Genomic DNA, 288,358 nt, shown 5'->3' with positions numbered 1-288,358 from the left:
ACAGAGTGAAGTAAGTCAGAAGGAGAAAAACAAATACTGTATGCTAACACTATATATGGAATCTAAGGAAAAAAAATGTCACGAAGAGATTAGTGGTAGGACAGGAATAAAACACAGACCTACTAGAGCATGGACTTGAGGATATGGGGAGGGGGAAGGGTAAGCAGTGACGATGTGAGAGAGTGGCAGGGACATATACACACTACCAAATGTAAATTAGATAGCTAGTGGGAAGCTGCCGCATAGCACAGGGAGTTCACCTCTGTGCTTTGTGACCACCTAGAGGGGTGGGATAGGGAGGGTGGGAGGGAGGGTGATGCAAGAGGGAAGAGATATGGGAACATATGTATATGTATAACTGATTCACTTTCTTGTAAAGGAGAAACTAACACACTATTGTAAAAACAGTTATACTCAAATAAAGATGTTAAAAAATATATATATATCAAAAAAAAAAAAAAATAGAATCTGCCTGCCAATGCAGGCGGCACAGGTTCGATTCCTGGTCCGGGAAGATCCCACACACCAAGGAGCAACTAAGCGCGTGCGACACAACTACTGAGCCCGCGTGCTGCAACTACCAAAGCCCACGTGCCTAGAGCTCATGCTCTGCAACAAGAGAAGCCACCACAATGAGAAGCCCGCGCACCACAATGAAGTGTAGCCCCCGCTCACCACAAGTAGAGAAAGCCCGTATGCAGGAACGAAGACCCAATGCAGCCATAAATAAATAAATAAATTTTTTTAAAAAAAAACTAATAAGGTCGGGGCCTGTTAGTACTCAGATGGGAGATTAAAACTGCACCAAATGATGATATCTGCTCAGGACAGAGTAGGGGAAGGAAACAAGGTTATCGGTTCCCACATGGAGTGACCATCCACTGACAGCACGCTGTCAAGTTGAATGCCTGAACTCAATATCACATATTATTCACAACACCTAGTGGGGTAGGAAATTTTTTGTAATAAAAAATTTAGACGTAAACCCTGCACTATTATAAATTTACACCACCCAAAAGCAACAAAAATAAAAGGGGTGGGAGTAAGAAGTGATCTATTAAAATTCTTATAATCAAAACTAAAAAACTTTGACTCAGTTTGTAAATATCAGAAGATAGTCCGCTTTTCACTATACATAAAAAATATGGACTTCCAGATTCAAAGCGATCCTAGGGGATTTTCTAATATATTCCCTGCTTCATTATACCAGTGCTACATTTATACCATCCTTGGAAAATAATTATCTACTATTTTCTCAAAAATCTCTTAAGGCTGTACAACCACATGTGTTCCACACAATCTTTTCTCATAACCTTTATACATAAGTGATATTTCTGATATAATCAAAAACATCACCATTGAGAATAATTTTTAATCAGAGAGATGGAATAGTAAATCCATGACTTTCTTTTACTTCTTCACTGATCTACCGTGTAGCTTAGATATATATGACTCTTACCCAGGCTCTAAGTTCTTTCCTTATGAATCTAAGCTAATATGGACTATTTAAAGACTTAGGCTTACAAATTTTATGAATTCCCTTACAGTTTCTGACGATAGATGTCAAGTAAGTACAAGGCATGCTCATCATGGTATCACTAGACTCTATTTCTCAAGGTTAAAAATCTGAGTTCCCCTAAAAGAACTAAGGAGCCACTGAGCCACCAGAGGAGGCCTAGACTGAAGACACAATGAGAGGGCTGACCACCACTTGTTAGCTGCGTGCTTAAGCAAATTACTTAATCTCTTAGCCTCCACTTTCTTTACTGTTGAGTTGTTGTGTGTATTAATGTCCCTTAAAGCACTTTGTACGCTACTAAGTGCTGTAAGAAATGTGAGTTTGTATTATTGTCCTAAATAATTGTCCCTAGGATCTCAAAGACTACTGATTTAGAAACACAGTACATTTCATACATACAGCCAGATCATTTTTAAGCTTCTGAGGACTGCTTAGGGTTAAGAAAGCATAGCATATATTTCATGAGCAGCATTACAGGTAGGAATTAAACAGGAAAAGGTTGATGGTTTGAGAGAAATAGAGAACATTTTGTTCTAACTCACTCATATTTTCTTTGTCTCATTGGGCTTCATAAAGCTACAGTGAAGTCTTGATTGGAGATTGCATATTACCTGGCAGGTTAACCTTTCTCTTCTACAGGATCTGGATTCAAAAGATAATGACAAAACCACCATGTGTCTAAAAACTGATCTTTTCAATTCTACTGTGTAAGCAGGTTGAGACTGCTATGCCTGTTAATTAACCCCTGAATCCCCTCAAGGTAATTGAAGCATAAATTTAAGATAAGATTTACACTGTAGATAAAGTAAAGAATCCAGAGCATGCTTCTCCCACCCTATGCCCCTTCCTATCTCAGTTTGACAAAAAGCAGATTCCACAGCCTGAGCCCAGATCCACTGAGAGGAGTGAGGTGTGCACTTTGAAATAAAATAAAGCATAACACCTTCACATAATATTGTCAAATGTATATTTTATAAATGTCTGGTCTTACAGAATTTTCCTGTTCTCCTTATGTATATTTTTGTGTAGAGAAAGGATAAACAGATCCCGTTGTCTTTTCTCATTTTGTTAAACGCTGTAGTATTAGGCCAATTCTAACATATCAACTACTTTAACTTAGAAATTATTTTAGTTACAGACAATGATCTGTTTGGCTTTGTTCAAAATCAGCTCCAGGATGATCCTTCTTATTTTTCCATTAATTATGAAATTAAATAGAGGAGGCAATTTTAAAAAGAGAAATATTACTTTTAGCCTGAAACCCTAGGTGTTGAGTTTTGCCTGCAGTGGGTTTTTTTTCAATTAAATTATAAACCATGGGTAATAGAGATTTATAATGGGAGTGCTGATACAATCTTAACTATAGGGAAACCATCCTATGTGCTCTATGCAGTATATGGATGGATTATTTGCATTAAATTATCTTTAGGAAACGCAAACAAAACAAAGAAAAATGTGAAGCTTGTTGCATTATTAGCATAAAATTAAAGTCCTTGAAAGCATAATTGTTCCATACCCAAAGCACTGACGGGTAGAATTCAAAGACCTCCTGATTAATATGCAGAATGGCCTCATTTCATAAGCAGGGTTTTTTTTCCCCCTCTCAGAAAAGACACAGTTCTTTCCTGGAGGAAAATACTATGAAGTTTAGAAAACACTAACTAATATTGATATAAAAGCCCACACTCTATATAGCCCAAAACAGTAACAACTAGGTGTTATTAGAATATTTATATTTCTTCAATCTGCTTATGACTATAAATTGTATGTTTAACCAAATAATACCTAGGTTAGGAAGATTAAGTTTACAAAATAAAAAGGGAAAACACTGTCTTTCTCTAGAAAGGTTTACCTATTTGTATAGTAACTTTTAAAAACTATTTAAAAGAAAGAAAATCCAATAAAAAGAGAAATTCTAGATCTAGTAGTATAAATTTAAATTATCTGACTCCAAATCTAATTTTACAAAGCAGGCTCCCTCCAATTTACATGGCCCCAGTCACCAAAGACTTGTAACAAGAAAACAATAATAAAGTTTAAATAAGTTAAAAAGTACGTCAACAGATAAATGATTCTCCAGAATTCTAATTTTTTCTTATTTTTCTCTAAATAAATATCAGAATAATTTAATCCTTGGAAGTGATTTACTGGGTTATCTTCTTTAATAAATTTCTTTCCAGTGTGGACAGTACAGAACAACTGATTTTTATTCTGAATATTTAAATACTTTTAAATAATTTATGTTCTTTAGAGTATCTGACCCACGTTGCAAATCAAACTATAACCACCACAACACATTGTCAAGTTCGAGAAAATGTAGCAATTTCTTTCGACCAAGAAATGTTTCTTAAAAAGAGATATGAGGTCTTAAAATTCAGTGCAGGGCTTCCCTGGTAGCACAGTGGTTGGGAGTCCGCCTGCCAATGCAGGGGACACCGGTTCGTGCCCCGGTCCAGGCAGATCCCACATGCCGCAGAGCAACTAGGCCCGTGAGCCATGGCTGCTGAGCCTGCGCGTCCGGAGCCTGTGCTCCGCAACGGGAGAGGCCACAACGGTGAGAGGCCCACGTACCGCAAAAAAATAAATAAATAAGTTATGTACAGACATTTATTATATGATAAAATGTCATTACATTTATCATATGAGTCAACAAAAAGCATGTTCCAAAAATGACTAGATGATTTAAAACTCAAAGGGCCCAGTACTCCAACATAATGGCTGAGATTAAAACTGTTTTTATTTTTTTGCCACAAGGAAAAAACATCAGCCTTTTTGCTCACTCTACTAATTTTGCTAACCTAAAGGTTGAAATCAGCATTGCTACTGGCAAGAAAAATAACACACATTCTTTCATTATTTTTTATATTTTTAAAGTTTTTAAATAGAATATAACAAAGTATTTCATTTATAAAGTACTTTACAGTTTACCAAGTGTTTTCATACAAGCCACCTTCTTTTAAGGGATTTAAAAGAGGCTTCCCTGAGAAATTACTACCCACAGATCACTACCTGTGACAGTTCTATTGTATTTCTAGCTGGTTAAATAAACCACATCTGTAATATAGAATTCAATTCTAGGTGCCACATTTTCAGAGGGACATTGACCAATTAGAGTGTAATGAAAAGCAAATGTCCAGGGGTATCCCTGGTGGCTCAGTGGTTAAGAATCCACCTGCCAATGTAGGGGAGACGGGTTCGAGCCCTGGTCTTGGAAGATCCCACATGCCACGGAGCAACTAAGCCCGTGCGCCACAACTACTGAGCCTGCGCTCTAGATCCCGAGACCCACAACTACTGAGCCCGCACGCCAAAACTACTGAAACCCGTGCGCCTAGAGCCTGTGCTCCACAACAAGGGAAGCCACCGTAATGAGAAGCCCGCGCACCGCAACGAAGAGTAGCCCCCCCTCGTCGCAACTAGAGAAAACCCACGCGCAGCAACGAAGACTCAACGCAGTCAAAAATAAATAAAATAATTTTTTTTAAAAAAGCAAATGTCCAGGTGAATAGGGGAAGCTATAATTTTTGATAAATTATTCAAGCATATTGGGAAGTGAAGAATAAGGAAAGGCATAATATCAGCTTTCAAATATTCAAAGGGCTGTCATGGAGAGATGAGTATACTAATTCTGTGTTGCTCCAGAGGCTAGAATTAGGATAAAAAGCTGGAAGTAAAGGAAGGCAGGTTCTGACTGAATGCAAGAAAGAACTTTTAATCTGCTTGTGCTGTCCAATAACAATAACACCAGCCTCATGAGGGCAGTACAAATCTCTGGAGATTTTCAAGCAGAAGTGGATGTCTGTCAGAGTTATAATTTTTAAAAATTACTATACCAGGTGGAGAATTAGGCTAAAAATCTCTAAGTTTCTTTCTAAATCTCAGATTCTAATTTTCTTGATAAAATGAAATACATAAACACAGTACAAAATGAGATTTTTATTGTATGCTCATTTCTCTAACAGCTAAATATCTTCAATTACATTTTTAAAAATAAACATAAGATTCTATGATACACAGAATGCTTACTTCCCACCAAACAGTCACTTGGTCTTTAAAACATCCAATGTGTGAAACAAGAAGTATAACAAGTTTCAGGCAACAGGCCCTGTATGTCCTATTCACACATATATTAATGCAATCATAAGAAAATATCTTTTATTTGTGAGGAAACCATATAAAATTGACTGAGTAAGTGTAAACTTAAGTATAATTTTACGAATCAAGAATAAAGGAAATTCTCTCTCCTCTCTAACATGCCAGAACAGAATGGAGCAAATGTTTTCCTAGAAGACTGTAACAATTGGACAATTGTTCACTTGGCTCCCTGAGTCCTCCTTGATCACATATAAGACTAAAGAGCTAATACAATTCTCTTTCAAAGTAGATTTATAGACCTAGGTCCTAGTCCCAGTTTTGCTACCAGATACATGGCCTTGGATAAGTAACTTACTTCAGTATCACACTTTAAAAAAAAAAAAAAAGCAGTTGGATTAAAATCATTTTAGTTCTTTCTGGTTCTAAGGTCTATTACTTCTATATATATGATACCCCACTTATGCAGTCAAGCACTGTTGACCTTCAGGAACAAACTATAAACCTAAAAACAATGTTTAAAGCCTGTAATTACGAGTACCAATGGAAATAACATAAAGAAAAAAGAGATAAAGTTTAAGAGGACACATTGTGATCGGTTGCCATACTGATGGAAGGAAAATGCACTCTCACTGGGTGATGATGGCTATAAAAGCTAAGCCCTGTTACCCTAAAGTCATAAAATTTGGAAGATGTGGCAAGAAAGGAAGACAAGAGACCACAAAGAAGAAAAAAAGCAAAATAGAGGGAAGAAAAGAGAGGAAATAAATCAATAAGCAGCCAATCTCTTCAATGGCAGAACTTTAAAAAAAGCATCAGAAATGATGAGCAAGAAAAAGAGAGAGAAGAGAAATAGAGCAGAAAGAGCAAAAAGAACGGAACAAACACTTGCTGGAGCATGAAACAACAGGGCTCCCTTAGTAGAGGTGGAAGCTGAGGCTCATTCACCTCCACAGACCAGGAGAGGGCTTCCTTCCACCACAGCAGAGTGAAGTCGTGGTGTTGGTGACAACCCTGACACCCTGTGCTTACTTAGTATGTGTTCAATCCGGTCTGCTTATCAGATAAGTGTACAACAACTTTAAAATGTTTTCATCTCTAGAATGTTTCCAAAAGAGTCTTGTTAATTAAGGAACTGACCTTTGGACTGTGAGGAACCTCATTCATCCAAAGTCAACTGAGATGCTTCCTGGTACGTGGAGTGAATTTATGGATATATATACATGCATGATTTATAAATAGATATAAATAACTTCACACTTGAGGGCTTAGAACAAAGCTCTAGCCATAAAGAACTCAAATACCTTTTGCCCTTCTCACTCTCCTCTTTCTACTTGGATTTCTTGGGAATTCACATTTGTGTGGGCTGACGATGTAAATCCAGTAATGGGCTTAATGAAAACCATGAAGTGCACATAAATTCAACTCACAGCAGATTTCTCCATTTTTTTCCCTGTGTTATTTTCATAGGAATCTGTGTTTTCAGGAGAAATCTAAGCAAAAAGCTTAAAGTCATTCTAGGTCTACTGGCTATCTTAGCACCATGCAGATTTCCAATAATTATTAGTAAGAGTTCTGGGACACAGAAAGATTATAATAAAAATAAAAGCATGCCAAATTAGCTTGTACTTAATTAGAAACACTGGAACATAAACTAAGAATGTGATAAGTTGCTATTTCCCTACCAAGAGTCAAAGGAATATTTATCTATAGGATATGATGTGAGATGGTATTTAGAAATACTAACTTACATGTCTTCTCCCCTGGCACTTTCTTGTATCCTTTCCTCAGCCCAAACAATTAGAGTGTCCCACTTTCTCTGCAATAGAGAATGGCTGCTGAAGCTAGACACAGGTAAACAAAATAATTCAATTCTTAGACTACATGTTTTGAAAGCTTACTTTGAATTAAGAAAATCTAGAATTCTAAGAGCTCCAAGCAAAAGTTTAAGCCTTAAATAACAGAATTCAAATAATTCATAATCAGTCACATTTTAGCTTCTATTATTTATACTAGGTATCAAACTTCATATCCATCAGGAAGGGATTTGATGACATATGATAGAAAACTGCAAATGTGGCTTAAAGCCACAAAGGTATATTCTTTCACATAAAACACGTTCAGAAGGTAGCTCCTATTCTCTGCTCCACCTTCACCCTCAAGCTCACCTCATAACCCAAGATTGCCATTGGAGTTTCAGCCCTCCCGTCCACGTTCCAGGCGGTAGAAGGGAGGAAAAGGCAGCAGCTCCCAGTGAGTCAACGCCTTCAAGAAGCCCTTCTAGAAACCACATATGGTACCTTCATTTACCCAGAATTTAGTCTTATGGTCATACCGAGCTTCAAGGAAAGCTGCAAAATATAGTTTTTATTCTAGATAGCAATGTACCCAGGTAAGAAATTACTTGGAAAATTACTAACAAAAAACTACTAAGAAAGCTAGAATAGAAATTAGGTAAACACTTAGTGATCTCTACCACCACTAGCTTTTCTCTCTCTGGAGGACATACTATTCTCTGGGCTAGGGGTTAAAGGGGCTTTAGAGAAGATGTTTTGAGTGAGAGAGAGAGCAGAGCCTAGAGATAAATGGAACCAACCTGAAAGGACCAAGTGAGCAAAAGCAAAAGTGGTGTTCAGAGACCCCCCAGAGTGAGCCCAGGAACAGACCAGTGAGCCCCAGGGAACAATGTGGGAGCATAATCAGTGCTTTCTCACTATCCAGGTTCCATGCAAGTGAGCACCAAACTCATGAGTGCAGTGGAGCTGTGTTATCACCCTGCCCACTGGTTTCTGGCAAGAGCGTCCCAAGAGCTCAATGGCCTATTAATGCACCAAAAATAAATGTACTCCTCTAGGCTCTGAGACTTGCCATGGTCTGGATGAGCAATCTCCCTTACAATGGCTCAGGACATCCAGAGGACCACTGAAGCAGAAATTATGCTATTTAGCATCAAGATGGGTCCTGTGATCATAGTTTTTTTTCATTTTGTTTTGTTTTGTTTAAGTTTTTAAATATATATTCCTATGTACACAAACCAGTCTTTCCAGAATCCAGAGGGGGAGTTGAAATTCCTCCAGTAACACCATTTGTATTCATTTCGCATAAGTGAATATTTACTGAGCTTCCAGTAAGCAAGGTTATATCCTCAAAAACCTTTTATCTAGTAGTGGGGACAATAAAAGTACTTTTAAAACTATAACATAGGGCTTCCCTGGTGGCACAGTGGTTGAGAATCCGCCTGCCGATGCAGGGGACATGGGTTCGTGCCCGGGTCCGGGAAGATCCCACATACCGCGGAGCGGCTGGGCCCGTGAGCCATGGCCTCTGAGCCTGCGCGTCGGGAGCCTGTGCTCCGCAATGGGAAAGGCCACAACAGTGAGAGGCCCGCGTACCGCAAAAAAAAAAAAAACAAAAAAACCTATAACATAAAGTACAGCATATACTAAGAAAAAGGAAGGGAGGAGGAGGAGAGGAAAAGGAAAGAACTAACCTCAATTAAGTTCCTATTATGTATCTCACACTGTGCTAGGTGCATTTGTACATTATTTAATCCAATGACAAGTCTAAGAGGTAACAAAGTGGTATTATTCTTACTTTACATATGGGACAACTGAAGCTTGCTACAAGAATTTAGACCAGAGAACAACCACTGATCCCAAAATGGGGATCAGAGGAAAAAGTTCTGGAAACAAAAAAGTGTCAACAGATAGTTGACAGAAAAACGGACAAGAGGAAAGGACATTTCAGCGAGAAGGATGAACCTGAGTATATGAAGAAAAAAAAAAAAAAAGAGTATTTATCCAGTTTAGCTAGGGCAAAAGAATATATAGAGGATGAGTGGAAGATAAATCTAGAAATAATGGATTGTAATCAAATTGAGAAGGCATTTGAAAATAGCAGAGTGAAGAGCTTGCAACTAATCCAGTAGGAAACAGGATACGGTTATTTGAGGAAGATTTATCTAGTTCAGGTCTACCAATCCTTATCCACAATTCCAAAGTCCAAGAGTTCTAAAAGTCAAAAATATGTGGTTTTTTAATAATGTATTTGGAGACAAAAGCCAATCTGACCTGAACACATTAGGTATTAAAGTTTAACATGAACAATGAGAGACCATTTATTTATACCAATTATACCATTTATTTATTTATACCAACTATATCATTATTTATATTACTTAATGTGAGTATTCATACATTTCACCGAAGAAATAACAGTCTCCATTAGGGGAATTTTATAATATACAGTATCTCCATATTACCTTTCTAAAACTCCAAGAATTAACAAGAAAAGCCTGTATTCTAAAATATATCTAAAATAAATTAATTAAAATAAAATACATCTGACCCCAATTGTTTAATATTAGATATTAGGAACTGTAGCTATGTATAAGATGGGACAGGGGGGAACAGAGGTGAGAAGACTAGTTTGTACACTTCCAATAGTCCTGGCTAGGAAAAACAAGTAAAGTATGGTGGCCGTGAGCATGGAAAAGATGGGTGAATGTAAGAATCACTGAGAATTAGATTTGGCAGCTAATTGGATGCAAGGGAGTGAGGAAATAGTCAAAGGAAAATCCTGGGAGCCTAGTGATAATTTCAGTATCAACAACAACGAAAATGGAATCGTTAATGAGTTTGTTCTAATCATATTGGATTTAAGGCGTTGGCAGGACATCTAAGTTGTCATCTAAGTTGTGATGTTACGCACAGTTAGAAATGAGTGTTTTAGAGTTCAGGAGAGAGATCAGTACCTGAGGTGTAAATCTGAGACTCAACCACATAGAGGGGATAATGAAATCTATGGAAATGTATGAAATTCCCAAGAAACATGAGTGAAAAAACACATGTACAGAATTTTGGGAAATCACCAGCACTTTACTACATAGTTCTCTTAGTTGCATGAAAGGTCTACTGCTGAATATTAGCAGAGGTTAATCATCTCTTAATGATGGAGAAGCAGCATTGTCAGACATATCAGAAATATACCGGGCTCTTATAGGAAGGAGCACAATTCCAGAATTCCCTCCTAGTAACACTTCAGGGTATCTGCTGCCAACAAAGAACTGAGCAAACATCACTTTGAGATGCCCCAAAGCAGATGAGTTCACTTTTTTCTAAAATCAATATATGTCATTGAGTCTACATTTTTTTATACTCCCAGGCTAGTAGAAATGTAGCTTTCTGTGGAGTGTATTATTGTGGCCAGTCCTGTCTCAAGAGGGTCACTCAAGCCAAGGTAAACTACAATTTGTCGAGTTGTTAACTTATGTGAAAATGGTATCTTTCTTACCAATGCTGCTACAGATTCATATCAGTATTTAGCAGTGAAAACATGGTAGGAATATACTGCAATGAGTTAAGCAGATACGAATGGAAAGCCACATTCCCCACCTCTAAAAGCAAAGCTACAGATGGGATAGTTCTCTAGAGGTGTGATGGTTAATTTTATATGTCAGCTTGGCTGGACCACATTGCCCAGAGATGTGGTCAGGCATTGTTCTGGGTGTTTCTGTGAGGGTGTTTTGAGGTGAGATTTACATGTAAATTTGTGGACTTTATGGTAGATTGCCCTCCATAACGTGGGTGGGCCTCATCTAATCAGTTGAAAACATGAATTGAACAAAAGACTGACCTCCCCTGACCAAGAGTGCATTCTTCCAGCCTCGGCCTCCAGACTTGAACTGCATCATTGACTCTTTCCTAGGTCTTCTGTCTGACAGCTCTGGGACTTTAACTACAACATGGGCTCTTCCTGAGCCTGCTAGCCCACTGCAAACTTTGGATTTGCCGATCTCCATAACTGCTTGAGCCAATTCCTTAAAATAAATAAATATATATCCTATTGGTTCTGTTTCTCTGGAGAATCCTGACTAATACAAGAGGGATAGAAGGAATAAAGCTACATAATATCAGGTAATCTGAAGAAACTAGAGAAACTAAAATCTGTGATCCGGGTTGTCTGGAAAAAAGCAATGTAGTCAAAAACCAAATGGTGAAAAGCAAACGGATTGGGACATTAGATTAGTTAAAATGGCAAACTGATCAAAAATAAAGATGCCAGTCCCCAACTTTTTTATTTCTTGATAATTTTTATACATCACTGGCAGTTTTGCAACCTTTAGACATTTTTGTCTTTTTTACAAGATGAGGGATTTGCTCCTCTTTTTAAAATTTTAAATTCATTTTCCTGACCTATCAAATTCAGACTTTTGTGCATCAAGTGACAAATGAGTCAGCTATCCTATGACAATTCCAAGATTTCAACAGCATCTTTTTATATAGCTGGATTTGTACAATTATTTAAATGTTACATTTTCCCTTTTGTTTAAAAATAAATGGAAAACAGCAAATTAAAGGGCCAAAAGTAATGTTAGCAAGCAAAGGTCTCATAGTTAGCACAATTGTGACAAGATGGAGATCATTTGGCATGCAAAGAAAGGTGGACGTACAGCTTCTGTCATACAATCGTTAATCTTTACTCAACTGCATGTTAATTATGAGACAAAGAACAAAATTAAGAATATGTAAGAAATGCCACAAATATATGATCAAATATTGTTTGATAGACAAAGGTAATTAGGAATTTTATAATATTTTTAGCTTTCCAGGACTGGAATGACCCTTACATCATGTATGTCTATTATTCAACATTTCACATATGACCCCCTCACATATTTTAAGAACATAGATATGTTGACAGGATAGTGCTTCTCAAACTTCACTGTGCATACAAATCACCTTGGGGTCTTGTTAAATTGTAGATTCTAGTTCCGTAGGTCTGGGGTAGTGCATGAGATTGTGTCTGTGAACCACACCATGAGTGGCATGGTTACAGGGGACTCACACTCAATGGTACATACAAACATTGCAAAAATTACTCCGTCCATGGTTCACCAAAAGTACCACTAGATGAAAAACCAGTAACTGATATTACTCAATTGAAACAACTGATTTTAAACCAATTTTTTTTAAGCAATCTGCCTCTGGAAAAATTATTTTAAATTATTTCATTTGCTGCCAAAACTTCCATTGTTGGCTCGTAGCTTGCCGCCATACATGGAGGGCAAGGAGAGACCCAAGAAAGAGGCAGATCACTCCAGATTGGGAGGTGGTGGTTTTAATAAGCAAGTGAACTTACAGACGAGGCCTGTGTTGGATGGCCATAATATGAGTAGATCTCTGCACCCCACCAGAATCTTAAAAGTTTATATAGAGGCCTTAAGTGGGTTCAGTCACATATTCAGTCCAGGTGCTCTCAACCACCTTACTGTCTCAAGGCTACATCCTTGAATGGCTCCTAGTGTAGGAACAGTGGGCAGAATATACATTCCAAGGACAGGGGAGGGGTGAGAAGCCTCTGATTGCCCAGGTCCAGCTCTTGGGTCAACCGGCAGTTCATATCCTCTCAATGACCTCCTCTAACACTAGTTGAATTCATTTTTTTTAAATCCTTTTCTCCAATAGACCTATAATGGCAGCAAATAAGAGGCAAGGAAATATAATGACTCTTTCTAATATATCTCTCAAATAGGCTCCTTCCTCAGACTTCCTTAATTCACAAGTCAATGGTACCATCATTCACCCAGCTACTAAGGACAAAAACCTAAATACTGTCTTTCATTTCTTTCTCCTTCATCTTCTACATCCAATCTGGCATCAAATATACTCAGCTCTATCTCCAAAAATGTATCTAATATCTGACCACTTTTCTCCAATGCCATCACAACTGAACCACCATCATTCCTCAGCTAGACCACTGCAACAGGTTCCTAACTGGCCTTTTTTCTTCCATTATTGCTCTCCTATTACTCGTTTGCTCTGCAACAGCCAGATGATCTTATTAAAGTGTAAATTAGATATCACACCTGTTTCCAGTGCAACTAACTCCCACTGCAGTTAGCAAAAAAAGAAAAGGCTTATATATTGGGTTTTAAGACTCAACAGGATCAGGCTCCTGTATCTGTCTCTCTCCAAACTTACCACTGTGCATGTAGATTGTAGATGTCACCCCATACATCATTCTTTCCCATACAGGTCACTCTTGTTTTTGACTATTTCAAACAGGCCATGCTCCTTCAGGCCTCAGCTCTTTCACATTTATGGTTCCTACTGCCTGGAATTCCTGCTGCCTCCTTTTCCTGTGGTTGGTCCCTTACATTCAGCTATTGGTTCCAATGGCATCCCCTTACAGAAGATTTCCCTAACCACTCTGCTTGAAATAACCTACCCTCTTCACATAGCTCACAATTTTGTCTGACCCAAACTTTAGGATTAGAGAAATTGCTATTAATTACAAAGATTTAAGAATTACCCTCAATATTTTTCTTATTTACCAAAAATATAATAACAGGCATTTTTTAAGCCAAGCCTACTTTTATAGGGGAAGAAATACAGAAATATGCATTTAAGTAACTTATAGCTTAATGAATTATTATAGGGACTTCCCTAGTGGAGCAGAGGTTAAGAATCCACCTGCCAATGCAGGGGACATGGGTTCGAGCCCTGGTCCAGGAAGATCCCACATGCCGCGGAACAACTAGTCCCATGCGCCACAACTACTGAAGCCCGCGTGCCTGGAGCCCGCGCTCCACAACAAGAGAAGCCACTGCAGTAAGAAGCCCACGCACTGCAGTGATGAGTAGCCCCCGCTCGCCACAACTAGAGAAAGGCGACGTGCAGCAACGAAGACCCAATGCAGCCAAAAATAAATAAACAAATATATCAAAGAAATAAAAATAAAAAATAATGAACTATTACAAAAGAAGCATCTGAGAAACAGCACCCTGGTCAGGAAGTAGAACATAGCCATTCCCTACCCACCCCCAAGAAAAAACCCTCTTTCCAACCACAACCCCATCCTTTCACCCTATAGGTAACTGCCAGCCTGACTTTTATTATACCAACTTCTTTTCTTGTCTTTTAGTTTCAGCACTTGAGTATGCATACATAATTTAATATCATTTTGCTTGCTTTTGAACTTTTACAATCATAGGGTATCTTTTGTGCTTACTTCATTTGTTCAATATTGCTTTTTAAAGATGAATCCATGTTGGCTATAGTTCACTCATTTAGTTTGTTGTGCAGTATTTCATTGCATGAATATACCACAACTTACTTGTCCATTCTATGGCAATGGGTGTTTGGGTTGCTTCCTTTGGGCTATTAATAATATTGTTATGAACATTCTTGTACAGGTAACCTCACACATACATGCATACATCTGTAAGGTATATGCCTAGAGCAGAAATACCGGGTTATAAGGTATGGGATTGTCAGTTTTTCTAGATTATGCCAAACTGCTTGTTCAAAGCATTTGGGTCGATTTATATTCCTGCCAATGGTGTATCAGTGTTGCCATCACTCTACTTCTTTGTCAACTCTTGCTATTGTCCATCTTTTAAATTTTAGGTATTCTAGTGGGTGGCTAGAGGTGTCATTGTGGTTTTAATTTGCATTTCTCCTGATTACTAATGAGGTATTATTTCATCCATGAAATCATGAAGTTGGACATGTACAAATGAAGTGATATGTACAAGATCAGGCTCAAGCAGGTTCTGAAGACACCAGTAAGCTGCATGATCAAGTGGCTCAAATGCCTATAGCGACTACTCCTGCACTGCTGTTTCTTCCTCAGTCCACACCTATGCTGTCATGGGGATACCCATAACTTATTTACTGAGGAAGAAAGAACTCAGGCCTGGTACAGGGATGGTTCTTCACAATGTGCTTTGGCAATTATCACTGCAATCTAGAGTGTCTCTGAAAGGTAGTGAAGAGAAGTTTTCTCGGTGGGCGGAACTTTGAGCAGTACTTCTGGTTGTCTACTTATCTAGGTAAAGAGATGTCCACAGGTGTAGATCTACAGTATTTCATGGGCAGAGGCTAATGCGTTGGCCAGGTAGTCAGGGACTTTGAAAGAATAAGATCAGAAGCCTAATGACAAGGAAATCTGGGGCAGGAGTATGTGAATGGACCTCTCAGGATGAGCACAAAATGTGAGGATATTCGTTGTCCCATGTGATGTTCATAGGGCAACCACTGCAGTGAACGTCTTCCTTGCTCAAATGGACAGGCTGACTCATCCTCTGGATGTCAGTCATCCTCTTTCCCTAGCATCCCAGTGCTTGCTCAGCGGGCTCATGTACAAAGTAACTGTGGCAGCAGGGACAGACGTTATACATGGACTCAGCCACATGAAATTCTTCTCACCAATACTGATCTTACTATTGTCACTGCTGAGTGCCTAACCTGCTAAGAACAGAGGCCAATCCTGAGCCACCAGTAGGGCCTCACTTCCTGGGAGACACCAGCCACCTGGTGGCTAATTAATTACAATGGATCCCTTCTCTAGTGGAATGGTCAGCAATTGTTATGAAAATATTAATTCTGGATATGAATCCTAAGTCTCCTCCTATAAGACTACCAACCATAATCTTAGAGACACAGTTATCTCTCACAACATAAATTCTAAATGAGAAATTCATTTCACCACAAAAGAAATGTAGCAATGGGCTCATAGCTATGAAATTCATAGGTCTTTCCATGTACCAAATCACCCAGAAGTGGCTGGCTTGATAGAATAATATAATGACCTACTAAGACTTTGAACCAGTGACCAATATATGATGTTATTTCTCCCACTGCCAGAATACATGGGTCCAGGAATCGCAGAATAAAAATAGGATGGATTTCTCTCAGTATTATGTTTAATAACCCACTTACAGAATTTTTTATTACCTTCCCTACAAAGGGGCTATGGTGATTTGGTGTTTAGTTCCCATGGAAAAAAAATGTTTCTACCAGGGCACACAAAATGGTTCAAGTGAATTTGAAGTTGAGACTGACACCTGAATATATTAGGGTCCCTATGACACTAAACCAACAAGCAACAAGAGGTTCCTATAATGGCTGGGGTGGTTGATCCACATTATTACAGGGAAATTGATCTACTGCTACACAATGGGGTCAATAAGAACTATGTCAGGAGCCCAGGGGTTCTCTGGGTTGCCTCTTAATATTCTCTTATTCAAAAGTGAAAGTTAATAAACAACCAACTCCTAAGGACTCAGACCTTCCAGAATGAAGATTCGTCCACACTACTAGGTAAAGAGGTGGCCAGGAGCAAAGAAAAATGGAGTAGAGGAAGAAGTTATAAATATCAACTACAGCTTCATGACCAGTTATAGAAACAAGTACTTAAGCAAATCTACGTCATCATTTGCTCTGTATATTTTTGTATATATTAACTATTTTTTCCTTCCCCTACCCCCTATCAAGTTATATAAGAAATGTTGGTCGTAGTGCACTTGACAGTTTAATCGAGGTGGGATTGTGACTGAACCAGAATAAGTAACACCGCTAAGGATAATAGTAACTGATGGAACTTTACTTTTCCCCTTTTGGGGGAGAGGTGAGAGTTTCTTCCTTTGTACAAAAGACAGTAAAATCTGCATAGGCTGAAGCATAAACTGTTGCTGTTGTACAGAAATTTAAATATGGGTAGAAGGGTGTGCATGGCTGCTTAATAGCTAAAAGGTAAGGTTGTGCTCGTTACTCGCCATAGGCACCCAGCTCCCTCTCCCTCACTTACACACCCACCCTCCTATATTCTGTTCTGTTCTCCTGGGGTTGGGACATGCAAACTACATTTCCCGACTTCTCTGCCAACTGGACTCCTGTTAGGTTTGGTCAATAGGAGGCACCACTGGGAAGTCAGAGACAGCACAGGTTCTAGCACCATGGTAGTTGTTGGCAGTGGCAGCAGGGGTGAAGTGACTGTGAACGCCAAGAGACCACAGATAGTACCTATCAGCAACCTTAGCTCTGGTCCAGGTAGTACCACTTGAGCAGATCTAGGATCAATTACAACAGTCTCCAGTAGTGCAGCGGCGGGTACAGGCTCCTAGCAGTTTCTGAACTCTGAGACTAACAACCTAAATACATTTACCAGTTCTCCAGGAAAAAAATCATCAACACCCTAGAATGACATAAAACGAACCAAAATCCCCCCCCTAATTAATGGAATGATCAACAGGTAGGTCTAATTTAATTACAAGGGTGTCTGAAAATGAGACAATCAGACGGTACTGCCACAGTCACAGAGCAGCACTGTCAAGAAGCACTACTGGCCGTGCCACAGCGTCTCCGTATTTCTCTCTCCCATCAGTTATAATTTATAATGACATCACTGTACCTCAGATTACAGTGAGGGAGATTTGCCTGGCCTTTCTTCCATCACTTGGCCCCTTATTTTAGAAGCACAGGTGGCTTCAGGAACACAAATATCCTTTCTCAAACATAAATGCCTGTCTATACTTTTGGTACAGATTTTAATACAAGCTTTTATTTTATGGCTTCTCTCCTTATGTCATCATAAATATATTCTGAGATTATCAGATTTTAACAAATTTCATCAGAAATAAAAAATAGCATCTCCATATGATTTCCTCCCTCTGGTAAGCCAAGTTCATTTTGTGTAAAACACTTCTTCCCTTGTAAGTTTTAATTTAAATTGAAGAATTTTATTTTAATTGGACTCTCCAGTCCTATCACTAGTAAGTATCATGCAATTCTGGGACCCCAAAGAAAGCAATTGTAAATCAAGTTCTATAGAACTTCTTTAGTTTGTATTTAAACTAACCATTTATCCAATTCCACAAAGAAATCAGTGTTATATTTTTCTTAACATTCAACTTAAAACATTAGACAGAATAAGCTGAATGGGGGAAAAATCATTATCAAATGCTAAAAATGTAAACATGAAGGAAGTAAACATGAAAACAAATCTCTTTTTAAAAATTCATTTAATTACAAGAAAATTAGCCAGAAAACTGCACAGTTCCACACAAATCCTCTGTATAAACACAAGGGCTCATTCACCATCATCTTTTTGTATTTATCTCTCAAATAACATTCCATCTATTGAACCCAGCCTATACTGGCAAAATTAGAATACATGGATATTTTTACTGTTTAATATTCCATAAACAGAATTGGCTTTTGTCCTGAAGTTATGATGGTGTCTGTCATTTTGCTTCAGAGAAAACTCTAAAACTGTTCCCTTATGAGTATTTCAATTAGCCACTCTCAAAATCCAACGCAAAAAACAAAAACAAAACAAAACAAAACACGCTGTTGTTTCACTAAAAGATACCTGTCTTCCACATCATTTTACCAGCCTAAGTACAAATTCGGAGAAAAGCTTCTTAAGTCCTGCAGTTTCAAATTCCTTTTGTAACTCATCCAACGATGAATACTCTTTGACTTCAAATGCCAGAAACCTGAATTATACAAGAGAAACTCATGAATATGCCTAAATTTGTCAGAGAGTATAATTATCGATTCAGTTGCTTTTCCATCTGCAATAGTACTAAATTATACCTTTTGTGTTCTGTCTGTACTTTTGTTTCAAACAGTACACTAATCATTTTCTCTTTGCATTTCTTTCCACTTGAGTCCACATCTACTTTGCAGGTTTTCTGAAGAATCAGGTATTCCTAAATGATAAATCAGTACGTTAAATACATACCTTACTCTGAATCTCAAAGTCCTAGTTTGAAAGGAGCCATAAACCTATAGGCTTATTTCCACACTTACAGAGTACTCGCTTTCTGAATCAAGCAGTAAGAGAGTTACACAGTGTTTTCACATACTTTGAAGCATAACATTCTGGTGAATGCTGGAGTAAAGAAGGGTCTAATCGAACTACGTAGGCTTAAATCTAGACTAGATCTGATTCTGGGGTTAGTTATCTAGATCCTCTGTGCCTCAGTAACCTATTCCATAAAATGGTACTCATAACACCTACCTTATGGGGAAGCTGTGATGATTAAATGAGTTCATACATATAAAGCACTTAGAGGAGTGCTTGGCACAACAGTGCTTATTATAGTACCAGCTACTGTCATTATTATCACTTCCTCAAGGTCGGAATGAAGTTAACAGGCACACAGTACCAAACATTCCAAATTGATGGCATCTATAAATATGGACCTGTAATTCTCAATCCTGATATACAATCTTATAAAAATTTAAGGGATATTTACATTAAATGACATTTTAGGGACAGCTAATAAAAAAGAAAGAACTCCTTAAAAAGTACTCTACATTACCAGAGGTCAAGCCATATGATTAAATAAATTAATTAACTGATGGATCCAATCTGAGAAACAACATCTGCAAAACAGCTACACTTAGCCTAATATGCCCAAGCTGGCTTAAAGAAAAATCTGAGCCTTTTGGAGATATATGAGCAAAGAAATTAATTTGTATTCATTTTGTCAGCCAGTATTTTACCCAAAAGGATCAAGCTTTATAGATATACTGTAAATCACCTTAAAATATGTGGTTCCGGGGCTCCCCTGGTGGCACAGTGGTTAAGAATCTGCCTGCCAATGCAGGGGACACAGGTTCGAGCCCTGGTCCGGGAAGATCCCGCATGCCAAGGAGCAACTAAGCCCGTGTGCCACAACTACTGAGCCCACGCTCCGCAACAAGAGAAGCCATTGCAATGAGAAGCCCACACACCATAACAGAGCAGCTCTCGCTCACCGCAACTAGAGAAAGCCCACACACAGCAACGAAGACCCAATGCAGCCAAAAATAAATAAATTAATTAAATAAATTTAAAAAAAATATATGTGGTTCCTTGGTCAGACCCCAACCCAATATCTTATTAAATTTGAAAATCTGTTGTACCTATGCGCTATAACCCAGCACTACTCTGATCAACTGAAGTTATTAACCAACAAGCTTTGTGATAAGATCCCATCACAAAAAAGCTAGGTAGTTATCCTACAAATCTTTAAGATGATAGGTTATGCAAGATAAATCTGTTTCAAATAAATTCCATTGTAATTATTCTTGACCCAACCCGCCTGAAAGCATAAAACCTATTAAGTGATTTGCAGCTCTTTTAATATTTAAAATATAATAAGCAGCTTTCTTTGTCCGGTCCCACATAGAGCAGGTTAGATGAGTTTAGAATGAGAACTTGAAAACTCTGAAGAACATGACGATTTTGAAAGCAGCTGCTGAGACAAGTCAGGTGGAAAGCAAAAGTTAGGGAGGAGGTGACAAGCTGACAGACCTAGTGATTCTACTTCCACTCACACTAAATCCTGGTTAGGAGGGAACAGCTCCTCTTTTCAGGTATAACAGATACCAAGTTCAAGCGTCAGAACATATCTTTAACTTCCAAAAAGTTAAAATTTTTGCAGGCTACCCACAAATATACACCTTGCTGTGTACCTAACTAAGGAAAGAACTATAAATACGTGCAAACTTTTAGTGCAAGTTTACAAAATTTAGGCTCAAAGCTGATTACAGAAACAAACACTCATGTAACCACAGAGATTTTTTAAATAACCTATCACTTTCATTAAGTGGCATGATTTTTAAAACATAATCTTCTACTTATTCTTCAAGCTTTTCAAGTCTGTAGTTGTAATTAGAAGTTAAAGACAGTCTTTAAAAAGAAAGATCCATTAACATGGTAAGAGTGAAAGCAGAAACATCTTAATGATTAATCTGTCCCATTGTTATCAAACACACTTATAGACACACCATTTTAGCAGAAAATAGCCAAATTCACATTCAACATTAAAACTTTTTGGCACCTTGATGTAGTTTCTGTCTCCCTGCAGTAAAATCAGTATTATTTTACCCATGAACATCAGTCTTCCTGTCAGCCTTAAATCGGAAGCCCACTTCTCCACAGTTCTGACATATTTAGTCTTTGCTCTCATGTGATCTAAATGCAAAAGAGTCATCCACAATCCATCATCCACAGTCGTGCCTGCTTCAGAAGTGCACTTTTCACTGCCACCTCCAGCTTCTGGTCGCTTGAGGATGTCCCTGAGATTCTGTTGAATCCAGAGAACCAGCTCATGAACCATAGGTTCCGACAAAAGGGTCTCTGCTTGCTCCAGTAACTTCTCCTTCACAATCTCACACTCAGCCCTGGTCAGGTGTTCGGAGTTAACCACAATACCAGGCAGACATGACGGGTAATTGACCGGTAAATGGAACACCAACTGTAAGGGTATATCCGCATCCATAAATCCTTCGGCTCTTGTGAGAATTCTGAACACAGTCCCATCTGTCTCTGGAAAGCATCCAAAAATAATGATTAGCTGTACCTAATTCAATTTGAATGGAACACTAACAAGTTAAAATGTTTGTTTCAAGTGTCAATTTATTTTTCATGTGAAAACTAAGTTATTTTATGAAGAGATACATCACACTAAGAAAGCCATGATTTACAGATTCTTACTTTCAGCCATACATATATATTCATAGAATCATTCTCACCAGCACCCAGGATTTCACTGGCATTTACAATTGCCATTATCCCGTTTTTATTAAGGTTACCAGAAAGGTTTCTCATCATATGATTTTTTTCCTCCCCAGACTTAGATGATAATTCGGAAATTCCTAATAAACTCATATGAACATTCAAAGAAACAGTATTGTGTATTTATAAAATCAGTGATTAGTTTAAAAGTTATACACTAAATCCGGTGAAAGTCATGTTGCAGTGAGTCTGAATCAAACCAAATACTGGATCCCGTGTGGTTGCAGGGGTACAGAGAAAACCATGACTGTGCATACACAGTAACTGCCTGGACCCGCTCTTTCTCACTTCAAATATATTCGTATCAGTGTAACATGAAGGCAGAGGGAGGAACTAAAATTGGGCAGACATCAGTTCAGCTGTTTCTGGCTCCATAAGGAGGAGGGGGAAAGGGGAAAGCGCACACAGGATACGAGATGAAACACTCTGCTCTCTTTCAGATTTGCTCCACTTCACCCCTCTGATGTGTTCCACACCACTTCACCCCACTTTTCAAAAGTTGATAAAACGTCAGGCTGATTCATTCTGCAGGGGGCAGAAGCACACAGATCAGAAGAGCAGAGTAGAACCGAACTGGGTGCTGACGAGGTTCTTTGAAGCTAACTTGCCTCCGTCTACCCTACTTCTTTCTCCACAGCCTTTGTTTCATTCTCCTTCACAAGACAGGCAGTCAGATTGTTCTAATTTTCATACCTGGATCGCTGCTCAACACCCTCAACAATGGAAACCTGAGTGCATTCCCATTTTAAAGAACCTAACAGAACATTAAAATGGCTCTCTAGCCATCCAATTCCATTTATACAGAAGTTGTTGTTACAGACATGGATTCATACAGGACCAAACACATCCATTACACCAGGTTTTTTCTTTAATAGAATCTTCAGTATCAGCTGCAAAGCACTGCCATTTTAGGACACCACCCCGAAACCCAGGCAGTAACCATTATAAACATCATATTAGGGCTTCACTGGTGGTGCAGGGGTTAGGAATCCACCTGCCAATGCAGGGGACATGGGTTCGAGCCCTGGTCCGGGAAGGTCCCACATGCCATGGAGCAACTAAGCCTGCACGACACAACTACTGAGCCTGAGCTCTAGAGCCCACGAGCCACAACTACTGAGCCTGTGTGACACAACTACTGAAGCCCATGTGCCTAGAGCCTGTGCTCAGCAACAAGAGAAGCCACTGCAATGAGAAACCCGTGCACCTCAACGAAAAGTAGCCCCCGCTCGCCGCAACTAGGAAAACCCGTGCGCAGCAATGAGGATCCAATGCAGCCAAAAATAAATAAATAAAATAAATAAGTTTATTTTTTTAAAAAGATATTAAAGTGATATAACTTAAATTTGTATTACAGGGCTTCCCTGGTGGCGCAGTGGTTGAGAATCCGCCTGCCGATGCAGGGGATACGGGTTCGTGCCCCGGTACGGGAAGATCCCACATGCCGCGGAGCGGCTGGGCCCGTGAGCCATGGCCGCTGAGCCTGCGCGTCCGGAGCCTGTGCCCCGCAACGGGAGAGGCCACAACAGTGAGAGGCCCGTGTACCACAAAAAAAAAAAAAAAAAAAAAAAAATTTGTATTACATAAGTAAAATATATGCTGCATAAAGGAAGATTTTCCAAACAACTTAGTACATTCCTCTAAAATCCATCACCAGTTTCTCAAAACCCTTCTTTCTTCTATCCTGTTACTTATCCTTTGTAAAAAATATTTTATTATTAAAGTAGGCTCTCTAGATGTCAGTTAGATCACTGCATTTCACTAGATAAAATGGGCATTATAAATAGACCTACAGACATGTGACCACTAGGCTAAATAAACCCTCCAGAAATCATCTAGAGGGTCCACTTTCCCTCTCAAGGGGGAGGCATAACTTTTAAAGCTTTTCATTCATCATTCAACAAACATTTACTGAGTACCTCCTAGGCCCAAGGCACTGTACTAGTCTGAGAGAAAACAATGGGTAAGACACAGATCCTGTCCTCCTAAGTCAATCCAGTTTCATAACATGAAAAAGTGGACAGAGCCAAAGTGATCTTCCTCAACTTCTCTTCTACACCTAAAAATGTCTTTACTTATAAACATACATACATATAATTTCTATAAACCTGTATTTTATATATTGTTTATTTCCATGGAGATAACTCTCCATGGGAATGGCTTTTTTTTTTTTTCCTTTTCGGTACGCGGGCCTCTCACTGTTGTGGCCTCTCCCATTGCGGAGCACAGGCTCCGGATGTGCAGGCTCAGCAACCATGGCTCACGGGCCCAGCTGCTCCGCGGCATGTGGGATCTTCCCGGACCAGGGCACGAACCCGTGTCCCCTGCATTGGCAGGCGGATTCTCAACCACTGCGCCACCAGGGAAGCCCGGGAATGGCATTTTTTAATGTTTTCTGAGCAAAGGGTGCCTCCCTGCTGACAACATGACTACAGCCCCGTGAAAATGATTTCACACTTCTGATCTCCAGAACTGTAAGAGAATAAATATGTGTTGTTCTAAGACACCACATTCGTGGTTATTTGTCACAGCAGCCACAAGAAACTAACACAGTATCTGTACTCACAAAGCAAGCTTTTCCCCACAAGCAAGACTCCCTTTCTGGTAAAAACCCTGAAACCTAGAGTGTCCTCCAATCTCTGCCATCTAAACAGCCATCTGTTCCTCCCCAGGGCAGTGACCTGACAGAAACAGGCAGTCCAGGGAGAATGTCTTGAAAGGCTACTGAGCTAGCTCTTCAAATCCTTACCAACTTTCATTCTTCTCATTAGTGATTTTCTGGCCCTAGTCAGCAAAGAGAAAAGCAATAGGAGAAAATCTTGACTTCTGCCTTAGAAAACCGTGAAATTATTAGTTATAAACTTAGAAGGAAAACTGCTTTAATTTTATCAAGAATTGGAAAGGATTAACAACCTTTCTACTTGGTCTTCTCTTTGACTCCCTCCGTAGCCCCCCCCCCCCCCCCGGCACACACACGAGCTGCAAGCTGAAATTACACAAAATGATGCTATCTCTGTAAGAAAATGAAAATCCCAACAACATACCCCATTCTGATATTTAATGCAGGAATAAAATTACATATTCTTTTAAAAACTCATTTTCTCCCTAAAACTCTAGAAGCATGTATATTACCCTTCCATTTCTCATCTGTCTTGGTTTGTACATGCAATTAAACTGGCTCTTTTTTGCCTCAGAATTGTTCATGTAATCACATGTACTGTCCGTCTGATTTGGGGGGTTTTTTTCATTAAAAAAAAGAAAACAGGTTGTCCCTATCTACTTTAAGTTTATTAACAGCTTAGTTAGAAACAGAGTGATTAACAGAAAAATAATGGTGTTCTACATCTAATGCTAATCTCTGGCCTTCCCTGGCACCAAAAACCTCTAGTCATTAAGTTTAACTCACAAACTCATCATTCTCAATAAACATCTATGCCCTAGAAAATTTATGCCTGCCCTACAAATTTAAAATTTTCATGAGTTCCAAGACTATTTTCATCTATCCTAAAGATCCTACCAAAAGATGTAAGTCTTACCTCTGGTTGAAGCTTGCATACATATACCCTAGTTTGGATTTTTTTGCTTTTTTTTAATAAGTCATTGTACCTTAAAATAAGTATATCAATTTCATAACTAAAATAGGTTAGTTTCAAACCTTATTCTTCCTTACAAGTATATGAAAGAAATTATGTTTCTAACCACACTCCAAACAACAGAAATTCAAACTAGAGAAACTGAACTGAACCCCAAATTCCATACTGTTATTTTTAAGACTTCACCCTACTTCATAATCACATGCAACAGAAATTCAATAAATGCTGTCCAATAACAGAAGATAGTGGAAAATGTAAACAAAATTTAAGAGGATGAGTTCTTCAAGATTCATTTAGAGCCCGTTAAGAAATCATTTATATACCATATACAAATGAATTTCCTTATACTTGCTTTTTTTTTTTTCTGCAGTTTTATATGTCCTCAGGGTAAGACTTTGTTCAGAAAACCACTAAAAAGCCCCCAACACCCTCTCTTACCTCACTGCACAGGATTTTTTTTTCCTCTCGCTCCCAGGTGGCTCCCCACAAGTAAACATCCACCAGTGCTTCTTTTTATGTTACAGCTGGATTTTTATATATGTTTAACATGGTTACAGAAAAAAACATAAACTAAAAATAAGTGAAGCTAAAAGTGGCAATTCCATCCTTTAGAAGTGAAGTTCAAGGTTGATTTGTTTTTAGAGATGACCTCAGTACTGACAATCAGCAGGAAACAGGGCTGAGCAGATTTAGAGGGGTCAGTGGGTGACAGTCATGATTCACTTTGCAAGACAGCCCAATCCAATGTGAACATTAGAGTTAGCAGAATACAAAAAGTTACTGTGAGGCTACTGTGCGAATATATCATATGATATTGAATCTTACACACCTCCCATTTTACAACTTCTTTATCTGTAAGATGATTTCCAGAAACACAACTCCACATATAATGAGCACTAACTATGGCAATATAATCTCTGTGACCTTCAATTACCTCATCAGGAAAATGAAGACTTATAACAATACCAATCTCCTCTACCTCATAGGTACCTACACAGGCATGCACACACACTCCCCTTCAGAACTATCCTGAACATAAGTGGGGACATCCCCGTTTCTTTGCTCTGGGTGCTCTTCTTGCTCTCTTTTTTCTGGACAAGTGTCATTCTTGCTCTCCAAGAACTGTTTTCCTGATGTAATGGCTGCATCTCTATTAAGGAGCATGACGCAATGCAAGTGTCCATATACTCTGGAGCCTGGTGGTTGGTTACTCAACCAGCCTGAGCATCTGTTATCTTCTTTATAAAATAAAGTTAAGAATACCCCTCATCAAGTAAGATGCATTTAAAGCATCAGGTCTGTGGTAGGTGACCCCATTAAACCTGGCACCCTGCCTGACTGCACTGCACAGGGAGAAGCAGCATACCCCTGGTTTGATCTGCCCACAGCCCTCCCTAGTGGACAGGAATAGGAGCTTACATAACTTGCACCCATCAGAGACAGTTACACCTAATGCCTCTTATGAGCTTTCTACAACCATCACAAAGAGGCCACAGTGTATGTAAGTCCCCTGAAAGTCTCAGCACAAATTAGTCCAGCTAAAAGAATCCAACTATTCAAACCCTTCAATCTTATGACCTTCATAGATGACCCTAGGGTTGGCAGCCTGAGCCTTCCTGGGCTATCTCGTACCAGAAGTGCAATCCTACCCAATGTTAACCTGATTCCAGTGGCAACAAGGAGCAGCTCATTTGAGGGGAAGGCCAGGAAGGAACTGATGGTGTTCAGAATGTTCTGGTGTTCAGAATGTTCTTATATCCTCCAACCCAAGCTGACAGTGACCGTGACAGTGGTAGCCAGCAGCCCACTGTATATTTACTGAGGTCTATTAAAGAAGTCCTCACCTTACCCTTAATTCCCAGTTGTGAACATCAAACGTCCCAATTTCAATCACTGAATTCTTCTATTCTCCAATGAACCTTTCAGCAACAAAATGTCCTCAGTTGTTACACTGAATTCTTTTATAATTCAATTACTTATTGATGCCAGAACACTGAATTAAATTAATTAGGAGGCATGGCTTGAAAGTCATGCTCAATTTAACAGCAGATAAAGGGTCCACAGTGCTCTTCATATTAAGAAATTGCTTTCTTTCTTTCTATGCTTACTTTTTTGGGTTTTCTGACCCATCAGCAGTGTCATATGCTCAACCACATACTCATGACCCAGACCACCACCACTCCATCCTCTTTCAGGTGTAATGGGAAATCATAGGTTCATTTTCCCAGGATATTCCTAGTTGAGCCATAATAAAGGAATTTAAGAAAATTGATGATCTCTTCAAACAGCCTGCCTCAAGCATAAGTAATTATCAATAAAGAGAGCCATAGAGACAGCAAAGTAAGATGACGAAGAATAACAAATGCTATCCAATCAGAAGAGAGGTGACGAGAAGACACTAAAAGTGAGTAAATCCTTTCACATGGATTTTAAACAATTGTTTCAGAAAGCTACAAGACAGGCTAGGCACTGAAAAGAAAGCGCTTCATCACATGAATTGGTTCACAGTGCCCAGAACATAACAGTGCTCAATGAACGTATATACACGGGTGATCAAGAAAGAATAAATGAAAAGGAGCCAACTCCTGCTCCGTAGGTGACTAACACACCACGTAGATACCAGCAATGGATCCTAACCCTTGATGGCTTTCTCACAACATTCAGAACATTTTAGACTACCTTCTTAAAGGTCAACCAATTTATGGTCAGAAGGACAATTTTAATAGTAGCTGAAACATAATAGAAGTTTAAATCTTATGCCAAAAAATTCATATAATGTATTTGAAAGCTAAGTGAAAACTGAAAATTATGTGCATCACTGCACTTTTTCATAAACTTAAGTTTTGGTTTTTACTTAATAGAAGCCATAGACAGGCAGAGAATAAGTTTTCACTATCATGAAAATATAGCCAAAAGAACTGTTCTAAACTGTAAGCTCCTAGAGGACCTGAGCAGTCAGTGTCTTTGAAACCTTGTCAGCGTTTCCGGGGACTCAATAAATGAGTTGAATGATTAATGCGCCCCCAAGAGCCTGTAACTGGCAACCACCTTTCAGCCGACTAGAAAACGCAGGAGAAAAGCAATCAAACTGAGAGTCCTGACTGAGCACTGGTCGAATTCAAAAATTCATTTAACAAACATTTACTGCATACCTACCACGTGCCTGGCACTGTCGTAGGTTCCTGGAGTTTTGATTACAAAACGGACAGGGTCCCTGCCCTCTTACAACTTGAGACAACCAAATACCCATGTAATTAAACTGTGGTGGCTACCCTGAAGGACATATGCATGGTGCTTACAAAGCACGTAGTACAATTTGGGGAAGCTGGATTTAAACTAAGGGTGTCAGGAGAAACTTCTTTTCAAGGTCAGATCAGACGGGTAAGTACAGGACGACCAGGGAAAGCGTGGGGGGACGCTTTCCAGGAGGGCGCTGCTGGCTCGTAGCGCTCAGCGAGTTGAGGAGTGAGACAGGCGAATTAGAGGGTGCAACGGCAGAGTGTGTGTGTGTGGGGGGGGGGTACCAGGTGGATGGAGGGGAAAGGCGAGTGCGGGTGCGACGGGAGAGTGGAGAGTGGGACGGACGAGTGGGCGGAGCGGCCCGGAAACCAGGAACCGGTCCACGGGCCGCACGAGCCTGAGCATTATGTTCTCCGTTCAGTGCAAAGTAGCGAGCAGGGGCGCGATACTATTCACGTTTGGGGGGTCGCCGCACTCTCCCGCCTGCTCCCACACACGCCCAGTCCCGGGGCGTGTCACTCCATCATTCAACTACCCCGGCCGCCAAGTGTGGGCCCGGGGCGGGGAGCCCAGCCTTGGTGGTGGGGAGCAGAGGGCACCCGGTCCGTCTAGCGCGGGGGTAGTCACCTGAGCAACTCAGCACTTCCCACTCGTCGGGCCCGCAGAAAATCGCACCCAGGGCCGAGAGCTCCTCCCGCACCAGCTCCGCCATGGCCGCGCCGCTCGGCTGGCTCAACACCTCCCCTTCCGCCGCCGCCGCCGCCGCCGCCGACGCCCCCGCCGGCCCCGAGCTGCGCTGCAGGGCTGCCACCGGGGGGCGCCCCGCGTCTCCGTAGCGCGCGGCGGGCGGAAGGCCCCGAGAAGCCCTGCCCACAAGCTCCGGCTCACTCAGTCCAGACGCAAGGCTCAGCGCCCTCTCGGGGGGTTTCTGTCCGAGGGGGAAGGCCCCGTGGTGTCTGCCAGAGGTCACCGTGCAGCTCACCCGCTGCTTTCCTGACAGAGGGAGGCCTCCCAGCAAAGCCCGAAATTCTCTAACTTTAGCTCGCACTTTGAACGCTAGCCCTTCCCGCCCAGACTTGGCCTTGAAAAGAACTTGGAGGTTAAGAGGAAAAAACAAGCAGCGAAGTGACCAGAAGAGGTTAGCCCCTGTCTGGCTCAGAATTGAACTAGGTGTTGGGGGTACTGCAATTACCAGAACAGACGAGATTCTCCGCCCTCCTGGAGGTACTAGCAACCCAGGCGGTCTGGAGCACCCGGAAAACCTCCGGGGCAGGAGTAACCCCCAGATGCTGAGCAGCAACTGGTGCTCGGACTCTGGACCAGAACTGGGTTTCTGGGACGTCCTTCTCCTAACAACGGTTGCAGAAGGGGAGGGTTGGACCTACCAGCTCTGTCATTCTAAGGATGTGACTGGGGTGACCCAGAACCTTTGGGGGAACTATGCGCCCAGGTGCTGGGAACAATGACATAACTTCCCATTTGTCTCCCGCCTAAACAGGGGACAGACCTGCTGAAATCGGCCAGGAGAACTCCTGGGCCTTTAGGGGTACAAAAAGTATGAAAATGTAGCAAACGCTAGCTTTTCAGTATTACTTATTTTGTGATATTTGATGCATACAAAGCAATGTTATTCTTGAAGTTTAATAATGAAATGCTAATCCTTGAACTCAGCACTTAAATTTAAGATTGTTTGCAGTTCCAATAGGGTAACAGAATTATCAATCCATTCTGTTTCAACTTTGATTTCGTGAACAAGGTTACAGTGATTGTGTGTGATAGTTCTGTCAGTCAGCATGTTTGGCTTTGTCCTTTTGTTTGTCAGGTAACAATTTAAAATTTTGCAGCCTCAGATAGTAGCTGGTCTAGCTCATGGAGGTCCCACAATTTTTTGTTTGTATCAGAGATAACATTTTCTGAGATAAATAAGGGAATTTAGATGGCTACACAGTGACTCCTGACATTGACCTACAGAAGTCAGGAAGACGGGGCTGATTTGAAGACTGGCTTCATATTACCATCATCAGCATCATTCCCACTGTTACTAAAAAGAGATTTTAAAAAGGAAAAGATACTGGCTTCTGAGAACACAAAGGAAATCCAACAAGATAAACTGCAGGAGAAATGCTTCTCAGAGGATGCCATGGGATTTCAGTGACCCCAAGCAATTAAGAGCACTGCTGTGTACATAACTGGAAAGACAAAGGTTTATTTAAATGCATAATTGTCTCTGATGTGGCCAATTTTTGTTTAATAATAATAATAACTCCTTTGAGTTATTTCCAAAATAGCAGTTCAGTAGGTTCATAATTAGCTGCTAAAGAGTTTGGTGGACAAAAGAATAAATTTTTAATTTAAAATATCATTAAATTCTTTTTTATTTTAGCTTGAAGTCCAATGTTAGTATTTAAAGTGGTAGGAAAATATTAATTTGACTTATTTATTAAAGATTGACCAAAAATCAAGTAGTTCATATCTTATTTTTAATTTCCCAAATTCAATATAAGTGGTATGAGTGAAATAATGTGAACAGTAAGACTACAGCTGTCAGAAATAGTTGGAGGCAGTCCCTAAAGCCTGCTGTCAGCAAGGTGATGTAAGAGTACATCAGTCTATTTAAAATTTTCTTGTCAGTAGGTTTCTTCTTTGCTCTTCCTTTCTTCACTGATTTCTTAACCTGCTTCTCATACTCCATTTAGTATGTTTAAATAAAAAAGAAGTCGATATGAGTGTCTTTTAAATTGATACTATCCAAAGGCCCTGAAGTCCCATGAATAAGTCTCTACTCTCTGACATTTGGAAGTAATCAACACAGAGAAAGCATAATGTCAACTTGATATTTCTCACACTATGAAAATATCAGCTACATGTCAAATATCTAAAGCATACCTTAATGCAATAGGTTTTCTTATATTCATAAGCTACTGAAAATTCTAAATATCTAAATGTGCTATGATGTCTAGACATGTGGATGAATGTCTGGTTAGAACATTTCTCTTTCTCTCTGTCTCCACTTGCCTGCCCCCAGTAGTGTATGGTTTCCTAGAAAAATATTATTTATACATGCAACTTTTCTAAATAGTTGCTTTCCCAAGACCATACAAAGGAATAGCTTTAAATCTCTCACCTCCAAAACCACTTGCCCAAGAGATAGTTATTTTAACTTTTCTAGGAAAACGTTTCTACTCACTTTCTCATGTGTAGTATGTAGACTTAAATACTCTGTCTGCAATTTTAAGTCAAACCATGTAGAATTGGGCATAGAAATGAGAACACACAATTTTAAGAGTATTAAGAGATGTTAAGTGTTAGTATCATGTCAAAAAAGCTGAGAATGCTAATTCTGAAGTGAGTGGGGGTGTGATAAGAAAGGTGGTCATATTAAGACCATGAGGCAAGTAAAAACGCCTTCAAGAACCACTAAGAGGGCTTCCCTGGTGGCACAGTGGTTAAGAATCCGCCTCCAAGTGCAGGGGACACAGGTCTGAGACCTGGTCTGGGAAGATCCCACATGCTACAGAGCAACTAAGCCCATGCACCACAACTACTGAGCCTGTGCTCTAGAGCCAGTGAGCCACAACTACTGAGCCCGTGCACCACAACTACTGAAGCCCGAGTGCCTAGAGCCCGTGGTCTGCAACAAAAGAAGCCACCGCAATGAGAAGCCCACGCACCACAATGAAGAGTAGCCCCCCGCTCACCGCAACTAGAGAAAGCCCATGCGCCGCAACTAGAGAAAGCCCATGCGCATCAATGAAGACCCAAAGCAGCCAAAATTAAATAAATAAATAAATTGGGGAAAAAAACATCACTACGAGTAGGGGACTTCCCTGGCGGTCCAGTGGTTGAGAATCCGCCTTCCAGTGCAGGAGACGTGGGTTCGATCCCTGGCTGAGGAGCTGACATCCCACATGCCGTGGGGCAACTAAGCCCACATGCCGCAAGTACTGAGCCTGCATGCTCTGGAGCCCATGCACCACAGCTAGAAAGAAGCCCCTGCGCCACAACAAAAAGCCCCACAACGAAAAGATCCTGCATGCCACAACTAAGACCCGACACAGCCAAAAATAACTAAATAAAAAAGAATCACTAAGAGTAAAAACGAGAGGCATTAAATGCCAATTTGCCAAATGAACCTGAACTCCAATAAGCTGTGTGCTACTGGTTTTGTCTAAAGGCTTTCTGTATTTACTCACTTCATAAGTGTTCTGGGGCGCTCGTTGACTGTTGGTCGGCTCGACAAGCTGTTTTAAGATACAGAGAGGAAAGCAGCAAGGCTTCGCTCTCTTCAGTCTTTGTTTTAGACAAGTAAACCCAACGTGCAGCAATTGCAAGTTCTTTCATCATGCTGAGGCTACAAGAATTTCCACATTCCCTGACTGTTGTGACGCTCACTATCATGGTAGAGGTGAAAGCGAAGGGGTGCTGTGTGACATGTACCTCCTACAACTTCCCAGAGGAGAAATATGTCTGTAATGCTCAGGAGCATAGTAGGTTTCCAAAAGTACAAAAAGTCAGTGGTGTTGACTGGTCATAGTTATTTGTGTTCCGTTATGGTGTGCGAGTCACAAATTTATTTTTCACCCAGATAACAAAATAAAAGCAAGTAAAATGTGTAAGAATTTGATACTGACACTGTAATCATACCCTTTTGTTGAAAGATCTGCCTCCACCTTGTCCGAGTAATCTGTACTCCCTCCAAAAAATTGGTCACATTCTGCCTGGGAGAAACATGCTTGATTCTCACACATGAGTGATACCAAAACAGTTTCAGCTTGCTTTGTGGGAAAACATCCACATGGCCCAGGTTCACTGACATAAAAGTTCAATGCCTTATCAATGTTATAAAAACAAGTCTTCAGTGTCATTAGGGATTTAGACTTTGTCTAATGCCCAATAGTTAATTTTGGTTACTACTGTAAGTGTATTCTTTTTATTCATTGTATTTTGCCAGTGCATATTACTAGTTTAGCGAGTTTTTATTATCTGGGGGAATTGGCCTGGGTGGGGGTCCGCAGGGCTGGGGACTGTATGAATTTTATAAAAAATCTTTTTCTCCAAACTCATAAAGGGACTATAAATGAGTAAATGCTGCCATTTTGGCAAACAGATTCTCAGTGGTTGACAATTAAAAGGGAGTATATCAAAAAATCAAAACTGTGACTGGGAAAATTAAACCTGAATCTCCTTAAAAAAAAAAAAAGAGTGGGGGCCCCATAAGCAGAAGATGTATTAGCTGCAGAGAGAGGGAGGGGAAAAGGGAGAGAGAAAGGGAGAAAAGAAGGAAGGGAGAGGGGCAAAGAGGGGAACTAGGAAGATGAACACTTCAGAAGGTGATGTGGAAAGGATGATTTTTAAGAAGTGAAGGAAACCATGAGTTAGGAATTTGACTTTGTTTCTAGAAGAAGATTGATTTATCAGCTTTTTACACATAGAGAGACCTGTAACTTTATTCAGTAATAATACAAGGCGTGAGGTTCATAGGAAGGGGCTCCCTGGTGGCGCAGTGGTTAAGAATCCGCCTGCTAATACAGGGGACACGGGTTCGAGCCCTGGTCCAGGAAGATCCCACATGCCGCAGAGCAACTAAGCCCATGCGCCACAATTACTGAGCCTGCGCTCTAGAGCCCGCGAGCCACAACTACTGAGCCCACACACCACAACTATGGAAGCCCGCGTGCCTAGAGCCTGTGCTCTGCGACAAGAGAAGCCACCGCAATGAGAAGCCTACACACCACAACAGAGTAGCCCCCACTCGCCCCAACTAGAGAAAGCCTGTGCGCATCAACAAAGACCCAATGCAGCCAAGAATAAATAAAATAAAATAATAATAACATAGGAAGGGAGAAGAAGCTGGGGAATGGATGGAGCTGACTTGACTGTAGGTTAATAATTGGTGAGGCAGAGTTGTGGGTACAGGATTTGGCATTTTATTCTCTCTACTTTTGTATATTTTATACTCTCTATAATAAAAGTTAATTTTTAAAATGTGATTGGTAATAATGTATCAAGATACTTGAAATTTGCATAGTACTCAATTAAGGAAAAAAGGACAGAAATAAAAGGGAAAAATAGGAAGGAACGGAAAAGAAGAAAAGAACTGGAGCTAAGTAGAGGAAACAGAGTTGGTGAAAGACATTAAGAGAGAAGATAACAGGTTCTAAAGTGGTATGTTCAACAAATGCATGACTTCAGAATTTGTTCAGGTGAGAGAAGCACAGAACCTAAAACTTCGGTGTCTTTCACAAGATACAAGTGGTTTTCTCTTAGACCTTCAACTAGAGGGAGGCAGGCAGAGCTGCTGGGTTCCTCAGTGTAAGGCTCCAAACTCCTCTTTTTTTTTTTTTTTTTTTTTAGATTGACTTAATTTTAATGTTTTAAAATTTTTATTAGAGTATATTTGATTTACAATATTGTATTAGTTTGAGGTGTACAGCAAAGTGAATCAGTCATACATATACATATATCCACTCTTTTTTTGGATTCTTTTCCCATATAGGCCATTACAGAGTATTGAGTAGAGTTCCCTGTGCTATACAGTAGGTCCTTGTTAGTGATCTATTTTATATATAGCAGAGTGTATATGTCAGTCCCAATCTCCCAATTTATCCCTCCCCCCACCCATTCCCTGGTAACCGTAAGTTTGTTTTTTACATCTGTGACTCTACTTCTGTTTTGTAAATAAGTTCATTTGTCCAGACTCTACTTTTGTGGCTCTGCTCCTCACAGCTGGGACCCCCTTGGTCATGCCATGGCCTGGGGTGGCCACTGGGGCCCCAACCACCAAGTCTACATGTGGTCAGGAGAATGGGGCTCAGGCACACCCCACTGGCTGAAATTTAGTCCCATGAGTGCTCCCAGCTAAAAAGGGGGCCAGGAAATATCATTTTTATTCTTGGAGGCCATGTACCCAACTAAAGGTGGAGGAAGAAATGAAGTATTCTTGTTATTATTTCTTTATTATAGAGAGAGGGAAAACACCGGGAGACAGCTGGCAGTCCCTGCATGAAGTCAAGTTTTGACCAAGAGGTTAAGTAGTCACATACCATAATTCTGTAGAGCTCACCCTTTCCCTGTCCCTCGACCCCCACCTTTACTCCTTATCTCACTGTCCCATTCTATTTTTCCCACAACATTGACCATTACCTGAAATCTTGTTTATTTGCTGACATGCATCTCATGGTTGCCCCAGAGGGAGCAGGATCAGCCTCCCACCAGTACCACCAAATTGGTTCAGATGTCCAGAGTGACGAGGACACACAGGCCCCAAAAGGGTCTGAGAGGGTATGTTACTCACAGCTGAGATTTTCTGGGAAGAGCAAGGCCTGAATGAAGGCAGGGGCCAGTGGCTCTGGGGTTCATCTGGTTAAGGGCGGGGCCGGGCTGGAGCTCTCCTTGGCACCTCACGGGTTTCTGTGGCCTGCAGGAGAGAGGGAGTGCCCAGACTTTCTTACCCACTTTCCCAGAGGCAGGACAGAGGGGATAGGTGGGGGGCGGGGGGCTTGAAAGCTGTGGGCAGTCTAACATCAAAAACAGAGTCAGACATGTCTACTGTCTATCTCCACTAGCATTCTAACTCCCACGAAGCCAGGGGCCCTATCATTCTTGTTCACCTTGGTATCCTCCACGTCTAAAACAGCACCTGGCAAATCAGGAACGCACTAAACATATGTTTTAATACAAATAAACTCATTGCAAAGTTTATAAACTCTTCATAACAATTGCGTATTCAACTGGATCACGCAGTGCCTACTATATGCTAGTGACTTCGTGAGGTCTCAGGCATTCAAGGCTAAATAAGACACATCACTGCCCCCAAATCCAGTCTGGGAGACATCAACCTTTCCTGGGGTGGGGTGATGAGTGTCCTGCCAGGTGAATGGAAGGCCATCAGAGGAGGCCCAAGAAAAGCCTGGTTTGGCCATTGTGTTAGAGGTTCCCCATCACAGGGCCAGGGGAGGAGGAGGAAAACTACAGGGAAAGATGGCTGAGAGAGATCTCCGCTTTCATTCTTAACAAGCATTTATTGAGCGCCTTACTATTTGCCGAGTATTACACTGGCTCCTGGTGAAACTGTGGTTGTAGTGAAGTGAGGGAGACAGGTCTTAAAAGACCACACATTTCGCAATGGGCAGCCTGTTGAAATCATGGAGTAGATGAGATTGCCTGCCCACATCTCAAGAATTTCACAATGAAGGTGATGTTATTTCCCAGCAGTTGGAACAGAGAAACACTGGTTTGCCAGTTTCTAACACAATCTGCATCAGAACAATAGTTGCTTTGTGGTAGTGTCTATGTATTGCCCCGTTGTTTTCATTTATTTTTTTACTCTGTGTTTAGTGAGGAGAAAAATAATCAAGCCGAGAAAACAGAAAAAAGTTTCCTTTGTGGCACTATTAGCACTTAGAAGGGTCTCTGTCTCTTGTCTCTGTCTCTCTCTCCTTTGGAATATAAAAGCTACCTGAGAATAAAACACTGGGCTAGAATACTTTCTCTATTGTTGTTTCAGATAAAATCCTGCTATATTTATGTGATTCTTAGTGCCCTTTGAAACATTAATTGGCCAGAAATTTCTTCACTGATAGCTTCATTACTTTTAAAAGGAATATTATACTTGTGGAATAAGCAGAGCCAGGGCTCCTACTATTGGGATCATATTACCAAATACTTTGTCCTTAGCTCCAGTTCTCCTTTTTCATAAGATATTTTCCCACCTCTTTGCCTGGTGAATTCTTATTCATTCTTCATGTCTGAATCCCACCCACCCTTCTGAGTCTGAGTTGAAGACCCCTCCTCTATCTTCCCTCCACCTATCATATTTACACACCTGTCAGGCTGTATTATAGTTGCTCATGCGTCTACGATCCCGGTAGAGTATGACTTTCATGAGAGGAGGGGATGTCTCTCTTCCTTTGTCTTTGAAAGTATCTCCGACTCTTAGCACAGTGACTGACATACAAAAGGAACTCGATATTTGTAGAATAAATAAAAAATGAGCGAATGCATGGTCATAGTGTCAAAGTAAATAGACTGTGCTTTGTTTTTCTTGACCTCTACTCTGATTCCCACCAGTTTTTTTCACCCTTGAATATGTTGATACACATCAACATCAAGCAAGCAGATTACTACCCATGTCTTTACTTGAATCACATTCAGAGGAATGAAGAAAGCATGAATGGGCAAAGGAAAGAGTGGATTACTCCTAACGAAGCCCCACAGTTTCATACAGGGGAGTGAAAAGGGAGACGAAGTATATTGTCACATTTACAGTAACTTTTAACCTGTGAGTAATAGTAGTCCACAGTTACCATTTTGCTTATTATGTTCATACTATATTATGAACAAAGAAAAAATGAATTTTAAAGTAATTATTACAGCTAATACACAATACTAAGTCAGGAAGTCATGTGGTAGGTAAATCTATATAGTGTCTATGTCCCAAACTGAAATGGGACACCACATGGCACATGATCCAGTCTGGCTAGAAATATATCATATTTCCACCTGAATGTGTGACTGGGGTGTATATTTTATTTATTATTCAGGTTAATACTCATCATTTTAAAAATAAAAAGGTCACGTGACGACAGGGTATTATATATAACAACGCAGCTGTAGTAATTAATTCGAAGTTATGAGACTCGGATTTTCCACTGTGTAACTCATGATCACTTAAAAGGATCCTTTTCTTTTCTCTTTTCTTTTTCTGATACTTCAATATGTTGTTGACCCATGATTTAAGTTAAAAGATAGATTATGTTGAAGGGACAGGGGGATTGATTGGAGAGAGGCCCAGGGAAATTTTTGTCACAAGAGAAATGTTCTATTTCTTGACTGGGGTGGTAGTTACATGAGATTATGCCATTTAACCATACCTTTAAGAACTGTGCATTTTATGTATAATATATCTCAATTTTTAAAAAAGAGTATTGGTGGGAACAGAAAGTTTATAATACTTTTAAAAGATTTCTTCGTTTCTCTGAATTTGACCTGAGTATGCCCTCGACTTGAAAGTTGAAGGGAATTATTCTTGAAATAATTGAAATATTGAAACCTTGCTGCTGCTTGATTTTTATGTATAACAACAAATCTTGGCAAGAAAAAGCTGCAGGTTTCAAGTATCATCAAATGGCACCAACTTGTCTCTCTGTGAGTAGGATGTTAATAAAAATGAAGAAAACCATCCCTTCACTCAGGGCAAGTTGTTTTTAGCCTAAAAGCTCAGCCTACCATTGTCTGTTGATGTAAAAACAAACAAAAAAATATGACCGATACAAGTACACCTCATTTTATACAAACTAAAGAGCAGTTATTCAAATATTATTAATGCACTAGATGAGCTCACTATTACTCTTCTGCTAGGTGAGGAATGTGTAATGACATAGACCATCTACCATTTGTACATCAATTCTTAGATGCATATCTTTTTTTACATTTTAACATCTCTGGAATTGAAAAGCTTTATACCATAGATGGCACCTTCTGTTGGCCATTGGCCAGGCAGCAGAGAAGACTGATGTGGCTTGCACATGCATTAATTTGGTTGTTTTCCTTGATGACTTGATTTCTGGTGAGATCATGAAAATAGCAGCATCAAAATTTGCAGAATGGCAGAATGGGTATCAGCAACTTGGAAAAAAATCCTAGAATTCTAGCATTAGTGGAGCATCTTCTTTTTTTTAAAGAAATACTGTCTCACTGATGCTTTCGTTGGAACAAAGGATGACATATATGGAAAAAACAGACACCAATGCCTCCGAGTTGATATATGATTCACAGTCGACAGACACAGAATGTGAAGTTGTTTTAGGACTACTTTAGTTATTTTGGTTATATCTTCCTGTTTATGTGTGCACAAGAGTGATATTTGATAATGTACATCTACACAAGTCTAAAAAAGCTTTTTCAAGAAGTGTAAAATAGAAACTTCAAGTGATAAGAAAGTGAGCCATAGTACAATTGGCAGCATATTTTGTTTTGTTTTGCAGTGGTACATAAAATAATGGCCCATCTTACAACTGATGGCATCTTAGAATCTATTAAAGCTGATCTTTGCACTTTTTGCATGCTTGCTTTTCAGCCAGGGGGATGATAGAAGAATAGGCAAGAAAGACTTGTCATCAAATAATATCTTAAATTTATAATAATAACAATACTTTGTACTGAGTGGCTACTATGGGCAGCTGCTATGCTAAGTGCCTTATGTATATCATTACATGTAATTCACCCCAAAAAGCCTGAGAGAGAGTTGTTACTGAGCAGACCTTTATCCCTTCTGAGCCATTAAATAACATGTCCAAGTTTGAAAAATCGAATCTGAACCTAGTTTTGACTGACCCCCAAAGTTCTTGATCTCTGTATAGTAGATTCTTCCCCCGCCTCTCCCCCCACCCCACCATCACCATAAGTTCAAAGTGAAAGCTTACAGAAGGTAGAGAGAGAGAGAGAGAGAGAGATGAGAATCCGGGCATCATTCAGTTTCTGTTCAGGTTATTCCTGAAGACAGCTTCATCCTTGATCTAGTGATACAGTTCTTCCTTCAATTATGTGCACAAAATACAATATATGATGACTTTGTTCCCAAAGTGATGCCCTTAAAAAAAACACATTAAGGGCATTTCCTGGTGGTCCAATGGTTAGGACTCAGAGCTTTCACTGCCAGGAAAAAAACATATTAATAAGTGATTTGCAATTGTTAAAAAATATTTGTGTATTTAATCTCAGACAATCAGTACAATTTTACAAATCAAAAACTAAACTCTTTAGTCAAAATGTTGACTTGGAAAAACAAAACATGAAATGTGATTGGAAAATTATATTATGAAATATTTCTTCCAAAAGCACTAAGCATTTTTTTCCAGCAAAAGTGGAAGTGATTCAATAGTGACTTCAAGTTATATATATTGTATTTGAGGAGATACTCCTCAATATTATTCTTATTTACTGGTGTCATGTAATTCCCTGGAGCAGCTATTTCCTAACTCAGTTCAACTATGGTTTGGAATTTTTTTTTTTTTTTTTTTTTTTTTTTGCGGTACGTGGGCCTCTCACTGCTGTGGCCTCTCCCATTGCGGAGCACAGGCTCTGGACGCGCAGGCTCAGCGGCCGCGGCTCACGGGCCCAGCCGCCCCGCGGCACGTGGGATCTTCCCGGACCGGGGCACGAACCCGTGTCCCTTGCATCGGCAAGCGGGCTCTCAACCACTGCGCCACCAGGGAAGCCCTGGTTTGGAATTTTTGATCGCTTTCTATGATATCTAACTTGCTTATACTCAAGAAATTATTCAGGGGCATCATTTCTCTCATTTGTTCAGTACTTTGGGTAGCATTTTAATAAAAGAAATCAAGGCAAGAACGAAACTACCTTTACTAAATACTAAATCTACACAGCCTTAAATGTTCACAGCAACAGATGGGGGTCCACAGAACCACACACTGGGAAGGGCTGTACCAGCCTGGCTTGCTGACTCAGCCATTGCAAGTACACGTTCTGCAAGAGGGAAGATTGCCTTTCAAATTCCCCACCCCCGGATCTCCAAGCATCATAGCACCTTAATTATTCACATGTAGAGAGGCCCAGATACTGTGCTAGTCCCAACAGTACGTAAGTAAATGACTGTGAGGGCCAGGAGGAAGCAGGCTCTCCGTGCAGCTCTCAAGCAGCTAGCAGCAGTGATAATCAAAATGTTCAACACGAATGCAACTTGGACTCTGACCAATCTAACAAACATTAGGCGTAAAGATCTATACTGGCTGCACCAGTGCACCCTGGCTGAGTGTCAGCCCCAGGAATTAGTAGCTTGAGTGACTAGTGCAGCTTTATAGGTTACAAATGTATCTTGAAATACATTATGTCACTTAATCCTCAAAAATTATGTTATGTAGGCATTCCTATCCTTCTAACTTATAGGTTAGAAAATTGAGGCTTACAGAAGTTAAGTAATTTGCCATAGCTCACACAACTAGTAAGGGGTAGAGCCTAGATAAACTACCTATGACTGCTTAACACAACCAGTTTGTTTTATTCTGTGGTTTCTCTTTCATTCTTAGGGCTAATTAGAAGGACATGAAACTCACTAACCTTGACTTTTTTTAAACTGTTCTATATATTGAGAAATTAGAAAATAAAAAGTGACAAAATATGTTGATTCGGTACTTCAGCTTCGTGTTATTCAAATTACTCAGTTATCAGCAGTTCTTATTAAATGACTTTTTTCTTGGCCTATGGAAATGTTAGCAACTAGTACAAGAAATACGTGCAGGGCTTCCCCGGTGGCGCAGTGGTTGAGAGTCCGCCTGCCGATGCAGGGGACGCGGGTTCGTGTCCCGGTCCGGGAGGATCCCACATGCCGCGGAGCTGCTGGGCCCGTGAGCCATGGCCGCTGAGCCTGCGCGTCCGGAGCCTGTGCTCCGCGATGGGAGAGGCCACAACAGTGAGAGGCCCGCATACCGCAAAAAAAAAAAAAAAAAAAAGGAATACGTGCATAAGACACTTTCAGTGACATTTTTGTGAGGCTCTTCTTCACTGCTCTCATCTTCTGCTACTGTCAGCATGTTAATCTGTATTGAAAAATATGAACCAAATAGCTAACTTCCTGGATGAAATTTATCCTACAGGTTTAATCTTAGAAAGCAAGGCATGAAGTCATTGAGTCTTTTATAGGAGGATTAAAAATTCACTTACCCTAGAAAGAAAAGGCTGTGGTTCAGAAGACTTCCACATAAACTATGTAGATACTCCACCCTCACAGAGACGGAGCCTGTCTCCTGATTCCTTGAGTGTAGGCTGTGCATAGTGATTTCCATCCAAAGAGGGCAGAATGGGGGAGGCCGGTGTACAGGGAGTAACTTTACAGTGGAGAAACCTGACAAATAATATTTCATCCAGGTGATCAAGGTCAACATCAAAAGTGATAAGTCGGGCTTCTCTGGTGGCGCAGTGGTTGAGAATCCGCCTGCCGATGCAGGGGACATAGGTTCGATCCCTGGTCTGGGAAGATCCCACATGCCATGGAGCAACTAAGCCCATGTGCCACAGCTACTGAGCCTCTGCTCTAGAGCCCATGAGCCACAACTACTGAGCCCGCGTGCTGCGACTACTGAAGCTTGCACGCCTGGAGCCCATGTTCCACAATGAGAGGAGCCACCGCAGTGAGAAGCCTGCACCGCAAAGAAGAGTAGCCCCTGCTCGCTGCAACTAGAGGAAGCCCGCACACAGCAACAAAAACCCAACATAGCCAAAAATAAATAAATAAAATAACTAAATTTATTATTTTTTTTTAAAGTGACAAGTCACATTAATGGTATGTACTTTTGACATGATGTGATTAACGTGGCATTCTGCAAGATGTTTTTTCAGAGACTCACAGATCTTCCCGGTCTGCCAGCTTTCCGAATAAAGTCATATACTCCTTGCCTCAACACCTTGTCTCCGATTCACTGGCCTATCATGTGGCCAGCAGAGGCAGCTTGGGCTCGGTAACAAATTTGGCTTAGCCAGCCAGAAGCCTTGCTGCTCGTGGCTAACTGGCCCCAGTCAGGGAATACTGGGGCAAGGCCCTAGCAGCTGCCAGGACCATTTGTCCTGAGGATCTCCCCTTCAAAGTTCCCTGAAGTGGCACTGGCTACCCCAGAGCTTGGCAGTTGAAGCAAGAAACCGACAAACTTCAGTTTGTGGCTATGAGTCGATGGACTCGATTTGATCCTGGATGGTAAGTCGAACTGGCGTGCATGCCGGGAACATATTCCCCCCACAATCTGGGCTTTTCCTTTACGGGCCAAGCCAATCTGGTTGGGGTACCCTGTTGGAGGGGGGAATTGTTGGACTCTACCTGATCCTGGGAACTGGTTCGCTGGGAACTAGTTCGTTGGTTTTGTAGGGTAAGTCGACCCGATCTGGGAACTAGTTCCTTGGTTTTGTCTTGGTTTTGTGTGCATCGAGGCTAGAATTTGTTTGTGCCTTTTGTGTTGGAATTTGTCTGCGTCTTTTGTGTCTTGGTATTATCAAACTTTTAAAGGTGGAAAATACTCCATCTAACCCTAAGGAGAGGCCTTTGGGGAATATATTAGATAAATGGGCAAAACATAGCCGTGAGCCTATAACTAAGAAAGACATGATATACTATTGTAATAAGATGTGGACCCAATATATGTTAGGATCAGAAGAACGATGGCTCCTGAATGGCTCACTCAATTATTACACAATCTTGCAGTTAGAAATGTTCTGCAAAAGAGCAGGGAAAAGAGATAAGATTCCACACGTAGGAGCATTTATGCTATTGCATCAGGAGGAAAAGGAGTCAGAGGGCTGCCACCTTATGGTGCAGTGGTCTGAAAGGAAACACAAAGGGAAACCTGTTCTACAAGGGAAGAGAAAAAAAAAATGAGAGGGGGGACATGTTATTTCAAAACTTAACCCCCCAACCCAGCCTGTTCATCTCCCCAGTGGCCGAGCAGGCTGCACCGGCAGCTGTTCCAACTGCCCAGGCCCCCCGGTGCCGCCAACAGATTCACGGCCTCCTGTTTCCCCTACCCGTGGGGATCAAATACAAGTTTCTATGGTAACCCCCAGGGCACAGGGACCTGGTTTAGTATCACCATCTAAGACCCAACAGGGCACCCAATTTGGACCGGGGCCACTTCTGCAGCAGGGCAATTTCCCGTGCCCCGATATCCTGTAAAAGGCCAGGGGACTCCCTTGGACTTAAGGCGTCCGATTCTGATTTCCCCACAGGAGCCCCATGTAACATTGACAGTGAGGAACAAGGTGATTGATTTTCTAATAAATACGGGTGATCTTAAGAGGCTTATAAATATTAAACAAAGGGGAAACAAAGTCATCCTAGGAGAAACTTGCCTATATCTTTGAGATACAAATGTCCTAACTGGTCCTCTCAAAACCGCTTATCTCTGCCATCTTTTTAAAATGCAAATTTTGAAAAAGAGGGTACTAAATAAAAAGTAATTTAGAACTTGACTTGTTTTCCATAAATATTAGTAGAAAGGGTTTAACCATCTAGACAAGTGAGCTTAATTTTTTCCATCTGCCAGAAACCCAACTTTAATCCAACCTCTTTTGTAAACTGATGGGGTTTACATTGCTGTACCTGACTCGGGCTGAAATTTTGAAATGAGAACTATGATGTCTCTCTGTTTGTGTGTTTATATGTGTTTTTGTCTTTGGGTAACATTGCCTGAGGTTAGTCTGTAAATGAGCTCTATTTAATTGGCTTAAAGAAAAGTGCTTGCGAACCAAACAATTCTAAATATGAGAGAAATTAAGCTAAATGAGTTTCAGGTTCATGTGAACTGGGAAATATTTAGTATTAAATTAATGCCTGGTATTAATGTTTAAGTTTGTTGATCTAATTAATATAGACATGTCTTTAGAGCCATCAACATTAAGTATAGTACTTTCACTGCACCTAGGTTTAATAGAAGTTAAAGAAATCTTGTTACATCTGTTGCACATTTGTCAGCAAGAAAAATAACTTGATATGATGAAACTTTAAAGTAAATATAAATAAGAGATTTTAGATAAACTAGAAGAATAACTGTGTTCTAAAAATCATCTAAAATAGGTTCTCCAGATTTTGGTAACTATAACTTGCCTCTTGGTTGTCACTAGAAATTAAGGTTTTCAAGAGTTGGGGATTCTAATTTAAATATATAATTAAAGCTACTGAAAATAATAAAACATTTCAGTATGGTAGAATGTGTGTTTTCAGTTAAGAATGTATGAGGAATGGAATTACATTTTGCTGAGAAAGTTTTTTACATGATCAGGATTAACTATATTTAGATTGATGTTAACTAAGTAAATGTATTTTTTTTTTTTTTTAGGTAAGCTAATACAAGACTGGAATTTGATCTCTCTCTCTCTGTGTTAGAAGTGCTTCCTTTGATAACAGGTTATATAAGTTTCTGTGCCCTTAAGTGATCCATATTTGTTTTCTTTTAATTGTTTTGTGACTTTGGTTAAATGAATAAGTACTCTTTCACAGCGACCTACGATCCTGTTGTATTTTAAAACCCTTCTGATATTTTTAACAAAATTCCCAAATATCAAAATCTGACTAAAGCTTTTTAGCCTCCATCTGACTCTGGTATACTTCGAAAGAACATCTCTGAAACATCTGAGAGAGAGATGTCAAACTAAGTTTATTTGGTATGTTACATTCCTTCAAAAACATTGTCAGGTGACTGGAGATGAACCTTAGATTATGGATAGATGTATATTTATCCATACAGAGTATGGATAAATGTCATTTATATAGATATTCCAAATTTTATATGGAATCCCTAACATCTGATATGTCCTGATGTGTTATCAATCATAATACTAGTTATTCTAAAATGTTATATCCAAGGTTGCATTGTATTCAAATCTTTAACCATGCTATTTTAAGTTTTTTGTCCTGATGCTTTTACAAAATGAAGATTTTTCAAGAAGACTGATTAAAAGGAACTTTTTAACAAATGTAAGTTTCTGATAGCCTTTAGATAATATCACTGGACTGGGTAACAAATGACAAAACTAATGGGAAACCTGATTATTTCATCCAGATCAACGGGAATTAATTACGTGGGAATGAATGAACTGTGGTAAACATGATTTATAATTTTATGACTTTGGGAAATATTCTGGCTTTAATCTTTATTTTTCAGAAAAATCTTTTCTCTTATGCTGTGACCTACAACAGTTGATAAAGTATGCCTTTGTAAACAAAGAGGAAATATTTATCCTTTTCTGCCTACCTGATCCTGCCAGAATTTGTTTTCTCCAGCTGGCTCTCCTGTGGAATTCATACTATGCTAATCATTGTTTTAATTAGTTCTTGATTTCCAAATTGTTTGTGCTTTGTATCTCCCTGCTGCACTATGTCTTTGTCAATGTTACTAGCTGCATTACTTATATCCTGTCTATTTTATTAGTGTTGTCTCTTGCAGTACCTAGTGTGTAACCAGGCCTCCAACAAAGCTTCTATGGCTAAACATCTTAAGGAAATAGATCACTTTTATAACATAATTGTAATAATGTGATTCTAGGTATGGGAAGAAGCAACAAGGGAAAATGTCTCCTGGATCATAATTAAACAGAGGATCCAGAGAGTCTTTAATTATCAATAGGGCCTAATCCGAAAATTAGCACTTGGAGTGGCATATCAAGAATTTTCGCCTGAACTGGGATGAGCCTTCTGGCACCGTGGGACAACATTTGATCATGAAATGTCTCCCAACTATTGGTCAAATTCATAACCAAGAGGAGAGGATCAGTCATCGGCGATTGCAGCCCTCCAATCTGAGCCAGTGAACCCTGAGGAAACGCAGGAAGGAGAATAATACCTGCCATCTAGCAGCCATCAGACTGCAGCCACTACCTATGGTGAGCTCTGAGGAAACTCAAGATATGAAAATCCAGGTACAGGCCCCAGATGGCTGTGGTGCATATCAAAGAAATGATTTCAGTGAGCCCAGACTCTTGCATCTTCCCATTCATAGAAAAACGCTAAATTCCTTAACTTGAGATGCGGCCTCCTGAGCTTGAAGACCTCAAAATTCCTGATAACTCTCAACTTTTAGGTTATAAATATTTTCAAGTCTACAGGCGTAAAGTAGACACTTCCAAAGTGTAACAAAAGACGAATCTCAACATTTGGATCACTGACACCCGATGGTGGACACTCCCTGAAAGATCCATCAGATGGAACAGTTGAAACATTGTCACCCATTTTTCCACAAGATTGTGGAATGGACATTGACAGTGGGGAATTGTAAGAGGAAAGAGCTAAATCAGACTCCATGTTCAATCTGTTTCTTTGACTTTAACCTTTGCTTTTCGTTGCTTTTGTTATTTTAATCATACATAATGGCCTGCCTCAGGGAACCCTGCCCCTCTGCCTGAATGTTAAAGTGCCTTGGTTCAGCTCACAGGGAGAGGATCTGACCCCGCCCACCTGTGGATGGCTTCAAGAAAGAAGAAATAAACACATCCCCTCCCGGAGGCTGGCCATCCCAGGGGATATTTGAAAAACTTCTGGCCTTTTTACTTTACTTCCACGGCTCCTCCCCATCTCTGTGCTATAAAAGAAACTGGCATCCAAACCCCGATAAGATGGTTTTCCAGAGGCACCAGTCTGCCATCTTCTTGGTCTGCTGGCTTTCCGAATACAGTCGTATTACTTGCCTTAAAAAAAAAAAAAAAAAAAAAAAAGGCATTCTGGGGTCTTCCTCTCCAAAACTCACAACCCCAGTCTAATCATGAAAAGCATTAGACAAATCCCAGTTGAGGGGCATTCTACAAAAAAATACCCTGACCAGTACTGCTCAAAATGGTTGAGGTCATAAAAATCTAGGGAAGTCTGAAGAATCGTCAAAGCCAAGAGAAGCCTAAGGAGACATGATGACTAAATGTTATGTATCTTGGATGGGAGCCTGTAACAACACAAAAAAATATCAGGTAGACGCTAAGGAAATCTGAATATTGTAGAAACGTTAGTTAATAATAATGTACGAACACTGGTTCATTAATTGTAACAAATATACCAATACTAACGAAAAGATGTTAATAATAGGGGAAATCGTGTGAGGTTCATGGAAAACTTCTGTACCATCTTTGCAATCTTTTTTTCTATCAATGTGAAATTGTTCTAAAGAATGAAGTTTAGGACTTCCCTGGTGGTTCAGTGGTTAAGAATCCGCCTGCCAATGCAGGGGACACAGGTTCGACCCCTGGTCCAGGAAGATCCCACATGCTGCGGAGCAACTAAGCCCGTGCACAACTACTGAGCCTGCACTCTAGAGCCTGTGAACCACAACTACTTAGCCCTTGTGCCACAACTACTGAAGCCCGCGCGCCTAGAGCCCATGCTCTGCAACAAGAGAAGCCACCACAAGGAGAAGCCCACACACCTCAACAAAGAGTAGCCTCCACTCGCTGCAACTAGAGAAAGCCTGTGCACAGCAACGAAGACCCAATGCAGCCAAATAATAAATAAATAAAATAATTTTTTTTTAAAAAAAGAATGAAGTTTATTTTAAGAAAATAACTCATTTATCATTTTGACATTTCAGTAGGTGATCTCACTACACCAGGCCTTCAGTTAATTCAAAATTCCTTGGGCTTCCCTGGTGGCGCAGTGGTTGAGAGTCCGCCTGCCAATGCAGGGGACATGGGTTCGTGTCCCGGTCTGGGAAGATCCCACATGCCGCGAAGGCCACAACAGTGAGAGGCCCGCGTACCACAAAAAAAAAAAAAAAAAAAAAAAAAACACAAAATTCCTAGAGAAGCAGATAAAATGAGGCTGGAATTCCTTGGAGCCACCCTTGCTGGTTCTCAGGAAGCCCACCTCCTACATCACCACCACCCCTACTTTATCCTTCTACTTTGGTTTCACAGCCAAGGTTCTTATAAGAAGAGTGTAGACTTACCACCTCTACTCCACTTTTCATTCACTCTTCAAACCACTGCAGTCATGTGACTAGCCAGCTATAACTCCAAGTCGAAATCCAGTGGCTCCTTCTCAGTCTTCACTTATTTAATCTGATAAAGATTGAAAGTATTGATCACTCACTTCTTTAAAACTCCCAGTTTCCTTGCCACAGTCTCTCCTGTTCTCTTAACTTTCCTTCTCCTTGGCTAAAAAAGCTGCCTATCCACCCTCCACTATTTTTTCTTTTTAACATCTTTATTGGACTATAATTGCTTTACAATGGTGTGTTAGTTTCTGCTGTACAACAAAGTGAAACAGCTATACGTATACATATATCCCCATATCCCCTCCCTCTTGCATCTCCCTCCCACCCTCCCTATCCCACCCCTCTAGGTGGTCACAAAGCACCAAGCTGATCTCTTTTTAAATCTGATAGAACCTGAGCTTCTTGGTCTGGAGAAGGGTCATTTAGATGTGTAGATATAGCGCAAGTAGACATGCATGACTTACTTTTTTGTCTTAGCAAAAACTGTCTCTCCCATTGGTGTGCAGAGCTAGACACTGGGGAGGAGACAACTCAGTCCCTACAAGGAACTCAAGGCCTGCTTGAGGAAAAGACATCAGAGCCCCAAACTCCAGACTCCATGGTTCAAAGTCAGGAAAGCCTGTTAAGGATCCATCAAGGATTCCTGAGTAAAGTCTGCTAGGGGAGAAGTGACCAAGGATCCCAAGAGCTGAATATACCAGGAAAGTAAGATACATCAGCACAAAGACCCCAGAATTCATGGGGGTGGAAGGTGGGTACATTGTTTTCAGCACACAGTGGCAGAATTACCTCCCCAACCATCCTGCCATTGCTGTTGCAAGTTGGGGGAAAATTGATGTGCATTAGTGTGAATTAAGGGTAGCTGTGACCCTAATACCCACCACTGTGGTCTGCACAGTCATCTAACAGGCCAGCAAGGGCATCCCAACACCATCCATCAAACTGCAGGATTAGTTTTCAATGGTAATACCCCGTGGACTCAAGAAACAAAGCAATGGACTTACCAGACTCCAGTGCTCTCTTCACCTGATGCTTGGAAGAAGACTGACCAACAAAGCTCCGGATCCTTGGGCTGAATCAGTACCTGCCATTAATGGACATTTTTGAGGAAGGAAATTATGAAACCTTGCTAATACAGACTCAGTCAGTTTCTTAAACAAAAGATGTGATCATATTTGTACCCTAAATTTCTGAAGGTGACACCAGCCACACAAGTTCTGCTCACTCTACCTAACCCTTAAATATTGCTATTTTTGAAGATTTTGTACTCCACCTGGATAATTCCATCCAGTCTGTACCTTTATTACCTCCTTTATCCAATGTCTCCCATATCTATATCTAGAAAAAAGGATTCTGAGCTATCTATTACCTCCAAATGCCTTCTTAACTTCATCTGGGTGCAGCCTGTCCAAAAATGATTGTATTTCCCCAAAGTGTACCACACACCCACAAAAAACTTATTCCCCTACCCTTACTAGTGGCATTACCCCAAACAGAAATATGGGATTCCTCTTAGTTGCCCCCTTTCCATCACCTCCCACATCTAATCTCTCCTCTTCTTACCACCTTCTCTTGTTTGCCACCTTCTTTGCACTAATCCAGACCCTCACTGCTTCTTGCCTGGACTTTGCAATTGCCTCCTGATGTCTTACACTTCCCCAAGCATGCTAATTCCTCAATTTGAAACATGTTTCCCATTTTTCCACTCCTTGCATCTGTCTTTTCCAACTCATAATTGGTTTCTCCAGAAGGCTTCCTTCATTTCCCAAGTCAGGATTAGCGGCCTCTCTTGTGAGGTGCCCTATCACAGCGCTCATCACGCTGTACCCCGTTCTTATTTATCGTCCTTGGGAAACTGTGGGCTCCTGAGGGAGGGGCTGTCTCATTCACCATGGCAGCCCCAAAGTCCAGCACAGTACCTAGCACTCAGTAGGTATCTAATAATAACTTGATGAATAAATAAATGAATAAACATTAACTTTTGCTCCTGCCTTTTAGTCTTCCCCCTCCAGTCCATCTGCCACAGTCCATTCTCCACATGTGATTCTAAAATGTCACGTTACTCTACAGCTTAAAACTCATCATTTATTTTCCTATCGTTCAAAGTAGTGTGTCTCAAACAGTGTTCCATGTTACACTGCTCTGAGAAAAAAAGCAAGGTTAATGATATTTTTCTTCTAAAATTTATTGAGAAAAACAAAAGCAGCCCTCAACCTCCAGGAGCTGGCCTGCTACTATCAGCTATGCCTTACGGCTCTACTGTTGAACACAAACAGTTTCATAGACTGTCAGCAAGAGACAAGGCTGCTCTTTGACTGTGATGGGTCAGGTCAAAAACAAGGTCACTCCATAATCGTGTCTGCACAGAGACGTAACATGAACAGTGTCCAAACCACAAAAATGGCCTAACATCTTCCTATCCTGGCTGATATGAATGACTGCTGCTTCTTTACCCATTACAGGCTAGCCTCCAACTAGTCTTCTCTCCTTTGAGTTAAGATTTATTAATCAAACCCAATCATAGAATTACCTGTTTTCTGACAACATTTAAGCAAAGCCCCACTTCCTCAAACTCTCCTGAAATCACTTAACCCGAACCCCAATCCTACAATAAACCTTTTCTAACACCATCTTACTGAGATGCACAGTTCCCCGTGGTGTACATTCTTCCTTTCTGCCATGAGTAATAAACCCACCTTCCTTGGTCAACCACAGGTATGTTCCTGGTGGTCTTTGGCTGGAGGGCATTGGCAATATTTTGTCCTATATCTAAGTAAAATAATAAACGTATTTATATTATTGCTTATGTGCTTATGTGACTCTAAGAATGACAAGAAGTTATGAACACCTGATGTTTGACCTGTCCATTGGTATAGATCCAGCATTTACCAACTAATTAAGCATTGCTTTATGTTGTCTATTATCATGTCTTATCATTTCACTGTTTTTTCAATATTAACAGCATATCTTGGAGATATTGTCATTTCAGTTCCAGACCATCATAATGAAATAAATATTGCAATAAAGTGAGTCACACAAATTTTTTTCATTTCTCAGTGCATATAAAAGTTATGTTTATACCATGCTGTAGTCTATTAAGTGTGCAATAGCATTATGTCTAAAAAGTACATATCTTAATTTAAAAATACTTTAATCCTAAAAAATGCTAAACCATCATTTGAGCCTTCAGTGAGTCATAATCTTTTTGCAATAGGAACATCAAAGATCACATCAAACATCAAAGATCACGATAACAACTATAATAACGAGGAAAAAGTTTGAAATATTGTGAGAATTACCAAAATGGGACACAGAGACACAAAGTGAGCAAATGCTGTTGGAAAAATGGTACCGATAGAAAATTGCTTGACACAGTGTTTCCAGAAACCTTCAATTTGTAAAAAACGCAGTATCTGCAAGTGCAAAAAAAGTGAAGCACGATAAAACAAGATGTGCCTGTATTTAATTTTATTACATATTAAACATTTATACTAAACAGTGGAGCTTCTTGAATCCATCCAAACAGAAGGAAGTTTTTAGCTTGTTTGTTTAAAGGAGAGTTCTAAATAGGTGTCTGATCAGATACAGCTCAAATACCGGCTCCCTCCCTCATGAAGCATGAGCTTATGGGTGACACTTACAGCACACAGTGCAAGATGAACACGGCACTTCAAGTAGTGAGACGATCTAGACACAGAACTAATCCTGCGGAAGCAGGAGCCCATAGTCCCTTTCAGAGTGTTTGTACTAGTGTTAGGTCAACTCTCCCTTTGTCTTCTTCTCCCATCTCTATAAACAGACAAGGCCTACAAAATGTTCTCTACTAATGACAACATTCTTGTGCAGGTGGATTTTGTGTGGAAGTTGGAAAAGGTCCAAGTTTCGTCTCTGGGCTCATTCCATAAATTGTGGGAAAGTCTTCGGGTTTTCAGAGGCTAGAGAATTAGGGATGTGTTTTGATCTAATTTTATCTAGATCTTGAAAGGAGGAAGAAGCTCCTTGATGCCATCTGGGCTGTATACATAATCTGAAAAATAAGCTAAAACTTTTTGAACTATAGTGGAGAATGGAAATGGCTGTAACTAGACTATGAACTCTTTGAGGATTGGCTGTTCTTTCCAATCCTTGGTACTCAAATTGTGGTCCAAGGTACAGCAGCATTGGCATCACCTAGAAGTTTGTTAGAAGCACAGATTCTAATCAACCCCAGGACCAACCCAGGATCAACCCCAGACCTACTGAATGAAAATCTACATTTGAATAAAATCCTTGATGGTTTTTATGCAAATTGAGAAGAACCTGAGTCAGGTACTATACCTCACTCACTGTTGAAGGAGAGAAAGGATAGAAGGAAGGAAAGCAATCTTATTTCGAAAGCTCTTACACTAGATTATCAATGAGTATTTTAGGACTTTAACAATGAGGAGAAGATAGGAAAATATTTTTTAAATTAAAATGTATAAATTTTATGCAGTCCATGATATGTTCCTGTATTCATTTGTTTGTCTCCTTTGTTCTCTAATGTCTCACATCATTGTCACAAATTTCTCCCAACTAATTTTTTAACGTAAGTATTAGTATGGATAAAGTAGTACATGAAATCATCTTTTTTATTACTTAACTAATTTGACATAAACATGTTGTCAGCTTTGAATTAAAATTAAGGGCATCGATATTTTTTCTTTTTTAGCTACCCAGATAGCACTGTGGTTTTTATATATTATTTTCTTTTGATTTATGTTTGTAAGGTGATGTGGTGTTGCCCTTGTTGTTGTTAGTATTCAGCACCAGAATTGAGCACCAACTTTCACTCATGGAAGTTAGTTACCAAAAATAAACTGTATTAAGTCAATATTCAACTTTAGGATTTGGGCTCCCTTAAAATTGTGACATAAAATTACAAGCACCCTCCAAAATTTCTTTCAGCTTTAGGTAAAATTAATGTTGGAGGTCACAATGCCATTCGATAATGAACCTTGTGCAGAAATAGTCTTGTTGCTATAAGTACTTTGAGAATTCCAAACACTGGCTCTCCTCCTTAGCAAAGATAAGAGAATGTTGGAAGCACTCACACTGCAGCAACCTCAGGAACAGAATAAACAAGGAGAACTAGCCTGGAGGGGTAAAGACTTACTTAAATTTAATTGCTGTTCTCCTCAATGTTTGCTGAAGAGCAAGAAGTTCCCCTGAGATATTCAACTATTAACTACAAAATTTTGATTCTTACAGGCAATCAAAAATTATGTCAGGACTGCACATCTTAGAAGTCATATTTGTTATAGGAAATTATCTTTTTCCATGGCATCTAAAGGATATCTATTATTTAAATGCTTATTATTTAAACCATTTAATTTACAGATGGTTTAGTATTTAAATTTAAACTGTTCACCATTCTTTAAATGAACCCAACAGGCTTGTACAAATTCTGCCCCCACGATATTGAGCGTGAAGGGTCATTTAGTCAGACTCTAGGCTTAGCATTCCACCAGCAGCCTGCTCAAAATAAGGGGTGCCCAGAGTAGATAAAATTCCAAGCACACCAGAAAGCCTCATTCTTCCACAGAATCATAATTAGGCAATTGTTATTTATCATTAACTTATTAAAGACTTTCCTTCCAGCCTACTTACCAATAATTAAATAATATTTTTAAACACCAGCTTGGAAATAAAGTGTTCTGGAGGAAGTTGGGGAGAGAGTTTAATAAATGCAGCACAAAGCAAGTGTTTCAAATGTTTTAGGACAAATCTTAAATCTAATATTCTAAAGCCAGAGAGGGCTGTTGGCTTTGTTTTTGGGCAATGAATCCAAGAAGGGCCCAGAGGCGGGGTTTGCTCATTATTTTCCCTCTAAAGGCTCTTAGTCTTTATATCAAGCTAAACAACCATAGGGGCCACAACTTCAATGTTAAAACAACCATTGGGGCCACACATGCATATAGTTTTATTTTAAGTAATCTTTTCATTGATGTGCAGCATACAGAAGTTTGTACAAATCATATGAGGTTTCACAAAGTGAACTCATTCATGTAACCAGCACTGAGATCAAGAAACAGAACATTGCCAGCATCCCAGGAGCCTCCAATCCTGCCCTGCCTCATCATTACCCCTCACCCTTCTCCAGTGTAACTGTTTTTTTTAAATTTCACTCATCATTTAATACTTTTGCACCTTACCACGTTAACCATTTGTCTTGTCAATATTTTTGGATATTTGTTTTGTATACAATAATTACAATTGTCATGGTTTTGAAATCTATTTTTGAAACTATTGCTGTAAGTCTGAATTATGTAATTTTCACAGAGGTGTTAGAGTTTCAGTAACAGATTGGGATCAATGTAACTTTTAACATCACAGATCACTTTTGCCTAAGTTTGAACTTCATGTAAACAGAATCATATGGTATTCACTATTTGTATTGAACTTCTTTTGCTCAAAAATAGCATGAGTTCATGTAATTCATCCATATTTGCTTGTAATTGTAGTTCATACATTCTCATTGCTGTGTAATATTCCATTATGGGAATATCTAACAGTTGGTTTTCCATTCTATTATTGATGACATTTGGGTTGTTTCCAGCTTAAGGCTATTATGAATCGTGCTGCTACATTATAGTTTCTAATCGAAAGTTATATAATCAGTTTGAATAAAGAAATGTTTGGCAATACTTTTTTTCTCATCATTATTTTCTTTTAAAAAGATGAGGTTATTGGATTAGATACAGCAGAGATGAAACTTATAGAGTCTAATAATCTATAATCATATAATCTTAATAACCTTTCTTTGTATAAAAAGTAGTCTCTACATAGCCAATTTAGCAACTTTATTGGTTTCTATTGATACTGTAACAAATTACCACAAATTTAGTGGCTTAAAGCAACACAATTTGTTCTCTTATAGTTCTGGAGGTCAGAGTCTAGAATGGGTCTTAAAGAGCTAAAATCAAAGCTTTGGCAGGCCTGCCTTCCTTCTGGAGGCTCTAGGGGGGTCTGTTTCCTGCCTTTTCCAGCCTCTAGAGGCTGCCCATGTTCCTCATCTCCTGGCCTCCAGCCTGTGAGGCCCATCACTGCCAGCTGTATCTCTTGTCCCTTCCCCTCTGCTTCTCATGCCTCTCTCTTTCCCTCCATTATAAGGACTTTCGTGATTACATTGGGCCCACCTGGATAATCAAGATCCTTAAACACATCTGCAAAGTCCCTTTTGCCATGTAAGGTAACACATTCACAGATTCCAGGGATTAGGACATGGACATCTTTGGGGGACCATTAGTCATCCTACCACACAAACCCTCTGAAATTACGTTCTGCTTCCATTTCCCAGTACACTATTCCCCTGGCCACTTCACTGAAGTAAAGCAGACACTCAATATCCTCATACCCTGTGATCTCAATTCGAAGACGTTTACAACATCAGCTCCTGGAAGGTAGAGATTGAACAGCTTTGTTACCTTTTCCCCACCACCTGAATAATCCCTTATACTCCATGGGCACTCAGTGACTTGGTTGAATGAATGCACGAAGTATCCCCTACATCCTCACGTCTTCTCCCTGCTAGGTAAGGAGCAGCCATGTGACACTGAAGGACCTGCAGCTGTGGTTTTATACACTACTCTGGTCTTTGCCAAAACACGTAAGATCTCTCCATGCCTCTGTTTCCTCATCTAATAAAGGAAGTGGCTGGCACAAGTAATATCTAGAGTATCTGCCAACATTTATGTTCATTTTAAGTGGAAACAATGTTTAGGATATTCTGTAATGTGTAAAGGTCAGAATTCAAAATGTTATCAATGGGGCTTCCCTGGTGGTGCAGTGGTTGAAAATCCGCCTGCCGATGCAGGGGACACGGGTTCGTGCCCCGGTCCGGGAAGATCCCACATGCCGTGGAGCAGCTGGGCCACTGAGCCTGTGCATCCGGAGCCTGTGCGTCCGGAGCCTGTGCCGCAACGGGAAAGGCCACAACAGTGAGAGGCCCGCGTACCACAAAAAAAAAAAAAAAAAATTATCAATGATATGATTTAAATTAACCGTAAAATTATGCACCATACTAATATAAAAGTTAATAATAGGGGAAACGGTTTGGCGTATATGGGCACTCTGTACTATCTTCATAATTTTTAAAAATTTTTTATTTTTATTTTTTTTGTGTGGTACGCGGGCCTCTCACTGTTGTGGCCTCTCCCGTTGCGGAGCACAGGCTCCGGACGCGCAGGCTTAGCGGCCATGGCTCACGGGCCCGGCCGCTCCACGGCATGTGGGATCTTCCCGGACCGGGGCACGAACCCGCGTCCCCTTCATCGGCAGGCGGATTCTCAACCACTGCGCCACCAGGGAAGCCCCTTCATAATTTTAAAGTAAATTTTAAATTGCTCTAAAACAAAAAATTTCTTTTCAAAAAGTTGCTTGGCAATGAGATCAGATTATAAACCCCTTGAGGGCAGAGGCCTTGTTTGCCCTCATATTTGTTTACATAAAGCCTAGGACAATGCTTCACAGATGGTTGAGTCTGAGAGAAAATATTTTTGTGGATTTCAGATTACCACAAACACCGTATCTGACAGTCTTATCAGAATTGTGAAATAGCTTTGTTGTATGAAAGCCCAGCTGGGCTTGATGTAGTCACGTGTCATAGAGGAATGGTGTCTTGGAGGAGGCTGAGAAGCATGTAGCTTTTAAAAATTTATTTATTTATTATTTATTTTTGGCTGCATTCGTCTTCGTTGCTGCGCACGGGCTTTCTCTAGTTCCTGTGCGTGGCCTTCTCGTTGCAGTGGTTTCTCTTTTTGCAGAGCACAGGCTCTAGGGTGCCCAGGCTTCAGTAGTTGTGGCGCGTGGGCTCAGTAGTTGTGGCATGCAGGTTCTAGAGCGCAGGCTCAATAGTTGTGGCACATGGACTTAGTTGCTCCTTGGCATGTAGGATCTTCCCAGACCAGGGCTCGAACCTGTGTCCCCTGAATTGGCAGGCGGGTTCTTAACCACTGTGCCACCAGGGAAGTCCCAAGCATGTAGTTTTTAAGGGATGCATCAGATGAGAAGTGAAAGAGGTCAGAAAGAGCACATGTAATTCAGACAAGCATATTTAATTATTTTATAATTGAAAAATTTGGAAGTCTGTGTAGCCAGGATTCTCAGTGGGGACAAAGATGGATGTTGGAGAGTGTGTGAAGTAGTCGGCCCTTCATATCCACAGGTGCCATATCTGTGGATCCAACCAACTGCAGCCTGAAAATATATAGAAAAAAGGATTCCAGAAAGTCCCCAAAAGCAAAACTTGAATTTGCCTGTGGGCCAGCAACTATTTACATAGCATTTACATTGTATTAGGTATTATGAGTAATAGATGATTTAAAGTATATGGGAGGGTGTCTGTAGGTTATATGCAAATACTATGCCATTTTATATAAGGGACTTGAGCATCCTCAGATTTTGGTATCTGAAGCGGGTCCTGGAACCAGTCCCCTGAGGATACGGAAGGATGAGTATAGATGTGCAAATATCGGCACATATCCAAAACTGGTTATAAATTATGATGTGATCATGTATATGGATTTTTAAAGTTTGAAAAAACATTGGACTGAATATTGGGTCCCTCATTAAAATGATTTTATTACAAAAGTAAGGCTACTCATTAAACATCAATGATCATAAATTTCTCTGCCTCCAAAACCACTGATTAAACTGCTTATATAATTCCAATCCTAAACAATTATCTTTATGAAAGCTTAGACAATGACCAAAAAAATACGCATGGAAAAAATTACATTAAGGAAACATTAAAAAGTTAACCATGGGCTTCCCTGGTGGCTCAGTGGTTGAGAGTCCGCCTGCCAATGCAGGGGTCACACGGGTTCGTGCCCCGGTCCGGGAAGATCCCACATGCCGCGGAGCGGCTGGGCCCGTGAGCCATGGCCGCTGAGCCCGCGCGTCCGGAGCCTGTGCTCCGCAACGGGAGCGGCCACAACAGTGAGAGGCCCGTGTACCGAAAAAAAAAAAGAGTTAACCATGGTCATTTTTTTGTGGGTAGACCATGGATCACATTTCTTTCATTTTTAGTTTAGTAAGCAGATTTTATTTCTCTGATAAAAATAAAATTAACATTTAAAAAGTGTTTTTAATTTTAAGAGTTTACATAAAAAGATTGTTTTATTGTCGGCTTGTAATTTGAGCAATTAATATTACAGATCTCTATGCACATGAATATTTACGATCAGAGTTTTTTGAAGTGTTTAAGTGAAGATTTCTTGATTTCCCCTCTACTCCTCAAACATGTTCCTTCCTTGGTCTTCCCCATCTTATGATAGATACAGGACCACCATTCTCCCATTTGTTCAAGCCAAAATCATAGAAAATCATCATTTATCAGGCTTTTCCCCTTACTTTCCCTCAAGTCCATCAACGACCACTGTCAACTCTGCTTCTAAAATACACCCTGAGGGCTTCCCTGGTGGCGCAGTGATTAAGAATCCGCCTACCAACACAGGAGACACGTGTTCGAGCCCTGGTCTGGGAGGATCCCACATGCCGCAGAGCAACTAAGCCCGTGTGCCACAACTACTGAGCCTGCACTCTAGAGCCCGCGAGCCACAACTACTGAGCCCGCGTGCCACAACTACTGAAGCCCACGCGCCAAGAGCCCGTGCTCTGCAACAAGAGAAGCCACTGCTATGAGAAGCCCGCGCACCACAACGAAGAGTAGCCCCTGCTCAGCGCAACTCAAGAAAACCTACGTGCAGCAACAAAGACCCAACGCAGCCAAAAATTAAAATAAAATAAAAAATAATAAAATACATCCTGAATATGTTCATTTCTCTCCTTCTCTACTGTCAGCACTTTAGTCTGAACCAGCATTTTGCAAACTGTGAGTTGCACCCCACTGGTGAGTTTTAAAATCAGTTTAATAGGTAACAACCAGTGTTTCTTCTTTTACAGTGAAATCGAATAGAAAATCTCAGGGTGCATCACTCATGGTAAGAGTATTGTCTCATGAAATTTTTGTTTATGAATATGTGTTTATGTAATGAGTTACCACAAAAAACATGTTTCTTCTTGTGGACTGTGGTAAAAAAATGTTTGAAAGCCTTCATAAGCCCCCCTCATTTCTCACCTGGATTGCTTAAAACCTGGAACGTTTATTCTAAGCACAATGAGAAGCCAACCATTTCACAATGGTCTAAAGGCCCAATGTGGTCTGGTGCCTACTTATCTCTCACCATGTCTTATCTCTCTCCTCCTCCTCACTAACAGTGCCCCAGTCACACTGGCTGCCTTTTCACTGAACACACCAAAGTATCCCCACCTCAGGGAATTTGCACCTGCTGTTTTCCTCTACCTAGAATACTCTTCACAATACTTGCAGATTCTGCCTGGTCTTAGTGCAAGGGTCATGTCCACAGAGTGGACTTTCTAAAATGCCTCAATCTCCCCTGTCTTTTATTTCTTTCTTAGCACTTTTGACTACCTGAAATTACCTTGTATATTTATTTCTTTTCTTCAGACTTGTTTACTGCCATTTTCCAACTGCTAGAATGTAAGTTCTAAGGGAGCAGAGACTTCCTTGCCTGCCTCGTTCCCTGATGTATCTCCAGAGCCTGAAATAAATCCTGGTACATAGTAAGTGCTGGTGAAATTTTTCTGATTGTGTGAATCACTATGTGTGAAACACTATGCGAGATCTGGGATCAAAGAGGGAAGGCACGCCCTACAGAGTCGCTTGACATACCTGTTCCTTACCTCTCTATTCCCGTCCAGCTCTCTGTGGGCAAGGCCCCAACAGTGTTGTTCAGTGTCTATATCCTCTGCCTTGCATGGTGCCTGGTACCTAGAGAATAAATGTTTTTTAAGTGAATGACCGAGATCGTGAATCTGTGGTGGCTCCAATTACACAGGATTGAATGATTTTCCAGCAGGTCTCTGAAGCATTGGTTAAGCACTGAAAATGTACATATTTGGTTAGATCCAGGATAAGGATATTTAAGAGTTGAAACTAATGATTGGAGAGTCATGAAAGGGATAGACAATGGAGTGTAAACATCTTCCTTCTGGCTTTGCATTTTTAATAAAAACTTAGATCCCTTTCTAAAAAGAATGGTCCCAGGTTATAAAAGTTTTCCTTTTAGTCATTTTTAAAGAAAAAAACTAACATTACATCACATCCATTTTCTCTTCCATTCTTTAGAATATAAATTCTAATTAGTGTTTACAATTAGCTCATTACAATGCTAAGGAATCATTCACATTTTCCCCTACAGCAATGCAGAGCTACTTCTTACATTACTTTCTTCATGATACAGTGCCTTAGAGAGTCCATCTACTTATTGTCTGGAGTGGATCTTTACTATAGATAATTCCATCACCAGTCAGATAAGACCAATCAAGTTGCAGGAAACAAGTATACTACCCAACCAAGTCACAGACAATAAACATTGTCAGCATAATTCCCCCACCCCAGTTCACCCTGGTCTCTGCACAAAGTCCACCAAACAACTTGAGCAGCCCACACTTAGGGTCACTAAGAACACAGGAATCTTACAGAAAGTCTGATTACACAATACTGAGTCAATCAAGGTAATTGACCCATTAATGGTAACTGGCTTCTCAAAATAATTGGATTCAGATTTTCAGATTTTTTGCTTTGGAGAGAAAGAAATAAATAACTTACTATTTATATTTTCATCAGTCATCTATTTTCCTTTCTGATATTTCATTGTGGGAAACAAAGAAAATGGGTTCCATATTTGGATATCACGATCAAGATGTTTACATCTTCCAAAGGTTAACACTAGGAAAAGCATTTTTAAAATTGGCTTCAAATATAGAGGGAAAGAACATCATTTAAAACTTTATCTCTTTCCCCTAAAAATGTTGAAGCACTCAGCAAATATTATGCTCAGTCTTTCTGGCTAGCTTCATTGATTGCAAGTGATACCATCACCTCTTGCAAGTGAGGAAGGTAGAATCATAAACAAGGGGCCTCACTCAAGGGCATACAGTCACAATCAAAAGTAGAATCTAAGCCGGCTCCCAAAAACTTACACAACTTAAACCAATATACTAGAATTGAAGTCTGCCAGGTCTGCCATACCCTGGGCTAAACCCTAACTCTGATTCTAATTACCATTATCATAGAACGATGGAATTCAAAAGAAAAGGAGCCTTCAATTCCCAATTCAACTCCTCACTTTACAGATGAAAAAACAAATGCCAGCAAGGTGAAAGCACTTGGCTAAGATGGCTAGTGGTCGGTGGTAGAGCCAGAACTGGGATTCAGTTTTCCAGGCTCCCAGATGAAGTCCTTCCTCCACGTTACTCAAAAACATCAAAGTCTGTGCAGAAGGCTGAAGAGGGCTGAGCTCCCACAACTTGCCCAATCAGTGGAGGCGGGTGGACTCATTTTGACCTTTAGGCTGAGAGAAAACATAACACGTTGGCTGTGGCTCAGAGGCTTACTCAGGATAGGAAGTTCTGAGATCCAGACTCAGGCAAGAATGGGTTTCTTCACCCCGGTTGTTACAGGAACCCACTTCACAATCTAGCCAGCACTTAATAAATATTAAAATGATTTGATGAGCATATTCCTCTCAGTTCTACCTGAACGCATTTGTCTGTTTTGTTTTTTGTTGGTAAAAAAAAAAGAAGCAGTACTCTTAATACATGTCTAGAGGATGAATAGGTGACAGATACGAGCGGAAAGAGGCACAGCAAGTGCAAAGGCTTGTGGATGGATAAGCAGGTGCTGGTCATGGTACCCAGCTGGTGGGGCTTGAGTAGATGGAGTCGGGTAAAATCCCTGCAATCTTGAAAGTTGGTTTAAGGAATTTAGACTTGGGAGTACAGGAGGGCTGTGACACAAATTGAAGCTGTGTTTTTAAATGTGTTGGTCAGTAGCAGGGGTGATGGATGAGCAGGGAGAGCGTGGAGTGGGAGAGACCAATCAGGAGACTACGGCAGTCCGAGAGGGAACCCCTTGGCGATCATGAACGAAGACTGGAGACCTAGCACAATCACTGCAGCCTCCCTGCCCCTGCTCCAGGACACACCAGCCTCCGCTACACCCTTGAAACTTTTGCCCCTCCTCTCACCATCCAAAGACGAGCTCACCTGAGGAGTCAATCCCATTGCAAGGCTGTGCCCTCTCCAGGGACCTGCAGCCAGACTCCATGGAAGGGCCTTGTTCTTTGGGCCTCTTACCATCATCTCTAGACCTTTCCCCAACTCTGGATGGCACTGGGCAGACACCATGGGGAGTAATGATTCATGAGGACAGAGTGGAGAGCCTGAATCAGTGACCAGTCAGGAACCTGGAACGCAGACACGAGGGGTCAAGGCAAGACTGTGGGTCCGAAATGAGAAAAGCAATTGAAATCACACAGTAACAGTGAGGCACTTTGAGAGACGTTTTCTTTCTCCCAGATTGAATTCCTAACGTTGCCCTTATGTGACATCCACCACAGGCTCCATTCTGCCTTTCTACTACCATACCTTCTCTTTCCTCATTCATGGCAAAAGACCCCAGACCTTACTTCCCCCTTTTCCGTCTCATCCACGACGTCCCTTAAGAGCTGCCTACTCTCCAACCTCCCGCTCAGTCCATGGCTCCCCACATTCTGATGTCACAACCACTAGCATCTGTCACATTTCAGTTCCACAGACTAATTCGTGAGTCACATTGAGTTTTCTAATCTCTTTGGCTCTCCCTCTGCAATATTTATCAGATCTGGCCCATCTATTTTTTCTTCCTTGTCCTGGGGACACATCTGGCTTAACTAACCACTTTGTAGTTGCTTGGCCGGTTTCTCCATCACTAACCTATCTCTGTCCTCCCATTAACTGGACACTGAGAATCTCCCTCAAGTGTTATTTCAATCACATGACCAAGCTTACAGCTACTTCTGCTCCTTCCTAGTTGTTTTGTTCAAATTGAAGCTCTTACAAATATGACGCAAGAGTTGGAAGAAACATCAGAGATACTTCAAATGTTTTTACAGGTAAACTAAGATTCACAGAGATTAAGATACATCTTCTTGGTTCCCTTAGGCTCTCAGGCACCTCGCTCTTTCCAAATTGCTCTTTCCCAATTTACAATTCAAACCAAATCCTACCCTCTTGTGCTGCATCCATCCATGCCTCCTTTCTGTCCACAGCACAGTAGACTTTAGAAACTGCTCACGATCTTCTCAAACCTCTCATGATGAGGGTACCTGACAACACAAATCATTCCAGGAAGCTGAATTGTTGGGCATAGTTTGGCTTTTGGTAACTACAACAGCTCAGGACGTGGAGTTTCCTGCAGGCTCAGGCAGCCCACTAGGACCACTGTTCCACGAAGGCCATCTCCTCACTCCTGCATCCACAGCAAGGCATCTGATTGTCTGCAGTGGGTGAAACACTGCTAAGATATGCTCTCTTGTATGCGTGCACACACACACACACACACACAATATCCCTACATGTAGAGAGGCATCTAAAATGAATAATGTACACATTTTATCTTAATATAGAAAAGACATTAAAATTCTTATACCATGTATAGGAATTGCACTATATTCATTTTTCTTGATAAGTTCATGTCACCCAATGCAGTGGACACGTACATAGCATTTTCTTACTTTATTCTTCCTATTCTCTGAAATCCTTTCTCCTTCCTTTCCTGTGTCATTCTTTCCAAATTTTCATCTATCCTTGAACTTTATCCTCAGCAGAAATGCAGCCCACCATTGCTATGACTTTTCCTTTCTCCCTACAAGTCACCTTCTTTGAAAGTTCTGCTCAGGTAATTTCTGGAGTGGTATAACCAAAGAATTGGGGAAAATAATAAAACTAGATGTGGCAGTAAAATGTAGCTGGGGGTAGATGAAAAGAGGAAGAGGCTGTTTAGCCAGGGCGGGGAGGACCTAGGAGCACTGTGCCAGAAGCAACAATGGGCTCGTTGGGCAGAAGGGGGTACACAGGCCGTAGATGAAGAGCCTAATTTTGTGGGAGCATCCAGGAACATCTGTCAGAGATGATCAGTTACTCACATGAGCAAAAGTTGCAAATCTGCTATCATCGCTTACTTTGTGTATGTTTAAGGACAATCAAAAGGGAGGGAAAGCAGTATGCAGGCTTTGATGAAGACTGGAAAATAGGAGAATAAAGGGTGACTCATCTTTGAGACAGCCTGAGGTAGGGGAGAGAGCATCCATTTCCACTCGCTTAGAGGACTTCTGAATCCTTGGAATTTTACCTGTGACCTGCCTCTGATGACAGCTGTGACTGCCGTTTTAATTTTGTAATTCAGCTGTTTCTTTGCCAGTCCTGACACAACATTTTAGGCATGTTCTGAAGCATGACTCATCCTACTCTCCAAAGGCCAAACCACTTCAATATTCTATTCAATTAGCGCTCTGCTTCCTCATCTACTGGATAGTCTCAGACCAAGATGCAACGTTAAGACCACAGGCAATTTGGGAAGGTAGGAATTCCAGCCAAGACATTTGAGAAAAACACTGAAGACCACATGACAGGCATAAGGGACAAAGGGAAGGAGATTAAAAACATAATTGCCAAAGTTTCACTCAATCTAAACGAGTCTATTGATTAGATAGCACCATTCCTTCCCTTAACAAGCAGGACTAAAATGTTTGCTGTGCCTTCTGATTTGTTACAAGGCTGGGGCCTCCGGGAGAAAAGGGAGGAAAGAAGGGAGGGAAGGGGGTAAACAAGCTCCACAAGCATCATGAAGAGTGAATATTAATGTTAGGATTCAGATGCTAGGAGAGATGACTGGATGTGAGAAAAGTAATTTTTATCACCCATTAATTATTATTCAAGCGTATACCTTGTAGACTCAAAAATTTGCACTAAATAATTGTGATTTTATTTTTTTCACAAAATACAAAGCTTTGCACCACATTATAGTAGTGTTCTAACACAAGAAAATCCCAGTGTTTTCATGGGGGGGGGGTTGGAGTGATTTATATATAGGATATTGATTTTATACATTCTTAAAATAATAAAATTGTCATGACAAAGTAATGCCAACCTTGTATAATATGCAGATTATTGCTTAGAACTTGCATATACTTTAAAATGGCACACATACAAAGTATACAAACATTTCAAATTTTTAAGGGAAATACCTAAAGATGTCTACTAATCCCTCCAAAGCACAACCAGAAACAAAACAAGAATATTAAGTTGCTATTTTAATATCCGATAAATCTGAGTAACACTGATTTGTAAATTACCAAGTCTTACATTCTGTAAATAAAAAGTTCTTCAGCCTTATGGAAATACATTAGAAAGTGTGTTCTCAAAGTTACTAAATGTATTTTGAAAGACTTCTGAAATCTTTGACAATTAAATATTAATGTGATATATTCTCAGAGAAAAATTGTGTATCACTATAGCTGTCACATTTACTTCAGTTTTCAAGTAACTTTTTCAAATTAAATCTATGTCTAAAAGTTATTATTACAAAATCAAATAATTACCCCCAAATCTCATAACTCATCCCAGTTACAAGTTAGTAAGAGTATTATCTATGCAAAAATTCCTTGAGTAAAAAGTAGACATAATCATATTAGAAGCAAACCAAGCAAGAAACAGAAAAATATACAGCATATTTTATTTAGTTATATTTTTATGCTTCATTAACCAAGAAGTAGCAAATACCTTAATGCACACTTAATTACAGAAAGAATTACATAAAGATATAAAGGAAAAACATACAGATAATAATGAGTTTTCAGCCAGAGGTATTTATTTATATCTTTGAGATTTAGAAGAAATTTCTTTTTTTTTTTTGGGTCTTAAATATCGGGCCTGATTTCAAAACTGTCTACTGCTTAGAGGGAATCAGTGTAAACATTTTCAATGCAAACAAACCAATCTTTAGCTTCACGGCCACCCAGAATATCTTCCAAAGAAAGGTATGACCTTATCAAAGCTAACAGAGATAGTTAAGAGGTCTGGGCTAAAAAGGGACAGGGCACAAATCCTTGCGTGTTGTACTTTGGAAAACACCGTGAGCAATGCACTCGCTGTAAGCTTGTTTTTAAAAGAAACAGGACCATAACTAAGTTTGCTTGATTAAAGAGCAGGACTTAGTAATGCCGCCACAGGCTAGCACACCCTCCTCATAACACAAAGCTACCTCGGTTCCTCCTCTGCCTGTCAGAAGGTTTGAGGAAGAACATTTACATAATTTACATGCTTGCAGTGAATCCCCAGTTGAAACATGTTATAAAGCACTTATTGCTAAGCCAGTTTAAGAAAGAGACTACGGATGTTTCTCAATAAAACCATAACATTATAAGCTTTGCTTGGTGTTGTAAGTAAGTATTATTAAATGTTAAGTGGCTTCCTATAGCCTCTTAATCAATTATGGTTTGTCTGTTCACTACTGAAACTTACTGCAATGTTTTTTGGGGTTTTTTTTCAATGAAAGAACATACTTGTGAACTTTTAAATTTGCCACAATAGACTGGGAAGCTTACAGGTATGGGGAGGTCTCAAAAGTTGACATAGAAAGTTGTTAGTATAATGGAGGGAGGTGCTGATGAAGTCTTTAGGGTATTAGGAGGAAGAGATGGAAGGCTCAAAGGATTGAGAGAGAAAACTTCTGGATTGAAGGAGGAGCATCATGGCTTTTAAGGGCAAATCAGTCATGCTGTCTCCTCCAACCCCAGGTCCTGCTGGCTTTGCCTTGTTCTCACACATATCACACGTGTTTTTCATGTCAGAATTCACCTTCAGTAGGTTTAGTGTGTCTATTGTCAACCAGCTGTGGTTAAGGCTGGGAAGGTGTGTGTGTGCCCCAGGCCTCTCAGCACAGGAGGGGTCTCGCTGCTGTGCTGGTCTGTACCTGTTGAGACATACTGCACCACACTTCTGATAAAATTATACCAGTTTGCTTCTTATGGAATCCAAAACACATAAATACATAGTCTTCTGTGAAGTATAATTGACGATGTCAACAATGACATGGACTTTTCAATTTCATCCAACAGATTAAACCACTTAAAGCCAATTCAAATGTATATTTACATATTTGGAGTGAAGAGTAACCTAGAAACTGAAATTTGTTCCAACACTTATTTTAATAGTGTCTTTTGGAACATGTTTATTTTCCTTGAAAATGAAGCAGAACAAACATGAATATTACAACACATTTTTCCCCTGTATATCTCCATGAGAAGAATATTTCTAAATACATGATAACAACTGGTGTAACCAACAATAAAGGGAAGAACCATTCTCCAAATGCCCAATGCACCTCACAGAAAGCATACAATTTAAAAAATGATACTTTTAGCAAAATTTTGATTTGAGTCAAATAGGTTATTAAAATTTAGAAAAGAATTTGATTCAAACACCTATAAACTAGGTAGTTTCTATAACTAGTCCTTTACAACAGTACTGCGTCATCCACAGTATATCAGTCACTCTTAGGAATGGTGAAGACATTATTATTTCTCTTAACATAGGGCTAATCCATGAAATACCAAAATGAACAGTTGGAATAAAAATTACATTTCAACTTACTATGATGTATCAAGACAATTTAAGCAGGAGTTCACTTCTTTGCATTCAGATATAACTCCATATTGTTTTAAATAAATGCAAATAATATTCATTAAAAATATTTTAGGCACAATAATGCAGACACTATAAACTCAAGCTCATAATTTCAAAATTCTCCCAAATAAAATATCTAATGCAGAGTCTATGATCTTGCATGTTATTTAGTTGATTTTCATTCATTTTCAAAATTTTGTAAGAATTTTTATTTTCTAGAACACTACACGTTCAGAGAACATCTTTATAGCTACAGGTTGTCACTAATCTTTTTCTACAAAAATAGAGTTGCTTAAAAATTTATACCAATTTGCTTTCATTTTCTATAAATATTTTAACAGTTGTTAAATATCAGAATGCCTAATAGAATCATTTAAATTAATCCATGTAGTCAAAATATTTAATACATAAAATGTCTAGCAAAAGTTTGTCATTTAATAAATGAAAAATTCATCATTTAATAAATGAAATGTTCTGTCTTTAACTACTTGTATCTTTCGTAGGTGGATACAATCACAGAACAGCAAAGTATAGCTCCTGTAAAGATCTGACTTCAAGTAGCATGGCATCTTGCAGTGTCTTTTTCATTTCATGTCTGTTTTATGAGGAAATGCATAGAATCTACTTTTGGATATTGAATCTGGATATTAAATTAACTATCGCGCAGCCAGCATAAAATAAGAATTGCTGACTAAGGGAATAACAAACTAGTTCAACACATTGATATTCTAATTACACTTACTTAGTGAGGGGTTATACTGCAGAAAGGTGCTGTTGGTGAAAGTAAAAATGAAGTTGCAAGCATGAAATAACTATAAAAATGGAAATTGCTATATGGAAACTCACTAATATATAGCTTTATATTGTCTTCCTTTTGATGGTGGGTTTAAAATCTGTGTTCAGAAGCTACAGAAATATCCAAAGTCAAAAATATTTATTTCAAGTTATGTTTCTTCCTAAAGGAATGAATTTCCAAAATAGTTTTCTAATATAAATGTTTTTGTTTTAAAAAGCCATTTTTCTTGCAAAAGAGCAAGAAAAGAACAAGATAAAACCACGTGCTTTCCTACCCCTGCTAAACAACCAATACATGTTTAAGTGCCTATGTGTAGAAGGCACTAAATTTAGTAACAAATTATCAATGTAATATTAGCAGATTTAAAAACAAATACCTATATTTTATATAACTTTAATTAAGTCTTTCAAAAATAAGTGTACCTGGTATAAGCTGATTAATTTCAATTTTTCATTTAGTTACTGACTGAGATCTCAATTACCTTCTTCAAATGTTCTACAATGTATCAGGCCCTATCTGCATTGGACAGCCAAGTCAATCAAATCACATCAAATCAAAAGTCCTGAAATATCCAGCTAGCCTCGCTTCATCATCATAACATGGACAATAAGAGTAAGTCACACATTCTCCTTCAAACTGAGAAACTGAATGAATTAGATCTTTTGGTTTGGGTTCAACTAAATTCAAGTATTTACTGCTGATTAATTTTTTTCCTTAGGTAAGAATGATCATTAAAGTACTTGAGAAAAATAAATAAAGGCAATAATAGCTAACTATATAATTCTATATTTGGGTTGTAAGGACCAAAGCAAACACAAACATACCCACACATACAAACAGAAAATATAAGTCACCAGTCATTTATCCTCAGATAAAGCAATAATATTGATAATCAGAATGCTTGGATTAAATTATCTATTGTTTTCCTATCCTTTAGGAAAGGCACAAATTCAAAGCACTCAAAGTGCTATTTAAGCAAAAGCATGGGTGTAAATTATGAGTAAAATATGAATACTGATTTTTTTTTTGTAGTTTTGGTCTCATCAAGAAGAGGCCTACCTTAGGAGCATGATAAATACATATTGCATAAGATTTTGGTGCTAATGATGTTGGGTTCTGAACTCAGGGGAGGTTTTGCAAATAGAAATAATATATTTTTCATAGAAAAAGTGCAAGGGACGCAGATAGAGACAGCAGTGTTAAAGCTTTCTTCTTAATGATTCCTCCTATTAGCCCAAATAGTCATCTAGAACATGCATGTTTAGAAGGAAGAATTCATCTCTTAAGGAGCTCTATTAGATCGGTCTTAAGCTTTACTACAAAAGAAAAAAAGCAATAATTCGATAAAATGTTAAAAATAGAAATAATAAAGTGATGTCAGAAAAATCTGAAAATGCAAGAAATATTTTCCATAACTTAACTAATTAAAGATTCCCCAAATAAGCAAAATACTTCATTAATAGTAGATGACAGCATATCTAAATGAAAAAGACATCACTTCTAATAGCCTAAGAAAAAGAACATTTCAACAATTTGGAAATTAAACACTGCACAGGTATTGACAGCCATAGTAAGAAATGAGTGCAATACAACAAAATGTGGAGAGCTATCTACAGATTTAAAAGCAGTTCCGGTCCTTTCAGCAAAATCGGTGACATAAAACCAAGTGCACCAAATTAGCATAGTCATGTTTTCACAGAGAAATATACCAATTCCGGTTAACAGATTTCTAAAAAGATTCACCACCATATTTATACATTTTTATTTAAACCTTTAAGATTTTATCCATGCTTATAATGCAGAAGAATATCAGAAAATAAATCTTCAGATAAAAACTAAATTTTAGTTTCTCTTTTCTAACAGTTAGGAAAAAAAGGACATTGAAACCGAGAATAACAAGTATAGTTAATAAAGAAGCACAAGAACATGCCAAGAATTCAACCTATCAGAAGATATAATGTGGGTAGTAATGAAGTATGCTTATCAATAGCCCACTTTTAGTCAAGTTTTCCATTCTGAAGACTCTTTTTGACTTTCTCTTGTCTTATGAGAGAGATGACTTTGATGCATCCCTTTGAAATTTTGATCATCCACATGACATTCATTACATCCAAAACAACACAAGTAGAGATCCAGGAACACTGAATTAAAAATCCAAGCCTCAGGTAGGCTTCTGTTCCTAACACAGAGTAAATGTAGGCATAAAAAGGAGGTATTGAGGCAATCCGCACTATGAAGAACACCACAGTCATGAGTATTCCATTGATGACATTAGCCTTGGAAAACTTAGGATACTTCAGAGCCTCAAAGAACCACCTGGGAAAAAAATTAAAGAAACATCACATTTATTCTGCATCTCTGAGGATTAACAATTTCTAGTTTTTCGTTTTTAAAATTCAGAACACCCCCCTAAGATTTATATGGCAAGACAAAGGGCCTAGAATGGTCAACATAATACTGAAAAAGAATAAAGTTGATAGATTCACTTTCAAGACCTACTATAAAGCTACAATAATCAAGAAAGCACGGCATTGGTAAAAGAAGACAGACCGACCAATGGAACAGAACAGAGAGCCCATAGACAGACCCACACAAATATACTCAATTTACTTTTGATAATGGTGTAAAGGTAATTCAGTGGAGAAAAAACACTCTTTTTAACAAACAGTGCTGGAACAATTAGACATCCATATGCAGAAAAATAAACCTAGGCAGAGACCTCACATCTTACACAAAAATTAACTTGAAATGGACCACAGACTTAAAAGTAAAATGCAAAACTGTAAATCTTCTAGGAAAAAAACAGGAACAAATCTGCATGATCTGGGGTTTGATGATAGTATTTTAGATATAATACCAAAAGCACAATCCATAGAAGAAAATATAAGTTGGACTTCGCTAAAATTAAAAACTTGCTCTGTGAAAGGCACTGTCAAAAGAAAATGAAAAGACATCCAAACACTGGGAGAGATTGTTTACTGAATACATATATAATAAAGTACTTATATCCAAAATAAATAAAGAACTCTTAAAGCTCAGCAATAAAGAAACAACCTAATTAAAACATGGGCAAAAGATCTTAAACACCTCATCAGAAAAGATAAACAAAAGGAAAAGAAGCATATAAAAAGATATTAAAAATCATGTGTCATTAGAAAAATGAAAATTAAAACAATGACATACTTCTACATATCTATTAGAATGACTACAATCCAAAAATCTGACAATACCAATTGCTGGCAAAGACGTGGAACAAAAGAAACACTCATTCATTGTTGGTGGGAATGCAAAATGGTAAAACCACTTCAAAAGACAGCATTGCAGTTATAATGCTAAACATATTCATAGCACACAATCCGACAATCACACTTCTAGGTATTTTCTCAATTGATTTAAAAATATATGTCTACACAAAAACTTGCACGCAGGTGTTTACACCGGCCATATTCATAATTGCCCCAAACTGGAAGCAACCAAAATGTTATAGGTTGCCTCATAATGTTATTCACAATGTAGTACGTGAATGGATAAGCAAATTGTGGTATGTACATACAATAAAATACTATTCAGCGATAAAAAAGAACAAACTATCAACTCATGTAACACCATGGGTGAATCTTAAATGCATATTGATAAATCAAAGAAGCCAATCTGAAAAATGCTACCTACTGTATGATTCCATTTATATGACATTCTGGAAAAAGCAAAACTATAAAGACAAAAAAACAGATCAGCGGTTGCCAGAGGTTCAGGGAGAGCAGGAGAGGGTAGAATAGGTGTAACACAGGCAATATTTTAGGGTAGTGAAACAATTTTATATGATACTGTAGTGGGGGATATATGACATTATGCATTTGTCAAAACCCACAGAACAGATGTAGAGTGTATGCAAATTTTAAAAAAATCAGTAGGAGGTTGGGGCATGCCAGGCAGAGTGTAGCCTGTAACAAAAGAATATAACTGCATTCCAAATACATGACATAACCTCACTGGAGGGAGTGGGGTAAAAATAGGTGACCTAAGTAACTTTGAAAATGAATTAAGACTGTAAGACTAAAGACAAAAGAAACTGTACATAGGCACTTTGCTCTAGATGGTAAAATTGTTATCTCATGGGGGAAGAGGTTAACAATTCTGAAACCGTTATACATGTATACTGGGATTTAACAAACAAGTAAATTTGTCTGATGGTGAAGTGGGGACCAGATTTCTCATTGTGGGAGTGGAAAGTTACAGATAATTGAATGCAAAAGACTAGATTGATCCATATGATACTGGATTAGAGTTGGAAACTTCAGTATAAACTCTTGCTTAGTTTAATACATACATACAGATGGACATATATAGAAATAATTATAGATATGTGTGTATACACAGATTAGTACATTTCCAAGTTGTCAGCTGGGAGGGCATAGAAACAATGATGCCCCAGTAGCAATGAGCACACCCAGGGCCCATATTTTGGTTTCTAATACCATTGTCCAATAAAAGAAAACAAGACTCCTTGAGAAATGGCTGATTCTAGAGCTGGGACAGAGAATACACAATATAAATCTAGAGTATTTTTTTTAGTGTCAGAAAGTAAAGAAGTGCTCCAAAAAAGATGATGGAGTATGTCAAAGGGACACAGAAGACAACTGAAAGAGCTCCCAATGGCAAAAGTTGTAATAATTTGAACAAAATAAGTAATATAGTATTGGATTCAAACTCAAAGTATAAAATAAATATCCATGAAACCATGGTAATATAAATGAATGAATGAGTGAATGAATAGGGGAGAAAAGGTAAATATCCTGTACAGAATAATTGCAAATAAGTTATGTAGATATTGCACCCTCAAAGAGGTGAAGCATAACTCCCCAGTCTTCAAGGGGGGACTTCGTTACAAAGAGTTCAGTATAGAAGGCAGGTGGAGTGGAAACAGTAACTTTAAAATTGAGAACTCTTACAAACCCTACCTCAGCCAGGTGAACAAGGTAAACAACAACAGTGATAATCCACGTTTATGCATGTAGTCCTGATATAACATGATGAGAATGGCACTTTACTTCTGTGGTCTTCCTCCAAAAACCCCATAACCTCACTCTAATCATGAGAAAAACATCAGACAAACCCAAATTGAGAAATATTTTACAAAACACCTGACCAGGACTCCTCAAAACTGACAAGGTGATCAAAAACAATGAAAGTCTGAGAAACTATCACAACCAGGAGTCTGAGACGTGACAACTAAATCCAATGTAGTATCCTGGATGGGATCCTGGGGCAGAAAAAGGACATCAGGTAAAAACTAAGGAAATCTGAAAATACTATGGCCTTTAGTTAATAATAATGTATCAATATTTGTTCATTAATTATGACAAATGTACCATACAAATGTAAATATTAACAATAGGAGAATCTGAGTGTGGGGTATATGGGAACCCTTTGAATCATCCTTGAAACTTTTTTAGAAGTCTAAAATTATTCTTAAGTAAAAAGTTTATCTGTAAAAAATTTAATGAGTATTTGCTGTATTCTAGTTTTTCCTCCTTAAAAAAAAACTATCTTGCCTAATGTTACCTCATTATATTTTAGAGGTTAAGTTGTAAATGTAGTAAAATGTACCCATGTATCTTAATATTCAATTTGACAGAATTAGACATGACTAAGCTAGAAAATGCTCAACTTCGGAAAGTAAAAATTAACTGTTAAAAAAACCTTAAAATATTTTATTGAGATATTAAAATATCAAACAGAAATAATTTGTAGGATAAGAGGGGTATTACAATTTATAAGTATATGTAGGGTGACAAGAGAAGGGCTAAATTATTCAACGCAGTTAAAAACAAACTATTTAGAGAGCAATGCTCAAATTAATAAAATAATATCACAAATAGGAAAAATGTCACTGAAGAAGTAAAGTCAACATCTTTTGCTCTGTCCAGATCTCCTATCCTCCAGACTTCTCTACTCCAAAGATTTCCCCTCTGATCCTCAGCCATTCCTTTTTTTTGACTACATGGTGGCCTTGGGCTTAATCAGAAATGCTGTACCTCAAATAACCCATCCCCTTCTAAGCACAACTCACAGTACCCCATATTTCTCTTTCCCCAATTCCATCTAAATCTATTTTTTAACCTCCACTCCCAAATCCCTCACTACCAGCCTTTGATTCACTTCGTTTCCTACCTACCTGAACTCAGTTACCTTCAGAACACACATCAGCACCCTCAGTTCTCTTGCCCCTTCATCTATCACCCTGCCTATCCCCAGCTTCTCATCAGGCCAGCTTTCCTTAGGCAGAGTATAGAGGGAAGGTGGGTACTGTATTCTGCAGTCAGAAGGCCCAGGTTCAAACCTGCTTCTGCCACTTAGCCTCTGTGTGGTCTTACCTCTCTGTTATTGACCTCTATGTCTCAGTTTTGTACCTACAAAATGGGGATAATGATAGCACCTCCCTTACACCATGAAGCTGTTTTGACACAAAAGAACTCCCCTGTACTAGGAGCTCAATCAATAGCTATTATTACTCACCAATATTGATATTAACGTAAAGAGCATATATGTAACTTAAAGAGCTCTGAATTTCAACTGACTTCTCAAATTTGCTTGGCATTCCTTTTACTTAACTCCACATTCTCCATAGCATTGCTCCCCAACCTCTGTCTCACCAATCAAGTCACTTCCCTTCCTTATTCACTTCTACTTCTCAATCCCATCAGAGGAACTGGCCTCTTCTACGACTAAGGTATTTGAGTCCATCAAGAATGAATTCCTCAAACTCTGACCCCAAGGCCTCAAATCTTCTTTTCAAGCTCCTTTTTCTCTATATTCAGATGAAGAGGTTTCTCTTGCCCTCCCCAAGGCCAACTGCTTCTGTACCCATGCTCTGTGACTTTAGGCCATCAATTATGCCCTCTCCCTTGCTCCATCCAGTTCCCCATGTATAGATTGATTCTTTCTTCTCTCTTACCAACATGCCCGATTCTTTCTAATCCAAAAAATCCCTCCTTCTGTTTTTCTTCCCTATTAAACTCTTAAAAAGAGAAGTCAACAGTGTATTCACAGACATTCTGGCTATACTTCACAACCCAGTACAATATGATTGCATTCCCCTACAAAAGAAATTGGTCACCAGTGGCATCCCCATAACCAAGACAGCGGATTCATCTCAGCCTTCAACCCAGGTGACCTTTCTATAGCATATGACACTGCCAACCATCATACTTCCTTTCTCCTCTCCTGATTTCCATGATACTATTTTCTCTTGATTCCCTACCCATACTTTTTCAGTCTCCGTTTCCTCTGCCTGTCCCTTAAATATTTGTGCTTCCCAGGCACACTCCCTTCCATATGCTCTACCAAGGCCATTTTATACATTCTCATGGGCTTAAAGGGGTTCAGAACAAGCTTCCCCAAATGTGCCACTTTGGCATGCAGAATATTTTGAGCTGAAAGCAACTAAGAGCCAGCAGACTCAAGAAAAACTCCTACCTACCTCTCCCTGAATTACCTGAAAGAATTTAGATAGGTGTCCTGGCCCACAAAGAGAGCTATTACCAAGACTTAACTTTTTATCTGAATGATCTATCTGTATGGCAGGACAAACATCGAATTACCAAACATCTGCTCTTCTTATCGTCCTGTGAATCACCCTCCTCCGAGAGCGGTCCCCTATCCACTCCTTAGCTCAAGATGGCTTATAAGTCTTTATTGCCCAGTTTGTCCTTGGGTCTCATTGTCCTGTGGGACCCCTACATATATGTAATTAAATCTGTTTTTCTTCTGTTAATCTGCCTTATGCCAAACTGATTATTAGACCCACCAAAGAACCTAGATGGGTAGAGGAAAAATTTTTCCTCCTCAAAGGCTCAAACACCCTGACAGAAATCTCTGGTTTCAAGTCCTCTCTTAAGTTCTACTTGTAGTTCCATATTTCTGATTTATTGCTGAGCATCCTCACCTGATAAATCACCAATTCTCAAATATGCCTAAAACCCAACATGCATAAAAACAATACCCCACTCTGCCTGACATCCCTTTCCTCCATGACCACTACCACAGAAAACTCCCAATATGAATCAGCGGGATCACCATTGCCTTAGTCATCCAAGTCAGAAACCTGGAGTCACCCTACATTGTTCCTAGTCTAGAACCAAGCCCAATCCATTTTATCTCCTAAGATTCTTCCTAATCCTTCCCTGACTCATTCCATTCCATCTTCTGCCATTATAATTTTTGGTCCTCAGTGTCTCTTACCTAGATGACTGCAATAACCCAACTGGTCTCCCTTAACTCTACATTTCTAGCCTTTTCTCTTTGATGCCACAAGTCCTACATTATATTTAGCCTAAACTACTTCCTGTTCTCAGGCACTTTGTGCATTTTCCAAATTTTTCATTGTCTGGAAAGGTGATTATCTAAAAATCTAGACTTTAAGAACTTGTGCTTTGGCTTTACTGTACAATCACTGCATTAATCTTTGGCCAATTTTTCCACGTGACTGGTGCCTGATTTTTAAGCCAGTCTCTTTCAAAGGAAAGAACTCACATATTAATTCAAGTTGAAATAATATTTATATAATTGTCCTTATCTTTCTCTCTCATGTCAGAAGGACCACTTATTTTATTGGAATCTACCTCTTCTTAACTAATGAGAACACACCTTCATTCCAACAAATAAAGGCTAACAGTTTGGGAATATATGTATTGGTGCCGAGAAGGAGAGGAGCAGGAGGAAGCAAGAAGACATGCATGTGGGATGGAAGGAGAGAGGGAGAACACTGTCTTTCACCACCATCCATAGTTATTACTTAGATGGGTAAAGAAGAAAAGACACCGAGGACCAAAAATTATAATGACAGCAGGTAGAGTGGAATGAGTGGGGGAAGGATTAGGAAGAATCTTAGGAGATAAAATGGATTGGGCTTGCTTCCAGACTAGGAACAGTCTAGGGCGACTCCAGGTTTCTGACTTGGATGACTAAGTCAATGGTGATCCCACTGATTCATACTGGAAGCTTTCTGTGGTGGTGGTCACGGAGGAGAGGGAGGTTAGGCAAAGAGTCGGGTATTGGTTTTATGCATGTTGGGTTTTAGGCATATCTGATTGTATGTGTGTGTAATCCTCCCCAACCCCATAGAGAAAACTCTGTCTTTGGTCATTTAGCACTTCTTCCTCCTCTTGCTCTTCTAAAGGGACTTGGAGCTTTTGATGAAGTTCCCTGGGAGTTAATTGTGCAGAGTGCAGTAGTAAGCACACGCAATGTAAAAACAAGGCATTAGCAGGAGTAATTCACATTTGGAAAGAGGAGAGAGGGCTACTTTCAGGTAGAGAAAGAAAGAAAAAAAGAGGATGGGAACAAAGGATCCATCCCCCTATATGGTACCGGTTTGGTGACTTTTAGGAGTTGAGAGTCAGAAGTGTGAGCTTTGGGAAAGCTACAGGGTCCAGGAGATACTATGAGTTCAAGAGGAATGAAGAGACTTTTAAGAAGTGTTGCTGTAACAAACTGGAACTATGTTGACATCCTTGGAAAAACTCCAATAAGGATTTACATGTTGTACTGTTGCTGGGACTCTACATGGAGACTGGGTCATCATAAGCTGACCCCTGGTTTTATCTTGGTTGCAAATGTAATTCTTTCAGGCATGTGAACACTATTTAATAAATATTAACTCTGGAAATTTAGGAGTTCAAAAACTTAATTTTAGAAAAGTTGTCCTCCATCTCAATATTATTCTGGCTCCCCTTCTACTTCTAAACTTTTCCTTTATTGTATCTACTCTTCCTTCTCTTATTTCTCAATTCTAGACATTCAACTTTACCTTTTAAACACCATCTTTTCTCATGGCTTCAAATGTAACCTCTATCTGATCATCTCAAAATCCCTCTCTACCACTTACCACATTTCCACTCAGATGTTCTGTTTGTCCACTAACGCAGCATCTCCAAAGCAAACTCATCATCTTCCTGCCTACTCTTCCTAACCCTCATCTTTTTTCATTCTTTTAAGTCCAATGTAGAAAATATCTTAAACTTGTCTTTTTTTTTTCTCTATCTCTAATTTCTTATTACCAATTTCACTTTTTCTTCCCTCAAAAAGCTTTATTCCATCATATCTACTCTATCATGACAGCCTAATTTGGACTCCTATTTATTTCCTGGACTAATGAAATTACATCGGTCATTCACACAACTAAGAGCTGTATGTTAACCTTCTAACCCAAGCTTTTGCCTTCCATCTTACAATCTATCCCACAAATACCAAAAACTAGAATTACTCAGCGCTATTTTCAGAATGTCTTTCTCCACTAGAACACATTCTCACTGTCCACTGGTCAAGTTCAATCAGCTTTCCCTGGCACTCAACACCCTCTCTATCCACTATCCTCCTAAGACATACTCTTTGATCCTACAAGTCTATGCATTTTCTCTTTCACATGGCATGTTTATTCCACTTTTCATGCCTTTCATGCCTTTCTCCCTTCTCCCTTTCCCATCCACTTCTTAAAAAAAAATCCTAAAACATTTAAGAATGTGTCCCAATTTCTCTTTGAAGCCTTGCATGACAAACATCAATCAATAATATGTCTCAAAACTTGATTCATGGGCCCCTGAGAGTTTTGGGGGAGTCTACAAGGGAAAACTATTTTCATAATGATACTAAAATATTATCTGCCTTTCTCATTGTGCTGACTTCTATTCTGATGGTGTAAAGTACTGATGGATAAGACCATTGGCATCTTAGCACAAATCATAGCAGTGGTACAAAATGGTACTAGTCGCCATTGTAATCTATGCCACATATTTGCAGTTAAAAACAAACAAAAAAAGAGGGGTTGAGTAGAGAAGTTACACTTAAGAATGTCCTGGATGGGGCTTCCCTGGTGGCGCAGTGGTTGAGAGTCCGCCTGCCAATGCAGGGGACACGGGTTCGTGCCCCAGTCTGGGAAGATCCCACGTGCCGCGGAGCGGCTGGGCCCGTGAGCCGTGGCCGCTGGGCCTGTGCGTCCGGAGCCTGTGCTCCGCAGCGGGAGAGGCCACAACGGTGAGAGGCCCACGTACCACAAAAAAAAAAAAAAAAAAAAAGAAGAATGTCCTGGATGAAGCAGTAAGAATGATTAATTATATTAAATCATGTCTTTTGAGTACATGTCTTTTTAATATTCTGTGATAAAATGGGAAGTACGCACAAAGCACAGTTGTCTGGAAGAAAAATTCTTGGATAGCCTCCGAAGAGTTAAAAACTTTTCTGATGAGGTCAGTAATGGGTTTTTAAAAAAATATTATCTAATAAATGTATCAGCATTTATCATAAGACCTACATAACTCAGTGAACCAATATTTTCCAAATGACCAAGGCATGATGACACAAAATTATGTATGAGTAAAAGATTCAAAGTACAAGACAGACCAATGGATTTGAATATAACAGTGTATCAAAAGTCCACTGATATGGTTTCAGATTCCACATTTAACTAATCTTTAAGAAACTACCTCTTGGTATATTTTGGTGTAGTATTAAAGCAGGATATCAACAATTATTTGAAAAGGCTACTAAAATACCCCTTTACCTACTCCACTGTTAAACCTGAGAGTTAGATTTTTTTATATGCTTCAACCAAAATAACATTTCACAACAGAATGAAAACAGAAACAAACTTGAGAATCCAGCTGAATTCTATCATGCTAGACATTTAAAAGATTTGCAAAAAATGTACAACATTGTTCCCACAAAAAATTTTTCATTTTGGCAATGTAGTTTATTTTTCACAAAAATTACATTAACATGAAATATTATTGTTAATAGTAAATGACCTAATAAATATTTTTAAATGTTTCAGTTTTAATTTCCAATCTGGTAAATATCCATAGATATCAGCCTATAGGAAGTAAGAGTTCATTGAGGTCCTCAATAATTTATGAGATCAACAAGTCTGAGAATGGCTGTTTTAAACCATTAATAACAGCACTTTTCTTCTTGCCCTTTTTCACACATTATCTTATTTTACTAGCTTATTATTTTGCATTATTAAGTCCTATTTTCTCAAACATAGGCATGACACCAGACACTCGAGTGAAGCTCCCTGAGGCAGGGACTGGAACATTTAGGTACTGGGAAGGTATTCAATAAATACTGAAGGAACATATTAAGGAGCATAGGTACAAGTTTTTATAAGGTATTTACCCTTAACAGCAATACAAAAATATGTCCTCATAACAGTTAAGGGCATTTAGGCAAAAAAGAAGTTACCACCATTAAATTACTTTTTACAAAAAGAAACCTGAGGCACGGGTATGACTCAGCAGCTGAAAATTAACTGAAGCCCAGGTGTCTAACCTTTGTACCCCACCACATGCATCCCATGTGTCTTCTTAAATTATACAAAGCTCTACAATAGAGAGAACATAAAAATATCACAAACTAAAGAAAACAATTAAACTATGGAACACTCTAAAAGTACTTAAGTAGCTGTGCTAAATTTTGTCATAATCTCCTTGCTGTTCCATTATACCATTTCTTGCTCATATTCCAACCCCACTTCTCAATTTCTTAATTTACAAAAGACTCGAAGCTTTTAAATAAAGGTATAGCATAGCTTTTTACTACAAAATTAAAGAATAAGTTAAACTTTCTAATATTATGATTTTTCAAAAACAGCTTCAAACAGAAACAAATTAATGTTCCTTTACGTGTCAAGGTTAATTTTCTCCAGCTTCAAAATCTCAAATCTGAATCATCTTCAAGAGACAGAGATTGCTAAAGCTTAACTGATCACCTCTTTGGACTCATTTATTCAAAAGCAATTAAATGGCTACTATGTGCCAGACAATGTGTGGATACTGAAACACGCAAAGTTCAACCAAGTTTGGCTCTTGACCTAACGAAATGCAGAGATAAATAAGAAACAGGAAAAAGAGAAAGATAACTTTACAATAATTTAATTAATCATAATGGTATAACTGTGTGTCACTATTATGGAAGCATGGGTGAGAGACACTCAGCCCAGCCTGGAAGAGATGGGGTTTTGTGATGGAAATGACCCTTGGGCTGAGTCATGAAGGATAAGCAAGGAGCCAGGAGGCCTTTATAGCACAGGGACAAGTTGGGATGAGAGGAGATTTTTGAGGAGGAATATGGCAGAGAGAGAGAAGATAGCTCTACTTGGAGAGCTTTCTTCATCACATTACAGAGCCCATATTTTATACTGGAAGCAGCAGGTGCCACTGAGAGGATCTAACCAGGAGGCTACGTGTTCGTTTTCGTGTTTTAGGGAGATAGCCGTGGAAGACAATAATACAGGAGAGGATGAAAGGGGAATAGGACTGGAGGCAGGCAGACTGCCTAGAGCAGGGATCAGCAAACTTCTTCTATAAAGAGCCAGAGAGTAACACAAAGTAAGGGGTTTTGGAGCTCTACCGTATCTGTGGCAACTAATCCACTCTGTTATTGTATGAAAGCAGTCGTGGTAAACAAATATGCATGGCTGTGCCCCAATAAAGCTTTATTTGTAGAAACAGGCAGCAGGTTTGGCCTTCAAGCCTTGGTTTGCCGACCCCAGTCTAGAATAGTTCTTTTCTGTCCAAAAGAACTTTCTGCAATAATGAAAATGATCTATAGATGTTCCACCCAATTCGGTAGACACATGGGGCTAGGAAGCACTGGAAATGTTACACAAGTTAGACTGAGGAATTAAATTTTTAATTTTATTTAATTTTAATTAAATTAAATGTAAATAGTCACATGTGGCTTGTGGCTACTCCGCTGGACAGTACAGGGTTAGAGGCTGGTTCAGGAGCCCAGGCGAGAGATGATGAACTAGGGCACTGACAGCAGAGATGGAGAGGAAGTGGCCAAGGCAAGAAATGTTTAGGAGGTGATACGTAGGACCTGGGATGGACCAAACACAGGTGAGGGAGAAACAAAGATGACTCCCACATGTTGAGCAGAGATAACCAAGAGAATGGCCATGCCACATGCTGAACAGGAGCATATAAGAGAATACAGAGGGAAATATGTTGCATTCTATTTTAGACATGTTGATTCTGATGTGCCACCTGGGAGGAGAAAACACTTGACTATAATACAAAGAAGTAGGTAATACTAAATATGCTTTTTATAGAGAAAGCAACTGTAGTACAGGAATGCTACATAACTTAGCCAAGGTCAGAGCAAGTAAGCGGCAAGGTTAAATTGCAGCTTGAGCTTATACGATTCTAAAATTCATGCATAGTCCATTACACCACATTGAGCAAATGGGTAATAGCTGAAACCTTGAAAGCACAACTCACTCCGGGAGAAGCACAGAGAAGATCGGTAGGCCCAGAAGAGAGCCTTGGGGAACACCAGCATTTAAGGAACTGTCTCCGACAAAGAAGACTGAGAGGGGATGGTCAGAGAACTACAAGAACCAGGTGAGTGCAGGGTCATGAAAGCAAGGGGAGTTATGGCATTACAAGAAAGAGGTGGCCGACATCATCAAGTCCACAGAGAGATACAATAAGATAGGCACCGAAGAGAGTTCACTGGATTTTGCACCTGGAAGTCAGTGGTACCTCTAATGAAATCGTTCCAGCAAAATGATGGAAGAGGAAACCTAATTTTGATGGGTTAAAGAACAAAAAAGATACTACAAAGTAGATAAAGCAAACATAAACTATGCACTTCCAGTGCTGAGTAAATTTTAGCATATTGAATATACACTACATTTAGCACTTACTGCATATGTACTGAATGACAAGCACTATGCCAGGTGCTTTACACACATATGTAAACATATAACAAAACATATAACCACATAGAATCTTCACAATAAACTGTAAGGCCTATAGGTATCATTATCCCTGTTTCATAGGTAAAAAAACTGAGGCTCAGGAGGATTAAATAATCTTCCACTCACACACAATGGTAAGTGGGGGAGTTTGAATTTAAATCCAGGTCTTCTGCCTTCAGAGAACATGCTCTTTGCTCTCTATACTTTCACATCATCGGAGTCTTTAAAAATTGCAGAAGAACACTTATTTAAAAAATTTTAAATGGTCAAGCCTAAGGAACTTAGTATCTTCTTGAAGAAATAAAATGATAACATATGAAACACTGGCAAACAATATAAAACAGTACATTAGTACCTGGGAAAGCAGCAGATCTGTAATCTAATCTCTCCTGTTTGGAGGTGGAAGGACCATCCCCGTCCATCTTTGGCAAGAAAAAAGGGTGATAGGGCTAATTGCTTGGTAAGCATACTAATGGTATTTGTAGTAGAAGAGTCTTCATCCATGGAATGCTTTCAGGATATACCTAGTCTAGTATTGCTTATGATAAATGAACCTAGAATGTATGGACTTATGGGGTCTGACCCCTGCCCCAGGGAAGTTGTATAAGCTATGTAACTATCTGAGTATTAAATGGAGATGGCTTCATAACCAAGAGAGCTCCTTCCACGTCAGCAATATGAACTATACATATCACTTAGAGACCTCATAGGTAACCTCATTCCAGAGTATGCCCAGTGCAAGAAAGACCTAGGGAGCCATGCTGATGGTCCTGAACATCTCCTTGCTTTGCCAGTATCTCGTGATTACTTGTATTCTTGAGATTATTAGTAAGGATTGATACAGGGTAAGCTCCCTAACTCACATGAGTCTGATTTGACTCCCAATTCTCTGGGTTATCTCTGTACTAAGTTACAAAAGGCTACATGTCATTGTGGGAGTCTTCCCTGGGTTTGGGATTTTGACCTAAGACTTGAAAGACAGGTAAATTTTTCGAAGATGGGGGGAAAATAGAGGATGGGAATAAAGGAACAAAAGTGAGAAAAATCCACAGGTGCGTGAGACAGTAAGGGTGCAAAACTAACTCTAATGAGTGGTAAGAAATAAGACTGGAGACATGGCACACATCACAGAGAGCTTTGAAAGTTCAGAGAAGAATCTAAAGAGGATGCAGTGTTTAGTACAAAAGTAAGGTACTGAAAGTGGAACACAAGAAAGATGACTTTGGTAGCACTGTGAGGAAAGGACTGAAGAGTGGGTGAATGTGGAATTAGAATTAGGAAGTCAGTTGGAAAGCTATTGCAGTAATCAACCATGGAGATTCCGAAGGCCTGAAACTGGGATCATGGATGTGGAATTGAAAGGAGCAGCTAAACACTTCACAGAAAAAATGTCAGCAGACCCTGTCAAATGACAAGATAAGGGCAATAAAGGATAATAATAAACCCATTATCAAAAATGAGCAATTACCTCCCTCCAGGAGGTGGAGCTTAATTTCTCTCCCCCTACCCCTTTTGAGAGTGGGCCTTGCTTTCAAAGAAGAGAATAAAGAAAAGGAAAAACTCCACAGTGGAGAAACCTGGCAAACACCACCTCAACCACATGATGAAAGTTCATATTCCCAGGGATGTCACATGGATATCATGTAGCCCCTGATATGTGCTGAGAAGGGCACTTCACCTCTATAGGATTCCTTCCGAAAACCTATAACCTCCGCCCAGTCATGAGAAAAACAGGCAAATCCAGACTGGAGGACATTCTACAGAATAACTGTAGAATAACAGTATCCCTTAACACTGTCACGGTCATGAAAAACAAGGAAAGACTAAGAATCTGTTACAGACAAAGGGAGACTGGGGAGGCGAGACAACTAAATGCAATATGGCAGCCTAGACTGAATTGAAGAACAAAAAGAAGATACTAATGGGAAAACTCCTGAAATCCAACAAAGTCTGAAGTTCACTTAATAGTAAAGTATCGATGCTGGTTTCTTAGTTTTGACAAATGTTCCATGATAATGTAAGATATTAATAAGGGATAGGATCTTGGGGAAAAGTTTCCCCAAACCAAACAGCCCAAGTTTAAAATAATTAATGATATCAGTAACCTACCGCTGATTCACAAAAGGGCTGGAAAGTTCTGCAAGGAGGCGAAAATTCCCAATGTATCCCAGCACTCCATCCCTCTAGGTGATAAAACATAAAACATAATGTCAGGGAAAACATTCTTATCAAAATTTCCAAACATCGAAGAAACATTCAATAGCTTCTCAGCATAAAATAATGATCAATATAAACACAAACCAAGTCTGCTAAACAGATTTTCTTCTCGGTGAAAACTTAGAAATGCCATTAGAATTCTACAGCATTTTTTAAAGACAACATATCGTACACTTATGTTCACTTATGTATACCATATTCACTTAGAAAAACAGATTTCAAGCAGTTGTCTCACGCTAAACTAATGAATTCTGCACATAGCCATTAGTAACAGCATTCTCAAATTACCGTAGAAATAATGATTAAAGTAGTGTGAATTTAGGAAGTTGAGAAATTTTATAGCAATTAAATATCAAATAGGAATGTAGTTTAATATCCATTAGGAGCACCTTAAAAATCTCAAGAGTGTATTTCACTTCCTAAGTAACAATATATAAGCCTGTGAGCAGATACACATTTGTCAAACATAACAACACGTTAAACCATATCTGTCATATTTGACCTGAAAAATATACTTGTCAATCAGAAGACACTATAGCTAAAACACACACTTTGGGGAACTTTCTGAATTTAGAAACATCATGCCTAGTACTTTCCACTAATTTAATAATAGGAAAAGTATAGTTGAGTTAATAAGCATTAGAAAGAAAACCGAAGGTATACATTCCAAAAATTTTATGTAATTTTAAGTGTTACTAGGTAAATGGAGTCATTCTAGCACTTCCAATTAAATCAATTATGATTACACACCAGAAGAAATAGTCCCACCTGCCCTCAAAACATCAGATATACCAGAACTTCAGAAATACTTTTCCTACTGTTTATACCACACTGCCTTACAGATGGGAAAAATATAAAGCAATAAAGAAAAAAATAATAATGAATGGACTTTTTATTTGAAGATTCTCAGCTCTTCTCTATGTAAATTATTTTAGGGATTAAAAACTGAGAGCTGACTGCAAGAGTTAGCTTCCCAAAATGAATCTAAAACTTTTTATAATCTCAACCTCACTGTCCTTAGTGAAACTGAAATGGGTGATGAGGAAGAAGAGGAGGACCGCAGAGAGACAAAGACAGTGGCCAAGATGAGCACTGTGCACAGAGGTGGCAGGAGAGGAGGATGCTCAACATTTCAGAGTCAACCAGACACAGCCACAGCAGTCCAAAACCACATGACAATACACGGGAAATAACGACGTGCGTGTGTTATTACTTTAACACAGAAATACGTGTAAATTTGAAATTATATATTATTCTGTACTATTTACTTTTCTGTTACAATAAATGCGTTTATTTAAACAACAGGATCAGTTAATGGTGGCAATTAGTAATTAATAGTGGGACTAAACAAATAAAACTGTGGAAAAATATAATATTTTTATAATGTTTCTTTCTGGCCTTTTATTTTTCTTTGTTAGATATTTAAACGTAGTAGGTTATATTATTATTTTTTTATTATGTCTTTAAGAAGCATAAATGTAAGACTTTTAAAAAGGAGAATGTAAATACAATAGGACTAAACAGTTATTACCTGTATTTAATTTAAAAAAATGATATCTTTCTATCCATGACACAGTAGGATATGTTTACTCCTTATTTCCTTTTCCAATAATACTCTTCTGAAATGCCTGCAGCCTTTAGGATAGCCTTATTTTTTTTGCAGAAATAAAACAACTACAGTTAAATGTAAAATTCACTTTGACTTGTAACTCTGCTCTTAGAGGCCCACATTACTGTTATCAGTCCAGTATGACGATCTCAAGCTAAAAATTTTCTCAACAAAGGTGTTTAAGCATAAAATACATAGAATTTTACTTACTAGCAATAGCAGGCTTTTAGAGTTATAAGAATCAAGTTTCCAGCTCTCTAAGAATATCCACTTTGTATCTACAGGCTTGTTCTGGTAGATCAGCTGTTTGTAAGGTCATTTGTATGTATAAATTAATCATATATGCCATCTATTTCTAAAATATCTATCATTTTAAGACACTCTAGAATACCCTAGATGGATTCCAATAAGTTACAATTTTAGTTTTTAAAAAAGTACTAGTTAATGTAGCTACCCTTTTCTGGTAACACTTTTGTGGTTTTTTTTTTTTTTTTTAATTAATTAATTTTATTTTTTTGGCTGCATTGGGTCTTTATTGCTGTGCATGGGCGTGAGTGGGCTTCTCGTTGCAGTGGCTTCTCTTGTTGTGGAGCACGGGCTCTAGGCATGCAGGCTTCAGTAGTTGTGGCACACGGGCTCAGTAGTTGTGGCTCACAGGCTCTAGAGCACAGGCTCAGTAGTTGTGGCACGTGGGCTTAGTTGTTCCACAGCATGTGGGATCTTCCTGGGCCAGGGCTCGAACCCGTGTCCCCTGCATTGGCAGGTGGATTCTCAACCCTGCACCACCAGGGAAGCCCCCATTTTTGAGTTCTGAAGCAGTCTTATTTCCAAAAATTGAGCCATTATTTCACTGTATGAGTTTTTGTCACAATCTGCACATAACATCAAGCAATGCAGGTTCCGAGAGTTCATCCTTTTCTAGCTCCTCGTGGCCTCTTCAATGATCATCAGTTTTGGGGAACCAGTCCATAAATATCTGTTTCACTGCATATATTCTATTTGGGCAATTCATTATAATTAAGCAATTAAGTTTGGGGAGGCAGGGATAGTTAATGAATGATCATGGGCCTGGAGTGTGCAGGCAAGGATTTGAACCCTAGCTCTCCGAAGTGACCTCGGGCAAAGCTGACCCAAACCTCAGTTTCTCCATTTGTAAAACAGGCAGAATATCATCTTTATGACAGAATTAATGTGAGAATAAGACAAAATGCAGGGGCTTCCCTGGTGGCACAGTGGTTAAGAATCCGCCTGCCAATGCAGGAGACACATATTCGAGCCCTGGTCCGGGAAGATCCCACATGCCACGGAGCAACTAAGCCCCTGCACCACAACTACTGAGCCTGCGCTCCAGAGCCCGTGAGCCACAACTACTGAAGCCCGCGTGCCTACAGCCCGTGCTCAGCAAAGAAAAGAAGCCACCACAATGAGAAGACCGTGCACAGCAACGAAGACCCAATGCAGCCAAAAGTAAATAAATAAATAGATTTTTAAAAAATTTAAAAAGACAAAATGCATACTAATGGTAAACAGGAAAAATACTAAAACAGAAAAAGCACTCTGAAAAGAATTAAAAGTGAAATTGAACCAGGTACTTTTTCTTACTATAGCTATAAAGAAGATTAAATAAGTTTGAGCAAGTCCTAAAAGGACCTATTCCTTCTTTCCTAGATAGAAGCCTCCACCTCTAGTCACTGATCCTTGATCCTTGGATGACTACACAGGACTAAGGGCCATGCCTGAAATGATAATGATGAACAGATGATAAGAAAGACAGATCACCATCACAATTAGTAAGGACTAAATGTAGGTTCACTACTGCTATTTTACTATAAAAGATGAATCACACTAATAATCACTCCTCCAAAAGTAATTAATGTTACTTTCTAATCGCTGCAGAAAAAAATCCAGGTTGAAAAGGAAAATAAATACTTCTAAGAGAAGACTCATCTGTTTTATTTACCCAATAGGTTATATCAACGTTTTACCTCACTTTGCACAACTATACTGCACACAACCCAAACTTAATTCTTCACCACAAGTTTATGCTCATGACCATCACAGCATGGTAGAGTTAAAATGGCCTCTGAAGATTGCCTATTTCAATTACCCACAGATTTTTTAAATCCCTTCTACAAAAGCTCTTCCAGGTTGCCCCCCAGCACGGACAACTCCATGGCGAGGAGAGTAGCATCTCCTAAATCAGCTTTCCAAAAGTTCCAGAACTATACTGTACCCTCTTTGACGTCTACCTGCCAGTCCTACTCCTGATCCTGGCTATCCAAAATCTTTTTTGCATATGATAACCCTTCAAGTATTTAATGACTGTCCAAGTACACGTCTATCTTCTTTCCAGATACCGTTTCCAATTTGCTCAGAAAATTCTGGCCCACCCTCTTCAAAGTTTCTGAGCCCTATGAACTGCCAGTATTCATAAAACAAAAACAAACAGATCCAACAACAAAAATCAACCAATCTCTTGATGAAAAGAACTATTTACACATAATAATCCCTACACATTAACCAGTTAAATCACATACACACCTACATCTTCTTGAGGGGACAGGGTAACCTTTCTACAGATAATTTTAGTAGAACATGTCACTACCCTTAAAAATGTACATACCGGGTCTCCCTGGTGGCACAGTGGTTGAGAGTCAGTCTGCCTGCCGATGCAGGGGACATGGGATCATGCCCCGGTCCGGGAGGATCCCACATGCTGCGGAGCGGCTGGGCCCGTGAGCCATGGCCGCTGAGCCTGCTCGTCCGGAGCCTGTGCTCCGCAACAGGAGAGGCCACAACAGTGAGAGGCCCGTGTGTACCGCAAAAAAAAAAAAAAAAAAAAAAAAAAAAAGTACATACCATTTGCCCAGAAATCCCACAAAATTAGTCTTTGAAAATAATTATGTATAGGTACAAATATGAAAACATAAGAATGTTTCCTCAAGTTATATACAATAGTGAAACTTAGAACAAACATATAACAATAGGGAATTGATTAAATATGATTATATATCCATATGCCATCAACAGAGATAATGATACAACCAAATGGCCTGAAAATAAAAACGTTTTCAGAACTTGCTGAAGACTTCGAGAGTGAACCTCCTTTACACTCTTTCTGAGACAACTATTTGAGGATATGCTGCAGCACGAGTCAATAAGCCAAGACAGATGTGCGATGAAGGAAACAGTGACCCCAAACCAGGGGAGTAATGGCAGGAAGCCTGGGATATCAAGTAGCAGACCTAGAGAGCAGAATGGAGAGCTCCAGGGGCAGGTATCTGGGGGAAAGACTACTGCAGAGATGGGATGCTATCCTCCAAGATATGGAACAACTCAAATATAAGACAAGGGCATATGTTACAAGGAAAAAAAGGAAGGCAATTAGAAACGCGATGCAAAAATTAGACAGGAAATGTAGTCCTGGTTGTGCAGTGAACTATTTTAATACAGTCATAATAAACATTTTAGTTTCTCTGTGTAGGATCAACTGGATATAAAGGAAAACAATATGATTATAGAATAAAAGGCAAATATTTTAAAATTTTGGTGATACAAGAGTACAAGTACTAATGACAGAAACTGGGAAGCGCAGTGGGAGTGACAGAAGTGGATGGAAGGACAGAAGCACAGACATCTTCACCTTAAAGGATCAAGAGGTGCCACAAACCAGAAATAAAAGTGTTTAAAGTTTCCAAAGGAACAGAGAGAGAAAATCAAATTACTTTAACTACATGGGAAAAAAGAAGGGAAGGGAAATAGAGGTGTGAGTGTTAAATTCTTATCCATCATGGCAAGAAGATAATTAACAGTGTCTAACATTGACAAATCAAGAGGTGGCTGACAGTCACCTAAGTGACCCACCATCAATTCCTTTCCTTCCTCATATCAAGAGGTGGAGTCTTACTTTCCTCCCCTTGAATCTGGGCTGCCTCAGTGACTCACTTGACCAGCAGAATGCAGTGGAAGTGAAGTTCTGGGTCTTCTGAAGCTAGGTCGTAAGAAGCCATGCAACTTCCTCCTGGGTCTGCTGGAACACTCACTCTTGAGATGCTCTCTCTCTGAACACCATAGCCAGGCTGTGAGAAGCTCAAGCCAAATGGAGGGGCCACATACAGGAGCTCTAGGCAATGAGCCTGCTGATATCCGAGTAGGAAGCCAGCATCAACTACCACCTACTTAAATGAGCCCCTTTCAACCCAGTTGACCCTTTAGATGATCTAGTCCCAACAGCTACCTAACAGTACCCACATGTGACCTCGTGCAAGGACCACCAAGCTTTCTTCTTTCTTCTTTTCTTTTTTTTTTTTTTTCAATATAAATAAGATCTCACAAGTCAATGGGTTTCACTGGCCAAAGTCAGTATTCTAACTGTTGATCAAAATGTCACATTTTTAGCCAAAGTGAGAGCCATCATGTTGGTTCCTGTGTCTTTTCGACAAGACCCTATTAGTCTTTGATAGGTTCCTTGCTTTCTGACACAAGATTACCAGTTATTCTGTTGTATGCAATAATTCAATATGTAAAACAAATTTAAACTTTTTGCTTTCGATCCCATTTTTGTAATATATATTCATACCCAGAATGCTATTTTTTTACTTATGCATATATACAAATAGGATACACTCCTAAATGTAAATGGTAATTAAGTAAATATAAATAGTTATCTCTGGGTTGTGGGATTGGGTGGGATTGGGACATTGTTTTTTTCTTTTTTGCTTGTCAATATATTCTAATCTTCAAATAACAATGAATGGCCTAACTAATTTTTTCAAATACCCTCTGCTTGTACATTACTTAACATAGCTTTTTAACTTACAATGTTGCTGTAAGGGGCCTTAACCACTGTTTTCCAAATTTATTCTTTTGTGGTTTTCTTTCTACCCTTCTGAAATTCTCCTTTGCCTCTTTTACAGGACCAACCTTCTTCTGGTCCCTCACCCTGATCGCCCTCCCCCCACAAGACACACCTTATTTCTAATGGCACATGGGCCCTTTTCCCCAGGAATAACCATGTATCACCACAAACCTCACAACATCTACAAGTATATTCCTGCCCAAACTCTTTCTCCCATTTCCTTCAGGGTCTCACATTTCTCTAGTGCCCTGGGTCACTTTGCCTTCTTCTTTCCCTTCCTTCTCTGAAATCCAAAATTAGTCAATAGGTCACCATGACCTATTGACTACCAAATGGCTTTTAGTTTAGTTTCTTCCTCACTAATAAAACCACCAAAGTTCTTCATAATCTATCATCTACATTGTTCCAATAACCTCCTCAAAGAGATCCTCTCCCACGCAGCTTTCTTTTTCCTATGTTATCACCACCAGATTTATTTTTCTAATATGCCAACTGCATCAAGTTATCTTTTGGCTAAAGGTCCTACAACAATTCTCTGAAAAGTAAAACGCAAGGCTGATGAGTTAGAATGTTCACTCCATCAGGCAGCCCCATCTGACTCATGCAAACATACAACCACCGCTGAGCCCACATGAATCCTGTAGGCTGACAACCCAAGTCCTTCCTACCACCCATGAAGATCTGACCTCTTCTCATGTTTTCCAACCTAGAAAGCCTTCCCTACTTTTTTCTGCTGATCTAAATATGCGTTTATCTTTTTTTTTTTTTTTTTGGAAGACAAAGTCTCATCTACCTCAAAAGCTCTCTCGGAAAATTTTAAAGAAACATTATATATATATATATGAAAATTCCTGCACAATTTATATAAACTGCAAGAATATACATAAGTATTGTCAGTGGTTATGTCTGGAGACTCAGACCTAGAAAACGTTATACTTACTGAGCCCTGTATGTCTACAAACTCAAATTTTTTATAAACATGCCTATTCAGACAAAAAAAATAATGGAAATTAACACATTCATCTTTCCATTTCCTAAATTGCTACAGCATTACAGAGTTGTCACCGGGTGATGTGTTACTTGAATTTTTTTATTTTATTTTACATTTTTTTTGCGGTACGCGGGTCTCTCACCGCTGTGGCCTCTGCCGTTGCGGAGCACAGGCTCCAGACGCGCAGGCTCAGCGGCCATGGCTCACGGGCCCAGCCGCTCCGCGGCACGTGGGATCTTCCCGGACCGGGGCACGAACCTGTGTCCCCTGCATCGGCAGGCGGACTCTCAACCAGTGCGCCACCAGGGGAGCCCTGTTACTTGAATTTTTAAAGATAGTTTCCCATAGTTAAATCTTGTAAGCTGTGGTACTGAATTAGGTAGCTATCATATTCTTATTCCTTACCTCTCCCCACCACCACCTCCTCAGTCCAAAACCACTGCGAGCCAGTGAACTACGCGTCAGTAGCCTGGCTTCCATAGTCTCTGATCCTGCACATCAATGACTCTCGACCTGTTTAATCCAGTTCACCCATGAGAGTCAGCATTTCGTGTGGCACAGGCTTCCACAGGCACAGGTGACCATTAGATAAGATTCAGGTTATGTATAATTCCTTCTTACCTTATCCTTACCCCACCAACAAAACCTACTAAAATACAAGTGAGATAGACACTAGTAAAAGGACAGGTTTAATTCAGTTCTAATAAATTATAAATTTTGATACTTTACTATTAGTAAATTATGGCAAAACTCACAACTGGTTTTGAGTTGTGAGTTTTGGTGAGTTTTGGTGAGTCTGGTCAACGTGGTGTTTCCACTTCTGCCATCTATGTTTAAGGAGCTTTGCCTATAGTAAAATTTATACTGGCCATGGCCTCTGCATGACTCTATGAGGGAAAACAAAATAAGATTTGTCTGATCCCTTCCAGAGCTTAAAAGAAAATTTTCCTTTCAGCCAGTGATTATGAAAATCTGGATTCTTATCACAGGACATTTAATTTTCTAACAGCCAAGAGTGGCTAGGGTCAGGAATTTAGAAGGTGAGGGAGAAAGATAAATAAAATTATTATACACCTACTACTGCTAGCATGATACTGAATACTGTGCCACTATCAATGGCTTGGAGTGGGATGGGTATACTTTCCCACCACTAGGGCTATGTAATTGGTGTGAGGTAAGTTATGGGCACTGGGGTTTATATAGAAATGTGACTATGTTCTACTGTAGCAATTATGAGGTACTTTTTCTAGGCTATTTAGACTGACCCATAATCTTAGGACATTTCCATGGGAAACCCTTTCAGAGCACCATTAACCTAGAAATGAGATTTGGGAACAAAATCCAGCATATATTTAATTACTCTTTGCCTAACTTTAATCATTCAAGGTTTTTGATGATTTCCTTATAAGACAGAGTTGAAGGTTTGAGCTAACACACAGGACCGGATTGGATTGCCCAATCTGGCTCACGTGAAACAGTGATCTTACCTAGAATTAAGCTTTACTAACTACTACAAGGATAGAGCCTATCAGATAATTCAGAGGAAGTTTGGGACGTGAAGGGCAGTTGGCAAGCCAGGTCCTTCCTGTGTTGAACAGGCAGCGCTGGCCCAGAAGATGTGAAGGCTCTACTAGGTGAGGTTCACCAAGATCCTCACATGCAGTGAGAGTTTATCTTGTAATACATCTCCATTTGATACCTCCAAAAAACTGTACAGACTACATGACATTCTCCAAAGAGCCAGGCCTCACAGAGCCTGGGTTCTCTTTACTATAGGAAATCCTTAGCCAGGAACAGGCTAAGAGCATTCCAGAGTTAAGACCTCCTTCTCCTAACAAATGTCGGTAAATACCCTATTTACCCAAAGGTCCTGCTGACAAGGAGATTAGACCTGGGTCACTTGCCTTCTTTTCTTCCCCTCCCTTTCTCCCAAGGAAGTGAATGGATCTGCAGACCAGCTGCTTTCACCTCTTCCTCCCTGGGTTACTTAAGAACTTGGTGACAAAATGTAGCTTATTCTTACTTGCCCATTGCCTAGCTCTCCAGTATTAGAACTAAATCCAATCATTTCATCAAAACAGTTGAATCACAGAATCTCAGACTTAGAACAGAACTTTAAAGACGATTTAGTATAAGCTCCGACCTAAAGCTTCTACTTATTATATCTATTTTTATATCTATCTGATTGGAGATATCTTATGGTAAAAGAACCACTTCAAAAGGCTGTTGTTATAATCTTCTATTCACTGGGAATGTCCCTTTTGTAAAATAGCAGTCTCCCCTACCTCTCTTTACCATCTGCATTGGTCCTATTTCCAATGTCTGAATTAAATCAGAGTAAGTCTACTTCTTCTTCCACTTAACAGTCCTTTCACATTTCCAAGGACATTTCAAAGCCATGTAGTTGTCTTACAACTTATCTTTTCTAAACTGACCTCTCTGGGTCCTTCAGTTGTTTATCCCAGGACAATAGCCACCTAATCTAATCTCCCCTCTACAGTTATCTGGCAGCTCGCCCCAGAACATATGCAATTTTAGAGACTCCAGATGCTGTGGGTATGGCCTAACTAGGAAACTGTAATTTGTTTGAACTGGATACCATACCTCCCCTAATAGAGTAAACATTTAAAAGCAGCTTTCCTTTTTAGCAGATGTGACATGCTATTGGTACAACTACAACTGTGGTCATGTGCCACGTCCCAGTCATTCCCCTCTTTTTATACATTGTCAAGTCCAAGTGCAAAACTTGACATTCATCACTATTCAGTTCCATCTATTTGTTTCAGCTTATTTTTCCAGCCTGAAACTTTAAAAAATGTAATACATCATCCAACATATTATTAGTTCCTCTTCCTAACCTTGCTTCAGTCAATTGATAAGCATGCATATTTTAAACTTTATTTTATTGTGGTAAAACATACATAACACAAAATTTACCCTTTTAACCACTTTTAAGTGTACAGTTCAGTGGCATTAAGTACATTCACATTATTGTGCTGCTATCACCTATCCACCTCCAGAACTTCTTTACATTCCCAACTGAAACTCTTACCCATAAACAGTAACTTCCCAACACCCCCTTAATCCAGCCCCTATCTTATTTTCTATCTCTAGGAATTTGACTACTTTAGTTACCTCATGTAAGAAGAATCATATGATAAGGTTTCTTTTTAAAAAACCTAATTAAAAACAAAATATCGACTAGGGTGGACATGGCAATCCTCTTCGTTGACATCTATTTTATCATCACACATCAAGTCCAATACACAAACTGTTTTCTTTCCTGGTTATTAAAGGGAAATAGGTTTCAAAAAATCAAGTCAGCTTAGAGAAAGAAAGGGACACAGCTCTGCTAAGGTAATCCCACTATGCATATCTGAGGAGATGCACTGTGCCCACAAAAGAGCATGAAGCAGTAAACACAGAACAAGGAAGAAAGAGAAGAATTCCTCCTTACTGAACGAAACCGAGGAAGGCCTTAGAGGAGGTTTGTTATGTTTGTGAAATATGGGAAATGCTCACATCAGGTATTCTATATTAAAAATGAAATACTGAAACAAATTCCAAAACCAAAAACACACATACATATATGGAATATGTATGTATCTTTACATATACACACTATACACACACATTTAGAACACATATTTTATGAATAAAAAACTGAGCACTTAATATTTTTACCATGGCTAATCCCTCAGTTAGTAGTAGAAGTAATAAACTAAATGTATCATAGCGCTTTTTTTTTTTTTTTTTTTTTTTTTTTTTTGCGGTATGCGGGCCTCTCACTGTTGTGGCCTCTCCCGTTGCGGGGCACAGGCTCCGGACGCACAGGCCCAGTGGCCATGGCTCACGGGCTTAGTTGCTCCACGGCATGTGGGATCTTCCCCGACCAGGGCTCGAACCCGTGTCCCCTACATTGGCCGGCGGATTCTCAACCACTGCGGCACCAGGGAAGCCCCATAGCGCTTTTATATAGATCTGTATACGTGAGCTATAGAAATACTAATAGGGACTTCCCTGGTGGCGCAGTGGTTAAGAATCCGCCGGCCAATGTAGGGGACACGGGTTCGAGCCCTGGTCGGGGAAGATCCCACATGCCGTGGAGCAACTAAGCCCGTGTGCCACAACTACTCAGCCTGTGCTCTAGAGCCCATGAGCCACAACTACTGAGCCCACGTGCTGCAACTACTGAAGCCCGTGTGCCTAGAGCCCGTGCTCTGCAGCAAGAGAAGCCACCGCAATGAGAAGCCCGTGCACTGCAACGAAGAGTAGCCCCCACTCGCCGCAACTAGAGAAAGCCTGTGCGCTGCAAGGAAGACCCGACGCAGCCAAAAATAAATAAATTTTTTAAAAAAAGAAATACTAATAAAACAATTTCTAAGACTTACTTCTGCTAGTCTATCACTCATTACTGTATAAGAAAGCTGTCAATCTTTTATTTCAGTAGGAAAAAAGTTATCTAACATATTATACAACTTTAAAAAATATCTTTCTTTGATTTAAATACTTAAGATGTCTTATTATATATAAATTTAGTGGGAAATAGAAATCACAAAGACCTTACTAGTGAATCTTGCTTTAGTGAGCCATATTAAGTACCTATTTTTAATACCTACCTAGTCTACAGAAATGTTAATTTTTGAAATTTTTTTATCTTAAAATGTTGCTGTAACAGCCATTATAGTTACCTAAAATTTTTCTTTAAGGCTATCTTAATGGGAGAAAAAAAGGAAATACATTATTTAAGTGTAACTGAGAACATGCAACACTATTTAACTCACCTTAAAACAGTAGTTTTTCTTTTTTAACACTGTTAATAATAAAATGTTAGTGAGTCATGGCATTTGTTTCACAGCATTGTGGAAATTTTTGTTTAGACTAAACATAAGACCAGTATTTTTCTACTTCTTGTCTCCTGACGCAAATTACAACTTTATCATACATAACGAATCTCATTTTTCAGTACCACTTCATACACAATTGTTTGCAAAATGTTTTTAAAATATAGATAACTGGGGTAAAATATTAAACAAAAATCAAAAATCTTCACTGTCAAAGTATCACACCTAATACTAATACCCTTAAATAAATGTAACAAGAGGCATTGGAAACCAAATTTTCCTCTTAAATTGCAACAGAATGGTTTAATGATTAGATCCTAGGGTAATGGAAAGATGCAGAAGAGTTGGCAAAGTACGCAGAGACTCAGTGATTTTCTTGTGAAGTTTTAAAGTTTTCCAAATATACTATAACTCAGTATCTATAGATGTGGTTTGATTGGTGAGAGGAGGTGATTCACAAGGAATACAGGAGAAAACTAACGTTATCCAAGAAGTCAGAAAGGGAGAACAAAAGAGGATGGTTTATCCCTAAACATAGGACATTAAAGCCTGAATGTGTCACTTCCTTTATGATAAGAGATTAACCTGTCATATTTTCCCTGACAATGAGTATCCTGCACAAGGGATGAAAGCTGAATATCAAGAAAAAAGCTGTAGGATTTTTACCTTTCTATGTAGGCAGAAGAGAAGACTTCTTAAGCTCTAAATTATTCCATGAGATAATTTTAAAACTCCAGTAAATATATTAGAGAGAGGATCAAGACATTATATAACCTATTCACAACCTACAATACCCTAAGTTCAAAAGACTCTTACTTAAAAAAAAAAAAAAAAAAAAAAAAAAAGACTCTTACTTTTGTTATGTCAGATAAGGTAAAGTTGTTATTTACATTCAACTATTCAGTAGGGCATACATTTAAAACCTACAGGTAATTAGCCTCTATTCTTCACTTTAAGTTTTAATTAGTTCCAGTTAGAAAATCTTTTAAGAAAAAAAGCTTACTACAAACAGCTTAAATACTTGCAGAAGTATCAAGTCAAAGTGCTTTCCAAAGGCCAGTTCTCATAGCATAAGGGATAAGAATTTCATAAAAGTTTATACAAAATAATAATAGTAGCAGTACTTGCTGTTGGTATTTTGTTAGCCTTACTTGAAATGCACAAAGTAAACTGGGAATTCATTGCATGGGAAAAAATTTTCTTATATTCAAATAGTAAATGTAAGATCTATAAATGACATAGGATCTCTACCTCTATAATATTTATTTCATCAATTTTGTTTCTATTTTGTTTCCCTATGAATAGATTCACTTTAATTAGATAATTTTCTTTCATACCATTCATTTATTTCATACAATAGAACACAGGAAGACATATCAAAAAAGCAACCATCTCTTGAAAAAACTGCAGTTGATTTTCTTATCAACTTTACTAAATAAGGCAGCAGTTAATTTCTTTTTTAAAAATCCAGCATTCACTTCACTAACATTTTATAAAGGCATAAAAGTCCAAAGACAAAACAGTATTCCTCCCACATAATGAAATATTCAACTTGCCAATCCATAGCAGCCATTTGCCAAGCCTATGACTTCAGTGGCCGAGAGAGAACAGCAGTTCATACTAGTCACATTTACAAATGCATGTAAATGACCTGTTATCTTTCACCAGCTTATATTCTTTTCATAGCACAATGATTGTTTGTGACTCATGTTTAGAGACCATACTTCTAACCTGCAGCAGGATATTAAACTCACCCGAGTACTCACATGCATTCTTCCCTGAGTCAACCAATATTTTGTTAGTCAGTTTAAGTGCATGTATTGCAACTATCTAAGACCTGTAAAAGGTAGAAGTCTATATGTTATAACTACCTATAATGTATTAAAATCTAAAAAGGAAGACAAGGAAATAAACAGTAGGAAATGCCAGTAAAAATAGCCTATTGCTTCAGAAGAATAAAGTGATTACGGATACCTACTGGGATCCTATAAATACCTACTTATTTATAACATTAAAACCAGCACAGTTTTTAAAACAATTACATTAATTATTTAGACTTATAACTTTAAATGGGTGATATAAAGAGATGCTTTGATGTATCTTATTCTTGCAGAAATAATGTAATCTGATGTCTTATTCACCAGCTATCCTTGTGTGGGGCAATATAAAGAAAAATAGAAGAATATTATTAATATGCATTTGTATGACTTTTTTAAAAGCCCTCAAAATCATCGCAAATGTCCAGTAATATACAGATTTTAATAATACCAAATAAGAAAAAAAAAAAAGCCAGTAGTTACATTTATGTTTTAAAATAGGAAAAACATGGAATGGTATACCACATGTATTACATAAAATTTATACTATTCGAGTTTACATACGTCTATTATTTCCCAGTATCTATCTTGGGTTTGATCATGTATCTAGGTTGAAAAATAATTGATTGAGGAGAAACCTAACAAAGATGAAAGGGCTATAAAATTGTTAATTTCCAAATGTATAATGTAGAAAAATGTTAGAAATAAAAGTTAATATGCACTAGTGCCCCAGATTTGCTGGATCCTCTATTAGCTCAGTCTGGAAGTTCTGATGAAGCCTCTGAACAAGACTCTCCCTCCCCCCCCTACTCTAGTGTACTTAAGTGTAACTATGCATGTATGTGGAACTGTACACGAAATTAAACAGAAAAGAAATACTTCAGCTGGTTATACAGGAATCTATACCTAGCTCTGGCTGTTAAAACATACATGCATCTAGAAAGACAGACAAATATCAGTAGCCACATGATCCTAAAGGTTTTTTGAGTGAACATTCAGGAAATTGGGGTCACCTGACTTTCTCAAAGTGTGTGAACCCAAATAGACACACTAAGACAAACGCGTAAGTAAAGCTATTATTTTTGTGAACACACAGGATAACATCACAGGAGTGATTCCTGAACGCATTTGGGGTTGATCTTTATAAATTAATAATTGTATGTTTAGATTTATCTTCACCCTTGAGTCGTTATTCCCAATCTTGTCTGCTTGTCAGACCACTGTAAATCCTGGCACTCACCAGTACAAAGTAGTATGCATACAGCGCTGTACAATGGTGAATTATAAAATACTTGTCACCAATCACTTTCCAATACCAAATGAGAATCAACAAATCTGTAACAAGGAAAAATAAGATATTACACAGGAAGAAAGCTTCATTGTTTTTCAAGTGTATTTAACTTTCTCCTGACATCACATCACAGTCCACTCTGAGCCCACAGCACTAGTCTCGTACATCAGGAGTTCAACTACCCCTTTTACCAGTAAGTATGTGCTTCCAGATAACTGTCTCCCCTACACTACTGGGACTTCTCTAGGAAGAGGACCAAGTGTGGGCATCAAGCCCAGTGCCAGGCATATAGCTATGTAATGTAACGTATTTGTTGAAAGTATAAACGAATTAACTTGTTACAGGGTTAAATAAAATGAAAATATTACAGAATAAAAATAATTTAAAAATAATGCTAAATTACTGATTTTTGTCACTATAATAACTCAAACGGATAAGACGATCTCAGAAAAGGTATAAAACAACCAACTCATTTATAACACAAATTCAGCAAAAAAATTTAAAAGTTAACAAAGAATGTGGTTAAATATTAACTCAAAATAGCAAAAAAAAAAAACCACCCCAAAACACAAAGAACTATAACTATTAAAAAGATATCTTAGAAAAGAGCTCAAGGCATCCATTTTTCTTTAAATTCTAAATCAATACCACAATTCAGAAAATTGTTTCATTTAATAAAACAGAAACATCTCAAACTGTGAACACAAGTATTTTCTTTACCAAATGGTTAAACATGAAATTTAAACCTGGAAACAAATGGCTATCATGGATGGAAACCAGAGGATGATTCAGGTTTTGTGGGTTTGGAGCTTGTAGCATGAGGAGCTTCTTTTATAAAAAATAAAAATTACTAATACAAAACTAGATGTGAATATATATAAAGGTAAAAGAAGTCATCAAATTATAAATTTTAAGGAGAGGAAAAAATACCACAAATGTGGAAATCAAGAAAATTTAAAACTATTAGTAATTAACTGCCTGAGATGCTTCTCTAGATACAGTCTTCCTATATTTGGCTATATATTCTTTGGTTACCAATTTATATGATAATGATCTTATAATATTTTCTATAAGAGAATAAAAGAATTCACCTTTCATTCAGCTTGGTTTAGAAAGTTTGTTTCAGTTCATAACTTATTTTTAAGTGTTTTGAATTATTACCTTACTTGAGAAAAATCTTTATCAAGTTTCTTTCGTACAAGATTTCCTGGGTAGTAACTACTCTCTGAATTGACAATACTCATTAACCAGTGTATGAGGCATATTATAAATTTTGTGTTAACTTTGTCAATGACAGCATTTTGTGCCAAAGAGCAAATCTTTTCCCAATATGTCCACAAGATTCACTCTTCTTTTAATTGGGCCGTTGAATAATCCAATAGCCTATTCATTATTTCTATCCCAAATGTATCTTTTCCTCTTAATAAATTACTATGTTTTGGTTTAATCTAATTTTTTTTTTTTACAATTCACTTCTTGATGGCAGAAAATTTTCTACCGAGTCCATCACTCATCTTTATCACTTTTGTTTCAGTCCATTATTTTTACTTGGATTTTCTTTCAGCTGTTAATTAAATTTGAAAATTACAAAATAGCGTTCCCTGCATAAATGTCCAAATCAGGGATCTCTTATTTCTCTCTTGTTTTATTGAGACAGTCCAAAATGTCATTTCAAAGAGCAGTTTAAATGGCATATTCTCAACTTAACTTCCCCTCTGTCTCGTTGTGTTATTCCAACCTCATCCAACATGAGAGAAAATATGACAGAGGGAAATGTGAAGTGGAAAGAGTCCATGATCTTAACTGATTATGACTAAAATACCTTACTCTTGCAAATCTTACCAAAACAATACAAAACCATGACCATGGGAGCACATTTCAAGGGCCCTTGCAAGTGAGGACCCTGAGGCTTAAACTTCCTTAGCGTCATGGTAATTGCACCTGAGCGACTCTTTAGTCCAAAAAGGAACCATCACTAGTAAAAAAAAAAACATCCAGGCCTAACTGAGGCCCCACTCTGCAGCTCTGATCTTTGAGAACCAGAGAGCCAACATGAAAAATGTTTCATGTTCTACCATTACAGCAGATATTTTTTTCCCTCAGTATGGATCCTAAAAGTTGCTTCTTAAATAAATAAACCAAAAGCATAGACTATGTATGTATTCTTTGCATAATTCCATGAGTAGTCGAAAAAGAAACAGACAGTGAACAACATATCACATACCAGAAATGAGGTAGCCTGAAGCAATAGCAATATTCACTTTCACAAGAGATGGATCACCCCTATAAATATTAAAAAAACAGGTTCCTTTTTTTAGCACATGGTTATAGATGACAGCTACTTTTTTTTCTATTGAGATTTAAATATAATTTAAATGTTCTCTATAGGCACTCAAATGGTAACTTGTCATTTGCACAAGGTACTGTGTTAGCTATAATGCTTCTAACTGCAATAATCATAATTACTTATACTTATTAGCCCAAAGTTTTATGAAAATGATATTACCAAAAGACAACATTTTATAAGTGTGTTCTCATATGATTTGTTTGTGAAAGGACTCAAATGGAATTCCAGATGCTGGTTGTTGTTGTTTTGATTCCTTATTCTGAATCAGAGACTCAAATAGCCTCAAGAAATCATCTAGCCTGCCCCTGATTTAGAGGCACTATACTGTTATCCTCACTTTACTGAGGACTGGAGAGATTTGCCTATTATCACAAATTAGAAAATGATCGGAACAGAACAATTTAATCCTGCTGTTTCGACCCTTACACATATCAAGATCCTACACTTTTGCCCTGTCCATGCTCTTGGCTCCAGGAAACAGATACAAATTATCAGTCCTTTATCTGACTTTTAATGTGAACTACTGGTAAAATGAACATAAAATAAAACTGACAACAGGTAAACTACAAGTGGAAAAATTGAGAAGTCATGTCTTCTTTACAAATTTTGATCTGTAAATATGATCCAGGAAAATTGGACCTGGAATAAATTATGGTATCTAAGAAAATGTTAAAATATCAAAAAGTATAACAGGTAAAAATTTGATAAGGACAAATTGGTCAACGAATCAAATCTTTGTTATAAAATTTACTTCCCCAAACAACTGGTTCTGTTGATAATCATGTGGGTAAAATTAAAATACGCAAAAAAAAGTAGCAATTGTTTAGGTAGAGCACATTGAAACCTGGTCAAGGAATGAAATTCACTAAATTAATTCACTTTGAAAAATATCTTCTCAGTGAAAATGTATGAATACTGGTATAACTCTGACCCGCATAATTCCATATTTATGAATAAAAAAGGACATCATTGCAGTCAAATAGAGATGGTCAAACTGCCCCACACCCCTCAGAACCCACGTCTAGCACATCACTGTGCAGTGCTTTTTCAAAACACTCCCAATCCCTCAAACTGAACTGAACTAAGTCTTCTCATATAATGCCAGGAAGTACAGTTTGTAAAACATCTGCCATTGGAATGACATTTAAATTCTTCAAAAAGAATCATCTTACAAATTATCGTGTTATGGCTAAACATAATTATTATTCGTGCTTCAAATCATCTCATGTGGTACTAAATTCCTCTCACATGGACATCTATAATTCTCATTTTCCTATCTTTGATATCAAATGATGGGTCAAACATAAATTTAAAGACTAAGTCTGTCCTATCTATCTGACTATCCTATCTCAATAATAACTCATTTTTGCTCAGAACAGTGTTTACAATAACTTGATTTCACTCACTAACATGGTATAAACATTTACATAATCATCATATTCTCCCTGTTTTGGATGATAATTGCAATACTAATACAAAATGGCCCTCATTATTTGTATTAAATCTAAAATAAATCATTCTAATGCACCTTGCTGAAATATGTCTGAACACAAGCATTTTAACAAACCATACACCATCAATATGTTTTCTGTTTTAAAGTAAAGAGATGTTCTTATTAATAATTAAAATCAAAACATAAATCAAATTGACTATATTGGAAGGAAACAGCTTACCAAAGTGGATCAGCAATAGTAGCCTCATCAAACAAGAAAATGTACAAGCCAATAACCCCAACCACCAAAGAATGACACGTAGACACTACCCTGAAATGAGATGAAACAGACACAAAGATTTTAGAATCTGTGCAATAAATTTTAACTAATTCTGGCAAGACATTTAACACTCTGAAGAAGTTAAATCTGGAAGCATTTAAATATAGGATTGGAGTACATCTGAGAATATAATACAAAATTGCCATTTAGAAATCCAAGGGTCACAACTTTACTTTGGAATCAATAACAAGAAAGATGCCCAGGTCTACAATTTCCTGCTAGACAACTGATGAATCACTTACTGATTAAAGGGTCTAAAGCAGAAGCATACCTGATGAACCAGTTGACAAGAGTTTTGTGCAAACAGGTGGCATTTGGTAAGCACACTACCCGGCACCCTGCTCCACCCCCAGCAGCATCACTGCAGGATTAGCTCCTGCTCCAATGAGTTAGGAATGACTTCCAAATCTACTAGCCTTCACCAACTCCATATCCATGGATCAGAATTGGAATGGATCATGAAATGAAAATGTATTCCCTTGGAAATTTCAGTTTTAATACACACATTATTGTACTTGATTCTTGTAACAAGTCTGTGAGAAAGCTAAGGTGGCTATTATTAGTGTCTCATCATTATTATGAAATCACTGCTAAATAGAAAAATAGAAAAATGGAGGACCAGGAATTTATTCAGAAAAAATCTGTTTTTAAAAGAAATGCCCAAGTGAAAACAAAATGTTCACATGATCCACGTGGCATTTTCTTTATAGAAGGAATAACTTTTAGTTGAAAAACATCAGTTTCTATGAACATATCTTGCTAAAAATTTAATGACTTAAGCAATATGCAAGTTCTACGATATCCTACTTAAAGAACTGTATAGGGCTTCCCTGGTGGCACAGTGGTTGAGAGTCCGCCTGCTGATGCAGGGGACGTGGGTTCGTGCCCCGGTCCGGGAGGATCCCACGTGCCGCAGAGCGGCTGGGCCCGTGAGCCGTGGCCGCTGAGCCTGCGCGTCCGGAGCCTCCTCAACGGGAGAGGCCACAGCAGTGAGAGGCCCGCATACAAAAGAAAGAACTGTATACAGGATACTATATGCTTACTCACAAAATGAAAAAGTTTATGAATAATGAAGTTTCTCTTCATTAGAATAAAGGATGAGAGGAATAGCAAAGTTTTCTCTTTAGAAATTAATTGGTATGCAATGAATCTCTCTACAATATGACCCAAATCTTTAAAAGTAAGTGAAATATATCAACCAATACAAAGTTTGATATTAAAAAATCTCATTATAACTTGAAAAATCAATATACTTGATCTAATATATGATGTGGTCCTAAGTAAACATATCAAATTAAATCAAATCATATTTTAAATGCTCAAAGAGTCTCACTAATTTAAAGGCACTGAGTCCTCTGTAATACCAAGATACATTTTGAAGTGTGATAATTAACCCAATTAACCTGGTTTACAAGTCTGGAATTTTCACGCCAAGCACACCTGTGTTCCATTTGAACATAGCAAGATAAAAATGTAAGTTCCTTGATCTCAAATAAAACATGCTACCTAAATAATCAGACAACCAGCTTTCTGTTGCCATTCAAAAATTCTATTAAAGGAAAAAGCATAACGTTTTACTAACCTGTTGGCTTACTAACTTTCTATCAAAAGGTTTCCTTTTGGAAAAAAATCTGAATTTTTGTTCCTGATACTCAGGCCTCAAATTCCCTACTCTGTTGAGATGTTATATGGTAAAAGGGAAGAATTACAAGCTCTCAGCTGATGGAAATGGCATATAATTCACGAGAGAAAAGTTACATGTTACTTGGATCAAATAGCTCCCACTATAATGAACAGGAGAAACAAACACCCTGTGTTTACATGCTATTCTGTATTAAAAGTCTATACGTTCAGAAACGTCTGTTAGTAAAAATTTCATATTTCATTCTTTAAAATCAGATTCCTGGCAAAGCAAAATGTAGATTCCTCAGGGTCTTAAAAAAAACACCAAGATAAAACATTTCAATTTTGTTTAAAGAAGGTTAAAAAGGAATGTTTGTGGGTTTCTTTTTTTAAGGAAGTAATGACAATTTTAGAATAGCACTTTAAAATTACTGATGTAATCACTCGCAAGTAGTATGAGTATTACCAACAGAAATTACATAGCTCAATCAGACAAGAGTTATATTTTGAAGGAGCAGATTTAAAAATTAGGAATATTTCAGCACAATAGGACTTTCCATGCCATAGGAAAGCAAGTGGAAATAATAAATTTATTTAATTATGTAATATTAATAACATCTATAAGTATGTATGTTTGCAGAAAAAGTAACAATTAAGTATAAGATTTTCTCACTTATAATTAATTCAACTGTTACTCTCAGGTGGGAATTTTCTGGAGAGCTTTTCTGCCTTCTGTCCTTTTACTACTAGATGATTTGGGCCACTCATCATTCAGAGACTCTTTCCTGATTACTAGAGAGAATTATGTAGGTTGCGTTGATCTGTCTGTTTTAAGACTGGAATCTGGATTTCAAGACATATATGTGTAGTCAAAAAGCAGCCAACTGTTTTTTCCTTCTTTGCACTCTCCACCTCACAGTTTAAGTCCCATGTAAACCAAGCTGGAGTGGGAAACAGGAGTAAATTTGAGAGAGAATAGCATAGCATAATAGTATTTGAATAGCGTAATGAATCATATAATCCCAGACTCCTTTTTCAAATGGGAACTCAGTTTCCCAAATGGTGATTCCATGTCTCATAGAATGGTAGTGATAATAAGACTGAATAATGCAAAGTATTTCTCAATTGCATCATTTCATTTTTACCTTTGCTTCAGTCTATCTGTACCCTCCCTGTTTCTTTGGTTTGCAGCTCGCCAAGATTCAAATGCCTTTACCTACCTTAACCGTGTTGAAATGGAAATGAAAATAGTTTAAAATTTAGTCGCAGAAAATGTATGTCCCCCTCCATATCCCTTTCCTTCTCTTTCCCAACTATTCTATCTTCATGTTAGAAATGGTTTTACAAAATAATGGTTAGTATCTTTTGTATCCCACATTCGAGCAATACTTTTGTGCTATTATTTAGACAAAAGAATCATACCTCTTATTTTTCAAAAATATGTGGAGAAATAACTCTCACTTTTGGGGAGAAGAGCTATAACATGTATGAACCAGACAAATCAGTGTAAGGTGCAGAAGAAAACAACTAGTCTTCTTCACAGTCTGAGTTATAAAAGTGAATGCCTGTAAAACAATTTGGCTCAAACAGATAGGGCATTTCAGGTCACATATGACCATTCTCAAATAAATAGACTTTGGCAGAAGTTTTTAAGTCTAAAAGGAAATTTCAATGAAAAAATAATTATAGCAATTTTGGAGATCTGCTGAGTTCATTTTATAGTTAGCATTAACTTCAACAATAAACAGTATCCCATAGCTGCTCTAATTCACTGAGGTTTGCAAATGCACAGAGGAGTTTGGGCATCTGAAATGCTCTAAAGCAAGTGAAGCAGTCATCAGAGTCTGTGTTTGAAACCTTGTGAGAGATTAATGAGTTGCACATACACAAAAAATTCTCAAACCAACTCATTAAAACTGGCAGGTTTCTATATCCTTACATGTCTTATTCGTTTTCCATTTACTTTTTTGTTTAAAAGATCTAAAAAGCAATTTTTAGTTTAGAATTACATAACAAAAGAACAGATTTTGGAGGGCTATGAATTAAAATGAAAAGTTCATTAAAAGAGAGACAGATGTGCTAACTATGCACCAGGTTCTTTGGTGTGTATTGTTTAACTGTCCTAGGTTGGGCTAAGCCAGCCCGATACTATATATAGGCTACTCACAGCCCCAACTAACGTTACTTCTGTTACCATTTCCAAAGAACATGTGTTTGTTATCATAAATATTTCAGAGGAGAATGCAAAACAGTGTCTTCCACCACAATCTGCCAGAGTCCACCTTAACACTTTCCTAGACAGTTAAATAAATTTTTCCTAACATCTTTCAGAATAGAATTGAAAATTTTTTCTTGTATGAGATCTATCTACTTGTCTTTCCTTTTATTCCTAATGTCAAATAAAAAAATTTGACCTAAGAGTTTGTTAGATCCTAAATGAAAAAGACTTTGGGGAAATATTTTAAATGCGTAATTTTATTTCATAAGACTAGGTTTTTTAAAATCAGTCATTTACATTTTCGTATGCTTTACCTTGAGTTCCATTCAATCTTCTTTTCGAAGTTGAGATTATTAAAACCTGGAGAAACTTTTGCTGAAAACCAATAACTTACAAAGTGGAAAAGAAGCTGAAAGGTGAAAAAGCTGGTAAAACCAGCGCTGATGACCAATATGGTGTTGGTATCCATATTTCTTCAACCTGTTAAGAGAAATGTTGGCTATAAAATCCTTTAAATTGCTCATAATACACCTAAATTAATTTTTAATTTTAAAAGAGTATGTGGTTGTATTTTTAGTGATTTATTTTAATTTAGCACAAATGTAAGAATACAAGGAAACTATATGAATTTTACACCTTTACCTTTGTCATGTATCTCATATTTGTACTTAAAAAAAGAGGGGAAGATCTTAAAGATTTCAATATTATAAATGTCAGGAGACAAATTTAACATCATGATACTCAAAATTACCTATGTCTAGAGTTTACCATTAAGAGGGAATTTCAAGTACTATAACTGAAGGTATTCTTTTAGTAATATTTTTAATTATACTAAGGACAAATCACCTGGTTTCTCTATGCCTCAATTTTCTCATCTATAAAATAAGAAAGTTGGTTAGATAATTTCTAAGAAACAATTAAGCCAATAAGAATAGAATTAACATTATCTGCTATAGCAAAACAAAAACCAATTATATAAGAAAAAATAATTGTACAGTGTGACAAACATTTAAAGTTTAAGAAGAATAATACCATCTTGGAAAATAATCATACCACCGTTACTGCTTAAATTACTATTTAACTTTAAAAAAAAAAATTTGCAATCACACATATCCTCGAACCAAAAATCCTCCATGGCTTTTTATCTCTAAAAGAAAACATTTTTATAAAACAGCTCCAAGTTTTAAGGATAGAGTTAGCGCAAAGAATGGTAATATGCATATATACACATTCAAAGTATGTTTTCTGTCTCATTGAGCTAAACTTTATATCTGGCTCCTAAAAATCTTAGGAACATTCAGACTTAAAAAAAAAAAAAAAAGACACTAAAGCATTTGCTCATATCCAGCAAATACAGCATTTCTACGGCTCCATCTTTGATAGAGCTGACCCTCAAATGAAAAGGAAATGAATCAATACATATTTCCAGCTGCCTAATGTGAAGAAATAAAGTCACCTACTGAAGCCAATTCACTAGAGAAAAACCACATCACTGACTGCACTAGCAATAACCCCACTTCATTCCCTTCCAACCAGGATATCATAATAAGAATCAGTCTCCCACAGGGCCTCTTCTGACAGAATTCATGTGTCTGTAATGAATTCTTTCCTCATTCTTTTTTTCTGGTGTGTGTACACAGTAAAAATATTGATATCACAATTCTTCTCTGTGAGATTCCATTAACTTTACTGCTCATTTAATTGTTTTTAATTCAACATGTGTTTATTGGGCATTACAAAATTTAATTTTAACCTATCTTGGTCTTTTAAGCTAGGTTTAATATTAACAAAATAATACATAAAAGTAAGTTTTATACATAAATTAAACATCATTGTAATTTGCTAAGTGAGATGTAAAAAGGAAAATGTTTTTCTAAGATTAAGCAAATAAGGATCTGCATGCCAGGTGGGCAGATAAACAAAGACAATGAAACCAGTAACCAGTAGTAAGTGGAGAATCTAATCTTAAATGTGAGGATGATTTGTCCTGAAGGTTTCTGTGTGTTCCCTGGAGGTTATGTAGGGTGGCTAGGCAAGAGCTGCTTATTTACCTCAGTTAAAATTCAATGTATACAATGAGTATTTATTTCATGAATGTTTGCTAAAAGTTATGTTATAAAACATAGTAGGTATCATGCAACATTATCCATTTTATGAATTGTTCATTTAAGCAATACATTAAAAAAATCAAACAATTCACTATTAAATTCCTCATTCCTAAAAAAATTTAGTTTTTATGAAGTCTTTGTTATTCTGGGTATCTTATATTTTCAACGGACTTTCAGTGATCTAGAGTTTGGGGGGTACATGTTGAGAATCTCCCTTTGCAAAAATGTTCCATTTAAAACTAAAAAGCTCCACATAGTCAAGTTATGCCTTTCATTAAAGGTTCAACAGACAGAAGCTAATTAAATTGTTCTACTCCCAGCTTTGCTTCTTATTAAACAGCTGCTTGCTTCATCAGTCATGCCAAGTCAGGGACTAATCTAAGGAATTAAAAAAAAAATTCCCAGAAAACCAAAGCTTCTGGTAGGAAGCAACTGCCCCCGTTCATTCACTGCATCAGGCAAGGAAATGGTAAAATGGATAAAACCAAATAATGCTCATTACTGACACAGATTAAGGGCCTTTGAGAGTTTAGTGATCATTAAGTAGAGGAATACACAGTAAAAGTAGAAAAGCATTCGATTTGGTTCATACACCTCTACATATGGCTAGTAGCTGGCAGAAGGTCTGGATACTATCCTAGAACACAGCAGCCAGAACAGAAGTGGGAAATATTTCTGTGCCAATTTACAAGGGGAGTATCTAGACATGAAATTTAATTAGCCCATCCTGATTCACAGGAATTATGGACACCAAAGAAACTCTTCCAGAGTCTTCCTGAATACAAAGGATGTTTGTACTTTTCCCCACAAGATGGTCTCCATAAACTTTAATTCAAGTTGGTTTCTTGGTAGAGAAGACCATGAAAAGGTTTGAAGGATGCCTCTCAACCACCAGCTTGTGAGGGCCCTTCTCCAGGAGGACTCCCAGAAGCAGGACCACTGGAAACAGCCCAGCCAGGCTGATTCAGTCTTTACTTCAGCCAACAGTTCACCCAATACCTGTCATGAGTCTGCCACATACCAGGCACTGGGCTGGGACTCAGAATACAAAATGGGAGACATGCTCATGGGCCAGTAGGGAAGCAAGAAACTGATCACCCCCACATAAAGTGGTAAATTCATGGTGCTAAGGGGGGCACTCCCTGCTTTCCTGGGAATAAATACCCAGCAGAGAAGACATATAAACAGTGAGGAGATATCTGAAGGTACTCAAGCTAAACCAAGAGAACATCTTCTCATCTAATAAAAATCCCAACAAGATGCTTTAAGGCTGACACCCCTAAAGATTCGGTTCCACCAGGTGACCCTCGAACTACCGACCCGGGAATACAACCTTTACTCTCATTTCCCCATGATCATTATCTCCTTGTAGCACAAGGGATTCCTTAGGGAGTGTGTTGGAATCACCAATGGCACCTCCAATCATCGATACACATACACAACCTTCACGTTCTGATACAACTTCCAGGGAAGAAGCACTGCTGTACCGATTAGCAGTAAAAATCTTTAAACACAGGGGGAAAAGGTCTTATGTGGTTGTCTTTAAGGGCAGCAAGGAAGGGGGAGCTAGGAAGAATGCCCTACACATGCTTAGCAGTCCTTTCCCCATCCCTTTCCTTTTTCCCACATTGACTCCAAATATTCATTGCTCTCAAATCTCCAGTTCTCCCTGTCTCACAATAGATGAGGTTTCGTCCCATTTCACCAAAAAATGGAAGCCATCAAGCATAAACTGCTGATGATGGCAATATTTACTACCTCCCCTCGCCCTAATCCAGAATTTTTCTCTGCACATTATAGGCTCTGCTGGGGTATATGCCCCACACATTCAACATGGTTTACATTGTGTGCAACCAAACCCCATCATCTCCCAATGTACCAGTCCTGGATGGTCAGCTACCCTCTGGATGGCTCCATAAGGGCATCCTGGAGGCCCACACGCTCTACATGACCCAAGCTGAACTTAACTCCAAACCAGTCCTCCCCACAGGGTTCCATATCTCAGAGGATGACACTATCACCCGCAAACACCTCCTCACCTTTAAATCTAGAACAGCTCAGTCATCCTGGTCTCCTTCGTATTTCCTACTCACATAATTAACTGAGTGCCAAATCCTTGTAGATTGAAGAATACCAAATGAAGAACAACTTGATTCCAGGAAAGTTCTGAAAGTTTTTCATGAGATCCTTATTAGTAACACAAAGAAATGTGGCTGGATAACAAAATTAGGTAAATCTAGAGTTAGATGAAAAACTAGAACCAGCATTTAGATCAATGATCTGAAAGAGACTTGAGAAATATCTCCTGCGATATCCCATAAGGTTCTCTCTTTTTGGTCTCTTTCAGTAATATTTTTACAAATATTTATATGTTTACTCAATCTGCATATAACACAGAGCTGGGAAAGATAGCTAATATAACCAGTTAACAGAATCAGGTTTCAAATGATCTTCAGAAGATGAAATAATGAATCCCAATCAGAAAGATAAAAACCCGAATACATTTTTAAAAGGCAATACCCAAGTATAGGACTTAGCATAATAGCTATATCACACACACACACACACACACACACACGCAATATTAGCATTTTAATTTACACAAACCAACAAGAAATAATAATGTAATGAAGATACTAATAACAAAAAACAAACCTCAGAACCACTTACAATCAGAGAGTATAGATCAAGACATGTATCAGTCCCATTTTACTCTGAATTAATCAAAGTACCTTTAGAGCAGTGTAACTAAGATGGTGATTTTCAGAAACCATATCATATGAAGAGTTGAAGGGCTGAGTAATGTCAGCTTGGGAACAAGATTACTTAGAGAGGACTGAAGGGCATTCTTTGGACATCTGAAGAACTGTCATGTGGAAAAGTGAAAGAGGGAACTTACTCTGCACCACTCTAAATGGCCCAAATGGGCAAATATTACAGAAAGGGAAGAGCTCAGCTTAATTTAAGGAAGACCCTTCTAACAATTTAGAAGTGCCCAAGCATTTGTCATGGAAGTGGTAAAATGACCACAAGGAGGGTTGGTCTGCAAAGGGGTTGGGCGCTAGGCTAACCTTTAGAGCACTTGCAAAGTAAGATTCTGGGATTCTAGGACTGAATTTAATTGTGGCATCTAAAAAGGTAATTTTGTATTAAATACTACATTAGCTTTTCAACAGTCTATCACTTATGTTTTACGAAATCAAAGTTACGCGTGTAAGAAAATAGTCAGTACATATGACATGTTGGGAAGTACACAGGCTGTGTTACAGTCTTGAGTTTGAACCTCAGTTCCACCACTTGTTCACTGTGTGACCTGGGGCAAGTAACTTGCCTTGCCTTACCTGCACCTTGGTTTCTTCATCTGGAAAATGGAGATAACGACAGTACTAATCTGACATGAGGAATAAACCACAGAACGCTGGGCGCTTAGAACAGTACTTGGCGTGTGGTGCATACTCGGGAGTACTGTTTCTGCTTCCACCATCGACCACCTCCAGCAGCATGCAAGACATGCAATTTCTGGGCCTGTCATCACTCCAGCCCAGGGAAACAAGACCATTCTCTGGCCACTAGGCCTTATGCCTCTAACTCATTCCCTTTACATTAGTCAATGCTCAAAATGTAGGCTGCCCCACTGCAGAGATCTAGCCTCCATCATTGGACTATACCTGTCATGCGCCAACATTCCTTCCCAGCCCATCACCCCCTCTACCTCCCAAATGCTTCCACTGATTCCCTGGGACTGGGCTCCACACCCAGAAAACAGTGCTCTATGCTTGGCCTCTCCTCGGCCTGCTCTGAAGACACCCCTCTTCTTCTGCAACCTCTCAGCTAGTGGCTGCCCAGGCCCTCATCCTTCAGTGTCAGGAGTGTCCCTATAGCCTCTATGCGCCTCATGGCTCCCTTCAGGGCTTACTCCTCCCTTCCCTCACCTCCTATAAACACTCAGGGTGTTCTGGTCCTGCTATTCAGTTATACCACCTTCTCCCTCTTCTCACTGATATCATATTCCAACCTCCTGAACATTTCCTCCCATTCAAAGACGAGGTCCTGGTTCACTTATGGTCCTCAAGCCCTGCCATTATCCTGGATGACTTCCTATATATGTAGAAGGCCCAGGTTTCCTTAACAACTCAGTCCCTTAACCTTCATCTGGAATGGTACCCCTTCCATGCCACCTCAACCATTCATGGACCTTTACTGTCCCTTACCCATCATTTTTCTGCCTCCAAAATATCATTTCTAGAATTCTCCTTGTTGACCTTTCCTTCAAGTGTGCTCAGTATTACAACATTCTCAAGTTACATTGGCCTCTCAGCTTTTCCTCAATTCAGTAGCCCTTTTCTCATTTTACTTCCCTCTGTAATCAGCTTAGAACCTAGAGCACATCATTTCAATAACAGTCTTTCTAACACCCCACATCCCCTTTCCACTGCCAAGAGCTGGTGAAACTCCAACCGAGGATATGCCCAACAATTACTCAGTGACAAGGCAAGCACAGTCGGAGCACTGGTGGAAAAAGTCATACACCAAAGTTTATACCAGTCATATACTGGTGAGTGTGAAATTACAGAGGGATCAAACAGCTCTCAACTTTGCCCTGCACTCCTAACACATTGCCCTCGCCGACCAATCCTTTCATGCTCCACAATTAAATTTCCAAGTTGCCCCTACTCTTTTCAAACCTCCAACCATCCACCCCCACTCTCAATAGATAACCCCCATCCTACTTCACAAAAAATAGAAGCCAACATATGAAAAGACTCAATATCATACTATCAACCACTCAAACTACCCACCTGTCCTCCCATCTCAAGACAACCTAACCTGTGCACTTTGGAGCCATCCTCTCTGGCCCTCTTGGGAAATTTTTCTTCCCCATTATCCTTTATTCTCTCCTCAACTAGACCTTTCTATTGGCTTTCAAACAGGCTCAAGTTCCCAGTAAAAACAAGAATCAACAGACCCATCACCTCTTCTTCAATTTTATATCTCTTTTCCAGTATAGCCTCTTGCCCTCTCTCCCTCCCCCCACCTTTAAGGACAAAGTTCTAGAATGGTTTTTCCATATTGTCATCATTTCTCAGGTCTCTCACTCTTCAGCCCACTCCATTCCTGTCTCCATCCTCGTCGCTCCCCTGAAATAGCTATCGCTAAGGTCAGCAATGACTTCCATGTGTGGCCTTCATGTCACCTGACATCTCAGCAACATTAGACACCACTGACCACTTTCTCCTTGAAACATTTTCTTCCCTGTGTTTCCATGACACCACACTTCTTCTTCTGCCCAGACACTGAGTAACAGAATTCCCTAAGCCTCAGTCCCAGACGCTCTTCTACTTGTTTCCTGTATGATTTCACCTATACCTGTGGCTTCAATTACCACTTATATGCAGAAAAATCTCAAGTTTTAATCTCCATCCCAGGTCTCCTCTCTGAGCTCCTGACATGTATGGCCAACTGCCTAGCTGTCAGCACCACACAGCATTTCAAACACATTTCAAACCAAGCTCATGGCCTAATCTCTAAACTTGGTCCTTTTGTAGGTTCTTCATTTCTGTGAATGGTACCACTGTACATCCCCCATCGGACAGCCAGAAACCTAGGAGCCATCCCTGATAACTTGCTTTCTGCACCCTCCTACTAAGCCACCATATCCTTCCCCTTCTTAAATAGCTTTCAAAAACATCCATTTTTCTCAAGCTGCTACCACTTTTCTGAGTTGTCTCCAAACTGGTCTCTTTAGTGTGGAGAACAGACTGGAGGACTCCAAGGGAATCGGCTCTAAAAGCTGTCTCTGGTCATGTCACCTCCTCACCTACCCCCAACTTGAAACTTCACTGGTTGCCCAGTCCTCTGATGAGGGCCCTGCTCTCCCTAGCCTCAAGTGGCACTTGCCCTCGCTTGCTGCACCCCAGCTAATGTGGCCTTCTTTCTGATGCTTAAAGATGCCACGTTCCCTCCCTCTACAAGGCCTCTGCATAAGCTATCCCCCGACTCCCACCCTGCCCCTCCATCCCCCACTGTAACGCTCACGCCCCCTCAGCTCTCAGGTCAATCATCACTTCCTCAGGGAAGCCTTCTGGGAGCAATCCCCCCCTGGTCTGCTCACATGGCATCATGTCCCTCTCCTTCACAGCTGCAATTTAAATGAAAATCTCCTTCCCCCAGTGGAATGTGAGCCCCATGAGGGTGGGAAACACAAACATTTCCCCCCCACCATGGTGTCCCCATACCTAACACAGTGCCTGCCACACAGCATGTGCTCAATAAATGTCTATGAAATATAATAATGATAACAACAGACATTCGTATTCTTACATGTGCTTTCCATTCTGCTAGTACCTGATCAGTCACGGGTCCCTCATTTTACCAGTATAATCAGAACACTAGAAAGAAAAGTTTTCTAAATTGACAACCCTAGTAGTATAGTATGAACACATATTCACTGCAAAAGGATTCTCACCTCCAAATATCCAAAAGCTAAGAGTACCAATGTTATAAATGAAATAATATTGAGTGTGTGCCTTAGTCCATTTGTGCTGCTGTAACACAATACCACAGACTGAGTGGCTTATAAACATCATAAATTTATTGCCCACCATTCTGGAGGCTGGAAGTTCGAGATCAGGGTACCAGCATGGTTGGATGAGGGCCCTCTTCCAGGTCCCAGACTTCACATGGCCGAAAGGGCAAGGAAGCTCTGTGGCATCTCTTTTACAAGAGCACTAATCCCATTCATGGGGACTCCACCCTCATGATCTAATCACCCACAAAGGCCCCACCTACCAGTAACACCATTTCGAGGGTTAGGATTTCAACACATGAATTTTGGTGGGGGGGTCCACAAACATTCAGACCACAGCAGTATGATATTTGGTTTGTCTATGCCAAACTCCTTACAACGTGTGATATATGTTCAAAGGCTTCATGGGTATATTTAACTGTAATTTGCACTGTATTTTCATACTCTTATCAATTATAGAAGTACTTATTTATTGAACTTATCTACCATGTCAGTAGCCCTAACACGTAAAAGTTTTTAAAAAGTCTCTATTAGCAAACTGTAAATCATTTGTAAATGAACACATGACTACAGAAAATGAGATATTTACCAGAACAAAAAAACAAAAACCCTACCAGGAAAATACCTGCTCCCCACCCATTCTGGTTTTATTTGCATTTTCATACGGGTGGTACATTGCAATCATCTTTCTCAATGCTCACGAAATGTCAATAATTAACCAGAGACATTAAAACCCCTAGGTAAAGAATAACTCATCATACTACCCACTTTTGACTTTTCATTCATGTAAAAATTTAAGCATCTAATCAAATGTGTACAAAGTTTTCAGCTAACTGCAGTCACCGTTTTTATTTTTCATTTTTGTTGTTAATTCTGCCTTGAGAGCTATATGAAAAAAAGCTAGGAGAATTCCACCTCTTTTTCTTTTCTGAGCATCAAATTCAAATTCAAGAACCATTAGCATTAGAGTGGAAGTCTAAAGGAAGCCAGCCGTATAAATGTCAACCTAACTTCTATAAATCCTCCAATATTCATGGTGCTGCTTTTTAAACTGAAGCAAATGGAAAGAAATGAAGTCTAAACCAGGAAAGGCTAAGGAACCCTACATTAATATGATTAAGTTACACTCTCTCTCTCTCGGTGATATGATGTTACTTAAGATTCAACAAGGAATTGCTCATTACTAATAGAAAAGATTTCTCCATGGTTCTTCCCTGTCAGTTAAGATCCTAAACTCTGAATAAGGGTGTCCTTTATATTTTTCCCATACTTTCAACCCTTTCTCTTCCAAGAGCATATAACAGAATTCAACTTAAACGGTTTGATTCTGCCTGTTACAGACCTTAGCGATGGATACTCCCCTGAAACAATTTTTTTGGATTATCGATTGTTTGATGAAAACAAAGAATGAAACACTTAAGGTTAAATAGTCATTTCTAACTGGCCTTTATTTTCCCCACAATTCTACATAGTAATTACAATCACAGTGTGTTAGGACAGGAAGGAGTGAACTCTGTTCCGCAAACGGGCTGTAAGAGTCATCCACCCCCAGCAAGAAACACCCTCACTCAGGGGCTCTGGGGTGGCTCCATCTTGTACCACAACTCAGAGAACTGTTTTGACAGTTCATATTGCTACCTATCTCTTTATACAAGATTTCCCTTTTGTCTCTCATAACCCTGTCCCTTTACATCCTATGCTAAATGCCTTCTAGGAATCTCTGATCTCTCTAATTCAGTGGTCTTAAAATGTTCACATCCCAAAGCTTCCCCCAACCCCTCCTGCATCACACAATATTTTCTCAGTATATGTTCTGCTTATTCCTACCAGTCGAGAAGATTCTGTAGTCTCCTTTCTATAGTTTGTTTTCTGGGCAGGGGTGGGGTGATAAGGTTTCTTTCTTTTTTTTTTTTAACATCTTTATTGGAGTATAATTGCTTTACAATGGTGTGTTACTTTCTGCTTTACAACAAAGTGAATCAGCTATACATATACATATGTTCCCATATCCTCTCCCTCTTGCGTCTCTCTCCCTCCCACCCTCCCTATCCCACCCCTCTAGGTGGTCACAAACCACTGAGCTGATCTCCCTATGCCATGCGGCTACTTCCCACTAGCTATCCAATCCACCCTTCATTTGGTAGTGTACATATGTCCAAGCCACTCTCTCACTTCGTCACAGCTTACCCTTCCCCCTCTCCATATCCTCAAGTCCATGCTCTAGTAGGTCTGTGTTTTATTCCCGTCCTACCCCTAGTCTCTTCTGGACTTTTTTTTTTTCTTAGATTCCATATATATATGTTAGCATATGGTATTTGTTTTTCTCCTTCTGAATTACTTCACTCTGTATGACAGACTCCAGGTCTATCCACCTCATTACAAATAACTCAGTTTTGTTTCTTTTTATGGCTGAGTAATATTCCACTGTATATATGTGCCACATCTTCTAAGGTTTCTTGACATATATTTTTCACATAGCCCAGAGTCCCCACCAAGAGGTTCTGACAAAACAAGGGTGAGGGGTTATCCCACCTCCTTAAACCCTCCCTGAGAATTCCTGCTCTTTCAAGAAATAATGTTTTGCCTTAATTGCCTACCACACTTGATCAATTCTCCCTCCAATTATAGGTATTTTTAATTAGAATCTTAACAAAACTTTTATTCTTATTCTCCTAGCTTACATTTACTGATACTTTTTACATGTTCTAGCTATTAACTTAAAAATAAATCAAATGAAATCTAATATAGTTAATCTGTCACAGCAACTTTTTTGTTGTTCTTATTTAAAATTTTTTATTTCATTTTACACTGACTGCTGGCTTGAAATTTGTTTTTATAATGCCTAACAAGAAGTGTGGCTGTAATGAAAAAAGCCCTTCTTTCCCAGCTCCCAACCCGCTGAAGAATTCTCCCCTTAGGAAATTCAAGAGTTCATTTTCGGACTTCGCTGGTGGAGCAGTGGTTAAGAATCTGCCTGCCAATGCAGGGGACACGGGTTCAATCCCTGGTCCAGAAAGGTCCCACATGCCACAGAGCAACTAAGCCCGTGCACCACAACTACTGAGCCCTGGAGCCCGTGCTCCACAACAAGAGAAGCCACCGCAATGAGAAGCCCGCGCACCGCAACGAAGAGTAGCCCCCGCTCGCCGCAACTAGAGAAAGCCTGCACACAGCAACAAAGAACCAAGGAAAGCAAAAAAAAGGGGGTGGGGAGTTCATTTTCTAGGGTCTTAAGGCTCAAAGCACAGACGGCACATTTTATTTACTTGGTAAAGTTGCTTCCTAGCATCTTACTCCACTCAAAACTTTCATAAAGAAGTCTTTGTTTTTTAAACCTATGAGCTCCAACCACAGCCACTGGATTTGGGATAAACCAGAATGCCTTAAGCCAGAAGACAATGTCAATTAGAAGGTCACACTAATACAGTATCTGACACAAATAGAAAGTAAGGTGCTGGAAGTTTATATAATTTGAGAGCCCATCTTTAAGGAACTCAACATTTCAAATACAACACACTCTCTGAGCCTTAGACGGGGTCCGTGTGAGTGAGGGGCTCTGAAGCTGAAGTAGGGACCAGGAGACACCACATCACCTGGGGGACTCCGGAAGAGGCAAAAAATTCTGCATTCAACCTCTACCAGCTTCTGATGTACTTATTTCCATATTTCTGTTCTTGCTTTCCTGGAGGGATCACAGAAGGAGCCTCTCGGCTGGGGACATCTCTTGCCTTTCTGCCAACACTACGAAATCAAGGAAAAGCTGGACAGAGCAAGATTTTTGCAACTATGTTTTTTTTTAATTATAAACTTAAAATAACACAATTTATAATAGTGCAACTATTTTTTTTTTTTTTTAAGGAATCACTGGGACACCTGCCAAGCAACCTAGGAAGTCAGAACCTAAGGAGACAGGGAGGTCTTCTCACCTCCAAATTGTCGATCTGATTACCCCTGAGAAAGTCCTCAGGGTGCAAGGAAGTGACTGCAGGGCTCTGCCTGCCTGCCCCCTATTTGTCTCTTTTGCTTGCTCCCCACAGGAAACAGGAGACTGTATTAAATGGGTTAGAGGGGCTGAAGAACAATTGAGCAAATTTCTCCCACCTGCTGAGTTCTTAAGCCAAATTCCATTTGGCTAGAGAGAGCAAGCTAGAATCCAGTCCTAGTCCCAGTATTCATCAAGTGGTCTTGGGCAAGTATATGACCTCTTTGACCTGCAAGTTCTACAAAATGGAGATAAGAACGCCAGTGGTGCAAGACCGTTACGTGGCTTAAATGAGACAAGTTAAATACACCTAGCACAGTGCCTGGCACATCCAGCCACTTGTGGTAGATCATTTAATGACCATACTTTCCTTTGCAATGTGACACTGCCATCCTACCATCCATAGCAAAAGACCTTGCAGCATCTGCCTTTTTCACCCTCTTAGAGCATTGCCCTGAAACTGCCATGTAAAGAAGCCTGTCTAGCCTACTACCGTAGGATGAGAGGCCACATGGAGAAGTGAGGCTGCCCAGCTGACAGGCAACACTCAATACCAACTGCCAGACATGGTGGCAAGCCATCCTGGACCTTCCAGCCCCGCTGACACCCCAGCTGGATGCAGACACATCAGCGAGTGAGCCTATCACCAGCAGGGTAACTGCCCAGCCACCCACAGAATCATGAGAAATTGTCTTAAGCCACTAGGCGCTGAGGTGGTTTGTCGTTCAGCAATAGATCCAAACACCACTCCATAAAGGATATCATTTATTATTACCACCCTTTCCTAACACACTTCCTAACGGGGAAATGTTACACCTATCTCTCCGATGGCACCAAGTCACACAGGGATAGGGTATTCTGTATCTTAAGCAATATGATCATTTCCGCCTCCTTTTAACCTTTGGCCTAGGGGCCCTGAAGCTTGTCTACACCTATGATCCAAATAGGAAATCTGGCGGCTTAAATGAGAAGACAGCCAAGGAGTTACTAAATTCTCTAAGTGGACTTTTATCCTGTTACCTACCTACCGGGGTTACCTTGAGAGTGGTTTCTCTTCTGACCTCCTCCCATAAGACTGCTGTTGCCTCACACTGATTCCAACTGCACTATTTTCCAATAAACATGGTACTTATCAGACTCTCTATCTGGTTTGACACTATCAGGTAGCCAAAAAATCTAAATGCAGTGACATGTTTCTTTGAACCATTTCACAGGCCAGAGAGGTGATGATGCACAAAACACATCTGAGGTGGCTTCATGTGACCTCAAGTTTAATATTTATTACAAACGTCATGTTTAAATACAGGGTTAAGTCCTGTCACATACCTAAGCTTGGCCCATAGACTTGGTAATAAAGAACTGTTCTGAGGCAATGTTCCTGAGGTCAGACTTAAGTGAATGGGGTTATAGAAGCTCAGATCCAGGTGGCTCAGGAAAGTTGAACTTTCCTCAGCTTTACAAAACAGGGTCAAGCTGCCCCAGCTTGCAGACCCCCTAATCCCAGAAATACTCATTCTATAACCTATTAACAATTTTAAGCCTGGTGATGCTCTCAAGGCTTCTTGGAATGATGGGTCTGACCTTTCTAACTTGTAGAGCTGATCAATGTGAAAATTACCATCCTTCCTACATAGATTAAGTGCAGAGTTTTGCTCTTTTTTATTTTAAAGGAAAACCTTTTGTTCAATCTTTGTTATGGTTCAAATACATTAATGCCATCAAAAACACCTTCACTTCTTGCTTTTTAAGTTGCAAGCCTAGTATTCTTGAGCAAATGGGTTCTACTCACAGAAATTCCACTAAAATTGTATATTCTCTACTACCTTGTAGAAAAAAATTATCCAGGAACAATATCAGGCTGCTGTTTTCATTGGTCATGCATCCTCTTAAAGCTATTTCTGGATTAAACCTATGAACTTACACCTCATCCTAATGACCCTTCACTGCTCAGTGCCAAGGCATGACACCCCTGGCCAGAACTGAGGAACATGATATGAGATGCATCATAAAGCAAGGTCACTAGGTTTTACTGTACTACAATACCAGGAATGTGGTTGAGAAAATGCTGCAAATGCAGCATTTTCTTGATGCAAATCCAAAGGAGAAATTTGTTTCACCCCCTAGAATCAGGACTAGATGGGCTTCTCCAATTTGGTTTCTCTTCCGCACACCTTGAAGCTTGTTCTGGATTGTTTGCCTCTTTTCCTTGGCTGCTGGAAAGCTGATAGCTAGAACTTCCAGGAAGAAGAGAACAGTACTTCAAAGTACACTTGCCCTCATACCTCCATCTTATTTTCCTTTGACTTATTTTTCTTTTTTATCCTAAGTTTACTTTATCTTGTCATACTGTATGCATCTTTGCAAGCCTTCCCCAATCTTTTTTGGAACAAGGTGGGGTATAAATAAAAGTAAAGATATTATTATAGTCAGTGTGTATGCCTAATCCCCCTAACCCGAGAGAGAGAGCTCTTGTAAGCAAGGGCTGTGCATTGCCCCACTTTAAAACCCCTATAGTGTCCAGTGCTGTGCTTTTACTGCTAAAAAAATATTTGGGGGAATTAAATGGCAGAACATGTACATTTTGATGCACTGTTACCTGAACTATGAAATACACAGTATACTAATGATTTTATCTTTTATCCTCAAAACAAGTTCACATGAGTGTGAAAGGATGCACGTACAAGAGTGTTAACTATAGCATTAGTTATCAGAAGCAACCTTAAGGTGCAGTGCTAGGGAAATGCTTAAATATATTGGTACAGGCACACTATCCCAAGTTACACACACATTGAAATGAACAAGAGGATACAGAAGAACTGTCCATCACATACTACCAAGTTGGAAAAAAAGTAGGCTGCGAGACGATAAATTTGTCATAAATACATAGCTTGGCACGCTCTGGCATTTGTACAGAAAGAAGGTCTGAAGGGCTATACCCCCCAAACTGCTAACTGGTTGAGGTTGGGGGTGAAGCCACGGGAGGTGGGAGCTGGGGGAAGGGGAAGAAGTGAACTTTCATTCTCTTGAACACTGACTGTAATGTTTCTTATAATGTGCAAGTGTCACTTTTGTAATTTAAAAATAAAAAACACTGAAGGAAACATTTAGAGACTTGAGGCTATAATGCAGTCTCAAATCCTCAAAATGCCTAATGTCTTAAGGCTTTGTTCCGAGAGACTCAACTGGGATACTCCAAACATGCTGCCTTTGTTCCAAGCAGCCAGGCATCCCCTTCCCGCAACTTGGCCTTCCTCCCTATAGACTTTATCATCTTGCCCTGGATTTCTGCACAAAGCATGTAAGAAATTGATGTGTTCAGTAACACTCATACAGGTTGTTAAAATATGAAAGGGCAAAGAATCTTTCTCCATCAGAACATAGCTATAGAATTTATAAGTCCTTAAAACAGCATATAACAAATTATAAAGCATTTAAATTCATAATTGGCTCAATATTTTTACATGTATTAAAGTAAAACATGTTAATTGAGAAAGACTAGTTTGGGGAATTATGTCCCTAAAATGAAACACTTTGTAAAGTGTGGGTTTTCATTTGTTCTAAATTTTTTATCAAATGAAAATTCCTCCTTCCTCCTCTTCCACTAAATAAATGTGCCAAACAAAGAGAAGTTTTCTGTGCCTTCAAAATGTACTACTTTTTCAAGGTTTTTTTAAGCCTATTTGAAGAAAGCTAATTAAATTAACTTGACCAAGAGAGTTTCTCCATGTCCCCAAAATTTTAAAGTTAAATCAAAACCGATGTATAAATTTACCAATGTACCAGTTATTTCTAAAGCGGCCATGTCACAGTGGACACCAACACAGCCCAGGCCAGGATCCAACGTGGGCTCCAAGCCTGGGCTCCATGGGAACAGTCAGGTGGAGACTATACGTCTGGAGCTCAGAGATGATGTCAGAGAAACCAGGATTGAAAGCATCAGATAGACAGCAGACAGCGGAGGAGCGGCGAAGTCAGACACTGAAAATATATCAACTAAGAAAATCAGACAAGGCAGGGATGGGTCAAAGGAAGGATCCAACTAGGTCAGAATGTGGATGATAAAAGCAAGCAGTAACCAAGCAACCCAGGTGATCTCTGATACCTGTGTAAGTTTTCCTCCTGGCTTTGTTGTATTTGTCCACTGGTGAGGGTGTTAGGTATTGGAGTCAGATGTTAATTATTATAAAAAGGAAATCAAAGGCCTACAGATAGACTCTGCCCTTGATTAACATCCAGGGCACAGCTAGAGGAATTAGCTCGAGGGTGCTGGATGCTTTCTCACCTATTTCTCCAAGAAGCTTTTTTGGCAATCCCAAAGACTATGAATGATGATTCCAGTTTGACTGTAGATCTTGAAGTAGATGTCTAAGGAAGTCTTGATAAACCCTTTTATAAAATGTAATGAGAATACTTTTTCAATTCACTGTGAGGCAAGCAGCCAACTTCCTAAGGAGTTTGATCAGCAAATGGGGTTTTGAAACAACACATCCATCCACTTCTTCTGCAAGAACTTCTCAAAGCTGGAAGGGGAGACGTGCACTGCCTACCCACCCACTCTGCACTGTGACGCCCTTTGCCCCCTCTCCAGCTGATCAAAGTGGCCTAAATCCATCAGCCAATTTGTTCTGGATCCATTTGTCTTCTTATTTAACCTACAGAGAAAAAACTACTGCTCTAAAGGTACTACTTTCAAATCCAATCTTACTCCTTCCATGCCTCCTTTTCCCTCAAAACCAACTGTTTTGCTTTGAAGTGGACAGAACTGGTAGGAAGTTCTAATTTTGTACCTGCCCAACCAGCTGCCTTTCACTAACGTGAGTCCTTCACCCTCCAGACACCAGAGGAGCCCTCACACTCCCCCCTGTCCCCACCAACAGGGGTCCAGAGATCTCCCAACCACTCTAAGCGCCCCCCACTTCCTCCAGCGTCTCCAACCCCAAGACCCAGCCTGCTCCACTGCAACCTGTTTTTCCATCCATCAGACAAACGGTTTCCAAACAGTGGACTGTGACCCATTAACAGTTATGAGTTTTTCAGAACACAGAATAGAAACAGAAATAGAGTAGAAATAGAAATGAAAATAGAAACAATACACAGTAAGGGTACATATTGTTTCATGAAACCTGTTTCAGATACACATATACTTACTTGTGCCCTGAGTCAATGTGAAAATTGTACTGTGTTGTAATCCAGAAATGCCTGAAACAAGTCTTTGTCCATCTAGTCAGACTTCCCCCTTGCTACTGGGCCTGCTGCTCAGCGGCTCCTTTCCCCATGACGGCTCAAGCTCTGAATAGACTGCCAGCTGTCTTCTTCATCGGATGTTTGCACAAACCTTGGCCTTTTAGAGTGACTCACAAGCTCCTTCTCATGTAGCCACAGGACTGCCTTCTCCTTGAACAGACCAATGCTCTGAGCAAACACACACACACACACACACACACACACACACACACACTCCTTTCCTATCCTTAGCCCTCTTTTCAGGATCTGCTCACAGCACCTCCAACTGTCTCACTATGAATAACAAACCCAGAAGAGCAGGACTCCATTTCTTTGTATGCTACCTTTCATCTCCAACGAGAAAAAACATCACCACAGTCACTCTTGAAATACCTTAGATTTTCTCACAAAACTAACTTCACTTTCCTGATGTAATACATCCAGTGCCTGATACCAACGCCAGGTGAATGTAGCTCATCCCTAAAGTCTGTCTGCCATCCTTGAGAACAGATGGCTACTCCACCTCCACGTTGCTCTCTTCTTCCTCTCACGAGGCAAATGGAAGGAGAGAAGGCACAACGAGGTGATTGTAGGACCATGGGGGTATCCTTCCCTCTCCCAAGGACAAGGGCGAAAGCTGTCCAGCACAGCTCCATCCCCGGTCCTGCCCTCCCTTGTCCAATCGCCCACAATTCTCACCCAGACAATTCATGCATTATCTTCCTCTACAGAAAAACTCACTTTCTGTATCTTCCTGTAGACCATTCAGTTTACTTTTCTCAGTCAAACTGAGTATCCCACTTTTTAATCTTCCAAGAGATAACAAAGCTAAATGAGTCCTTAATCTGCAGGATGTGGGACATTAGTTCGACAAGAAGGGAGTCGGGAGACAATGAGGTCTGAAGGTCTCTTATGAAGCAAACTGCTCAGTTTCCTCTCTTACACGGAAGGCCTGCTTTGAGGGAGGAACATAAACGTGGGGCATCGGTTAGAACACCAAGGGAGAGAGTGAACAGGTCTGAGAACTGCAGGACAGCTGTGCTAGGCTCTGAAGGGCGAGAAACACTCTCAAAGGGAAAAGGAAAAAGGGCAAGTCACATCTAGGGCACATTCCAGAGTTCTCCTCGCAGGCCCACCTCTCCCTCTCTGCGACCCGGCCCTTTTCCCATTTCCCAGTCAGGAATCCAGGGCTCCTTTACCACCTCTCTGGTCACCTGGTTATTGGAAGGACAGGCCCTCCAGCCCCACCCAAGTCGCCTCTTCCTCCTTCCCCACTCCTAGCTGGGAAAGCTCTTAACCAATCTAGCACTGAGTTAAAATTTCTGATGGCTCCCAGCTCCGGAGGCCTCTGTTTACCTTGCTAGTCAAATGAATCTCTCTCCGATGGAGATTTCAGAAAATGAAGGAAAAGATAGGACAACTCTTGCATCCATACTCTAGGGTCTATGTAGAAGGCTTCCTTCTTTGGAATTTCCTATAAAGTTTCAGCCCCTAGACCACTGCCATTCCTAGGCACCTCGAAGTACACAGCTTGAGTTGCAAAAAGCCATTCTTCTTTCCAACAAGGTAAAGAAGGATTAGAGTGAAAGGAACAGGAACAGAAAGCTAATAGTGTAAAAAATAATGACTGACTGAGCAGCTGGGTGTGAGGCGTCCACCCTAGATAGGTAAAATTCACGCAAGATCACATACTAAGGATTCAAACTCTGGAGGGAGGTAATATGACAAAAGGGAGCTGCAGGGGTAGGGAAAAAAGGCATCCTCAAAATATATTATCCTCAGGATCACCTAATGGCACAGGAAGGAGGATGGCAAATAAACTAAATCCATGGTTCCTCAAGCCAATCTTTCAAATTTTCTAGTGTTGCAGGAGTCCACTTTTCTAATTTAGTTTCACCCATACAATTTAAGGACAAGATAAACAAGGGGAAATTCTCTGCTTCACATATAGCACACTTAAAAGCGGACTGGCATTAATTCTACCGTATTACCTTAACTGGCTACACAAAGATGAAACTGCATTCCAAACTATACCCTGTGCTCACAAAGCAGTATCTCACTTAAAATACACAATCTAAGATCCATTTTTCTCAACTCCGTTTATGAATGGGTAAAGATTTTACTAAAGTGATAGTTTTTTTTCCTACTACACATCAACTCCTAACATCCACACAGACTCTTCCAACTTGTCCCCAAATTGGAATCAGATTCATTTAAACATTATCAAAGATCACTCTTTAAGAATAATTTTATAATTTCATATAAAAATGTGCCCCACATTCACACTCAGATGTGTACAACTAAGAAAATACTGGTTAGCAACAGTGAACCTTTAATGAACTTAGACAACTCAAAGCGCTTTCACGGAGGGCGATAGGAAAATGCTAGCATTACGGATCCCATTTCATGGCTGGGTAAACCGAGGTACTTAGTTCAATAAACTTGCTCGGATATACAGTGGTAGAGATGGAAACAGAAACCAATTTCTCCCTCTGACTCTGCGCCCAGTCCCTCTCCCACTAGACTCTTCAGCACTCGGTAGCTAAAAATGGGACCCACTTGAGAACTGCAAGCGTAAATAAAAGCTTCTTGTTTTATTTAGTAGTGGGGAGGTGGAAGAGAGGGAGACTTACCCACTTGATGCACCTGATCCTGTACCGGCCTCTAACAAGAAAGCTTTCCCTGGATGCCCAAAGCACCCACCCCTTTGAGCTGAGACACGGAAGGCACCCCCTATGCAGCCCCAGCAGCACGAATCACACAGCCCGGGAAACGCGAGTGGAACGCTGGGCGTCTGGGCAGCGCTGGGGTCGCGGGCCTCGGGACACCACCTGCGCCCAGAGTTGCGCCGGAGCCCGCCGGGCTAGGAGGATGCTGAGCCGGCAGCACACACCTGCTGGAGCCCTCCGCGGAGCACCGGGCCGCCTCCCGCGCCGGGGACACCCACCCAGCCTCCGGGCGCCGGAGCCCTCGGCCGCGCTAGGCCGGGGGCGGGAAGCCGCGGCGCCCCTGCCAGCGGGCTGCGCTCGGCGGCGCAGGAGAGCCACGGGGCAAAGCGAGCCCGCCCTCCTCCCTAGCCCTCTCCAAACGGCGTCACCTGTGCTGGGTCCTGGGGCGACTCGCGCGCGGGCAGCGGTGCGCCGGGCCGGGAGACGGCGGCGAGTGGTTACAGTCGCCTGGTCATCCGGCCCGGCCCGAGGGCTGGCGCCGGCCAGAGCCGCCCCGCGAGATGCTCTTTGGGAGCCAGGGGAGCCAGGGGAGCCGCGGGCTCCGAGCCGCAGGGAGGAACAGCCGCGGAGGTTATTGCTACCGCCGCGTCCGCCGCGCCCGCCTGGACTGCGGGCTCGGGTTACCGCAGAGCGGCTCCTTAAAGGGGCCGCGGCGCTCGGGCTCAGGCTCCCGCTCCGGCGCCAGGAGGCTCCGACCCCAGGCCAAAGTGGGCGGGGCCCGGGGCCCCGAGGCCGGCAGTAGGGCTGACCTTCGGGTGCTGGAACTTGGGTCCCGGAAAGGGCTCAAAACCGGGAACACCCGAGGCGGGCTGCGGTGGGATCCTGGAAGAGCATACCTCGCCAGGGACAGAGCGTAAGGTTCCTCGGCTTTCCAAAGCAAGTAACAAAACTAGCAAGTGGGACAATGGTCTGAGTCCGCTTCCGCAGCGGTCAGTACCTGGGCTAATCACGTAACCAAAATTCTTTTCAGATTATGAGTTTACATTTTTCCTTAGATGCCCAAATTCTGGTTAATGAAGCGCATGGTTTGATTATCCGAAAGGAGGTGAAAGGGCAATTGCTGATTTTTCCTGCCACGTCTCTCTTAGCCAAAGTCCCTCGCAGTTTTTGGTTTGGGGTTGCAGATGCGTTCCAAACTGGGTAGGGGGCGTGTGTGGAAGAGGCAAATTCTTTTGGAGCAGCCTCGTCCGGAATCCCTGAAAAACAGCACCTACACGCGGAGCCCCTCTGCTGTCAGTGTGGGGAAGTAGGATTTGGAATTTTTGGGGTGCTGGCTGAGAATTCCAAGTTGCCCAGTGCATAAAGTTTGCCGTTAAATAGTAGCTCTTCTGACCTGTTAAATGCGTCTCAAAAACTTCCAGGTGTTCTGGATCAAAAAGATAGAATTGTTCTGAATAAAACAAAATAATGAAGAAATATATTTAGGCTGTTATAATTTGCAAAAAAAAAAATCATAAATACTTTTTTTAGAAAGAACCTCACTGAGGTTCAATTTCTTCATCTCTATAATGGGGATAATAATTCACAGACATCTCTGAAGTGTCTTGGCAAATGGACTTCAGACTGACTTAGAAAAGACAAAACCCATTCCAAGCTACAGTGACAGGAACCTGCCCTGTAGTCAAGCAGGGAGGAAGATCTTGCAGGCCCCCAAGTGCATGTTCCCCTTTTTCTCGCCAAGATTCTCAGGACATACCGGGGTACCAATACCCTTTGACAACAACCTGTCCCATCACAGTCGCTTCACAGTGTGCATAGTCCTTGACAACTTTGGTTTGCCCCATACCTGTCTATGTACTCACACAGGTATTTCATAACTATCCACGGACAGGATGGTTGTAGGTGCACATCAGTGGGATCAGCCCTGCAAGTACAGATTACACACATTATCTCAGGAATCTGCATCAAGACGACCGCTTCCAGGGGCTTCCCTGGTGGCGACGTGGTTAGGAATCCACCTGCCAATGCAGGGGACACGGGTTCGATCCCTGGTCTGGGAAGATCCCACATGCCACGGGGAGCAACTAAGCCCGTGCGCCACAACTACTGAGCCTGCGCTCCACAGCCCGCAAGCCACAACTACTGAGCCCGCATGCTGCAACTACTGAAATCCGTGTGCCTAGAACCCGAGCTCCACAACAAGAGAAGCCACCGCAATGAGAAGCCCGCACACCACAAGGAAGCGTAGTCCCCCCTCGCCGCAACTAGAAAAAGCCTGCATGCAGCAACAAAGACCCAGTGCAGCCAAAATTTTAAAAAATAATAATAATAAAATAAAATAAATAAATTTTTTTTTAAAAAAAGATTACCTCCTCCAGACTCTGTCCTGTGCTTGTCTGCAGTGGCTGATAGTTGCTCTGTTCTTTCCTGATAAACACACCACGGTTATCTTTTATATGCATATTCTCTAACACCCACAGCAGTAGCCAAGACAAAGTAAACCCACAGGAATCCAGCATACTCTTATCCCACCATACTCCTTCATGTTAGGCCTCTACAAATGCATCCTCAAATCTGCAGGATTGTTTTAGGATTATAGAGAGTGTGTAAGTAAACACATCAAGGACAAGGCCTGATATAGGAAAGGAGTTTGGTAAATATTAGTTGAATTTTGAAGCTTTTAAACTAATTAAAACTCAATGACCTGAGGAGGTAGAAGAATACATCAACTGCACATTTTTCCTCAAATTTTTAATGCAGCTTAATTTCTTCAAAAATGCCCATTTCATTATTCACATTTACATCTTTAATTACTATTCTTAACTTTGTTTTACCAATACTGTTTTTCCAAGGGCAGTTCCCACAAATTCTGTATTTACTACCTCAGTTTTTCTGCATTTTGAATATGTCTCAAAGCTGGATTGTACTTTTTATACTTTTGTTCATTGAAATAGTTCAAAGAAACAGTCAGAGAAATGAAATTTTCCATACTTAAAAAGAGAAAAAAAATACTAAAATTCTTTTGAGGCAAATTTTCCTGATAAATGTCTGTTTCCAAAAATTCCTAAACTTCTAATTAGAGCCAATTATTTGGAAAACTGAGACCAAAAGCTGCTCCTTCCTGAACTTACAAGATAATTAAAGCAAAAGTATTTTGGGGAAACTGCCTCAGTTCTCCATTCTGCTCTGTTAGTGAAGCTATAACCAAAATGGCACCAAACATTTTGATAGAAAAGTTGATTTAGTCAGAAATGAATAGCCCCCGGCACAACTTTTCCCTTAATTGGTAGTTTTAGTGTATTAAGAAATTTTTGTAAGGTTTTTTTTAATAATTAAAAGTACTTTCATTTGTTTTTCAGAATTTTTCAAGAAGAAACTATTTCAGGATATTAACAGTGGTTATCTCTGGGTGGGTGAGATTCTATGTCTTTTGTGTTCTTTTGGTTCTCTTATTTTATGAGACTTTCTTCCCATAATATATATGTCTTACTTTTGTCTGCATTTTTATTTTTAATGAAAGTAATACAGTTAAGTGAAAATTCAAGTGGTTCTTAAAGGCTTTTAATAAAAAACACCCAGGAGTCCCATCAGTCCCCTGACCAACTTCTCCCCCACCTAGCTTCACCCCAGTTCCCCACAACCCTGCTAAGTGTTCTTCATTTCCTAAATGATAAACGTATACCAATGTTTCTTGATTTTCAGGTTTAGACATCATTTATTGACTTCTTGTCATGGTATTTAAGGATTTAGCTCTTTTATACACACCACTACCCACTTTGCCCTCACCCTTCCTTCTGACATAGCCACATCCCAACTCTTGTTCAAGTCAGCAATTAGGGTTTGTATCATCTTGACAATACAAATATAGGGTGTTGCTGAATCAAGTAAGTTACCATGATAACGCTTTTCTTGAAAATCTCCTGTTCTTTCTGGAGTTAAAAATTGCTTTGTTTTTTCACTTAAAAAAAATGTACCTAACCTGAATTTTATCCAGATGCTTCAACGTAACTATCAAATGCCCATCAATAATATCTTCTAATGCCCAAACACATGATTTTTCGTTTATTCTCTTTGTTAAAGCACAGACCCCAGTAGCTTACTCAGAAGAGGTGCATAGAAGATAAATTTTTAGAGGGCTTGACTGTCTGAAAATGTCTTTATTCTATTCTCTTCCCTGATTGATAATTTGGATAAACTGAAGATCATTTTCCCTCAGCATTTTAAAAGCATTGTTCCACTGTCTTTTACTTCCAGCGTTGCCACTGCAATGTCTAATACCTTTCTAGTTCCCATTCCTCTGTATCTGACCTATTTTTCCTTCTAGAATCGTCCCATTATCTCTAGTAGTCTAAAAGTTCACAGTGATGTGCCTTAGAATGGTTCTTTTTTCATTGATTGTGCTGGATACTCAGGGGTTCTTTTGATCTTATCTGCAATTATTTTCTTTTATTATTTCTTTGCTAATTTCCTCCCTCCCATTTTCTTGTTCTCTCTTTGTGAGCTCTTATTACTAGGATGTTGGGACTTCAATATTATTCTCTAGATTTATTGTCCTTTTATCTGATTGATCATCTCTGCATCTTTCTTTTCTACTGTCTAAGACAGAGGTTCTAAATTGGGGGGAGGGAGAGTTGATTCTCCCCACCCCAGCCATTTGGCAATGTCTAGTGATATTTTTGGTGGTCACCACAGGAAAAAGGGGCATGCACTGGCATCTAGTGAGTAAAGGCCAGGGAAGCTGCTAAGCGTGTTACAATGCACAGGACAGCCTCCCACGACAAAGAATTTCCAGCCCCAAATGTCAGTCATGCCAAGATTGAGAAATTCTGGACCAGGAGAATTACTTAACTTTATCTTCCAACCTTCTAAAGTTTCTATTTCAAACATATTTTTCTTTCCCATTCTCTGATTAGCTCTTTTGTTATGGGAACTCTCCATCAAAAAATAAACTCCTTTCTCCAGAAAAGAAATTTCATACTTCACAGAAAGATTGTGTTGGTAGTGGTACAGTCAGGGTGGGGTGCATGAGTGCAGGCTGGCTGTATGAGGTGGGGAAGAGAACCAGTGGTCCAAGAGCTTTGTAAACAACTTTGGTCAATCCCCCTTCTTCAGGTTTATTCCTCAACCCTGCCTTCCACCATACACTGCACCTCCAAATGCTAAGTCTCCTCCAAGCACTTAGGTTAGCCCCTCTCCCACTTTGTCAAGTCAATTACAGTCGGCCTGCCATTTCTGTGGATGTGGAACCCGGTCATAGGGAGGGCAGACTGTACTTCACCATTTTATGTAAGGAACTTGAGCATCCATGGATTGTGATATCCAAAGGAGGTCCTGGAACCAATCCCCCAAAGATACAGAGGTATGACTGCATCTCTACTCCATCCAACTTCTGGCTTCCAAAATTTACTGAGATCTCCCATTTGCTGCGTGCTTTTCTCCAGTCCTCTTCTTTCTTGTAGCTTATATCTTGTAAACCCCTTTGTACACTATCATTTTAGTGCTACTCTGCAAAGAATAAGTGATTTTAAAAAATTAAGTAGGGGCATCCCTGGTGGTGCAGTGGTTGAGGGTCTGCCTGCCGATGCAGGGGACACAGGTTCATGCCCCGTCTGGGAAGATCCCACATGCCGCGGAGCGGCTAGGCCCGTGAGCCATGGCCGCTGAGCCTGCGCGTCGTCGAGAGCCTGTGCTCCGCAACGGGAGAGGCCACAACAGTGAGAGGCTCGTGTACTGCAAAAAAAAAAAAAAAAAAAAAAAAAAAAAAAAAAAATTAAGTAACAGAAAGGGATCCAAAACAGAGGAAGGGGAAGAACATGGATCTATTTTTCTTAAATTTCCTAACTTATTTTTTAATTGTGCCAAAATATTTTCATAAATTAAAAAATTTTTTTACAAATTAAATAGATGTTAACAACCACTAGTTTATGTATATGTTTATAACTTTTAGATCAGTTTGTTTAATATCCTTCCAGATACTTTTCTATGCATACTTGCATATACTTTAGGATTTTTAAACTAAAAACCGAATTAAAACAGTACATATTATTGTGTAATTGCTCAGACTATTCCATTCAATGGGTGTACCATAATGTATTTAAACAATCTCTTACTGTTGGACATTTATAGACCTTACTGTTGGACCAAATTTTCAGTTTTCCCGATACAGTAAAGAAGTCATGTCTGACTAGAAATTAATTCTAAGATTCAAAGCCAGTTTCAAGATTAATGGGGAAACACTGGAGGACTCCGGCTCAGATCAAGAGGAAGACAAAGGGGATGACCACTTTCCCACTGATAATACAGTGGTACTGGAAGTATCAGTCAAGGGTACTAGTGAAAGAGAAAAAGTAAAGACAATAACCACTGGGAAAAAAGATTATAAAGTTGTTAATATTTGTAGATTATGATTATATACTTGGAAAACCCAAGAAAATCAACTGAAAAAATATATAAACAATAGAAAATTAAGTATGGGAGAAGGATATAAAATTAATTTGTGGAAATCTGATATATATATGTATACATATAACTGTGTACGTGTGTATATATACATATATAAATACACATATATATTTGTATACACACACACACACACACACACACACACACACACACAATACCCCCTTACAAAATAAAAGAAAGAAAAGCTTCCACTTACAACTGCAGCAAAAAATATAAAGTGCCTAGGAATAAATTTAACAATACGAATAACAATATAAATATGAAATTTGAAATATGAAGAACCCATATATCATTATGATAAAAATCAGAACAAGTATGTTCCCTATCTTCATCCTATGAACAAATTTAAAAATAATAAAGTTGATAGTTAAATTATTCATAACTATAGTTAAATACAATTTTAAAATTTAGAAATATTCCTTAGTGTAAACATCTCCTACCCTAGCTCCATCCTCTGCCAAATATATTCAGTTCCAAAAGAATCAAATTTTTGTAGTGATATAATTCAACTACTTCACTAGTCATGTTTTCATATGCACTGGCCATATGAACTATCTTAAGAGTAACTAAAAAGAAAAAAACAAGAGCAATTTCCATGACAGTACTGTTTTAATATACAAACATATTATCTCCCTTATATGTCCCAATCAAATTGATCTCCTAATGTCATCATGACTATCACTCATGTGATAGTATTACTGTAATCAACCCAAGATTTAAATCATGTTCATCACTAACTGAAGTTCCTGTTATAGGCACTCTGTATGAGAAGTTAGAAGCATCAAGAATGAGAGTTATGAGGGACTGGTTCAAAATGATGGAGTAGAAGGATGTGCTCTCACTCCCTCTTGCAAGAGCACTGGAATCACAACTAACTGCTGAACAATCATCGACAGGACACTGGAACTCACCAAAAAAGATACCCCACATCCAAAGACAAAAGAGAAGCCACAATGAGATGGTAGGAGGGGCGCAATCACAATAAAGTCAAATCCCATAACTGATGAGTGGGTGACTCACAAACTGGAGAACACTTATACAACAGAAGTCCACCACTGGAGTGAAGGTTCTGAGCCCCACATCAGGCTTCCCAACCTGGGGGTCCGGCAATGCGAGGAGGAATTCCTAGAGAATCAGACTTTGAAAGCTAGCTGGATTTGATTGCAAGACTTCAGCAGGACTGGGGGAAACAGAGACTCCACTCTTAGAGAGCACACGTAAAGTGGTGTGTGCATTGGGACTGAGAGGAAGGAGAAGTGACCCCATAGGAGACTAAACCAGACCTACCTGCTAGTGTTGGAGGGTCTACTGCAGAGGCGGGGGGTGGCTGTGTCTCACCGTGAGGACAAGGATCTCATTCAGATTCGATGAAGAAATCAAAAGCTTTACAGACAAGCAAAAGCTAAGAGATTTCAGCACCACCAAAACAGCTCTACAACAAATGCTAAAGGAACTTCTCTAAGTCGGAAACACAATAGAAGAAAAGTACCTACAAAAACAAACCCAAAACAATTAAGAAATGGTAATAAGAACATACATATCGATAATTATCTTAAACGAGAATGGATTAAATGCTCCAACCGAAAGACACAGGCTCACTGAATGGATATAAAAACAAGACCCATATATATGCTATCTACAAGAGACCCACTTAAGACCTAGGAACACATACAGACTGAAAGTGAGGGGATGGAAAAAGATATTCCATGCAAATAGAAATCGAAAGAAAGCTGGAGTAGCAATACTCATATCAGATAAAATAGATTTTAAAATAAAGAATGTTACAAGAGACAAGGAAGGACACTACATAAAGATCAAGGGGTCAATCCAAGACGAAGATATAACAATTATAAATATATATGCACTCAACATAGGAGCACCTCAATACATAAGGCAACTGCTAACAGCTATAGTGAAGGACTTTAACATCTTACTTATTACACCAATGGACAGATCACCCAAACAGAAAATTAATGAGGAAACAGAAGATTTAAATGACACAATAGACCAGATAGATTTAATTGATATTTATAGAACATTCCATCCAAAAACAGCAGATTACACTTTCTTCTCAAGTGCACATGGAACATTCTCCAGGATAGATCACATCTTGGGTCATAAATCAAGCCTCAGTAAATTTAACAAAATTGAAATCATATCAAGCATCTCTTCTGACCACAATGCTATGAGATTAGAAACCAAATACAGGGAAAAAAACATAAAAAACACAAAGACATTGTAGGCCAAACAATACATTACTAAATAACCAAGAGATCACTGAAGAAATCAAAGAGGAAATCAAACAATACCTAGAGACAAATGACAATGAAAACACGATGATCCAAAACCTCTGGGATGCACTTCTAAGAGGGAAGTTTATAGCAATACAACACTACCTCAAGAGACAACAAACATCTCAAATAAACAACCTAACCTTACACCTAAAGGAACCAGAGAAAGAAGAACAAACAAAACCCAAAGTTAGCAGACGGAAAGAAATCATAAGATCAGAGCAGAAATAAATGAAACAGAAACAAAGAAAACAATAGCAAAGATCAATAAAACTAAAAGCTGGCTCTTTGAGAAGATAAACAAAATTGATAAACCATTAGATAGACTCATCAAGAAAAAGCAGGAGAGGACTCAAATCAATAAAATTAGAAATGAAAACGGAGAAGTTACAACAGACACTGAAGAAATACAAAGCATCCTAAGAGACTACTGCAAGCAACTCTATGCCAATAAAATGGACAACATGGAAGAAACGGACAAATTCTTAGAAAGGTATAACCTTGCAAGAATGAACCAGGAAGGAATAGAAAATATGAACAGACCAATCACAAGTAATGAAATTGAAACTGTGATTAAAAATCTTCCAACAAACCAAAGTCCTGGACCAGATGGCTTCACAGGTGAATTCTATCAAACATTAAGAGAAGAGCTAACACCCATCCTTCTCAACTCCTCCAAAAAATTGCAGAGTAAGGAACACTCCTAAACTCATTCTATGAGACCACCATCACCCTGATACCAAAACCAGACAAAGATACTACAAAAAAAAATTACAGACCAATATCACTGATGAATTTTAATGCAAAAATCCTCAACAAAACACTAGCAAACTGAATCCAACAACACATTAAAAGGATCATATACCATGATCAAGTGGGATTTATCCCAGGGATGCAAGGATTCTGCAATATACACTAATCAATCAATGTGACACACCATATTAAGAAGTTGAGGAAGAAAAACCACATGATCATCTCAATAGATGCAGAAAAAGCTTTTGACAAAATTCAACGCCCATTTATGATAAAAACTCTCCAGAAAGTGGGCATAGAGGGAACCTACCTCAACATAATAAAGGCCATAAACAACAAACCCACAGCAAACATCATTCTCAATGGTGAAAAACTGAAAGCATTTCCTCTAAGATCAGGAAAAAGACAAGGATGTCCACTCTCACCACTGTTATTCAACATGGTTTTGGAAGTCCTAGCCATGGTAATCAGAGAAGAAAAAGAAATAAAAGGAATCCAAATTGGAAAAGAAGAAGGAAAACTGTCACTGTTTGCAGATGACATGATACTGTATATAGAGAATCCTGAAGATGCCACCAGAAAACTACTAGAGCTAATCAATGAATTTGGTAAAGTTGCAGAATACAAAATTAATGCACAGAAATCTCTTGCATTCTTATACACAAATGATGAAAAATCTGAAAGAGAAGTTAAGGAAACACTCCCATTTACCATTGCAACAAAAAGAATAAACTACCTAGGAATAAACCTACCTAGGGAGATGAAAGACATGCATGCAGAAAATTAAAAGACACTGCTGAAAGGAATTAAAATGGTACAAACAGATGTATAGTTATACCATATTCTTGGATTGGAAGAATCAATATTGTGAAAATGACTCTACTACCCAAAGCAATCTACAGATTCAATGCAATCCCTATCAAATTACCAGTGGCATTTTTTACATAATTAGAACAAAAAATCTTAAAATTTGTATGGAGACACAAAAGACCCCGAATATACAAAGCAGTCTTAAGGGAAAAAAATGGAGCTGGAGGAATCAGACTCATGACTTCAGACTATACTACAAAGCTACAGGAATCAAGACAATATGGTACTGGCACAAAACAGAAACATAGATCAATGGAACAGGATAGAAAGCCCAGAGATAAACCCATGCACCTGTGGTTGACTAATTTATGACAAAGGACACAAGGATATACAGTGGAGAAAATACAGTCTCTTCAATAAGTGTTGCTGGGAAAACTGGACAGCTACATGTAAAAGAATGAAATTAGAACACTCCCTAACACCATACAAAAAAAAATAAACTCAAAATGGATTAGAGACCTAAATATAAGACCAGACACTATAAAACTCTTAAAGGAAAACATGTGAAGAACACACTTTGACATAAATCACAGCAAGATCTTTTTTGATCTACCTCCTAGAGTAATGGAAATAAAAACAAAAATAAACAAATGGGACCTAATGAAACTTCAAAGCCTTTGCAAAGCAAAGGAAAGTACAAACAAGATGAAAAGACAACCCTCAGAATGGGAGAAAATATTTGCAAACGAATTAATGGACACAGGATTAACCTCCAAAATATATAAACAACTCTTGCAGCTCAATATTTAAAAAACAAACAACCCAATCCCAAAATGGGCAGAAGACCTAAATAGACATTTCTCCAAAGAAGACATACAGATGGCCAAGAAGCGCATGAAAAGCTGCTCAATATCACTAATTATTAGAGAAATGCAAATCAAAACTGCAATGAGATATCACCTCACACCATTTAGAATGGGCATCATCAGAAAATCTACAAACAACAAATGCTGGACAGGCTGTGGAGAAAAGGGAACCCTCTTGCACTGTTGGTGGGAATGTAAATTGATACAGCCACTATGGAGAACAGTATGGAGGTTCCTTAAAAAGCTAAAAATAGAATTACCATATGACCCAGCAATCCCACTACTGGGCATATACCCAGAGAAAACCATAATTCAAAAAGACACATGCACCCCAATGTTCACTGCAGCACTATTTACAATAACCAGGTCATGGAAGCAACCTAAATGCCCATTGACAGACAAATGGATAAAGAAGTTGTGGTACATATATACAATGGAATATTACTCAGCAGTAAAAAGGAATGAAATTGAGTCATTTGTAGAGTTGTGGATCGTTATAGAGACTGTCATATAGAGTGAAGTAAGTCAGAAGGAGAAAATCAGATATCGTATATTAATGCATATATATGGAACCTAGAAAAATGATACAGATGAACTTGTTTGCAGGGCAGAAATTGAGACACAGATGTACAGAAGAAACGTATGGACACCAAGGGGGGAAAGTGGCAGGGAGGGTGTTGTGTGATGAATTCGGAGATTGGGATTGACATATATACACTAATATGTATAAAATGGATAACTAATAAGGATCTGCTGTATTAAAAAAATAAATAAAATAAAATTCAAAAAAAGGTAAAAAACAAGAATGAGAATTATAATTATTGTTTATATAGAAAATGCACATGCTACATTCAGATCTCCCACTTAATCTGGAGCCCTGCGTTCTTTGCATTTTAGTAGAAACAAAACATTTTTGCCCTCTAGCAAGTAACAATTTTGAAAAATTATCCATTTCCATCTCTTTTCAAAATACTTGTTATACTTTGCAATATACTAAGAAGCCAATCTAGTTTTAATAAAAAAGAAATCATCCTTTGTAAATTTATTTTCCAACAGGAAATGTGTGGTTCTTGTCTCAGATTTTTATTTTATTTTATTTATTTTTAAATTAATTAATAATTTATTATTTTTGGCTGCACTGGGTCTTTGTTGCTGTGCATGGGCTTTCTCTAGTTGTGGCGAGTGGGGGCTACTCTTCATTGTGGTGCGTGGGCTTCTCACTGTGGCTTCTCTTGTTGCAGAGCACAGACTCTAGGCATGCAGGCTTCAGTAGTTGCAGCACACAGGCTCAGCAGTTGTGGCTTGGGGCTCTAGAGCTCAGGCTCAGTAGTTGTGGTGCACGGGCTTAGTTGCTCCATGGTATGTGGGATCTTCCCGGACCAGGGCTTGAACCCGTGTCCCCTGCATTGGCAGGTGGATTCTTAACCACTGTGCCACCAGGGAAGTCCCTAGTCACAGATTTTTAAATTCTCCTTGGCAGAAAATACAAGGTCAAAAATAATTATTCAAAGACTGTTACAATTAAGTGTTTTCAAACTTTGTCAAATATATTCTGTAATAAAATGTGGAGTGTCCCAAAATGCTAACATAATATTTAATAGACAAAAAGTAGTTAGAAATGAATTGTCGGGTAAAGAAAATTTTAACTATTAATTCTATTTATATGTGGCATATTAGGAACTATAATATCAATAATCAAAAGACCATCAGGATTAGGAAATTTAATTTAATCTATGAATTCTTCCTCCAATCAAATACAAATCAAGCATTTCACAAAAATAATATATATACCAAGTCAAAAAGAAATGTCAATATTTTTACCATAGAAATTATTTCTTTTGATGTAGATATGAAATTCACTATTTCTCTAAACATGTACAGATAGAAGGTGAGGTCTTCAGAATTTGGATGTTTGGTGATATAACCAATTGACAGAGAGAATATTATCTGCACTGGTTGTCTATCTCTCTGCATGGCTAACATGATCCACCAGCAACTGGAAGTCACCTTTGACTCCTTTCTCTCTCCACAGAAGCTTTAGGATCTGCATTAGAGCAACTGCCTGCAAAGTAGTCTCCTTTGTTCCAGTCTTGTTCCCACATCTTCTAATCTACCTCAGGTGCTGCCGTCAGTAAGAAAACAATGACTATTTTCTGAACTTAGAAATAAATGAAATCACATACTCACCCAAAGTCCAGCTGAGTTCTGGACAAGTACCTAATTATCAAAGCCCACCACCAATAGAAGTGGCAACATTTTGGTACATCAGAGTCCAAAGCACAACTGAGAGTCTCACAATTGTGTTCTGGGAGTTTGATCACTGAACACACATGGATTTTAAGTTGGTTGAAGACAAAGTTTCTGTCTTCTCCACCTTTGCACCTTACCCTGCACCTTGCAAGGTGGGTGCTCTCTATGTGTTCTCCCCATACCTATTTTCCCCACTTTTCTTAGCTAGCAAAGGAACTCAGTTAAGAGTTGGAAGTTCTGGGACTTCCCAGTTGGTCCAGTGGTAAAGAATCCACCTTCCAAAGCAGGGGACACAGGTTCGATCCCTGGTCGGGGAACTAAAATCCCACATGCCTCAGGACAACAGAGCCCACGAGCCACAACTACTGAGCTTGCACGCCTCAGCAAGAGACCCCGCGCGCCGCAAACTACAGAGCCCATGCGCCCTGGAGCTTGCACGCCACAACTAGAGAGAAGGCCTCTCACGGCAACGAAGAGCCTGCACGCCGCGTTGATAGATCCTGTGTGCCACAAAGAAGACCCGATGCAGCAAAAAAAAAATGAAAATAATAAATAAAATAAATAATTTTTTTTTTTTGCGGTATGCGGCCCTCATTGTTGTGGCCTCTCCGTTGTGGAGCACAGGCTCCGGACGCGCAGGCTCTGCGGCCATGGCTCACGGGCCCAGCCGCTCCGCGGCATGTGGGATCTTCCCAGACCGGGGCACGAACCCGTGTCCCCTGCATCGGCAGGCGGACTCTCAACCACTGCACCACCAAGGAAGCCCCCAAAATAAATATTTTTTAAAAAAAGACTTGGAAGTTCTATGGCTAGGGGAGAGTCTAAACTCACAGTCTACATTCTAGAGTGGAAAAGGGCAAAAGAACGACATGTTTTCCCTCATTTTTTATTCTGAGCAATTATCTAAAGTTAATAAAAGGGAATCAAGTGATTTAAAGAAATGTTTTGCCTTTCCTTTTAGAGCTCCTACAGAGAAACTGCCCTCTGGTTTGTACAGGAAGTGCTGTACCAGATGACATTTTACAAACTATCAGGATTTGGCTTTTAACACAGTTTTATGCACACAATATTCTATTAGTACAGAAAGGGAAAGTAGGCCCTCTAATATATCACAAGTGAAAGGAACTCAATTTCAATTCACTTTGTCTTAATCCAAATTATTAAATCTTTCAACAAAGAATGCACATTGTAAGGGCATCACGGGAAACTTTTAAAATTGCATAAATTTTGATTGCAAGACAGACAAGAAATTCTTAGAAAAAAGTAACTATCACTAACAGCTAAAAACACCAACTGTCTAGATTCAGCATTTATTATACTGATTTGGAAAGGAGAGGGGACAAACAAACCAATAGAGCTAAAGTTCAAAACCATGTGTCTCAATATTTAGATGTGTTTTTTGGTAGATCTGCCCTTCTTTGGTTTGTAATGACCATTACAACAGTAAAAACCAATCATTCTTTGAATTTGGAAATCAACATAAAAATACAAAGAGTCAACTCACTGACACCCCTGTTGTGCTTCATCACCCTGGACCCAGAGTTCGGCCCTCTCTCTAGTTTTCATAGAAAATTATCTCCAAGAATTTCATGATTTACCCCAACTTTACATACGATTAAGGAGATTCCTGAGAAGTTGAATGGTCTGCCATCAGCTCTGTGTTCCTCTCTCTCTTTTTCCCTACATGACAATTGAATGGGCATCTTCTGTCTCTCAAACTCCTTGGTGTTTCACTGCTTACCTAAAGTAGTTCTTCCAAACAAATACAGCACTAATCCTAAAATAAGTCCTGTGAAAAACTTTCTTCAACTTGATTCACCTCCCTCGCTTTCATTTCTCAGTAAACTCTTACACTCTCCTAGCCCCTTGACATTTTCATCTCCAAGTTTTCAAAACTTCTTGCGTAGCCTGATAACATATGGGCTTTTCTGCTTTAATCCTGAGCTCTAACTTTTGCAATTAACCTTTGCTCAGTTCACTTCCACCCACTCCAGGTAACAGCCTCATCCAATTTTGGACTGATTTCAGCTTTGGCTCCGCTCTCTTTTTCCTATTTCCACAATCCACCAAGGTACATCTGATATCAACTCCACTTACACAACAGCTATCTAAAGCTCTCTTTCTTGAGCTCCAGACCTACATTCCCAATATCCTACTACGTGTTCTCAGGTTCTTCAAATGCAATAAAATGTAACTCATTATCCCCCCACTCCTCCCTATACTCTTCTTTCTCACTTTTCTCAGTTTAAGGAGTCATTGTGCACCTAATCACCCAACCCAGAAACTTCAATTTTCCTAGACTCCTCCCTCTTACTTAGCCCTCTGTATCCCGGTAGACACCAAATTCTGTCAATTCTACTCCCTAAAGATCTTTCATATATTTATGTCCTCTACCCTCCCTCTTTCACTCACCCAGTTTAGGCCCACATGCCGTCTTTAACCTCTGGTGTCTCTCTGGTGTTTTCCCTCTTTGAGTCTTTACACAGGAAGTTCCAGGACAATAATTTCCTTCCCAGTTCCTAGCACCACAGGTTTCACACATGACAGACCATCAATAAGCATTCATTGATTACAGAAGAGACTTCAAATCCTCGTGATCGGCTTCCCTAGTGGCGCAGTGGTTGAGAATCCGCCTGCCGATGCAGGGGACATGGATTCGTGCCCCAGTCCGGGAAGATCCCACATGCCGCGGAGCGGCTGGGCCACTGAGCCTGCGCGTCCGGAGCCTCTCTCTCCGCAACGGGAGAGGCCACAACAGTGACAGGCCCGCGTACCACAAAAAAAAAAAAAAAAAAAATCCTTGTGATCTCACATCTTTCCTTTCCTCCCCATTCATTGATTGCCTCTGTCTCTACATCCAACCTTGTGCTTCTTCAGGATTCTTCTAACTTGCTGTTGATTTTCTTCTTATCGTTTTACCTCCAATCAAAGCTTTCTATTACTCTTTGTTGCCTATCAAGTAAATGCATGGCACCAAAATCCTCCATTCTAGCTCAGAACTACCTTTCCAGTCTTATTGTTCACACCCTCCCTCTCATATTCTTTACTCAATTTAGCCAAATTCTACCACTAGTCATTCTCCCCAAAAATGCTGTGCATTTTCCTGCCTCCTTGCCTTTGCTCATGCTGCTTCCAAAACACAGGATGTCTTGTCTTCATATCTTTCTGTCAAAAGCTTTCCTAGTTTTAAGGCCCAGATCAAATGCCACTTTCTTCATAAAGCATACTATTTCTTCCAGACAAAATTTCTCTCTTCCTTTTCTCTCCTTCTTTGAAACTAGTTTGTTACTTGCTTTGTACGAGTATTTTATTTCTCGTACTAAAGAAGCAGTATCATACAGTTTTTCAAAGCAGTGCTTTTCAGACCACCAGCAGCAGAATAACAGGAGTCTTGTTAAAAACAAAAACACCCAAAAAACCGCTACTGAATCGGACTCTTTTGAGGTGGAACTCAGAACTCTGCAATTTGAAAACAGGCTCCCCAGTAAAGGGCACAGAGAAGTTGGAGGCCTGTGAGGTACAGAAGCAGGCCTTGAAGTCAGTCCAACTGGGAGTTGCATTCCAGTTGTATCTCTGTTAAAAGATAATTTTCAGAAAAAGCTAAAATCGTGACTCTGATACAGATAGAAAAGAAAAAAAAGTTAAAGATGTTATTTAACTCGTTCAGTGAGGGAAACAGGGAGATGTTATAACCTGTTCAAAAGAGAATCTGAAAAAAGACATTTATACAGAATTGTAAAATGATGCTAAGATGATAAACGGCTACATTCAGATAATCCAGAAGGATGTGCAATAGTTCAAAGACAATGAAAGACAAGAGTGAGATGACCTGGAAGGTGTCTTGTAGGCAATGCCAAGTTTTCTGCTAAAACATGACATTTTTTCTATACCTCTTACTGGCTGTACAATTTTGAGTATGTTAACTTCTCTGATCCTCAGTTACTTTATCTGTAAAATGGTAATAAGATTTCATAGTTTTTGAAAAGTTTAAATGGGGACAATAATTACCTGACAGAGCTATTGTGAAAATTAAATGAGCTAATTATTTCCAAGAGCTTAGGACAGTGATGTGCACGTGATACTCGATAAACATTACACAGCAGTAGTAGTACTAGTGGTACTATTACTACCAACTAGAAATTCCTTGAGACTCATTTTTGTTTATTAGTGAATGTAGTCCTTCAATCAATCAACCAATGTGTATAAAGTACCTATTTATGCTATGTTTGGGTGGATTATAAAATGGTCTCCGCCCGCAAGGAGTCCAGGCCAGGAGTGGAGATGAGAAGTTAAACAAATAGTTACACGGGATACAAAAAGTAAAACTAGAGGTATGTGAGCACAATTAACAAAATGGCTAACCGTGTGTGGAATGTACAGAATGCTTCCAGAAAAGCGTTGTAAAGGTGAATTTGAGATGAATTTAGAAGGGTGACCAGCAAGTCACTAAGGAAGCACAGTGTGCTAACAATTATTGTGCTACATCATTATGTATGTTAATCTTATTTAATTCGCACAAGAGCCGTGTAATAATAGCGCAGACTAATTGAGTACTTACTTTGTGTCAGGCCCTTTTTTTTTTTTTTGCGGTACGCGGGCCTGTCACTGTTGTGGCCTCTCCCGTTGCAGAGCACAGGCTCCGGACGCGCAGGCTCAGCGGCCATGGCTCACGGGCCCAGTCGCTCCGTGGCATGTGGGATCTTCCCGGACCGGGGCACGAACCCTCATCCCCTGCATCGGCAGGAGGACTCTCAACCACTGCGCCACCAGGGAAGCCCAAGGCCCTTTTTAAAAATAACCTTCATTACCCTATTTTATGAAGAAAAAAACCTGAGGCTTAGAGAAATCAAGCAACTTTCCCAAGATGATGCAGCCGGTGAGTGGTAAAGCCACAATTCATCCCAGATAACCTCTTTCCAAAATGTAGGAGATATCATCTCCATTTACTAATAAGAGAATCAAAACCCAGAGAGATTATGAGAACTTCCAGGAAAAACTGATTAGCAACTGGGCTCCTGGGTTTTTGTTTTATTTTGTTTTTTTAAATATATATATTTTTACGATTCACATTCTTTTCTTAAATAAATTTATTTTATTTTTTAAAATCTAGTTTTGGCTGTGTTGGGTCTTCGTTGCATTGTGAGGGCTTCTCATTGTGGTGGCTTCTCTTGTTTAGGAGCATGGGCTCTAGGCTCATGGGCTTCAGTAGTTGTGGCTCGTGGGCTCTAGAGCGCAGGCTCAGTAGTTGTGGCGCACAGGCTTAGTTGCTCTGCATCATGTGGGATCTTCCTGGACCAGGGAGTGAACCTGTGTCCCCTACACTGGCAGGCTGATTCTTAACCACTGCAGCACCAGGGAAGTCCCCTGGGTTCCTGATTTTAAAGCCCAGGCAAGTTGGGGAGGAAGAGCACTCCAGAAAGGAGAACGTGCAAAACCTTGGAAGCATGGAGGAGCGTGGCATGTCCCCAGGAACCAGAAATATTTGAAACTCAATATGCATATATAGAAACAGCAATAGGAGATGAGGCCCCTAAAGATCACTTCAGGGATTGTGAAAAATAAATTATGCCACATTAAATATTGCAGACTCTGCTCAGGAGCAAATGAGGAAACAATGGATGACTTTAAGCAAGGGAATAAAGCAAACAAAGGTTTAGATTGGAGGGAGGGCAACGAGTTACGAAGCAGCAAAGGCTAGTATTATTGAGATCACGAGTTTTGAAGCCAGACACTATGCCACTTATCACGACCTAAGGAAAGAGAACCTCTTTGAGCCAGAATCTCCTCATCTGTAAAATGAATATAATACAGTCATTATGAGGTGTAAATGAAAGAACATAGGCAAACACCTGACTGTACTTTAGATCTAGTAGGCATTCAATAAATGATGATGCTTGTATTAACAGTTGTTTATTGTGATTTTTGTTGTGAGACAGATATCTTGAGACCTAGTTTATGTCTTTTTGAAGGAAGAACATGTTAAATACACTTAGTGGTGTGCTTTTATCTGGGTCATTTAGAAATAAAACCAATACTGCTTGATTTTTTCAGACATAGTAAATTGACCCTTATCAGAACATCAAAGTCCCAGGAGCACAAAGAGAACCAGATTTCAGGAACGGCATGAGGTTGAGGGTTCAGTTTATCAAACATTTCTTGTGTCCAACACTATATTAAGTGTTGCATACATAAAAATAGTTAAAACACAATCTCCCTTCACAAGGAGTCAAGCATCTACAATACAGTTCTTTGGATTGATTTCCTTTATTCTAGATCCCTGGCCTCCTGTTTTACTTACAACCTCTCACTCGCCCCTTGGGTCTGATATTTACACTACTCTTTGGAAGTGATCTTGGTTTCGCTACTTCATTACTCTCCTCCCCCAAATTTGTACTCCTTCCTTTCCTGGATGAGTAAGATTACACCTCATCTGATCGAAACCTATCCTCAGAACACTACCCTGCTTCCAAGGCACCTTGCTACTGTAGTGAAGTTAAATCAGTTCTCTCAACAGCTGGCACCAGAATTCTTCTCAGAGGGAAATGCTTTGATGGGTTGCTATGAGTAGACACAGAGTGCTTGAGAACTTGGGTTAGCAAGAGAGAGGAAAATCAAAGAAAGACTGTTCTACATTAGAAATTCACTTGGTGGGGGGGATGGAAAAAGTTGGGGAGAAAAGAGAAGACAGAAGAGAAAGAAAAGAGACAGAAGTCAGAGTAACTCCATAATATGCCTAAAATGCTTTTTCTTCATGTGCAGTATTCTAACTTATTTGCATTCCTTCAATTCCTCTCATGTCTTCCAAATCTTCAGTTAGTCTTCCATTACCCCTACACCACCACACCTCCCCACAGTAAACACATTGTGAGTGGAGATGGTGGTGGAGTAAGTAAAGAAATCATGGGGCCAAGTTCCACTGCTGGATCAAAAAGGAGCAGAATGAAGAAAGCACACCCAGAACAATGAGACAGTCCATAAACTGAACCCATCAGTAGAAGCAGTGCCCAAGATAATGCTAAAACTGTATATGTCTAGAAAATTGGCAGAACACTTCAGGAGATACTGTACTTTGTTTCAGAGTTGTGTAATAGGGGCTTGAACCGAACTTGACATGATACTATACATAGAAAATCCTAAACATGCTACCAGAAAACTACTAGAGCTAATGTACCAGGTGAAGGACCAAGATAAAACACCAGAAAAACAACTAAATGAAATGGAGATAGGCAACATTCCAGAAAAAGAATTCAGAATAATGATAGTGAAGATGATCCAGGACCTTGGAAAAAGAACAGAGGCAAAGATTGGCAAGATGCAAGAAATGTTTAACAAAGACCTAGAAGAATTAAAGAACAAACAAACGGAGATGAACAATACAATAACTGAAATGAAAACTACACTAGAAGGAATCAATAGCAGAATAACTGAGACAGAAGAACGGATAAGTGACCTGGAAGAAAGAATGATGGAATTCACTGCTGCAGAACAGAATAAAGAAAAAAGAATGAAAAAAAATGAAGACAGCCTAAGAGACCTCTGGGACAACATTAAACGAAACAACATTCACATTATACGGGTCCCAGAAGGAGAAGAGAGAGGGAAAGGACCCGAGAAAATATTTGAAGAGATTAGAGTCGAAAATTCCCTAACATGAGAAAGGAAATAGCCACCCAAGTCTAGGAAGCGAAGAGAGTCCCATACAGGATAAACCCAAGGAGAAACACTCCAAGACACATAGTAATCAAATTGGCAAAAATTAAAGACAAAGAAAAATTATTGAAAGCAGCAAGGGAAAAATGACAAATAACATACAACGGAATTCCCATAAGGTTAACAGTTGATTTCTCAGCAGACACTCTACAAGCCAGAAGGGAGTGGCATGATATACTTAAAGTGATGAAAGGGAAGAACCTACAACCAAGATTACTCTCCCCGGCAAGGATCTCATTCAGATTTGATGGAGAAATCAAAAGCTTTACAGACAAGCAAAAGCTAAGAGATTTCAGCACCACAAAACCAACTCTACAACAAATGCTAAAGGAACTTCTCTAAGTCGGAAACACAAGAGAAGGACCTACAAAAACAAACCCAAAACAATTTAAAAAATGGTCATAGGAACATACATATCGATAATTACCTTAAACGTGAATGGATTAAATGCTCCAACCAAAAGACATAGGCTTGCTGAATGGATACAAAAACAAGACCCATATTTATGCTATCTACAAGAGACCCACTTTAGACCTAGGGACACATACAGACTGAAAGTGAGGGGATGGAAAAAGATATTCCATGCAAATGGAAATCAAAAGAAAGCTGGAGTAGCAATACTCATATCAGGCAAAATAGACTTTTACCTGATATGAGTATAAAATAAAGATACAAGAGACAAGGAAGGACACTACATAATGATCAAGGGATCAATCCAAGAAGATATAACAATTATAACATAGGAGCACCTCAATACATAAGGCAACTGCTAACAGCTCTAAAAGAAGAAATCGACAGTAACACAATAATAGTGGGGGACTTTTACACCTCACTTACAGCAATGGACAGAAAATGCAAAATGAAAATAAATAAGGAAACAGAAGCTTTAAATAACACAATAGATCAGATAGTTTTAATTGATATTTATAGGACATTCCACCCCCACACAGCAGATTACACTTTCTTCTCAAGTGCACATGGAACATTCTCCAGGATAGATCACATCTTGGGTTGCAAATCAAGCCTCAGTAAATTTAAGAAAATTGAAATCATATCAAGCATTTTTTTCTGACCACAAGGCTATGAGATTAGAAATGAATTACAGGGAAAAAAACGAAAAAACCACAAACACATGGAGGCTAAACAATACGTTACTAAATAACCAAGAGATCACTGAAGAAATCAAAGAGGAAATCAAAACATACCCAAAGACAAATGACAATGAAAACCCGACCGTCCGAAACCTATGGGATGCAGCAAAAGCACTTCTAAGAGGGAACTGTATAGCTATACAAGCCTACCTCAAGAAACAAGAAAAATCTCAAATAAACAATCTCACCTTACACCTAAAGGAACTAGAGAAAGAAGAACAAACAAAACCCAAAGTTAGCAGACGGAAAGAAATCATAAAGATCAGAGCAGAAATAAATGAAACAGAAACAAAGAAAACAATAGCAAAGATCAATAAAACTAAAAGCTGGCTCTTTGAGAAGATAAACAAAATTGATAAACCATTAGATAGACTCATCAAGAAAAAGCAGGAGAGGACTCAAATCAATAAAATTAGAAATGAAAATGGAGAAGTTACAACAGACACCGCAGAAATACAAAGCATCCTAAGAGACTACTGCAAGCAACTCTATGCCAATAAAATGGACAACATGGAAGAAACGGACAAATTCTTAGAAAGGTATAACCTTGCAAGAATGAACCAGGAAGGAATAGAAAATATGAACAGACCAATCACAAGTAATGAAATTGAAACTGTGATTAAAAATCTTCCAACAAACCAAAGTCCTGGACCAGATGGCTTCACAGGTGAATTCTATCAAACATTTAGAGAAGAGCTAAGACCCATCCTTCTCAAAATCTTCCAAAAATTTGCAGAGGAAGGAACACTCCAAAACTCATTCTGTGAGGCCACTATCACTCTGATACCAAAACCAGACAAAGATACTATAAAAAAAGAAAATTACAGACCAATATCACTGATGAATATAGATGCAACAATCATCAACAAAATACTAGCAAACTGAATCCAACAACACATTAAAAGGATCATATACCATGATCAAGTGGGATTTATCCCAGGGATGCAAGGATTCTGCAATATACACTAATCAATCAATGTGACACACCATATTAAGAAGTTGAGGAAGAAAAACCACATGATCATCTCAATAGATGCAGAAAAAGCTTTTGACAAAATTCAACGCCCATTTATGATAAAAACTCTCCAGAAAGTGGGCATAGAGGGAACCTACCTCAACATAATAAAGGCCATAAACAACAAACCCACAGCAAACATCATTCTCAATGGTGAAAAACTGAAAGCATTTCCTCTAAGATCAGGAACAAGACAAGGATGTCCACTCTCACCACTATTATTCAACGTGGTTTTGGAAGTCCTAGCCACGGCAATCAGAGAAGAAAAAGAAATAAAAGGAATCCAAATTGGAAAAGAAGAAGGAAAACTGTCACTGTTTGCAGATGACATGATACTATACACAGAGAATCCTAAAGATGCCACCAGAAAACTACTAGAGCATTTCAATGAATTTGGTAAAGTTGCAGGATACAAAATTAATGCACAGAAATCTCTTGCATTCTTATACACAAATGATGAAAAATCTGAAAGAGAAATTAAGGAAACACTCCCATTCACCATTGCAACAAAGAGAATAAAATACCTAGGGATAAACCTACCTAGGGAGATGAAAGACCTGTATGCAGAAAACTACAAGACACTGATGAAAGAAATTAAAGATGATACCAACAGATGGAGAGATATACCATGATCTTGGATTGGAAGAATCAATATTGTGAAAATAACTCTACTACCCAAAGCAATCTGCAGATTCAATGCAATCCCTATCAAATTACCAATGGCATTTTTTACAGAGCTAGAACAAAAAATCTTACAATTTGTATGGAGACACAAAAGCCCTCAAATATCCAAAGCAGTCTTGAGGGAGAAAACAGAGCTGGAGGAATCAGACTCCTGACTTCAGACTATACTACAAAGCTACAGGAATCAAGACAATATGGTACTGGCAAAAAACAGAAACATAGATCAATGGAACAAATGGAAAGCCCAGAGGTAAGCCCACGCACGTATGGTCAACTAATCTATGACAAAGGAGGCAAGGATATATAATGGAGAAAATACAGTCTCTTCAATAAGTGTTGCTGGGAAAACTGGACAGCTACATGTAAAAGAATGAAATTAGAACACTCCCGAACACCATACAAAAAAATAAACTCAAAATGGATTTGAGACCTAAATGTAAGACCAGACACTATAACACTCTTAGAGAAAAACATAGGAAGAACACTCTTTGACATAAATCACAGCAAGATCTTTTTTGATCTACCTCCTAGAGTAATGGAAATAAAAACAAAAATAAACAAATGGGACCTAATGAAACTTCAAAGCTTTTGCACAGCAAAGGAAACCATAAACAAGACGAAAAGACAGCCCTCAGAATGGGAGAAAATATTTGCAAATGAATCAATGGACAAAAGATTAATCTCCAAAATATATAAACAGCTCATGCAGCTCAATATGAAAAAAACAAACAACCCAATCCCAAAATGGGCAGGAGACCTAAATAGACATTTCTCCAAAGAAGACATACAGATGGCCAAGAAGCTCATGAAAAGCTGCTCAACATCACTAATTATTAGAGAAGTGCAAACTAAAACTACAATGAGGTATCACCTCACACCAGTCAGAATGGGCATCATCGGAAAATCTACAAACAATAAATGCTGGACAGGCTGTGGAGCAAAGGGAACCCTCTTGCACTGTTGGTGGGAATGTAAATTGATACAGCCACTATGGAGAATAGTATGGAGGCTCCTTAAAAAGCTAAAAATAAAATTACCATATGACCCGGCAACCCCACTACTGGGCATATACCCAGAGAAAACCATAATTCAAAAAGACACATGCACCTCAATGTTCATTGCAGCAGTATTTACAATAGCCAGGTTATGGAACCAACCTAAATGCCCATCGACAGACAAATGGATAAAGATGTGGTACATATATACAATGGAATATTACTCCTCCATAAAAAGGAACGAAATTGGGTCATTTGTTGAGACATGGCTGGATCTAGAGACTGTCATACAGAGTGAAGTAAGTCAGAAAGATGAGAACAAATATCATATATTAAGGCATATATATGGAACCTAGAAAAATGCTACAGATGAACTGGTTTGCAGGGTAGAAATTGAGACATAGATGTAGAGAACAAGTGTATGGACACCAAGGGGGGAAAGTGGCTGAGGGTTGGGGTGGTGGTGTGATGAATTGGGAGATTGGGATTGACATGTATACACTGATGTGTATAAAATTGATGACTAATAAGAACCAGCTGTATAAAAAAATGAAATAAAATTCAAAAATTCAAAAAAAGTAAGATGTTGGGGAAAAAAAGAAGACAATAAGAATTCTAAACAAAATTTAAAAAAAATTGAAAACTACTAGAGCTAATCAATGAATTTTGTAAAGTTGCAAAATTAACACAGAGAAATTAACATTCTGTGTAAAAATTAAAATACAAAAGTAATACACAGAAATCTCTTGCATTTCTATACACTAACAATGAAAGATCAGAAAGAGAAATTAAGGAAATAATCCCATTTACTACTGCATCAAAAGAATAAAATACCTCGGAATAAACCTACTGAGGAGACAAAAGACCTGTGCTCTGAAAACTATAAAATGCTGATGAGAGAAATAGAAGATGACACAAACATATAGAAAGATATACCATGTTCTTGGATTGGAAGAATGAATATTGTCAAAATGAGTATACTACCCAAGGCAATCTACAGATTCAGTGCAATCCCTGTCAAATTATGAATCGCATTTTTCATAGAACTAGAACAAAAAAAATTTTTAAGTTGTATGGAAACACAAAAGACTCCGAATAGCCAAAGAAATCCTGAGAAAGAAAAATGGAGCTGGAAGAATCAGGCTCCCTGGTTTCAGACTATACTTCAAAGCAACAGTAATCAAAACAGTATGGTACTGGCACAAAAAGAGAAATATAGCTCAATGGAACAGGATAGAAAGCCCAGAAATAAACCCACGCACCTATGATCAATTAACCTATGACAAAGGAGGAGAGAATATACAACGGAGAAAAGACAGTCTCTTTAATAAGTGGTGTTGGGAAAACCAGACAGCTACATGTAAAAGAATGAAATTAGAACATTCTCTAACACCATACACAAAAATAAACTCAGAATGGATTAAAAACCTAAATGTAAGACTGGCTACTCTAAAAATCTTAGAAGATAACATAGGAAGAACACTTATTTAGTTGAAAAATAACAGATTATCACAACTGATATCTAGGTCATGATTTGTTCAGTTATTGACAATGACTGCCTTTCTAGGATTCCAGTCTTCCCCAAAGCTGGGAAGACAGGAATGTTGTCTTACCCAGGTTACTACAGTAGTCTCCCTGGGATTAGCAAACATTTTCTTAAAGAACCAGATCATAAATATTTCAGGCTTTCTGGGCCAGATGGTCAGTTACTCAGCTCTGCACTTAAGGCCTGGAAGCAGCAGTAGACAATATGTAAATGAATGGATATGGCTGTGTTCCAATAAAACGTTTTTACAAACTCAGGTAGCAGGCTTTCTGTCTTGCTCCTTCTGTTCTCCATATTATAATCAGGGCATTCTTTCTAAATGTCACTCCTCTGCTTAAACACTTGAATGGCTTCCCATTGCCCTTAGTCCAGATTCCTTAGAAGAGTAGATTTTACCCCATTAGCCTCCTCTCCAGCAATTTCTAGCTCCTAACTCAATTTTTCAGCACAATTGAACTACTTTGAATCCCCCCCGCCCTCGCCAAGATCCTGGTTCTCTTCCTTCCATGAATTTGCATATGCTGTTCTTTTACTTGGAATATTCTTCTCTCCCTGCAGCCACACTCACCATGTCTCCCCCACACACCAGGTTAGTTGATGTCTACTCATCTGTTTTTCAAGTTTCACATTAAATGTAACTCTCTCCAGGAAGCTTTCCCTGATCCCTAAATTCTCACACAGTGCTGAGATTACTAGTTTGTCTGAATCTCCTGTTAGCCCGAGGCTCTGTGAGGACAGGAAATTGGGCTGCCACTCATCGTTGTATTCCAAGGTACTCTATAAATAATTGCTGAATAAATTGGTTCTTGACTGTTGAGGAAGGAAAAGACAAGAACCAACCTAAAAATGGAGAGAACCCTCAAAGGCTAATTGGTGGAGAATAAGCTAAGATTTGTTTGAACCGTTCCCTCTAATCCAAAGTCTGCTCCTAGAGCATTTTCTGCTTTGCCATTATAGTTTGCAGAAAGTTTTAGGAAACATGCAATATGTCTTCCAGACTTTCTGATGCAGCAACCAAAGTCTTGAATGGTTTCACTTCTGCCTTGATCTCCAAACTTAATCTGTTCACCCTCTCTTTGGCTCCTAATCTCTTACCTCATATCCTGCTTACAGTCTTGTATACAGTGTCACTTTATATTCGGTAATTCTCCTCTCAAAGTGATCTTGGCTTGCCTTTCTGACCAATACCCACATTTCAAATATCATGTGGTGGGCGTATTCTATATGCCAGGCTCACAGGACTTCTATAAGCCAGGCCTATAGGATGTAATCACTTAGTCCTTACTCAATCCTCACAATAATGTTATAAGAGATTTTCTTTCCTTGGTCCCACTTTATAGTTGATGAAATTAAGACTTAAAGAGGTTAAGTAACTTGCCAAAGAAACAGAACAAATGGCAGAGCTGAGATGTGAGGGAAGAAAGTCTGATGCCAGAAATCACATTTCTAACGACATACTACTTTATAGTTTCTCTCAGACCATGTCTGTTACTTTTTGTTGTTGTTGCTGTTGTTGTTCTTTTTACCTCTCTGAATTCCTGTACAACCCCAGAAGTGTTCTGCAGTCATCCTGCAAGTTTCATCCTGAATCTCACGGGTAGTGTGTTAAATCCAAGGTGATCATAATAACTAACATTTATTGAGCACAGTCACTGTGTTAAGTGCTGTTCGTGTTACTCATTCAACTTTCACAGACTCTCATAAAAAAACACAAGGTTAGCTCTGTTTTGCAGATAAGGAAATAGAGGCAAAAAAGGGTAAAATAATGTGTCCAAGGTCACACAATTAGAATGGGAGGACCTAGAATTTAAACCACAGTAGTCTGACTCCACAACACTTACTTCTGGGTAAGGAGACACACATAGGGAAGCAGATAGCATAAAGAACTCTTCAAGCCTCATAGGATGAGTTTGAAAGTGTGGGCGAGTTTAATTGATTCAGGCTGTAATTATCCAGGATAAGAGATTATAAGGCTGACTTAATTATTTATTGCTGCCCAAACAAACTATCATCAAAGTTCATGGCTTAGAACAACAATTGTTTATTAGCTGACAGTTATGTGGGTCGACAATTTAGGATGAACTTGGTTGAGAAGTTCTTCTGCTGGTTTTGCCTGGGCTCACTCACGTGGTGACAGTCAGCTGTGGCAGCTTGGCAAGGGCTTGATGCTCCAAAATGGTTTCTCTAGCAGTCAAGGCCAGCTGCATGGGCATGCAACTTGTGCTTGGTTCACTGTTCTGCTATTGCGGTCTTAAAATTCTTTTTTTTTTTTTTTTTTTAAATTTATTTATTTAATTAATTTATTTTCTTTTTGGCTGCATTGGATCTCCGTTGCTGTGTGCGGGCTTTCTCCAGTTGCGGCGAGCGGGGGCTACTCTTCGTTGCGACGCATGGGCTTCTCATTGCGGTGGCTTCTCTTGCTGCGGAGCACGGGCTCTAGGCACGCGGGCTCAGTAGCTGTGGTTCACGGGCTCTGGAGCGCAGGCTCAGTAGTTGTGGCACACGGGCTTAGTTGCCCCGCGGCATGTGGGATCTTCCCAGACCAGGGATTGAACCCGTGTCCCCTGCATTGGCAGGCGGATTCTTAAGCACTGCGCCACCAGGGAAGCCCCTAAAATTCTTAATAATTATGAAACAAGGGGCCCTACTGGGCCTTGCACATTATGTTGCCAGTCATGTTAGTGGTTGGTGCTGGATGTCAGCTGGGCACCTTTCTCCACGTAGCTTCTCATCCCCAAAGAGACTGGCCCAGGTTTCTTCACATAATGACAGAAACTTTCCAAGAGAGTGAGAGCAAAGCCTGCAAGACCTCTTGAGGTCTAGGCTCATAATTCCCACGTCATTACTTCTGCTGTATTTTATTGATCAAAGCAAGTCACAATGCAAGCCCAGACACAAGGAGGTAGAGATCTAGAGTCCACTTCTTGATGAGAACAAAAAGTCACAAAGGGGTGTGTGTAGAGGGATGGGATGAGTTTGTGACCATTTATTGCAATCTATCACAGAGGAGGTACATGTTTAAGGAGATATGAAATCATTTCAGTCTTGGACATGTGGTGATTAAGGTCTCTCCTGTGATAAATCTATGCAGAGGTGTTCAGTATTTGGATAATATAGGTCTAGAATATAAAAGAGAATCCTGGTGGGACATACAAATTTGAAAGTTGTCATTATGCCAGTGATAGGTTTCTGAATAAACAAATCACAACACCCTGGAAGACTGCATTAGTTCAGGTAAAAGTAAACAAAGAGATTCAGTCAATCCCTCAGACCACCCAGATATCTAAGTGCACGCTTCTTCCCATACATCTCAACCTCCCTCTCTAACAGAGACCATCTGTGGGCCTATTCATTTCCATAGCCAGCTCAAGGTCTACTATCTCCGGGCAAAGTACAGCCTTCTCTGTCTTGTCCAGATGTGGAACATATAGTCCAATGACATATAAACCAAAAAAGTTACTTGATCCCCACTTTCAACCCAATATGCAGTGGTGGATCAGGAATAGAATAAAACCTCCCATTTGAAAAAGGAAAGAATGGGAAACATATAGCAAGCAGTAATCCTTGATAGTTTTCTTTCCAGACAGAAATCTTTGCCCTGACCATGGAAGAAGTTCCCTGATGAACCCTTCTGGATGCCTTTTGTTATGCCTGAAGACCCCTGGGTTCACCCTCTGGGAGGTTCTTCCTTGTCCATCACTCACCAGGTTCAAGATTGAAGAGGATGTTGGAGACTATGTTCTCCTGGAGACTGCCTGAGGACACAAAAACTGAATGGCTTTTGCAGGTCAGATTTATGGTTTCTTTAGTAATGCAATTTCCTCAAAAACTTAATAGGCTTTTGTACTATTCATCTTTAGTCTATGTGCTAGAAACGGTACCAAAGTTCTTTTCTGGATCTGGCTCTTAAACTAGCTTATTCTGTAGTTTCTATGCTCTACCCATTCCTCTTTTCATTGTTTTAATGGTGGCTTATTTGACGTAATCTTACAAAATAAGTGAGGGTAACATCCTTAATCTGATCTTTGCTGGAAGGCTATATTTCTTTCTTTGTCTGAGGAATCTTAATGAGAGTGCTTTAAGAAAGTCTCTGAAAAACAGTCTTTTACCTCCTGTTTGGGCTAGAAATAGTTGGATTTTCCAACCCTGTGAGACCCCAATTTTCTATACACTTTATTTCCTTCCATTTCTGCTTGCAAACCCCTCATTTCTTATGTGAGCTCATTTCTTTCTCAAAAAATCTTGCTAAAATCAGTGAGAAGCAACCATCATACTTTTATATTCTGGTTCTCCCCAAATGCTTCCCCTAAAATTCAGCCATAGACGGAACATGGTCAGGCTTCCAAGTTGAGAAGGAGAAATTTCTACAATATTTTGCAATGCTATTACAAGGATCATCAGTTTTCCAGCCTGCAAGATCTGCTTCCTCACTGCCAATCGTCTGACTGTTAAGGTAATGCTATATGTTTTAAGATTCTATTAGAAGTTCCCTATTTCCAGGTATCAATTTTTGTATTAGAGTAAATGCTATATTGCTGTAATAAAGAGACCCCAGAAATCAGTGACATAAAGAAAATGGAAGTTTCTTTCCTGCTCTCATCATAGTTGGGCCTAGACTGACAGGGCACTCTGTTCTATGAGGTCATTCAGGACCCAGATTCCTTCTATCTTGTTGTTCCATTCTCTCCTACCATGTCTTCCTCATCTTCATGGCTGCAGCTGGTCACAGACATGTCTACAAAGGAGACAGAAAGCAGTCCAAGGCAAGCCATCTTCTTTGAAAAGGGTAAGGCAAAAGTTGTACCTGTCACTTCTAGTTATATTCCACTGGCAAGAACTTAACCACAAAATCATACCTAGCTGCAAAAGAGGATAAGAAATGTAATCTCCAGTTGAGTGAACATGTGACCAGAAAGAAGAGAATGGATTTTATTATGACAACAATTGACCTGGGAGAAAAGATAGCCAAGGTTAAGAAACCTCAGAAATAAAAAGCCAAAGTGGGGGGGGGTGGTGGATAAATAAGCATTTTGTTTCTTAGATGATAGTCTGAAAAAGGAAGGAAGGAAAGGAAGGAAGGAAGGAAGGAAGGAAAGGAAGGAAGGAAGGAAGGAAGGAAAGCAGGCAAAATCTAGTTGGTGGGTACCCAAGTTTCCATTTTATTATTTCCAGTTCTTTTCTGAATATATTTTTTAAATAAAAAGGTTTTTTAAAAATTTATTTTAAGGGAATTAGACAGAGAAAAAGGGACCCCGGAAGAATATGAAGGTAGAACAATAGTGATATGAGGAGAATAGGAAGAAAATGGAGTAATGAAAGTCAACAGGAGAAAAATTTCAATTGCCTGAGAGAAGACAAGGAAAAACTAGAAAAGGAAATGTTCTTTGGATTTGAAAATCTAGCAGTTACTAGCGAATAATTATGGCAGAAGCTAGATTTCAGTGAATTAGGGAGTGAGAAAGAACAAAGAAAAGCATGACATAAAGCATGGACTAGTCTTTAAGAACACTGACTTTTTAGGAAAGAAGAGATAAGACGGCAACTAGTTCCACTGGCATGTGGACTAGGATGAGAACCAGCCTCCGGGAGCAGAGTTGGGGTACTGGTTCCTAGAGACTAGGCTGGTCCACAGTTCTAGCTGCCCAGCATATACATAATGTGCATCATGAACGAGTACTAATTCAACCAAGCTCTCAGACACTCAGAAACTCTTTGGGTCAGTATATTATAGAGGTAACCAGTATGCATAGGACAGTGTTATTCTAGGGCAAGGCCTGTGTCAATCCATAGCTGACTTCCGTAGCGCTGGGAGGGCCATGCTTCTTCCATATGCTGAGAGGAGTTCACCAAAAACAGGCTGCCTGGCTACATGTTCAGGATGACTGCCTCTCAACATCAGAAAATAACTACTCTGTGCACACCAGAAGGCTTCAGTTCCACGAAATAGCCCAATTGCTTAAAAATAGACTGGGAGTGGAAAAACACACTGGCAAAGGGATAAAAGGTGTGGTTAAAGGCTGGAGTGCCATTTTAATGTGGTTGGGCTGTGTCTGACTGGTAGTTTAAAGGAGTTATGCTGAGTCAGGCTGATTGAGGGAGGGTTTTATTGATTGTGCTTTTATTTTTTAATGGGAGAGACTTGAACTTTGTAGGCTAGGGCAAAGATACAAATACAATGAGAGTCAATAGTTAAAGATTCAGGAGAGAAGCCATAATTGATGGAGGAAACTGACCATAAAGTTTTTGTTTAGTTCATAGCATCTTTTCAGAAAAGGAAATTTAGAGATTCTTTTAAATTTCTAAGTTAAGACACAGTTATTCCACAGTTCCCTAGGTAAACATTAATAAAGTATTACAGTGTTAAGACTTTCTCAGGTTCATTTAAGTTATCTTTTAACTTATTCCAAAACAAATATAACCAGCAAAGATCCCACTGGAGCACTGGTGTGGAGAAGGGAATCTTAAGTTTGGGAAATAGCTAAGTAATTTGAAATTTCTATCCAAAAAAGGTTTTTCAGTAAATTGTCAAGCCTGTTTGTAACAAATTCAGAAGGGATTCACAATGAATAGGGCACTTAATATAGATGAAAGATGAACAGTATATTAAATAAATCATGGAGACGCAGAGAAGAAACCAGGTTAAAGGGCACAGCAAGAGCTACATATCCGTTGTTGTAAAGAATATTCATATAATATTTACACAAAATTTCCAAGAGAAAATAACACTAAGCTTTAGGTGGCACATCTGTAAATTTCATTCTTCTTATCCCCTTCTTCTTAATGTAACATATTTTCTGCATTAATTACCTTCCCTAAGTAACAACACTATATTCCCTGAAGCCACTAGCTGGCTACAGTACTAGTGATTTGACTTCCTACTTCCATAGGAAGTCAAATCAGAGCACCAGCAGTGTAGACTTAGCATGGTTAAGGCCTTAGTTTCCTCACCTACAAAATGGGGATAATAATAGCACTTAAGTTCATAGGACGGTTCTGAGAGGTAGTTGAGAAACTATATAAATGCCTACTAAATGGTAGACTGCATGTTTGATTATGTATATAAATTTCTTTTTTTCATATATAGTTAAGGAATAATGTAGAGTCAGATAAGAGTGAAGACATAATTTGTGTGTTTCTATCAAGGACAAAAAGCTCTATGGAAGCAGAAAAGAACTTGAGAAAAACAGAGAAAAAAGGGCAGATGTACAATGAAGAAGAAAAGATGGACTTGATGGAGGTGTTGGGCAGAGGCTTTGGTGGGGAGGGAGGGCTGGGATGAGGAGAAAATTAATTCAACAGATTTCAAAGACAAGCAGTGTTACGTGCAGAAATAGAATTGTTTATTTATAAGTCTAAAACTGAAAATATGGTAACTTTGAAAATTAAAGAAGCTACTTTTATTGTGTTTGTCATTAGTAAATGGTATAAGTTGGTATGATACTTACCGTGATAGTTTGGGAATGCAGCTTTAAATAAGATTTTAGTGTCTTGTTAAATTTGGAACTGATAAGGCATTTTGGGTGCACAAGGCTAGGGCAAGGGATATATAAACATATCTGGAAAGGTTTATCTGAGATAAAGGGACATAAAGTGAAAGAACAAAATTAGCATGTCTAGTAATTTCACTGTAAATTCATCTTAAACAAGGCTTGAATCAAGATATATATTTATATGTATATGTATATATTTATATAAACCATATGGAGGGAGAGAAAGAGAGAGGCATACATATGTTTATCTATCTATCTAATTTAGTATCCTTTTTTAATGTACTTGGAGAAAAAGCTAGAAAACAGAAGAGAAGTTCTTGACTGGCATGTGAAAAAGCCACTTTTCAAAATCCTCTTCCTCCTATTTAGTTCTAGTTTTATAAATGAGAAGTTGGGCATAGTAAATGATACTACATTTCTATCTTTCTTTCTTTAATATATAGCACAAAAGCTGGTGTAAATATACAATAAATACATTTAATGATATTGTAGGGAGCTTTTCTGAATCCTGCCTACCGAGTCCTAGCTTTGTGACTCAGAGCAAATGATGTAATCTCTCTGTCATTTGCAAAATGGGGATCATCATAATGCCTACTACATGGGGGTGTTGTGAGCATTAAATAAGTTAAATCATGTTCTCAGTGCTTAGCACATAGTAAGCACACAGTAAAATGCCAGTTAAGGATTATATAATGGCCTTCAAGGGTTAGCATTCAAGGAGTCCTAGGAAGTGGCTTCATCCAGGAAAAGGTCGTGACTTAAATATATATAAAGTATACTTGACAAGGAAAAAAATATCTTGGCTATAATTCAGATATTTGGGTTCTACTGGCACAATTTCTGTCACCCATCCTAACCAATCTTCCAGAAGATCTTTAATGTTAAAGTATACAACCATCAGTCCTGGTGGCCACAGTTCTGTCTCTGGCCCAGACTAAGAACTCCCTTCCAGCTTTATCCTACCTTATCATGGGCAAACATTATGCTGATCAAAGTGGGTCTCCCTGGCTCTTGCAGAAAAGCTTCATTTTTCTTTACCACCCTCATTAAGACTGAAGATTGTTGAACTCTGGTGGGAACAGCCTAGCTGCCAGGCTTCCTTGCAGCCCACCCTCCCAGGCAGCCCATTAGAGCGTGAGAAGATGACTTTTCTTTAGGAGGCTCTGGTAAGAGGTACACAGTTCATATAGCCAGGATCACCGTTAAATCACTGCTTGGGTGTTAACTGTCAACTGCCTTACCACTGTCCCTGCCCTGACCCCGGGTGCAGCACATAACAGGTACTAGTAGAACTGAATTGAGAGCCATCCCTCACCCCTGTTTACTTCAATCCCCAGAAGCCTCCCAGATGAGCCAGTATCATCCTGATTTTTGTCTCTGTAGTTACTTGTAAATCCCCAAATCTGGCCCAACTCGCATTCCTCACCACCTTTCAAACACTTTCACTGCACCTCTGGACCTCCTGATCTGTATCTGCAAACTTCCTCTGTATCTTCAACTTCTTTCTGAATGTCTTCTCCACTTTGCTGCATAAGCTGAACCCTTGCTCTCCCACATTTCCTCAATATGTTTCTCAAATAGTGGCCATTTGATTCTCACACCCACATGGGAGGTGGGGAAATTACCCCCTCTTGACCCCTATCACTGCTTCCAAACCATTTGTAGTTTTCTCCTTCTTTCCAAAACTCCAGCTCCTTTGAAGTTCTGGTCATGCAGTTGTACCACCCTGTATCAGCGTCCCCAACAGGATACAGATGGCACATGTGCATTAGGTTAATTTGAGGATGATTTAATAAAGGGACTGCACCTGACCCTTGAACAACTCAGGGATTAGAGGTGCCAACCTTCTGTGCAGTGGAAAATCCTAGCATCATTTATAGTCAGCCCTCCATATCCATGGTTCCTCCGTATCTGTGGTTCCATCCACGGTTCCTGCATCCACAGATTCAACCAACCACAGATCATGTAGTCCTGAAGTATTTACTATTGAAAAAACATATAAGTGGATGCCCAGAGTTCAACCTAGTGCGATTCAAGGGTCAACTGTATTTACAAAGGTGTGAATGAGGTAGGGAAGGCAAAAGGGCTCATACAGTGACTCAGGGTTAGTAACAACGGAACTGTTACCACACCTAGCCTGAGGGAACAAGGAAAGGGAGCTCTGGGACCCAGGAGAGAGATTTGTAGAGAAGGCCACATTGAAGAGCAGAAATCTTCAGTTCAGGGGCACAGCCTCTCTCCATCCAATGTGCTGAGGATCCATCCCCCTTGGCCAAACCCAACCAGAACCAGAGAGCAAGGAAACCTGTTGATTTAATCCAGGTTTGAGCTCCCATGGCACTGAGTGGGGTGGAGAAACGTGGATCTGGAAGGACAAATGGAACATATCTAGCTTATAATCAATGCTCTTTTTGGTTGCTGTCATCTTTCAACCTCTTACTCTTTGAAGACTTGAGTTCCTAGCTCATTTTCTTCCTCTCTACTGCTTAGTGACCCCCAATGATCTTTTTCATCCATTCCTATTGTCATACCCTAAATACTACCACCAGCAATAACACAATATTTACTTCAAGCATCCCACTCTCTGATCACCACCTCTTATATCTATAGTTCACTGACTCTAGCTTTCACTGCAATTTTTCAACTTTCTTTAGGCCTCCAGTCCACTGGCCTTATACTCTTCCACGATTCATCCACTGCCCCACCTCCACTCCCCTGTCTTCACTTTCCACTATGTCAAGAGGAAATTCCATGGACCTCACTCCCTTGAAAAGAACCTCTCTTATGTAGTCACCTGTCAAAAATCTAACTGTGGGGGCTTCCCTGGTGGCACAGTGGTTGAGAGTCCGCTTGCTGATGCAGGAGACACGGGTTCGTGCCCCGGTCTGGGAAGATCCCACATGCCGTGGAGTGGCTGGGCCCGTGGGCCATGGCCGCTGAGCCTGCGCGTCCGGAGCCTGTGCTCCGCGACGGGAGAGGCCACAGCAGTGAGAGTCCCGCGTACAGAAAAAAAAAAAAAAAAAAAAAAAATCTAACTGTGGTTAAAGCCAACTGTCTGCCTTTTCCAGTAGGGGAAAAAGACATAAAATCACGCTGACTGGTTTCTCTCTCTATTTATCACAAGCTACAAATGGGCATCCTAATCTGCCCGGAAACCCTAGGCTGATCCTGGTGAGTATGTCAATTACTCTTCACGGTGATTATTTCATACCTTCTTTCTTCTTGAGCTTCTCATACTCTTCTGCACCCCCAGTCTCCACACCCTTATCTATTCACCGCCAATTCTACAAACCTCCCAGGACCTGCATCCATATCCTTACCCTCCATTCTGTTACTGTGGAATAAGGGTCCCTCCTATCAAAGCCCAACTGCTCCCCTTGTGCTCAAGATTCCAACCCTTTTCATTTTTAGGATAAATGTGTTCCTGTCCTCACTCCTTTTCTCACGTAAATCAATTTTCCTTTATTGGATCATTTTTAACATCAAATAAATATGTCAGTTAACTCCCATCTTAAAAAAACATTTCCTTGATTACAAATTCTCCCATATTTCCCATCCAATTTTTCCATTCCCCTCCAAAGAGAAACTTGAAATGACTGTCTACAGACACTGCTTCTCTTCATCTCCCATTCTCTCCTCTGTCCATTTCTATCTGCCTTCCACAACCACCCTTCCATGGAAATGCTGCTCCTGTTTAGTTCCCCAGTGACTAATTTGTTCCCAAGTCACCTAATGCCACCTATCAGCAGCATATGACATAGCTAACTGCACTCCCATTCTTGAATCATTTTCCTCCTTTGGTTTTTGTGGACACCATTATCTCCTGATTCTCCTCCTATCTTCCTGGCTTTTTCTTCTCCATTTTCTTTGCTGGCCTAGTCTTCTTGACTAGACTTCTAAATATTAATGACCCCAGACTCTTCTCTATCCTAAGCTATCCAATACATTAGCCATTGGCTAATGCCAATGTATTTAAATTTAAAATAATTTAAATGACATAAAATTAAAATTCAGTTCCTCTATAGCACTAGCCACTTTTCAAGTGCTCAGCAGGCCATGATGTGTCTAGTGGACAACATGGACACAAAACATTTCCATCATTGCAGAAACTTCTGTCGGACAGGACTGACCTAAATTCCCTTCCCAGGTGATCTCACCCAGTCCCATGGCTTTAAATACCATCTATATGCTGAATTCTAAATTTATACCTCTAGCTCTAACCCACACTTCAGATTTATACATAAACTGACTATTTGACACAACTACTTGGAAATTTAACAGGTTATTCAAAATAACATCCAAATCAGAACACTTCATTTTCATCATCTCCTCCCCTTTCTCCGCTCACAAAAACTTGTTTCTCTTCCTGCCTGTCTAGTCTGAGCAAATGACACCATCCAGCCAGTTTTGAAGCCAAAAATCTAAGAGCCACTTTGATTCCCAATATCTAATCCATCAACAAGTCTTACTGACTCTATCCATAAAATATATCTCAAATATACCCTCTTCTACCTTCCACTGTCATCTTCCTCGTCTAAGGTTTTTGTCTGGACTACTACTGTCATACAAGATCCCGTGCACCTAAATCTAGCATATAGCAGGTGCTCATTAAATATGTTGACTAAATTAACAAGTACAATTCCATTCAACAGTGCAAAATAATCTTAATTTTAAAAATATTCATGAATAATACTTGTCACAGAAACATTAGAAAATAGATTTAAGAAGATAATAAAAATCACTTCCCAGGCAGACTTTACTTATGATTGGTATGGCTCAATACTATTATTCAGTTTATCAATTACTAATACATTTTCATGCTTTTCACACAATATAATTTACCTCTGTGCATTTGCTATCTGCATTGTCAGTGCAACTTACCTCCCCAAGAGAAATTTTAGTTGCTTCGTCCTGTTCACTCCTGCCTTTTCTGATTAATCCAGTACATACTATTCACCTCAATTATATTCCGTGCCTGTCACAGCCCAGGACTCAGCTCACCCAGCAATCTGTGGGTGAATAAAACATTCCTGATTTATTGTGTTCAGGAGTTCACAACTTTGTTCCTGTCTCTACCTGCCACCCAGCTCCTCCCTGCTGTCCTCAACTTCCTTGTCAGGAACACCGAACAGTTTGACCCTAGACTTAATTCAAAATAACTCAACCAATAACTCCAAACAATGTTTACTATTCCACCCTCTTTGACTCTCTGCATTTACTGGCAGCCACTAAAAATGCTTGATCACTCCCCATTCATTCCATCTACAACTAAGTGTGGTCAAACTGATATTTCGTACAGACACAGGTAATGACAGTAGTGAGGGGATGGGTACTAGGGAATGCAGGGGTATCTTTTGGGGCCGAGAGACTAACATTATTAATATGCCAAACATCTGCATTGCCTGTGTCAGTTTACAACACCAGCTCAGATGCATTACCTTCGCAGCAATCCAAACAGTACTATTTGCCTACCCAGCAATGATCTTTCCTTCGCCCTCCTCCAACATCCTCCTCTCCAAGAGAATGCCCGTTTTGGTCAGTACCCACCCTTCACCAAACAGCCAGGTACCACAGGTGAGTTGTAGGTCATCCTCCATCCTACCTCAGCCAGATTTGTGGTCTCATTCCTTTTATGAAGGGGCAAGTGATATAAATTTGGCCAAAAGGAGTGAAAGTCTGCTGTGGGAGGTTCTGGAAAAGGTTTCCTCACTCTTAAAAAAAAGACCTAAGGACAAGATAACCTCTTGAAATCTGGAGACTGCCCTGCCTGGATGTAAATTTCTGAGACAACTAATGTCTTCTTTTAAAAGTATGATGGAGGTTTCCGTGGTGGTGCAGTGGTTGAGAGTCCGCCTTCCGATGCAGGGGACACGGGTTCGTGCCCCGGTCCGGGAAGATCCCACATGCCGTGGAGCGACTGGGCCCGTGAGCCATGGCCGCTGAGCCTGTGCATCCGGAGCCTGTGCTCCTCAACAGGAGAGGCCACAACAGTGTGAGGCCCACGTACCGCTAAAAAAAAAAAAAAAAAGTATGATGGGAGAGAGTCTTAGGCTGAAGCCATTGCTGGGAAAGGCAGAGTGGGTAGATGAAATAAAACTACATCTTTTGTAATATTCTTACGCTGTTTTTCATACTGCGCCAGAGGTCCCACCTCTGGACTTTCAACTACATATTTGTAAGCCCAGGGGATTCTGATTTCATCAAAATTTGAGAAGCATTGACTTCTAAGCCCACAATTATAAAATTTCTCCACCACTTACTAACACCATGCAGGATCTTAGTTCCCCGACCAGGGATGGAACCTGTGCCCTCTGCAGTGGAAGCACGGAGTCCTAACCATTGGCCTGCCAGGGAATTCCCCACTAGCTAACCTTAGGCAAATTATTTAACTTTTATAGAATCCCTTTCTTTACCTGTAAAGAGGGGAATAATATTCACCTTATAACCTTATTGCGGATATAGGGTTATAGGATATAGGGTTAAGAGGATTTGATAGAACACAGGAAGTATGTGAGGTCCATTAGCCATAAAATGATGCTACAAAGTACCTAAATGTCTCCCAAACTTGCCTGCTGATACAAATAGACACATTGGTTAGAGGAGCTGATCTCAGTCCTCTCCCCTGGAGATTCTGATTCAGAAGCTCCCTATTGTACTCTTAGGCTGCTTTTTAAAAAAAAATAAATTTACTTGTTTTATTTTTGGCTGCATTGGGTCTTCGTTGCTGCGTGCAGGCTTTCTTTAGTTGTGGCTAGCAGGGGCTACTCTTCATTGCAGTGCGCGGGCTTCTCATTGCAGCGGCTTCTCTTGTTGTGGAGCACGGGCTCTAGGCGCCCAGGCTTCAGTTGTTGTGGCACGTGGGCTCAGTAGTTGTGGCTCGCGGGCTTAGTTGCTCCGTGGCATGTAGGATCTTCCCAGACCAGGGCTCAAACCCATGTCCCCTGCACTGGCAGGCGGATTCTTAACCACTGCGCCACCAGGGAAGCCCAAGACTGCATTTTAAAAAACACATTCTAGGATCTAAGCAAGTTTGAAAATCAAGGAAGTTTGAATTTGGCAAAGGAATACACGGCGTAAACTCCTATGCAGCAGCCGTTAGGGTTTCCAGTTTCTAAATCTACATCTGCCACTATTTCACTTGAGCAAGCTGTTTCACCTTTCTGGACTTGTTTACTCATCTGTATACTTGTCTTATCTAACCTACAGGTCCATTGGGGACTGAAGGCAAATTACACTTGGGGTGAAGGGGCTTCTCTAATCTCAGCCCTTTTATATTGCTACAATGTGGATTAAGTAAACATAAAAATAAGCAAAATTGGGATTGGGGGAGGTGTTGCCTTTGTGGTAAAATTAACTGAATAGGACGATTCTTTCTCTATCTCACTACTTTGAACCACTGAACTTCCACTGCTCTCAGGAACATGGTGTAACTGGAGGTGATCACCCTCAGCTAGCTACTCTGGTCACACTGAGATCCGTGAAAAAGACTAGAAAAATTAAAAATATGAGTGCTGGGTAAGAGGAGATTTGGATGAGAACCCGAAATTCAATTTTTTGTACCAAGGTACCTTTCATTGGCAAGCACTTTCAATAGCTGTGCATGTGCAACAGAAACATTTCCCTTGGCACCAAAAAAAAAAAAAAGGCGACGTATGCCACTGGCCTCAGGTGGAATTCACAAAGTTGGTTAATTTGGAACACCTGCTAACTTGGGAGGTCCTTTTTAGGGCGCCCAGCTGGCCTCACCTCCTCACGAACCGAAACCAAACTCCTCCAGAGCTTAATCCACGAATTTCAGTTTACGCATGGGGCATGGGCTGTACGTGGGCAGAATCCCGCGAGACACCCAGCGGGGTGGTCTGAGGCCAGGCTTCCGCCTCTGGCCCTGAACTCCTCCCACCGCCAACAAGCCCCGCCCACCAAGAGGCTCACACTTCGAGTTTGGGTCTCCGCAGCGCCCGTAGTTTTGAACTTTCACCGCTCCTGCGGCCGGCGCTGGGGGATAGCACGCATGCGTCTTGTCTTCGAATGGGTGGCACCCTTATTCTCGCGGCGGCGGCCGGAGCTGTGGCCGTGCTGCTGGCAGTGCGGCTATGGGTAGTGCTGCGTCCCCGCGCCGCTGTGCCCCGGCGGTCTCTCAGCCTCTTGGTGGTGGCTGGGTCCGGTGAGTATCCGGGCGGTGACTGGCGGGCTCGGGTCGGGTACTACAAACCCCAGAGTCCACCGCGGCGCTTTTCGCAGGGCCCCTAGCACTTTGTGCAGCGTTGCATTCTGAGATTTGTAGTTTCTCTGCGGGACTGGAGTGGGTCAGCCCAGGCTGGGCAAAATGCTGGTCTGTTGTTGATGTGGCCCAGGCCGCGTCTTTAATGACAAATGAGTTACTTACACTTGTCTGTAATTAAGCGTCTCTGTAGCGTATATTTTTCTAACAAATTATTAGTGAACAGAGAGGACACAGAAGCCCATGATGCTAACATGCAATTTGCCTGAATAAAGACTGCTGTTTTGCATGATTAATCTATTCATTTGGGATTTAATTTAGGAATCACGAATACTACAAGATAAGCGAGACAAAGAGAATTATCACGTTTATATACATATACAGAATCCATGAGGATAGAAACAATTACCTAGTAACGGGAGAACAATACACACTTCAGGATATTGTGCCGGGGGGTGAAAAACAATCAGGTAATACAATCAGGTAATACAATCCAAACGGAGTGGGCCAGCTCTGTAGGCGTACCGCTTTAAATGGACAGCTACGACAGAGCGATACATATATATGCTGTGTACATTCAGAAATGTCAGGAGATTGAATCCGGATAGCATAATATTTATAAGTATTAGCAAATGGTCTAAACTTATGTACACGTGTAATTCATTACTTTATTCACTTAATGTATTTTGAGCCATAGGGGAGGTCAGGCACTAAGCTAAGCCCTGGAAATAACCAAACTGACGAATACGACTTGCTGTGGAGTGCTGACTATGTCCCAAGCAGTGTGAAAGCTGTGAGGACACAGCAGTGAATGAAATGGAGAATATAGAAAAACTAACAGAAAACGAAAAGCACAATGGGTACTTGCCACAATAAGTGCTATAACCTGGGAAGTAAAAACTGCTATGGAAGTTCACGCTGGGCGCCACTTTTTCTGAACTTGAGACAGGAAGCTTCCTGGAAGTCGTGATGTCTAAACTGAGACTTGAAAGATGACTAAGAAGTAGCCAGACAAGGGGGAGCTGGGGCTTTGAGGGCTGGGAGGGTGTGAAAAGAAGGCCATAGCACTTGGGATGACCAGAGGTGCGAGGGCACTACTGTACTGAGTTGGATGTGGGGAGGCAAGTCCCATGCAGATCGCGGAAGGGTATTTTAAACCCTGCTTTACAGAGCTGTTGGCACTACTCCACTACTTCCTACCATGCAGAGGTTAGGATCACGTACCTCTAAATGAACATAACACCAGAGTTGAATCACATCTCTGCCACTTACTAATTTGGTGATCTTGTGCAAATTAGTTAACCTCACTGAGCCTTCTGTTTCTGCTTTGAAAAATGTGGGTTAGGAAGAGGCGAGGAGAAAGAAAGTTGCATTTTCGTCAGAATTGTCAGGTAAAGCCTCCCTGGGGAGATGACAGATACCCAACAGCAAGGAGGCCAGAGTGGCTGGAGTAGACTGAGTAAGGGGGGAAGAAGCAGATGAGGTCCAAGAGGTAACAATAAGGGTCAGCTTACAAAAAGCCTTTTATCCCATATGAGAAGGGGAGCCCTTGGAGGGTTTTGAGCAGAGGTAAATAATTTGATCAACTCTTTTTAAGATCAGTCTAGAGGCTGTGTTGAGAGTAGACTCAAGTGGACACTTGAATGGACAAGTGCAGAGACGGGAACAGACCAGGAAGCTTTGGTCATAATCCACGTGAGAGTGATGTGGTTTGGAGCAGGGTGCTAGCAAAAGAGGTGGTGAGAAGTGATTGGATTCTGGATATACTTTAAGATAGAACTGAGGAGATTTCATTCCCAAAGGATGAGTCTTAATAAAAAAGTAAAAGGCAAGAGGAAGCTCATCATTTTAATGACTTTATTCAGTAACAAAGTTAATTTTTCAAAGAATGTATTCAGTGATGGTTTCTTTTTAAGGAAAGAAGAAAAGACTGTTAAAGCAGGTAAAATGAAGTTTTAATTGCAGTGGAAGAGGTATATATTCTGATTTATCCGTAATTGTTCCAGCTCTGAAAACAAGTACCTACTTTGCAAACTACCACACTTTTTCAAAGTTAAAAACAAAAATGATAAAATGAGTATAAGATGTGTAAATTACTTGCCCTACATAAGAAGATGGCTGACAAGTTATAAAGTTAAAGCATGATTCTAATTCCTGTTATACTTACTCTCTGATGACTTTGTTTCTATATCTAATTCCTTCTGGGATCTAGAGAGTAATCTTTTCCTTTCTACTATAAGAAAATATGCGCATTTGGAGAAAACACATAATTTGTCTGATTATCCTATATGTTCACTGTATCGCTATTGAAAGCTTTCTTGCAGCAGTTAAGGGAGGTGAGTGAGGGGAGCTTTGTAGTGTGACCAGAGACAAGGAAGAGGTAACAAATGAGATGAACACAGAGAATGTTAAAGACATCAGCCTGGCTGAGGCCAGGAGATTGTGCAGTTAAATTAAATAGGTATGATAGGGCCCATTCTTAGGAATTTGATTGTTTTGCTTAATTGGTATATAGTTAATGTAATAGGTAAATGTTCTTTTGGGTTTTTACCCCCGAAGGAAGCCTCAGTGAACACAGTTGGTTTTTAAATTCATGGTTTTAAAATTAAAGTATGAAAATTTTGGAGGTTGTACGATTTCAGAAATTGAAATTGAACACACAGTTGTTGGGTGAAGCTGGTAAATATTTGAGACCTCTGTTAGGTCTAAGACCTCTGTTAGGAGCTGTTGAACAAAAGTCTTCCTTAGGAAGATCTGAGCACTGGGAGTCAGTGCTCACTGCCTCCCTGATGTTACTTCACAACACAGAAACCTTCAGCAACTGTCTTCCCATTTTCCAGCACCCATCCCAGATCTTACCTTCTCCTGTCCTAATAATCCCACCCCCACCCAGTGGCCTCCCTACTCATATCTGTCCATTAGCTGCACCTTTCAAGTCATTTCAGCCTTTACCAGGGATCTCCCCTATGCATAGGACATTGTTTTTTCATAACCTTTTGCTTGTTCCCTCCCCCAAACCCCATTTTAATTTTTCTTGCTGTCTTGCATCACTCTTTGTATATCTGTGTGTCTTGTCCCTTCCCCACCAGACTTCTTGATAACAGGATCTGTGTCTTATACTTCTTTGTACCTTCCTCAGGTAGTACAGTAGCACAACCTACTGCTGGTGCTGATTTTATTTTTATACATTTATTATCCTCTTTCCCCATACAAAGGTAGTATTTATACAAGAGCATAGATTATCATTTCCAAATATTCCTTCTGTGTTTTGAGAAATACACAAAACATAGTATTAGTATAATGTAGTCAGATGGATATGTCCATTACCAGTTTCTTAATCTCAGGCCTTCCAATATTTTTTTCCAGGTGGGCATACCACTGAGATCCTGAGGCTGCTTGAGAAGTTGTCCGATGCTTACTCTCCTAGACATTATATCATTGCTGACACTGATGAAATGAGTGCCCATAAAATAAATTCTTTTGAAGTAAATCGAGCTGATAGAAACCCCAGTGCTATGGTAAGTGGTAATTTATATGTCTAAGAAAAGTTACAAGTTATGTATTGAATTTAATTTTCTCTAGAAACAATCTCATGACCCTTCAGTGCCCTGCTCACACAATGCAGTCAACTGTTTATTGTTGATGAAATATAGTTCTTTTACTACCCAAATATAAAAACTTCTTTAAAATAAATCTTCAAATAAAAATGGTTGCTTGATTTCTTATATTCTCTTCTATTATTTAAATAGAGAAAATCGTTTCTCAGTAATTCCAGCTGTGAAAATTGTTTTATTTATACTTACATAAAGCATCCAGTTCACGTGCTTATTGGTTCTTCGTTAAAGTTCTTTATCAATTACATGTATTGATAATTTGATTTCTCTATTACTACTTCTATTCTTCCAATCATGTCTGTATCTGCCTTTAAAATTACTTCTCTGCTCCTTGTTGCTCCCTTCGTTTTAGCATTATAGCAGAATTTGGGGTAAATTGAAAAAAGTGGAACTACTTAATCAGGAAGGAAACTAGAGCTGTTCCTTGTTAGATCATCTCCATCCATCCCTCTCTCTGGTACCTGCCTGGCCACAGGGCTCCAACAGGTAGTTCAGGAGTGGACAGATGACCCAGCTCAGGCCACTCAAAGTGTTCCTCCAGGCTTTTTGGACTTAGGGACCCAGAAAATGAAAGTAGTCTTTCTTCAGGGGTTCAACTCTGTAAAAGAGAAAACTTGGAAGCTGCCAGCAGTCATGTTTTCACCTGCTGGCTAAAGACAGACTGCAGCTAGAGAAAAGAATGAAGTTCATCCACAGGAAGAGCAAGATGGGAAACCAGATGGTGACTCCTGCCTTCATTGACTCCAGAGCTGCTTCCATATGGGCCCTGTCTTGGTGGTTCTTATGTTTCTTGGAAATCAGGATCCACTAATATGACTCATCCTCCACTGACCTTTTTAGTTAGTTAAAGCCTGCTTTAGTTACGTTTTGTTCACTTGTAAACATGATCCCTCAATAACGCACTACTAAATTGTGTTCTTGGAAAATCCACATCAACCAATCTTGGAATGCTCTGATGACTATTCAGCTGTAGCAAAATAAATGGTATGTTTTTTCTTCGTGGGAGATAAGCCAAAATGCTTCATTTCTGTTTCAGGACTCAATACTGTATTAGTTTCCTAGGGCTACTGTAACAAAGTACTACACACAGTGTAGCTTGAAACAAGAGAAATTTATTCTTTAATGGTTCTGGAGGCTAGAAGTCCAAAATTAAGGTGTCAGCAGGGCCGTGTTCTCTCTGGAGGCTCTGGGGTGAATCCTTCCTCACCTCTCCCTAGCTTCTGATGGTGGCCAGCAGTCCTTGGCATTTTCTGGCTTGTGTCAGCATTACTCTCATCTCTCCCTCCATTGTCACAGGGCCATTCCTGTGTCTGTCTTCATAGGCCCTTCTTATAAGGACACCGGTCATTGGATTTAGGGCCCACCCTATTCCAGTACGACCTCATCTTAACTTGATTACATCTACAAGACCCTATTTCCAAATAAGGTCACTTTCATAGGTTCCAGGTGGACATGACTTTTTGGAGGACACTATTCATCCCTATACAAATATATACACTGGACTATTTCAGGAAAAGCCTCCTGTTTGACATCAAGCAAAACAAACTTTTCCCTTTTAGCAAGTGTGAAAGGAGAAAATAGTAGAGACTATTGAGTATGCCAATAATTGATCCTTTCAGTAATGGGTGAAACAGATAATAGTAGCTTCATTTTACAAATGAGATAAATGAGGCTCAGAGACAAAAAAAACTCAGCCAAGGCCCTGCCAGATACATGGGACTTACCTAAATGTGTCTTCTCCAAAGCCTGCGGTTTTGCTGCACAGTGCAGTCTGCCTCTTTTGTGTATTCTTTTACAATTCAAAACACTCAATGTGAACAGAATGCCTTGAGAATTCTTATCCAAGGCATCAGAGACTTAAAATGTCATTTAACCTCTTATCTTAGAGTATATATTAGAATTGGAGAGTTTATAGAAAATGGTAATTTTCCCTAAAGAATAACGTAAAAAGTCTTATAATTTAGCAGTGGCATACACTACTAGAAAAAATATAAAGATCAAAGGATTACAAATTTCTTATTGTTTTTCAACATACAGAGTGGGTATCTTTGTTTTTACCTAATTATTAGTGTGCGTGTTCTTTTCTTCTTTCTGAAATTGTACCCAATTTGGAGGCTCCAGTTTTAATTTAGCATACATATTGAATATTTCCCTCCAGGTCCATCACTGTGTATACCGTTTATTTGCTGAATTATGTCAGGATTTAGTGAAACATTTAGAAGATTGTTATGTACTGTGGATCATGATGCTTTAGAACCCAGTAAGTTGGGTTTGATGCACTTTAATAAAAAGCCAAAGACTTCAGATTTATAAGTGCCATTATTTTTTTCTCATTATCAAATTAACACCACAGTATAGGACTAAGCATCTCTGTTCGACCTCCTTCCTTTGTCGGTTACTTTCCTGCTGGGGCAGTGCAATCCCTGTTAGAGAAAAAACACTATCTCGTTCCTGAAATGGTCTGCTCATGCGTGAATCTAAAGCTGGGAAGAGTTTCTGCAGAGATGCAGAAGAGAGCTATTGAGGGCAGTAGAAGGAACATGACTGTCGTCCTTGTGTCGACCACCCCTATGAGCCACACTAGGCAGACAGGAGGCAGGGCGGAGAGACACCTTCTGACCAAGCCTTATAAAGGGAGGAATACACTTCTCGTTTCTCTCTACACTTCAGCTAAGTGGACTTGTACCCGCACCGTCCCTGACAAGTATCTTTTGTACCTTCCGTGGAGCTCACCAGATTGGGGAGAGGAAGGGTCTGACTGAAGAAATCAATAGCGATCAATACATTTGCTGCAGAGCCCATGTCAGCCAAGAATACTGAACACTCTAGACCTGCAGTGTCTAGTAGAGGAGACACCGGTACTGGCCCAGCACCATTTATTGAATAGGCCTTTGCCCACCAATCCGCGGTGCTTCCACCGTTAGATCAAGTTTCCATGTATGTATAGGTCTGTATCTGAGCTTTCTACTTTAACTGGTACATTTGTCTATCCTTGAGCTAATGTCAAGCTCTTTTATTCTTCAGAAGTATCTTTTTTTTTTCCACATAGGTTTTAAAGTTAGCTTTGAAAAGTTCACAAACAACTCTGTTGGAATTTTGGTTTGAATTGAATTGAATCTGTCCATCACTTTCAGGAGAACTTACATCTCTTTGATGATATCTTCCTATCTGGAAACATAACCTCTCTCTCCATTACAGTATTTAGATCTCCTTTAATGCTTTTCAGTAACATTTCTAATTTTCTTCATAAGAGTCTGGCATATCTTTTGTTGTGTTTATTTCTAGGTATCTTGTATTCTTTTATTATTGTTGTAAGTGGTATAACTTTTAATATTTCTTGTGTTGTAATATATAGAAATAGAATTGATTTTTATAAAGTGATCTTATAAGAACCACCTGGCTGCACTCTAATCCTAATTTGTACACTTTTGTGTTATTAGTGAAGATAATCTTATCATCTACAAGTAGTAATAATTGTGATTCTTTCTTTGTAATCCTTACATCTTTTAGTTCTTTTTTCACATTTTGTTATTAGAACTTCCGGAACGGTAATGAATAGGAGCCGTGTAGTGGTCATCTTTGCATTCTTTCTGCTTTAAAAAATGTGTTGAGTTTTATTTTAAATAATATTTAGTTGTTGATTTTTATCAAATGTCTCTTCTGCATCTGAGATTATCTTATAGTTTTTCCAACTTTTTCTGTTTATATGGACAATTACATGGTTATGAACTAGTCTTGAATTCCTGGAATAAACCCAGTTTGTTCATGGTGCATTGTATTTTAATACATTGCTGGATTTGATTTGCAAACATATCATTTAGGATTTTTTTGTTTATGTTCATGACAGACATTGCCCTGTATTTTTCCTTTCTCATACTGTTCTTTAGTTTTGGTATCAAGGTTACACTAGTCTCATTATGTGAGTTGTAGGGTATACACAACTTTTTGCTCTTTGGGGGAATTTGTATAAGTACGGAATTAATTTTTTTTAAGTTTCTTTTTCTTACAATATTATTAACTGCAGTCACCATGCTGTATTGCATCCCTATTACTTCTTTATTTTATAACTGCAAGCTTGCAGCTTTTGACCCCTTCACCTATTTCCCTCACCCCCAATGCACCACCTCTGGTAACCACCAAATCTGTTCTCTTTTTCTGTGAACTTGGGTTTTTTGTTTTCTGGTTTTTTAGATTCCACATATAAGTAAGATCATATTGTATTTGTCTTTCTCTGTCTGACTTATTTCACTTAGCATAATGCCCTCAAGGTCCATCAAGGTAGTCACAAAGGGCAAGATTTCCTTCTTTTTTAAGGCTGAATAATATTCTAGTGTGTGTGTGTGTGGGTGTGTGTGTATGTGTATGTATCAATCACATTATATTCAGTATTTATGCATTCATCCATTGGTAGACACTTAGGTTGTTTTCATGTTTTGCCTATTGTAAATAATGCTTCAATGAACTTGGGGTAGTGTACATCTTTTTGAGTTAGTGTTTTCATTTTCTTTGGATAAGCATCCAGAAGTGGAATTGCTGGATTATATAGTAGTTCTATTTTTAATTTTTTGAGGAACCTCCATACTGTTTTCCATAGTGACCACACCAACAGTATACAAGTGTTCCCTTTTCTCCACATCCTTGCCAACACTTGTTATCTCTTGTTCATTTTGTGTGTGTGTGTGTGTGTGTGTGTGTGTGTGCGTGTGTGTGTGTACCACATCTTCTTTATCCATTCATCTGTTGATGGACACTTAGGTTGCCTCCATATCTTGGCAATTGTGAATAACGCTGCTATGAACATTGGGGTGCATGTATCTTTTTGACATAGTGTTTTTGTTTTTTTCACATATATACCCAGGAGTGGAATTGCTGGGTCATATAGTAGTTCTATTTTTAGTTTTTTTGGAAATCTCCATACTCTTTTCCACAGTAGCTGCACCAATGTACTTTTCCACCAACAGTGTAGGGGAGTTCTTTTTTCTCCACATCCTCACCAACAAATGTTATTTGTGTTCTTTTTGATGATAGCCATTCTGACAGGTGTGAGGGGATATCTTATTGTGGTTTTGATTTGCATTTCCCTCATGATTAATGATGCTGAGCATCTTTTGATGTGCCTGTTGGCCATCTGATGTCTTCTTTGGAAAAATGTCTATTCAGGCCTTCTGCCCATTTTTTAATCAGGTTGTTGGACTTTCTTTTTTTTTGGATGTTGTTATATGAGCTCTTTATATATTTTAGATATTAACCCCCCCCTTTTTTTTTTTGCGGTACGTGGGCCTCTCACTTTTGTGGCCGCTCCCGTGCGGAGCACAGGCTCCGGATGCACAGGCTCAGCGGCCATGGCTCACAGGCCCAGCCGCTCCATGGCATGTGGGATCTTCCTGGACCGGGGCACGAACCCGTGTCCCCTGCATCGGCAGGTGCACTCCCAACCACTGCACCACCAGGGAAGCCCTAACCTCTTATTAATCATGTCATTTGCAAATATTTTCTCCCATTCAGTAGGTTGCCTTTTCATTTTTTTTTTTTTTTTTTTGTGGTACGCGGGCCTCTCACTGTTGTGGCCTCTCCCTTTGCGGAGCACAGGCTCCAGACGCGCAGGCGCAGCAGCCATGGCTCACGGGCCCAGCCTCTTCGCGGCATGTGGGATCTTCCCGGACCGGGGCACGAACCCGTGTGCCCTGCATCGGCAGGCGGACTCGCAACCACTGCGCCACCAGGGAAGCCCTGCCTTTTCATTTTGTTGATGCTTTCTTTTGATGTGCAAAAGCTTTTAAGTTTAATTAGGTTCCATTAGTTTATTTTTGCTATTGTTTCCATTGCTTTAGGATCCAAAAAATAGTGCTACAGTTTATGTTGGAGTCTTCTGCCTGTGTTTTCTTCCAGGAGTTTTATGGTTTCTGGTCTTACATTTAGGTCTTTAATCCGTTTTGAGTTTACTTTTTCTACATGGTGTTAGAGAATGTTCTAATTTCATTCTTTTACATGTAGCTGTCCAGTTTTCCCTGTGCCACTTATTTAAGATACTGTCTCTTCTCCATTGTGTGTTCTTGCCTCCTTTGTCCTAGATTAATTGACCATAAGTGCATGGGTTTATTTCTGGGATCTTTGTTCTGTTCCATGGATCTGTGTGTCTGTTTTTGTGCCAGTACCGTACTCTTTTGATTACTGTAGCTTCGTGGTGTAGTCTGAAGTCAGGAAGCATGATTCCCCCAGCTGTGTTCTTTTTTCTCAAGATTGTTTTGGCTATTTGGAGTCTTTTGTGTTTCCATACAAATTTTAAAATTATTTGTTCTAGTTCTGTGAAAAATGCCTTTGGTATTTTGATAGATATTACATTGAACCTGTAGATTGCCTTGGGTAGTATGAAGATTATTAGTTCTTCTGGTCTATGAACATGGTATATCTTTCCATCTGTTTGTGTCATCTTCAATTTCTTTCATCAGTGTCTTATAATTTTCCAAGTACAGCTCTTTTACCTCCATAGGTAGATTTATTCCTAGGTATTTTATTCATTTTGATGCAATTGTAAATGAGATTGTTTCCTTAATTTCTCTTTCTGATAGTTCATTGTTAGTGTATAGAAATGCAGCAGATTTTTGTATATTAATTTTGTATCCTGCAATTTTACCAGGTTCATTGATGAGCTCTAGTAGATTTTTGGTGGTGTCATTAGGATTTTTTAATGTATCATGTCATCTACAAACAGTGACAGTTTTATGTCTCCCTTTCCAATTTGGATTCCTTTTATTTCTTTTTCTTCTCTGGCTGTGGATAGGATTTCCAATACTATGTTGAATAAAAATGGTGAGAGTGGGCATTCTTGTCTTGTTCCTAATCTTAAAAGAAATGCTTTCAGCTTTTCACCATTGCATGTGATCTTAGCTGTGGACTTGTCATATATATGGCCTTTATTATGTTGAAGTATGTTCTCTCTGTGCCCACTTTCTGGAGAGTTTTTATTGTAAATGGATATTGAAGTTTATGAAAAGGTTTTTTCTGCATCTGTTGAGATGATTTATGGTTTTTATGCTTCAGTTTGTTAATGTGGTGTATCACATTTATTTATTTGTGGATATTGAAAAATCCTTTCATCTCTGGGATAAATACCCCTTGATTGTGGGGTATGATCCTTTTAATGTACTATTGAAGTCGGTTTGCTAGTATTTTGTTGAGGATTTTTACATCTATGTTCATCAGTGATATTGACCTGTAATTTTCTTTTTTGTAATATCTCTGTCTGGTTTTGGTGTCAGGATGATGCTGACTTCATAGAATGAGTTTGGATGTGTTCCTTTCTCTGCAGTTTTTTGGAATAGTTTGAGAAGGATAGGTGTTGACTCTTCTCTAAATGTTCAGGGGAATTCACCTGTGAAGCCTTCTGGTCCTGGACTTTTGTTTGTTGGGAGGTATTTTTATTCTTGATTCAATTTCATTACTGGTAATTGGTCTGTTCATATTTGTATTTCTTCCTGATTCAGTCTTGAAAGATTATGTATTTTTAGGAATTTGTCCATTTCTTCTAGGTTGTCCATTTTACTGGTATATAGTTGTTCATAGTAGTCTCTTATGATCCTTTGTATTTCTGTGGAGTCAGCTGTAACTTCGTTTTTATTTCTGATTTTATTGATTTGGGCCCACTTTCTTTTTTTCTTAATGAGTCTGGCTAAAGGTTTGTCAATTTTGTTTATCTTTTCAAAGAACCCCCTCTTAGTTTCATTGATCTTTTCTATTGTCTTTTAGTCTCTATTTCATTTACTTCTGCTCTGATCTTTATGATTTCCTTTTTCTACTAGCTTTGGGTTTTATTTTTCTTTTTCTAGCTCCCTTAGGTATAAGGTTAGATTTTTTATTTGAGATTTTTCTTATTTGCTGAGGTAAGCTTGTATTGCTGTAAATGTCCCTCTTAGAACTGTTTTCGTTGCATCCCATAGATTTTGGATCATTGTGTTTTCATTTGTCTCCAGGTATTTTTAAATTTCCTCTTTGATTTCTTCAGTGATCCATTGGTTGTTTCATAGCATAATGTTTAGCCTCCATGTGTCTGTGTGTTTTGCAGTTTTTTTCTTGTAGTTGATTTTTAGTCTCATAGCATTGTGGTCAGAAAACATGCTTGATATGGTTCCAGTTTTCTTAAATTTACCAAGGCTTGTTTTGTAGCAAACCATGTAATACATCCTGGAAAATGTTTCATGTACACTTGAAAAGAATGTGTATTCTGCTGCTCTTGGATGGAATGTTCTATATATAACTATGAAGTCCATTAGGTCTGTTGTGTCATTTAAGGCTAGTGTTTCCTTATTGATCTTGTCTGGATGATCTGTTCATTGATGTGAGTGAGGGGTTAAAGTCCCTTACTGTTATTGTTACTGTTGATTTCTCCCTTTGTGCCTGTTAATATTTGCTTTATGTATTTAAGTGTGCCTATGTTGGGTGCATATGTACTTACAATTATTATATCTTCTTCTTGGGTCGCTCCCTTGATCATTATGTCATGCCCTTCTTTGTCTCTTGTAACAGTCTTTATTTTAAAATCTATTTTGTCTGCTATAAATATTGCTACCCCAGCTTTCTTTTGATTTCCATTTGCATGGAATACCTTTTTCCATCTCCTCAGTTTCAGTCTGTGTGTGTCTTTAGATCTTAAGTGAGTCTCTTGTATGGGTCTTGTTTTTGTATTCATTTAGCCATTCTGTGTCTTTGATTGGTGCACTTAGTCCATTTACATTTTAAGTAACTATTGATATGTATGTTCTTGTTGCCATTTTGTTCATTGTTTTGGGGTTCTTTTTGTAGGTCTTTCTTGTTCCTTTCTTCTTCTTTTGTTCTCTTGTGATTTGATGATTATCTTTAGTATTAGTTTTGGATTCTTTTTTCTTTTGTATGTGATATATATGATTATGATTGTGATACGATTGTTTTAAGTTGCTGATCTCTTAATTTCAAATGCATTTTAACAACTCTGCATTTGTACTCTCCTCCCCTCATGATTACTGTTTTTGATATCATATTTTACAAATAACTGTTTTGTGTATCCCTTAACTGCTTATTGTGGATATAGATGGTTTTACTACTTTTGTCTTTTAACCTTCCTGCTAGCTTTGTGCATAGATAATTTCTTACCTTTACTGTATGTTTGCTTTTACTGATGAGCTTTTTCCATTCATATTTTCATGTTTCTAGTTGTGACCTTTTCTTTTTTGCCTAGAGACGTTCCTTTAACATTTCTTGTATAGCTAGTTTGGTGGTGCATTTTAACAATATTAATTTTTCTAATCCATGAGCACAGAATATCTTTCCATTTATTAGTGTCTTCTATAATTTCTTTCACCAGTGTCATATAGTTTTCAGTGTGCAAGTCTTTCACCTCCTTGGCTAAATTTATTCCTAGGTATTTTATTCTTTTTGATACAGTTGTAAATGGTATTGTTTTCTTAATTTCTCTTTCTGATAATTTGTTAAAATTGTGTAGAAATGCAACAGGTTTTGCCTGTTGAATATAACAGGTGTTTGCCTGTTGATTTTGTATCCTCCAACTTTACTGAATGTGTCTGTTAGTTCTAACAGGTTTTTTGGTGTAGTGTTTAGGGTTTTCTATGTATAATATCATGTCATTTACAAATAGTGACAATTTACTTCTTCCTTTACAATATTAAGTTTTGTATAACTTGTCTATAACACCACCTGACCCTGATGTGTTCTTTTTGTTATGGTTATAGGACTTTGCAGGATTTCTGTTTCTTTTTAAATCAGTATAACTTAATATATTTTTCTAGGAACATATTTGATTTTGGTAACCTTGCAAACGTATCAGCATTAATATTTTCATAATATTCTCTTGCTATTTTTTGTAATCTGTGCTGTAGTCTTTGTGCGGTATGTCTTTTTCATCTCTTTTGACTTTTGTTTGTCATTATGTTTTAACTATGTCTTTTATAAATGACATAAAGCACAATTTTAAAATTCAAAACTGAGAATCATTGTCTTTTAACAAGCATGTTTGGTATCTGTACATTTATTTTGATTACTAATATATTAGATGTATTTCTACTATTTTATTTGATTCTTTCTACTTACCATACTTTTTTTCAAATTTTTTTTTCCTTTTCTGTCTTCTTTTTGGATTAATTGAGCTTTCATTGTCCTCCCTTTCCCCCTTCTCCTAGAATGGAAATTATTCTCTTATCTTAGCCATTTTCCTTAAACTGTTAACATGGATATCCACCTTAAAGTCAAAAACTTAATATCTCCAGCCTCCTTCTGAAAAAAAAAGCTTTTAGAATGTTTTAACTGTGAGGACCTCCTCCCATCATATTATTTTATTGTTTAGTGTTTTGGTTCTACCTTGTTTTTATTCCACTTAAATTACTTATTACTATTATTGTTTTTTGCAGCTAGTAATTATTTAGATTTATGTAGTATTTTCGTTCCTTACCCTTACTACTTCTTTCTTTTGGATCCAATGTCTTTTTTCCAGAAATATATATTTTACTAGTTCTTTCATGGAAGGTCTGTAAGTGATTTATTCTTTCCATGTTTTTTGTTTGCCTGAAAATATGTTTTTGTTTAGCCCTCCTTTGACTGCATTCTGCATTTAGAATTCTAGTTTGAATTTTTTCCTTCGTAATTGTGAATTTAACATTTATTCATATTTTTTAATCAAGTATTTATTGAATTCCCACTGGTGCTAGTGATAACAGTAGTGAATAGAATACAAATATCTCTGCCCTTGTGGTGACTATATTCCAATGGGGGGATAATAAGCAAGATAATTAAGTAAAATGTATAATATGTTAATGATAAATGTTGAGGAGAGGAATAGAGTAGGGAAAGGGAATGGAGAGTATTGGGGAGTTGAAGGGAGGTTGCAGTTTTGGGTAGAGTGGCTGGGAAAGGTGACATATGAACAAAGACTTGAAGAAGGTGAGTTGTAAAGCAAACTGAGGGAAGAGAATTCTTGAAGAGGAAGCAATAACTGCAACGAAGGGCACTGAGGTGGGGCTGTGCCTGGCATGTTTATAGAATAGCAAGGAGATCAGTGTGGCCAAAGCAAAGTAAGCGAGAGAAAGCTGAGTAGGTTATGAGGCCATGGAGGTCAAAGTGAGGATAATGGGGTCAGATTTTTTAAGAACTTTTGGTCCATTTTTAGTCTTAGATTTTTTCCCCATGAGTGATGTGGGGAACCATTGGGAGGGTTTAGGTAGGGGAGTGATAATGATCTGACTTATATTTTAATAGGATCATTTTGGCTGCTGAATAAACTCAAAAGGAGAAGGGCAGAGCAAGGAAAGGAGTTTGGGAGCTATTGCAGTAATTCAGGTGAGAGACCAACATGGCTTGGACCAGGATGGCAACAGTGGATGTGTTGGGAAGTAGTGAGATTCTGGACATATTTTGAAGGAAGAGCTAATAGGATTTCCTGGCAGATAAGGTGTGAGGTGTGGGGGGAAAAATGAGGAGTGAAGAATGACATCCAGATTTTTGGCCTAAGCTACCAGGAAAACGGAGTTGCCATTCATTTACATGAGGAAGATTATATGAGGGAGCAGGAGGGCTAATGTGGGATGTCTGTAACCATATAAACAAGGATGTTGACTGTGCAGTTGGATATATGAGTCTGAAGTTGAGGAGGGAGGCTCATCTGGAATATGAATTTTGGAGTCACCGGTGTTTAAATGGTAGTACTTAAAAGAGGAAACTGTGAGATCACCCAGGAATTGAATGTAGTTAGGAAATAGAAGATGACTGAGAACTGAGCCCAAAGCACTCTAGCTTTTAGGTATAGGGGAGCTGTTACTGTCATGGAAATATCGACTGCCAATTTATTGTTGCTCTGTATGCCTCTCCTCCACAACGGGGGGTGGTGGGGGAGCACTCAAACTCCAGCTCTAGGTTTCTGGCATCATTGTCTTCCTCCCAAACCTCAGTGTTACAGGCTGTCTGCTGCCGTTTCATTTTCCTCTTGTTTCTGGCAAGTAGCAATTTCCCTTCTTTCCAGTTCAGTAAAATAGTATTTCAATATATATCTTACAGAATTTTAATCCATTTATAGAAGGAGCGTTTGGGTGTTGGTTTAAGTCAGAGTTTTATCATATCCTCTGTTTAGATGCCTATTCTGCACTATTTGTGTAAATAGCACCCCTTACCCACCCAATTTTCCTCACTTTTTAATTTATTTTTTAATTAAAATTTTTCTAAAATTCATTTTTGGCTGTGTTGGGTCTTCGTTGCTGCATGCGAACTTTCTCTAGTTGTGGTGAGCGGGCACTACTCTTCGTTGCAGTGTGCGGGCTTCTCATTGCAGTGGCTTCTCTTGTTGCAGAGCATGGGCCCTAGAGTGCGTGGGCTTCAGTAGTTGCAGCACGTGAGCTCAGTAATTGTGGCTGTCAGGCTCTAGAGCGAAGGCTCAGTAGTTGTGGCGCACGGGCTTAGTTGCTCCGTGGCATGTGGGATCTTCCTGGACCAGGGATTGAACCCGTGTCCCCTGTATTAGCAGGCAGATTCTTAACCACTGCACCACCAGGGCAGTCCCACCTCACTTTTTAAAATCTGGTGTAACTGTACCAACTGCAGTTTCCTAGCTGTAGATAATACTCCTGTGGTTAAAGGCCTTGACCATCTCTTTATAGTTAGATTTTTTCAGACCTCTTAAGTAAATCCAGATACTCTGTACCACTTTAAAGCATTATCAGTAATTGTACTCTGTGCCTGGGCAAGGTGTCTCATCCATATCTCTCAGAGCACTTTAGGAATAAACGTACATCAGTTCCCACTTGGTTCTGTTAGAAGGCCAAAACCCACATTTTCAGCACAAGCCTGCTCTTCCAAAAACATAAAGAAGACTTTCCCAGAAGTCAGAAGATACAAATGACCCATTGTTAATCACTTGGAGTTGCCCAAGTAGCATAGGAATTTTCTATTCTTTGGTTAATAACTTATTCTGATATGGAATTAGTTAATTTCTAAATGTTTTTGCTAGTTTGTAGAAAAATATTTAAATGTTCGTATTTGTCTATTTGTGCTAGATATAAATATACAGCAGATTTTAAAGCTAAATATTAAATTAATGTACTCTTATTAATTGAATGGTAGAGATGACCTACTTTTGTAGCAGAAACTTCATTCACATTCCTCCTAATTCCTTTGATTCGGTGTATTCTTTTAATTATATTTAAAACCTTTAGGTACATAATTCATCTTATTTGTAGTTACACAAGAGTGAAGAGAAGTAGTTATTCTTGGTGTACTTTCTAACTCCTCTATAGTCTATGTATCTTTAAGTAGTTTAACTAGCTTTTTTAGAAAAACAGACATCTCTGGGGAGAAACATCTCGATTCCACTCAAATAAAGCAAGTGAGAATAGAAAGGTGAGGGGCAGAAAGCTAAGCGAAACAAAAAACAAGTGAATGTTTAGCTGTGAAATTACCTATATGAAAAAAATATCTTGAAATGCCAACTAAAGAAAATGTAATTTCCCCTGGGATTAGCTCTAAAGTAAAGAGTAGCTAAAGTAATATCTTCCAGAAAAATTGGATAGTAACCTTTTCAAATAGAACCAATTACCAGAGCTATATTAAATGACAGTAAGTGAAAAATCTCACCAGAGCTTTCTTCCTGGAAAGCAGTAGTCCGCTTGTTGGCCTGTGTTTCAGCAGGGACGTCCACCCCTTCGACACACAGGGGGAAATGAGGCTCAGGGCATTGCACTGTAGATTCTGGTTCATCCTTTATTTGCTTCTCTGTCTGCACCTCATTTGTTAACCACCTCGCTTGACAACCCGTACTCCTGGTGACTTCTGTTAGAGCATGAGTTGGCACCTTCAGATCATATCACTAAAGAAAAGAGTTCAGTGACATTAGAATAAAACATTTAAAAAATGCACATAAAAATCAGAGTGGGCTTTTTTCATATATAAACAATAGAAGTTATGAAAACTGAATTGAAGGGTTAAAAATTAGAGCCAACATTCTTTACTTTTGGGTCACTTAACTAGAGTTCTCACCCCTCTATAATTAAGCTTATAATGTTTTGCCAAGAAAGATTATTTATTTGTTTGTTTAGTCAAAAAATATTAAATGTACACAGTTGTGTATGGACACTACATTTATGTGGATATTTCAGCAAATCTTTATTGAATATGCCCAAGAATATCTGCCTCAAGACTGTAAGTGGTTATTTTTGTTTCATTATGCTTTTCTTTCCAAAATTTATTTGTTTCTTAATTGAAAAACTGTATACAGCAAAGAAGCATATAAAGTAAAAAATGGGAGTTTCCTATAACCACTCCAACCCACTCTGTGGAGGGAAACACTGTACCAGCTTGAGTCATACCCTGCTGGTATCACTTTTTTTCTCCTGCTGTATATACATATAATTATAACAAAATATTATGACATTACATGTATATATATACACATAACTAAATAAACAGCGTTGAGGGAGCAGAGCATGGCTAATTTATAAATCACACCCTATATATTGCTTTCAGCTTTTTTGCATTTAACTTTATACCTTCATAGTTTTCCATGTTGGTACTTGTAGGTCTACCTTGTACTTTTTTTTTTTTTTTTTTTTGCGGTACGTGGGCCTCTCACTGTTGTGGAGAACAGGCTCTGGATGTGCAGGCTCAGCGGCCATGGCTCACGGGCCTAGCTGCTCCGCGGCATGTGGGATCTTCCCAGACTGGGGCATGAACCCGTGTTCCCTGCATCGGCAGGTGGACTCTCAACCACTGCACCACCAAGGAAGCCCTACCTTGTACTTTCTAATGATTAGATAATAGACTGTAGTGTTGATATACCTTTTCCCTATTGCTGTTTTCACTTTTTCACTGAATATGCAATAAACATTTTTGTACTTATGTTATATACAGTCTGCAAGTATTCTTATAACTTTCCAAATTTTCTACAAATGTGGGTGTGATGTTGATTAGAAGAAAAATTAAAAACAAAAAGCCTAAATTAAGTACCTTGCTGAGCTGAAAGGGCATGTCACTCCATTGGCACTATAGCATTCCGGTAGTATGTTGATTGAATTCCTGTTTTGAGGTAAATGCAATAAACATGAAAAAGTATCACGTGGAGTAGAGCCTAGTGTAATAGATATCCCAAACTCTTGTTGTTATGGTCGCTAAATAAAACTTTCCATGTGCTCTATTCATATTTTTCAGTAATTTGCTCAGGCCAGCAATACTGAATGCATATTATATGCAAACCCTACATGTGCTGCAGTTGCTTTGGTCTCTAGTCTTCTTGTCGGCATCACATTCATATTCATGACTGCCCACATTTATCATTCTAAAACATTGCATTGTGCAAATAACCTGTTATTCTAACATTTTAAATGATTTCCTTAATATGAAAAAGTGTGTTTGGAGCCAAAAGCCAATCTCCATTTGAGGCATTCTTTCTCCCTAGAATCAGAACCAAAAACAAGAATACCTGGCATTAGTCATTGATTTTTTTGATTCGATCCTCTACCTAAGATGAAATATTGAAAAATGTTGAAAAAGAAGAAATAAAGTCACATATTCTATAAAGTATATCTCGAAACAAAAAATTCAACTTAAAGACTACCAAATGAGACAAGTTCAGGAAGGTGTCGTGTGAATGGAATATGCAAAGATTAGTAATGTTCTTATATGCCAGTAACTATAAGAAAATATCATGAGAAAAGATCCCTTAAATATTAAACACTGGGAGAGAGGGCAGACAGCAGACGCAAGAAGAACTACAATCCTGCAGCCTGTGGAACAAAAACCACATTCAAAGAAAAATAGACAAGATGGAAAGGCAGAGGGCTATGTACCAGATGAAGGAACAAGATAAAACCCCAGAAAAACAACTAAATGAAATGGAGATAGGCAACATTCCAGAAAAAGAATTCAGAATAATGATAAAGAAGTTGATCCAGGAACTCAGAAAAAGAATGGAGGCAAAGATCGAGCAGATGCAAGAAATATTTAAGAAAGATCTATAAGAATTAAAGAACAAACAAACAGGGATGAACAATACAATAACTGAAATGAAAACTACACTAGAAGGAATCAATAGGAGAATAACTGAGGCAGAAGAACGGATAAGTGACCTGGAAGAAAGAATGGTGGAATTCACTGCTGAGTAACAGAATAAAGAAAAAAGAATGAAAAAAAATTGAAGACAGCCTAAGAGACCTCTGGGACAACATTAAACGCAACAACATTCACATTATATGGGTTCCAGAAGGAGAAGAAAGAGAGAAAGGACCTGAGAAAATATTTGAAGAGATTATGGTCAAAAACTTCCCTAACATGGGAAAGCAAATAGCCACCCAGGTCCAGGAAATGCAGAGAGTCACATACAGGATAAACCCAAGGAGAAACACCCCAAGACACATAGTAATCAAATTGGCAAAAAGTAAAGACAAAGAAAAATTATTGAAAGCAGTAAGGGAAAAATGACAAATAACATACAAGGGAACTCCCATAAGGTTAACAGCTGATTTCTCAGCAGAAACTCTACAAGCCAGAAGGGAGTGACATGATATACTTAAAGTGATGAAAGGGAAGAACTTACAACCAAGATTACTCTACCCAGCAAGGATCTCATTCAGATTTGATGGAGAATTCAAAAGCTTTACAGACAAGCAAAAGCTAAGAAATTTCAGCACCATCAAACCAGCTGTACAACAAAGGCTGTAGGAACTTCTCTAATTGGGAAACACAAGAGAAGAAAAGGACCTACAAAAACAAACCCAAAACAATTAAGGAAATGATAATAGGAACATACATATGGATAATTACCTTAAATGTGAATGGATTAAATGCTCCAACCAAAAGACACAGGCTCACTGAATGAATATGAAAACAAGACCCATATATATGCTGTCTACAAGAGACCCACTCCAGACCGAAGGACACAACAGGCTGAAAGTGAGGGGATGGAAAAAGATATTCCATGCAAATGGAAATCAAAAGAAAGCTAGAGTAGCAATACTCATATCTCATAAAATAGACTTTAAAATAAAGAATGTTACAAGAGACAAGGAAGGATACTATGTAATGATCAAGAGATCAATCCAAGAAGCTATAACTATTATAAATATATATGTACCCAACATAGGAGAACCTCAATACAAAAGGCAACTGCTAACAGCTCTAAAAGAGGAAATCGACAGTAACACAATAATAGTGGGGGACTTTAACACCTCACTTACAGCAATGGACAGATCATACAAACAGAAAATTAATAAGGAAACAGAAGCTTTAAATGACACAACAGACCAGATAGATTTAATTGATATTTATAGGACATTCCATCCAAAATCAGCAGATTACACTTTCTTCTCAAGTGTGCATGGAACATTCTCCAGGATAGATCACATTTGGGGTCACAAATCAAGCCTCAGTAAATTTAAGAAAATTGAAATCATATCAAGCATCTTTTCTGACCACAAGGCTGTGAGATGAGAAATGAATTACAGGGAACAAATCGTAAAAAACAGAAACACATGGAGGCTAAACAATATGTTACTAAATAATCAAGAGATCACTGAAGAAATCAATGAGGAAATTTAAAAATACCTAGAGACAAATAACAATGAAAAAATGATGATCCAAGACCTATGGGATGCAGCAAAAGCAGTTCTAAAAGGGAAGTTTATAGCTATACAAGCCTACCTCAAGAAACAAGAAAAAATCTCAAACAATCTAACGTTACACCTAAAGGAACTAGAGAAAGAAGAACAAACAAAACCCAAAGTTAGCAGAAGGAAATAAATCATAAAGATCAGAGCAGAAATAAATGAAATAGAAAACAATAACAAGATAATAACACTAAAATCTGGTTTTTTGAGAAGATAAACAAATTTGATAAACCATTAGCTAGGCTCATCAAGAAAAAGCGGGAGAGGACTCAAATCAATAAAATTAGAAATGAAAACGGAGAAGTTACAACAGACACCGCAGAAATACAAAGCATCCTAAGAGACTACTACAAGCAACTCTATGCCAATAAAATGGACAACCTGGAAGAAATGGACAAGTTCTTAGAAAGGTATAACCTTCCAAGACTGAACCAGGAAGAAATAGAAAATATGAACAGACCAATTACAAGTAATGAAATTGAAACCTGTGATTAAAAATCTTCCAGCAAACAAAAGTCCAGGACCAGATGGCTTCACAGGTGAATTCTATCAAACATTTAGAGAAGAGCTAACACCCATCCTTCTCAAACTCTTCCTAAAAATTTCAGAGGAAGGAACACTCCCAAACTCATTCTATGAGGCCACCATCACCCTGATACCAAAAACCAGACAAAGATACTATGAAAAAAGAAAATTATAGACCAAAATCACTGATGAATATAGATGCAAAAATCATCAACAAAATACTAACAAACTGAATCTAACAACACATTAAAAGGATCACACACCATGATCAAGTGGGATGTATGCCAGAGATGCAAGAATTCTTCAGTATATACAAATCAATCAATGTGATACACCATATTAACAAATTGAAAAATAAAAACCATATGGTCATCTCAATAGATGCAGAAGAAGTTTTGCCAAAATTCAACACCCATTTATGATAAAAACTCCAGAAAGTGGGCATAGAGGGAACCTACCTCAACATAACAAAGGCCATGTACGACAAACCCACAGCAAACATCATTCTCAATGGTGAAAAACTGAAAGCATTTCCTCTAAGGTCAGGAACAAGACAAGGATGTCCACTCTCACCACTATTATTCAACATGGTTTTGGAAGTCCTAGCCATGGCAATAAGAGAAGAAAAAGAAATAAAAGGAATCCAAATTGGAAAAGAAGAAGGAAAACTGTCACTGTTTGCAGATGACATGATACTATACATAGAGAATCCTGAAGATGCCACCAGAAAACTACTAGAGCTAATCAATGAATTTGGTAAAGTTGCAGGATACAAAATTAATGCACAGAAATCTCTTGCATTCCTATACACTAATGATGAAAAATCTGAAAGAGAAATTAAGGAAACATTCCCATTTACCATCGCAACTAAAAGAATAAACTACCTAGGAATAAACCTACCTAGGGAGACAAAAGACCTCTATGCAGAAAACTAAGACACTGCTGAAAGAAATTAAAGATGATACTAACAGGTAGAGACATATACCATGTTCTTGGATTGGAAGAATCAATATTGTGAAAATGACTATACTACCTAAAGCAATCTACAGATTCAATGCAATCCCTATCAAATTACCAATGGCATTTTTTACAGGACTAGAGCAAAAAATCTTAAAATTTGTATGGAGACACAAAAGACCCTGAATAGCCAAAGCAGTCTTGTGGGAAAAAAATGGAGCTGGAGGAATCAGGCTCCCTGACTTCATACTATACTACAAAGCAACAGTAATCAAGACAATATGGTACTGGCACAAAAACAGAAATATACATCAATGGAACAGGATAGAAAGCCCAGAGATAAACCCAAGCATGTATGATCAACTAATCTGTGACAAAGGAGGCAAAGATATACAGTGGAGAAAAGACAGTCTCTTCAATAAGCGGTGCTGGGAAAAATGGACAACTACATATAAAAGAATGAAATTAGAACACTCCATAACACCATACACAAAAATAAACTCAAAATGGATTCGAGACCTAAATGTAAGACCGGGCACTATAAAGCTCTTAGGGGAAAACATAGGAAGAACACTCTTTGACATAAATCACACCAAGATCTTTTTTGATCCACCTCCTAGAGTAATGGAAATAAAAATAAACAAATGGGACCTAATGAAACTTCAAAGCTTTTGCACAGCAAAGGAAACCATAAACAAGATGAAAAGACAACCTCAGAATGGGAGAAAATATTTGCAAATGAAGCAACTGACAAAGGATTAATCTCCGAAATTTACAAGCAGCTCATGCAGCTCAACATCAAAAAAACAAACAACCCAATCCAAAAATGGGCAGAAGACCTAAATAGATATTTCTCCAAAGAAGACATACAGATGGCCAAGAAGCACATGAAAAGCTGCTAAACATCAGTAATTATTAGAGAAATGCAAATCAAAACTACAGTGAGGTTCACCTCACACCAGTTAGAATGGGCATCATCAGAAAATCTATAAACAATAAATGCTGGAGAGAGTATGGAGAAAAGGGAACCGTTTTGCACTGTTGGTGGGAATGTAAATTGATACAGCCACTATGGAGAACAGTATGGAGGTTCCTTAAAAAACTAAAAATAGAATTACCGTATGATCCAGCAATCCCAGTACTGGGCATATACCCAGAGAAAACCGTAATTCAAAAAGACACATGCACCCCAATGTTCATTGCAGCACTATTTACAATAGCCAGGTTATTGAAGCAACCTAAATGCCCATCGACAGACGAATGGATAAAGATGTGGTACATATATGCAATGGAATATTAGCCATAGAAAGGAATGAAATTGGGTCATTTGTAGAGACGTGGATGCACCTAGAGACTGTCATACAGAGTGAAGTAAGTCAGAAAGAGAAAAACAAATATCGTATATTAACGCATGTATATGGAACCTAGAAAAATGGTACAGATGAACTGGTTTGCAGGGCAGAAATTGAGACACAGATGCGGAGAACAAACGTATGGACACCAAGGGGGAAAGAGGTGGGGGGAGTGGGGCGGGGGTGTGATGAATTGGGAGATTGGGATTGACATATATACACCGATGTGTATAAAATGGGTGACTAATAAGAAAAAAAAAAATGAGGAAAACGGAGCTGTAGGAAGGTTTTGCTCAGAGGAGTGGCCTGACTGCTGTTTTAAACGGATCACTGGTTGTTGTGTTGCAAATAGACTGTAGGGTTCGAGGGTGAAACCAAGGAGACCAGTTTGGAGCTGGTTGAAGCAATCCAAGCAAGAGGTAGTGTAGCTTACACCACTAGGGATAAGGAATAGGGGGAAATGGTTGGATTCTGGATTTTTTTGAAAGTAGAATTAACAGAATTTCCTGACAGATTGGATATGAGATGCGAAGAAAAGACAGAAATCAAGCAGAACTCTGGAGTTGCCATCACTGACCCTGGGAAATCTGTCAGTGGAGCATCCTAGTCTCTAAGTGTCTTTATAAATAATATTTCATACCATCCAAGTGAATCAACAGCCTCTGCATTGGCTGGAGGAGCCTGGGTGCAACCTGGGATTAAAAGGGTCTGCCCAGGCCCTCCCTTTGCTAGTTTAAAACCATTTCCTAAGTCCTGTGTACTTGTACTCTGTCTCCCTTTTTTCTCTCCCCTCCCTTGCTCTCCCTCTCTTCCCGTCTTCCAACCCCAAAAGGTCCTTCAAGCTCCGGAAACATCCTAGAAAATCCTTCCAGGTGTTGAAGTACTTCTGTTATTGGACTCTGCTGCTTCCTCAGCCCATGTCGCTGTCATTCCCTCGTGCTGCCACCAGGTGGCAGTGCACTGCTAAACATCGCACTGTTGGGACCTGCATTACTTCTCAGTAGAGAGGGGGGAGGGCTGAACTTTAGAATGGGCTGATATATCACAGACTAATCTGGCTTGGGGGAAGATGAGGAGAGATTGTCTCCACTTCTTTTTTTAGAAACATCTTATATCCTTGCTGGGGATGATTTTCCTTTCTTGAGTTTGAAAAGGCTCTATATGGCTTTCTAGCAGTCTTTCCACGTAGAGAGTGCTTTTATTTAAAGACTTTATTCATCAAACACTTTGCTGAGGTTGTAGTACTGGTGTATTTGTTTTATATGCTCTTCTTTGTTCGAGACAGGTAGAACAGCTCCCTAGAAGCCTTTGCAAAAGTAAAATCCTTCTTGAAAATCAAAAGTGGATGTTGATTGAGTAGTTTCTGTATGCAGAATTTGGACTGTGTTTTATGAAGAAGTAAGGAAAGGAAGTGCCCTTTGTCTGAAGTGTTTTGTTGCAATTGGAGAGGCAAAAGCATGAATACTGGAAACCTTAGGAATTAATTAATAAAAGTGTTACTGGGCAGTGCTAGTGACTAGAAAATAATAAAGGCACCAGGTACCTTTAGAGCCTGGAGTGCACGGTGGCGCTGAAAAGAAGCCTTTTGGTTGAAGTCTGTCTGTAGACCAGTTAGGTTCCCAGCCCCTCTGCCCTACGCTGACAGAAAACCCAAGATTTACCCACTGGTAAAGTTAAATAAAGAGGTTTTGGCTTTAGGAACAACAAGCCAAATTATGAATGGGATAAGACATTGCTCTGAAAACCCAGGGTTTAAGGAATGTAAATAACTACCCCTGTCCCCTCAACACACACCACTGAGGTCTCCTTTCCAATCAGTTCATGTATTTCCCCCAGGTAGGAGATGAAAGATTAGCTTTGAAGAAAATGCTTTGCTCGGGAGGAGAGAACTGTAGATTCCAACACTCAGGACTCCCCCCAATGAAGTGGTCAAGTCCTGACTATTTTTATCCTTTACTTGACAAGTTCTACCCAGCACACAGAGCTTCTGTCTTACTTTTAGTGCCTCATTCTTTAATAGGAACCAGGGTTTCTCAGACTCGGTACTGTTGACTTTTGGGGCCAGATAAATCTCATTGGAAAGCTGTCTTCAGCACTGTGGGATGTTTAGCAGCATCCCTGGCCTCTACCACTAGAGGCCAGTAGCACCCATCCCTTTCCCACCCCTCCCTCCCAAAAATGTGACGGGTGACCAAAAATGTCTCCTGTCCTTGCCAAATGTCCCTGGGGGGAGAAATCTCCCCCTCTTTCTTGAGAACTACTGGTTTGAACCGGCATCCACAGGCTACCAGCCATTGGAGGAAAGTCCCATTCATAAAAGAAAGCAAAACAGGGAAAGGAACTTTGAGAAAAGGAATGTGGGGGGCTGGGGGGATGGGTATTAAAGGAAAGCAGTATCCTCAGAGAAATAAGAGGCCATTGTGTCTTAAAAAAAAAAAGAGAGATCTATTCTTTTTAAATCCTCACAGAATAAGAAAGACCTTTGGCTATTAAAATTGTAACTGTAGGAATAAAAAAAAATTGGAAGATCATACTCAAGAGCTCTGTTGTAAATCAGAACAAAAAAATAAAAACAATAGAAGACAGGTAAGAAAATTAAATAATTAAACTGGATGTTGGCGGTGTACTATCTAAAAAAGAACAAGGACATGGGAAACTTTTTTTTTAAAACAAGTGAAGACCCAAGCAGAGTTCCCAGCTCTGGAAGGACATAACCTTCAAACTAAAGGACTATCCCCAGCCTAGTTAAACTGTAGTCACAATAAGATATATCATCATACTATTTCAGAACTAGTGATAAAGAGAAAAATTCCAAAAACATGAAGAAAGAAAAAGGAAAGGAGTCACATTGGGGGTTCTAATGACATTCAGAATGACAGTGGAGAAATGTCCTCAAACGGATTCCCCATATACCCTTTCACAGAGGATGTGCTCCACCAAAACAAGGGAAACCCAAGAAGGAGGAAGACTCCAGTCCCAGAATCTGGGCGCCAGCCCAGCATGGCAGTGAAGGGAGTTCCAGGGTGAAGACAGCCATGTTCAGCAGGCCTGAAGAGAGAAAAGACAGTGCTGCTTTGAATGCAGAGGAGGGAGAACTCTCTGGGCTGGCGAGTTCCAAAAGGGTAGGGGAATATGGAGAGCTAACATGGGAAAAAGTAAGGAAGCTGGAAAGTGCAGGACTTGCTCAGACAAATGGAGGGAGTGTTGGACAAGAACATGACAGGAGATGGGGAAAGCGGTTGGTTAAATTACAAGACGGGAAATTATTTCATTTGTAGAAACCTGAGACCATCTTAGAATGTTTTCAGTTGCAGAAAGGATTTAAGTGATCTGACTATTTTTTAAGGCTGTACAGAGAGGGTATAGGGGTCATTTTGAGTTATGAATAATGGTTCATTTTTGGTTTTGTTTGAACATTTTTTTGTGTTTTCTAAGTTATAATTAGAAAACAATGCAAGTTTTTTTTTTTTTTTTTTTTTGAAGAAACAAAGCTGAGAAGAGATAAAAGCCCCAGTGGAAGTAATAATTTTCTAAATAACCCACATATCATCAGCACTAATATTTTGGGACTAGTATAATTGTATTTTGGAAGCATATTAGTTTTTCTTTTACTTTAATAAATAGGGATCTTTTGGTTTCATCTTTTAGCCCATATGTACGTATGATTCACTGACAGTTTCGTGATTGCAGGATTTATCTATCGGTACTTCTGAAATTAGCATGATGTGCTTCCATTTAACAACACCTGCTATTTTCCACCAGGTGGGCTGCTAACTTCACACAGTGAACTGTGTTTAACTGCTGAGACTTCTAAATCTAATGCTAATGCATTTGGTATCTCTCTTTCATAATTCCCAAGCAATTCTAAAAGAAATAAGTTTGTGAACCATGTAATGGCAGTTGTGGGGTTTTGTTTCAGTTTCTAAATTGTGTATTACAACTTATAGTTTAACATTTTTACCTTTTTAGAATATGACTAATGTATATATGCACTTTTCCTCTTTATAATGGACCTTAACTATATTCAGTTATAGGTAAAAGTAAAAAAAAAAATCTCTAACTTGGAAGATGATCATTCTAGATGCATGAAAAATAGAAAGTATTTGAAATTTATTGCACATAGAGATCCTGTGATGTGGCTGTTTCAGTGAATAAGTGAGTATTTTCAGATAGATGTTATATATGGTTCTAAAGTATTTTAAGTAGCTTAATCTCTTAAATTCCTTCCCAAATCTTAGTTTTCCCATCCTCCATCTCTACAACAAAGGCATATTAGGTTAAACTTTCTTTGAATCAGATTCTGAATTGATGATATTGAAATAACTGTGAATAATGTCTTGCAGTTATTTCAGCTTTAAGGTAATTTGACCATTTTCCCTGTGCCAGTGAAATTTGTATGGGATTCTTAACAAGCAGAGCTGGTAACATTTTACAATATGGTGCTATTGTTTCTCTTTTAAGGCTAATTAAAGACATTCTAATAACCAATGTTTGAATTTAAACATTTCCATAAATAGCATATTTTTTAGATGCATACTTATATTATGGGCCCAAACATACAATAATTTCTTTTTTGTTGTTGTAACAAAATCAGGATGTGGCCTCTTTCGTTTTATCCTTCCTTTTGCACAAATGGAGATTTTTTTTTTTTTTTTTTGGTCCCTTTTAGCCTTTAAGCTCCAGGAAATAATTCTGGAGACAGTGGTTACAATCCTGCCAGGGACAACATAATTCTGAGCGCTGCAGGTAGTGAGGATGACTGGTGGTGGTTTTAGTCAGGATTGACCAATGAGCTGAGCTCTAGAAGGAAGCAAAAGTGGAATAGCGGGTGCAGAGGGTGTTCACTTGTCCTTCAAGGACGTGAAAGGTGCTCGAGTCACGGTAGAGGGTGAAGTGCCATGAAGTGACCTATGATGAAGGAACCATGGGTGCCAGGCTGGATCCTGCTCAGATAACCAGCTCTGTCACCTTGGCCGAGTTAGCCTCTCTGGACCTAAGTCTCTCACTGTGAAACAAGGAGGCCTGGCTGAGATCAGGGATCCTCAACCAGTGTCCTTGATTCCACAACTGGCTGTCAAGCCTGACTTTGGTCAGAGACAAGCAAGGCCGCTGCTCCAGGCCAGGCTGCCCTGGGACCTGTCAGCGCCTGCCTGGAATCTAGATCCCCCAACACTGTCTTTTCTGAGATCTCCAGCTGTCTTGCTCTGTCTGCCCACCTGCCAAGTGAATTCGTTGCCCAAGTTCCCAGTACAAAACCCTGTCTATCCCATTTCAACCTGACTGTTAACCTGTACATAGTCTCTAACACGGGTATATTTTGTACTTAGAGAGTGTGTTACTGACTCACAAAATTCCGCTCAAAACCGAACCACAATGAATAACGATATGCTCTCAGTCTGTTTCCCCTTTTACCATTCGCTCCCCCAAACACCTGAGAGTCACCCCAAGCCCCCCAGCCTCCTTAAATCCCTGCTCCCCGCTGTTTGCCCCCTCCAGCCCTTCAGCTTCGTGTTGTAAGTAGCCTTCAGGCCAGTGGTCCCCAGCCTTGCTGGCACCAGGGACCAGTTTCGTGGAAGACACTTTTTCCACAGGGGGCAGGCGGGGGCGGATGGTTCAGTCGGTAATGCGAGCGACGGGGAGGGGCCCACTCACCTCCTGCTGTGCGGCCCGGTCCGAACAGGCCACAGACCGGCGCCGGCCCGTGGCCCAGGGGTCGGGAACCCCTGCTTCGGGCCTTCAACGTCATTCTCCTGGCGTGTTTCAGTGATCTCTCAAATGATTTTCCTCCTCTGGTTGAGCTGCCACCCTTCTGTCCATTCTCTTCGTAACTGCCAGAGTGGTATTGCTTGAAAGCAGATCTGATTACAGTATTCTCCTTTTTTAACATCCTTCAGTAACTCCTCTTTGCCTTTAGATTTGAGTACATACTCTTTAGCATGGCTTTGAAGGCCCTACCTCTCCAGCTGTATTTTCTGCTGCTCTGTCTTCTTTACATGCCAAAATATAGTTCCCCAGATATTCCATGCCATTTCATTTCTCTCTGCTGTGAACACGCCAGAAGAACCTTTTTTCCTCCTCTGCTATACCTGGTAAATGTCATATTCTTCCAAGTTAGATAAAGTATCTCTTCTATAAAGCCTGACTGGGTTTATTAAAGTATAATTCATCATTTCTTACTTGGTGCTAACATTATTTTTAATAATGATGTCTTATCGTATCAATCTCTCTGATTGCAATTATTAGTTGTCCTGTGTTGTCCTACCAGACTGCAGTGAGCTCTTTATAACCGTCTTATTTACCCTTGTGCTCCTAGCCCAGTTCCTGTCACCTGGTAGGTGCTCTTGAGAGTATGTCTGTGCTCACAATGAAGAATACAGTTCTAATAGCCAGTGCTGTAAACACTTGTTGCATCTATGATTTTAATATCTTTTCCTTTTTAAGAAGAGGAAAGCAGTCTTTAAATTCATACCATTTTTAGGAAATTCCCTGGTGGTCCAGGGGTTAAGACTCCATGCTCCCAATTGCAGGGGGCCTGGGTTCAATCCCTGGTCCGGGAACTAGATCCCACATGCCACAACTAAGATCCCGTGCGCCGCAACTAAAGATCCCGCACGTGGCAATCCCGCGTGCCACAACTAAGACCCGGTGCAGCCAGATAAGTAAATAATATTTTATAAATAAATAAATTCATACCATTTTAAAGCTAAAAGGAAGGGTATTTCAACTGCAAGTGACATAAAACTAAACTCAAGACTGGCTTGGGGCTTCCCTGGTGGCGCAGTGGTTGAGAGTTCGCCTGCCGATGCAGGGGACACGGGTCCGTGCCCCGGTCCAGGAGGATCCCACGTGCCGCGGAGCGGCTGGGCCCGTGATCCATGGCGCCTGAGCCTGCGCATCTGGAACCTGTGCTCCGCAACGGGAGAGGCCACAACAGTGAGAGGCCCGCGTACCGCAAAAACAGAACAAAACAAAACAAAACAAAACAAAAACTGGCTTGAACAATAAAGAGCGTTATTTGACTTAACGAAATGGGAAAAATTCAGTGTTGTTTCTGGCAAAACTTGGTCCAACTGCCCAGGGAGGCCACCAAGGATAGTGGTGTGTTTGCTCTCTCCTCTGCAGCATCCTCCCGTCAGGGTCCCCAATGCTGCCTCCAGCAGCTCCAGGCTATTCCCTCAGGGTAGCAAAAAGCATTAGCGACTCCTGGCTTCATATCTTTGCACTAAAGGTCTAAGGAAGAAGAAGCTCTCTTACAGCATGTAGGAGAGGGAGAGGTGAAGCTTCTTTTTCCCAGAAGTCCCAGCAAATGTCTCCTGCCTGATGGTCTCCACCTGGGTTATATTCACATCTTTCAGCTAATCATCGTAGCCAGAGATGAGTGTTGTTCCATGGTTCTTAAACCATTCCAGGCCTACTCTTGGAGCTACAGGTTAGGGGTTAAGGAGACAGGGGCTGAAATCCCACCAAAACCATCTGGCTGAGAATGTGAGCAAGAGTGAGTTACCCAAAGGAAAAATTGGATTATTTCTGGCAAAAGAAAGGGGCAGTTAAAGGATGGAAAGAGGAATACTAATATTCATTATGAAGGACTTTAGAAATCTTTTGCGCCAGACTCCCCTAAGTGTTTCAAGAACAAACTTCTTTTTTATTTCCCTGAAGCCTGAGACCTCCAGGCAAGGAAGAGCTTCTCAAGGTAAAGTGAGGATTGGCCCCAAGTCGTGAGGCAGGCCTGGAAGAGCGGTCTTTAAATTCATACCATTTTAAAGGTAAAAGGAAGCCTGTCTCTGAGAAGACAGGTTTGAGAACCAGTTGTGGGATCATTATGGCTAGTTGAGGATCTCTGATCTCAGCCAGGCCTCCTTGCTTCAGAGTGAGAGACTTGAGGTCCAGAGAGACTAACTCACCCAAGGTGACAGAGCTGGTTATCTGAGCAGGATCCAGCCTGGAACCCACGGCTCGTTCATCCCAAGACACTTCATGGTACCTCGTCATCACCTACGTTGAAGTGAGCAGCTACCAAGTTCTTGAAGGACATGCATATAAAAGCTTTTTTGGGGTGGTAAATTATGGTCATCTTGATTTCAGAATGATTGGGTGAATCATCTAACATGCGTTTACTATAATACTTTTCATTATTTTAAAAAAAGCGGTTATGAAGGAAAACAAATCATTTTTGGTTGAATGAAATTTTACCATTTTCATTTTGTTTTGTTTCAAAGATTCTGCAATAGCGTGGTATTCACTAAGTAATAAATGTATTGTAGGTTTCAGTGTGTGGTAACAGCAGAGAATGACTTCATAGACCACTTGACCTGCTCTATTGTGGTTTATGATGCCATTTGGATTCCTTGGTGGAATTATTTCCATCTGAATCACTATAAACTTCTATTTAGTTTGTCACAAATCTAAGGCCAGATATGTTTGTGGTTTTCAACAGTGATGTAATTCTGAAAGATACTGTGAAAGTTACAAGTTGTCATATACTATTAGCATTTAAGTCAGTGTTTCACATAATTCCAGACAAACTAGAAGCCTGAAAAAAATCCATTTCTCCACGTTATTTTTTTTTTACTCTTAGGCAGTCTACCTTTGCTGTCTGTCTTGCCACTGTGGGTTTGGTTATCCATCAATCAAGTACGTGTGGGGAACACTGAGAGGCTCTGTGGGCATACACAGTAATGTAGGACATGGTCCCTGCCACTTCTTAATTAGGAAGCTTGTATAGATAGATAGAAAGGATGTTTCATTAACTACATGGTGGAGAGAGAATAAGAGAGAAAGAGTCTTCTCTTTTTTTATTTTTTTAATTTTTAAAAATTTTAAAAATTTTTTTATTTTTTTGAGTCTTCTCTTTTATATGACTGCCAATTGTGTGAAACAGACTGGATCACGTTGCACGATATGCACATACTGCAGGGTATACACATTGACCTGCACAGAAAGCAAGAACTCAACTAAAGCATACTTTCCCAGTCGGCTGCTAGGTAGGAGCAACAGCAAAACAGCAGAACTGGCCAGAAGGGACTTGGGGGCCTAAGGTTCAACAGAAAAGTCTGAAGATTTCTAAGCCCCTGTATTTGTTTTTTCTGATTTTTTTTCCCCAGAGAGGCTCGCGGACAGAGGGAGGGAGTCATTGGTGACAGTGGTAGGTGGGGATGTAGTGCCAAACCTATAGCGCAGAGCAGGGCACAGAGCACAGAGAGGTGGGAGGCGGCCAGCGGACCAATTCCCATAGAGCAGGTAGAGGTATGGCACAGTCAGGGGGTTGAAGGCTGTAGATATATAGGGCTGGTGAGTTACAAAACAGAGAAGGGAAAGGAAATGGGTCAGGACGGGTGGTTGGCTATCCCAGAAACCACAGGCGGCCGGGAGCACAGCTCCAGAGGAAGCTGGCTCAGCTCGCTGTGTGTTGGAGCGGGCAGGCTTCTCAGCAGGGACGCACAGGAACCAAGAACAGCCTTCATGAAGGTGACTCAGCGGCCTATTTCAGGACACGCGGAAAGCCTGGGTTCAGGTCCTGGCTCTACCACTTGCTGGCTCTGTCCCCGTGGGAAGGTTCAGATGCCTCACCTGTGAAGTGAGAAAGTTCGATTAATTGGTCTCTTACATTCCTGAGATGTTATGAGATAAGGAGTTAGCATCTTCCTCAGCATAGACCATAGACTGAACTTCTAGAAACTGTAATGACAGTCATTTATCTATTCAGCGAGTAGTGATGAGCACCCGTGACGTGTCAAACACCATTCTTTGCATCAGGATCACAGCAGGCTGCGAGGCGAAGTCCTTTCCTGTCACGGAGCTTACGTTCTGGGGAGAGAGGCAGACAGCAATCAGACAAACTATAAATGAGCAAGTTAATTTGATTTACCAATAAATTGCTGTGAAGATGGTAAAATAAGACAGTGCGGTGGAGGGCAACCATGTTTGGGGGGTAGGGGATGGTGGGGGAGAACTGCATCCTCTCTGAGGAGATAATGTTCAAGCGAGACCTGACTTGCAGGAAAGAGCTTCCTATGAGACAGTCTGGGAGCAGGGCAGACAGCTCAGAATGAGCAGAAAAGGCCCTCAGGAAGGAATGAGTCTGACACATTCAAACAGCAGAAAGAAGACCCGTGTGGTTGGAGGGAGTGAGCAGGGAGCGGCTAGAGACATAAGCCAGCGCCAGACTACATGGGACCTTGGAGGCAGTTGTAAGAGACCTGGATCTTATCCCAAGTGCAGTGGTGAGCCTTTGGAGGGTTTTAAGCGGGAGAAAGAAAGATCTGCTGTACATTATAAAAAGATCGCTCTGGAGATTCTGTAAAGAATAAAATGAAGGGGAGCAAGAGAAAAGCAGAGACGAATTGAGAGGCAATTGTAATAGTCACAGTGAGAGGTGGTGATGGCTTGGACCATGAGAGTAGCGGGGATATTGGGAGTAGGTGGGTAGGTAGGAATGTGTGTAGAGGTTTTGGAAGAAGGAAACATGGGAGCAGATTTTATAGACATACTGTTTTGTTTTGTTTTTGTGGTACACGGGCCTCTCACTGTTGTGGCCTCTCCTGTTGCGGAGCACAGGCTCCGGACGCGCAGGCTCAGCGGCCATGGCTCACGGGCCCAGCCGCTCCGTGGCGTGTGGGATCTTCCCGGATCGGGGCACGAACCCGCGTCCCCTGCATCGGCAGGCGGACTCTCAATCACTGCGCCACCAGGGAGACCCTAGACATACTGTTTTTATTAGTCTGTACCTCTGCCTTGAGGAAACTGCCCCGACCCTCTTTTATGTCCTGTTAATGGGATGCAGGACACAAAGGATGCTTCATCCATCATTTTACCCCCTGAGCCCCGTCACCAGACCCAACATTTGGTTTCAGAGTGGCCCCCACCAACCCTCGTCCCTGCCAGTCCCAACATAGATCTTCATGATCTTCACATCAATTCAGGAAACCTGTTTATGATAGGTTCTACTGTTCATTTGTCAATTTCTGGCTTGGGAACACAGGAATAGCATGTTTTGGTGACAAATATGATAGTTCAATTTTGAGTTGTTACTGAAAAGCCTAGTGAATAGAGGAATGAGAAAACAAGTATGTATTTCTTGCCCCAGTAGAATGGATTATTGAGGGCCAGTTTAGCAGCCCACAGTATTTGTAAAAGGAAGAGCTTTCCTTGGGTCTCTATAAGAATCCAGGAAAAGACTGATGCTGCTTGGGTCATGTGGCCACTCTGAAACCAAATGTTGGGTCTGGAGATGGGGCTCAGGGGGTAAAATGATGGATGAAGTATCCTTTGTGTCCTGCATCCCATTAATAGCACATAGAAGAGGATCAGGGACAGTTTCCTCAAGGCAGAGGTACAGACTAATAAAAACAGTATGTCTAGAAAGGTGCCTTCACTTGGATTTCTCTAGATGCCACAACCCCTAGGAATGCCTGGTCATAGCCGAGCCTAAATTGTAGCTCTCTGAAACTCTCTCCCATTCCTTTGTCTTCAAAGGAATTTTAGTGAAGACCAAAATACAAGCATTCTATTGATAATTTTTCTTCATTGACTTCTTTATATATTTGATTATCTTCTAAAACTATATAAAGTAATAAAAACTCTCTTAAGATTTTGTCATGGCCTGGTTCTCAGTATTTCTTCTAGGTGATACAGGACATCAGATACCCTAGCACCAACTTCTGTGTATCAGGCATAGCTATTTTGAGGGCTCTGTCCCTATCCAGATAGCCCCAGGTTTCCATCCACTTGACTGCACTCCTGCATAGCAGGTTTAATACAGAACCAGTGGGCATAGAATTTTTCAAGAAGTTTTAGGTGTGCAGTGGAAGGCTCTGCTTGCTTTAACCTAGCAGACTCCTTTCCCTTTGTGCTCAGACCTCAGAGCCTCAGGACAGTCTTCTCTCATGGACTTATTTTCTGGGGAGAGGACCCACAAGGGCTGAGAAGTTCCTTGAGGCCCTCTAGGCTGTGTATCTAGGACACATTGATGGGAAGGGGGCGTTTGTCTTTGGTTCCTTCTCATCTCCCTTTAGGGTTTGGTGCCTCCTGACTCTGGCTGTTTATAAACTCTCAATACCCTGCTGTGCTCCGGCATTTTCCCTCTTGCCCCAGGAATTGAACTGCCCCATTCAGTTCAACCCATTTATTGAGTGGACCTTACAAATAAGGCCCCAGGTTAAGCACTGTGAAATTACCTCCTTTGTGTCCTTTCTGCATTCCCAGTCTAAGAACATCTCAGCTAGGTGACAGGAAGATTGAGTTATTTTATATTAATATGCAAAAACATATTGAATCATTTATTCAATAAATATGTATTGCACACCAACTGTAGACCAAATAAATACTCTTACAAGCACTGAGATTGCAATGATTAAAGTTCCCGGCGTCCTCAGGTAAGGTATATTCTCGTGGAGGTATCAGTAAATAAATATATAATATACCAATAGAGGATATAGAGTAATTTTAAAACAAAAAGCAAGCCTGGTGATGGAGGAGAGAGGAGTGTGCATACAGGTGGGAGGAGCAGGGTTATTTAGAAAGGTCAATCGGGAAAGGTGCCTCTGAGAACTGATCTGGTGGGCGAATGGGTGGAAAGAGGCTTGGATTTGGAGAGAAATCTCTTTGTTGGTAGGATTTCCGGTTCCCTGAACTTATTATCAGAATGTCATAATGTGGCGAAGACTTAGATGGGGTTTGGAGGTAGAGGCCTCTCTAGCGTAGAGCCATAAGCCAGAGAGGGGTACCATATGGACCCTCCCCCCCCGTCCCCGGTCTCCTGCCAGTCAGGGTCATGGTTCTGACCCCTTGCCTGGCTCAATCCTTACCACCCGCATTTCCCCACGCTGGTCACCAACTCTCTGTTTTCCTGTTTATCTCACTGGTAGGACTTCCAGCTTGGCTTTCTTCCCAGCTACCACTTAGACTCTTGTCCTTGATGGTAATGTAGATTCTTGCATCACCTTGCCTTGGGCTATTCTGAGTAAATTTCCTTCCCTATCACTAGGAAGAACCTACTCATTGCCCATCCTGTGGGTAACCATATACTTTATCATTTAAATTGGGATACTTCTGAGAGCAGAAGGGAGTACTATTAATAATTATGCCAGGACTCCAGGCATAAACTGGGACCATCCTGTGCAAACTGAGTGGTGGGTCACTGTATGCATGAGGTCATTGGCTCAGTTAGCTCCAGCCCACAGGTGGAACCAAGACTCCTTTCCCAGCCTAGCATCTGATCTGAAGGCTGAGGTTGGGCTCCTTCCATGGTGTAGCCAGAAGTCAGAAGACGGGTCATCACTCTTCAGTCACTACCTTGTTTGCTCACCCTCAGGCCTGTTTTTCTAGTCTCCATCTAGGAGCACCCTCAGGTCGCACCCCAGAACATGCCTCCACTAGTTTCTGTCCTTCTGGGACTGGACTGGAGACTTTCAGAACCCACTTTCTCTGCTTCCTCAGGCTGCTCCCTGGGACAAGATGTAGTCTTTTCTTCCATGTCCAAGTCTAAGAGAGCTGTCTCTAGACCCTTGCGTAGGCCCTATCAGGCTTTTGTGTTTGCCTCTCTGGAGCTCAGATGGAGTCAGAGGAGCTGGACTTCCAGAGCCAGAGTCAGGCTGACCACCCCTTCCAGCCCCTCAGGACACTAAAAATACCCAAAAATACTGTTCATTGCTTCTTTACATAGCTATAAGCAAAGAAGATGTGGTGTGTATATATATACAATGGAATACTACTCAGCCGTAAAAAAAGAATGAAATAATGCCCTTTGCAGCAACATAGATGGACCTAGAGATTATCATACTAAGTGAAGTAAGTCAGAAAGAGAAAGACAAATACCATATGATATCATTTATATGTGGAATCTAAAATATGACACAAATGAACTTATCTACGAAAAAGACTCACAGATATAGAGAACAGACTTGTGGTTGCCGAGGGGGAGAGGAGAGGGATGGATTGGGAGTTTGGGATTAGCTGATTCAAACTGTCATATGTAGAATGGATAAAAAACAAGATCCTACTATATAGAACAGGGAGCTACATTCAGTGTCCTGTGATAAACCATAATGGAAAAGAATATGAAAGAGAATATGTATAACTGAATCTCTTTGCTGTACAGCAGAAATTAACACAACATTGTAAATCAGCTAAACTTCAATAAAATAAAATTTTTAAAAAAGTTATATGCTCACAGCTTTAAAAGATTCAAGGGACATGGTAGACACCCATGGTTTTTTGAAGAAAATATTATAGATATTAAGATCAGGCCTCAAATTTTTGAAGTAACATTGAAAAAACCTTTATAATGAGACCCTACTGGGTTATTTTTACTATAATAATACTGACATCTTATTGGGTTCAAATGTATTTTGTAGTACAGGTCCACAATCTTTGATCTGAAATCTAGAAAGCTCGGAAAACTGAGGGAGAAAAAAAAGTTCCAAGTTTGTCACAAGTTTATTTGACAGTAAAACCTGGTTTGAATTGGCATGAGGAGTATAGTCTTTATCCCACTTAGTGTGCATGTTCGTGTTTTGCTATACAAATGTTAATATGTTTGGTTACTTCTCCAAACTTCAGCAGTGGATATCAGTAATATATGGTATATGTCCTGTATTACCTGTTCGAAACACTTCTTTCTGATCCAAAAGGTTTCTGATTAGGCATTTTGGCTCTATAGTGCTGAAACCAAGCAAGGCCTCATGTACCCACAGTGCAGAAAGCCAAACTCTGACGGCCAAGAGTTTGCAGCAAAGAAAGGGTTTATTGCAAGAGGCCAAGCAAGAGTGTGGGAGACAAGCCTCAGATCCATTCCCACTTGGTCTTTGAGTTAGGGATTTTTTTTTTTTTTTTAAGGGATGAACAAAGGCTGGGATTAATTGTCTTGTGACATTTCTTAATCATAGTTTTGGGAGTCAGGATGTTCTGGTTTATGAGGCTCAGACCAGGTGGTCCGTGGCTCAGGGGTCTGTTAACTTATCTTGCCCTGGAGAAACAACCTGGGTTTGTATGTTAATGATGATATATATAATAGCAAGTTTAGTGCATTAACGATGTTATGGACAACAGCAATTTTAGTCATCTGACTCTGGTGGATAAGTGTTCAGTTAGCACAGGATAGAGGTCAGAGGGGACAAGAAAGGGAATAAAGATTTGGATAGAGAGATTAATCATAAGCTCAGTAAGGAAACTCAGTTTTAGGGGGCTCAGTTTCAGTACTGTTTTACCCAATACATGTTTTTAAATTAATAATCTCCACAAATTAGGCAAGCACAAACTTCAAACAAGATTCCTTACAAGTTTGCCCCCTTTTGGATATTGCTCCTTGTACGGTCTATAGTTTGGGAACTATTCAGTATTATTTTCTAGTTGAACATTTAGTACCTTAATCCTTTGGAAGAAAAAAAACCATTGATGTAATAAATGATTAATAAATAAATAAAAATAGTGAATAACATATTGAGTCCAGATCTTTCTTTCCCCACTGGTGTAGTATGGAAGGAAGAGGGACTCTCCATCATATGTGAAACAGAGTGGTCACATGTGCAGCCCGTTTTTGTTTTTATAGGAGCTACACAGATGCCCTCCTGGAGCATAAGAGAAGCCTCCACACACAATCTCACACCTTTTTCTAAATTTGAAAAAACTTAGGACCAGTAGTTTTGTGTCTTCCACTAATTTAGGAAAAGGTTTTTCTGTTCTTTTCTCTAGGAACGTATTGTTCCTCAAGGCCAAAGTTGGAGGGATGGGGAGAGGAATGTATTAGGTATTTAGTACTTTACTCTCTGACTTAACGTTTGTAGTAGCCAGGCTGCAAGAAACTCCCAGTGATTCTCACCTTCTGGTATTCAGTTCCCTGTGTAATCCCTTCCACATCAAATATAGTTTGTGGCAAACAGTTCCAGATTTTCTTCATGCAAATACTGATATGTGTACCAATGTATATACAAACACAACACAGCTGTGTGATTTGTTAATACACGCTGGATCATATTAAACATACTGTCCTGCAACTTGTATATTCACTTTAACAACTCATCTGAATACATCTTCCATATCTGTTCATATAAATCTATGTCATTTGTTCATGTGTCTCCATATATTTTATTGTATGGACTTCTCCAATCCCTGTCGGAGGATATTTGGGCTGTTTCCAATTTCCACAAATACAAACAGTGATAAAGTAGATAGCATGTGGGTAAATCTGTGAGATGTATTTCTGGTAGCAGTAACGCTGGATCAATAGTAGACACACTTAAAATTCTGATAGATATTCCTAAATTGCCTTCCCCAAAAGTTGTTCTAATGTATTTGCCTAGGGAATGTAAATGTCTGTTTCCCTACATCCTCAAAAACGCTGAGTATCCACAATCTCCGCCAGCTAGGTAGGTGAAAAATGACTCATTGCTTTCTTTTAATTGTTAACAATCTTTTCAAATGTTAATTGGCTGTTTGTGTTTCTTCTGTTTGGAATTGTCTGTCCATCTCCTTTGCTCATCTTGATACTAGGTTACTTATACTGATTTGTAAGGACTCTTTGTATATATGTATGTTAAGGTCTTTGCCTGAAACATATTTTATAGAAAATTTCCCCCAGCTTATTGTCAACACTGACTTTAACATTTTGAATCATATTCAGGAACTTTTTGTCATAACCCAGTGATGTGTGTTGTATAAAGCACGAAAAAGGCTTTATAACTTAGTTTAAAAATATTTCCAATGAAAATTAAAATTGAGAGAGCATTTCCTGTTTGTACAAATGTTAACTGTTACTATGTTTAACTTCAGTATCACTGGCCAAGTTGATTTGCATTTTCACTATTTCCTTCTAGTTTCCCGAATACTATATTCACCGCATTCCCAGAAGCCGGGAGGTCCAGCAGTCCTGGCTGTCCACGGTACTCACCACCTTGTACTCTATGTGGCTCTCCTTCCCCCTGACTCATCAAGTGAAGCCAGATTTGGTATGTATGAGCATCGGAGGAGAGAGAAGGTCACTCTCCTGTGGATCCTTCATTAGTAACAGGACATACTGTTTTCTTGAACAGCCAGTGTGCCAGATACTATACCAGACCTTTTACTAACGTGTGCTAAAATTTATTTCAATACACTTTGCTCAAAGAGGTGGGAAATTTGTCTTCCGGTTCTAGCTATAACTTGAACTCTAAATTTGCCCTTTTCTCCCCTCTGTCTCATGGCAATAAGGACTAACTGAGCACTATCTTTAACCAATTTGTGCTGCTAGCCACCTGTGGTTTCTGACCCAACGTCATGTGCTTGTTTGTCAGCCAGAGAAGAGCCAGGTTTTTTTATTCCTTTTCAGTACTCTTCTTATTTTGTCAAAACTCTGTTACCAATACTCTGTAATGGCCTGTATGGGAAAAGAATCTAAAAAAGAGTGGATATGTGTATTTGTATAACAGATGCACTTTGCTATACACCTGAAACTGACACAACATTGTAAATCAATTATACCCCAATAAATTTTTTTTTTAAATTAGCAATCTAGTAGGCACAAAAAAACAAAAACAAAAACAAACAGCTCTGTTACCAGAAAATGATATGCAGTGGGCAGAATGTCATACACACTCAAGTTTTTATAGGAAAGTAATACAGAAAATAGAAATGTGAAGGCTTTAGTGCACTGTATTAAACCTTACCTTCCTTATCTATAAAAGTCTTAAGTTCTCTGTGGTCTTTAGGATGAAGTTCTATTACTAAATGCTAAATGCACTTCAGTAGGCAATGCAGATCAGCAGATATGTTATCACAGTAGTGTACACAGTACTTAAATAATACTCTCATTCCTGTTTAAGGCAGAATCCATTAATCTGCATAGCCTTAAAGAAACTCTTTATTTGCTTTCCATATACATGAGTTCTGGCACAGTGGATGTTATCCTCATGAATAATTGAACAAAAATGCATTTAGCTACGATGATTTTGAAAGATCTCTGTCAGTTTGGTCATTGCCTTTCACCAGCTGGATTGCAATTCAGGTCCCTCCCTTGGATGAGAATTTTAAAATCTGAATTGTCTACATGAGTACTTTAGATTGTTTTTAAAAGCTATAATTCACAAACAGTGAAATGCATAGATCTTAAGTATATAGTTTGACCACATCTCTATCAGGATATAGAACATTTCCATCACCCCACCTGCCCCTTCCCAAGCAGCCACTTTCTGGTGATTTCGATCACCATAGATTAACTTTGCTTATATTTACTTTTAAATTTTTGACAGAATAAGTTTATCTCACAGTCTCCAACCACATTTTAAGAGTGTGGAACTGAGATGTTTTCCTAAAAGATCATTACTACTCTTAAAGATTTAATTATTTCTGAAACTTAAAGGACAAAATGGAAGGAAGTAAAAAGGTCTTCACATTTTAAGCTGGAAATTTTGGGTTTACATTTACTGAATCACTGGGGGCATCACCACTGTCAGTGGCAGCAGCCAGGTTGAATGTGGTGACTTTAGGACTCTAAGGTGTGAAGGTGAGAAGGAAGTGGTGACATGATGGCTGATGTCTGCTGTGGACATGGAGGAGCTCTGGCGACTGCCCGGCCTAAGTATTTTGATAACCTTGTAGTAGAAAGAGTAACTGATAGGGCATTAGGACACTTGGTCCCACTCACTTTGGCTTTTATTTTATTTTAGTTCCCTTCTGGGCATCATTCTCTACCTTAAAACTAAAGGATTGGACCAGATGTCCTCTCAGTTTCCTTCAAACTTAGTCTAAAATTTTATGAGTGCCATAAATTTGCCTATAAAGAGTGGAAGGGAAAAAAAAAGACTATTATGTTTCTAAAGGAATAAAAAGGGAAAAGGGGGGAAATGTGAAATACTTATTTCTGTTTTAAACTGAGTTTTCAAAATTATTTCAAACCTGAACATAATCCAGTCAGTTGCTTTGATGTGGCTGGCTTCACAAAATGAACTCCCACTTAATGAAATTCCCTTATACACACATACAAAGTTAATGGTTAAGAACAACATGCAGATCTCTTCTGTATTCATCCTTGGCTTTCTTTTTTTAAAATTGTAAACGGCACTAATTTTATTTTATTTTTATTTTTGAATATTTTTGCCCTTTTAAAATCGAAGTATAGTTGATTTATAGTGTTGTGTTAGTTTCAGGTATACAGCAAAATGATTCAGATATACATATATATACATATATATATTCTTTTTCAGATTCTTTTCCATTATAGGTTATTACAAGATATTGAATATAGTTCCCTGTGCTATACAGTAGGACCTTGTTGTTTATCTATTTTATATATAGTAGTTTGTATCTGTTAACCTCAAACTAATTTATCCTTCCCCTGCTCCCATCCCCTTTGGTAACCATAAGATTGTTTTCTATGTCTGTGAGTCTGTTTCTGTTTTGTAAATAAGTTCATTTTATCATTTTTTTAGATTGCACAAATAAGTGATATCATATGGTATTTGTCTTTCTCTTTCTGACTTACTTCACTTAGTTTGTGATAATCTCTAGTGCTAGTCATGATGCTGTGAATGGCATTATTTCATTCTTTTTTATGGCTGAGCAATATTCTGTTGTATACATATGCCACATCTTCTTTATCCATTCATCTGTTGATGGACACTTACATTGCTTCCATGTCTTGGCTATCGTACGAAGCGCTGCTATGAACATTGAGGTGCATGTATCTTTTCAAATTAAAGTTTTCGTCTTTTCTGGATATATGCCCAGGAGTGGAATTGCTGGATCATATGGCAACTCTATTTTTAGTTTTTTAAGGAACCTCCATACTGTTTTCCCACCAGCAGTGTAGGAGGGTTCCCTTTTCTCCACGCCCTCTCCAGCATTTATATTTGTAGACTTTTTGATGATGGCCATTCTGACTAGTGTGAGTTTTGATTTGCATTTGTCTAGTAATTAGCAGTGTTGAGCATCTTTTCATGTACCTGTTGGCCATCTGTATGTCTTCCTTGGAGGGCTGTCTCTTTAGATTGCCCATTTTTTTTGACTGGGTTGTTTGTTTTTTTGTATATGAGCTGTTTGTATATTTTCGAAATTAAGCCCTTGTGGGTCGCATCGTTTGTGAATATTTTCTCCCAGTATGTAGATTGTCTTTTTGTTTTGTTTATGGTTTCCTTTGTTGTGCAAAAGCTTATAAGTTTGATTGGGTCCCATTTGTTTATTTTTGCTTTTATTTCTATTGCCTTGGGAGACTGACCTAAGAAAACATTGCTACAATTTATGTCAGAGGATGTTTTCCCTATGTTATTTTCTAGGAGCTTTATGGTATCCTGTCTTATATTTAAGTCTTTAAGCCATTTTGGGTTCATTTTTGTGTATGGTATGAGGGTGTGTTCTAACTTCATTGATTTACCTGTGGCTGTCCAGCTTTCCCAATACCACTTGCTGTAGAGACTGTCTTTTCTCCATTGTATGTTCTTGCCTCCTTTGTCAAAAATTAATTGACCAGGGGCTTCTCTGGTGGCGCAGTGGTTGAGAGTCCGCCTGCCGATGCAGGGGACGCGGGTTCGTGCCCCGGTCCAGGAAGATCCCACATGCCGCGGAGCGGCTGGGCCCGTGAGCCATGGCCGCTGGGCCTGTGCGTCCGGAGCCTGTGCTCTGCAACAGGAGAGGCCACAACAATGAGAGGCCCACATACCGCAAAAAAAAAAAAAAAAAAAAAAAAAAAAAAAAGAAAGAAATTAATTGACCATAGGTGCCTGCATTTATTTATGGGGGCTCTATTCTGTTCCATTGATCCATATGTCTGTTTTTGTGCATCCTTAGCTTTCTTATGATTTTCATCAAAATTTCTTCTTTACTTCTTACAAAAAAAAAAGAAAACCGCATTTTTAGAAACTGTAGTAGCATCAGACTTTAAATTACTTGAGTTGTCTGAACAACCAGGTGACTTTCTGCTTCTCTTTAACTGTATGCACCTGGGCCGGTAAGTCTGCTCTCCATTCAGCTGTCTTTGTGCCTCACTTTGTCATCTATAAAATATAAATAAAGTCACTTTTCTTGTTGTTGCAGAGCAAATGCTGAATAATAGAACATTTCAATGTTTTTTAAATGGAAATTCCATCCAGTATGTACTAGCTAACATTTACTGAGCACACTTACATGTACCAGACCTAGTCCTAAGTACTGGCATTCATGCTGTATGAGGTGGGTAGTACTGTTATGCACATTTAATGGAGGAGGGAAGTGAGGTTTTGTGAGACAGGAAGTTACTTGTCCAGAGTGTATGCACAATCAGTAAATAACAGAGCTAGGTCTAGCATCCAGGTCTTTCTGATTCCAAAGCCCAAGGCCTCAACCACTGGACTGCATGCCACCATTTCTGGCTCACCATGGAAGATGTGTTCATTCATTCAGGCCAATTAAGAATCAGTTAATAAATTACTTTTAAAATAAATTGTATTAAATATCACTCCCTCTAAATAAGAGTATAAAATTTAAATAGATCCCAACAGATCAAATTAAGTATCTGCTTTAGTAGATTTAACAAAGCCTGATCTAATTGAATAATAATAATATGATATATTTCAAAATTAAGTGTCATGTACATTGGTCAAAATAGAATATTTTCAAAATTCAAAATGGATAATTAAAATAAGAGGAACAGTTTTATTTAAAAAGTATTATTACAGAATTCTGCAAATGAGATTTACTTAGAAAATTAATCAGATTCATATTTACCAGTTTCCTGTTATAGAAAATCATATATAAAACCATTGTGAGTATATGTAATGTTTTGTATCTTAATTTAACTTTTTGAATGAGATAGTAATCCAAAACATCAGGTTGTTTTGAGGAAAAAATGTGTAAATCTGCTTGTTGAGTGTATATTGAAAGTCATGCTTGTTTCATCCAAGCCAATTATTAGACAAAAAGCATCTTAGAGGAAAGTTATAAACTCTGTTTTGGAGGCCTGAATCTAATCCTTAGTAATTGGAGTGGATGGTTTCTTCTTTTACAAGGGCATTAAATACTTTTTAGGTGGTTCTGGTGTTTCACATATCATATTTTTCAAGAAATACGGCTTTGCCAGGCATCTTGTGAATAAAAGTCATAAGTTCATAAGATTATTGAGTTTAAAAAGATAATGGGACAGAACATAGATCATTGGTTTTCAGCCTCCAGGGGTGGGGGAGGGACTGACTACAAAAAGACATGAAAGAACTTTTTTGGGTGAGAAGCCATTCTGTATCTTGATCGTAGTGGTGATGGTGGTGATTACTTAATTGTATGTGTTTGTCGTAACTCAGACCTGTACGCTGAAAAGGGTAAATTTGACTCTGTGTAAATTATATCTAAATAAATATGAGTTTTAAAATGTGAATCGTGGCCAAAAGCATCAAAACCTTTGGCTCCCAGGAGCTTCATATATGGCATGTACCTATCTTTGAGTAAAAGTGATTTGGTGAGTCATTGCTTGCTCCTCTCGGCACCTCACCTCTCCAGTGTTTTTAAGACCCTCTCTAAGTGGCAAAAATACCAGAGTCGAGTTACAGCATTTGTCTAAAATTTCTAACGTAAAATTCAGCACCTTTGCTGAATTAAAAATCTGGGTCAGGGAGCATCAGTAGCAGCCAAAAATGACATAGTTTATCAAATGAACTGAGATTTCTCGTCATTTCAATCGCTTATTATTTTACGTTTGTAACCTTGGAAGCAGTAAATAGAGTTGGTCATGTTTGGAATGCTATATTGTATGTTTGATTTTAGGTGAGTCTATCATCCTCGAAGTGTTACTGAAAGTCTGTATTAAGTGCCTAACATGTACTACTTTTCCACTTGTATATCCAATAGGCATCTGAAAGTTTCTTGGTTCAAGATAGTAGATATTTCCTACTCTTCCCCATCTTGGTAAACTTGCTCAAGTCAAATCCTTGGGAGGAATCTGATTTGTTTCTGCCACACCTACTTCCTGTGTTCAATAGCAAGGCCTGCCAACCATGTCTTCTCAATTTACCGTGATTTCTGTTTCTGTCCATCTTTCTGCCCCATGCCATCCAGCAGCACCCCACCCCCACTACGTAGCCTCTTAATTTGTCTGCCTATGGAAGGAAGTTCATGACCTCCTGCAATTGCTTCACCACTTAGCAACCAATGTGATTTCTTTTATAACGTACATCAGATTCTGTTACTCCACACTTAAAATCATCCAGCGGTTTTCTGTGCTCTTATAACAAAATCCAAATTTCTCAGTGTAGCCTATATGCTCTAGCCCATCCTGCTTCTCTGACCTATTCTCCTCCTCTCTTCCCCTAGTTTACTGTGTGCCAGCCAGACCTGCCTGTTTGTTTTTTTTGTATTTTTCCAACAAACCCAGCTGATTCCTGTCTCAGAGCCTTTGTACTTGCCATTCCCTGTGCATGGGGCTCTTCACCCCTGCTGTAAACGTGACTGGCTCCTTTTTGTTCTCTGAGCTCAAATGTTACCTCCTCACAAAGGCCTATCCTGATACTAGCCCTTCCTCCAGCTCATGTCCTCATCCCTCTGTCAGACTGCTCTGCTTTATTTTCTTCATAGTACTAATCTCAATAAAAAGCTATCTTTTTTATGTATGTGTTTGTCATTCCATAAGAAACTGCAACTGCCTTGTTCATTATACTGATGCAACAGTGCCTGGCACATGGTAGCCTCACAGTACGTATCTTTGATGAATGGTCCAGTCACTATGCATGGGTTAGCTGTGGGCCCTTCCCTCAAAGAGCTTACACTCTAGTGGGGGAGACAAATGGGAAAGTAATTCTAATGTAGTGTGCCAAGTGCCTTATGGTGGTAAGTGAAAATTGCTGTGGGAGTATCACAAGAAGAACTCAGTGGTTCATTCATTTACAGATACTTGTCAAGGACCCTACTCTGTGACAGGATTTATACTGTGTGTGAGAAGTATAAAAGTAAGTAAGCACGGTGGACAGCAGTCTTGCCCACAGCTGGGTGGTTGCAGTGTGATAGGTCCTCTTTGGGGAGCTGGATAAGGCTTGAGAGTGGAGATGACATTTAAGCAAAGATGGATAAGAGTTAATCAGTCAGAGAATAGGAAAAGGTCATTTTAAGAAGAGTGAAAGATTAATAAGTCAGTTGAGTGAGTGTCACATAATGTATATAAGGTTGAAATCTTTAGACTGTATTTTTATTAATTAGCATTTTACATATAATATTTTCTTGCTATTAGAAATTAATGGGATCTGGAACTTAAGACCTGAATGCAGTAGCAAGGTAGTCATTTTTATAAGGTTAAATATTATGGATACTGTTAAGATGGCATTTGGGGCTTTTCCTCTATAAACCACATAAACAGACTTCTTTTCATTTAAATCCAATAGAAGTTAAAGGAAATGGAGACTTAAACGTTTTACTGATTTATCGTTTTCATTCATGTGACCGGAACATCTAAAAGTTGTATTTAAAAAAATTTTTAGAAAAATAACATTTATTGAACTCTCCCTATGTTGTCAGGCACTATTCTAAGTACTTCGCATATATTAACTCATTTAATTCTCCTAACAGTTCTCTGACACAATACTCTTTACCGCCATTCTATAGATGAGGAGCTCAGAATCCAGCGAGGTCTAAGTAACCAAGGTCACAGAGCTAGTCAGAGTAGCATAATTCTAGTTCTCTTTACAAATGTATCAGATTTGCCAGAATTAGATAACTCACTCAATTAAAAACTTAACTAGTAGTTTTTTTTTTTAATGTCTGTATTGCAGCAGGCACTGAAAGGGATGAATAAAATATAGCTCTATCCTCAAGAAGCTTATATTTAGTTAGCTTCAAGAAAAGTGGACTAAAGAAACAACAGGTAGGCATGAAATAGAGAGTAATTCTGTTGGTGGAAAAAAACTATTTAAATCAGAAATAGTTTTTCCATCTCTTCAGCCTACAGCTTATTTTGGTGCTTGAGATTCTTTTAAAAAGCATTTAGGACTTCCCTGGTGGCCCAGGGGTTAAGAATCCACCTGCCAATGCAGGGGACACGGGTTGGAGCCCTAGTCCAGGAAGATCCCACATGCCGCGGAGCAACTAAGCCCATATGCCACAACTACTGAGCCTGCATGCCACAACTACTGAAGCCCATGCACCTAGAGCCCGTGCTCTGCAACAAGAGAAGCCACTGCAGTGAGAAGCCTGTGCACCACAACAAAGACCCAACACAGCCAAAAATAAATAAATAAAATAAAAATTTTAAAAACATTTGAACACCATTTTTTAGCATTTTTTATTTTGAAATAATTATAGATTCCAAGGAGTTGAAGAACTAGTACACAGCGTTCCATGTACCCTTCACCCAGCTTCCACTAGTGGTGGTCTTATATAACCATAGTGCAATATCAAAATCAGAAAATTGATATTAGTACAATACCGTCAACTAGACTACAAGCCTTATTCAGTTTTCACTGTATTTCATATATGTTCATGTGTGGTTGTGTGTGTGTATAGTTCTATGCTGTTTTATCCATGTATCAAGATACATAACTGTTCCATCACTGCAAAGGAACTCCCCTGTGCTATCCCCAGTCCCTGTTCCATGGTAACCACTAATCTGTTTTCCATCACTATAGTTTGTCATTTCAGTAATGTTCTATCAATGGAATCACACACTGTGGAACTTTTTGAGAATGACTTTTTTCACTGAGCATAATGCCCTTGAGATCCATTCAGTTTTTTACATGTATCAATAATTCATTTTTATTGCTAAATAGAATTTTATTGTATAGATGTATTACAGTTTGTTTAACCATTGAGGGACATTTGAATTGTTTTCACTCTTTTGCTGCTATGAATAAAACTACTGTGAACATACATGTACAGGTTTTTGTATAGACATAAGTTTTTATTTATCTGGGTAAATGCCCAAGAATAAGATTGCTGGGTCTGATAGAAAGTTCAAGTTTACTTTTATAAGGAACTTCCAGACTATGTTCCGTAGTGGCTATACCATTTTTACATCTCACCAGCAATGTCTGAGAGATCTAGTTTCTCTTCGTTCTCTCTAGCATTTGTTATTATCAGTATTTTTTACATGTGTAGGGATATACCATTGTGTTTTTAATTTGTATTTCCTTAATGGCTAATGAGATTGAACATCTTGTCATGTACTTATTTGTCGTTAATAACTCTTCTTCACTGAAATGTCTGTTCATGTCTTTTGCCCATTTTCTAATTGGTTTGTTTTACTTTTTAGAGTTCTTTGTATATTTTAGATGTAAGACTTTTGTCTAATATGTGGTTTACAAATATTTTATCTCAGTTCATAGCTTGTCTTTTCATCTTCCTAACAGGGTCTTTCACAAAACAAAGATTTTTACTTTTGATGAGGTCTAATTATCAAATTTTCTTTCATGAATCATACTTTTGTTGTCACATCCAACAACTCTTCATCTAGTCCTAGATCCCAAAGATTTCCTCATGTTTTCCCATAATAGTTTTATGTTTTACATTTAAATGTAGGAATCAGTTTGAATCAATTTTTATATCAGGTGTGAGGTTTAGATGAAGGCTCATTTTGCCTATGGATGCCCAGCACAGTGTGTTAAAAACAAATAAACAAACCTTTCCTTCCTCCACTGAATTGGTTTTCCCCTTTGTTAAAAATCAGTTGGAATTGTTTTTTTAAAAAAGAAGTTATTAGTTGGGTGTATTTGTGTTTATCTATTCCTGGAATCTCTGTTGCATTCATCTCTGAGTCTTTTCCTCTGCTAATAGCACATTGTTTGATTGCTATAGCTGTATATATAGTAAATCTTAACTTCTGGTAGAGTGATTTCTCCCACTTTATTTTTCTTTTTCAAAATTGTCTTAGGTATTCTAGTTCCTTTGCCTTTCCATAAAAATTTTAGAATAAGCTTGTCTATGTATACAACAGAATTCTGCTGGGATTTTGATAGGACTTGCATTATATGTATAAATCAGTTTTGGGGAAATTGACATCTTTACTATATTGAGTATTCCAATCCATGGACATGGTATGCTTCTCCATTTATTTAGATCTTCTTTTATTTTGTTTATCCAAGTTTTGTAAGTTTCAACATCAAGATCATGTACATGTTTTTAAAATTAATATCTTGGTATTTCACTGTTTTGGAATAATTTTAAGTTATAAATGGTATTGTGTTTTTAATTTTGGTTTCTACATGTTTGTTGCTAACATATCAAAATACAATTGAGCTTTGTTTATCTCATATCCTGAGATCTTGCTTTTTTAAATAGATTTTCTGGGATTTTCTAGACAATCATATCTCCTGCAAATAGAAAAAATTTTATTTCTTCTCTTCCAACCAGTATATAATTTGTGTCTTTTTCTTACCTTATTGCACTGGCTAGGACTTCTAGTGTTATGTTTAATATGAATGATGAGAGCAGACAATTTTGTCTCTTTTCCAATTTTAGGGAAAAAGCCTTCATTCTTTTACCATTAAGTATGATGTCAGCTGTAGGTTTTTTATAGATGCTCTTTGTCAAATTGAAGAACTTTCCCTTCTCTATTAGTCAGGGTTCTTCAGAAAAACTGAACCAGAATCAATAGTATAGGATTTTACTCAGCTTTTTCATTCTATTCAAGTGTTTGGTTGATTGGATGAGGACCGTCCACATTAGGGAGGACAATGTACTTTACTCAGTCTACTGATTCAAATGTTAATCTTACCCCCAGATACCCTCACAGACATATGTTTCACCAAATGTCTGGGCACCCCATGGTCCAGTCAAGTTGACACATAAAATTAACCATCACAACCTCTATTCCTAATTTACTGAGAATGTTTTTATTAATGACAATAGAAAAATTAATGTATTAATGACAAAATGAATTTTGTTACAAGTTTTTTTTGCATTGATTGATGCAATCATAATTTTTTGTTAGCTATTGATACAGTACATTACATTGAGTGATTTTCAAATATTGAAACAGGCTTGCATTCCCTAAATAAATCCCACCTGATCATGTTGTATAAACGTTTTTATATATAGATGGATTTCATTTGCTAATAATTTGTGCAAATTTTTATGATGATATTCATGAAGGATATTTGTCTTTGGCTTTTTGTTTTTTACTATTTTTGTCTGATCTTGGTATTGAAATTAAACTGGCCTTATAAAATGACTCACCCTCTTTGTTTTCTGGAAGAGACTGTTTAGAATTTATGTTAATGCTTTTAAAAATATTTGGTAAAATTCTCCAGTGAAACCATCTAGTCCTGGAGATTTCTTTTTCAGAAGTGTTTAGCTACAGATTACATTTCTTTAATAGACATAGGATTATTCAGATTCTCTGTCTCATATTGGGTGAATTTTAGTAGTTTGTGGTTTTCAAGGAATTATTCCATTTCATCTAAATTGTGAAGTTTATGTGCACAGAATTGTAATGTTCCTAATTGTCCTCTTTTACAGCTTTAGGATCTGTGGTTATAGCCTTCATTTCATTCTTGATATTGGCAAGTTCTGTTTTCTCTCTTTTTATATTTGTCAGTCTTGCTAGAGACTTATCAATTTTATTGATGTTTTCAAAGAGTCAGCTTTTTGTTTCATTTATTTTCTCTTATCTTTACTATTTCCTTTCGGTTCATTTTGCCCTTCTTTTTCTAGTTTCTTAAGGTAGGGGCTTAGATTATTGATTGAAGACCTTTCCTCTTTTCTAATGTAAGCATTGAGTGTTATAAATTTCTCTTTCATCACTGCTATAGCATCATCCTACAAATGTAGGTATGTTATATTTTCATTTGGTTCTAAGTATTTTTTATGTCCTTTGATACTACTTCTTTGACCCATGGATTATTTAGAGTGCTTTAATTTCTAAGTATTTGGAGATTTTTTTCCTATTATCTTTTTGTTATTGATTTCTAGTTTGATTCCATTATGGTCAGAGAACATACTCTTTTTTTAATATATGTTAAGGTAATGTTTTATGATCCGGGATACAGTCTATCTTGGTGAATATATTGTCCATGGGTGCTTAAAAAGAACGTGTATTCTGCTGTGTGGTGTGTTCTGTAATTGCCCATTAGACCCTGTTGCTGAATGATGTTACTGAGCCCTTCTATATCTTTGCTGATTTTCCATCTAATAGGTCTACAGATAACTGTGAGAGACATGGAACATTTCGTTAGCCCTTCTAAAACCATGTCTAAATGGTCTCATTGATCTTGGCCCTTCATAATTCGTTCTATGCCCTTTTTCCCCTAGTGTAATGTACGCATTGATCCCACAGTCATATGAATTTTAAGTAGTCCTTGTAGTTCACTGTTTTGTCTCTTGAAACCCAAATACTTCTTCTCTATTGTGTCTTTTTAGTTTCTCCTAAAAGTAGGAGTCTTTTAATCATTCTTTGAACAAGTGGGCTGATCTCATACTCTCTTGAAAATATACTCCTGAGAAGAAATTTGTTTGTTTCAAGGTGAGGAAGGGAACGTTGAATTTGTTAGGTTGCTGATCATTAAACTAAAGTAAGAGGAATGCTTATGTTGAGGGAGAACAATCTGTAAAGTTCTTGAGGGTAAAGGCCATGTATTTGTGTGTTTCCCATGGTCCTTTCCTAGAAAAGTGCCTTCCACATATTTGTGGAATGACTTAAAAATAAATGAATGAATACTGAATGACGTGAGTCATCTCCAAAACAAAGACACCCGCTCCCTAAACTGGTATTCTTCTCAGGCTTTATTAAGAGTCTGAAAAACCAGGAGGGTTTCCCAAGTCTGAAGTGTTTGATTACTGGCTTCCTTCCAGCCTGGCTGTTGTTAAATGAAATACTCAAAGAAAGAACTCTGCATGTAAAAATGAAACCTAATTTAATTTTTAATCACGTAAAAAAAGAAATTTCAGATTCTACATGTATAACAAACTGGAAAGAAATGGACCATTTCATCCTAATACTCTGCCTTTTTGCCTGAAGCTGAAGCTGATTTAATTCACTATGACAAATTTAGATGTATTTATTACATGTACACTTGTACTTTGTATGAAAGAAAGCCATTATTTTACTTAGTCATTTTTTTCCATGTTCTGTATCCAGTTTGAACTGTGAAATGCCTAAGTTCATAGCAGTAGCAAGTTGATGACATGGATAAAGGGTTATTGTCCATAAATGGGGTACTATGATTTTTCCTTTTAATTAGGTATTTTCTGTGGTGAGCCACAACTGGTTGGAATTGGGATTACCACTGTTTGCATAGTATATAAAAATTTTATTGCCCTGTTGATTGACATGTCTTTCAAACATTAAGAAGAGTCAATTAAGTTCTTGTTACTATGCCAGAACCTTACAGGAACTTTGTTTTTCCCCTTAATTGCTGTTGGTTTGATTCTCTTTATGTAATGACCTTCATCTGGTATTATATTTTTTGGTGATCAAAACCTTTATATCATGTTCAAAGGAAACTTAGCTAGACAAAGAAAAGGTCACCCGGCCCAAGATGCCTATCTATAAATGGAGTTAAGTGAGAATAAGATTTTTCAAGCCAAGTCAAATAAGAAACAATTAGATCGCAATCATCTACTGCTTCTTGTTTTCCAAGATTAATGAAATCATACTTGGGAGCCATTTGTTTAAGCTTGTTCGGTTCCTGTTCCTCTGTTGACCAGTCCTCTGTAACACATTAAAATAATACCAGTGTTTCTTTTTCCCAGTTTGTATTTCCCCTCCTTACATGTACTGTAAATTTAGCAGCTTTCATAAAGATACAGAAGAACCAGCTCTGTATTGTACATTCATTTACCAAGTCTGATGAAGGTCAGAGTCCACTGTGAGGAGTGATTTTATGTGAAAATCCTCCCAACGTATCTGGTTTCTTATGACTGACAAACTGCATTTCCCAGCTGCATGGTGAAATTGCCAGCTGTGCCACTGACACATTGGCTGGGTGACAACCTGTAGCTACTTCCATCCACAAATGAGGTATTTAATTTAAATGTTATGGTTTCTGTTTCACATTTTGAATGACCTTAGAACAAAATCTGTGTCAAAATTAGGCTGTATATTATCAGTTAGAGATGGCTTTGAATTTTTTTTCTTTTTCTCCACTTTGGGGGAATTCTCCGAAACTTGAAAATGATTTTTCTTTCTTTTCTGAGTTGATCCTTTTGCCACTTGGCAAACATTACGTTTTTCCTCTCTGCAGAAGCCAGTGTGGCTTTGCCTACTGTTTTTCTCTTGTTTCGCTTTGCCTGCATCACTCTCTGAGCTGTCACTGTTTCAGCCCATTACAGGCACATATGAGATCTGGGCCTGGTGGGGCCTCTTCCTTTCAAGGTGAAAGCTAGTATGTTTTCCTAAGAATAACAACGTGGCTACAGTGAAAACAGAAATAAAAGTTGAAGGAAAAGAAATTGAGTTGTGAAAGGATAAGAATAAGGGAAGCAAGCATGATGGAAACAAAGCTGTTTTCCAAGAAAGGACTGATATGTAATCAGAGACAATGAACTCAGAGAGACCTGGCCTTGTACGAAAAGGTGATGGAGGCACCAGTGGTTAAGTGAGAACAGAGGGTGGGATCAAGAGAAAGGAAATCTTTGAAATGATCTTCAATTTTAGTAATGATCCCTACAAGCAGCCGGTTTCACGGCCTTACAGTGCCTATTTTAAAGTTTCATGTGAATCAGCATAGCTCTATTTTTATAGTATCTGAAAATCACTAAAGTGCTGTTTTTGTTTAGAATTTTAAAAATCTCCCTTTGGTCCGAAGGAAAAAAGAAAAGAAAGGAGCACAATCAGAACACAGATAATTGAGTATGGAATGTGAGAGCTTAGGAAGGGCTGCTGCAGTCCAAGTCAAGTTGGAGTCATTAAAGATTTGGAGATGTCTGGAACTCGAGTTGGTGTGGAAGAAGTAGCTTGGGGAGTTTTTTTGTTTTTTGTTTTTGTTTGTTTACTATTTTTATTTAAAATTAACATGTCAAGATTATGTTAATTTTACAGATTGATAATTTTTAAACCTAGTCTCTGAAATATTTTATAAAGTCAGCTGTAAGACACATCCTAGACAAATCTAAGACACTACTAGATTTCAGATATGAAGATAAACTCATCAAGGCCTTCAATAATTAAATAATCATTAAATGATTAATAATTATTAAATAATTTACATAAGCAAAATAATTAGACTGAGGCATCAAACATTTTAAAAGCAGTCTAAAAAGCAGAGGAGCAATGGAGCAATAGGTTTTTCCAAACTCAATGAGAGAAAGTGTAAACCAGTGATTTTATATTCAGCTAAAGTGTCCTTCAAAGACCAAGGCAATGAAAAAACAATATTCAATACATAAAAACTTAAGGAATTCTGCATTCATCAGCCTTTCCTAAGGAAACTACTACTGAATGACATCAACCAACCAAAAGATGATTGGGAAAACTTCAGCAAAAAGACAGATGGTCAACATTTTAAATTCTATAAATGTATACGTAAGAATAAAACAAAGGTGGAATGAAGGTGATACGCTAATGCACAAAGATTATGTATTGTGATAAATTTGAAATAATGCAACTGAAATATGAGAGAGAAAGAAAAGGAAAGAGAAATGGAAAAGCTTATTGTTTTACAGGCAATAGATGGACATTAAAAGATACTGAAAATAGCTGATAAACCTGACAGTAAAAAATAAAATAATTAGGGCTTCCCTGGTGGCGCAGTGGTTGAGAATCCGCCTGCCGATGCAGGAGACACGGGTTCGTGCCCTGGTCCGGGAAGATCCCACATGCCGTGGAGCAGCTAAGCCCGTGAGCCATGGCCGCTAGGCCTGCGCGTCCGGAGCCTGTGCTCCGCAACGGGAGAGGCCACAGCAGTGAGAGGCCCGCATACCGCAAAAAAAAAAAAATAAAATAAAATAATTAAAACAGAAGCCTAAACCAGATTTAAAAAACAATATAAAGAAAGAAAATTGCAGAGAAATATAACTCATAAATGTCAATTCAAAATCACTAAATAAAATATTTGCATACAGAATCCAACACCACATTAAAGAAAATAACACACCATAATCAAGTGGAGTTTATTGAAGGAATATGAGGTTGTTTTAATGTTAGTTAATCCATTAACATCATATGCCATATTAATAAGTGTAGGAAAAAAAGGTCATATAGCTATATTAACAGATACTTAACAAGTCTGACAAGATTCAACACCCATTATGATCAAAATATTCAAGAAAATTGGACATGAGTAACATGAGAAATACTTAACATGATAATATATAATAGTATTTAATATATATATATATAAAAGAAGAAATGCAGGCAGTTTCTTATTTAATTGGAAAACACTAGAGGTGTTTGCTTGGGGAGTTTTTGAAATTTGAATGCAGACTGTGAACTCCTTGAGGAAAGATAAGATGTGTTACTCTTCTTGGCAATCCTAGCACCTATTAAAGTGCTCGGGGGCACTTTAGTAAATATTGAATATTGAAGGAGAGAAGTTTATAATTAATAAATATTGAAGGAGAGAAGTTGGATAGGAGGAATATAGGAAAATAAATATTGTAACAGAGGAAAAAAATGTAAAGCAAATACTCAGAATGAATTCTTGTAAATATTGAAGTAAATATTGAAGGAGAGAAGTTGGGTAAATATTGAAGGAGAGAAGTTGGGTAGGAGGAATATAGGAAGGAAAGGGAGAAGCTATTAAAAGTTAGTGATGACTGCTTAGCACTTTTAAGGGGGTGGAAAAAATAGAATAGGGGTAAAAGCATTGCATAACTGCTCCTTGGCTAACCTTTGCACCGACTGAATTAATCCCTGGAATTCATCTAAGGATTTTCTTGATAGCACGTTTTTGAAGTGTTAAATATTGTCTTTTTCGAAGCAATCAAAAGGAAATGGCAAAAATTTCTCTTTCATCTCAAGCAGAATACAGTTGCTTTACTTTTTTTTATTGAGATGAAATTCACATAACATAAAATTAACCATTTTAAAGTGTACAGTTGGGCTTCCCTGGTGGCGCAGTGGTTGGGAGTCTGCCTGCTGATGCAGGGGACGCGGGTTCGTGACCCCGTCCGCGAGGATCCCACGTGCCGCGGAAAGGCTGGGCCCGTGGGCCGTGGCCGCTGGGCCTGTGCGTCCGGAGCCTGTGCTCCGCAACGGGAGAGGCCACAACAGTGAGAGGCCCGCGTACTGCAAAAAAAAAAAAAAAAAAAAAAGTGTACAGTTCAGTAGCATTTAGTACATTCACAATGTTGGGCACCACCTGTATTAGATTCCAAAACATTTTCATCAACAGTTGCTTTACTTTAATGCCTGAGTATCATGAAACCACTTAGAGTTTTTTACTTTATTTTAAAAAGAAGATTGAAACCTAGTCAGTGTCTTCTAACAGCCTCTGGAGACTAAATGCCATCTTCCTCATAGTCTGTCTTTTAAATTTCTCATTTCCCTCCCCACGAATCATTGGGTAAAACTTACCTTTTTAGGTTGACATTTCCTCTTTGGTAGTTTCTTTTTTGGTGATTTCTTTTTCTCCTGGCCTCCTGGTATAATTCTTACTTTTTGTAGCATGAATACAGTGAAGCCTCCTGGTCATGGATTTCTTTTTCTAGTGCTAAACATATTGGTAATTCAATCAGCTCCAGAAAGCTTATCACTTCTCTACATGGAGCGTGAGATTTGAGATTCCACTTACACCAGGACAGCATTCTATAGGAGATGTAAGTCAGGTGCTTCTCATCTTCCATGGATCCTTGCCAAAGGATAAAAAGGGCAAACTGATTTCCTCTAAGACACATGGACAAATAATTATAAAAATATTCTTCAAAAGGACCTTATAATCAGGGATGAGGAAACTGTGATTACTCTAGATTTACTAAAGGAAGGAATAAACACCTTATAAATTTCAAACATTGTTTGCAGCTTACAGAAAAAAGATATTTTAGCATTATTGTTTAGAGGAGTGAAAATGGTCCAATTAGAAACAGGTTAGAGAGCTTGAGAGCTCTCTTAAAAATAGCAAAACATTCCCTGCTGATAAGACCTTTGAATTACAGAAAGAACGTGTCATGACTGATCATTCCTTTTAAGAAATGTGAACAGCAGATTTATAAGTTTCGTATGTATATGATGTCAAAATTTCCATATTCTGCCATAAAGAATGAAATTTGCAGTGGGATCAGCTGTAGAATTGCAAAGGGCAGCAAATTCCATTTGTTAGCAGAATACCATCTTGCATTCTTGGTCTTCCTGAAATCATACTTAAGCCATTTATACAAATCTTTGACAAAGCAATTTTAAAAAATGTTTATAGCTGACAGTTTTGTGAAAACAGGTTTGTGCTTATGGGCTAAATAATTACTTTTCTCTCAAGACAGGTGTGTCATGCTCAAATCAGTTGTGTCCACATCTTCAAAGCTCCAGATGCTATTTTTCAAAAGATTTGCTTACACAATACAGTATTTTGTAGATACTTCTCATTAGTGGAGGCAGTGCCCAAAGCTCAGGGGACTTAGTCTGTTGCTGTTTTATTATTCCCAAGCCAACTTTCCTGTTTCAGCTTTTCAAGGAGCCATGATTCATCTCTGTGAAGTCACACAGGGAGAAAAAAAATCCCTCCCTGCTCAATACGAATGGAGAAGAGAATTGGGGTGGGGTCAAGGCTGGGAGTGGGTGGGAGTATGGATTTCCCTCCTCTCTGTGGGAACTAGGTGAGGCTTGTGTGTGGCCAACTTCCAGTCTTCAGGTCACGAAGAAGAGTTCCTCATTTTTGTTATATATGTTTCATCAAGAATTCATTCTGAGTATTTGCTTTACATTTTTTTCTGAAAATTTCCACATTATTGTTTTCTCTGGCTTGTATCCACTACACCTTGATCGTGGTAGAGGAGGAAATATGCCATACTGGGAATCAGGATGTTTTTGGTTTTACTCTCAGCTTTTTGAATAATTAGGCATGTGACTCGAAGCTATTCACTTAGGCTGTCTGAGCTTATTAGCCTCTCCTCCAATCAAATGGGAATAATAGGAAGGCACACAGTAGGCAGAGCACAGATGTCAGATCCACTTGCTTTTGAACAGGCCACTCCCTCTGCCGGGAAGGTGATTGATTCCGTACCATTCAAAACCACTAACTCTTGCTCACCTCCTGTCTGAATGACTGACGCTTGTTGGAGCTCCTGCACCTCACAGTATGTTAGATATAGTGGATGCCCAAAACATATTTTTTTTAATGATGATGATGACTTAGCTCTGAGAGTATTTCTGGGGTTCCTCATAGTTTATTTAAGGAACACCTATCACCCATACACATGCATTCAAAAGCTTGGCTGTCCTTCTACTGTCCCGCCCTATACTGCAGCCTTCTCGCTTCTGTCTCTTTTCGTACTTTGACCTTTCTTTCTCTTTCTTCCTCTTTCTCACTCACACCTCTGCCCTCCCTTTGGAGTTCACGTCGATGGCCCCGGGGTTTGGCCCATTATCTTCCACTTTTCTCCAGCTGCCTTGATCAACTTCTGCTGCAGAAATTCTTCTTCCCTTAGGTCTCTTAGGAGATAGAACTTTTTTTTTTTTTTTTTTTTCCCCCCCGGCTGTGCTGTGCAGCATGTGGGATTTTTAGTTCCCTGACCAGGGATGGAACCCGTGCCCCCTGCATTGGGAGCACGGAGTCCTAACCACTGGACCACCAGGGAAGTCCAGATAGAAGTAAATTTTAAGTTTTCATAAGTCTCCCGGTTTTTTGTCCCTGAATTAGCACACTCACCTTTGTTTTAAGGACTCTCTTACTACTCACTATAGGAAACAGATGGGTATTGACAAAAATTGTAAGCATTATCAGAGTTAGATGTGTAAGAGCTTATGCATTACTGATAGACTTTATTCAAATAAAATAGCAAAGGTCTTTCTCAATGCCTGTTCTTTGTCTACTTCAGTGAGCCCTTTTTAAAATATTTAAGACTAGGCCTCTTGTGTTCTCTTTTTTTATCAGCTAATTCTGAAGCAAATTGATGATCTTGGATCACATGCAGATACAAACATGTTTTGTCTGATTCACATAGCTGGTTGGCATTGGTACCACATGGTTGTTTCAGGTATTTCATGTTGCACAAAAATCCATTTTTCTGGCTCTTTTTGAAAAATTGGAAGGGCAGGTAACTGCAGGGCAGGTATCACCTAGCGCTGAGTAGTGACTGCTCTGTCTGGGATACATGCTCTCTTACCTCTGGTTGTTTCATGTATATAGGTTCCCTGAGCGGATTATGTTTGTGTTCAGCTTTCATTCCTTTCCCAGCAACATAAATGGGTGGTAGCAGTGCGAAAGGTTGGTTTGTAGGCCTCATACACATGGGTGGCTAAATGCAGGCCATGCACATGAAGGCAGTGGGCTTACTGTGCACAGTAGCAAGACAGACCTGCCACCCCTGGACCCTTTACTCCTTAAAGTCCTGGAGCTGCCACTGCTCTTGTGGCAGAACCATTTATTAGATTATTTATATCCTGGTGGATTTCTATATACAGCAATCAATGCGTGTCTCACATGCCCCCTCCTCTTTTTATTAGAACAGTCATATTAAGTCATTCCCTGGTGGGGAATCCACTTGTACTCTTAGAATCATAAACTTACACAGATAATACCTTAGCAATCATTTAATCCTACATCCTCTTTATAAAGTCTAGATAATAAAGCCAAGAGGGGGCATGCCTTGTCTCGAGTCTTAGAACTAATAGCAAAGCATGGATGAAAAACCCCGTTCTTCTCACTCCCAGCTCCAGGCTCAGCTCTAGACCACACTACAAATGAAACATAGATTTCTTTCCTCTCTAAGAGCAATCAGGTGTATACTCTCTACGTGAAACAAAGGAAATGGGCTTGGGCAGCATGTCTACTAAGGTTCAGAATCTAGGTCTGCCATTCTAATATTTGGGCAAGCTTAAGTGAGCTATTTGATCTCCATAAACTTCCTTTTCCTCATCTGTAGAACAGAGACCATGAAACCTACTTCATAGTCTTATGTGACTATAACTAGTATGTACACAAGGGGCGTCCATGGTAGGTTCCTAGGTCCTCCAAACCCCTTTATCACCAGGTTCAATATTCTCTTCCAAAAATTGAGAGGCTAACAAGGAGTTAATAAATATTTTTAAACTTAAGCCAAGGAATGTCTGCACAGTGCCCAGTTTGGATGATGTGGTATGTCTAACTGCTTTCATGTTGATAATCATGCCACAGTGAGCCCCTTCAGGCATGAAAACAACCAAGGATTATTTGCTTCTCTGTTCTCTCCTTCTTGGCCCTCTTGTGTTTTCGTCACATACTCCACCCTTTCTCCTTTTTTTTTTTTTTTTTTTTTTTTTTGCAGTACGCGGGCCTCTCACTGTTGTGGCCCCTCCCATTGCGGAGCACAGGCTCTGAACGCGCAGGCTCAGTGGTCGTGGCTCACAGGCCCAGCCGCTCTGCGGCATGTGGGATCTTTCTAGACCAGGGCACGAACCCGTGTCCCCTGCATCGGCAGGCGGACTCTCAACCACTGCACCACCAGGGAAGCCCAACTCCAGCCTTTCTAAAAGCAGTCTGTCAGGTTCTCTCTCCTGCTGGGCCACTGTTCAATGACATCCTTCTGAATCTGCCCCTCTCAGGGAGGAGCTTGTCGGCATGGGCCTGATTCTCAGTTACACAATTCATATTCTCAATTTCTGGAAGCTTCTTCTGAGCTGTATCTTGGACTATCAGTCCATCTAGATCTTTCCCACCTGTGAACTCCTCGGACTAACATTTCACTGTCACTGGTCATCTCACTTCCATTCATTTTCTCCTTCCCCAACTTACATTATGAGCACTTTAAGGGCCAAAAACAGTCTTCAGGCTGTATTATTATCCACCAGGGAGCTTAGCAATCTGTGGGTGCTTAAGGAGGTCTTTGATTAGTAACTGGATTGTAGGGCTTCCCTGGTGGCGCAGTGGTTGAGAGTCCGCCTGCCGATTCAGGGGACACGGATTCGTGCCCCGGTCCGGGAGGATCCTACATGCCGCGGAGCGGCTGGGCCCGTGAGCCATGGCCGCTGAGCCTGCGCGTCCAGAGCCTGTGCTCCGCAACGGGAGGGGCCACAACAGTGAGAGGCCCGCGTACTGCAAAAAAACCCAAAACAAACAAACAAAAAAACTGGATTGGAAGGCACTGGAAGACACCATGACAAATATTAGCAGCTCCTGATTCCAGCTATCCCCAGAGTGCTGCACTGTCTTCCTTCTCTGCCAGTTAAATATCTCCTCCTCGGCTACCACCCTCTTTTCCTTCTTAGGTCCCACTCAGAGGTGAATGACATTCAGGGGACCCTTGAACTGCCTCCTGGATCACCTCTCTCCCTCCCCACTAGCTAGGTGTGCCCCATCCTCTTAGTTATCAAAGAGAACTTGGACCTCCCTTCTTCTAAGAGCGCCATGGCAAGTCTAGAACTGTGCAGAGCTCTCTTCAGATTGAAAAGGATTGGGAAGCGTAACCAAGCCTGAGGAACTCGGGTCTTCCTCTGCTGTCATTCCGCCAAAATACCCACTTGCTTCTTAAGGAAAATGTTATTCGTTGAATTATTTTTTATTTTTTAAGAGGACCTTAAACTATCAATGCAGAATTGCTTTCTGATGCCACTTCTTAGGATCATAAAACCTAGATATCAGAGCAAGATTTTTTTACTGGCTATAATCTGAATGTCTATCCTTTGAAGTCATTTATTCCTGAATTTGTTATTATTTTATAAACTTGCTATTATTTACAAATAAATTATCTGTAAATAAATTTACAAATAATTGTAATTTGTCTATAAATAATTGTAAATACATAAATTATCTACAGTGGTGTTATTATTTTACATTGAATAACTGCTGTGAGCTGAGACCTGAGCTGGGCACCGTGGACCATGGAGGTGACCATGAGAAACGGGTGGCATTCATGCTCAGAAGAGTATATAATTTAGGAAGCAGGCACTGCCCCAAGTCCAGGATTAGGAAGGAGGGATCATGTGAACTGGGAACTGAACTGACCGCCTCAAGGTTCAAGACAGAAACACCAGTGTGATTATTTGGAGGTGTTTTAAATCCCAGGCCCTCTTTTGGTGGCGAGAGCACGTAAATGAGCCATTATCCCGTCGCTCACAAACTACACAGTGAAGAATATGGCGTGAGGCTTCAGGATGTCTGACAGAATAGTTCCAGAAGGCGGGAGCGGCAAATGTACTTCAAAGAACCCAGAATAAATAGCCCTTTAGGTCAGTTTTTAAATCAATAACAGATCGGGCGCTACAAGAGGAAGCCTGTTTCCCAGCCAAACAGTGAACAATGCTAAAAGCCCCGGCTCCCACAGTCTCTGGGGAGTAATTAGAACTTGTTCAGTAATCAGCCAATTTGGATTTCTGAGAATGATTCTAAACACCAAATGATAAAAGTTGGGTAAAGTAAACTAAACTGTTGTTTCATAATCGAGTTTCATAATTTAATTAGAGAATCATAACGTTAGAAATGCTGGAGGGTTTTTTGTTTTGTTTTTTGTTATTTTTAAGGAAAAGTGATTTAAAGGCAATGCTATTAAAATAAAAATAACTCAATTCTAAAAATATATGCTGAAGCCTTTTATCTTACTGGGGACCAGAAAACAGTAAAATATCCAAGTTGGAGTCTAGTCCTCATTAGACCAATAAATTAGTTTTGGAACTCTGAAGTAGTTGTTTGATTTCTTTTGTTTACAGAGCCAGTGCAGGTTTGGTGGATTGTTTGTTTTAATTGGCAAAACGCTGTAAACATCCAGGTTCTGGTTGCTGTATTTTTATTATAAAGCACAGGAAACTTCCATCAGAAGCAGTAGAGGGTTAGGATAAATTGTAAATTAACAATAGTTTTTAGTCAAGTTCAGATATGGCCGGTTACTTATCCTGCATTGGAAAAATGAGACAATTCTATGATTACAAATATATGGCAACTAATGTCTTTGATGAGAGAGAAAGATTCTCCTGGATTGTTTTGTGTTTTATTTTGTCATTTAATCAACAGCGCAGACACAGAGTCGGACAATATCTTACCAAATTATACTTTTTCCTATGATGTCAGTTTTGATCTTTAAGGTTCCTTCCAGCTTTGAGTCTTTGATTCACTGATTCTAATTTGATATACTAGGAAATTCCACCAAAGCAGGGCTGCCTGGAACAGGCCCTGTTGGCCCTGGAGTATAGATGCTCTGAAGGGGAAACCCAGTGTATGATGATGTAGTGTGTGACTGACCTGCAGAGGATTGCCTGATTAGAGGTACCTCAGAACTTGCCCTAACACTGTCAGCATAGTCTTGGTGACCACCAAATCTGGCATTTGTATTTTTTTAGTAGCAAATGTGGAGAACTCATTATTACTTAATGAGCAGCAAAATCTTACTGGGCTCTACTATAATAACTTGGTAGCTTTCTCTAATAAGACAAAACAACTGGAAAATAGTTCATGTAAGTTTAATTCCAACTGTACTTCTCACTGAGTTGGATGGTATAGTATTTCCCTAAACTAGAGATTTTGGATTACCATGACATTCACCAAAAGACCCAAACCATGTTTACATGGAAGTTCATATGATGAAATAATAATTAAAATTCACTTTTTAAAAACTTTTTATTTTATATTGGAGTATAGCTGATTAACAATGTTGTGATAGTTTCAGGTGCACAGCAAAGGAACTCAGCCGTACATATACATGTATCCATTCTCCCCCAAACTTTTTATCACTTTTACTCATTAGAAGTGAAGACTAAAACAATGATCAAGTTTAGTTTTTGAATTTCAATAATAAGGAATAATAAAGAATCTTAATCCTGTTTTATATGGAAGTAATTGGAATCTTTAGGTTTCTAGGCTAATTTAGATGCACCCACCATTCCTCATTCTTTTCTTTTCTTTTTTTTGAATTTTATTTTATTTATTTTTTTATACTCCTCATTCTTTTCTCAGTTGGCTTTCTGATCATAGTGTGGCCAGAGAAGCACACAGTATTCTAAGTATATGATAAGAACAATTCCTCTGACTTTATTCAATTTCTTTGTTTATATAATGAAGAACGTTGCTTGTTTATGTTTCTGCTAGGCCCTGTTGGAATTTTCTCTTCCAAATTTGTAGAACTTTTCACTAAATATGGAATGATATGGTGATTTTTTTTCCCCTTCCAGTCAATAAGAACTTTCTTTTCTTTGTAGAACTTAGGAATGGCAAAAAGAACTAACTCATTCTTGTGGTATTTTCTAAATCCATTATACACAAATGAGTAGTCACATGGCTGATAGAAATAGCAGTATACTGTAGCTTGTGGTTTTTATTTTAAGTAGATTTTTATTTTTATTTAAAGTAGATTTTATTTTTTAGAGCAGTTTTAGGTTTACAGCAAAATTCAGCAGAAGGCACAGAGATTTCCCATGTACCCTCTGCCCCCATAGATGCATAGCCTCACCCGTCATCACCGTCCTTCACCAGAGTGGTACATTTGTTACAATTGATGAACCTACATCAACACCTCATTATCACCCAAAGTCCTGATATTTATATTATTGTTCACTCTTGGTGTTACACATTATATATTTTACAAATATATAATGACATGTATCTGTCATTATATTATCATGCAGAGTAGTTTCACTGCCTTAAACATACTCTGTGCTTTGCTTATTCATTCCTCACTGCCCCAACTCCTGACAGTCACTGAATTTTTTTCTTTTTACTATCTTTATAGTTTTGCTTTTTCCAGAATGTCATATAGTTGCAGTCATGCAGTATGTAGCCTTTTCAGATTGACTTCTTGCAGGTGGTAATATGCAGTTAAGGTTCTTCCATGTCTTTCCATGGCTTGATAACTCATTTCTTTTTAGTGCTGAATAATATTCCATTGTCTGGTTGTACCACAGTTTAGTTATCTATTCACCTGCTGAAGGATGTCTTGGTTGCTTTCAAGTTTTGACAATTGTGAATAAAGCTGCTATAAACATCTGTGTACAGGTTTTTGCATATACATAAGTTTTTAATCCCTTGGGTAAATTCCAAGAAGCACAATTACTGGGTCATATGGGAAGAGTATGTTTAATTATCTGAGAAACTGCCAAACTGCCTTCCAAAGCGGCTGTACCATTTTGTATTCCCACCAACAATGAATGAGAGTCCCTGTTGCTCCACATCTTCATCAGCATTTGATGTTGTCAGTGTTCTGGATTTTGGCCATTCTTATGGGTTTGTACTGGTCTCTCATTTTAATTTGCATTTCTCTAATGACATATGATGTGGAGCATCTTTTCACATGCTTATTTTCTATCTGTATGTCTTCTTTGATGAAGTGTCTGTAAAGATCTTTGGCCTGTTTCTTAGTTGGTTTATTCATTTTCTCATTGTTGAGTTTTAAAAGTTCTTTGTATATTTTGGATAACAGTCCTTTATCAGATATATCTTTTGAAAATATTTTTTCCTAGTCTGTGGCTTGTCTTCATTTTCTTGGTAATGTCTTTTAAAGAATAGAAGTTTTTATTTTAATGAAGTCCAACTTTTCAATTGTTTCTTTCATGGATTGTGCCTTTGGTATTATATCTAAAAAGTCATCGCCAAACCAAAGGTCATAATAGATTTTCTGTGTTATGTTCTAGGAATTTCATGGTTTTGCATTTTACGTTTAGGTCTATGATCCATTTTGAGTTAGTTTTTGTGAAGGGTGTAAGATCTGTGTCTAGATTCTCTCCTTTTTTTTTTTTTTTTTTGGCATGTAGATGTCCAGTTGTTCCAGCATCATTTGTTAAAAAGACTGTCTTTGTTCCATTGTGTTGCCTTCACTCTGTTGTCAAATATCAGTATTTATGTGGCTCTACTTCTGGCTCTCTATTCTGTTCTTTTGACATACTTGTCTATTCTTTCACCAATACCACACTGTCTGATACTATAGCTTTATTGTAAGCACAAAGTCAGTACATACTTACTGAAGTCAGGTAGTGTCAGTCCACTAACTTTGTTCTTCAATATTATGTTGTCTGTTCTGTGTCTTTTGCCTCTCCATATAAACTTTAAAATTATTAAATTAAAATTATTGATATCCACAAAATATTGAGAATTTGTTGGGAATTTGACTAAGATTGTGTTGAACCCATAGATCAAATTGGGAAGAACTGACATCTTGATAATACTTGATAATACTGAGTCTTCCTGTCCATGAACATGGAATATCTATTTCATTCTTCTTTGATTCTGTTTTTCAGAGTTTTATAGTTTTCCTCATATAGATCTTATACATATTTTGTTAGATTTATATCTAAGTATTTCATTGTTTGGGGTGCTATTGTAAATGGTTATGTGTTTTTAATTTAAAATTCCAATTGTTCAATAGAAAAGTGATTGGTTTTTGTGTATCAACCTTATATCCTGTAACCTTGCTTTAATCACTTATTAGTTCTAGGAATTTTTTAGTCAGTTCTTTCAGATCATGCCATCTGCCAACAAAGGCAGTTTTATTTCTTCCTTCCCAATTAGTACACATTTTATTTCCTTTTCTTATCTCATTACATTAGCTAGGATTTATAGTATAATGTAGAAAAGGAGTGATGAAAGGGGACATACCTACCTTGTTCCTGATTTTAGTGGAAAAGCTCCTAGTTTCTCACCATTAAGTATAATGTTAGCTGTAGGTTTTTTGTAGATATGTTTTATCAAATTGAGGAATTTCCCCCTCTATTCCTAGTTTACTAAGAGTTTTTTTTAAATCATAAATGGATTTGGATTTTATCAAATGTTTCTTTTCTCCATCCATTAATATGATCATGTGATTTTTCTTCTTTAGCCTGCTGTTGTGATAGATTACATGAACTGATATTCAAATGTTGAACCAGACTTTCATACATGGAATAAATCCCACTTGATTGTGGTGTTTAATTATTTTCAAACATTGTTGGATTCAATTTGCTGATGTTTTGTTTTGTTGAGAATTTTTGCATCTGTGTTTGTGAGAGATATTGGTCTATAGTTTTCTTGTAAAGTCTTTGTCTGGTTTTGGAACTAGGGAAATTCTGGCCTCGTGGAATGAGTTAGGGAGTATTCCCTCCAGTTCTATCCTCTGAAAGAGATTGTAGAGAAATGGTATAATTTCTTTAAAATATGGAATTCTTTTTATTTTTGCAATCATTTTAAACTTACACAAAAGTTGCAAAAATAGTAGAGAATTCCTGTATGTCATTCATCCAGCTTTCACTGGAATTAATATCTTACATAGCTATAGTACAGTTATCAAGACCAAGATATTAACACTGGTATAATAACTATTAACTAAATTACAGCCTTTATTTGGATTTCACGAATTTTTCTATCATCATACTTTTTCTGTTCGAGATCCAATCCGAGATTCCAATCCTGGTTACTTACCAGGTCTCCATGGTCTCTTCTAATCTCTGACATTTCTCCAGTCTTTCCTAGTCTTTCATAACCTTTACACTTTAGAAGCAAACTGATCAATTATTTTGTATACAGAGACTACAGTTGTATGATTACATAGTGGGATTCATTCTTTCTTTATTTCTGAATGAAAGTTTGAGTTTTCTAAAGAAGACTGTATTTCGTGTTTATGAAAATCCTGGTGTTTACATTTTAGCAAGTTGCAATTATTGTCATGTATTACCTTCTTGGGGATCTATAGTTATTTGTAAATTCCTCCTTCACTACAAGGAAATGATGTATCCTCTGTTCCATTTACTACAGCAGTCTTTCTGTCTCCAGTAATGATATGTGAAGTATCAGGTGAGGAATAACTTTCTTATTGCAGAATATAGTTCCTAAATTAATAATTTTTTAAATTTTATAAGTTATCTTTAAAACCCTTATATAGGTTCCTCAGAAAGTTAAACATAGAATTACCATATGATCCACCAATTTCACTCCTAGGTTTACCCCAAATGATTGAAATCAGGGACTCAAACAGATACTTGTACACCAGTGCTTATAGCACACTAGCCAAAAGGGGAAAACAACCCTAGTGTCCATTAACAGATGAATAGATAACACAATGTGGTATATACATACAATGGAATATTATTCAGCCATAAAAAGGAATGAAATGTCGATACATGCTACAACATCTATACTTGAAAACATTATGCTAAATGAAATAAGCCAGACCAAAAAAAAAGACAAATATTGTTTAATTCCAGTTATATGATGTACCTAGAGTAGGCAAATTCATAAAGAGTAGAATAGAGATTACCAGGGCCTGGGAGGAGGGGACAGTGGGGAGTTATTATTTATTGGGTACAGAGTTTCTGTTTGGTATGATGAAAAGGTTCTAGAGATGGTTAGTTGCGGTGGTTGCACACATTATAAATGTTCTTAATGATGTTGAATTGTACACTTAAAAATGGTTAAAAGGGTAAATTTTGTTATGTGTATTTTACCACAATTTAAAAAAAGCCTTATCCAACTATTGCTCTCCTTCCCACCCCCCACTTATTGGATCATTTTAATCCAATATATATTTTTTCCATATTTCACAGATTAATTTTTTTCTGAGAAACCTTAAATAGCATTATCATGGTAAAGCTGACATTATAAAAACTGTATTTCATCTGTCATTAGAAGTTTGAAAAAGTTTCATCTCAAATTTATTTGAATGTGAATAAGATAAATTATGACACTAGTATTTGATTAGATATGGAGATCAATAATATTAGAAGCATAAACTTAGAAATTCATTTTATCCTATTATCTTGGGTTTTGTGATTGACATTCATATAAAGTTTAGCCTCTGAATGATCTAACTGCAAAATGTACCACTCACATTCATCTAACCTCCTGACATTTTGCCTCGGATTCTCCAGAAGTAAGGAGTGCAGATACCTGCTTGAATTGTAGGGAATCTAGGGGCTAGGGACATGCAAATTAATAAGCTCCAGACTCGTAACACCATTTGCTAGCTTGTTCAGTCTCATGATTGGCAGCACGATCAAGAAGCAGTTCTCAAAAGAAGAGAATACTGGGCAAAACAAAGATAGACATCTGCCATACCAGGTCATTTCATTAATTCATTCAACAGATATCTGTCTAGCAGCTGTTATGTGCTAAACACTGTTCCGAGGGCTTGGGGTACATTAACTAACAAAACAGACAATTAACCCAGCTCTCGCATAATTTACCTTTGAGCTGGTCTTTTCAGCAGCAAAAGTGTATTGGGACTTGGGCAGCCAGCAGATGTGACATAAGGTGCTTAAACTTCTGAGGCTAACCTGTCCCCTATTTGTTGGTCAGTTAGTTGAAGTCTTTGCATTCAGGGTGGATAGCAAGCTGGCATTTATGTCAGAGTGATGTTCTTCTGCAGAGTTCTGCTGTAGCTTCCAAAGATTCAGACCAGTGGATGGTGTCACCGTGGCTCAAGAGTCCTTAGCATCTAGAATGAAGAGATGAGCTGGTACTGTTTCAGTCTGAGGGGACAGAATGTTGGTAAGAGACAGTCAGGTTATTGCAAGGTTTCAGTCTCAGACCAAAATGGGATGAAAAATCAGGAGCCTAGATGGAATTATGCATTATGGGGCTCAAGCTGACGTTCGCTAGACACACAGGAATGCAGGGGCTTTCCACACACACCAGGTCCATGCTAAATGCAGAAATACTAATTCCAGTTTACAGGCCAAGCCCCTGGAAAGGGTGGCACAGTTGCCAATCTTGGTTAGATTGACTTGGGATATTGGCAGACAAGAAATGACTAGAGGATAGTGGTAAACAGATGCTATTGGCAAGTAAAAATAATTGTTAGTGTTTATTAGCCAAACCCACATTTTCATTGTATCCTCAAAACAAAAACAAACTAGGAAGAAAAAAAAAGCTCTTTGAGATCAGAACTCTATATGCGACTACTAAAAATTCAGATTTAACTTGTTTAAAGAAAAAAGGAAAATTTTTCAATACTGGAAATACAATGATGATTAAGACAGATCTCCCCTGTTCCCTCCCCCATCCTGATCTCACTGTTTGGAGCAGTAACATTTTCCCTTTTGGGGGGGATATTAGGAAATACAGTTATATATTTCAACACTGGAAACCACATACAGTTCTAGGCACCGCACTTTTAAAGGGCCACTGACAAATTGGAGAATGTTCAGAGGAAAATGACCCAGATAGTAAGGGAACATGAAACCAAGTTATATGAGAAACAGTTGGAGGAATCAGGGAGATTTAGCCGAAAGAAGAGAAGATTAACCAGAGAGTATTACAGAGACCACAGTTTTCCGATTCTGGCAGAGATGCTGCATGGGCTAGGGATTCATCATGCTCTGCCCACTGGAGCCTCCCAGAACGAGGGCCACTGTGGGGGAGATACAGGAAGAACATCGAAAAGAACTTGATAAAAATCAACGCCATGGCAGAAAGAATGGACATCATTGGAGGCAGATACCAAGCCCCATATCTCTGGAATTAAAATTCTAACAGAGGATGTCAGTCAGCACCTGCTCACATCATACTTACTCCATGGGCCTTCCCAGACCCTACATGGCCAATTATCTCTCCTCCCCTTGTTCTTCCTTTGTACTTTTAGCTCTCTGAGGTGCTGCCATGGTTTTCCTTGTACTTTAGTTCCGTTTACATATGTCTCTCTCACTAGTGATTCTCAACCCCTTGAAACTAATGTATTCTTTTTATAACAAATATAACACACCCTTCCCTATCCTGAAATGAGATTCATAGTTAATATAACCCACCTATGCAGCACATAATTCCAAAAATACAATATAATGCCCTAGTTGCAATTAAAGGTAGAAAGAAAAAGAAAGTAATTTGTAATCAAATTACATATTTTACAGTATCTCCAGGTATGACCATACCAGGAGACACAGTAAAGTAGATATTTGGAATGTGGGAGTAGCACGGTTAGGGCAGCTACAATGCAGACTGGTGTAGGCACACTACATGGATAACTTTTCAAAAACTATGAATAGGTTTGCTGCCCATGATGTAATATTCTTTTTCTCTTTAATTTTTTTCAATTTATAAGTTATTTTATTTTAAAATATGTAACATAAAGTATATCATTTTCATCATTTTTTAAGTGTACAGTTCTATGGCATTAAGTACATTCACATTGTTGTGTAACTGTCACCACCTTCCATCTCCAGAACTTTTTCATCTCCCCCAACTCCTGATGTAATTTTCTTAAGTAGTGAACACTCTTGGTAAAAGTCCAAACCAAACAAAGTACAACAGTCTTCCTTCAGTTTCCGTGGTAGTTCTATTTGGAAAAATTCAGTGTATATATAAAACAGGCAAAAAATTTTTTGTTTTTCTTTGTATAACAGAATTAGGTTCTAAGCTCAGGTGATTGTAAATGGATTATCACCCATATGGATGACCGGTGAGATGCAGGATAGTGCTTTGTTGTATGAAACAGACTAAATATTGCAGAATATCTGAATCGCTGGCACCTGTCCACTAAGTGCAAGTAGCACCCCCTCAGTCACTGTAACAACCAGAAATGATCTTGTTAGTTCCCTAATATATTACCACCTTTGAGAGCCAGACTATACAGTATATGAACTCTGAAAAGGCAAGACCCTGTTCTGTTCTCTTTCAACTTCCTTAGTACTTGGTACAAGAGGCTCTCAGTGTTTATTAAAGTAGAGAGTGTTGTAGAGAGGATGCCCAGATATCCCTCAAGTATCTGTAACTCAGTTTTTCTAAAACTAAACAAGATATCATCTTCCTCTTCTCTAACCCTGCTCCTGAATCTGTCTTACTTCCTTTATTCTCAGTCTTTACAGTAGTCTTAAAAAGCTAGAAACTATGGATTCATCTCCCTCACTGTGCACATCCAGTGGGTCACAGGCCATCACTTCTGCTGTCCAAACAACGGCATCCTCTGTTTCCCCTGCTCCAACCTTCCTTTATGTCTTCATCCAGACTATTATAATATCCTTGTTTGCTGGCCTCCATGGTCACCCCCCTTCAAATATACCATGAACTCTGAACATTCCATCAACATGCCAAGCCCTCCATGTTTGGGTAGTGTGGCTCCCTATGCCTAGAGTAACTGTTACCTTTTTCACCTTGAAAAACTCCTCCTCATACATCAAGACCCAGCTTAAATGTCTCCTCCTTGGGTCCCAGACCTGAGACAGAATTACTCACTCTGTGTCTCTGTTCATATCTTTGTTGTGTCATATTCTTGCGTTAACCTTTATTTGTTCACGTGCCTGTGTTTTCTCAGTCTGCCAGACTGAGAGTTCCTTGAATAGAAGTTAATTGCTCAGGCTTTGGAGTCAGCGGCTAGAGTTTGAATCCTACATGACTTGGTGATCCTATGGTCTTGGGCAATGTCCTTAACTTCTGGAAGCCCCAGTTTTCTTATCTGTAAAATGGGGATAATATACTGCTTATAAAGTGTTTAGAACAAAGCTTGAAATGTTAATCATTTTCATTGGCTTTGTATCTGTCAAGCACCTCATAAGAAGCAAAATAGAGAAGGTGCTTACCAGCTCTTTTGAATGAAGGAAGGATGGACTGCTGATATTGTCAAATTTGGAGATTTTATTGTGTAGTCGTTTTCAGACGGATGTTATATTTGGCACTTATAGCCAATTTTATCATGCATAAATTTATCCATGGAAAATATACTTAAAAGAAAAAGGGGATCGGATTTCTGCTCTGACTTTTTATAGGTGCATTAAAAAGCATTCATTCTGAAACAGTAATGTAAAAACACTTGGGCTTGTAAAGTCCATACCCAGTGTGGAAAATTATGTGCCTAGAAACTCCTGTTTTCCGGATTTTGACTTGTATTTTCCAAAACATGAAGTGTAGGGATTGTCGCTTTTCTCTTATTCATCTGAACAGGTGAAGACCAGCGAGCACCTCTGGCATTGTTGAGCCAGACTCTGTGACTGTCCTACACTCGTCTCATCTTCAGTACAAAATATATATTATTCAGCTTATGACTCAGTTGTTTGCTTTAAAAACTTTTAAGTGCTGTTTGCAGTGTAAAACCAAATCCTAAATTTAAAAAACTTCCATAGCTAATACTCTGCTAAATGTTTTAAAGCCTGACATTTAATCTCCATGAACTGGAGCTCTCTGATTTCACTGTTTGCAGCTAGTAAATGTCACTCTAAACATTGTTGCTTTCACTCACACTTAAGCACTTTCATCTGCAGTGGGTGCAGTGTGTCAGAGAATTCTTTGTGTGCTGCTCTAGTGAGGGGAAAAAAAGACGGAGTCCGGCCTTTAAACAGACTGAAAAAAACTGCTTGGAAGGCAGCGATGACCCTGTTTTTTATATGGTGTTTGTGAACACACAATCCTGAGTTCTACCAGATTCTCTTAAAAAGCAACTATATTAGCTCAGTCAGAACAGGGTCCCCGCTGAGGTCATACGTGGTTGCCCGCCAAGCAACTCCTCCCTCTTTTGTGACTGGATGGGGATCGGTGGGGAAAAGGGGTAGCAGATGCGGTCATTCCTTTAATTTCACTTTTGCCTGCAGGAGGAATCTTGTCATCCTCTGGCTCCCCAAACTATTTTCAACCTGGGTGTTTTATTTCTTAGTTCCTGAAGGCTGCTGGCACACAGGACAGCCCTCACTTTTCATCATCTTGACATGAAATGGAAAATCAGTTTGTGGCTGTTTTCATAGCTAGTGATTTACTCTTGTTCTTTTATCTGCCTCCGCTTTATGCTCTTTGTTTGGACATACTTTTATTTCCTGTCTCTATGGCCTTTTGTTCTCCTGGGATTTTTCTGTTCATTCTTCCTTCCCCTGCCTCCTTCCCATCCTCCATCCCCCGAATCCCTCAGGGCCTCATTCTCCCCTTGGTCCCCAGGCCCTTGTCCTGCCCCTTTTGTGCATGTCCTGCTTCATGCTTGGCTGCCTGCCTTTCTCCTCCCTGGGCTGTTACATGCACTGCTGGTGCCACCTGCACTGCTTCTGTCATCCTCCAGGTCCCTCTTCGTGTACCTGAGGGCTCAGACAGTACAGTGGGCAACAGGCAGACAGGCTGAAGTCGTCCCTAGTCACTGCTGTAGACAAATAGATTATCAGCTAAGTTCTTAGGCAGACATGTGTTTTTAAGGTAGTTAATGCCTGCACCAGCCTTTGTTTCCAATTTCCTGGCAGCCATGCTGAAGCATGAATTGAAGCCTGGAAATAGAACACTCTACAAGAAGCATGGAATTGGGAATTTTAGAAAACCATGGGCTCTTCTGTCAGACATAGATTCAAGTCTCTGTGGTTTATTAGCTTTGTGGCCTTGGACACATTCATTCATTCATTTAACAGATATTTATTGAGTGCCTATTATGTGCCTGTATTTGGCTTTTCGGGAGCCAATTAACAGCCCTCTGTCTTCCCCTCTTATGTTCCCAACCAATTGAGAAATAAGACAGTAGAAATCAAAATATTAGCTTGATCAACTGATGAAAGCCAGATTGGAGGATGTGGCTAATATATGCAGCCGCCATGGGTTTCCCGTCTCTGCTAAATTAGGCCACAGGCCCGCCTCTCTACTTAGCACACAAGCCAGGTATAGAGGATAGATGTTGAAGACAGACAAGCTGAAAAGAAGAGAGTGAAAAAGCCCAGGGGGCCTGGCTGAGCTGCGAATCCTCAGCTGGTCTCCTAACCTAGTCACTGATGGGTAGGCCACTCCTCCCCCCAGGGAAGGGCTGAATGAGAGAGAAGACTGAGCAGAAACTTCACTCCTCCTTCCTGGGACCTGGAAACTCCCTTCCCTCCAGGGAAACAGGAAGGTTGAGTATTTGCCCTTAAAACTCTAAGTGGTATACTTAACCAGCGATTACCATAGGAGACAAAGTAAATATTGCCAGTCTATTTCCTCACCTATACAATATGAATAATCTTACCCATCTCTTATTGTGGCTGTGGAGACTAAGATGAAATGAGATACTGTTCACAAAGAATATGAGTACCTGTTCACTGTCATTTTTGACCAGGAACAGCCTAAAGTAGAATTAGTCATTCAGTGGCTTGATATGTCTTTGTTGCCTTCTATCTTCTCTTTCTGAACCCCAGTTTGGTCATTTTTCCCCTCCTCATTACTGCTTAAAAAAAAAAAAAAAAAAAGTGGGAAGGAACACTGGTCCTAAAGCTCTTGATTTCCAGTAAGCACACTGGCCGGATCTTTTCTAACCCTGGCATATGTGTTACACAACTCATTAATTTGGACAAAGCAAGCATTTGGAATAATTAAGTCTACTTTAGAACTACAAAACTAGTTGTTCCTGAAGGGTCACCAAAGTACAATACATGGCTACAAACAGGTATATTATTACATGAGAAATGTATGTCTTGATTCCTCACATTTATTATTATTATATTAACTTAAACAATATTCATGAGTTTCTCTATTACCATAGAAAATACTTCAGGTGAGCCTTGAAACCACAATGATGAAGGAAAACAGTACAGATAGTGAGTTTTAGGGAAGAACTTTTTTTTTTTTTTTTTTTTTTTTTTTTGCGGTACGTGGGCCTCTCACTGTTGTGGTCTCTCCCGTCGCGGAGCACAGGCTCTGGACGCGCAGGCTCAGTGGCCATGGCTCACGGGCCCAGCCGCTCCGCGGCATGTGGGATCCTCCCGGACCGGGGCACGAACCCACGTCCCCTGCATCGGCAGGCAGACTCTCAACCACTGCACCACCCGGGAAGCCCTAGGGAAGAACTTTTAATTCAGGGTATTTGGACTTTATTTTGAGGGCAGCAGGAAGCCACTGATGATAAATGCCAACGGGGTCAGATTTGTATTTTAGGAGAAAGCCATGTAGCAGAGTGAAATGGAGGAGAGGGCAGGGCATGCAAAGCAGGGAGGAGGTGAACCAGGTGAGAGGGGAGTTGGCCCACACCAAGTAGTGGAGATCAACAGCAGCACCCAGATTTAAGAGGCTTTAGGAGTAGAATTGGCAGGATTTGGGTGAGAAGGGGGAAAGAGAGAAATGTATCTGGTAAGAGGGCTGTTTTCTAAAGTTAAAATAATAAGAATTCAAATGGCAGTGCTGCCAGAGGCCCTTCCCCAGCAGGATTAGAGGGTTAACATGGGGAATACAGCCTGAGAGAGTCAGAGCCAAAAGAGAGATTAACTTGGCCAGTAAGAGGGGCTGGACCAGTCCCCCAGGAGAGAGCAGAGAAGGAGCCCTCTAGCAGGTTAAAGCTGCAGGGTATGGCATAACAGATTTGCCTTCCACTAACGGGAAAGAGAGAGGAGGAAAAAGGAAGGCAGAAAAAGAAATAAGCCAATGTGTTGGGGGCTTTTGGGGGCCACTGTCAAGAATGCCATGATGTTGCAGATTCTCCTTCCTCGTGCATAATTATGTCAACCATTCACATAATACGGCACATGAAGCCTCATTTCAGTTTTTCCAAAAAACAGGTCTAACAAAAGTACTTAGGTGGATAGTAAGCTAGATGTTTTTTGTATTGTGAACTATATTTTCTTTGGGTTTTTTTCATTGCATTCTTTTATTGCATGGGATGGAGAGAGAATTCAATCCCTGGGACAGGCTCTCTCCTTGTAGCCTGTTTTTATAAGATATTATAGAACTTTTCAGTTTTAAAACAAGGATCTGAAAACAGTAAACAAGACAAGATCAGTGAATACTTTTGCAAGGTGGAAGGGGAAGGAAAGGAGAACGACTTTATGGCTTTAGAACAGTCCATGATGTTCTTCTCTCACCCTTTTATATCCATAGATTCTATTAATTGGACATAGCACTCTGTGCCCCTCATAACAGAGCAGTATTGGGCATATCCATGGTGCACATATATTTTAGTTTTGTAAGTGATTACAGAAAACAATGGAAAACTATTTTCTCTATCTGTTTAAAGACTAAAGCTTTTCCTGCCATTTCCTAGTTTTTTAAGACTCAGTATTGGAGTGGGGAATTTTTAACTAATGACATACTATAAAAGGGTTTTGTTCAATATTTGTAGAGGCAATGTTTAAAACCATTGTTTTTTTCTGAGGTATTTTGTTATGTTAAACTGACCAAAACTAGAGAGACCCAGCAGTGAATCAGCAATTTCTGCCAGCTCCCCTAAGACTTTTGTTGTGCGCCCGTTTTGTGCGAAGTGCTTGACAGGGGCTGAGTGCAGTGCCACATTTCTAGATTGTGGGCTCCCTGACGGCTTACTCAGCTTCCCAGGCCCAAGTGCTGAGAAAAATGCCAAGCATCATTATAGTACCCGTTGACCATAAACAGTTAGACTGCCAGTTACTTCTCCAGCAAAAATGAGTTTACTTGGGATCAGCAAAGAATTGCAATCTGAGGGTATGCAACCGTGGTCAACTATGCGCAGATCCCTGCTGCCAGGCCACAAGGAGAGGGGAACTCTTTTAAAGAGGGGAAAGGGAAGCTGGAAGGGCCATAGTAAACAAAGAGTCCATCAGAGGAGTTCAAAGAATAGTGGCTTTTCATTGGCTGAGTTGTGAGCTTATTTATTTACTTACTTACTTATTTATTTATTGCAGTGCACAGGCTTCTCATTGCAGAGGCTTGTATTTGTTGCGGAGCATGGGCTGTAGGCGTGCGGGCTTCAGTAGTTGTGGCTCATGGGCTCTAGAGCACAGGCTCAGTAGTTGTGGCACACGGGCTTAGTTGCTCCACGGCATGTGGGATCTTCCCAGACCAGGCTCGAACCTGTGTCTCCTGCACTGGCAGGCGGATTCCCAACCACTGTGCCACCAGGGAAGTCCCGGGACATAACTATTGAATTCATGAATAAATTTCCTAATAGAGTCATACAGATGAGACCACCCAGAATGATGGGTTAGTGATAGTTATTAGAATTACAACATGGATTTTAAACATACTTGATTATAATTAACATCAAATTTAAAGTTAGCATCTATAACATGTGTGAGTGCCTGGCCCCAGTTCCCCTCCAGAATTCCTACTGCCAACATTTCCCCGGACCAGAGGGAGCCTAGTCTTGTTTCCGCACCCAGCTCTCTGTTTCAAAGACTCAAACCGCAGTGGGCGGGGCGGGGGAGGCTGAATGGGGTTAGACAGCCAGCGGGGGGTAGGAGTCATGAGCAACAATGAACGAGTGGCATTAAGGGCTGCACAGTGCTTACTCTCCCTGGAAACGCTCTGTCACAGTCAGGAAGTGTGATTTAATCCTGGTGAAGATAATTCCATTTTATACCCTGAATGGACTGTCCCTCTAACAGAATTTTATTTTCAGTCTTGCCCTGGGAAGCCCTACCAGTAATAATTTGGTGTACGTTATTTGCCCTGTTAGCTGAACTGTACAAAATAGGGGGTTGATTCATCTGCCATCCCACCTCCTTTTCCCTTAAAAGGCTCTTAAAAGAGGACCTGAGAACCTGCTGCCCCAACAGAAGATGCTTGGACTGTGGCCCAGCAGTGCCCTCGGCAGGATTTGTGGGAGGAGAGAAGACTGCAGTTCAGTCAAAAGAGCCACTGTTGATCTTGAAAGAACATCAGCCATACAGATGACACAAGGATTCTGTTCCCCCTTCAACTCTAAGACCCCTCTTTTGGTCTTTGTCATGAAGCAGCCTTAGGCCGAGAGACTAAGAAAAATAATAGCAGCAAATATGCATAAGGGACTTGCTGAGTTCTAAGTGCTTGGCAAACTCTGTTTCACTTAATCCTCACTATAATGCTATGTGGAAAGCACTACTTGAATCCTCATTTTACAGATGAGGAAACTGAGGCACAGAGAGGTGAAATAACTAGCCCAAGATCACACAGGTAGGAAGCAGTGGAGCCAGGATTCACTCCCTGGTGGTCTGGCTCCAGGGTCCATCCTCTCATCCCTGCCCTTTCCCTGGACTGTCAATGACTCAGATACCCCATCTTATTTACCATAAGACAGAACTTGTTTCAAGAAACGGGGGCGGGGAGCTCCACATTTGAATTAGAAAACCTGTAGGTTTGGTATTCTCTCCTTAGTGGTTAAGAGTCTCTTCTTAAAATTTGGCTTTTGGTCAAGCAAGATGTTTCCAACATCACCTGCTGGATTAAAACCTGTTGCCCTTGGGCTTCCCTGGTGGCCCAGTGGTTGAGAGTCCGCCTGCCGATGCAGGAGACACGGGTTCGTGCCCCAGTCCGGGAAGATCCCGCATGCCGCGGAGCGGCTGGGCCCGTGAGCCATGGCCGCTGAGCCTGCGCGTCCGGAGCCTGTGCTCCGCAACGGGAGAGGCCACAACAGTGAGAGGCCCGCGTACCGCAAAAAAATATATATATATATATATAAAATAAAAAATAAAACCTGTTGCCCTGCCCTTAAGATGAGTCCGGTAGAGGACTCACTCTGGTGCTACTGACAGACTGAGGCCCACCACTGAGGCCCTGCTTGTCCAGCCCTCCCCTCCCCAAAGACCCAGACTGTGATGCAGAGAAGCGTGAGCAAACCATTCTCCACGTCTGCAGAGATGCTCCTTCAGCACCAGTGGGATGGGGCACCTTGACAGCTAGGGTGACTTTGAGTGGCAGGATATGCTGCCTTGCCACCTCCCTACTAATGTCCCTTTCTGCCCTCCCTCAGGTGCCTTCCTTCCCTGTAACCTGTCCTTACTCTCGCAATGTTGTCAACTAATCATTGTTAAAGAATTAACAGATAATTAAGGAGCTGACTTCTAGTCTTTAAGATAGAACTCCTCCCAGGGATGCGGGCTCTCTAAGAGGTGATCTCTAAATCTAGACAACAGAGGGGAGGAGGGGCATCCTGGCGGAGCTCCTCAGTTCCTGGCAGTTCTCACTGCTATTAGGAACCTCAGGCTCACTGAAAAGCTCTTCCAAATGAGCTCAGCTGGGCTGCTTGTCCCCAGAATGGTTTTGAGCAGGATGAGAGGGAGAATGGCCTTTGATGGCTTACCAGTCCCCACGTTTCCTCCGCCACTGCTTTCTCCCTCAGCACACACAGACCCCTTTGCAGGAATGTAGACGAGGCGCCACTTACGAAGAGTGCCAGCCCCCTTCCTGTAGTGATGGGCAGAGGTTTCCACGTGCTAATTTGTACCGAAACACCTGGCAGTTTGTTTAAAATGCATATTCCTGGGCCCCAGACCCAGAGATTCTGATTTGGAAAGAATCTGCACTTTTATTTATTTCTTTATTTATTTATTTTAAATTGAAGTATAGTTGATTCACAGTGTTGTGCCCATCTCTGCTCTACAACAAAGTGACTTAGTTTTACACATATATACCTTCCTTTTTAAAATATTCTTTTCCATTATGGTTTATCCCAGGAGATTGGATATAGTTCCTTATGCTATACAGTAGGACCTTGTTGTTTATCCATTCTAAATGTAATAGTTTGCAACTACCAATCCCAGATTCCCAGTCCATCCACCTCCCTCCCCACAAGAATCTGCTTTTTTTTTTTTTTTTTTTTTTTGTGGTACGCGGGCCTCTCACTGTTGTGGCCTCTCCCGTTGCGGAGCACAGGCTCTGGACGCGCAGGCGCAGCGGCCGTGGCTCACGGGCCCAGCCGCTCCGCAGCATGTGGGATCCTCTCGGACCGGGGCACGAACTTGCGTCCCCTGCATTGGCAGGCGGACTCTCAACCACTGCGCCACCAGGGAAGCCCAAGAATCTGCATTTTTGACAAGTATCCCTGGGTGAATGGGATGTGAAGGCCTGCAAAATACTAACATGGAGTCACTTCTCTACCTACTGGTTTAAAGGGGTCCTCTCTGAATAGAACTGGGACAAACCTACCACTTCTCTCAGTTCCTATCAATGCTCCTGTCTTCTAAGAGTATAATAAGAGAGAGTCATTAGTACAGCCAAACACACCTAGCAAAGCTCAGCTAAGCTTGAAGGCAATAAAAACCTCCAAGAGACACCCTGATTTTGACAAGCAGTGTCGTTCTACTTCTGCAAGTTACCAATGGAGTCAGGTGCACCAACACTAAGATCTTGATAAATGCGTGGTGCACGATGAAAGGGAAACACCTTTTGAATGCCTGAATGCACAGAGTGAAGCACATGTTCTATGGAGAACCCTGCCCGTTCATTCTAGGTGTGGAATCCAAGCTTAGCTCCAGAGTACCATGTTCTTTAACCACAAAGAGGTACAGCTCCTGAATGCGTCTCACTCTGTTGAATTCTGTCTTCTTGCCTCCATTTCATTGTCTGTCTCTGAGCATCTATGTCTACCTCTCTTTTCTACACACACAACCAGAAACTCACAAACAAGTGTTTTTACGTATCCTTTTGATTTAGAAGTAAGGAATTAGATACTCCTCTATAAAAAAATTTGTAAGCCTTTTAAAATACTGCAAACATAATCTGTACATAAAGAAATTATCTAAGGAAAACTGCTGACTAGTTTTCAGTTCAGCAAGATAGCAATTTTATTCATAGGTAGATGTAAAAAAAAAATTAGGGAAGGATCACGAATAAAATATCACTTATCTGCCTAAGAGAGGGCCTTGACAGAAGTCAGGAGTTACATAATTGCTTTGAATTCGAGCCAGTTCTTCCTGTTTAGAAAGGATACTCCCTTTTCTTTTGAAAATGTTAACCATTTGCCCCCATTTTATCTGCTGAAAAGCTTTCATAATCCATCTTAGTCCAATGGCATGTTATAGTCTGCTACTAATTTCTTTATTAAAGCTATAAAATATTAATAACAATTACCAGAATTTTGCCTTCAATTAAACTCCCTGTGTCACATCTGCCCTGGAGCCTACCTTGCCTTCAGCCCACTTCCAACTAATGCTTGTCCTGACTGGCAGGTGCAGGACCAGGATGGGGGACAGGAGAGTCCCAGGCTTGTTTTCTAAAGCTGATTTGAGTCTCAGCTGTGTGATCTTTCATAGTCACTTAATTGCTCTGGTCTTGCGTCTCCTTGTCTAAAAAATGAGGATAAAGACATCCACCTCAAAGGGCTGTTGTAAGGTTTAAGAAGGCTAATTATGCAGAATGTCACACTTACGCTCTGGGCCTGGCAAGTAGTATGCGCCCTGTGAATGTCAAGGTCTCTCCCTTCCTTCTCAAGCTAAAGGGCAAAGATTGAACTAAATGACTCCTGAGACTGCATCTAGCGTTAGCAATCAGGGCTTCTGCGAGAGCTGCTGAGTATACGGTGTGGGGAAAACAAAAGGAAAAAATACCGGATTACTAGGATTCAAAGACCTCCGTGAAAACATTTCAGAGTGTTGAACATACAATGAAAACACAAAAAGACCAAGAAGTCAGGAAGTCGTCACCTTGACCATTTGGCCCAGAGAACAGGAAAACTAAAAGATTCAGTTTCCTCAACTGAAAGTAGAATCAGCCAGGAAGGTTAGGAAAACAATGTTTGGCTGGCCTGACGTTGATCTTTAATGATGATGCAAAGTAGGTGCAGCTTAACCATTCAGAGAAAAAAACATTTTAAGTTTTAATTTTATCTATATATCTTTTATGATGGATCATCAGGGCAAGGAAATAAAATGTCACCCCAATGTGGGCACCGACAACCTCTGAGCTCTTTTGCCTACTCTGCACTTACAGTTGGAGGAGCCATAAACATACATGGAGTGGCCAAACCGTGTGGAGCCCTGGGTCTTGTAGGATCTTGCTAACAAGCATTCAGACTACAGGTGGGCATCCCAGAGTTGGTGGACGGGACACTGGAGTCTGCTGTCTGTGTGTCTCCCACCTACATAACTTCCACCCCTGTAACTCAGCCCAAACGCAACAAATCAGGATGGTCGCAGAAGGTTGGGAAGTCTAGTTTCCCCATACAAGGGCAAAATAGCCGACCCTTGTTTTGAAATGAACAAGATCAGGCTTACTCACCAAGTCATCAGGCTTGTTTACCATGTTATGGCCATGGACTTTCATGGCCATTTGGCTGACAAGGACACTACAGTGGCTCCCCAGATCCAGAGCAGGGTAGCTCAAGAATCCTTCAGTCACTCACCATGTGTGATAAGAGAGAAAACACCGCTCCTGGTAATCAGGCTGCTTCCGTCATTTTTTTACATAAGCATCACGTGGAGTGGATCAGGCAGAGCAAAAAATATGACTTGAAGATAAAGAGGCTAAAGTTGGGTTAGTCTTATAAGGTACCCTCTGAAGGGTAGGATAGATCATGCCGGATCAGTGCCATGTCTGTGATAGAGTGACGGACAAGCCTTCTACCACATAGTACTCCTTTTTTTTTTTTTCGGTATGCAGGCCTCTCACTGTGGTGGCCTCTCCCGTTGCGGAGCACAGGCTCTGGACGCGCAGGCTCAGCGGCCATGGCTCACGGGCCCAGCCGCTCCGCGGCATGTGGGATCCTCCCAGACCAGGGCTTGAACCCGTGTCCCCTGCATCGGCAGGCGGACTCTCAACCACTGCGCCACCAAGGAAGCCCACCACATAGTACTCTTAAGAATTTGATAAATGCCACAAGCATTCTACTTTACTTTTGGATGGATTATAATAATAGCTGGGACTTCCCTGGTGGCGCAGTGGTTAAGAATCTGCCTGCCAATGCAGGGGACACGGGTTCAATCCCTGGTCTGGGAAGATCCCACATGCTGCGGAGCAACTAGGCCTGCGAGCCACAACTACTGAGCCCACGTGCTAAAACTACTGTAACCTGCCTGCCTAGAGCCTGTGCTCTAGCAACAAGAGAAGCCACCGCAATGAGAAGCCACGCACCGCAACGAAGACCCAATGCAGCCAAAAATAAAGAAATAAATAACTTAAAATACACATATACATAATAATAATAATAATAGCTACCATTTGTTGAATTTTTACCATGGGCCAAGCACTATGTTAAATGCTTTATTTACATGTGTTATCTTATTTGATCTCCACAGCAATACTAAAAAGTAGATATACTGTCTTCGCTGTGTTTATATTTGTTTCTAGTTGGATTACCATTCCCCATCCCTGACATTCTCTGCCTTACTGTTACTAATTCCCAAGAAGGAGAATACATTAGAACTTACTGCCCACCTCCTCTGAAGGACCATCAGGACCAGTCTCATCTTATCCTTATATATATATGTCTCTGTTTACCTTATTCACCACAAGAAGTTCAAGCCCCTGAGAGAGAGTGTTACCTGGACCTAACAGCCCTGTTAAATTATAATCTGTCTCAAGCCCACACCTCTCCCCTACCTCCTAAACCCTTTTTGCTGGCCCAGACGTATGGTCGGTTCACAAAATCTACATCATCTTCTCTCCTCCGTCTTGCTCTAGTTGCTGTCTGATTTACCCAGAATACCATACCACTTCATCAGTTGCTGGCTTACAGGTCACCTCCTCCCAGATCTTTGACCTCCATATCTCCCTGTTCCCTTATCCTGCTTTATATTATATAAACGTATACCTATTATTTTTTGTCTTCCCACTGGAATGTAAACTTTGTGAGGGCAGGGACCTTTGTTCACTAGTAGATCCCTAATACCCAGAAAGTACCTGGCATATTATCTTTGCTCAGTACCTATTTCTTGAACAAATGAACCCATGAAAGAGAAAAATGACACATAGAACGGACTGCTCACATTGCTGTTAAGTAGATAGCCCAGATCTGTGTGACTGCAAAGCCCTGACCCATAAGCACCATGTTGCTCAGCTCCTTGCTGGATTATGTGAATGCAGCAGGAGCAAGAATATTCTGGATGACTGTAATCAGTGAGTAACACTGAGTAATCAGTGTTGGGGTGTTGGTATACGGAACTTACCAGTTGGGCAAGATCCTACAGGGCCAAAGTTTACTGTTCTTTATTTGATTACATTATATGATTATGTGATTTAAAAGAAAAATATATATTTGGTTATTCAGATGACCGAAATATATTTTTTGTATATATTTGGTCTTCATCCACAGTTCCTGACTCACAGCTCCTAAAACCCTTGGAATTTCCTAAGTGATGAGAGCAATAAAGGTGCCTGTTAAGTTAATGAGGTGACTTTTGGAAAGGACCCAAGAATGGGGACTGGTTGCCAGTGGAGCCAACTGTGTCTTTAAAGGGTTGGAACTTCAGTCCGACCCCCAGCCTCTGCCTCTGGGGAGGGGAGAGGGCCTGGAGGTTGAATCAGTCACAAATGGCCAATAGTTTAATCAATCATGACTATGTAATGAAGCCACCATAAAAACCCAAGAGGACCGTGTTCGGAGAGCTTCCAGGTTGGTGAACATGTGGAGACTTAGGGAGAATTGGCACACTCTGAGAGGGCATGGAAACTCCACCCCCTAGCCCCCATACCTTACCCTGTGTATCTCTTTATCTGGCTGTTGGTTTGTATTTTTTAATATCCTTGGTAATAAATCAGTAAGCTAGTGAGTAAATGGGCTTTCCTGAGTTCTGTGAGCCATTCTAGTGTATTAATTGATCTCAAGGAGTGGGTCGTGGGAACCTCTGATTTATAGCCAGAAGTACAGGTAGCAGCCAGGGCTTGCGACAGGCATCTGAAGGGATAGGCCAGTCTTTGGGACCTGAGCCATTAACCTGTGGAATCTGATTCTATGTCCAGGTAGGTAGTGTGAGAACTGAGTTAAATTGTAGGACAATCAGCTGGGGTCCAGAGCATTGTTTGTTGTGAGGCAGCCTACGTGTGCACACGTGTACACACATTAGAATTGGGTCCAGTTGTTCTCAAATGAAATGCAAGTAACTGATATTCGAGGAGCCAGCAATAAATTCAGCGTCTTTACAACATAAGCCATTAACCTGGATAAAAACAATTTATAACTTTACTTACCTTTTTGATATGATTTAAAAGAAGAGGAAAGCTATGCCTGGGTAAAGAGAAGTAGGGAAGGGGCTAGGTGGACTGTGACATGTTCAAGCGGTGAAGCAACTGATGCCTATGTAGCAACATGGAAGGAAGGAGTGGTATACTTGGAAAAGTATACCTCAAAATGCTGTATACACAGTGATGACAACTCTGAAAATTCTGTGTGTTACTAGCCATAGAATTGTAAGAGACCTTAAAGTTCATAAAGAGTTGGTGATTCCAGTGTTTAGGGCTTTATTTGGTTATTTCATGTTGGTCTTGATATTTAGATGTTCCTGTTTAACTGTTACTACTCAGATGATTAAATACACATAAAAAAGAAGAAATACAGTGTACCATAATGTGAGCCAAGCGAACACGTCATCCCATCTGCTCTGCGTCCTGTTCCTTCCTGCTGTCCACCTCCACTGAGCGCTGACATTCAGCACTGCCTTTCCTCTGGCTGCACCCCCAGCCTTCCGGTCCTCTGACGATATCCTCTACATGTTGTAGACCACCTGCCCTCCAACTGCATTTTCTTCCTCACTCTCTTGATTACTCACAGATGCTTCTCTATCCAGTTTTCTACGGCTTTTATGCCACTGCTCTGGCCCTCCTCCTCTCTTGGATGCGGACTTTTGAGTATCCTTTCTCTGTGCCAAAACACTCATCCTGGGTGCTTTCTGCTGCTTGCTCCTCATCCTTGTTTCACTCTGCCTCTTCCTGTGCTTACCGTGCAGCACTCTGAGCCCTGCGTGAGGAAATCCTGCGACTGCTCTAACGTGACCTGTTCCTTCTCTAACTCTGCATCTGCTGCTCTCAACGCCTTTGTTTTTTTCCATACCAGTCAGGTTCTTGGCAACGAACCATAAAAATCCACTCTGGCTGACTGAAACAGAAAAAGAATTTAGGGAAAGATTATTGAGAGCTCTCAGAGTTACTGGGAAAGCTAATGAAATAGGGTTAGTAAACATGGAGGGACAAGGTGGGAGCTAAGCAGCTAGAACCACAGCCCAAATTCCATGGCCTCAGAGCTGGTTTGGGGGAACACTGCTGCCACCACTGCTGGAGAGTGAACAGTGTATCTGGCCCCGCTGGTACTGGATGCCAGACTCTGCCAGTGGCGCCTTTGCCACCAGAACAGATTCTCCTCTGGCTTTGCTTCTCTGCACCACCAACTCCTGATCAGGCCTAGGCAGAAACATCTGGCCAAGTCACGGCGCATCCACTAGCTGCAGAGGGAACACAGAAAGGAGTATCTCACTTGTGAGATGGGCTCTGCCTGCTGTCACAACTCATACAGTGGGAAATCACTCAGTTTCCAGACAGGAACAAAGAAAAAACAAAACAAAAGGCCACATGGCCCATCCGTAATTCAGGACAGTTGTTTTATTAAACTTTCTACAACTTCCTTAAGTCCTTGAAGCTGTTTCTTCTAACTTCTCACTCAGCAAGAACTCTGGAACATAGTTCAATGCAAAATTAAAACCTTAGGGGTCACAGACTTATATACAAAAATGTTCATAACAGCATGATTTAGAATAGCAAAAAAAGCAGTCAGCCTGAATTTCCAACAATAAAGGAATAGTTAGATGAATTATGAGATATCCATAGGATTAAATATATGCAGTCATTAAAAATCATGAATTTAAAAAATTTTCCACAATACACAAAAATATAACTAGGGCTTCCCTGGTGGCGCAGTGGTTGAGAGTCCGCCTGCCAATGCAGGGGACGTGGGTTTGTGCCCCGGTCTGGGAAGATCCCACATGCCGCAGAGCGGCTAGGCCCGTGTGAGCCATGGCCGCTGATCCTGCACGTCTAGAGCTTGTGCTCCTCAACGGGAGAGGCCACAACAGTGAGAGGCCCGCGTATCACACACACACACAAATATATATATATATATATAACTAAACAAAACTTCAAAAAATCTTTGCAATATTTATATATAAGCTCTCAGATTATATATGTGCATACATGAACATATTTTATAGTGAAATATAAACATGTATATGAAGATAATATACCAAAATATTAAGAAATTGATGAAATTAGAAGGATTATTATCTTCTTTTTGCTTTTCCGCACTTTTCACACTGAGCTGGAAAGTTACAAATATTGAAAGAAAAATCTGTTGAGAGCAAACTTCCTGTGCCACCATTTTTATCCTTTGTCATGTTCTCAGAAGGTACAATTTTTCCCAAACCAATCTCAAACTAAATACGCTGAATTCTTACTCTTTTCTCCTGGTGTTGAAAGAACTCACTTTTTTTCTGTATAATCAGTTCCTCCCTCACCACCAGTTCATTCCCTCGGTCTTTATGTTCACGTATAGATCATTCGTTCCACTCTGTAAGCCTTTCCTCAGCCCTGCTTAGCTCACCCAGCTCCTATCTGAGCTTTCCCTCCCTCATGCTCTTCTTCCCCTCCCCGTATTTTAGCTCAGTGATTCACGGAAGTAGGCATCTCTGGGGATTCCATTACCCTTCTCTTACCCAAATCTGAAGATTTTGTCTCTGTCGGCTAAGGCAAGTGACTTTGTGGTTTTCTTATTTTCTAAAATAAGAACGATGCATTTTGGGGCTTCCCTGGTGGCACAGTGGTCAAGAATCTGCCTGCCAAAGCAGGGGACATGGGTTTGAGCCCTGGGCCAGGAAGATTCCACATGCTACAGAGCAGCTAAGCCCGTGTGCCACAACTACTGAGCCTGTGCTCTAGAGCCCACGAGCCACAACTACTGAGCCCACATGCCACAAGGACTGAAGCCCGCACTCCTAGAGCCTGCGCTCTGCAAAAAGAGAAGCTACCACAATGAGAAGCCTGCACACCGCAACGAAGCATAGCCCCTGCTCGCCGCAACTAGAGAAAGCTCGCACACAGCAACGAAGACCCAACACAGCCAAAATAAATAAATAAATAAATGTTTTTAAAAGAAGAGGGGGGACCTTCAAAATAGTGGAGGAATAAGTTGAGGAGATTACCTTCCTCCCCATAAATACATCAAAAATACATCTAAATGTGGAACAAATCCTACAGAACACCTAGTGAATGCTGGCAGAAGACCTCAGACTTCCCAAAAGGCAAGAAAATCCCCACATACCTGGGTAGGGCAAAAGAAAAAAGAAAAAAAATTGAGACAAAAGAATAGGGACAGGACCTGCACCTCTGGGAGGGAGCTGTGAAGAAGGAAAAGTTTCCACACACTAGGAAGCCGCTTCACTGGTGGAGACAGGGAGTGGGTGGGTGAGGGAAGCTTCAGAGCCACGGAGGAGAGTGCATTAACGGGGGTGCGGAGGGCAAAGCGGAGAGATTTCCACACAGAGGATCAGTGCCGATCAGCACTCACCAGCCCGAGAGGCTTGTCTGCTCACCCGCCGGGACAGGTAGGGCCTGGGAGCTGAGGCTTGGGCTTTGGAGGTCGGATCCAAGGGAGAGGACTGGGGTTGGCTGCGTGAACACAACCTGAAGGGGGCTAGTGCACCACAGCTAGCCAGGAGGGAGTCCGGGAAAAAGAGACCATTGTTTCAGGGTGCGCAAGGAGAGGGGATTCAGAGCACTGCCTAAACAAGCTCCAAAGATGGGCATGAGCCGCGGCTCTCAGCCCGGACACCAGAGATGGGCATGAGATGCTAAGGCTGCTGCTGCAGCCACCAAGAATCCTGTGTGCAAGCACAGGTCACTATCCACAACCCCCTGCCCCCCACCCCCGCCAGGAGCCTGTGCAGCCTGACACTGCCAGGGTCCCGTGATTCAGGGACAACTTCCCCGGGAGGACACATGGCACACCTCAGGCTGTTACAATGTCATGCTGACCTCTGCCACCGCAGGCTTGCCCCGCATTCCAATTATAACTACCATACCCCTCCCTCCCCCCGGCGTGAGTGAGCCAGAGCCCCCTAATCAGCCACTCCTTTAACCCCGTCCTGTTTGGATGGGAACAGATGTCTGAGGGCAATCTACATGCAGAGGTGGGGCCAAAACCAAAGCTGAACCCCAGGAGCTGTGTGAACAAAGAAGAGAAAGGGGAATCTGTCCGTGCAGCCTGAGGAGCAGTGGATTAAATCCCCACAATCAACTTGAGGTACGCTGCATCTGTGAAATACCTGAATAGACAATGAAGCAACCCAAAATTGAGGCGGTGGACTTTGGGACCAACGGTAGACTTGGGGTTTGCTGTCTGCAACTGACTTGTTTCTGACTTTTATGTTTATCTTAGTATAGTTTTTAGTGCTTATTATCATTGGTGGATTTGTTTATGGGTTTGGTTTCTCTCTTCTTTTTTATTAAATGTTTTTTACATTTTTTTATCTTTTTATTTTAATTATCTTATTTAAAAAATTTTTTTTTCTTTCTTTTCTTCTCCCTTTTCTTCTGAGCTGTGTGGCTGAGGGGGTCTTGGTGCTCCAGCCTGTTGTCAGGCCTGAGCCTCTGAGGTGGGAGAGCTGAGTTCAGGACATTGGACCACCAGAGACTTCCCGGCCCCATGTAATATCAATTGGCGAGAGCTCTCCTAGAGATCTCTGTCTCAACGCTCAGACCCAGCTGCACTCAACGACCAGCAAGCTCCAGTGCTGGACACCCCATGCCAAACAACTATCAAGACAGGAACACAACACCACCCATTATCAGAGAGCCTGCCTAAAATCATACTAAGTTCACAGACACCCGAAAACACACCACCGGACGCAGCCCTGCCCACCAGAAAGACAAGATCCAGCCCCACCCACCAAAACACAGACACCAGTCCCCTCCACCCAGAACCCTACACAAGCCACTGAACCAACCTTACCCACTTGGGGCAGACACCAAAAACAATGAGAACTACAGACCTGCAGACTGCAAAAAGGAGACCCCAAACACAAACACAGTAAGGTAGGCAAAATGGAAAGACAGAGAAATATGTAGCAGATGAAGGAGCAAGGTAAAAACCCACCAGACCAAACAAATGAAGAGGAAATAGACAGTCTATCTGAAAAAGAATTCAGAGTAATGATAGTAAAGATATCCCAAATCTTGGAAACAGAATGGAGAAAATACAAGAAACGTTTAACAAGAACCTAGAAGAACTAAAGAGTAAACAAACAATGATGAGCAACACAATAAATGAAATTAAAAATTCTCTAGAAGGAATCAATAGCAGAATAACTGAAGCAGAAGAATGGATAAGTGACCTGGAAAAGAAAATAGTGTAAATAACTACTACAGAGCAGAATAAAGAAAAAGGAATTAAAAGAATTGAGGACAGTCTCAGAGACCTCTGAGACAACATTAAACACACCAACATTCACATTATAGGGGTCCCAGAAGGAGAATAGAGAGAGAAAGGACCTGAGAAAATATTTGAAGAGGTTATAGTCGAAAACTTCCCTAACATAGGAAAGGAAATAGCCACCCAATCCAGGAAGCACAGAGAGTACCATATAGGATACACCCAAGGGGAAACACGCTGAGACACATAGTAATCAAATTGGCAAAAATTAAAGACAAAGAAAAATTATTTAAAGAAACAAGAGAAGATGACAAATAACATAAGGCAACTCCCATAAGGTTAACAGCTGATTTCTCAGCAGAAACTCTATAAGTCAGGAAGGAGTGCCATGACATATGTAAAGTGATGAAAGGGAAGATTGTACAACCAAGATTACTCTACCCAGCAAGGATCTCATTCAGATTTGATGGAGAAATCAAAAGCTTTACAGACAAGCAAAAGCTAAGAGAATTCAGCACCTCCAAAACAGCTCTACAACCAAGGCTGAAGGAACTTCTCTAAGTGGGAAACAGAAGAGAAGGACCTACAAAAACAAACCCAAAACAATTAAGAAAATGGTCATAGGATCATACATATCGATAATTACCTTAAACGTGAATGGATTAAATGCTCCAACCAAAAGACACAGGCTCACTGAAAGGATACAAAAACAAGACCCATATATATGCTGTCTACAAGAGACCTACTTCAGACCTAGGGACACATACAGACTGAAAGTGAGGGGATGGAAAAGGATATTCCATGCAAATAGAAATCAAAAGAAAGCTGGAGTAGCAATACTCATATCAGATAAAATAGACTTTAAAATAAAGAATGTTACAAGAGACAGGGACACTACATAATGATCAAGAGATCGATCCAAGAAGATATAACAATTGTAAATATTTATGCACCCAACATAGGAGCACCTCAATACATAAGGCAAATGCTAACAGCCATAAAAGGGGAAATCGACAGTAACACAATCATAGTACGGGACTTTAACACCCCACTTTCACCAATGGACAGATCATCCAAAATGAAAATAAATAAGGAACACAAGCTTTAAATGACACATTAAACAAGATATACTTAATTGATATTTATAGGACATTCTATCCAAAAACAACAGAATACACTTTCTTCTCAAGTGCTCATGAAACATTCTCCAAGATAGATCACAATCAAGTCTTGGTAAATTTAAGAAAATTTAAATCGTATCAAGTATGCTTTCCGATCACAATGCTATGAGACTAGATATCAATTACAGGAAAAAAAACTGTAAAAAATACGAACACATGTAGGCTAAACAATATGCTACTAAATAACCAAGAGATCATTGAAGAAATCAAAGAGGAAATAAAAAAATACCTAGAAACAAATGACAATGAAAACACAATGACCCAAAACCTATGGGATGCAGCAAAAGCAGTTTTATTATTATTATTGTTATTTTTTTATTTTTATTTTTGCAGTACGTGGGCCTCTCACTGCTGTGGCCTCTCCCGTTGCGCGGAGCACAGGCTCCAGACGCACAGGCTCAGCGGCCATGGCTCACGGGCCCAGCCGCTCCGCGGCATGTGGGATCTTCCCGAACCGGGGCACGAACCCGTGTCCCCTGCATCAGCAGGCGGATTCTCAACCACTGCGCCACCAGGGAAGCCCAGCAAAAGCAGTTTTAGAGGCAAGTTTATAGCAGTAGAGTCCTACCTCAAGAAACAAGAAAAATCTCAAGCAACCTAACCTTACACCTAAAGAAGTTAGAGAAAGAAGAACAAAGTAATGCCAAAGTTAGCAGAAGGAAGGAAATCATAAAGATCAGATGAGAAATAAAAGAAAAATAAATGAAGGAAACAATAGCAAAATCAATAAAACTAAAAGCTGGTTCTTTGAGAAGATAAACAAAATTGATAAACCACTAGCCAGACTCATCAAGAAAAAAGGGAGAAGACTTAAATCAACAGAATTAGAAATGAAAAAGGAGAAGTAACAACTGACCCTGCAGAAATACAACAAATCAAGAGGGAGTACTACAAGCCACTATATGCCAATAAAATGGACACCCTGGAAGAAATGGACAAATCCTTAGAAAAGCACAACTTTCCAGGCCTGAACCAGGGAGAAATAGAAAATATAAAGAGACCAATCACAAGCACTGAAATTGAAACTGTGATTAAAAATCTTCCAACAAACAAAAGTCCAGGACCAGATGGCTTCAACAGGTGACTTCTGTGAAACATTTAGAGAAGAGCTAACACCTATCCTTCTCAAAATCTTCAAAATAATAGCAGAGGGGGCTTCCCTCGTGGTGCAGTGGTTGAGAATTTGCCTGCCAATGCAGGGGACACGGGTTCGAGCCCTGGTCTGGGAAGATCCCGCATGCCGTCGAGCAACTGGGCCCATGAGCCACAATTACTGAGCCTGCATGTCTGGATCCTGTGCTCCACAACAAGAGAGGCCGCAATAGTGAGAGGCCCGCGCACCGCGATGAAGAGTGGCCCCTACTTGCCAAAACTAGAGAAAGCCTTCGCACAGAAACAAAGACCCAACACAGCCATAAATAAATAAATAAATAAATAAATTTTTTAAAAAATATATATATATATAGCAGAGGGAGGAATATTCCCAAACTCATTCTATGAGACCACCATCTCCATGATACCAAAACCAGACAAAGATGTCACAAAAAAAGAAAACTACAGGCCAATATCACTGATGAACATAGATGCAAAAATCCTCAACAAAATACTAGCATACAGAATCCAACAGCACATTAAAAGGATCATACACCATGATCAAGTGGGGTTTATCCCAGGAATGCAAGGATTCTTCAATATATACAAATCAATCAATGTGATATACCATATTAACACATTGAGGGATAAAAACCATATAATCATCTCAATAGATGCAGAAAAAGCTTTTGATAAAATTCAACATCCATTTATGATAAAAACTCTCCAGAAAGTAGGCATAGAGGGAACTTACCCCAACATAATAAAGGCTATACATGACAAACCCACAGCCAATGTCATTCTCAATGGTGAAAAACTGAAACCATTTCATCTAAGATCAGGAACAAGACAAGGTTGCCCACTCTCACTGCTGTTATCTAACATAATTTTGGAAGTTTTAGCCACAGCAGTCAGAGAAGTAAAAGAAATAAAAGGAATCCAAATCAGAAAAGAAGAAGTAAAACTGTCACTGTTTGCAGATGACATGATACTATACATAGAGAATCCCAAAGATGCTACCAGAAGACTACTAGAGCTAATCAGTGAATTTGGTAGAGTAGCAGGATACAAAACGAATGCACAGAAGTCTCTTGCATTCCTATACACTATTGATGAAGAATCTGAATGACAAATTAAGGAAACACTCTCATTTACCATTGCAACAAAAAGAATAAAATGCCTAGGAATAAACCTACCTAAGGAGACAAAAGAGCTGTATGCAGAAAACTATAAGACACTGATGAATGAAATTAAAGATGATACAAACAGATGGAGAGATATACCATGTTCTTGGATTGGAAGAATCAACATTGTAAAAATGACTATACTACCCAAAGTAATCTACAGATTCAGTGCAATACCTAGCAAACTACCAATGGCATTTTTCACAGAACTAGAACAAAAAGTTCCATAATTTGTATGGAAACACAAAAGACCCCAAATAGCCAAAGCAATCTTGAGAAAGAAAAACGGGGTTGGAGGGATCAGGCTTCCTGACTTCAGATTGTACTACAGTAATCAAGAAAGTATGGTACTGGCACAAAAACAGAAATATAGATCAATGGAACAGGATTGAAAGCCCAGAGATAAACCCATGCACACATGGTCACCTTATTTTTGATAAAGGAGGCAAGAATATACACTGGAGACAGGACAGCCTCTTCAATAAGTGGTGCTGGGAAAACTGGACAGCTACATGTAAAATAATGAAATTAGAACACTCCCTAACACCATACACAAAACTAAACTCAAAATGGATTAAAGACCTAAATGTAAGGCCAGACACTGTAAAACTCTTAGAGGAAAACATAGGAAGAACACTCTTTGTCATAAATCACAGCAAGATCCTTTTTGACTCATCTCCTAGAGAAATAGAAATAAAAACAAAAATAAACAAATAGGACCTAATGAAACTTAAAAGCTTTTGCACAGCAAAGGATACCATAAACAAGACAAAAAGACAACCCTCAGAATGGGGGAAAATATTTGCAAATGAAGCAACTGACAAAGGATTAATCTCCAAAATAGACAAGCAGCTCATGCAGTGCAATATCAAAAAAACAAACAACCCAATCCAAAAATGGGCAGAAGATCTAAATAGACATTTCTTCAGAGAAGATATACAGATTGCCAACGAACACATGAAAGGATGCTCAACATCACTAATCATGAGAGAAATGCAAATCAAAACCACAATGAGTTATCACCTCACACCGGTCAGAATGGCCATCATCAAAAAATCTATAAGCAATAAATGCTGGAGAGGGTGTGGAGAAAAGGAAGCCTCTTGCGCTGTTGGTGGGAATGTAAATTGGTACAGCCACTATGGAGAACAGTGTGGAGGTTCCTTAAAAAATTAAAAATAGAACTATCATATGACCCAGCAATCCCACTACTGGGCATATACCCTGAGAAAACCATAATTCAAAAAGAGTCATGTACCACAATGTTCACTGCAGCTCTATTTACAATAGCCAGGACATGGAAGCAACCTAGGCGTACATCGACAGATGAATGGATAAAGAAGATGTGGCACATATATACAATGGAATATTACTCAGCCATAAAGGGGAACAAAATTGAGTTATTTGTAGTGAGGTGGATGGACCTAGAGTCTGTCATACAGTGTGAATTCAGAAAGAGAAAAATACCGTATGCTAACACATATGTATGGAATCTTGGAAAAAACAAAGGTTCTGATGAACCGGGGGGCAGGACAGGAACGACACAGATGTAGAGAATGGACTTGAAGACATGGGGAGGGAGAAGGGTAAGCAGGGACGAAGTGAGCGAGTAGCATTGTATATATATAGCATTGTATATATGCATTGACATATATACACTCCCAAATGTAAACTAGATAGCTAGTGGGAAGCAGCCACATAGCACAGGGAGATCAGTTCGGTGTTCTGTGACCACCTAGAGGGGTGGGATAGGGAGGGTGGGAGGGAGATGCAAAAGGGATGGGATATGGGGATATATGTATACGTATAGCTGTTTCACTTTGTTATACAGCAGAAACTAACGCAACATTGTAAAGCAATTGCACTCCAATAAAGATGTTTAAAAAATAAATTAATAAATAAAGGGTATGAATAAAATACAAACAAAGAAAAAAAAAGAAGGATGCATTGTTAAGCACCTTACCTGTAAGGCTTCTTTTTAAGCCTTACAGCCGAGCTCTTCTACCTGTGTCTCCTGACTAGTCCTACATCTCAGTGTTTACTCCCTTCTTCATCTCCCCTTTTACCTGTCTACATAGTGGAACCAATATCCTATATATGGAAGTGTTGGTTTTGACAGAAACTGTGACCTCCATAGAGACTGTCTTCCCAAGCCAGCTCAGCTTTGACAGTGGGCTCTAGTTCTCCAGCTTCTTCCATGGCCCTGGAAGCTCAGTAAAACCTTGCCTGCAGCTGTGTTCCTCAGTTCGTTAGCTCTCTCCAGCCTCCTCCAGCACCAGCAAGAGGCTGGTGTCCAAAAGTCTGGTTTTCAGGCCAGTGTCTCAGAGTTGGACTCTGCTTTTCTGTCCAGTCTCTGTAGATTACAGACTAGTTGGACTCTCCATTTGGCTTTCAGTCTCACCTTCATATGCTTGGATCACCCTCAACTTTATGGTCTCTGACTTTCAAACCAACCCAGGACCCCAAATGTCTTGGCCCGTGTTCTGTGTATGGGGTTCCTACTAGGCTAAGAATTAAGTTCAGACTACCCTCGTTAAATTTGTCTTTTTGTGCATGCCGATGTCATGTCTCAGCCAAGAGGACTTGACGTGTGGTGACCCAAATGTACAGAACAACAATCCTCTTGTAACTCTTCTTGATCTTTGATCTGGCTCATCTATCCTCATGACTTCATGTTTATTTTTGCCCTGACCTCTTTCAGTTTTCTAGACCCATAATTTATATTATCTTTAGTACATCTCTTGGATTTCCTGCTCTCAGAGAAGTTTATTGATTTGTTAATTCATCTAACAGGCACATATGAACACCTACTGGTTGGCACTGCAGACAATCGGAGCTTAGTCAGGGAGTTAGACAAAATAAAGGGCTGTGTCAGTTAGGATGCTTTTTATTGCTAATGACAGAAGTCCTGATTCAAACTGGCTTAAGCAAAAATGGAATATATTCCCTCACATACCTGGCAAGTCTAGGGGTAGATCTTGTTTCCTTCAGGCACAGCTGGATTCATGGATCTTAAATGCTATCTTTGGGACCTGGCCTGTCTTCATCTCTCAGCTCTGCTCTCTTCTGCTTTGTGATGGCTTCATTCTCAAGCCCTCCACATGGTGGCAAGATAGATGTTAACATTGCCAGGCCCACATTCTCCTAGGTGCCAGTACAACAGAAAAGGTACTGCTCTCTCAGTAGCCCCAACAAATGTCCCACTACGTCTTGTGGTTTGTCACTGGATTATATGCTCTTCGCTGAACAGATGACTTTGGCCAGGGAAATTCGATGATCTGACTGGTCAGATTGGAGTCATATGTCCTCTCCTTATAGTTGAGCACGGAGTCAACTCTATTCAAACATTTAAGTTGAGAGCAAGGGATACAGTGGTTTCCCCTCAGGATCTGAGATAATAAAAAGTTTTAAACTTGTCAGTCATAGATAGCCATTACGTTCATGATAAATGTGTATGATAGAGCTACAAAGTCTGGCAAAGCGAACATTTGACGTCATATATGGTAGGCAAAGGATTCCCTCCTCCCTTATCCTTCAATCCTTTTCTTTCCTTCCTTTCAGCAGAATTTAGTGAGTGGCTATTTTGTTCCAGGTGCAAAACGTAGATTGTCCTAGAAATTGACCCTGCTTTATAAGGAGCTTACAAAGTAGTGAGGTAGAGAGTTAGTAAGAGCAGTGCACCCACGTTTACTGAGAACTTATGTTTTAAGAAATAGAAATATGAAGAGTATTTCTGTGTTTTTTATAAAATTAAAAAGACAACTTCAACCATTATATTGGTTAAAGTCTTCACCCAGGCTATCTCAGTAAATTCTAGTTTGTTTAGTGCTTGGAATAAGTCTCTCTGGTATGCTCCATGAAATAATAGAAACTCCATAATCCCCAATTTTTAAATTTTTGCCCAGGCTACTGTAAAACTCAGAGTTAAAACCTGTGGTTAATTAAAGGAAGGTTTCCTTTGCCTAAGTTTTCCTTAAGTTTTTTTTTTTATACACTTGGTTTAGGGTTTTGTGATTTTATTGTTTCTGGGACTTTTGTAGTAAGGTACCTCAAAATAGAGATACAACAGAGATAAACAAAATACCTTTAATTTCCACTTTTACCTTTTGCCTCTGATCTATGGCAGGTTATTAGAGCATCTCCCACCAGTGCCCAGTCACTTCCCCTCCTGTATCCAGACATCTCTATTAATGTATTCACAGCTTGTGTATAGCGGGCCGACCAGACACTGAAAGGAGCACGTGTGGATATTTACATTTTTTTAAAGGCAACAAACATGAAAATATCTTTGTGACATTCAAGATCCAACATGCAACCTTTATATTATCTTTTAGCTGTAGGTTTTATTTTGTTCTGTACTATGGGAAAAAAATTGAGAAAAGCAACACAGATAATCCAAGGATTAAGGAGTACATGAACACAGTGGTTCTCACCTGGAGAGTTGGCAATGCCTGGAGACATTCTTGATCTTCTTGGCTACTGGAATCTTGTGGGTAGAGGCCAGGGATGCTGCTAAACATTCTACGATGTACAGGACTGGCCCCACGAGGAAAAAGAATCTGGTCCAAAATGTCAATAGTGCCATTATTAGAGAAACCTTGCATTAATAGGATTTTTAGAATTCTAAACCCTGAAAGGATTCAGAACCATCTTGTAACTTAGGCTTCAGACAAAACTAGAAACAAATGAGACTCAAAGAATTATCAAATCCTGGAGCTAACAGGAAAGGTCATCTAGTCTGGACTAGACGTGTGGTCAGGCAGCTGGCCCAATCTCTCTGTGCCTCAGATTCCTCTTCTGCAAAAAGGGATATGAAAGCTTGCCTCAAATGATTGCTGTGAGGATTAACTAAAAGAATACATGTGAAATGTTCAGTACAGTACCTGACCACGATGTGTTGTTAATAAATAGTGGTAGTCGTCCAAGGTCACAGAGCTAGTACACAGCTTGTTTAACCCAGTTCTCCTGACTCACTGTCCCATTTTCTTTCTTTTATGCTCCATTGAGGGTCTATGAAGAAAGGTTATAGGGGCAACTCAGTGGGGATTAAAGAGCACTGGCCTGGAGAGCAGCTTGGTAACTGGTACTTCAGGAGAAAGTCTGAACAAAAGTTCTTCATAAAAGACAGGCAGGGGATTTTAACTCGTAGATGGGAGCTAAGGAAGACTAAAAAGGATTGGTTCCTACCTGAAACAGGCTACTCTCTCTGATTCCAAAGCTCTGTGAATGGTGTTCCAGGTGGTCCTGCCTCCAGGAAGGGTGGGGCTTAGTTCACATGACCTTTACCAAACTGTTATATCCCTCACCTTGTCTCACAGCCCCAACAGACATCTGTTGGGGAAGGTCCCTGCAATGCTGGGATGGTTAGACAATATTTCTGGGGACCCTTTCATCTCTAAGATTCTCTGATGTCTGATAAGTTTTGTGGGCCTTGTGCTGGAGCGATCATGTGACATTGTAGGTAATAACCCAGTAGGCGTGTGTAGACAACCACAGATCTCCTGTTTTATGATTTGTGGAGTAAAAAATGCTTTATTAGATTGTACTAATTCAGTCAGCATGAGCATATGATTGAGATGTTGTGCAAAATGCTTTTTCTCCTCTGAAAATAATAGTAAATTATCTTACCAACAATTCTGTGTAATAGCTTTCCCCTCATTTTCTTACAAAACTTATAAAAATTCTTTGCAGTTACTCTATGAGTTAAATTTTTATTTCTCTTATTAGGTTCACCAACTAAATTGTTTTTAATCAGTGGCTTTCTATAAAAATTAGCAGAAGTCAAAAGCATTAAAACTCTCTGGATCACAAGTGTGGATTAAATTATCTTGAGGGAAAATCTCATTCATTTAGTAACCTTCTCTCAAATATCCCATGTGTTGGATTGAACTCCTACAGTGATTCTACCTCCAACAAAAATATTCTACATAATTAGTCATTTAAAGACATTTTCTCCTATATCTTAACATGTCAGTCCTCCAACTATTAATTAGATTACTTTAAAAAATCAAAACGAACAAGTCAGTATATGAGAAAACAGTGAATCACAACTGATTTTATCTGTTTTATATGTTTGTATGACATTCAAGATCCACAAAGCAGTCGGAGAAGAGCAACACGCACCCATCCCGTGGGTGCTGGCTGAGCACCAGGCACTGTGTGCACACGTCCTGTAGCACAGAGCAGGCCACCCAGGTGCAGAGAAGTGAACTGATTTGTCCCAACTCACACAGTTGGTAAGCAGGAGAGCCGACAACACAGCCCCACCTGGCTTCTAACTGCACGAGTTTGCTACAGACCGGATCTTAACAAGGAATCGCTCAAGACTTAGCATAATAAAAAAATCCTTCCTAATATTGGACTGTTTTTAATTTAAAATTAGAGCAGTATCTGTGTTTTTATTTGACCTTCAACTTTTTTTTTTTTCAAGGTGTTATGTAACGGACCAGGAACATGTGTTCCTATCTGTATATCTGCCCTTCTCCTTGGGATACTAGGAATAAAGAAAGTGATCATTGTCTACGTTGAAAGCATCTGCCGAGTGGAACATTTATCCCTGTCCGGAAAGATTCTGTTTCACCTCTCCGATTACTTCATTGTTCAGTGGCCGACTCTTAAGGAGAAATATCCCAAATCTGTCTACCTCGGGCGAATTGTTTGATGAATGACAACTTACTTCTTTAGAATTTTGCAGTCAACAATATTTACTATAAATGGGGAACAAAAAACTACATGTTTATTGTAAAAGCTTTTGAGAATCCTGAGAATTATTGGTGATCAAGAGTAAAGAAATGTATAAGCAACCCAGTGAGGAAACTGCTTTTATAAAATAAACATTAATAAACCATTAAGGGTTTATGCCTCTGTGCTCCAAATTTCCGTTCTATATAAAGGTGTTTACCACTACCTGCAAGTTATCTTCTGAGCTGTTTTACTAATATTTTACTAATATTTTCTAGAACTAAATATAGAATTTGTATGATTAGCCATATTTCCTGTTCTACAGCTTTTTTTTTTTTTTTACAGTATTCTGCATTATAGAAAGAAAAAGAAAAATATTTCTTAGTTTTTGTTCAGACACAACAGGCTTTATTTCCTGTATGGAAGCAGAGAGGTCCCTAGTGAATCCTTTCAGCATAAAGGAAGCAGTTATATTAAATTGGCTTCATGACAATTTGCACTCCACAGGCTTCCAGAACTGAGCACATAAACCAGTATCTGTTTTTATTCTTTGGTTTTGCTTTGTGAGTAGTTGGCCTCACTCCAGGATATCTTTTAAAATCTTTTGTTTGTTAAAATAAATTAAAAGGTGACTACTGTCTTAGGAGTAAAAACATGGTTTTGTTTATCAGGGCCAAACTCTCAAAACAGTTTTTTAAATGTTATAGTAAATTCACGATTTTGTGGCTATAGCTATCTCTGGCATTTTAAGATGTGTAGGCTCAGGAGAGTATATATTTACTTAACGTTTACTTAAGTGCTTCTTGTATGCCAGGTGTTCTTCTAAGCACTTTTCAAATATTAACTCATTTAACTCTAATAACAGCTCAATGAGGTAGGGACTGTTATTACCCCCATTTTACAGATGACTTTCCAAGCTCATATGACTAGTAAGTGCCAAATCGAGAAATCGAGCCCAAGCTTAAGAGCAGAGCCGATATCATGGACATGTGGCCTCTGCAGCCACATAGGGACCCATAGTTAGGAGGGCCTGACACTTGGTTTAATACTCTGCTGTCTCTCTCTTGAATTTCTTAGCATATTTTGAACAAGAGGCTCACATTGTATTTTGCACTGGACCTTGCCAATTATTTAGCTGGCGTTGCTTGAGAATCTGTGCTCCTTAAGAATCATGTCAGCTACAACAGAAGTACACACCTAATGCAGGGCCTGGCGGAGCAGCTGTGCAATAAACAGGAATTCCATTCCCCTCCCTGCTATTTTAACAAGGCAACAAACAATGAGAAGACCTCTTGTGATGTTTAAGTTGTTTTTTTTTTTTCCTCTTAAATTTGTCTTATAAGTATGATATAAATCTAATAAAGAAATGTTAAGAAATTAACAAAGAAATTGACTTCTGGTGAAAAGAGTCTTGATCACCCAAGAGGACATAAAATTAAAATGCTGAGGCTACCCTAGCCTTTCTTCTTCCTTTAGAAATTCTCTTTCTCTGAATAAAGTAAAGTAGGCTCATCTGTCAGGACATTTTCCCAGGTTTTTGGCTGGAGAAACGCATGGCAGAAGACTCTCAGAATAGTGAAAGCACTTTGCCGTCTGGATTCGGTGGCCAGCGGGGCAGCCAAGTGCTAGTTCACTGTGCTTTGACTTTAAATCTCAGATCTCAGGCACTGGCTCTGTGTCACCTGACGTAAAGGTCTGAAATATCAGGTACCATATTTGTGTGGTTCCACCAGGAGTGGAGATGAAGTAAGCCTCTACTTTTCTAGGGAGAAAGTGATTTTTTTTTTTTTTTTTTTAGAGACAGCAGCACGTACATTTTATGCATCTTTGAAAAGTTTTTCTCTGTCACTGTTCCTGAGTGGCACTAGGTGAATAGTTGATGAGTGGACTGTGTTCAGTGCAGTTAATGCCTGTCTGTGCTCCAGGGCAGCTGTCCCAGGTCCCCCGCAACTAAGCCTGCTGCATTGGCTCCTGTCGGGCCAGAGCTTACAATACTTAGGCCATGGAGAATTGTAGAAAAGAAGCCATGATTTTTTCCAGAAACGTATGTCCCAGATGTTTTGCAGAGCCTTAACTTAGACAGTGGTTAGCGTGGAATGTCAGAGAAAGAATCTTTGTGTGTTATATCACTAAAAGTTCAGAAATATCTTCCTGGGTTCAGGCTGCTACGCACACGTTTCAGAGCCCGGCTGAGGCATGCGATCGTGCCTTCTTGCTCAGTTCCAGATTATTTGGTAAACAAATGCCTATTCCCCTGTCTTATTGTTATGGCTAATTCAAGTCCTCAGGGTCACACTAGCCAAGGGAGCTGGTTTGAGATTGCAGTAGAGGCCGTATCCCTGCTGTGCATTTCTGTGGCATGAAGAAAGCTAGTGCTCTAGTCCCAACTGAAACTGAAGAAATCAGTAGCTAACTTGTCCTTTCCAATTTCTCTTGAGGCACTCTGGAATGCAACTCTTACTGGAAGAGACTATTCATAAAAAAATTAGTTGCATCAGTCTTTAGACGAGAGGCAGGGAAACCACACATCCTGCCCACACCTACTTCCCTGGAAGATTTTATCTACAGTTCAGCTGTCCTAGAGGGTCTCAGCAGCTTGCCAGGTCAAAGCCTAAATGTTTCATAAGGGACATCCAAAAGTCATCATGGGAAGCTTTCGCCTGGAACGAAGAGTGCTATGAAACCATGTCAACAAGAGGAATGTTGTACACTTTTAAACTGAATAGCAAGAGGTCCTTGCTAGAAGGGAGATGACCCAAGCTTCCCCGTATAAAAGCAACTGGAAACACGCTGTTTAATTGCCTTTATACCAAGATAGGTTAACGTTGGGAAATGTACCACCTCTTACTGTGCAGCTCCCTGCATTGCATCTGTACTTCATATCTCCTAAAAAGCCCCATGTCACCAAAATGAGTTTGATAGCAATGTATGAAGCTTCTTTTATCCACAGTTATGCCATTGTGAATATTAAAGAAGGTCATCCTCTATACAGCTCGGTGTTGAGGACCTTGTGTAGTTTCTTCCCCATGATTTCAGCTTTGGCAGACATCCAGATTTCATCATCTGCCATGAGCTTGCTTCTGTAAGCCCCAGCACCCCAGGACTCTAAAATCAAGTGGTCCGTGTTCTTGTTCCCACTCACTTTAAACGTGGATTTGACATGCCTCCTCCTTTTCCCTTCAAAGTAGTCACCTGATGCCAGGCTCTGCCATCTCGCTCAAACAACAAACTGGAATAATTTTTGTTTTTTTACTCTTTCTTTAATCCACATATAGTCGATTGCCTTTTTTTTTTTTAATATCCCCAGAATTTTCCCTTATCTTTTCATCCTCTTCTCTCCTTGTCATCTGATTTCACCCATTGATTCTGCGTTTGAACTAGTTCATATCCAGCCTTCCTTTTTAGTCCCATGGTCACAACTAAGCTAACTCTTTAACATAAATTCCTTGCTTTGTTAGCACATTGTTTTGAGGAACTGAGGCATAAAGAGATTAAGTAACTAATCTAAGATTTTACAACTAGAAAGTAGCAGAGCTGGCATTTGAACCAAGGTACTGTATCTCCAGCCAGACTTATTTGAACAGCTATGTTAGGTTTAAAATTTTTAAAGTGCTAGAAAGGAAATCAGCAGGGTGCTGTGAAGGGAATATAGTGCTGACTGCTCTAGAGAGGGATATCAGGAAAGGCCTCTCTAAGAAAGAGGCATTTCAGCTGAGATTTGAGGCAGAGTGCCTGAAATATTTGTCCTCTTCCCTCTCCCCTCCCAACTTACATTTCACCTCTCCTGTGAAATATCCCCTGTTCCCCCATAGCCTGGTTTCAGCAACTTCTCTACTCACTTCTGTGTCCTAGCCGCCCACACCTAAGGTTAGCACGGATTACGTACCATCATACTGCAGTACCTTGTACTTACATAAACACCTGTGAAGGGAAGACACGGATGCTTTTGCTAATTAATTCTTTATGTTTGCCTTACTTCAGGGACTGTACCTCATGCTACTTTTGTGCCCTTGCTCCACTCTTGGTCATACCTACCACAGCTCAGAACAGAATGTAGCCATTAAGTAAGTATATAAATTCTTATACCTTCAGACTTCGTCTAGGCCTACTTAGTTCCATTTCATCTGGACCAGTGGTTCTCAAGCTTTTTGGTCTCAAGACCTCATTAAAAATTACTGAAAGACCCCAATGAACTTTTGTTTATGGGGGTTATATTTGTCAATATTTACCACATTAGAAATTAAACCAGAAATTTTTTAAACATAAGAATAGACAGGGACACATTCTATTAACCATCAGAGCAATGACATCATCACACATCCTGTAGCATCTAGAAAACTATAAAATAATGAGAAGGAAAAAGACAGATAACACCTCAGTATGCCTTAATCACATGACAATTGTTTTGACCTCATGGAGCCCTGAAAAGACCTTGAGGGGCCCCAGGGGTCCCTGGGCCACATTTTGAGAAGTGCTGTTCTTTATGTAAAATGACACACCAATGAGTTCATCTCCTCTAGCAGCCTTTAGTCAGTCTGTGCTCTGTGTACTAGTTTTCTATTGCTGTGTAACGAAGTGCGGCAAACTTAGTGGCTTAAAATAACAGTCATTATCTCACAGCTCCTAGGTTAGAAACCCATTCAGGGCTTAACTAGTTCTCTACTCAGGGTCTCACAGGCTGTAATCAAGGTGACAGCCAGGACTGGGTTCTGATCTGGAACTCTAGATCTTCCAAACTTGTTCAGGGTGTTGCCGGCTGAATTCAGTTCCTTGCAGTTGTAGGGCTCATGGTGACCTGTTTCTTAATGGCCAGCAGGAGAGTCTCTACTGCAGCTTGTCTCTTTTAAGGACTCACGTGACTGACTGGGGTCAGGCACACCTATGGTAATCTCCCTTTTAATTAAATCAGTGTCAACTGACTAGGAACCATAATAACATCCTCAAAATCCCTTTTGCCATATTAATATAACATAATCAGGAGAGCAATAGCCCATGATATTCATAGGTCCCATTTCTACTTCAGGATAGGGGATCTTACGGGGTGTGGGCATCATGGTTAGAATACTGGAGGCCAGCTTCGAATCTGGCCAGGTACAATGTACCTGGTGTTTTTTGTTTTGTTTAGAAAAAAAGAAATTTTTTTAACTTTTAGTTAGACCACCAGATGCCTTTATTAGTATCCAAGTTCTCTAAGTTTTTTTTAGTACGGGAAAGTCATGTCTTCCAAACCTCATCCCTTTTCTAGCAAGTTATTTTGTGCCTCACTTTGTTTACTTGTCAAATAGGCATAATAATGGTACCTAGTTTTAGAGTTGTGAACACCAAACTAGATGATACATGTACTGCCTTTAGCACAGAGCCTAACACATAGTAAGCCCTCAGTTATCTTATGTCTCCAGGCAACCAAGGTGGCTTCCTTGGTATGTAGTGGCCTAAAGGGAGGCTCTCCTTAAACTAAGCCCAGCAACCACTTCCCACCCTCTAGGATGGCCTTTATCAAACAAAGCAGAAAATAACATATGTTGCCAAGAATGTGGAGAAATTGAAACCCTTATACATTGCTGGTGGGAATGTAGAATGGTTCAGCAGCTGTGGAAAACAGTTCGGCAGTTCCTCAAAGTATTAAAGTTACCATGTGACCCAGCAATTCCACTCCTAGGTATATACCCCAGAGAATTGAAAACATGTTCACACATATCCTGGACCCAAACATTCATTCCAGCATTATTCATAATAGTCAAAAGGTGGGAACAACCCAGATATCCACCAAACTAATGGATGGATTAACAAAAGTGATATATCTGTACAATGAAATATGATTCAGTCACAAAAGGGATGTGACTAATTCATGACATGCTACAGCACAGATGAATGAACCTTGAAAACATGCTGAGGGAAATAAGCCAATCATAAAAACCCACATATTGTATGATTCCATTTATATGAACTGTCCAGAATAGGCAAATCCATTGAGAGAAAGTAGATTCATTGTTGCCAGGTGCTGTGGGAGAGGGCAATGAGGGTGACTTTAAATGGATGTGGGATTTTCTTTTAAGTGAGATGTTCTAGAATTCGATAGTGGTGATGGTTGTACAACTATGAATATACTAAAACCCGCTGAGTTGTACACTATTAAAGGGTGTAACTTATGGCATGTGAATTATTTCTCAATGAAAAAAACTATCATCAGTAGTCAGGGAATCTGTCCTTAGATATTTGTGGGTGTGTATACAGATGAAGAAAGACAAACCAAAAACTAAGCACGGCAGCCAGGAAGCTGCTACAGGGACTGTTTTTGTTTATGGTGATTCCATCTCTGCCCATGACCAGAGACTGAACAAAGACTGAAGGTGCTGGGGACAAAGCGTGGCCACTGGGGAAGAGCTGAGTAAGAACTGGGTGAAAAGAGCCAGTGGGGGGCCTGGAGGGAGAAGATGGCCTTGGCACGCAGTAACTCCGTCTCCCATCTCCTCCCTAAAGGGCCTCAACCCAGACCACAGGGGTGAATTGTATTTTCCAAAGTTGGCCAGCCACATGCTCTGCGGTATGACCTGGCTGCTTCCTCACGCAGAAGGGGAGTTTGGTTGCTCTCCCTTGGAATTTAAACCGGCCACCAGAATGCAGCGAGAGTGGGAAGTGACATTCTAACTCAGACATTCCCGGGGGATGCCCTCACAGAAGGCAGCCACCAGGCTGTGAGAAGCACAAGCCTCACGGAGGGGCCAGGTGTAGGTGTTCAGGGTCACGGTCACAGCTGAGCACAGGCTTTGAGTCATCTCAATCCGGGCACTAGACGTGTGAGGGGAGAAGCCTCCAGATGATTCCAGCCCCGCCATTTGAGTCACTCCCAGCTGAGGCTCAAACACCACGGAGCAGAGAAAAGCCCTCCCCTTCGTGCCCAGTGAATTTCTGACCCACAGCGTCAGTGAGCAGAATTAAATGGTTGCTGTTTTCTGCCACTAAGTTTTCGGGGAATTCATTTCAAAGCAATAGGTAATTAGAACAATAACCTTTCAGAAGGAGCCAGTCCCTCTAAAGTTTGGTTACTTTGGCTTAATATTAGGAGAGGAGACGATTTCTCCCTCCAAGGCAAAAGGAAGAAAATGTATTTCTACACCATGGATAGGAAAAGGCTTTTTTTTTTTTTTTTTCCTCCTTGCTCCTTGGCCTGCATGTAGCAGTGAAATAGAAACCAATGGATTCTTTTAAATCTTTTAACCATATGCAGATGAATAAGCAAATGCTTGGACTTGATTCCTAATCTCTTTTCCTTCCCCGTATAACTGATTTTTTTTCCACTCTAATAAACTTTAGCATTTAAACAGAAGTCATGTGTCACATGTATGATGATTAGCGGCAAGAATGTAGAAAAAGAGATAGCTGGGGAGCATGAAGCCTTAATTAATAGCCAAGCCATTCAACTGAAAATAAGAACAGTGTTTCTGGCAGGGAAATGTGAACTTGGCATCCTTTTTCTTCCCTCAGTCTTTTTAGGATAATTATTTAAAATGCAAAGATTATAAAGAGAACTTTTCAAAGTTTTCAGTTGAGCTCCAGTGATTGAAGTACAGTAATCTTTCAATGACATAGAGTAGGGCCACCCTCCCCATCCCTGGGTCCTCCTGTGAACTGCCAAACCCCAGAATTTGCAAAACTGAAACTGGTGCAGAAATCAAACAGAAGAAAAGGCAACAGCAGCAGGAGGGACGGAGTCTGGAGTGACAGTCTTCTCCTCTTTTGAAAAAAAGGGGAAAGAAGTTTCATTCTTCAAAGAAAAGAGAAAGAAAACAAGACGTTTATGGAAATACCATATACAGAGTTGGCAGAAATTCAGCAAGGAATAAAAAGTATCCAAAATGTTGCCTTGTTCAGTTCCAGCCTGGCAGCCAAATGATAGAGGCTCCATTTTCAAGCTGATTTGCTCTGAACTTTCTGGACCTATGACCATGCAAGGCCTCTAGAAGGGCCTGAGCTTTGGTCCGTTGATTCCCCAGCTGAACAAACTAAAGTCTAAAGCAGCCGGATGGAGAAAGAGCTTAAAATTCATCAAAATCTTATAGAAAACAAAGTGTTTATGGATGAAATAATAAAAGGCCTGAGATTTGATTCAAACTTCATTGCCAGGGTGGGGAAGGAAGGCAGGTTTACAGATGAAACAGGATTAGCCATAGGTGATCTCCCTGGAAGCGGGGAGGGGGGAACAGTGGGTACACTGGGCATCATTATACGCAAACTTCATCATATTATATTATTCCCTTTACTTTTGTATGTATTTGAGCCTTTCCATAACTAAAAGTTTCAAAAATATAAATCATGTTAGCAATCTTCAACTGCTAAAAAGTCAAAGAATGTATTGATTACAGGTAAAATGAAACAAACTAGGTTTTAAAAATGAGAACAAGGAAGGAAATTTACAAATTACTTTTGTTCCTATTTAACTCATGAAGAAATTCAGTCAGTCTGCAAATCTGATTTCTGAACCAGAATACGTTTTTCTGACTTAGAATGTTCAATCCTGGAGCTTTCACTACACTGCTCTCAAGTACAGAATGTCACCTTCTTCTTTATCTATGTAAGGGCTGTGCTTCTCATTGTTCAGTAAATATTTGAGGTGTTCCCACCTTAACTTGATGAGACCTTCACAGGAGGCTCCCGGCACTGACTCCCACTGAAGGTGTCCCCTTTTCTCCAAGGACACACTCACTGCTCCTATCCAGAAGACGGCAATAGCACAAGTCACCTCTGTGGACTGGGAATATCAAAGTCAGTGCTGGCCCTAAAGTCTTCGTGCTGCTGAGGAGGTTGCATTATGGAGCAGAGGAAAGGCCGCTGCGTGGTAAGAGCCCTGGGTCAGGTTGTGGCTTTGCCACTATGCATGCATTTAATCACGGTTAATTGAAATATGTCTGTGTTTCCTCACCACGTACGTAACATGAAGGATTTGGAGGAGATCATCTTTGAGATCCCTTCCAACAGCACTGCCACCACAACAATAGTAACGGTAGCTTGCATGATTTATCACGTGCTAGCAACAATGCCAGGTACTGCACTAAGCACAGTGTGCGCAGAGACTCATTTAATTCTCAGACCCAGGCAATGGAGTTCCCACACTTTAGAGACCCTTCCACTTGCTACTCCTTCCTTATGGGGCCAGAAGGGTGCGACCAGCCGAGCTCACACTCCCTTTCTGGACCAAGCTCTGGCTGCCAAGGACCCCAGAATCCCCTGCCTCAGTGGCTCAGGCCTGCTTCTAGGACTTGCGGCGTCCTCTTCCTCAGGTGTGCCCTCCCAGGTTGGTTTATGGTGGGGAAGAGTAAGGAAGGGTTTTAGGCCCTGCAGGCTGGGGGCAGGACACAATGCACAAAACTCCTCGGTGGAACCAGGTAGAAAGAGAAGGACAATGGCGGGGGGGCGGGGCGGGGGGAGGGAGTTATTTAAGCTCTTGGCTGGGGTCCTGTAAATGTTAGGGGTGGGAATAGTGAGATTAGTATTATGATTACCATCGATTTTTACAGAGGATGAAACTGAGACGCAAAAAGCTTGAGTGATTGCCTAAGGTCACACAGCTGGTTAGTGGTAGAGCCAGGGCTCAGAGTGTTTTCCTGTGATTCCAGGCTCTCTTGCCTTTCATGCTGCCACCCAGCGAAATCTGCATATCCCCGAGGGCCTCATGAGATGCAGGGAAGGTCCTGAAAAGCTATCTTCCACCAGTTAAGCTGCTTTTCTACCCCCAACTACATTATTGGTGCCAACTGAGAATGTGGCAGACAGTAGTGGTGGCCAAGCCTCCCCCAGAAAAAATTACCATGGGAAGTTGATTCAACAGAAAATTATTTGATGTAAGAGTATGACACTTAATCCTAGGATTTCACTTTTTGTTCTGAACTTCTGACCCACAGCTGCTAGACCAACCACGGAATATCAAGAAGGTACCTTAACTAGATTTTAACCCTGTTAAACAAGTGTTTGGCCAATCAAATAAGTAGGCCTTTGTTGATTTCCTTTAAACTCTAAAACCAGGAAATGACTTCTAATATGTTAAGACCCCCACCTTCCCTCCAAGGACATCCTGAGGCACAGAAATAAAATCTAACCAAACATGCTTTCAATGACTATTCATCATGAAACATCCAGCAAATTATAGGTAATTTGAAAAAGCAAATTTCTGAACAAAGCTGTAAAAATATTCTTGCAGTATTTTTAGAAGGCATAATTTGATGTATTTAGTACCAAGTACTCAATTTAGCTATGTGTTAGATATTAAGCACAAATATCTAAAGTTAGTTTTAATAATAGTAACTAACGGTATTGAGTGCTGGTTATGTGCCAGGCACAATCCTTCATCTTTTGCATGAATTCACTCACTCGATCCTCACACAGCCACATGTAGTAGTTAATATTATTTCTTCACAGATGAGTAAACCGAGATACGGAAAGGATGGTAAGCTTAGAACTGAGATTATACACAAAGGGGTTTATCAAAGTAGTATTTATAATAGAAGAAAATTGGAAACAGTCTAAATTGGAAAACATTTAGTAAATTATGATATGTCCATAGTGAACAGACTTGTGGTTTCCAAGGGGACGGGGGGAGAGAGAAGGATGGACTGGGAGTTTGAGGTTGGTATATGCAAACTATTGCATTTAGAATGGATAAACAATAAGGTCCTACTGTATAGCACAGGGAACTATATTGAATATGCTGTGATAAACCATAATGGAAAAGAATATTTAAAAAGAAAGTATACATGTGTATAACTGAGTCATTTTGCTGTGCAGCAGAGATTGGCACAGCATTGTAAATCAGCTATACTTCGTTAAAAAAATAAATTTAAAAAATTTATGATATGTCCAGATAATGGACTATTTGTGCAGTCATTAAAAATATTCTTGAAGAATATTTAATGGTGTAAAAAATGCTTAAAATGCTATATTAAGTAAATTTTTTAAAATGATGCAAATAAGTGTATATTGTGATCACAGTTTGAAAATCTACGTAAATATGCGCGAAGTTTAAAAAGGGATAAAAACATATAAAAGGTTTAAAATGGCTCTCTGAGTTAAGGAATTATGTTTGAAGTTCATTCTATAATTTTTAAAAATCTATATTGATTATGTAGTACATAATGAAAGAAAATAAGATTTTAAAAAATGACAATTCCTGTGAACTACTAGTTTAGGGAATAGAAATAAAGGAAACATAATGTCTTCTAAGAAATATTATACAGCAGTATAACAAATAATAATAGAAATAACTACTTAATAAACATGTGTCTAGGGAATTCCCTAGTGGTCCAGTGGTTATAAGGACTCTGCACTTTCACTGCCAAGGGCCTGGGTCCAGTCCCTGTTAGGGGAACTAAGGTCACACAAGCCTCGCAGCTCGGCCCTCCCCACCCAGAAAATAAAACACAGTAAACATGTGTCTAATACTTACCGTTTTACATGCAGCTTTCACAGCATCTCACTTGATCCCTGCAAAGACACTGAGAGGAAAGTAGTCTTGGCTTCCATTTTTCAAATGATGAAAATAAAGCTCAGAGAGGTTATAACTTTTCCAAGTCTCCACAGATGGTACTTGGTCAAGCCAGGTCTGAAATCTTTGGACACAGTCACAGTGCAGCATCTGTGAACAGAGGCCCGGTTTGTGGGCAAAGACAGAAATAGGTTGTACTGACCGTGTTCTAACTTCTTCACAGTGAGGTTGAATAAGTATGGCAGCAGATGAAGAGAGCTTCACACCAGTTCACGGGAAGGCCCATGAGGCAGGAATCGGGAGACCTGAGTTCTGGTCTTGCCATTAATTAGGTTTATGGGCAAATCCTTTGACCTCTCTGGACCCCTATTCATCTAGATCAGCAGTCCCCAACTTTTTGGCACCAGGGACCGGTTTCCTGGAAGATAATTTTTCCACGGACCAGGGTGGGTGGGTGGGGATGGTTTGGGGATGATTCAAGTACATTACATTTACTGTGCACTTTATTTCTATTATTATTACATTGTAGTATATAATGAAATAATTATACAACTCACCATAATGCAGAATGGGAGCCCTGAGCTTGTTTTCCTACAACTAGATGGTCCCATGTGGGGGTGATGGGAGACTGTGACACCCAAAGTGTGTTGCTTCTGTCCAGTCTATTCCGTAATCTTGTTTTGGTTGCTTCACTGCAGAAAACCCTGCTTCACAAAGATAGGATGTTGGAAATGGAAGCAGCCTTTTCCGTGCTTTTGTGGCAATGTCAGGACATTCTGCCTCGAACATATGGAGATTTGAAGTTGTCTCAAACATACTTTTAAGGCCACTGTCATTTGCGATCTCAAGCAGTTGATCCTCTTCTAGCATGGACGAAGTTGATTCACCCGGCTTATTCACAAATGGATTGCAGGTCAATTCCTTCCCAGTTTGGGGGTCTTTTGTGGTTGGGAAGTAATGCTCAGAGTCTTCTGAAAGCTGAGATAGGTGATCACACACCAGCTGGGAGAAAGAAGGCCCTGGCTCCGTCTCTTTCAAAATCTCTGCTAATGTTTGAAACATGTCAAAAACCCCAGTGTTCACTCGTCGCCCCCATAATTCCAGTTTGGCTTTGAATGCAGCCACTTTATCCCCCGACTTGAACACTGT

At 39.6% G+C, this 288,358-nt stretch overlaps 3 protein-coding genes across 11 annotated transcripts; 1 reads left to right on the top strand and 2 right to left on the bottom strand.

Moving 5' to 3' along the window:
- Nucleotides 1–18,399: 18,399 nt before the first annotated feature.
- On the bottom strand, nt 18,400–29,544 carry RWDD3 (RWD domain containing 3). 3 transcript variants are annotated; one of them, XM_059056885.2, is made up of 4 exons: nt 29,428–29,544; nt 21,231–21,718; nt 18,994–19,109; nt 18,400–18,893 (listed from the first exon to the last, which is right to left on the bottom strand). In XM_059056885.2, exons 1-4 carry the CDS (start codon nt 29,510–29,512, stop codon nt 18,779–18,781), a joined length of 804 nt encoding a protein of 267 aa, XP_058912868.1. In that variant the 5' UTR covers nt 29,513–29,544; the 3' UTR covers nt 18,400–18,778. The 3 variants fall into 3 exon arrangements, with proteins under 3 accessions (XP_058912868.1, XP_058912796.1, XP_066896337.1); XM_059056813.2 differs by having other exon boundaries at nt 28,717–29,521; XM_067040236.1 differs by lacking the exon at nt 29,428–29,544 and adding an exon at nt 25,999–26,106.
- A 37,311-nt stretch (nt 29,545–66,855) lies between these two features.
- Nucleotides 66,856–172,500, bottom strand: TLCD4 (TLC domain containing 4). Of its 5 annotated transcripts, none has more exons than XM_067040206.1 (8): nt 172,430–172,500; nt 169,379–169,506; nt 110,281–110,446; nt 106,027–106,116; nt 104,231–104,289; nt 101,956–102,050; nt 86,489–86,562; nt 66,856–71,937 (listed from the first exon to the last, which is right to left on the bottom strand). In XM_067040206.1, exons 3-8 carry the CDS (start codon nt 110,433–110,435, stop codon nt 71,619–71,621), a joined length of 792 nt encoding a protein of 263 aa, XP_066896307.1. In that variant the 5' UTR covers nt 110,436–110,446; nt 169,379–169,506; nt 172,430–172,500; the 3' UTR covers nt 66,856–71,618. The 5 variants fall into 5 exon arrangements, with proteins under 5 accessions (XP_066896307.1, XP_058912890.1, XP_058912896.1 ...); XM_059056907.2 differs by lacking the exons at nt 169,379–169,506; nt 172,430–172,500 and adding exons at nt 114,114–114,240; nt 130,903–131,238; XM_059056913.2 differs by lacking the exons at nt 169,379–169,506; nt 172,430–172,500 and adding exons at nt 114,114–114,240; nt 130,439–130,666.
- Nucleotides 172,408–277,122, top strand: ALG14 (ALG14 UDP-N-acetylglucosaminyltransferase subunit). Of its 3 annotated transcripts, XM_067040218.1 has the most exons (7): nt 172,430–172,661; nt 176,085–176,236; nt 200,484–200,496; nt 205,025–205,048; nt 213,605–213,736; nt 220,611–220,669; nt 275,483–276,046. In XM_067040218.1, the coding sequence occupies exons 1-7, from the start codon at nt 172,526–172,528 to the stop codon at nt 275,711–275,713; spliced, it is 747 nt and encodes a 248-aa protein (XP_066896319.1). In that variant the 5' UTR covers nt 172,430–172,525; the 3' UTR covers nt 275,714–276,046. The 3 variants fall into 3 exon arrangements, with proteins under 3 accessions (XP_058912918.1, XP_066896319.1, XP_058912926.1); XM_059056935.2 differs by lacking the exons at nt 200,484–200,496; nt 205,025–205,048; nt 220,611–220,669 and having other exon boundaries at nt 172,408–172,661; nt 275,483–277,122; XM_059056943.2 differs by lacking the exons at nt 200,484–200,496; nt 205,025–205,048; nt 220,611–220,669; nt 275,483–276,046 and adding an exon at nt 253,009–253,701 and having other exon boundaries at nt 172,432–172,661.
- The last annotated feature ends 11,236 nt before the right edge of the window (nt 277,123–288,358 follow it).

Source organism: Kogia breviceps, chromosome 1 (assembly GCF_026419965.1).
Source record: "Kogia breviceps isolate mKogBre1 chromosome 1, mKogBre1 haplotype 1, whole genome shotgun sequence".
Taxonomy (NCBI): domain Eukaryota; kingdom Metazoa; phylum Chordata; class Mammalia; order Artiodactyla; family Physeteridae; genus Kogia; species Kogia breviceps.
This window is presented reverse-complemented; position numbering and strand designations above follow the sequence as displayed.

Excerpts from the sequence above, each read along its gene's own strand:
- RWDD3 (XM_059056813.2), bottom strand. The coding sequence starts at position 28,810 with ATGGGTATTTGGTTGTCTCAAGTTGTAAGAGGGCAGGGACCCTGTCCG. Across the intron at positions 21,719-28,716 it reads ACGACAGTGCCAGGCACGTG|AGACAGATGGGACTGTGTTC; the intron begins GTAGGTATGCAG and ends GATGCTTTCCAG. Across the intron at positions 19,110-21,230 it reads GAGACAGAAACTACATCAAG|GAATACCTGATTCTTCAGAA; the intron begins GTGCCAAAAAGT and ends TTTATCATTTAG.
- TLCD4 (XM_067040206.1), bottom strand. The coding sequence starts at position 110,435 with ATGGATACCAACACCATATTGGTCATCAGCGCTGGTTTTACCAGCTTT. Across the intron at positions 86,563-101,955 it reads ATGCATACTACTTTGTACTG|AGGGATGGAGTGCTGGGATA; the intron begins GTGAGTGCCAGG and ends TTTATCACCTAG. Across the intron at positions 71,938-86,488 it reads AGCCCTTTTGTGAATCAGCG|GTGGTTCTTTGAGGCTCTGA; the intron begins GTAGGTTACTGA and ends TTTTTTTCCCAG.
- ALG14 (XM_067040218.1), top strand. The coding sequence starts at position 172,526 with ATGGGTGGCACCCTTATTCTCGCGGCGGCGGCCGGAGCTGTGGCCGTG. Across the intron at positions 205,049-213,604 it reads GTATTCACTAAGTAATAAAT|TTTCCCGAATACTATATTCA; the intron begins GTATTGTAGGTT and ends ATTTCCTTCTAG. Across the intron at positions 213,737-220,610 it reads ATCAAGTGAAGCCAGATTTG|ATACTTGTCAAGGACCCTAC; the intron begins GTATGTATGAGC and ends ATTCATTTACAG.